The sequence below is a fragment of the Callospermophilus lateralis genome, chromosome 1 (genome assembly GCF_048772815.1).
Source record: "Callospermophilus lateralis isolate mCalLat2 chromosome 1, mCalLat2.hap1, whole genome shotgun sequence".
NCBI lineage: Eukaryota > Metazoa > Chordata > Mammalia > Rodentia > Sciuridae > Callospermophilus > Callospermophilus lateralis.
Genome location: NC_135305.1, coordinates 128,756,889 through 129,041,878, shown reverse-complemented (window position 1 = coordinate 129,041,878; position 284,990 = coordinate 128,756,889). Strand labels below are relative to the sequence as shown.

Below are 284,990 nucleotides of genomic sequence, written 5' to 3'. Positions count from 1 at the left end.
GCCAAAGGGTATCGTTAGTTTTAAACAAAAGTGTCCGTGACGGCTGGAACACAGACCTTACCAGGGAGACTGTGTCAGAGTGTCTGGTGGCTTCCGCAGTCTCGGGCTCTGCCTGGCCTGTCCCCCCGAGGGGCTCATGGGGGCTGCAGGAGCAGCTGACTGGGGGGGCATCATGTTGGCCCTCATCCCATTCTCCCAGGCAGCCCTCCTGGGGGGCCCTGCGTGGCCATTCAGATATCGGAGACAGAGGGGTGTTTGGAGGAAAAAGAGACTCAAGTCTTAATTGTGTTCATACTGTCCTCATCTCAGCAGTTACTGCCCAGCCAGGGCATAGCCTAAAGCCCACGGTCGCTCCAAGCCCGGGGCACAATACAGTCTCTAAACACGAAGCTCCCGCCCAGGTCTAGAGGGTTCTGTGGCTTCATATTGTGGTTTTTGTGGTGTTTTTTTTTTTCCCATCAGAAATTAAATTATCTGGAATGACGAAGCCACAGCTGTTAAACAGTGGGCATCAGATGACATTTAAATAGCATTATCTTATGCTCTAATGGAAGAATTGGCTGGTGATTACAAACGAGACCTCCCAGGGCAGTGAGGACATTTGCAAATGGCCTATTTTAAGCAGACCTCTGAATCCATCACTGCAGATCTTCAGAGAAGATGCAGCCCCAGCCTCACCAGTGCCTGGTCCTTTAAAGACCGTGCAGAGATTTCCAGTGTGATGCTGAGGGCTTGGTCCCTGTGCACGTGGTCCCTGTGCACTGTGATTAGCATGTGACTAGCATGTGACACTCATTGTAGGAATTCACCCAAGGAGGTAGTAGTGGATCAGGAGTTGCTGGGGACCTCATTCGGTCCTTCCAAATCTCTTGGTGTGATTCAGGGAGTCTGTCCGAGTCTGCATTCCGCACAGCAGCGCTGTGGCGGGCACCCTGGGCAGCAGGATCCATTTCCAGCTGCATGCAGGTTTTCCTCTCTGAAAACCCACGTCCCACCGACTTCACCCCGCAGCACTTACAAGCGTTTTATCTTGGAATGCACATCTTGACCCACAGGAATCCCAGGGCGCCCCTGGGGACTGATGCTTGTCTCTCTGGTGATGTTATTTTTAGAAATGCCAAAGGGAGAGGCTGGTGATTGTTTGAGTTGTAGCGCTTGGTGCGGCAGCGGGATTTCTCTGGCAGGTTTTTTCATGCAGTGGTTTTTGGAGATCTGGTTTCTGACGTCGTCAAGGAGGGCATTTAAAAGAAAATCCATCCATCTCCACCAGAGCTCTGTTTCCCACCTATCAGTCGGATTACTGCTCAGTTTGGGAGTAAAGGAAGGATGAAAGAACTCACGACAGTCCTTCAGACATCACTGTGGAAACGTGAGCTGGGTTCTGTGATATAGTTGGCACACGGGGAAGCCCAGACCTGCCCCGGCATGGCCAACCCTGGCTCAGCCGGCTCTTCAGCCCTGGTGAGGGAGCCCCTAGACTGGCCCCCACCATTGAGAAGATGTTGCAACCCCAAATTGCATTAAAAGACTCAAAGGGAAACTACACGGCTCCTTCCACCATCCCTGGAATGAAGAACCTTCTTCTTTGGGGCAGTTTTTGGATTCAGAGCCCCTGGCAAGATTCCAGTTGACCAGGGTGGTCACCACATGGCACTGTGAGAGGACCTTATTCACTGTCCAGAGACTTCTTCTTCCACTGAGACTGGAATAATGGGGTGGGGTGATCTTCCCCTAATCCCGAGCATCATCAGGGAGGGAGGAAGGGTGCAGAGCTGCCTAAAGGTACAGATATTCCAAGTGTGTTTTAGAAACTCAGGAGCATTGAGGCAAGATGTCCACGACTGTCTGCATGGGATGCTGTAAGCGCCAGCTCTCTGGGTTGGACAGAAGAAAAAAGCAGTGAAGCTATCAAGGGCGCGTATTTCCACGTCCGTTACTCCATTTCACTATTGTTTTCCTGGATAGATTTCTATCAGGTGACATGAAAATGAGGACAGATATTTTCATAATCTCATGTGACCCAAATGTATTATGAATTCCTTCATCCAGTTTTAATATCACTCTAAATTATTCCTCAAAGTCTATTAATAATTAAGGCAAGCCAAAACTGTATTATCTCCTAATGGCACTTTGACTTTCTGGTTTCTTTTTGGAATGAATGTCCCCCGTGCGTTTCCTAAGAAACTCTGCACTGCTCATTTTCTGGCTTCTGGGTCCTCCAGCCCGTCCCCTCCCTTGGGAGTCACAGCCATGCTCGGAGGGGACCCTCCCCTTGCTTCTCTCTGGGGAGCTGCCCTTTCCTGGCTTCTGGACCCTTAGGTCCAGACACAGTCACATGATGTGGGTCTGTCCAGTGAGAGATCTCCTGCCGGGTGGGATGGATCAGGTCGGAGGTGAGCAGGTGTTCAGAGCTGGCGGACTTTGGCTACAACCATCATGACGCAGATGGTTGTGGATCTTGGACCTGCTGTGGTCATACTGCAGGAACATGAAGCCACTCGGGGGCACCCTGCATGGTGCTACAGGGGGCTGCAGTCCCTTAGATGCTGCTGTTCCCCTGGGCTTGTCAACCACAGGAGCCTGTGGCACTCCACTTGTGCATGAGACTCGGGAAGCTGGCTGCTCGTTGCTCGCTGAGTCTTATCCCCACGCTGCCCTCCACCTCGCTCACTTGCTCTTTCCAGTGACTCAGATTCTGGGGATTCTTTGCTTCTTCACCTTCTACAAGTGCATGGCTTAGATGGCCGACAGTCCTCGGGAAGTGACCATTCACTCCACAGCTCCAGCACACAGAGGAGGACCTGGGACTGCGTTCAGCAGGTCCTGGGCACTGGACACACCTCTGCTGAGTGGGGAAAGAGGCTGTGCTCCCCTCTCTCTAGGGGGCATCTCCAGCTAGTGATGGCCATAACCGGAAGGAGCAGCAGACTCATAGGGAGGGACTAGGCAGGGAGACTTGCTATCTGCCTGGCCCCTGGGGACCTGCTGGCCTTCACCCAGCACCTGTGGAGCACTGCCCAGGAGAAGGAACACTGTCCACCAGCCTCCTTGGCTGCTCCCAGGACATCTCTGCTGGGGACCACTCTCTCCGCAGCTCAGCACCCTGGCCGAGCCCCTCCCTCCGTGGGAGCTATGAGCTCTTAAGGCCAGCTGCCTTTCTCTCTGTGTCCCGTACAGGGAAGTGGTGCTTTTAAGTGAGACAGAAAGCATTTCCTCTATCTGTGGCTGGGGACATTGTCCTGGCTGGGCCCGGAGGAGGGGAGTCCAGAGTGTGCAGTTCTCTGTGCTGATGAGGGCCGTGTCCCCACCCAAGCAGAGAGGCCCTTTCAGGAATCCCAGGGCATTGCCCTCCTCGGGTGGGAACCTGGTGCACCAGGATGGGGCCCAGGAATGAGGAGCCCCAAGAAGAGGAAACGTCAAGCGTGGCTTTCATCTCTTGAACTCTGACCTATGGCAAGTGACCTGCATTCCCGGATTCTCTGGACCTTCTTTGTAAACCTGAGGCATCTGGGGCGAAGCAAACCCAACACACACTTTCCCTTTTTTCTTTTTAAAACTTGAAATGAAACGCTCATTCACTAAACCAACAGTTTTCAAGTCACCGCCCTGTGGACTCAGCCCGTTCTTGGTGTTGTGCCCCGTCCCCTCTCTGGTTCAATGCTTTCCCATCACTCCCAACCCCACAGGCCTTGAGTAGCTCCCTCCCTCCCCCCACAACCACTAATCCACTTCCTGTGTCTGTGGAGTCGCCTTTCTGGACACTTTATAAAAGGGACTCACAGGGCAGGTGAGCTGTGCCGCAGCTTCCTCCGTGAGGCATTGGGTTTCCGAGCTTCCCCCACGCTGTAGCATCGTTCCTTTTCAAGGCTGGGTAATATTTCACTGTGTGGGTGGATAACCCACGGTTTCCTTATCCACACGCCAGCTGGTAGACATCTGGGTCGTCCCTACTTTTGGGGAGTAGTGCTGCTGTGGACGTGTGTACACAGGTATTCACACTTTGAGGACAAGGAGCATGATGAAAACAATTGCTAATTGTTCGTACTAATTTGTACTTGAATTATGTCCCGAAGGCCATCCTCCTTGCTTGATGGCCCCACTGTCACTCATGGTGATGCTGTTTCTAATGGCAAACATGTGGCCTGCTGCAGAGGTGCTGAGGCCTCCACTGCAGGTCTAGCCTCCCACTCCCCGTGGCCCAGGAGTCCTGAGTGATGGACTCCACGGAGCGAGGGCCCAGTGCTTTCTGGTTGGCACTGAACACTCAGCGGAGCCGGGCCCGAGGTAGCCAGGGCACCACGTCTGGGCTGTCACCACCTGCCTGTGCCTGTGTGATCCTGGGTCCCAGAGCTTTGCCTTCTCCCTGGACAGGGGGCCAGGCTCTTCTCCCTGCTTGGTGGGCTCCGCAGGATCTGGGGCTGCTGCCCAGCTGGAGTCCAGCTAGCTGGAGGGAGCAGCCCCTCTGGTCTCCTCTGCAGCTGTTTTCTGCAGGATAAAGTCTGAAACTGTTGCCATCATGACGTGGCTGGCACCCAGTGCTCATTGGGCCACTTAGGTGTGTGCCCAAAGCCCCTGCGCTCACAGGGGCCATCAGAGCCACGCCGAGCCCCCCTCTCCTTTGTGGAGGAGATGTGGCCGCGCAGTCTGAGCCAGGGCTGATCGGTTCCCCAGCTTCTGCCCCGCAGCCACCTGTGTGTCCCCTCCCTGTCGGCTCGCACCTGGCTGTCCACCCTGGTCCACATGGGCCACCTGCCAATCCGTCCTCCGTCAGCTCACCACCTCCACAAAGTGCTTTTTCGCGCCGCAGCTGGCCATGTTCTGCAGGGTGACTCAAAGTCGTCGGAAGCTGAATCATATCCTCTGGCCTCGTTCTCTGCTTACATCAGCTTGGGTTCATCAGGGTTCTGAGTGGCAAGTGACAGAAAGCCAGCTCCTCTCTGCGTCAAAAGGGACTCTTGAAAGCTGAGGACTCGTCGTCCACAAAGTTGATCAGTAGAGACTCTTGCAGGCACAGCTGGCTCTGGGTGCCCCCAGGAGGCTTGTGGCATCTCCTCTGGGTTCTGCTTTCCTCTGGCTCCTTCTGCAGGTAGAATAATGTCCCCTCTAAAGCTCATGTTTACCTGGAACCTCGGAATGTGGCCTGATTTGGAAACAGGGTCTATGTGAACGTAACTAGTTAAGATGAAGTCAAGGTGGATGAGGAGCGGGCCCCAGATCCAACAGCTGAGTCCTTAGAAGAGGAAGGAGAGGGAGACATGGGTGCCCAGACACACAGGGGAAGCCCTGGGGCTAGGGACCAGGCTAGTGATGTCCCTGGAAGCCATGGGGCTCTGTGGACTCCCAGCAGCCACCTGGAGTGGGGAGAGGCAGGACACGAATTCCAGAGCTCCCAGGTGATGCTGACCCTTTGGACAGCGTGGCCGTGGACTTCCAGCCCCCAGAACTGTGAGGAAAGAGAGTTCTTTACTGATGTCCTGGCAGCCCTGGGGCCCAGTGGCCACCATTCCTGGGCTGCTTCTCCAGAAGAACCAGAGATCTCTGGCTGCACCCGCTCACCAGCAGGGCAAAGGGAGGACGGCCTGGCTGCTTCATGTTCCCCAGGGAGGACGGCCTCCTGCACTGGCAGGAGGAAGACAGATGTAAGAGACCAGAGCGAGAGGGGTGCAGAGAGAGCCACCCAGCCTGTGCCTGCTGCCCAGGCCCCTGCCTGCAGGGGGGTGCACCTCACCTGTTCTGGACCAAGCAGGTGGGCTAGCACCTGGGGGTGACAGAGAGGACAGCTCCTGACCCAGGGATGTCTTTTCCCTGGGCCAGTGTAGAGCGAGTCCTGTGCCCCTCACCCCAAACCCCCTTCCCAGAGACAGCAGGTGCCTTTCACCTGCACCGTCTCCTGGACAGGACATCACACCTTGGACAGAGGAGAGCAGGGAGAAGCTAAGTGACAAAGTTGCTCAATGACAGAAGGACTCTTGGCACCTGGGGTCGGTCTGTGCGGGACATCCACCCACCCTCCCATTCTGCACCCAGCCTCCAAAGGCCAACAGAGACCCGAATCCAGGGCAGCTCTCTCCCAAAGGCCAAGATCGCCCAGTTATCCTGACACTCTTGCCTCTTTCTGTATTGCCAACGAGCCTAAGGCATTCCTGGAGGGGGACTTCGGCCTGGCGGGGGGCACTGCAGGAGCGAGTGTGACCTTACACCTCAATTAACCGATGCACTTAGGACCCAGCCCCGAGGTCCTGGATGGGGCTGGCAGAGGTGGGTGAGTTCCTGGCCCAGCTGGGACTCTGTCAGGGAGCAGGTGGGATGTGTGGTGGTCCCTGGCCTCTCCAGCTGTCCAAGGTGATCCCAGAGCCTCAACACTGCGGCTGGCACCAGGCAGAAACCTTGTGGGCAACGAGTGAGTGATGACTCGCAGGGAGAAGAAACGGCCCGGCGAGCGGGATCCGTTTATTTTATGATATTTCCCCCTAAGAGAGCCTTGGAGTTCCCACCAAGAAGAAAGGCTGCCCGGCGGGAGGCAGCGCTGCCCTCCTCGCTCCAGGTTGTCTGGGAACTTGATTAAATCCATCACTCACCGCCCGGGAGAAAGGGTGGGAAACCTAGGAATGGCAAGGGTCCCCGGGAGACACTTGAACTTGGAATCTGCTTAATAGCTCTTGGCACGGAAGGCAAACAAGAGTCTCTCTGAGATCAAAGGACTTTATCTCCCTCAGTGGAGAAATCTGCTCCTTCAATCACTTATTGTTTGAGCCAAATATATCCCTGGAGTGAGAGGGAAAGAAAAAAGAGAAATGTCCTGTTTCTGCCTTTCCTATGACTCCAAGTGAGTCTTGAGCTTTATGGGGAGTGTTCTGTTTTTAATTGGCGAGAGCTTGGGTGGAGCCAACTGCCACTCAGCCTTCCATCTGAGGCCACTTGGAGTTGTAGAAGGAGTCATCGGCAAGATACTCTTTATGTTTCTCCACTGCTGATGGACTCAGTGGGCCTGGAATTCTGGCCTCCAAAGCTGTGTGCGAAGATACAGCTGGGTATTTTAGTGGTGAAGCTGGGTGGTGAACTTTGTTATAGCAGCTGCAGGGAGCTAACACTGACCTTGCAGGTAGTCAAGCTGTTGTGGCACAAAGGAGAGTGAGACAAACTGGGAGACAAATACACGTTTGTTTTCATGCTCCGAGGAGTCAGGTGCGGGCAAGAAGGATGCTTTCAGACACGTGGACCATCTGGGAAGGCTCTTCAGAAAGGTGTGCTTGAGGCCAGCACCTGGCAGTCAGAAGGGCGAAATGTCCAATGACCTTTAGCAGAGCCTGTTGCAGCCCGAGGGGCAGAAAGTACGAAGGTCTGAGACAGGAAGGGTTGGCGCTTTCAGGGTGCGCAGACCAGCCAGTCTGGCCATGCTGCAGGCTGATGAGGGAGATGAGGTGGCAGGTCAGAGGGACACGTCCAGATGTGGCTGAACATACTGGGCATTCTCAGGAAGGCAGGGAACCGAGGGTCAGACTGCAGTAGTGGATGGAGGGTGAAGTCAGGGGTGCTCTTCAAAAATGTGGAAGAGGTGGCTCTCGTCAGATGAGACCTGCTGCAGGTCCCCTGGGGTGGCGGTGCCCTGTTCAGCTCGGCACATCCACCTGACTTCCTGGGAAATTAGCTTCCATGTTCAGTTGGCTCTTTCCCTTCAGGCAAGAACCGGAGCTGTTATGAGCTGGGAGATGAAGGAGGGAGAGCGCCACACAGGACGGCACCGGATTGGCTCCTTTCTGCCTTATACCAGAGTGCAACTTCACATGGGGTCTCTGCGGATGGGATTGGCTGAGAGGAGGTCATCCTGGAGGGGGACAGATCTAAATCCAGGGAGGGGACCTTGGAAGAAAGCCATGTGGCCACCCAGAGAGGGACGCAGGAGAAGGTTCTGAGACATCAGAGGCAGAGCCTGTGGGGAGGCTCACGGGCAGGTTCTCCCCAGAACCGTCAGCGAACCCTGACCTCAGGCCCCCAGCCTCCAGAGCTGCAGAAGCATGATTCCTGTTGTCCCAAGCCCCCGGGGGTGGCTCATAGTAGCCAGTTGGCAGGGAGCTGTCCATCCTGGGCCCGGAGCCCAACCTCTCTTGTGAGAAGAAGACACAACAGGAGAAAGTGCTTTTTTGGTTCTTTGGTCTCAGGTTTTACTGAGGGCCCCACCCAACGGCTCCAGCCCAGCCCTCTCCTTTGTCACCTTTATCACTGACTCACTCAGTGGTTCTGTTCCAAGGAGCCCCTGCTCAGGCCACGGGGTGTGAGGGGCCCCACGCCTCCCGTCACACCACTGTCCCGTCCTCCTTCTCCACGTCCTTCCCTCCCTCTCTCTGCTACGAAGGCCCACTGGGCTCCGAGGACTTGGGGCTGGTTTTGGAGGCAGGACTTTCCTCCCAGGCCCTGCCCACAGTGAGGAGGCAGCCAGGTGAAGCGTGGGCCTCTGAGGGAGGCCGGGCTTCACCTCTGGGGTGACAGCGGGGACAGCTCTGTGGCCCCACATGTTGTGGAAACACAGAAAGGTTGATGTGGAGCTCAGTTAGGGGCCTCTCATGACCCTGGGGCCTAGGCCTGTCCCCGTGGTAACTGTTAAGCCTCTGTTCTTGCTCGGTTTCTTAGGACGACTTCCCTGTGACATCCTCTTGTTTAACTTTTTGGCACAGGTGCGGAGCTGGCTCCGTTGAACCCCACCCCCCGCCTGGGCCACCTGTGCCCACTTGTTCTTATTTAATTCGTTATTCTTAATACTGTAATTGGCACCTGGGAATCCACCGCTCCAAACAAAAGCCGGGCCATCCATCCGTTTAACCTGACTGGGTTGAATAGCTTCCGCCCGTGTGCACATTTTAAGAAGCAGTTATATAACATCGCCGACGGCTTTATTTCCTAGGTTTCCTCAGTAACCAGGCCTGATTCAGACACATCTAGGCCCCCGGTGGGGACTTGGCGGGGCTCAGAATCCATTCGGCATCATCTTCCCGGGGGCACCCTCCCTTCCTATTGCCTACACTAAATGTAGTCCTGTTGCTGCAAAAAGGAGAGAATCGTCTTCTTTCTCGACTGATTTCTTTCATCATCAAAGCCAGGAGGCACCTGGGCCGCTGTGTGGTTGTGTAATAAAAAGGCGTGAGAACAGGTGTGCTGCAGACCCCACGGTCACAGCCTTCTCTGCTCAAGCCAGGACTGTTTATGGGTGGTTAGGGTTCCTGACCATGGTGCTGGGGGTGCAAAGCCCAGAGATTAAACATGAAGGGGGAGAAATAGGCCAACCAGCGTTACGGAGGAACCGCACCACCAGAGAGCAGAGTCAACAAGCCGCCAAGAAAATGTGCTCCTGTTTTTTCTCTTCTATTTGTTTTACATAATTCTCAGTAAGACTTTAGGAGAGTCGTTCCCTGAGAAAGAGGGTGATCCATCAGTGGGCGCTAAAGCAGTTTGGGGGGCAAGTGTGTCTGGCCCCGCCGCTTACTTATTACATGCACTGGATAGGTCACCCCAAAAGTCTCACAGACATTTTGGAAGAGGAACATGAGTTTGTGAGTTCCCCTGCCTGCATGGAAAGCACTTCCTGGGAAGCAGCAGATGCCAGGGTGAGGCTGGGCTTTGAGGAGTAGGGGAGGTGTGGACACAGCCCTAACTCCTTAGGAGGAGAAGCAGGAATTCAGAGTGGACATTGAACTTGACTTAGGCTTGAAGATGATCTCCCGGGGCATAGTTTTGAGTTTTCTGTTTCGATGGCTCACAAGTGATTCTGCACCCGTTCTGGGAGTCAGCTCCAAATTCCTGTGTCCCCTGGTCCCGAAAGCAGGTGCGGGGAAGCCTCTGCCGCCTGTGTTCCCCTGGCTCTCTGCACCTACCCTTCCTACGGCCAGATGCCCACCAGAGAGCATGGCGTGCACTTCGATAAGTAGACACACCCTCTCCCTGGAGGAGAAACTCGACTCACCAGGGCCTGGTGCACAAGAACAGCAAGCAAGGGTCATTACGTGCTTGTGGTGGGTGACATCAGCACGACTTGGAGAGCTAATTACGTTCTTAATTATAGCTTTGTATTGAGTTAGAGAACCATCATCCATATGTAATTGAAACCCTGCTGGGATGGCGTCTGTTGCCAGCTAATTGCATGTCATTTTTTACTCCACTTTAAATAAGAACCGCATTTCATTTGTCTCTGCTTTAATTAATTGACAGGGGAAACTTAATTGGGGTTTTATCAATAGATCGAATATTTTCAAGTGATAGCAGAGAAATGAGTCACGTGCGGGTATAGCAGCCTTCGCACACAGAACTCTGCGTGTGCTTGTGTGACACTTGGGGAAGAACTCGGCTCCGCGTCAAGACATGAGGTGGCTGGACTCCCGTGGGTTTCCTTCTCACTGTGACCCACCAAGTGCTTCTCTCCTTGGGCTTAAGGTTTTCATCTCAAAAATGAGAGTTGGGTGGGTCTTAAGAGTCATATCTAACTCAGGAATTCCACCCTTGCGACTTAAGATGCCCAAATGAGGTAGAGACCACGTGACGTTGGGCAGGAGACCCAACTGTTTGGGGTCTGGAGTTCATCATTATTCTCTACAGAGTGGGTCTCCTTGGCCGTCAGCAATGGTGGCTGTGGTCAGCCCAGAAAAGAAATTAGGTGGGGTAGGAGCAGCCAAAGCAGGCAAGAGCTCAACCCAGGGCATGCATCTCATGGAGGGCTGCCAGGGGCGGGCGGGGGCCCATGTCCTTCCTGACATCACTCAGACCCAGGAGCCCTGGGCAGTGTGCTGGGCCAAGCCGGGCAGCCACCTTCTGCCTCGGCTGACAGTGCTGTTAGGTCTCATAGGTGGCGGGGGAGGTCATCACGGGGAGGAGAGAGCAGGGTGCCGGCACCTTGCCCACTCTGGACCTCCGGGACAGATCCTCAGCCTGTCTGGCTTTTCATTCCCCAGGGAAGCCCTGCTTCAAGAGATCACGGCCTTTCCAAGTGGGGAAGATGTCTGCACAGAGAGGGCGTCTACAGGGACACAAGCTGGGTCCCCAAGAGCTGCTAGCTGGACATCCTCCCAGCTTCTGCTTTGTTCTTGTGGCTTATTTTTAAAAGTGTTTTTTTGGGATGAACCTCCCTGTTGTAAAATAGATTTTTTTTTTTTTTTTAGTTCTCAGGCTGTAATGCGAGGTGAGATCAGCTGAGACTCTGCCTGGAAAGGCTGCTTTTCCTCTTCTTTCTCCTCACGAGTGTGTGTCCGAGTCTCCCTTTCCCGGCGCTGTACAGGTGGTCCTGTTACCGTTGACTGGTTGATTCAGTGTGTGGTCTCTTGAATTACTGGTTGTGCTCATGTGGGTAGGATTTGTCCCTCCTTCCTTCCTCTTCTTTTGCTGATTCTCATTTGCCATTGACTGTCTGGTGGATGGTAACACATCCAGGAGAGGAAGATGCCGTCGTTGAGGAACAAGAGATTTTAAAATAAGTTTCCAAGAAGCCAGAGACCATCTCCAACATCGAGCTGAGGATGTGCCCGCCTTGCTCCAGGCATGCGTCCGCAAGGGCTCTTTGGTTTCCTTTGGTAGAAATGGATTTGGGCTCTCTAAGCCAAAGCACACCTCTTGACAAAGAGCCCATGTCAAGTTATGGAGATCTGAAAACAAAATTGTACCAAAGTTGGTGTCCTGATTGTTACTTCCCACTTTGCAAGATGTCCCTACTGGGGGACCTGGGTGGAGTCCACAGGTTTCTCTGCACCATTTCTTCTGTGTATATATTTGCACAAATATCTCAATAAAATTTTCAAACACCAAGAACATTCCAGAAGAGTATCCATGAGGCCTATTGCCCAGAATCCCCAGGAGAGGATGTGACCGGAAACCCCTGGAGGGTCCTCCAGCCTGTGCAGAGGAGGCCAGATCTCTGCTCACCTGGCCTGGCAGAATGCATCTCCCAGGATGGCCACGTGGCATTTCTAACCCTACGCGCTCTCCCAGAGCTGCTTCCCAGACCAGAAAGAAATGACGATACTTCCCCCACCCTCCCCTGGGGCTGGCTTGAGGGACACAACATGCTGGTGATACTGTGTGACGTGACACCATCCGTGAAGGTGACATGGCTTCTGCCCACCTCTGTCTCTTCTGGGTGACTCCCTGGGAACCCAGCCTCTACGTCACCAGGAAGCCCAAGCTACACAGAGAGGCACATGTCAGTGTCGTGGCCGTGGGTGTCTGACAGACAGCTGTCCCCCAAGACATGTAAGTGTGCAAGGCCCCCGGGATGGAACCCTGGCCGGTGAGCCCCTCGGCTAGCATCGTGCGGGGCTCAGACTAGACTCTGCCTGGCCCATCCCACGTGCAGATTCATGAACCAAGTGAATTCTGTGAGCCAAGAGTTTGTGGAATGGTTGTGCACACAGGGGCAGTAATGGGGCAGCCTGCAGCGGGCAGGAGGGAGCCCCAGAGGGCATGAGACCCATTCGCCTTTCCACTCATCACCAGTCCTAAGGCCTCACTTCAGGGACTCTGGGGAATTTAGAGGATGTCAGTGACCAAGATAAATCAGAATCAAAAAACTGTCCCCATAAGGGGTGGGGTTGGGCTCAGTGACAGAGTGCTTGCCTTGCATGTGTGAGGCCCTGGGTTCGATCCTCAACACCACATAAAAATAAACAAACAACATAAAGATATTGTGTCCGTGTGTAACTAAAACACTATTAAAAAAATAACCTGTCCCCATAAGATCCTTTAGAAGCATATTGAGGGTGATATTTAATATTTTGGGCACCAGTTATGTGTAGGCATTGGGGATAATCTCGGCCCAACGCCCTTGTCTCCTTTAAGGTTTCTGACTTTTATGTCAACCATCTCACCGTGGGGCTCCATGCGTATTCAAGGAGAGACGGCCTTGAAATGACAAGCAGGAGGAGGAGACCGGGAAGGTCACCCGGGCAGCATCACCGTGTCAGAGAAAGCAGAGCCACCCATGGTCCAGCATCTACATTCAGGTGCCTGTCCTGCTCTAGGGTGGCAGGCAAGCTAACAGGGTGGACAAGAGGTCTCTCTTCCGCAGGCCTCCGATTCCCGCGGAGGGAATCGCACTGAACACATTAGCCGGCCCACGTCCATCTTTCCAGGGCGAGCATCGGGAGAAAACTTCAAGAAAAATGCAGAATTTATTCGCCAACTCCCGGAACGCATTGCAGTGAGCTTCTGGCCCCGTGCAAGGAAAATGGAACAGGAGTCAGGAGGAGCATCGGCCACAAGCAACTTCGTTTCCTGAGCTTGGACCGATTGGAAACGAGGAGGAGGAGGAGTGCCCAGTCCATCAGCGGGAGATTGGCCTGCAGCCACCGCGCGGAAGGAGCACCCCGGCCTTGGAGGGCCGTTGTCAGGCGTGACGGAGCAGGAATTTAAGTTAAAGAATATTCACAGACTGCAGGCCACGGAGGAAGCAGGGGTGTTCATCTTCTCTTTACAGCCACGCTCGCTGGGAGCCTGCCTGTCTTTTATTGTTAATATAAAAATCAATATAGCAAGAGGCGAGTCTGTGCTGCGATAATACCGGCTCCTTGCACCAGGCGTGTGGAATTAGATTGCTGATAGATGTGCCTCGGTCTCCTCCCCAGGCTCCAGATAGAATCTGTGGGCTCTGCCAATCAGCAACCTGGATGGATGGCGGACCAGCGTGAGGCCCATGGTGACAGGAGGATGCAGGTCCCTTGCAAGAAGCCTTCCCAAGGGAGCTGAGCTCACCCAGGCCCAGCCGTGCCCTCGGGCAGAGAGTCCCAGGGCAAGTCTGCACCTGCCCAAGGAAGGCTGTATGGGCTAAGAGAGAGGCAGGGAGGAAAGAAAAACAAAGGAGAAAAAGAAACGGAGAGATTACCTTTGAGGAGACTTCCCCTCCAGGACTTTGGTTAAAATGTGATGGTTTCAATAAAAGAACAGATGATGTCGCCTCTTCCCAGATGTGCCCCGTTCCATGTAGACACCCATCTTTACTCCCGTGACCCTGGGAGCATCACTGCGGCATGTGGCAGAGCCAGTGTCAGCTGTCTCCCGCCTCCCCTCCCTCGGAGCCCTGGGGAGGACCACCCAGTGGCTCAGTGACGCTTGCTAAGCAGGACATGGAGGGGTTGGGAGGAGCTGGGCAGAACATCCACCCAGTAGGTGCAAGGCTCTGGGTTGCGTCCCCAGCACCTCAAAAATAAATAAATAACCACTTGGAAACAGGAGGTGAAATCCAGCAGTCACCTCCACGCCGCCGTATTGATGCTCAGTGACTGTCACGTGACGTCTGCCAGCTTTTCTTGGCTTTGCTGTGTCCCTCCTGCCCCGGGTGTGGGTCCGTGTGGCTCTCCCCACACGCACACAGCACGTGCGTGAGAATAGAGATGGACGTCAGCCTCTGTTTGAAACTTGAACCCCGGGGGGTTCCCGGTGTGGGGTGTTGCTGTGTCCTTTAGAACACGTCCTAGTGCTCAGGCCCATTCAGGGTGTCTGTTGCCCCCCGTGTTTGCAGTCATACTGCTGCGTGTCGTAACTGACTCAGGAATGAGTCTCTGAAGCCGCTTTAGGTAAGTATGTCTGAATTCCTAACAGAGAATTCCTTACACTGAGTTCCCAGAAGCTGGGGCACGGAGCTGGGGGAGGAGCCGGGGGCCCTGCCGTCTCCGCAGGAGGCAGGACCTCGGTGCCCTGGCCCGGGAGCTGCGTGCGCCATCAACCCGGCTCTTTCCCCATTTGTCCTCTTGGTCTTAATTATTCCTGGTGTGGCTCTTCCTGATTTGGTAAAGGGAAATGGGAAGAAAACTCAGTGCCCAGGTCAGCCTCTGGGAAGTGTCCAACAGAGCCTCGGGTCTGAGTCTGTTGGCAACTGGACCTCACATAGGCCGCCATGCAAGTGGGGTCTGTCGGGGCCACCACAGCGATTCTCTTAGGGTCCCCATTAAGTCTGTTGTGACCCCTCTAGAAAACAAACATGTGCATGTGCAGACACATCGCGGACAGGCATGGACGCTGGCACACGGGTGGCTTCTGAATGTCATCCGCAGCGTGGCTCATCCTGCTCACCCTCACCAGGACGCCTTGCTCACCCCAGGGATTTTCGTGTCAGCTTGTGTTTCCTCCTGGTTTGCCGTCACTTGGCCGTTGTCTCTCCCAGGGCCACTGTGTCATCTCTAGTTTGGGGCTGTGCACAGCGGGCATCTCACGTCTCCTGGCCCATCCTGTTGGTCCCACCTGGCACCTGGAGCGACTGCTGTACCCCAGCAGCCCTCCTGTGCAGGTGAGTAGGTGAAGCTTCCCTGGGGCCTGAGCCTGCCGTGGGTGAGCAAGGGTCCTGTCCTTGGCAGGCTTTTGCTCCTGGCTTTGTGCAGAGGCTGTGCTGTGCTCCAAAGCAGGACCAGGACATTGCCTGAGTCCACCTGGCATGCAGGGAAGGAATGAGTGTGTACAGGACCCCAAGATTCTTCAGAGATAATATTATCACGACAATCAGGTGGGACGATACCTTCTGTTGCTTTCTGCTTCTGTGAGTGTAAGGGAACTGTATGATCATTTATCAAATTCTGAAGAACCTCACGTATCCAGCTTTAGTTTCTCCATGTGGCCGTCCTTTGGCCAACCTGTAGCCTCCTCCACTGGGCTCTGCCCTCCACTGATTCTCTGGGTGTGAGGTGGCTGGGCTGCCCCAGGTGCCAGGGCTTCACTGTTCAAGTTGCCAGAGCTTCTGGGGAAAAGGATGAAGACGGCTGTGTCCAGCCACCCCTGTGCCTGCCCCTGTCTGCACTGAGTCTATTTGCAAATGCGCCTCGGGGGATGCACCCCCTGCTGGAGCCCAGCCTGAGATTGGCACCCTGGGTGCCACCGAACTGGACTCAAGCAGCAGAAAAGGAAGGTGAGGGGAGGGAACATCACCTCCGAGACCCCCAGGCCGGGCCTGAGGCCGGCCCTGCAGAGCAAGGGCAGGTGGATGGGGCCCATTGGCCATGCTGAGCCGGCTGGAGGGCTAGACAGGAAGAGCCACCACATTCCGTGCTCCAAAACCTCATTGCTCTACAGCACTCTCCTTCCTCCTCTGCCGACAACATAGTGGAACAGCACTTGGGAATTAATTGCAGAACGGCTATTTCTGGGCAGCTGGAGGTGATATGTTGTACGGGGAAAAAGTTAGAAAAGGTACCTAAGGGCAATTCACTTAGTGCTCTTCTTTTCCCTCTCTCTCTTCTCTCCACTAGGAAACTCCTTGCCTCCATGACAAAGAACATCCTGGCACGGGTGGCCTCGGAGTCCCCTGGCATTGACCATTGGGTTAGCCATTGTGTGGCCTGTGCGGGGGGCATTCTCAGGGGCAGGCAGCCTTAATGTGGGGTCACCCAGAGCGGGAGACAGGTCGGGACAGAGGGACTTGAACAAGAAGATATCAGCTGTGGTGGGATGGAGGGGTAGAGGAGGGTGACTGGACGCCTCTGTTTTCAGAAAGATTCTGAAGCTAACAGAATCACTGACTACACATCCTAAGTTCTATTCCCAGGGACAAGGCTCAGCCCAGCCCTCCAGCCCTGTCGAACAGGAGCACCTGCTGCTGCCTGCCAGGATCCTTCTAAACTCCAGCTAGTCAGACCAGGTGTGCGAGTACCTTGTCCCCAGCTGCCCTGTGCACATTGGGGAGCACAGACTTGCAGACCTGTGTGGTTCCTCCAGCCTCCCCCCTTCTCCCGTCCCCTGGTTTCCATGGGAACCTCTGATGTTATTTTTCTGGAGTCACAGATTACTGCCACAGACTGGGACCGTGGGGGAAGGAGCATGCTTCCCGTGAGGGACAGGTCAGCTCGGATTCCACGGGCCAAGGAAGGTCTTGGTAACCCAGGGATTTGAAAGGCATTTCTGTGTGTCTCCTCTAAGGGATTCCGTATTTCACTCTTAAGACCTCGATATGGTTGAACTTGGGAATCATTTCAGATGAAAACTCCAGTATTAGTATCACTGGGTTTTCTGCTTAAAAAAAAATACAAAACTTTTTTAGTACTCTGATCTCGGTAAACTCTGCCAGGGAGTTGGGAAGAAAGGCACGCAGTGGGGAAGGCTAGAGACTAATCCTTCCCTGGCCCGCGACTGCCCAGCCTCGGGCCGTGTGTATAAGATTGACGGCATGTAGAAAAGGCACCAGGGAGGCCGGAGGATTAACTTTTATTGGTTTGTGAAAATATCCGTTCTTAGGGAAGAAGTTGAACAAAGTTGAGTTTTCCCAGGCTCCACTACAGCGGAGCAGAGTCGTGTAATGCTTCCTTTCATGCTCCGTGTGCAGGGCAGGGAGATGTTGTACATCAGCTTCCATCAGGTGGATGCCCTTTGAAGGGATGGTGTGAAGAGGGCTGGCCTCCTGCAGCCTTTGCAGCCTGTTGCTCTCTCTGAGGTGGAGGCAGCAGGGTGGGAGCAGGGGGACCCAGATGGAGTAGACATGTGGAGCCACTAAGCGGGTCCCCAGATGTCTGGGCAGCTAAACATTATATGTTCCTCCATATAGGAAGCCAAATACGAGCCAGGAGTGTCCTTGCTTTGTCACCTGTGGGGGACCTTGTGAGATGCAGAGGAAGCTGTGACAGCCTCATTCCTGGGGGCCTGGCTCCATGTGCCTGTGCTCCTCTCCACGTTGCAGGGGAATGTGGGCCTGGTGAGTCTGTGAGAAGTCAGAAGTCTCCCAACCCAACGTCCTGGGAAGGGACGTCACTGCGGCCTGAGATCGGCCACTGTGGGTCCTTGGGAGCTTGTGGGCAGAGGCACTTAATTCAAGTCCTCATGCCACAGGCGTCTCAGCAGCTGGACAGTCCCCACGCACACGGCACGCCCACGTGGGCACACGTGCAGACCCCGCCGAGGAGGCCCCTGTGACAGACACCCCTGTGCTCCTCCCGTGGCAGCGACAGGACAGGATCCAACATGGCCTGAGAGCCTGGCGCCTGCTCCCTCTTCCACACGGTCCGTAGCACGGTGTGCGCACCAGGCTGATAAGGCCCGTGGTGCAGACTGCGGTGACACTGTCTCACGGCGGGTCGCGGTGCGCCAGCCTCGTTAAAATCACCCTCTCGGGTGGCTCTCGTCACCTGCCTCAGGTCCCCCCTTGAATCAGTGACAGCAAATGTCTTGTTTTAGCAGAAGGTGGATCCGTGGGCCCTCAGCTGGGAAGACAGAGCTCAAGGGGCCACAGGAAGACGCATCAGCCACCGTACGTGGCTGACCACGGTCCCCAGTTATGAAAGCAAAGAGTGCAGCAGTTCTAAAATGGAGGACATTAGAGAATGATGTCACCAGCACCCATCTCAGGATCACAGAGGCAGCCCTTCGTCATGTTCCCCAAAGAGTCTTGTTTTTGTTGTTTTTAAAGAAGAGCAAACGTTCCTGATGAAGTTGAGATGCACTTTGCAGGCTCCCCAGGAGGCTGTCCCTCTGTCCCCTGCACCTCCTGAAGCCTCATCCCTCTCCCCACCCCATCTTCACTAACATGGACGTGCTTCGCTACGTGGATGTGAGCTTGGGTAACCTGGGTGTTCCTGTGTGCTGCCCCTTGCCGGAGGTGGTGTGTCCAGACGAAGCCGTTCTCTGCTCACACGCCTCAAGGCCACTGGTGACCGTGCCACACCCTTGCAGACATTTGTGTGTGACAGGCAAGAAAAACAGCCCCAGCGTTTTGTTATGACACCCGGTGACGCTCTGTGTGGTGTGTGCACATGTGAAAGCACTTCCGAGTGACTATTTAAAATGGGCTTTTTGGTTTGTGGTTTGGTGTCTTGAGACGTCGAAGCCCCTTGTGGTGCCCTGGCCCTGGGAAGGCAGGTCAGGCTCTGTCCTCTGCTGTCCCCGTCCTGGTGTTAGCAAAGCTGCTCTTTGACCCGGCCCTGGGGCTCTGATGGGCTCTCTGTTTCCTGTTTCAAAGTCATCAACAGCTCCCCTCTGACTCACGGTCCCTCTCCACCCCCCTCTGCTGCGAGTGCGTGGTGTTCTCAGAAGTGACAGACCGCGTAATTCTCACATGTCAGGGGTGAAGCCAAAGCCCCGGGCGCTGCCTCAGGTTTTCTGGAGCGATTAAAATAAAAGGCTGCCACCCCTCGGCAACAAGCTCCCCTGCATCTTCTGGGCATCTGTCACCCTGACACTGGAGGGCGGCTCTGTGTCTGCCAGGGAGGATGGCCCTGGGTCCCTCCCCCATGGCTCCGACTCCCCTGTCCTCCTGCAGGGACCACCATGTTCCCTGTTGTCGCCAAGGTTGTTCATCAAGATTGTGCCTTGCCAAGTGGCAGGGGACCTTGGCAACCTGCCCCGTGGCTCTGTCGAGGCCACCACCCTCTAGACAGCACAAAATCTACCCAGAAAACGTTTGTTTGGAGTCCAGGAAACAGAATAGAGTCGTGTTTTGAAGTGAGGTTGAGACTTTTTGCTGATTTTGAGTGTGTGCGTGTGTGTGCACACACTATAGTATGTAAGAGAACAGGGGTGCACATATGTATATGCAGGTGAAAGCAGGTTGTGTGCTTTGTGTGTGCTGCGTGTATTGTATGTGTGTGTTGGTGTGCACCGTGCAATGGATGTATACGTGTGCCTGTGAGAATGTGACACGTGTATGCATGTGTGGGTCTTGTGTGCACGTGTCTGTGTATACCTGTGTGTCATACACTTGCACGTACATATAAGGGTGTGCTGCGTGAGGGCCCATATGAGCTTTGTGGCCCTGCGTCTGTGTGTGCATGGGTATCTGTCCCTGCATGCTGTGCGTATGTGTGTTGTGTGAGTGTGCGTGTGTTGTGTGGGGGGTGAAGGATGAAGGGGTCCAGAGGATACTGCCACCCCTCCCTCTTTTCCCTGATTTCCAGGGCTGCCGCTACCCCACCCCACCTCCACCCCAGTTGGAATACCCTTCCTTGATCAAGTGCAGGGAACTGCAGAGGTCGCCTGGCTTCCATGTCAGCCCTCAGCTCTGTTGGCCTGGAAAGGTGGCTGCAGCTGTAGAATGTCACAGCGGCCCCCACCCTGAATTCACTCTGCCAGCCCAGCTGCTGGTCACCTCCACCCCCTGCCTAGCCCTCAACGTCCTCAAGGTGCAAGGCCTCAGCCAGGCAGGGCCTGCCCCAGGTCTGAGGCCAGCATGTGTCCCAGTGCCCAGGCCTGGGAGGTGTTACCCAGTTACTGAGATCCCCAGTGGCCCTGATGTCCCCAAGGGTGTCCCTTGGAAGTGTAGGCTCTTGCTAGCCCTCAACAGAAGGTATGTGGATATGGACTTCTAATGTCATTCACAAAAATCTCTTTTTTAAGAATTTTTGAATCCTTAGCTTCTACTTATTTGAGCTTTCCTCTAGTTTCTTGAAATTAGACGTCATTACTTCTTTCATAGTTTTCTCATCCATACACCTGAGGCTATCAATTTGCCTTTCAGTGCGACTTTGGCTGAACCCCACAGTGCTCTTACCCTTCAGTTCTAAATAGCTAAAGGTTTCCAGTTTGATTTTTTCCCCTTTAAGTCAAGAGTCATTTAGATGTATGAAAAATTTTGCAAAATTGTAGAACTACACAGTTTTACTTTTAAAAGTTTAAACTTGCCTATAAAATTCACATAAAACTCAGTGTAAATCTCCTCTTTTCCAAGTTGTTGTGAATTATTTAAGCCTCAGAGGCTACCACTTGGTGAGACATTAATATGCCATGTGAGAATACTGTGACAGTGGGATAATGTTATGACGTTTAGGGTGCTGCCTGAATTTTCAACTTTTGCAAAGGAATTTTAACTCTAAAAGTATTTAGTGCATGTACGCGGAAACATCATCCATCTTTCTTATTGACTACCTCTATAATAAATTAGTTTATAAATTTGAATTTATATAATAAGCAAATGATGCCCTTTTGAATGTTTTAGGTACCGACATTTTGGGGTTTTTGTTTGTGTTTTTGAAGAGATCAGCTCTTCAAGCAAGGCCACTCGTCACAGATGTATTCTAACCTCCCGTTGGCATATGGAGTGAGGATGATCTGTGACAGGCAGCATGTGCCAAAGCGCTTCCTGGATACAGTAGCACTCCTGCTGGCATGATCTCCTTCAGTTGTCGCCATAACCCATGAGGAAGGGCCAGTGGTCTCCTCATTACAAAGGAAAATAGAAGCCAAGCAGATGCAGTAACGTCTGGTTCATGCAGTGACAGAGTGCTAAAGCCAGGTTTCGCTTGGCAGGCCTCACAGGAGCCCCCATCTTGGGAATCTGCTTCATCTCCATTCCACAGGTGGAGATGATGAGACCCAGAGAGAGTCAGTGACTTGCCTAGGAGTACCCAGCGGTAAAGGGTCAGGTGTGGGGTAAGACAAAAGCCATGGGATCCCAAGGGAAGTGACCTGACTGTGCAGTTGAAGGCTCTTGACTGCTCTCCTGGGTGAAGAAGGTGTAAACCTGGGTGGACGCACTCCCCCTTGTCTGCCCTCTTTAGGAATTATTTTATTGGAAATATAGAGTGTAGCTGTTTGCCAAGATCTAATCCATGATTACCCACAATGTCTCATCCAAGCTCATTAAATTAGTGTGCATGTGTGCGTGGGGTGGGGGGTGTTGTGCCTCTGTGGTACTGGGCTTTAAGAGACCGGGGTAATTTTCCATTATGACTTTGCATTTAAATAAACAGAAGCAGCTTCATTGTGAAAACACTTGTCTGCTATTGAGCAATAAATGTCTAAGTGACGTTGGCTTAATTACTAGTCAGACCCCTGCACTGGCTAAATAGAATTGTTTTGGAGTGTGTTTGTTAGACGGGAGGAGGCGGAGTTTGTGGAAATATCTGCATGCCTTTAATTCTGCATTTGAATATGTGCATTTGTAAATAGACGCTCACTTATTTATAGACACGGTCATTACAGAGCTTTGTGAGAGCATTTTCTCCGCAGGCTCCGAGGTTGGTGTTGGGGGGGGGACCCTGGTGTGGTGCACCCACCTCCTAAACAAATGTCCCCAGTTAGGTAATTATATGATGAGGACGTCCCAGCTGCGTCTCTATTTAAAACCCAGTTTGTATTTCCAGCAAGACCATTCTTCTAAAGGTTGAGACGTCACCCTTTTATTTTGCTCTTCTACACATTAAATATCAAAAATGTATCATTTTTCTCAAATAGGCATTCATGTATCCCAGCAGTCCATGGTTGTCCACCAAGGGATAAGAGAAGCCAAGCGTGAGGAGAAACCATCTTGGCTCGCCATCTGTCTGGCCCTGAGCTGTGGCGGTGTTTCCGCCACCCAGCGGGGGGACACGCGCTGGGTGGAGGGCAGATCATTAGGCCAAAGTCCTGGTGGTGACCCAGCTCTGGGCATCCTTAGGAACCTGCACCCTACCATCTCCTTCTGACCCTCCCGGAGTCAGGGGGCTCCCATCCCGGCCAGGTGGAGGGAGGCTTCCAGGGGGACAGGAGAGGATCCGGAGCACGGTGTCCCCCAGCTCCCGGGCGACGCTGGCCTGAACCGTGTTCATGCAGGGTGTCTCTATTTGATCCTGGGTTCGGCCGCTTTCCAAGTTGGCATGGCACACGTACGCCTGAGGCCGTGCAAATCAGACCCAGTCTTGAAGAGTACTCATGCCAAGAGCAAGTCAGATTTGGAGGGAGGGACGTCGGGAAGAGATGAGCGCCAGTTCCTTGTTTCCTTGTTTCCTTTTTCATGGTCTCTGATCTCGTGAGCATGTCCTTTCCCTACTCCAGCTGTGTCTGCGTCACTGTGCCTGAAGATCACAGCATCTGATTCACTCCATCCACCGGGGAGTGATCACCTTGTGCTGGGACAGAGCCCAGCCTCCTCGGGAGCCCGACTGCGCTGCCGGGCGATGCTGAGCAGTGGGAGACTCGGGAGCGTGTGCCCGGGAGGATGCTACACCCCCGGGAAGCTTCTGGAAGGGGACAGAATGTTCCAAAGAGGGCTTTGGGACGTTTCTACGTCTCCTCGACTCTCAGGTCTGCATGAGGGACGTGAAGCACCCGTGTCGGCCGGCTGTCACATCCCGGCTGGGCAGAGCAGAAACCCAAGGATCCTGTCCCTGGGGCTGTGCAATCCAAACTGGCCTCCACACACACACTAACATCCAAATAAGCGAAGGAGCAAGGCAAGTGGGGGCTCCCTGGTCCTCCTCCTGCCCCCTGCCCTGGGCAGTCTCTGTCCCTGCAGCCCTCTGCGATTAGATCTGTCTCTGAGCTGCTTCCAGTTTCCAGGGGAGCCCACAGGATTTACTGGGAGCCAATTTCCAGTTCATCATTACAAAAGTTAGAGGTAATGTGGAGTCTTATGCGAACCTGTCCAGGAGGAGAGTTTGTGTGCCCTGAAGAGATGACCCACAGCTGGGGTTCCAGCCATCCAGGGAGGGCCTGCTCCTCTGACTCTGGGCCTGTGGTGTTCTGTTCCTCCCCACCGGTTCTTAGATGGCCTCAGGGGTTTTCTTGCCTTGGCCAACCGCAGCTGGCCCACTATGGTGAACTTTATCCCGGAAGATTCACAGTGATCTAGCTCATTACCACTGTATAAAATCAACCTGGAAAAGATTGTCCTCTCCCCTGGGTGTTTAAGAAATCACGTCCAGTGATCTTGAAAGAAAATCGGGGATGCTCAGAGATGTGGTGTGTGCTGGGCCGAGATCTGGTGCTGCTTGGGGAAGCTGCTTTCAGGGTCAGCCTCCCCAGAGCAAGGGAAGGCCCCCGTGTCCAACTCACAGACACAGAAGTTGTGGTCGAGCTGCAGAATTAGGCATTTGGGTCCCCGCATGCCTTCCCCTCCCTGTTCATCATTGCCACCTAAGCAGAAGGGCACCATGACTCCAATGGAGCCGATGTCTGTCCGAATGGCTGGAATGGAGACCGCTGACCCGACACATGCTGGTGAGGACATGGAAGGACAGCGGCCTCCTTCATCGCAGTGGGAATGCAAAATGAGCAACCCCTTGGGAAGGTGGTTGGGGAGTTTCTTAGAAAACAAAGGCAGGCATGCGGCATACCACAGCAGGGTATATACTGGAGATGCACTAGGTGGATGCAGGGACAACCCTGGTGCACCGTCCTAGAGAGTGACTCACAGACAAAGGGGTAAGCTGTTAAGCCCGGGAAGATGGGAGGTGCCTTGCAGGCCTGTTGCTAGGGAGGAGAGCCAGGGAAGGGCGCCCCCACCAGAGCCATCCGGCATGGTCCGGAGTCGCAGGGGCAGGAAAGGTTGGAGTGGTGACGGACAGAGGGCTCACCGCAGGTTTCAATGCAGTGTGGCGTTGATGAGGACTGCACAGGGAAACTCAGAATGCAGAGCCCGCAGGCTGGACCCCGTGAACTGTGGATGCTCCTCGCCGGTGCCCTTCATGACGCATCTGTTGGCTCAGCAACTGCCACATGTGCTCCTGCTAATACCAGGTGACAGCCAGAGGGCAAGTGGCATGGGGGACAGAGCACCTGGGACAGGCGGGGAGGAGCTGCTGGGGGTTCTGTCAACCTCAGTTTTCTACGGTCCTGCAGCTGATCTAAGGCAGTCAGCCCACTAATGGACAGTAAGATGCAGCCCGCACCCCACTTCTGCGGTCCCACCTGGCTCTTCCTTAGTTTCCCGTCGCCCTCTCTAGGGGTGGGGCGTGGCTAGAGACAGGGGGCTGGCTTGCATGGCCCAAGCCCCAGGTTTCACCCCAGCGCCCCAAGCACACAGAACTTGGAAACCACTTCCCCTTCTTAAAGGGGCTTCTTCAACATGTGCGTTTCTTGTCTGTCTCCCCTGCCCCCCTGGGCCACCTGCCCAGCATGGGCTCCGTCCATCTTGACCCCTGGAGCCTCTTGGGTGCCCTGGTCAGAGTTCACGTGTGGTGGGTGTTCAGCGGGCCCTGCAGCAGGGACGTCCCCCAGCGCTCACAGTGGCTGTGACTGCAGCTCTGAGCAGCCAGCTGGTTACCTGGGATCCCTGCTCCTTTCTTGTCCCCTGTCTGCAGGCGTGTGTGTGTGTGTGTGTGTGTGTGTGTGTGTTTGTGTGCGTGTGTATGTGTGTGTATGTGTTCGTGTTCTTTTCTGCAGAGATGAAGTCCACCCCAGGGCCTTGAGATCTATAAGCCTTTGCCTGACCCGTGCCTGCAGATGTCGGGGCGCAGGGTAGCTGGGCCCCTAGACGCACCGTGGGAAGAGCTCCGGGTAATTCATGGATTTTGTGAGGATGTTGCCAGCTTAAGTGATGAGCGCAGGGTCCTTAAGGAGGACTTAACATGAGCACTTAGGTTCTTCCCAGTGGCTCCAGCTGTCCCTCCGGGCGGCCTGACCTTCTCATCTGGAAGGAGGATTACAGTAGGTTTCGCACCCTCGCCTCTCCTCTGCTTTCTGAGCCCTCTGGGGGCCCCCAGGCTGAGAGGCTCCCTGCGTAGCCCTGGGTCCAGCCTCCTCCCATCCATGCCAGCATGGGGTCCCATCCAGGGGCACTGCCAGGCCCCTGCAGGGCATCCAGCTCTCTGTGTCATTTGGAGGGGACCAGGTTTCAGAGGCTCTTCCTTTTGGTCCCCTGGAAGGGCAGCAGGTTAGCCCTGGGCTGGAGTCCACTTGCCCCTGGCCTAACCTGGCCTTGCTGGCTGATCCAGAGGCCAGGGGCCCAGAGCCACACAGGAGCCCACGAGTCAGCTCACTGGGCCGCTGTGTGCAGGGCCAGGGCTCAGGGCCAGCAGATGTGATGGCATGCGTCTCTCCTGAAGTCCCCTCTGAGCCCCTTCTCCCTACCCATTTAGTGATGGGAGGGGAGGGGTGAGGCCACTTTGGGGAGGGACTCGGGGCTACTCTGGGCTGCCATTTGCCCTCTCCCCATGAAAGCAGTTGCCCTTGGTGACACACAGGACGCCTGAGCTGAAGCGCTCTCTATCCCAGCACTTTGGGGGACACTCGGGCCTGGAGTTCTCCGTGCATCCCCAGGTGCAGCTCTGAAGGCACTGACCTGAAGCCAGGAAATAGCGGAGACAGGAAGTCCCCCTTGCTGGGCACCTTCTGGGTGCCCACGGCAGACGTCCATCGGGAGCTCACAGGCCAGGAGCCACAGCAGGGCTGCCGACACACATGGGCTCTGCAGGGAGGACTCCTGGCCACCGCCCACGTCACTGTAGGAACTTCAGGGTCATCAGCGCCAAGTTCCATGGACTCTTGGGAAACAGAAAGAGGCATAGAGGCCTCCAGGGAGCTCTTCTGTTGGCAGGGAACCTCCACAGCCTCCCACGCCTGCCAGGTCCTGGGGCGTCCTCAGGCCCCCATGGTCTGCCCTCCTGTCCACGGACACGCAGTCTGTTGGGAGCATGGAGAGGCACCAACAGCCTCCAGGGTGGGGACCCGGTGGTCTCAGCAGTCCCGACCCTCAAGGGTCAACGGTTTCACACGGAGTGCCCGTGTTCGTGCGTCTAAAGACTCCGTCTCAGTTCCCCAGATTCCACAGGTGGCCGAGTGGCCCTGACGAGCTCTGTCTGTGCCCTCCACGGAGGCTGTCTTTAGAGGCCTGTCATCTTACAAACCCAAGCTCCTCCCCGAAGCAAGGGACCACAAAGGCACTTTATGTTGGACACAGAGCGCCGCGGCAAGTCCATCAGGAAACACGGTGGGCTCCCAGGACAGGAAACGGCAGGGGCAGGGACAAAGGGTCCAGCCAAGAGCCGGCACATTCTACGTGAGCCTCCTCCGGTGACATGACCACAGGCTGACACGGGCCAGCGGAGAGCAGGAAGCACGGGTGTTGGGAGCTGGCCCCCTCCTGGACCCTTGCCCTTCCTTCTGGGCTCTGCTGGGGCAGGCTCTGCCTACGTCTGTGTCACCTTTAAGTTACCCCCTGTCACCTAGGGTGGCAGGCCATCCGACCACATTTGCTCTTCTTTCGGATGTTGAAAGGCTCAGTAAATATTTTAATTTGGGACAGCAAAGGAGGATGAAGCCATCTGTTGATGCAGGAGAGCCACCGCCGCCCTTCTCACCCCATCCCCAGGTGTTTGGCTTGCTCCAAAGGACTTAAAATAGCTCAATATCATCAATAGGGGAAATCAGGATTCTAGCAACATTATGAAATTTACCAGAAAAAAGACTCAGGGGAACTAACATACACAACAGATGCAAATGAACATGGGGTGTACACCTTTAAGGAAGTATCCTTGTAGAGCCAAGGCAGGCTTCTTCCCCTTTCTTTTCACTGCTGGTTAGAATGTAGATGTGATGGCTTCAACTGCTGCAGCCACATTGGACCATGAGTTGGACAACACAGGCAGAAAATGATGAGTGGATTTGGGGGGAGGAGGCCTCTCAAACCATGGACTTGTCAAACCAGCCCTTCATTTACTTGGACTCCAAACGAGAAAGAAAGAAATTTTCATGAACCACTTGTGCTTCTAGTCACAGTAGCTAAAACGTATGTGCTGTTATCGGCCCCACCTCACCACGGCCAGCTCAGCCCACCTGACCGCACTTCTTCAGACTTGCTTAGTGGGAAGGTGTGAAGCTCTCCCTGCTGAGCTCTTTCCAGAGCCCATAGTCTCTGCAGTGCGGCCCCCAGGGTGCCTGGCTGAGGTGACACCCAGCGCTCTCTCGGAGGGTTTGGTCAGCATGGCCACTCGCCCCTCCTTTCCTCCTGTTCTGTGGGGGCTCCTGTTCCTGGGGTGCTATAGCCTCCGAGCTCCACAGACCCGATGGGTTTGGTTTCCAACTTGGACCTCCCCGCAGGACAGAGGTGGCCTCCTGCGTCTGCCTCAGCCCTCCCTTCCTGCTCCCTCAGCAGGGCCACCAGGTGCCCCTGGGACGGTGCAGAGCCCATGGTGCTGACCAGCTGGATCCTCCTGGAGTCAGAACGTACCCTTCATGTCCAGGTGCCACCTGAGCAGGTCCCCAGAGGTCCCTGGAGGCTTGAGTGGCCGGGCCACTCAAGGGAAGGTGACCACAGGGTATTCAGGGTGACAGTGACGCCAGGTGGTGGGAGCATGTGGGCAGTTGGGGACGCGTGGGCAGTGCCAGGGCCTGGACAAGGAGCAGCTTTCTGACAAGTGTCCCGGCAGTGGCTGAGCCACCCCAGGAGCTGCTCCTTGAGGTCAGAGCGCGGTGGACCTGGCTGAGTGGCCTATCCTGTGGCCCACGAGACTCAGGTTTCCAATAACAATGTTCCCGAGACATGATCTGTGCACATAAAATTGGCCCTTTAAAATGTGCTGGCCCATGGTGTCCAGTAGCTCGGAGTTCAACGACCATCCCGGCTGCCTGGCTCCAGAATACGTCCTTCACACCAAGAGGCCGGGGCCACTCTGCCGTCCCTCTCCATAGCCACCAGGCTCCTACCTCTGTGGCTGTGCCCATTGGGAAGGCCTACATCAGCGGAGTTGGGCAGCACCTTGTCACACATAGGCATCAAGTGACACAGTGATGCTCACGGCCCCGCGAGGTGCCCCGACTCTGGCCAGCGGAGCTTTTCTGAGGGTTGTGCGCAGTGTGAATCGGCCATTCCATTCTTTTACATCTGAGGAACAATCGCGTCTCGCCCGAGTTTCCTTCTGTCCCTTGCACACATAGGGCTGTGACCCATCTCTAGTTGCTGCACACTTGGGGCAAGGCCGATGTCCGGGGCCACCTGCCTGCTGGTGACGTCCACCGTCCTGCACAACTGTGAGGACTGAGACCTCCCTGTGACCATCCTAGCTCCCTCATCAGAACCACCCGGCCTCAGCTGTAGGCCAGGGCTTCTGGACCTGTAGCTCCGTGGCCCTGCTCTGTGTGTCCCTGGCCAGCACCATGCGGTGTGCCCGAGTCCCATGGCGTGAGCTTCCTGGGCAGCACCTGGCCCCACCTGATTTCATACCACTCCTAGGAGACACAGGATCTGCTATCACTTCCTACTGTAGAGGCATCTGGGGTCAGGCCAGGCCGCTGTGAGGTGCTTCTTGGCAGGGCTCACCCTGCAGTGTGGGTGGTGAATTCTGGGAGCTCCTGGGGACCAAGCACTGGTCCCTCCAGACAGAGCCAGCATCCGGGACCCTGGTCCCGTGTGCAAAAGTGCAGGTGTGCACAGGAGCAGTGCTGAGCACCACTGTCCTCCAGGCTTGCAGAGCGTGGCAGGAGGCCTGCACCTCAGGACAAGGCTTTGAAGAGGAGGAGGAGGTGGGAAGAACCCACTTCCCAAGTTCTTGAAGATTCAAAGCCCACCCCCCCCTGCCCATCCGCCCCTGGCCACTGCCACTCAGATTCTGCAACTTCTGCAGAATCTGTTCCTCGGTCAGAGCACGCCTAGTACCCGGCTTCAGCTGCCCAGGCCACCAGGGGTCCTGCCTTCCCCAGCCAGAGCACCTGGGTTCAGCTGTGTTGGGGACGGGAGGTCCTCCTGTACCTGAGCCCCCGCCCTCCTCGCTGTCCCTATCTCCACCCCCTCAGTCACTCTGACCCTGCGGGAGCCAGTGCTGGGAAACACACTGCTCTGCACACACAGGGCCTCGGGTCTCACCGCCCTCCAGGAGCACATCCCAAATGACACACGCACCTCCGTGGAAGCCACCTGTGTGCACTCTCATCTTCAATGGTGGTTTTATCTCGTTTAGGAGAACCCTCATTCCAACAAAATTGGTTTTTTATGAATTCTCAAAATGAAGAGTCCTTTTTGATGCAAATCACCCACGGAATCCTCGTGCCCTCTCCATGAGTCCCCCGCCTTGATGGAGCATCTTGTTCCTGGAGTATTTGGTGGGGGGCGGGGGGGGGAGGCGGGAGTAGGGACCAGAGCTCCTGCTGTCCTGTGCACATCCCCAAGGGGGCAGGCTGAGGACCAGGACCGTGGCCCGAACAGCTGATCCGTGCTACGGAGCACAGCAAGGCCAGGAGGAGCCCAAGCACGGGGTCTCTGCGGCTGGCGATAGGAGGGCTCCCCAGGAACCCGACTTCAGAGGAGGTGGCGGAAGGCAAAGGGGGCCCTGTGGACGTCCGAGGGGCTGTCCTGGAGGAGACTGGCCAGTGCAGAGGCCCCGAGACTGGACAAGCATACTGTGGAGGGGGAACAGCAAAACCAAGGGCCGGGCAGAGTACAGGGGAGGAGATGGGAAAGGTTGCATGGAGAGGCTCAGGGGACCAAACCTGTGGCCCTGGAGAGGCATGTGTGACAGACACTGTAGCTGGTCCAGGTATCTACCCTCCCGTCTCTGTCCAAGGAGCAGAACTCCTGATGCATGAGACAACCCAGGAGAACAATTTCTTTTTTTTCCTGCCATTTCTTTCTTTTTTTTTTTTTTTAAAGATAGAGAGGAGAAAGAGAGAGAGAGAGAGAGAGAGAGAGAGAGAGAGAGAGAGAGAGAATTTTAATATTTTATTTTTTAGTTATCGGCGGACACAGCATCTTTGTTTGTATGTGGTGCTGAGGATCGAACCCGGGCCGCACACATGCCAGGCGAGCGCGCTACCACTTGAGCCACATCCCCAGCCCCTTTTCCTGCCATTTCTGCAACTACTGTGGCTCTTAGACAATGTTCTAAGCTTTTGGTATGTAAAAGTGACTGTGCATGTTTCAGGAGGCACCTGTGCTTTCCAAGAACTCACTTTAAAGGGAGGGGGCATGCCTGATTCCTACGGACAGGGGTGTGAATATAATGTCAGGACTCCAGCAGCCATGTTGGGTTGTGAGGTGTTGATGCTGGGATAGGAACTAAAGAGGGAAGGAGCCCAGGTCTCAGATGCCATCAGGTGTCACACCTGTTCATTTTCTCGCTTAAGCCTCTGCTGTTTGGGATCTGTCACTCACACTGAACTGAAGCCTTTGTCCTTCCCTGTTATCAGGACTTGGCATGTTATTCTAACTCACAGGAAGCTGTAGAGAGGCTGAGGAGGTGGACAGACATGGCTAAGTCTGAGCATGTGAGGAGGCCCAACTGTAGGAAGGACGCACATGCCCCCACATGCACGCACATGTATGCACACACACGCATGTAGCGTGCCTTCGTACGTATGTGAAATGTACCAAGTAGCAACCTGACATGATCAATGTAGCACGTGACATTTCCTAATGTGAAGAAATTTGTGACACGGAGTTGGCTTGTGCTATGGTGGAGTCTACAAGTGCCAGCTCGGCCAGGCCAGAGGGCGAGCTGTGGACCCAAGAGAGCCCACCAGTCAGTCCCACACCCCAGGCCCCCGGGTTTCCTGTTTTTTTTCCAAGGTCTTCAGCTGTTGGGACGAGGCTCACTCACCTCTGGAGAGCAAGCTGTTATTTGCTGGATGGAGTCCAGGGTTGATGGCATCCCTAACAGGAGTCGCACTGACCACTGGGCTCCCTGTCCCAGCTAGGTTGAGGCACCACATTGGCCCTCAGAGGGGAGCGGGACTGGGAGGTTTCAGACGCTGGTGCAGGTGAGGAACTGTGCTCAAGTTGTAGGTTTGACTTGTGTCTCCTCCAACGCTGGCCGTCCAGCGTCTCCAGAGGAAGACCTCTGTGTCCAGCAGTTTAGCTCCGGTTCCTCACTGCATCCTGCGGGAGCCAGAGTCGGGCCCAGTTCCATCCTGTGGTCTGACAGAGGGAGGGAACTCGACCTTCCCACCTTCCCAAGCGAGAAGGTGGGAGGCAGAGCATCTAGGAGGCAGAGCAGGGAGATGGGGAGGACAGGAGCAGGAGAGGCAGCCGCGTCGCGGGGCAGGGGGTCAGAAGGCGTCCCTGTGTTTCTGCTCTGCTCAACTTGGGACTTCTACCCTTCCTTCCTCAAAGAAGGGAACTGGGAGAGAAATGAAAGGGATGGGGTGAACCAAGGCCAAAGGAGACAGAGGAGGCTACCGGGGCCAGAGGGCGCTCCCCAGTCCCTGGCAGCCAACAAGCAGGACTCCTGGGGTTTCCTGGCAGCACAAGAGAAAAGGGAAACAGGACTAGACCCAGCACTCCCCCTGAGAGCTGCAGGAGACCAGAGGAGCCTCCTCCTGGCCGGAGCTTCACGTGGTGTGGTTTCCTGCAAGAGGAGGCCAAACCCGGGGTCTCGCTGCTCCTGGAAATACTGCCAGGGTTTAGGAGGGCTTCCCCACAGGGCATCGACTCAGTGAAGAGAGGCAGATCACCAAGATGACCCTGAGGAGCTGCTCTCTGTGAGCCCCTCTCAGCCTCCCACGGGGCTGTTTCCTGCAGTGGCTCAGTGGGGCTGGCCCCTGCCCTTCTGCTCAGCCAGGAGACTGACCCCTGGCTGCAGGTTCAGGCCGGTGCTCACCTCCGGCCTGCCGCTCCTGATGGGGCTGGTGAGACCGCGCAGGCACAGAGGCGGCCTTCATGTCCCCAAGCTGTTTGTCCTGATAAAACATGCTGCATTCTGAGCCCCTGGCCTGGGGAGGTCACTTGACATCAAGTCATTAAGGATCCAGAGGCGTTAATGATGATTTTGTGCAGCCCTAGGGCCCTGGAGAAGAGAGGACGGCCCTGGGTAGGGCCTGGGTGCCTCGGCTGCAGGTCTCAGGTTGGGAAGGCCTCCCCTGGGTCAGCCAGCTCAGAGGCCACAAGGCGGCCCATGCTCAAGAGGGAGGGGAGGAGAGGCCGAGAGGAGCACTACTACAGGTCTCCTCGCCGCACCTAGACCTGATCCTCCACCTACCCTGCACTTAAAGCCACCTGCAGTTCTAGGTGGCTCTCTCCTTCACACACACAGACACACATTCAGCATCTCAAATATGACACTAAGGAACCCAGGTTAGATACACAACTATAGCAGGTCTGTCTGTCTGTCTGTCTCTCGCTTTCGAGGGGTGGGTTTGACCCCATGTGTCCTTGAGTGGGTTAAAATGAAGAAGCTGTATTGGTTGCTTCAGTGACAAGAGTCCAGATGAGGAGCCCTCTGAAGCAGGGCCTCTGCCCTCTGGCTACCCTGGCCACGTGCCCTGGCTCCTCACTGCAGCCCTGGTGCCTCGGCTTCCTGGCTCACAGCTTGAGCTGAAGCCCTGGGGGCTGCATCCAGCTGCCCCCCAGCCCCAGTGTCCACACTAGCATGGGCACGTTTTGTTCTAATGAGGTCAGATTGCTGAGCTAGAGGATCTAAGAGATGCAGAGGGCCTCACCCCATCTCCAGGGGCCGGGCCAGTGGGTCCTGTGTTTCTCTGCTCCTGGCCACTGTTCCTCCAGGTGAGAGAAGAAACACACCCACCCAGCCCGGGGCCCCTGCACCTCCCATCAGCACCCAGTGCACCCAGCCCGGGGCCCCTGCACCTCCCATCAGCACCCAGTGCACCCAGCCCGGGGCCCCTGCACCTCCCATCAGCACCCAGTGCACCCAGCCCGGGGCCCCTGCACCTCCCATCAGCACCCAGTGCACCCAGCCCAGGGCGGGTCTCCAGCTCAGGCTGTGAATGGTGAGCACCAGGAGTGGGACATGAAGGGAGGGGAGGGCATTGGCCTTGGGTCACTGCTCCTGGAGGAAGTGGGTTCACAAAGCCTGTTGTACAGTACGCAGCACCCTGAGCTCTAGGTGCCCTCAGTGGGTGCCTGTCACGAGGACCAGAACCCAGGGAGGGGGTTGCATCCTACAGAGGGGAACTGTGGGCAGATGATGACAGTTATCATAGGAATGACAACAGCCGCTGTCCTGTCCTCTAGTGTCAGAACTGGGGTCCAACTAAATCATGGGTAGTGAAGGGTGGGAAGTAGCATCAGCATCCTGACCACTTCTACACTATGGTGTGTGGTGTGGGGGGGGGCTGTGTATGTGGGGGGGTATGTGTGTGTGTGGTGTGTGTGGGGGGATGTGGGGTGTGTGTGGGGGTGTGTGTGGTGTGTGTCTATGCGTATGTGTGTGGTGTGTGTGGGTGTGTGTGTGTGTGGTGTGTTTGTGTGTGTGGTATGTGTGTGGTATGTGTGTGTGGTGTGTGGTATGTGTGTGTGGTGTGTGGTATGTGTGTGGTGTGGTGTTTGTGGTGTGTGTGTGTGGTGTGTTTGTGTGTGTGGTATGTGTGTGGTGTGTGGTATGTGTGTGGTGTGGTGTGTGTGTGGTGTGTGGTATGTGTGTGGTGTGGTGTGTGTGTGTGGTGTGTGTGTGTGGTATGTGTGTGTGGTGTGTGGTATGTGTGTGGTGTGGTGTTTGTGGTGTGTGTGTGTGGTGTGTGTGGGATGTATGTGTGTGGGGGGGGGTGTGTGGTGTGTGTATGTGTGTGGTGTGTGTCTATGTGTATGTGCGTGTGGTATGTGTGGTTGTGTGGGTGTGTGTGTGTGTGGTGTGTGTATGTGTGTGGTGTGTGGGTGTGTGTGTGGTGTGGTGTTTGTGGTGTGTGTGTGTGGTGTGTGTGTGTGTGATTTCTGTGTGCGTGTGTGTGTGTCTCTGGTGTGTGTGCATGGTGTACACCTGAGCTTCCCAGAGAACCAGGCCACCAGTCCCCATGTGGGATTGTCTGGAGTTGTATGTGGTGACCATTCAGATCACAGGACTGGACCCGGGGAGTGGTCACACGTCCGTGCAGGAGATGCATGTGCCTGGGGCTGAGGCCTTGGGAGCCCCCGTGGCCCAAAGCCAGGCACCTCCATGGCACTGCTGTAGACCCACGTGATGGGTGGCCTGTGGCGTGGCAGAGAGGGTGCACCTCCGAGGCGTGGCGCAGGTGCCCAGGGAGAGCCCTGGATCTGCCTCCCGCTGTCTTCTGACCAATGCGGAAGGCACGTTGCTGGCGCATGGTAGCAGCGGGCGGTGAAGGGCCTCCCTGCCGGAGGCCAGGCCCAGCCTGCTCACATCAGGCCCCAGAGCAGGCGGTGAACATGTCCCACCTGGTTGGGAAACAGATTCAGGAACAAGGGCCACCAGGTGGCCAGGCCTGGGGCCCACTGCCTGCTCACCTTGCCCTTCCACCTGCTGCGTCTCTTCAAAGAGCTTCTAGGATGTTCCGTGAGTACATAAGAAAGTAAGCCCTCAGCCCACCTAGAGAGCTCTCCCCTTGACCTTGTCCACACTCACACCAAGGTGAAGAGCCCTGGCCCTGGGCCTGCTCTCTGCGGTGACCTCCTGCAGTGACTGCACCTGCAGCTCCACAGACCTCCGGTGCCTGGGGAACACCGCCGTTCCTCTTGATGGCCATGTTCACGTCCCTCAATCGCGTGCTACCTGTCGGGGACGCGTGGGTGCCGACTCAAGTCTCATTAGTCTTTATTCCAGGATAAAGCTGATGTGAAGCAGCTAATGAGAGCTGAAGTTTTGTATCAGAAAAGGCGAAATATTAACCTGGAACCCAACAGGAGTGGTGTTGAAGGGTGTTTTGACTTGTTAATAAATTCTGTTAAATGGCAAGTAGGGTGGTGATCCTGTGGCAGGGGATGACAGGCGTGGGCTGTTGCCTGGCCACTCACTGAGGCACTGACCTGTGCTGACACCCTGCTCAGTACTGTGGTGGCCTGGCAGATCCTCGTCCAGCAGATCTTAGGCCACGAGAAGAATCCAGCGTGGAAGTGAAGGTGGCTCGGGTGGAGGTAGGCCACGCATGCACACAAGCCGGGGCCACGTGAGACCAACTGTCACAAGGAGGCCTGCTGGACCAGAGCAGAGCATCCAGTGGGATGGTGGCAATATCCCCTTCTGTGCCGTCCAACGTGGACGCCACAAGTCACACGTGACCAACGGACACTTAAAATGAGCATAGTGAGACTTGAGAACTGGGTTTTAACTTTATTTAATTTTAATTAATTTCAACTTAAACGTCAGCATGAGTGTGCCAGCTGGGAAAGGCCCTGTGTTCCCGAGGGAGCCCTCGCCCCCTTTCTCCACTGGCTGGGGAGGGCTTGAACTTCCCCGTGTGAACTCCACGGCTCGATCCACGGAATACACAGGACAACCTGGATGAGTGGGGAACAGCAGCCCGTTGGGTGCCCTTGGCTTGGATTTGGGGCCTGAGCAAGGCTCTTGGAGCTGAATGATTCAGGGGCAGTGTCCCCCAAAGACTCTCCCTGGTGCCAGCCTTGGGTGTGCACAGCATCCCCTGAGCATCCTCCGTCTGCTCCCTCAACTCCCCGTCAGCTCTCCGACCACCTCGGCTCTGCCAGGGCACACTGTGCATTGCTTGTCTGCACCCACAGCCTTGGCTTACAAGCCAGGACGGTCTCATCGTCAGCCTCCATGTGACCTGTGGGTCACTCAGGTGACAACATTGGTGGACCCTTACTGAGAGCCTGGCCCTGCTCGCAGTGTTGAAGGACCAGGAGTCCAGGAGCCTTTGCATGTATGACATTCACAGAGCAGGAGCAGCATGGGGGAAGTGGACACACCAGCTCATGGCCTGTGAACCTCGAGTTGACACTGATTGCTCCCCCGACCTCACCGGCCCCCCTGGGCCTGAGTCCCATCATCTGGAACTCCCAGGGCTGGCCAAGGTGGACCGGGAAATGCCCAGTGACTTCAACCCGTGCTGCTGTGAAGCAGAGAGGTGGCAGGTGTAACAGACTGTGATGTCCGTCAGGAGGGAGAGACGTGGGGTCCCTTGCAGACTCCAGGGGCTCTGGGTGCAGTTGTCATGCCGTAGCCAGAGGTTCCAAGGACGCCTTTGCATCTGTGCAGGGAATCTCACTGTTCTGGGGACCAGGAGCTGCCTGCCCAGCCCTGGCCACCTCCTCAGCATCAGCAAGCACAGGCCTTTGAAGTCCAGGCTTCTCCACCCATGGGCGCCCTCCTGGTGGTCCGCAAGCCTGTCGTGTTTGGAAAAAGAAAAACACACTGCGATTGCTGGGCTTGATGGCCACATCTTGAACCGTTTTCCAGCGTCTGAGGCTGTGCAAACTGGAACCACATCTCTCCAATCTCCTCTTCCTTTTCATTCTTTTTTTATACCCAGCGCCTCAGAGGAGGCCATGTGCTTCCAATTCCTGAGCACTGGATGCTCCGCAGTGGGCGCGGGTAAAAGGCGTTTGATGTGTGGCCATCTGCGCCTGGGCAGGGTGGCTGACCAGCTCTTTCCTCTTCACATCCCTCCTTAGCAAGGAAGGACGCCTTTCTCGTCAATAGGAAAACAATGTGGGCCTCAGAAAGGTCCAGAATCCCGAGGCTGTGCCATTCCAGCAGGGCTGGACCTTGTGAAGCTCACACCTGGAAGTGAAGACCAGGGAGCTGGAGGACAACCCTGGAACGAGCAGGTGAGGGCCGGAGCTCTGGCTGCCCTGTTCCTCCACAAGAGGAGACAGGACCGCTGCCACCTCTATGCTGTCCCCAGTGACTCCACACTCTTGTTATTAAATATATATGCTTTTTATTCTTGAGTGTGTCACATAGTAATTGCACCTGTTTATGGGGTACCATGTGACATTTCAGGATATGTGTAGGACTTATAGTGATCAGATCAGGGTTGTGGGCATCACTGTCCTCTCTGACATTTATCATTTCTTTGTCTTAGAAGCATTCAAAATCCACTCTACGTACTATTTAACAATTTGTCACTGCCAACCAGCCACCTCCTGTGCTATAGAACACTAGTAGTCCTTCCTCCTACCCAGTCGCACCCCTGTTTCCATCTTCCACAGGGAAGACTGAGGCTGGGCTGGAGCATCCACCACATAACCCTGCTTTGCTGGGCTATGGAGAGATGGGGATGAGCAGCCAGATGGGGTCCCTCACTTGAGAACCTGCTGGACACCTGCCACCCAGGCAGCACCTCCTAGCTTCCAAAAGGCCCCGGTTAGGAAAGGGTGGTCACAGGCTCAGCTCAGGTGCCCTCCGGTGCCATTCCTGAAGATAAAATAGACACACGTAACTCTGTCACCAAGTCAATGGTGCCTGAAATTCCACCAAGTGCCGCAGTCTGGCTGGGCACAAATCACGAGCCACTGAAGCAGGAACAAACTTTATTTCCAAACTCCCGCGAGCGCCATGCACGCGGCCTTCTCTCGGACACACCACACCAACCGGAAATCCCTCCTCCGGAAATCCCTCCTCCCGCACTTCCCCAACCAATGGGAACTCTCCAGGAATCCGCGTGAGAACTCCAAAGTAGTAGGCCGAGGCAGATAGCAGGGGTCTAATATACAATTGGATACACAGCTTAACATAACCATTATCATCTCAGTGGCTTGCTGGCGTCACCTCTCAACCACTCCGTTCTGGCAAAAATGCCATGTGTCATTCTGACTTGGCTGTGGCTCTCAGCAACCAAGATGGTCACATGACCTGGAGAAGGGGCTCGAAGCAGAGGGTGCCTCACCACCCACCCCACTCCTGTGAGTCCTCTCACTTTTCAGGAGGGTCCCTCAGTAGCCAGACATTGGCCATCTGAATACCTGGGAAGATTCATTCGTTGCTTTGACTGGTTAATAAGCCAGTTAGCTGCTGTGGTCATGTGATAAGGGCTTTTTCTTGTTCTTTCTCTAATTTGGGGGCACTGGAAATATCCACCAATATGATGCCAAATGGCGCCATGTTTAACCAAATGGGTTTGCAAGTCTTGCAAGAGATGCAGGACTTGCTGAAGTCCAGGCTTCAAATCCTCAGAGGCTTTTGCTCACCTCTGAGGATTCGACAACGTGTGTGTCCTGTGGCGCTCCGCCAGTGCCAAGGAAATAGAAAATAAAGAGGACGATTTGGATATCGAAGGACTGAGAGGAGGCCGTGGGCAATGGATGAAGTGTTTTAAGCCCTTTGCCAAAAAAGAAATTCCATGTTTATGTTTGAGCTGCAGAAGTAAAATATAAATAAAGACCTATTTATAAGACATGTATCAATCTCAGCTTTGAAGGAAAAAGTCAAGTTGCCATTTCATCAACCAAAGTCACATCTATTTCATTTTCTGCCTGTTCCAAAAGTGACCACATGGTTTTAATTAAAACCTACATCTTGTTAAAAGACAGATCATATGTAATTATATTCATAACTTTTCACTTAAAAAAGAAAAGTCCCCATGAAAGCCTCCCATGTCAACTGGTTTCAGCGATGTTTTGCTTTCTGTTTGAGGAGGATTCTTCTTTATTTTTGTTTCTTGGGAATGAGGGCTCTGGAAAAGTCAGGGCGTCCATACCATCTGCAGCAGGCTCAGCCAGCCGCCATCCTTGGTTAGGGTCAGCCTTGACCCAGCCACAGAGAAGACTGAGGCTGGGCTGCTTTGCTAGGCTTTGAGGAGATGGGGATGAGCAGCCAGATGGGGTCCCTCACTTGAGAACCTCATCCTTGGTGTGGGGGGCTGCTGGACACCTGCCTGTGTCCCCATCCTGCAACCCAGGACAGTACTTTCTGGAGAGGAGGCAGCTGAAGGGGGTGGCAGAACCCCAGGAGGAAGTGGCAGCTTGGCTCTTTCTGAGGAGAGGGGAAGGCATGAGCAAAGCTGGAGTTCTCCTGGGTGGAGGAAGGAGGAAGCCACCACGTCCTGAGACAGTGATGGCCAGGCAGGGGTCCGATCCAGTATCTGACCTGGGACTGTGCTTCAAACACTGGAATTTGGAATTAGTTTGCAGTGTCTAGAAATTAGAGCCCCTCTTTGCCCTGCCACACACACAACTACACACAAACACACATGCATACACACACACACATACACATGCACACACCTACACAAATGCACACATACATACACATACATGCATACATACAAACACACACATACACATGCATACACACATGTACACATATGCACACATACACACAAACACATGCACACATGCATACATGCATGCACACATGTGCACGCACATACATACCCAAACACACACATACACACATATATGCATACACACATGCAAACACATACATATCATACACACATGTATACACATACACATGCATACATCCACATACATACATGCATACACACAAAAACATAATACAAATGCACATGCACACATACACACATGTACACATATGCACATGCACACATGCATGCATATACATAAGAACATACATGCACACACATGTATATACATGCATACACATACACACAAACACATACATGCACACATACACACATACACACACACACTGCCTGCACTGTGCACACGGTTTCTCGTGGAGTCTTAGAGGGGGGTGCTTCCCTCGAATGACCCCCTCCCCTCCTCTCCTCACCCCTGCCCTGTCCCTCAGCACTCAGGTGGGAGCTGGTTGAACAGAGTCCACAAAGGGAGGCCAGGGACCACTGCAAGGATAGCCTCCTCTGCCTCCAAGAGTGTTGTGAGGCCTGGGGTCTCTCAGGCCAGCTGCCCTGCCTGGCTCCCAGGTTTGCTCTTGGAAGGAGTGCTGGAAGAGGGCCTGTCCGCCATGCCAACCACTAGCCTACCCACAGCTGAGTGTGGCTGGGCTTGCCAATGTGGGAGCTCTGGGTGGACCCAGGTGCCCCCTAACCCTGAGTAGTGGAGGGTGGAGACCTGGCAGGTCTGAGTCCACTCGAGCCCTGGGAGGGTGCAAGGGGGAGGACGTGAGGCAGACCCCCGGGGCTGCTTCAGGGAGGATGGGAGGCCCCCTGCTGGAGCACTGGCCTGCTCCTCTCACCGTCCTGCCTGTCAGTGATCTCTGGTCTGCAGCGAGCTTGGAAGCATCTGTGGATCACGTTGCCCCCGCTCCCCAGGGCTGTCGAGCTGCAGTGCAGGGCACCTGGGGTGGGCAGGGCAGTGCTATCCCTGTCTGACCATCTGGCAGCGCTGTGGGGACACTGGGACACATTGTCACCTGTTGCTGCTGTTGTCATATTGTCATACTGAGATGCCTGGTGCACTGTTACAGTTATGAATTTGGCAACAGAATACATTGGTGATTAATTAACAAGTGATGTAGTCATTGAAAAATCATACCCCATCATACTTCTTTCCAACCAAATGCATATTTCTGAATTCCTTGTCTTCAAATCCAAAAGCATATGTCCCTGAACCCAGGGCTTCGCGCCACTCTCTGGTTCTGGAGCCTGGTTCTCTCAGGAAACCCACGGATTCCCTTGAGCTCTGCAACCAAATCAAATGCAAATCTCCCGATGCCCTGCCCCCTCCCCCAGTGGCTGCCCTGCCCCCTCCCTCCCAGTGGCACTCCGGATGGATGGTGTCTGGGTTTCATTTTTACAAGGGTCCTTTAAAAGCTCCTGGCCCCTTGAAAATTCCCAGCCCCTTTGTTCAAATGGGGACGGAGGTGGCCAGGCTGCCCCGTTGATTGTGAGCCGAGAAGCCCTCCCCAGGAAGCTGTGATTTATACGCGCGGGTTTGTCACGGGGTGAAAGGAAGGGCCACTTTTTCATTTGGATCCAATGTGAGGTCTGAAAGCCTCCACGGCTGGAGACCCAGCTGGGTCCGCGGCCCAGATGAAACACATTGCCTGCTTTGTTGCCGGGAGGGCGTTTGGGAGGTGGCGTGAATGTGCCTTCCCTTGGCCGCTCACACAGGCCCTAGGAGGGCCGCAGGGGACTGTGCCTGGCCCCACTGAGCACGCAGATGGCACTGCTCCTATGGGTGCGGCTTTCCTCCTGGGGGTCTCCCGGCCTCTGCTGCTCCTCCTGGGGCTGACCGCAGCCTCGGACGCCTGCCTTTGAAGGATGCCAATTGTCCCCACCGTGTTCCCAGCCAGGTGACCGACACTGCAGATCTGCCTGGTGCTCACCTCGTCCCGTGGGATTTGGTTTTTGTTTTAAGGCCCAGCATGTGCCTGTGGCCACCCTGGCTGACATTCCAGCTTCTCAGTGGACAGCAGGGAAGCCTTGTCTGTGAGACCTGGGGACGCACCAGAAGCCTTCTAAGGTCCCATCTGGCCACTTTCATTCATGGAACGTGCATTAACTAAGCCTTTCTTGCGTGACAATTGCCCAGCGGGAAAAACAGCCATAAGTTCCAGGGAAAAACAAGTGTCTCCCGAGACATTTCTATGGACAGAGCCTGAAAATAAACGAGTGTGTAATAGCAGAGGTGAATTCTGAAAACTCTGTGCACTAGAGAGGAAAGCACATTGGTGAGACAGTGGTGTCTGAGGACAGGCCTGGGTTTAATGCCCCTTAGTGAGATCAGAGAAGGACTTTCTACTGAGGTCACCATTGAGCTGAGACCAAAATGAAAAGACGGGGCCCTCCATGGGAGGAACATTCTAGAATACAAAGAGAATGTGCAAAGGCCCAAGGTAGGAGCAAGAGAACCTCTGGGCCACGGGAAAGACCGCCATTGTGCTGGGGCTTAGAGATTGGGCATTGCAGGAGAAACTGGAGATCTGAGCTCAGAAGGACAGATGAGGCCTGGACCCTCAGTCTCTTAGTAAGGTTAGTGATTGCTTCCAAGAATCCAGCCAAATGTGCCCATTCCTGGCACAGTCCTGGAGCGCTGGTCCCTCTAGATACAACACAGGTGAGCTCTGTGCACCGCGCTCATCAGTAAAACGGCCATCTGCCGGAGAACACGCTGGCTACTCTGCTGTGTAATTTTGGGGGCAATTTAGTTTAAGTGACTACTGCACTCCCACTCTAAAGAGGTGGGAAACAGGACGGGGATGTGCACCAGTGGCAGTGCCATTTGACATGCTCCAAGTTGGGTTCCGGGTCCCCCAGCCCGTCTGAGTTCCCTGGCCCTGTCCCCAGCTGCTAACATGACAGCACTGATTTCTGAGTCTGGCAGGGCCATTGCCACAGGTAGCGCGGGGCCGGAGCAGGCTGGGCCAGAGCAGGCTGGGCCAGTGCACACGTGCCACAGCATACAATGTCCCCCTGGGTTTGAAGACACGGGATGAGAAAAGGAACGGAGAGGGTCACTTGAGTCACTGATATGCGATTGCATGTCAAAACGACAACATGTTGGATGTATTGGGTTACATAAAACACATTGTTAATATTAACTTCAGAGCTTCTTTTATGACTTTGTGGCGTGGCCACGAGGAAATTGAACATACTTGGCTCAGTGTCTGAGGCTGGTGGTCTGGGCTGCAGTGGTGGGTCTGGGCCAAGCCAACTGCTTTTCCATGAGTCTCTGGAGTTGAAGGAGGTCCCATCACATAGGTCAGCCCCAGAGTTCTGGCTCCACACATAGAAGCCGTGCGTGAATCAGGCAAAGCTGGTGAGTGGACAGGAACCACCCTGGAGTGCCGAGGTGCAGCCTTTGGAGGTGGTGACAGCTATTCTGGATGCCAACCCACCAAGCCCTGCACAGAATCATGGTGATTGGAAGTTCAAACGCTCAGGGCTTCTCTCCTGAGCCACTCTGTGGTGCAGCTCATCAATAGCATTTTATGGGGACCACTAGGGCCCTCCAGGAGGTGGATTTCAACTCGAGGACACGCATTCTGTGCACGTCCTGTGCACTCAGACCCGAGGGCCGCAGGTCAGTCGGGGTGCTTCAGGTTGCAAGTAACAGGGAGTCAGGAAAAAGAGCTTTATAACAAGAACCCGGGGTGCAGAGGGGAAGGGTTCTACAGAGAGGCTCAACAGTGACCCCAAAACCCAGGATCTCTGTCTCCCCTCCACACTTTTCTCTCTCATTGGTTTCTTCCTACAAGGTCAGAACATAACTTTGACCTGTTCATCCACTCGTGCTTGGTCAGGAAAGGGAATAGCGTGGAGGCTGGACCAACCGCTGGCCTTCTTGTTAGGAAAGGAAGGGCTCCCCCTGCTCCGAGACGTGCCCTTCAGTGTAACTGGTCAGAACTGGGTCTCCTTTGCCTTCAGGGAGCAGTGAGGGGTGCAGAACCTGTGTCAAGGAAAGGGGCTCGTGATCGCAGCCCGACGGGCTTTGCTTTGCTCTCTGGGCAGGAAGGCAGGGGGAGTGGATATAGGGTAGGGAGCTGGCTGTGTGTGCGGAAGGGAAGCAGGGAGCAGGCCAGTCCCCAGGCAGCTGGCTCCCCCTGGGATAGGCTGCAGGGCGCAGTCCAAGCCCTAGGTCATGACAGCTGGGCACCTGCTCCCTTGGGGGACAGGCAGGTTCACGTGTGTTCACTGCAGGGCTCCATCTTAAGAGCAAGCAAGGACCCACTGGGGTGTGGAGGGCACAGGAAGGCTCAGCAGGAAGAGACCTGAGCAGGACCGCGAGGGCTCACCTGCTCAGTGTTCTGCAGGAAGCTCAGGAAGTGCCGTGACGCTGTGTTAGGACAGCAGAGTCAGAAGACAAGACAGGGGCATGGGGACACGGTCTCCAAGGGGCTGTCAGCAGGGCTTCCGACTTGGATTACAAAACTAAGAGTGTGCAAGAGCGTGGGCTCTGGAGCCTGAGTTCCTGGCTGAGGTTACTTGTGCAAAGACCCTGTTTCCTAATAGGTGGGCCCATGGGGTGGAGACCCGCACAGGGTACTCTGGAGGTTGTGGTGCACCCACTCTCAGGACAGAGCCTCCACTGGAGTTGAAGGGAGACACATGAAGACATGGGGTGAGTGGGAGACATTCCAGGGAGGTGACCAAAAAGGTGACAGACCTGAGGCCCGGATGAGCATGGCGTGTCTAGGGGAATCCAGGAATGAGCGTGCAGACCTGGGCGCAGCACATTGCACTGAGGCTCAGGGCGGTGAGAAGCTTTGGGGTCTACGCGGGTATGGAGGTGCTTGCGAGGCCCTGTGAGGTCTGAGGTTTGCTCTGGGCCCCTTCCCTGTGGGGAGTGAGGCTGGTGCAGGTGGGGAGACCTTCCTCTCCATGGGGAACATGTTGAGGTCACCCATTCGGGACTTTTAGAGGGAAATGAACCGAGGAAACATCACAGCAGCCCGCTCCGGGATTCCCTGGGCTCACAGCAACCAGACGCCTCCAGGAGATGATTTTCCTTCTGATTTATGAAAGTCTCAGGGTCCAAATTTTGAACCTGCTTGTAGAATACTTTCTGGATGTCGTCATGGGAATCGGAGACTTTTCCACCTGTCTCACAATGAGGTTTCTGTGATTATTCAAATTTTGGTAAGCTTTAAAAACATCTTTTGTTGCCAACTATCAACTTTGAATATCTGGAGAATTAGGCAATTTTATTACTTCCAAAGAGAAAACAGGGAGCACAGATGTTGGAGATGAAGGCCTAAGACACTCACCCAGTGGGAGCATGAGATAGACCCGAGGAGTCCCAAGGCTCGGTGTCAGTGTGTATTTCAACTTATAAAACGGGGATCAAAGGGTGAGTTGACTGGGAGAGGCTTGGAGTTTTGAAATCCGGAACAATGCTTTGACCAGAGTAAGCATCGGAAAAAGTTGAGGGGATGAATAAATTGTTATATTACTGTTGAAAAAAAATGATCTACAAAGGGCGAGAAGAGCTGGCTCTGTCTCTAAGGTGGCATAAAACGTAGGGAACAGAGGGGCCCGTCTGTCACACTGGGGCGTATGCTGGTGGCCAGCGTGAGGAGTCCTGAGTCCTGGCCTGGCTCCCCCCCACCTCTCGTCTCTCCTGGTCTGCCGCACAGTGACACTCGGTGCTGTCCCAGCACTCCAGGGCCTTCCCTCTGCCACTGGGAGTCAGCTTACAAACCCCTTCATCCCTGATGCTGGAGGGAGAGGCCCCCTGGACCCGCTGAGAACTTCCTGCCATTACCAGAGAGCCCTGGGAATGGAGCCCCCAGGATGGGTCCCTTGGGGTAGAACCGACCTACCGCAGAACGCATGACTGTTCCTGACCCAGGTGAGCAGGCGCTTCTCAAATCACAAGTGAGGACCCTCAAGGGAGGTCGGGGGCAGTTAGGGGGCATTTTCTAAAACAGAAGTGGAGGACAGGGCCACAGTGGAGCTGGATGGAGCAGGATGTCATGGGCCAGCGCAGAGCACACAGTGAGGGCTCAGCTCTGCTTAGGCGGGTCTGTCTGGGAGCCTGTGTCCTGCTGGTGACGGCTCCTCTTGAACCACGGGACTCATGCCAAATGCCTGACGGCCACCATCCTTAGTCTGCGCCTCATGTCCTTGCCCGTGTTGAGGTGGGCAGTGCTCACCTTGATTCTTTATGCTTCTGAGCAGGAGTCTGCTGATGCCTCTGTTGGGTGGGTGGCAAGAGTCCAGAAGGCAACTCTAAACTCTGGCGTCTACTGGAACCCCAGGCACGCTCTCTGCCTTCATCATGGCCATGGTGAGATATTTGTGCTGATGTGAGATCCATCCAGGATTGGGCTGGATACACCAGGAGGCCCCTGGCACGCAGTCAGGAGTGGGAGGTGTCTAGCCAGCATCCTGGGATTGCTACTGTACCCATTTTGGGAGATCGCTTGGAGATGTGAACAGACACAGGACAGAAGCATAGAATGGCAGTGTTCATTCACGCCTTCCTACCCAGCGAGGAGACCAGGACTCCCCACAATAAACACCTTTGGTGCCACTCGCAGAGTCTGACCAGAGAGCACAGTTTCAGGCTACCCTCCTCAGAGTGCTAACTGTCACAGCTAAGGTGTCTCTGGAGCAAGGCTGGCTGGGAAGGGGTTGTCATAGTAATGAGACTCTCTGGCTCAGGCAGGGCAAGGACGGGTTCACAAGGCCCCAGCACAAAGGCGCTGTCCTGGGAGGGTGACGGCTGGGCTCTCTGGAGCTGTGCACCCTGCCTGGGGCGCCCTGCCTCGCGGGACCCCCATGGTGCTGGGCTGGAGGGAAAGGCATAGGCAAGGGGAAGGTGTGGGGCTAGAGAGAGGAGTCCCTGAGGGACGTTTATACCAACAGGCTGAGCAGCCACTGCTGGGTGGCACCCTCCTGTACCTTACTTTTTTTTTTTGTAGTGAGGATTGCACTCGGGGCACTTGACTCCTGAGCCACATTCCCCGCCCTATTTTGTATTTATTTAGAGACAGGGTCTCACTGAGCGGCTTAGGGCCTCGCTTTTTGCTGAGGCTGGCTTTGAACTCGGGATCCTCCTGCCTCAGCCTCCCGAGCTGCTGGGATCACAGGCGTGCGTGGCCTATACCTTGCTTTGGTGAACCGGCCCCTGTGGTGCACAGAGTTCTGACTGTCTTCCTAGCCAAGCTTTCTGCCTTCTTGATCAGCTTCCCGGGGCCCTACAACAGTGGCCACCAACAGCCCGGCTTCAAATAACAGGAGTTTAATTTCCTTGGGTTCTAGAGGTCAGAGGTCAAGCTGCACCACCTCCAGAGCCTCTGGGGGAGACCCCCTTTGCCTTCCCAGCTTCAGGCCGCCCAGCTGCTCTTGGCTTGTGACTGTGTCATCCACTTCCCTCTGCTGTCTCCTCTTTCTCTGCCCCTTGAAAGGTCACTTGTCCTTGGATTAGGATCTACCCCAAATCCAGTGTGATCTCCACTCGGGATCCTCAGTTACACCTGCAGAGACTCACAGTCCAGGGAAATAAGGTTACCATCACAGGTTCTGGGGCTTAGAAGTGGGTGTATCACTTTGCGGTCCACCTTTCAACCCACTGGGCAACTGGAGAGGGGAAATGGTCCTAATGGGGTCAGAGTGCAGCTCCATTCAATGTGACTTCCCAGCCTCTACCCTGGGCTCCGAGCTGGGGATGTTTCCCCTGCCAGTCCAGGGGCCACCACAGGGCTGTCCCTGATGAGCCAGGAGCTGACCTCTCTGTGCCCCCTACTCTCCTGTCCGTCGCATCTTTTCTCAGGCGTTTTGTGTAAATGCCGGGTTCTCTGTGAGCTCTGCTCAATGGCCATCTTCACCCACAGCCCCTGTCCCTCCGTGGTTCCTGATCTTGCTGCACAGCATTCTCAAAGCTGGCACACCACCTGCGATACCCCTTTCTCTGCCCGTCGCCATCTTCCAACACCAGTAGTTACAGAATCTATGTGAAGTCTCCTCGCAGACTTGGGTAACTGCAGATCTTCCTCTCTCTATTCCCGAATCGCTTCTGCTACACCAGATCTGCAAGGCCTCAGGTGCCATTCGTGCACAGCAAGAAGCATGTTGGGGATTATTATCAGGGAACGATGCAGCAAAACACACCATTTGAACAGGCCCAGCAGAGACACTGGAGAGAAATACAGTTGATTCTGGTTATTTCAGTAGTTATGTCATCAGGACCCTGTGCATGATGGATCAGTGATACTGAATCGTTGCTCAAAGGGGAGAAGAGAGGCCCCCGAAAGCCTTCAGCAGCCCTATCATCCGCGATCGAGACAGGTTCGCCTCCTGCGCTGTCGTGGTTAACAACACCTGACTTGATGTCACTTGTCCACTTATTGACATTGAACCCACAGGTGAGAGCTCTGTAGCTCATGCCTGCATGGCACTGATCTGACGTGTGAGGTCTTCATAAGGCACACCTCAGCCCCCTTGCACTCGAGAACACAGGACCGTGTGTCACCACTATGCTTGGGGACAGTAAACAGCAGAACAACCAACAGAGGCACATAGAAGGCAAAACTCAGCACTGAACAGACCGTGCCAAGGACATTGGCTGGCACTGGGAGTGAGAACCAGGTGAAGGCGGCGAACATGGCCTTATTCACTGAGCTGGGGATGGGCTCCTGGGGCGCCAGAATTTCCTCCTGTCTGCTGTGACCTAGAAGCACAGGGTTAATGAACCTTTCCCAGTCGGCACACTAGCCAATGTGGAGTCCTGGTCAGATGAAGAGGGACAGTCTGCAGGAGAGCAGAACCCATGCTGTTTGCTCAGCACCCTCTCCAGAGACACAGGAAGCTACACAGGGGGGCAGGGTGTGGCTCCATCTTTGTAGAAAAAGAACATTCTAGAATCTAATCTCAGGACTGCACACAGGACTCACCTGTCACTTATGGATGCTCTTTTGAAAGGGTTGAAAAATGACAAACCAACCAACAAAAACCCTGAGTCGGAGAAAGTGAGTCGGAGAAAGGAAGTCTCTGCTTCCTCTGCCCTCCCTGGGGAGGGACTTCTGGAGTCCCCCGCCATAGTCTCCAGTAAGCGCCCTGGGGCAGAGGGTGGAGAGAGCCGTCCAGCTGGGAGGCTGCAGACTCCATACCAGGACAGCCACAAAGAGCAGCTTTGAGGGAGGCCACATCTGCCGGCTTGAAACAGCGCCAGCGGCCAACAGCAACTTCAGCGCTCAAAGGGAAACACTTCTCCAGGCCTCCCAGGCTTTCTGTCAGCATGAGAAGTGGAGGAGGGTCCCGCGGCCTCTTGAGAGGAAGGGGCTTTGCTGTTGAGAGGAGGGCACTCCGGGGAACGTCTCTGACCCCCTCGTCTTTGTCCTGGTGTAGACCCTGCTCAGCACCCCTCCCCCAGCGCCAATTTGTTTTCCTTCCTCACTTTTGAGTGTTTTCAGGCACACAAATAACACATTAAGACCGTCTTGCTAACGCGTACTCCCCGTTGCCTGGCAACGCACACCACTCGGCCAGGCTTCAGCCTCCCCCGCCCAGGGGAGCCAGGGCCCTGAGCTTGTCGCAACCCCAGGCCCTGATCACACCTTTTCCACACACAGGCACGTGCCTGGGGAAAGATGCAGGGTCTCTCAGCCGAGCGTGCTGCATGGGCGACGGCTCTCCCACACTGGCTACCTCCTACCACCAATGTGCCACCGCTACCCCCACCATCTGCAAGCTCAGGGCTTTGTCATCCTGCTCTGTGCTGCCCAGTACTGCCCAGTGAGGGCTGACCAGAGAATTGCGGGACGACAGGGACGTCCACAGAGCTCCTGAGCAGTGCCAGTGTGCACAGGGAGCGCAAGCTTTGGTTTGGGGTGATTTTAGTTCATTTCAATTTCAATCCTACTGGGGCCGAGGGCCACGGACCCGCACCGCGGCACGCATCTTATTCTTTGTAAGTTAGCCTTTGATTACGGGAGTCTTCACACATCCACAGGGGAGGTGATGGCAGCCCCATGTGTCCACCCTCCAGCACCGGCCACGATGGGCACTTCCGGCTCTTCGTGGACCTCCTCCTAAAGGGGCCAGGGTGGCATCTGTGTAAACACTCGGGTGGCAGCTGGTCAGACACTTGGGTGTGGCTGATTTTCTGCTAAGACACATAAGAGTGAGCTTACAGTTGTGTTGCTGTCTATGTGTGTGTACATCTGCCTGTGTGTCTGCACAGGTACGTGTGTACCTGTGTGTTTGTGGGGGGATCTGTGCTGTGTATGTGTGCCTTATGTGTACACATGCATGTGCACGTGTGTGCATGTGTGCATGCATGTGCGTGAACACGTGTGCATGTGTGTGTGTGTACATGTGTTCCTCTGAGGCAGAAACACATGAGAGAGCCAGGGGTCAGTTCTCCTCTGCTCCTCACAACATCTCTGCCCTGGGGCCCCTCATTTCCTTCAGCATCAACCTGTCAGTGAGACTCCAGCCAGACCTGAGGTGCTCCCCGACAGTGCCCGGTCCACCCTCCTTGTCTTCGTCCTTGTCCTCAGGGATGCTCCAACTGGTTCCCATGATGCTCGGACTCTGGCATCTGACTGGGAACCCCTGGGAGCCCCTGCATTCAGGGCCGGATAAAGGCAGGTCAGGTTCCCACACAGCGCTCCTGTTCTCATAGTCATCTCCACGTTCCTGGGTTCCAGCAGGATTTCTCCCTCCAGCCCAGGGTTTCCGTTCCCTCCCAGCCCTGGCTGTGCGGGGCAGAGGCCCACCGGTGCTCCAGAGCCGGGTGGATGAGGATTTGCCAGCCAGTACTTTCCCATAGAGGCATGATTAATGCATCCCGGAGTCAGAAGCCGCGGGACTGAGAAGGCTAAGCCATTTGGGTTTTTTTTTACAGCTCAAGAATTTCTGCTTTGCTTTAAGGAATCCCGGTATCGTAAGCACCCTTTCCCTGAGAAATCTCTGGTATCACAAGCACCCTTTTCACTGTGGACCCCTGGGTTGGGGACATTTGTGGTCTCTCTGGGGACTGTGCCGTCCACACTACGGAGACAGCTGTACTGTGAGGCTGGCGAGCTCAGGCCCAGTCTCCAACAGACCTAAGCTGCTCAGTTTAAAACAACAAAACCCAGAAAACAAGAAACTAAAACAAACCAAAGGAGGAAACCCTGCAGGACCAAAGGCTGCAGGAGGAAGAGCCGCCCAGAGGCCGGCCTCTTCCTCCTGGAAGACAGAGGGAACCATTCAGAGACAGCAGGCTCTCACCCAGCCCCCTGGCCCTGGATGGGAGGAGAGTGGGCACCCACCCTCCTGGACCTCAGAAGGGCAGGAGCTGCCAGGAAGGGGACAGCAGGGCCACACCTCAGGAGCGGCTCCTCACCTGGGTGATGGATGGAGGTCAGCAGGACCCTGGGTTTGGTGTCCAGCAAATGCAGAGGGGTCACGAGCTTTCAAAGACCCCACTCAGGCTGGGGGAGGTATCGTCATCTCTCCTGTCGAAGATGAGACGCGGAGGCCCCCACGATTCCAAGCAAGGGAACCCTGGGGACCACGGATTTGATGGCCTTCCCCCTGGCCACTGTGCCAGGGCCCCAGTCCCGGTCCTCCTCTCAGGCGTCCCTCTGTGGACACCCTTCCTCTCACCAGCCTGCCCCCTTCAGCTGGAGGAACACTTGGCTTCACCCACTCAGGCCACCATCCCCTGCAGCTACCCCCAGTGGTGGTATTCAAGCCTGGGATAGGGGAACCATGTCTCCTCCCACTCTAGGCAATGTCTCCAAGCTCAGTCAGTGACACACAGCTGACACCAGTCAGCCTGAGCTGAATGCCGTGCACGCAGAGTCACCAGGCCAGGGGTGGTCTCCAGGCTGCCCAAGCCTTCAGAGTCACCTGTGCGGCTCACACCCAGCCTCAAGACTTGGTGTCCCCTCACAAGGGCACAGCGGGACCTCAGGACCCTGAGGTGGCAGAGGTGGGATTGGACCTGGTGAGCTGTCTTTGCACGCCCTCCCCGGGCACCAGGACTCCCTGGCTCACGTGGGGCTCCCTGATGGCTGCCCACCTCTGTCACCTGCTTTCCTGCCCCTCTGCACAGCCACAGGTAACCTTGTATGTGTCCGTCCTTAGGCAGAGGTGACACTCAGGCTCACGTGTGTCGAAGGAAGAATGCGTGGGCCAGGTGTGGCTGGGAGGCTGAAGGGATGGCGCCTGCCCTGTCCTCAGCCAAACCCCAGCCAGGGACCTGCAGGTCAGGGACGGTGCCTGCCCCTCTGGCCTGGACCACTGGCTCCACTGCAGGACTGGGGCTTCTGTCCTGGAAGTGCGACCCCTGGTGCAGCGAGGCCTGGGGGAGGCCACCTTGGCCCGGCACCCGCACACCTGGCCTTGCCTGTTATCACTTGGGGTTTCCTAGGTTTGGTGCATGTGTGAGCAGCTCTGAGGAGCAGGCACAGTTTCACGGTCACACAGGTAAATGAGGTCTGTGGCCCGTGGTGCAGTAGGGTGACTGCAGCTAACGATGTTGTAATGTCTATTTTTTAAAAAGCCAGAAAAGAAATACTTGAATGTTCTTACCACAAAGAAATGATGTCTGTTTCAGGTGGTGACATTTGAAAAAAAAAAAAAATCAGAAATAAATGTGGCTGAGGGGCGGCGGGCCCTGTGTGGGGAGGTGGGGGTTGGCCCTGCAGGGTGGCTCACCCACAGCCCTCTGTGCGCCCTCTGGTGGCTGAGCTGAGCAGTGTCTCCTGGCCCCTTGGCTGGGAGGTCTCCCAGGTGGGGTGTCCTGGTTAGTATGGCAGGAGAGCCCTGTTCCCTGTCCACTCGGGGCCCTTGAGCCCAGCAAGGTGTGGGGTACAGGGTGCTCAACTAGGAGAGTAGGACGGGATGCGCTGTCTTCCTCTGAGAGCCAACACAAGATGGCCCTGCTATGGCTGGGACTGACCCCGGGCAGCAGGGGCCCGGCAGGCTGCAGGGCAAGTCCAGGGTGGGACTAGGGCAAGGCCAGAGACTAAACAGGCAGCTCCTTTTGGTTTCCGCAGGCCACCGCGAGCCTGGTATTGCTCCAAACTCCAGTTTTTTCCAGAGAGTCTCAATTTTTCTTTGCTCTCTGGTTGGTGACCTGGGCCCCTCCCCATCTCCTCCACTCTCCTGCCCTGCATTGAACGGCTGCGCAGCGTGACTGTCATGTCCTGAGCAGGTTCGGCTGGTGTGTCCCCACTGTGCAGAGGATGGCCCCCTGAGGGGGACCAGTGCTGTGTGGTCACCCTGGCCCTGAGCAGGGGTCACTGCAGAGGGGCACAGCTACATCGGGCGGGGACTTGCTGCAAGACAGACTCCCTCCTCTTCCTGCTCTTGGGACATGCTGCTGTTTCTGTCACCCTGGGTGTGACACAGTGACGGGGTGTCCTGCTGCCACTTGGTAACAGTGTTGGCTTGAGGGACACAGTGGTGCCCACAGACTCCGACTCCCCAGGGGGCAGTGCCAGGAAGCCCTCCAGGTGGCCAGCCCCGGGGCTCGCCACTCTCGGCCAGCCTTGCCACTCCCTTGCAGGATGCGGGGTCCTGGGAACAGGAGTCCAGAGGCCCTGGCAGGTGGTGGACATCAGTCAGGGACGCCCAGGGAGAGGGCAGCCAAGGCCCTCCTGGGTGGCGTGTCCACCTGGCCCGTTGGACCACCTGTCCCTTCATGGTGTCCTGTGTGGGGGCATCAGGCATCCAGATGCTGACCTGTCACTGAGGAGGGGAGCGGTGAATTCTCTGTTTCATGGGCCTCCAGGGAGGGCAGAGGCCAGTTGACAAAGAGCATCTGGAGAGAGCAGGAGGAGCCACGGGACCCAAGGCCAGAGCCGGGGGCTGGTTGGCGTGACAGGGAGGTGCCTGCCGTGACCTCGGTTTCTCCACACACTGGACAGTGCTGGACACTGTGCCGTCTCCCTGGCTGGATGGAGAGCACTGCAATGGCAGGAGCTCGGGTTTGCCCACAGTGGCACTCCCATGCCCCGACTGGTGCCAGCCCATGGCAGGTGCTCAGGGGGCTGTGCCAACCTGGGAGGGGCCTGGCCTCTTGGATGGAGCTGCCCTGCTGATTTGGTCCAAATGGCACCAAACCCACCCACAATAGGTGGGCAGGATGGGAGGCAGAGTGTTCCTCAGGGTACAGAAGATGGGCAGCTAAGTCTCAGTTCACAGTGTCAGCAACCTAGATGCCCTTCAGTCGATGAACGGACAAGGAAACTGTGGTACATAAACAACAGTGGAATAGCACGCAGCATTCAAAAAGAATACAGTCATGGCAGGTCAATGTATGGAGCTGGAGAATGTCATGCCGAGTAAAGTCAGCCAATCCCCAAAAACCAAAGGCTGAATGTTCTCTTTGATAAGTGGATGCTGATCCACAATGGGGTGTGTGGGGGGAGAGAATGGAGGAACTGTGATTGGCAAAGGGAAGGAGACGGCATGGGGTCAGGAAAGATGGTGGAACGAGACAGACATCATTCCCCTAGGTGCATGTACGACTGCACGTGTGGAGCCACGCTACACCGCGTACAACCAGACAAATGGAGAGGTGTGCTCCATCTGTGTACAGGGGATCAAGATGCCCTTTGCTGTCAGGGGTAACAAGTGAGAAAAAAATTTAAAAAGATCCTCTGCTAAGAAAGAAAGAAATGTGGGGTGGGGACTCTCTGGCAGATGCCCTCAATGTCTTGTGGCCCCCAAGGTCCCTCGTGGGCAGGGCCATCCTCCAACGGGACCTCATCCCCCTGAGGGCCCTTAGGGAGCACAGAATGTGACAGAGTACAGTGAAGGAACAGGGGACATAGGGAGCTGTCTGCCCTGAGCATGCACCCGAGGAAGCCCCAGCCCGGGCCAGTGAGCCTCGGCTGGGTCTCCGACACACAGACCAGGCACAGCAGCCTGCACCCATACAAACACACACAGGTGCAAGCGGCATTGTTTTGAGTTCTCGTGACTTTAACTTAATTATTATGTTAGATGTAATGAGATCACACTGACGTAACCACTCTGACGTGATCATTTTATTCTTTGTGTGATAACGGTGTGAGAGTGCTAATGGGCTACACGGTACCCACTCCCTCCTCCCTCGCTTACCCAGTACTGGATTTGTTGGAGGTGGCCATGTACCTGTCACCTTCCCAGGCTCCCCTTACAGCTGTCTGGTTATGAGCCAGTGCTGGAAGACCATGTATGCTGAGGTTCCACAGGACGGTTTTCTGGGATGGTGAAATAGCCAATGTTATATGATAAACTTACCTCGTACAGGCATTCCACCTTTAAAGCTTCCTCTCTGGAATTCAGATGTGGTGGCTGGATGTGCAGCAGCTTTATTGAAGTCCTGAGCGTGAGGCCATCATTAGAGGTGGTGGGGCAGGAAGGCGTACAGAGCCTGGTCCTGGATGGTGGCATGGAATGAGCGCTGGATCGTGCTCCTCTCAAGCTCTGTGGGAAACTTTCTGCAAGGAACCCTAATTCTAATAAATACCCGAGTTGTCTCTGTTTTTACACAGTGACATTGTTCTGCACCTTAACTTTATCAGGCTAATGCAGGCCATTGCCCTTTTCAACCGCTGCCTCGTGCTGGTTAAAAGAAACAGGCAAGGATTTGAGGGCCTACTGTGTGCTGGGCTCCACGCTGAGCACTCAGCCTCAGCAAGATGTCTAACCTTCCAGGTGGCTCCGTGGGGATGTGCCGTCACTAGCATTGCCACGCTAGGACTGGAACCTGGTGACAGGCCCAGAGCAGCCCCTACGTGGCCTCTGTCAGCTGCCCTTGTGCCTCCTGTGGCTGGCTGCATTCAGACGCCCGTCCGCGGATCAGCACCGGCACCGTTTCCAGTTTGGGGCAAGTGCACCCAGACAGTGGGCCACCTAGATGCCTCCTGTCCTGCCCATGAGCGAGAGTGGCCTCAGGGCGGCTACTGCCCAGGGAGAGTCACAGGTCAGGGTCTGCATGCTGACAACATCAACAATCTCAACAAAATCTGCCCCTGCCCCCGGGTACTGCCACTGCTCCTGGGGCTTGCCCCAGGCCCTCTCCACCTTCAAGTTTGGTCCAGCGGGGAGGGGCTGGGCGGGCTTCACCCCCAGTCCCTAGCTTGTTCCCACCTCACCCTGGGCTTGGGAGATTCCAAAGGAAGCCAACCAGAGCCCCGGGTGGCCAGCTCAGCGGTTCTGGGGCAGGGTGGGGTGGCAGGGAGAGGAGTAGGGGGTCCTTGGCTGGAGGTGGGGACAGCACTGAAGCCAGAGGGGCAGCTGCTGGTGCCCACTGTGACCAGCAGTCTGAAGCAGGACCGCTGCCCTCGGGTGGGTGGCCCTGCCTCCTTCCCGGCAGAGCCCTCCCCCCAGACAGGGGTGCCCACGCACCTGCCCCAGTCCCTGTGCGACCTGAGCCTGGTCTCTCCCCCTCTGGGTCACACACCCAGGCTCCGTGTCTAAGCAGCTGTTGGGGTGCAGACCTCAGCTCACCTCTTAGGCTGCATGCACGTGGGTGTTTCTTCCCGTCTGAAGTCTTCCCGGGGCTGGTCTCCTTTGCTCAGAATCCTCTGAGCCTCATAAACATTCTCTAATTATTTGTGTGGCCCCTGCAGAAGCCGGGAAGCCTGGGCAGGAGAGCCCCTGGGTGGATGGATACTGAAGGGAGCCCATTCCTTATTCCATCCCCAGGCAATTTCCCCCCTGAGATTCACGTTCAGAGTGCAACTGATGCTTTGTCTCTGCATTGTTAAATAATTACATTTGTAAGCTCAGGAGGCTCATTTATCAAAAACAGGATGTTGATTATCTGTTAGTTTGAAAAGACAGGAGGGCATCTAAGACTAACTTAAGCCACAGAGGGAAACTGTCCACAGACCATGTGGCTTCAGGCATGGTTGGATCCAGGGGTCCCATTTCCTGCCCACCTGGCTGACAAGAGCATTAGGTGGTCCTGGTGTGTTCACTGTCATGCTCACCAAGCACCGACCTTCTGTCTCCATGGAAAACCACAGCCAGGAGTGAGCTGTGAACTTACAGACAGCAGCACAGGAGTGGTGAATTCGAATCCCCATCCCAGCACCCCAGTATTCCAACTGGGTGACCTTGGGTGGGTAACTTCATTGCCCTGGGCCTCAGGCTCCTAGTGGGTTAAATGGAGATACTGAGGCTCCTCAAACCAATTTTCTGTGCAAAGCACCTGGCTACTGTCTGCAGGGTCATGGCTCACCTACAACCCCTGTGGGTTCCTGTTGCCTCTTGGCCAGTTCTGTCCAACATGCTTTCCCCAGTGAGAAGGTCAGGGTCTCGCGATGGAAGAGAAAGCCACCTTCCTCTCCATCCATTCCGCTTGTGTCCCCAGCCATCAGGAAAGCATTTTCTGCCTTGTATTCGCAGACTTCTCATTCATACCGTCGTCCCCAATACTGCTCCAACCCCATAGAGCCGCAGGTGCCAAGAGCGGGCACCCAGGACTCAGGTGTGACTGGACGGGGTGCGGACTCCTTTTAATCATCTGTGATTACTGGGAAGGAAAATACAGGCGCTGTGTTAAAAAGAAGCTCTTTGTGCGTTGAGGAAAAAGACGCTCATGCAGATCAGGAATGCTGTTCCTTTTCTCTGACATGAATGGAGATAATTCCTACTCACAATCCCTGTAAGGTTCCACCGTAAATGACGCCACCATCTGCGGCACACGGACCGTCTCTGAATAGACGCAGCTGGGCGCTCTCCAGCCCCCGTGCGGAGGCCGTTGCTTCATTCTGTTATTGGGGCCTTAAAGGCCTGCCTTACGAGCCTCTGTCCCTCCTGACGGGTTTTTTTTGGCCTCCATTTCCAAGTGGGGGCCGAGGTCTAGTAAGACATGTTGACAATCTGGATCAACAAGTAAGCCCGCACATCCTTCAGACTGAGCCCCATACCCAGGGAGCTCAGACGACCCCCACCCCATCAGGGCTCAGATAACTGGGGTCCACTCCTGACCACCACCTGCTTTTGTGTGGCCTGAAACTAAGAAGGCCACATAGGCTAAATTCAACAATTGGAGACATTTTTAATAGAAGCAAGCTTATGATGTGGAGATCACGTGCCGTTCAAATGCCTTATTACAATCAAAGTTTCACCCGAAGGCAGACGCGAGCCTGCATTTCTGTCTGTCTCTGGGGACTTTGCTGATACCCCGGGACTGTTGAGGAGCCTAGATGGTCTCTAAGCTGGCCTTTACTATGGTCTGCTAACCTCTCCTCCCAGTCCCTGGGGAGCCGGTGACCTCCGTGTGGCCACAGCCTTAGAAGTGCCTTAGAAACTTTTGGCTGAATGTGAGAGAAATCCTGGCCTGCTGGGCATGTCCACTGGCTTACACACCTGGAGGCAGAGGCAAGGTGGGCACAGGGCACGCATCCTGTGATCCCTCATCAGGGGCAGGACCTGGAGCCAACTGCGCTACCATCAGGTGGAGCGGGAAGCTCTGGTGGGCAGCTCTGCAGGTGACCATAGGTAGCCATAGGGACCCCGCATTTCAGAAAGCTACAAGAAAGGATCTTGAAAAACTTCCACCATAAAGAGATGATCAATGTCTGAGGAAATAGAAATGGTTGACCTCATTCAAACATGGCACAAAGCATATGTGTTTCGAAATGTCCCCGGGTGCTCCATCAATACGTACAATCTCATGTTTTGATGAACAGGTTAAGAGATCAATTTAATTTAAATTGGAAAAAAAAAGACCCAGTGTATCATTTCCCCACCAAGTCCGCCCCACGGCTGTCTGCAGGACTTCACCCGTGGTTGTGAGGTAGACGGCAGCAGCCTTGGGCAGCCTGGCCCCTCGGGCCTCTGGCCAGAAGAGATCTGCCCCACACCTCCTACTCCCCGGAGTGTGGGCACTTCTGCCCAGCAAGCCCAGCAGACCCCTCCTCGTGGGCCCTTGACCCAGGTGGGTGACAAGGACTTCACAGGCTGCCTGGGTGTTGCAGATGTGATTTCCAAGAGGGCCAGCGACCTCCAGTTGACCTTCATCAGAGCACAGCCCCCCTCCCCGGCAGTCACAATACTAGAAAATGCAGAGTGTTAAACCAGTGCCCTGGCCCTATGCATGGGGCGGCGGTGGGGGGGGGGGGTTTCTCCACCTTTATTTGCTTGTGGGTCAATTTTCTTGGATCATTAAAAATAGGTTTCTCACCCCGTGAGTCCCGGGTGGGATGGCCTCCCGCGGAATCCGAGTTACGCATTATTATGCAAGATACTCCCACACTCGCACAACCTTAGCGGGTTAGCTCTGGGTGCTGAGGTGGCCTTTGTGCTAGGGCTTGGGCCTTCAGTGCCCCCTGGTGGGACCCCGTGGGAGAAAGCGGAGGCTTTAAGGGATGCCACCTGGAAGGAAGAGGTCACCGAGGGCCCTTGCAGGGGATAAGGGGACCTTGGCCACTTTGTCCCTCTTGGCTTCCCAGCTGCTGGGAGGGGACAGCTGCTCCACCACATGCTCCGTGTCCCTCTGTTCTGCCTGGCCCCACGCCCCAGAATGGCAGCCTCTGTGAACTGCACCCCCCAAGGCTGTGAGCCCAAAGGGGCCTTTCCTCCTTTAACTGGATCTGTCTCGGGTATCTTGTCACAGCAAGGGATGGGGAACGCGGTAACAACCAGCCACGCCCCCTCCCAGTGACCTCTCTGTCCCAACCACCAGAGCCTACAGATGTGCGTCCTGCTGTGGCTCAGGGCTTTGCAGAGGGTCTCGGTTGAGGAGTCTGAGATGGGGCATCCCTGAGTCACCCAGCTGGGCCACTGTCACCAGGAGGCTCCTTGGAGAGGCAGAGAGGGGATCAGAGGGGAAGGAGCCGCCGAGCCACTGGCTGTGATTAGTGAGAAGAGACCACAGACCAGTGAAGGTGTCGTCTGGAAAGTGCAGAGGAGAAGGGCAGGTTCCGTGAGGCCCCCACAAGGAGCCCAGCTCACTGGCCTCAACTCCAGACTTCCCACCTCCAGTGGACGGGAAAATCTCTTGTTTCCTGCTATCCCAGGAGCAAGAGGGACCACGGGGCTCAGCAGGGCATCACTCAGCAGGCCTGTCCTGGGAGGACACTGGCCTGAGCCAGTGGAGCCTGTGGGCCTGGGCATGAGGTCCCCGGGCCTCCAGAGGATCCTTGGTCAAGCTGGACTCCGGGAGGCCTAGCGCCCAGCAGCGAACAGCCATTCCAGGTTCCTACCCCTCCTGGTAAATGCCCCCCTGTGCCCACCCAAGGCACCACTCGGTGCTGCCAAGTCTGAGGCTCTGATGTCCCGGCCTCCCTCTTGGAGAGGTGAGGCTCCTGGCCCTGGACGGAGGTCTGACCATGGGGCTCCTGAGAGCCACAGGGCTTCTCCTGTAGGGAGGGCATCCCCTTCCCAGGCTCAGCCCGGGGTCTAGGGTACAGGTTCTCTGTAGGGGAGTTTTGCTCTCACAGAACTGCAAACAGTACTGTGCAGTGTCAGCAAAGGACATTTGGGGTTGGTTCAGAGGAGGCGTCAAAGTCAAATAATCCACTTGTCAAGGTGCCTCTTGTTTCAAGGCAAAGGCATCAATGAGCCGTATTTAGCAGAGAGAGAGAGAAGCTGGATCCAAGATAGTTAATAAAGCACGTGTGGGGGAAGGGAGAGGTTCAGGCTAGCCATGTTTCTAGGAAGCTGCTGCAGCTCTTGGAAGGTAATCCCAGCCTGGGTTCTGCATGTGGCACTTGGGGACAAGTAAGCTGTACTCTGCAGGTGAATGATATGACCTGTGTGCATGGAGGGGTGTCTGCTGCAGAGCATTCAGGGACTTTGGGGGAATCTCCTCCCCTCCCTTGAAGATTTCCATCCTCACGGGGCTGGGGGCACCTCCCAACATTCTTACTTCCCAGGTGGATGTCCCCCATATCGAGGCTGTGAGAGCCTTTTGCTATACTTGTCAACGTTATTGAAATGATGACGGTAACATCAGTAGGAAGGACCAGGTCTCCCCTTGCCAAGCTTGCTCAGAACTTTGTGGCTCTTACTGAGGAGCTTGTGTAATTCCCATTACAGACATGCAGACTCTGAGGCTCAGAAGTTTAAAGAATTTGCAAAACAAATGAAAAAAAAAAAGTTCTGTTGGGGACAGGACTTCAGGACTTCATTAATTCCTGAGGACATGGTCTGACTTCAGGAATGGTTACTGCAATGCTTTCCTAGTTCCTGTGCTGGAGAAAATTTTGGCTAAAATCATGTTCCTTCCTAATTAAGCCACTCTGACAAACCTCTTCCTTTCTGAGTGGGTCACTGGGGCAGATTTCTCCACCTGGGCCCCACGCACCCTTTGCCTGGGCAATTCTGTGTGGCGGGGCTGCTCTGTGTGTTGGAGGCTCTCGGGGACATCTGGCCTCGGCCTCTCAACACCAGCAGCACCTCTTCCCTTTTACAGGGTGTCTCCAGACATTGCCGACTGTCGGCTGGTGGACCAGATCACCTTCCTCTGAGAGTCAGTGATGGGATGGCCTTTGGGGAAGCCCTCTGCTCTCCCGAAGGCAATTCTATGGTGCTGGGCTCCCACTCCAAGAGGTTTCCACCTTGTCCTGCTGCAGAGGAAGGGCCACCTGGTGGGCACCCTTGCCCAACGACATGGCACCTCCTGAGAATCTCATGGTTAGCCGGCGCCATCCCTGTTGGAACACCACGGAATGTGCTTACACGGGTCCTGGTGACATGGGTCAGTCACTGGGCATGGCCCTTGCTGCGGTGCTCAGGGCTGCTGCCCGTGTACCACTGCTACTGTTTTACAGTTAACTGTTTTAAAAGTCGAAGGAGGACACTCCTCCAATAAAAACACAGTGTCATAGGCACACGGTCCAGGGACACTGTCACCTGTTGTCATTATCAAGCATCATGTGCTGTGCACACTTGCTGTACCACCTGTTTATACACCTGGCCGTGCATTAGCTTGGCACCCAGCAGCCTCCCAACAGAAGTACAAGTCTTGCTTTGCACTGGGACATAATGACAGCCACAGTGTCACGAGGCGAGAGGAACTTTCCAGGTCTGTTCCAGTCTTGCAAGGACCGTCATCCTACATGGGCCACCATTGACTGTCCAAAGCCATTACGCCACTGTGACTATTCCCATGGGGCTGTGGGAAGCCCCTGCTCACACCGTCCAGAGCAAGGTCTGGTCCCACACTCCTGGCTGGCCGGACCTCCTGTCCGAACACCAGGTCCTCAGCATTCCCTCTGTGCTTCCTGCCTGCGCTGCTCCCCTCCTAGGGTCCTTGCCCGCTTCCCTTCCCTTCCACTGTCCAGGCACTGCCCAGCCTTCCACCTCAGCCCAGAGAGGACGGCGTCTGAGGGACCCACCTGTCTGCTTGCAGGAGAGCCTGGTGGTGGAGGCAGTGCACTTGCTGGCTCACAAGGCATTTCCCACGGGCTGCTCCTCGGTGCTGAGTGGCACAGCCATCTCCCATGTCCACTATCTCGGAATCTCAAAAACTCAATTTCCGCAGTGGCTTGGCAGTGGAGTTCTCGGATGAACAGCCGATGGGGACACAGTATCCCTGACGGTGACAGCAAGCAGATGAAGGACGTGGATAAGCAGGAAGGCAGACAGGGAGGGACCCTGCCATCCACCTGGAGGCCAGATGGGAAGGCACGGCTGTCAGTCACCCCCAGCACTAGGCCTTGGCCTCTGGAAGCCAGCTCTGGGCTTTACCAGGGCCACTCAGACCCACAAAACCACTCAGCTGTCCTGTCTTTTGGGGGACGTTGGTGGGAGCAGCTGCGGGGTGGTTTCCTTGCAGCTGGGACAGGAGGCTTCAGGAGAACCCAGCCCAGGGCTGGCCATCACCTGTGCTCCCTTGGTCTGCTGGGCCTGTGCTTCCCATCACCAGGATATGTGGGGATGGCACCCAGGGGGTACCGATGGGGCTGTGCCCACCCCGGGGATGGGGGAGCCGCTCACATGAACTTGTGTCTGCTGGTTTCCAGACGTGATTTGAAATCACTCTCACCACTGAGAAGCGATCCCCTTCCCGATTCTGTCTGAATCATCCTATGAAGAGAAGGTGCCTCTTGATCTTCCCACCTGACACTGGATAAGCTTCCCATTTAACAAGCCAAGGTCAGATGAGAGGGCCTGACCTCTCGGCAGGCAGCAAACTGGAGCTCGTGACCTTGTGTTTGTATTTTAAGCACGCTCTTATCTTTTTTAATTTGAAGAGCTTATTTTTTCATGGACATTAATGCATTATTAACCTTAATGCTAGTCAATAAAGTTGTCGATTTTTAGTAAGGTTCCTGGCTAATTAACAGTGCCTAAAAGTCTGCCTGAAGTCATGAAGGGGAGGGGCCATCCCAAGCTTGGAAGGCCACCTCAGGTGGAGCCATGTGCACAAGGCTGTCCCAGGTGGCCAGGGCAGGCGCTTGCTTAGTGAAGTGTGTGTGGAAGTCAGAAGCCCCAGGGACGGGCACCTCTGGTGCCTGCCTTCATGGGTGAACAGAAGAGTCTTCCTGTCTGCTGCAGGAGTATTAGTTGAGCTCGGCTTACTTCTGGGAAAGGCTGAAAGGCCAGGGGGACCCTAGTGAAGACCAGCTTTCCTCCGAACTTCCCAGGCCCTGACACTGAATGACTGCAGGGACTTGCCATCCCTGCAGAGGGTGCCGGGACAGCGACTCCAGGCCTTGGAGTGTGTGAGGGAGGTCCTGCCTTCAGATCTGGGGCCGGGACTGCTCTGCCTCACACCCGTGCCCTCTCCCTCGCTTAAATCTGCACCGCTGGCCAAACACCACACCTCAAGCATCCTGTGGGACACTACTGTGCACACAGTAGGCCAGGCAGGAGGGGACTGTGACGAATAAAAGCACCCCCCTGCCTGCGCGGGACTGCCATTCCACTGGGGGAGAGAGCTGCTAACCCGACACTCAGGAACGTGAAGACGACTCAGTGGGAGAGAAGATGGAGAGAAGCCGGGTGGGGGCCGGGCCACCAGGGACCAAGAGGGACGCTGCACTGGTGTGGAGTTCGGGACCGCCGCCGAGAAGAGCGTAGAAGAGCTAGAAACCAAATGCACAGCGGGGCAGAAAGGGCAGCCCTGGCTGGCCCTGAGGTGGGAGGACTGGAGATAGGTGGAACCTCTCCGGTAGGAAGTGGCCCTGGTGGTACCTCCCTTGCAGGACTGTGAAGAGCTGCCTGGAATTCTGGGCTCACCATCTTCAATTCCAAGGCATTTAAAATCACATCCCCAACACGGTCTACTCTTTAAAAAAAAAAAAAACATACTTCTTTAGTTGTAGATGGACAATACCTTTATGTCATTTATTTATTTTGATGGGGTACTGAGGGTTGAACCCAGGACCTCACACGTGCTAGGCAAGAGCTCCGCCACCAAGCCCCAGCCCAGCCCAAGGTCTACTCTTGATGGTCAGGGGTTGCTTCTTGAAAAATACCCAAAGAGCTGGAGGCTGCGATCAAGTGGCACGTCTCCTGGGACCAGGGGTCCTGTTCTGGGCAGGAGTGGGCTGGGCTGGTCCAGGCTCCCTCTCTCCTCTGGGGCTGGCTGTGGGCTGCCTGGTGCAGGAAGGCCCACTCTCCTCGGGACACCTCAGGATGCTAGGATGGCTGCGGTCCTCTGATGACCTCTCAGCCCCACAGGACTGCCTGGCTTGGTTCCTTTTGGGGATGTCATGAAGCTCCAGGAGGCAGGGAGTGGAAATGTCCCACCTCTCCCTTGCTTGACATCTGGAGACCTAGGCTCAGTGCTGGAACATCCACCATATTCTGTTGGCCAAAGAAATTCCAGAGGTGGAACAATAGGCCTCACCTCTTGAAGGTCACACACAGAGTGTAGCCACAGGAAGAGACAGGGCCATTGTCTGTACCCAGATCTGTCCACCTACGTGTCTGTCCTTCCATGGAAATGTGTTTGCAGAAACTGAGAACGTGGCCGGGACCCCATGGCAGGGGAGTAGATCAAGCCTGGATCTGACTGTGGCCGAGACCCCACTCCTTCGCTGACCACATCTGGGCTCAGGTAAATCTCATGGCCCAGGAGAATTCAGAACTAGATTCAGTGGAAAGATAGAAGCTGTATGCTTTCTGTTCCACCCCAAGGGGAAAAAATGGACTCTTCAAATAATGGATGAAGCCTACAAGAGGAGGCAGACACTCTAGTCTGCAGAGACTAAACAGCATCTGCTCAAGAACAGAAGGTTCACCGTTTAGAATTTGTTTTTAGTTAAAAGGGGAAAAAAAAAAAAGTAGAGGAAAGTCCCCATCCGGCTCTTAGGTGCAGGGAGAGTGAGGTAGTGAGGTAGGGGAGCTTGCTGACAAGTGCTCCTGAGGATGCCCCCCGACACCAGGTGCCTTCCGTCCTGCATTCTGCAGCTTTGGGAGTCCTTGGCCCACTCCCCTCCCCAGAAAAATGAGTCTCTAAATCTCTGCACTTCAAGTTTTAAGAGCTTTTTTGGACAGAGATGAATACTTCAAAATAAAAGCATTAGATGTGGCAATTAGCCTGCTGGATGTTACAAAATTCCCCGAGTTGCTTAGATCGTCATGGATTCTCAGAGATAGATCCTGAGCTCTTTCTGGAATGCGGCACCTTGGCAGGGGCTTTTGAGTGTGTTCCAAGCTGTTGCTGAAGTGAGTGTGGAGGTGGAAGGGCTGGGCCATCTGAAGGACAGAGAGGGGGGCTAAGGTGCCCTTGCTGTGGGCCACCTCAGAACAGGGCCTCCTGGCAGAGAACCAGAAGAGCAGTGTGACTTTGAAGAGCCACCTCGACAACCCAAGTTCATTTGGCTGCAGCACCAAAGCCAGCTTTGATGTACCACCAGTGTCCCTGCAGGAGAGGATTAGGGACACATTCAGAGGACAGTGAGCAAGGCGGTCCCAGATGCTAGGGGCATGTGCTGGCGTGAGCTGGAAGAGGAACAGGAGGTTCGGTTGGAAAGAGTGCCTTGCTTCTCTGTTAGTCATGTACCAAGCCTGTCTTGAGTTTCCTGGGGCTTTGGAAGACCAGGGTAAGGAGGTGGGCTTACAGAGCTTGGAGTGCTGTGAGTTCTTGGGTCCTGGGTGCAGGGAGTCCCTAGTAGTCCCCTAACAATGTAATGCTCCACAGGGAGTTTAGCTGGCTTATTGCTGTTGGTAGCTGGGATGAATGCAGACACAACAGGTGGGAGAGGTGACAGGTGACATTAAGGGTGGCTCTTGCTCTTCCCTGCCTCAGTGAGGGAACCTCCCAGCCCCCAGTAGATTTTGATTTAACCTGCAGATGACATTTTATTTATTTATTTATTTATTGCTTACATATTATTTATCCCACTGAGCATTTTTTTTTATGTTGTCAGTCTGAGACTTAAGGAAAAGTTGCAAGAATAGTAAAAAAGAATTCCATATATCTTTTTCCCAGATTCCTTAAATAAGAAAATTTTTATCATATTAGCTTTCACATGAGTTGCTTCCTCTACCTCCCAAGTTATTTGACAATGCATTGTAGACACATCACTTTATTACTAAATATTTCTGAATGTATTTCTGAAAAATAAAGATAGTCTTATCCAGGGGTGGTGGCATACACTTGTGATAGTAGAGATTCAGGAGGTTGAGGTAGGAGGACTGCGAGTTTGAGGCCAGCCTGGGCAACTTAGCAAGACCCTGTCAAAAATACAATAAAAAGGTCTGGGGAAGTCGCTCAGTGGTAAAGCACCCCTGGGTTCAATCCCGAGTACCATTAAAAAATTTTTAATGATATTTTTAATAATAATTTTTAATAATATTTTTAAATAATAAAAAAATACAGATAGCCTTTTATACAACTATTGCAGTTATCAAAATGAGGAAAATGACGTTGATCCAATGTTACTAGCTATTTTGGAAACAACAAATTTTGCCACTTGTTCTAAAATTTCTCTTGATGGGAAAAGAAAATTGCTCCATGTTCCCTTGGGTTCCACGTCTCTGAGACATTTGCCCACTCACTCCTTGTTGCTCTTGGCCTGGGCATTTTGATGAGAGGCCCGTTAATGTCCCTTAGAACTTTCCTCATCATTAGATGTAAATTATGCAACTTTTAGTGTGAATATTTGCAGGAACACAGGGGAATTGATTCTGCCTTCTCTTGGGTGCATGTGAGGGGAGCAAGATGTCTATTTCTTCCATGACTGCTGGTGTGAAATCTGGCCCCTTGGTTCAAGTGCTTCCTGCCCCGTTTCTCCTGAAACCTATGATTATTCCTTAGTGACCCACTTGGGGCTCTCCTGCTGGAAGGAACTGAATATCCTTTCACTCATGAAACTCTCACCGAGTTTTAGTATCTATTCATGATTCTTGCCTCAATCTGTCAGTGCTGTGAATGCTGTCACCAGTTTGGATCAGGCCACAAGGGAAAACGTTCCCTCCCGTCTAACTTTATTTTATTGATAACAACTCAGGGGTTCTTACTTCATTGAGTGGTTAATAATCCTGTACCATCATCATTTATCTGGATGCTCAAATCACCAAGAGCCTGCTCTGCCCCCAGCCTCCTTCTAACATACTGCAGGCACCCTCCCGGGCCCAGTCTCTATTTTTTTTGTTACCTCTTCCCTGACGGTTGAGACCAACTCCTATATTGTCTACATATTTCTCATTCACTCAGTCCTACACTGCACAGAAAGCAGCTTCAGAATTGCTAATCCATTCTTCTGCCCCAAACAAGTTTTCTAACGATACCGTAAAACAGTTCTTTGTCTTTAGCCTTGGGATACAGAGCGAAAAATGTGTGTCCAGCTTGGGTTTGAGCTTCCCCACCCTTCTTCAGTCTGGTTTCTGGATTCCTTTGAGACAGAATTAAGTTTTTCTGTTCTTGTCCGCAGTTAATTTGGGGCTTTTGTTCATCCTTGTTGTGATTATTAATATCATGTGCAAAATGTTAACATGACTGGAGCATCAGAACCACACAAGGAACTATGCTCACCAGTCCTGCCCCTTTTCCTGTCCTTGGCCCCCTTCCCTTCAGCCCTGTTCCCATCCTGCCCCTCTTGACAACCAATCCCATGGAGGCTGAGTTTTCCCTTCTTTCTGTGTGGTTTTACACATATAAGCAGACATATGTGTGTTTTATTACCTCCCCCGCCCCCCCCCCCTTTTTTTTTTGTTACACAAAAGGCAGTACATGTCTCTTGCACTTGGCTTTTTCACTGTGTGTGATGTTCTGGAATTTTCTCCCCAGTGATTCATACAAACCTGTTCTGCAGCTCTCTCCACAGTGGTCCGTACAGACCTTGCTCCTCTTTTTGCAGCTGAAGTGCTGCCATGCGTGGATGTACCCAAGTTTATTCTGCCGTTTTCCTACATGGGAATGTTTTCCTACATGGGAATGTGTCCGCGGAAAATGTAACATAGTTGCAAAACCTGTCTCATTTGGAAACAAGGTTGCATTGAAGGACCCTGTGCGCCCCTTGTGTATGCCCTCCTTGTGTCTTCAGGGTGGATTTTGAGGAGTCGGGGTCACTGAGTCAAAGGAAAATGTGTCATGACACTGCCAATTGCCTTCCGAAAGAGTTGACTCCCTTTTCTTGGCCAGAAGCAAGCCACTTGAGTCTCTGCTGCCTCTGGTGTCCTTATCTGCCAATCTGATAGGGGGAATGGTCCTGGTTTGTAGTTTTAATTTGTATTTGCTGATTAAGTTAGGATAGGTAATTTTCATATATGTAAGGGAAATTTTAGTGTATTTTTTGGTGAATTGTCTATTTGCCGTTTCTCAGTTTTTTGTGTTTTTTTTTTTTCAATTAGGGATATTAGCCCTTTATCTGTAATATATACACTGAAAATAATTTTCTCCTGATTTATCAGCTTTCTTTTGCCTTTGTCTATGGTATTTAAATACAAATACTTTAAATCATATAGGCAAATTTGTAATTTACTAAAAGCATGTGGATTTTGAGTTATAATTAGAAAACCTTTCCTACACTTAGATTATTGAGGAGATCATTCATGTTTTATTTACCACTTAAAATACTTCATTTGCTTTCATTCAAATCACTGGTACATTTGAAGCTTATTCCTATGTGTGCTAAGAGGTATAGATCTACCTTTATTTTTTCCCAGATGGCTACCCAGTGGCCCCATATACTTGTATTCATATTTGAGATGACGTCTTTATCACACACAAAGCTTCAGATGTTCTTGGACTTATTTATGAACCTCATTCTATTCCATCGGGCTATTTTCCTATTCATGTCCCAGTGCCCTTAAATACAACTTAATCTCACGTAGAGTAGATCTCACAGGTGGTTTGCAGCTTTCGGCTGGGCTGAACCATGGGAGATGACCACCAATCATTGACCATTACTGCCCAAGTCTCTGCATTTTACTATATCCATCCAATAGGAGTGCATAATTTGTGGGCCCTCTAGAGTCATTTACTGGCTATTTCTAGAAAGAATATAAATATTCTGGCCAAGTGGACTTCTGAATTCCGGCCTTCATTTCTGAGTTGCTCAGAGACCTGGGAACCTCTCAGCAGCCTGTTAATCTTGTCTTTTTCTTTCCTTTCTTTTCCCTCTTTTAGTGATAGAAGTTCGCGGTGTCACAGACAGCATTCAGAGATTCTCCTCGCTGCCGCCCTACCTGCCTGTGAGCTACCACGTCCTCAGAGCGGAGAGCTCCTTCTTCCTGAAGGAGGCCAGCCAGGACCCTCTGGGCAATGCCAGCCTGCAGTCCCGGGTGGAGTCCTTCTTCGTGTACAGAGCCAGGCAGCCCCCAGTGCTGAACGCCAGCTATGGGCCTTATTCTGCAGAGAAGGTTGTGCCTCTGGACTTCATGTCGACCTCAAATTTTTTAGGCCCAACCAACAAGTTTACTTTCAACTGGAAACTGAAGGCCTACATCCTGCAAGACAAGATCTACCTAAGCCGGCCCAAGGTGCAGATCCTCTTCTACATCGTGGGCAGAGACTGGGATGACCATCGGGCAGCGGAGAGGCTGCCCTGCCTGCGGGTCTTCGCTTTCCGGGAGACCCGGGAGGTGAGGGGCAGCTGCCGGCTGGGCGGGGATCTGGGGCTGTGCGTGGCCGAGCTGGAGCTCCCGGCCAGCTGGTTCAGCCCCCTGATGGTGGTGGGGAAGCGGAAGCCTGCTGAACAGCCTGAGGGGAATCCCGTGGAGCTCTACTACACCGTGCAGCCGGGGAGTGAGCGAGGGGACTGCACCGGGGGTGACGTCAGAAAGGGCAATGCCATTCGCCCAGGTAAGGGGGGTCTGCAGGAAGCAACCTCGCACCTGCAGAGGATTGGCACCGTGGGCCTGTACCGCACCCAGGACAGTGCCCAGCTCCGCGAGCTGCGTCTGGACGCCAACGTGGTCATCTGGCTGCCCTCCCGGCCGGTGAAGCAGGGAGACGTGGTCACTGCCTACGTCACCATCTCCAGCAACTCTACTGTGGATCTCTTCATCCTGAGGTAGGTGCCACACTGGCCCCTGGCCATCCTTGGTATGTCTAAGGTGGGGTCCCACTCCATGCCTGGGCACAGATATTCAGGAAGAGTGCTTTTTGCTTCCTATCAGGACCCTTTCACCCAGCAGTGGAAGCTGAGTCCTACATCTGCCCATGGGGTCACTCAACAGCTCCTCCTGCGCCGTGTGTCCTGCGGGACCCAACAGAGGGGAGAGGGTAGAAACGTAGCCTGCAGAAGCAGGGTGGAAGTCACCAGCCTCTGTGTGCCCTGCGTTTACATCGGAGTTGGGCAGGGGGATTCGATTGTTTCTGTGGCTTTGGCTTTACTTTTAAGTGTGCTGATCTGCAGTTTGGGTTGCATATCAGAGCAGGAACTGGGGGCTGTCATGTCTGGCTTGCGTGTGCAGGAGAAGAGCTGGGGGTGATGCTCACAGTCTTGAATATGGTGGGCTCACGTGTTACTGGCTAGGGGCTGGGAAAGCCTCAGTTCCCAGGGTCAGCTTGGCGCCACTTCAGGAGCACATCCAATAGAAAACTAGGCAGCAAGGCGCTCTACACACAGACAGGCCAAGGAATTCCTAAATTAAAAAGAACCCAGGACACCTGGCAGGCTGTCCCCTTGGCTGGCTCAATCTACCAATCCAAGCTGTGCTAGCTGCTGTCACTCTGGAAAGTCTCAAAGTGTTGGTTTGAGAGCACTTGCTTCCTGGGGTAACGACCTGGAGGAAAAGCTGCCCAGAAGATCCTCAAACGTGGAGGGGTATTCATGATCAGGAAAAATATGTTCGTTTGAGACTCGTTTTAAAAACAAAAATTAACAAAAAAGGTTTTTCTTTTCCTCTGATATTTAAGAAAGACTTGGGTTATACTGCAGCTGTGCTTTGGTTCTTTTTAGAATAAAATAATCACATGTCAAGTGAGTTGTTTGGGAAAAGATTTGTGAAACAGAGTGATAGCAAGTGATGGGCACTTCAGTTTCTTTTCCTTTGGTAATGTGGCCACGAAGATGATTAGTGTCAGTTTCGCTTTTTTATAAGAAATGTTCAGATTTCTGTAAGTCTCATAAGGTATTTATTAGTCCTTCAGATTCAAATAGTTTTTTCCAGAAGTTTCTTCCTTGTCAACACCCTTGTGACTTTTCTTTCATTTTTTTCTACTTGCTTTAACCAACTATCTATCCATTCATCTTTCCATCCATCCATCCATCCATCCGTCCATCCATTTATCCATCTATCCATCCATCCATCTATCCATCCATCCATCCATCCATCCATCCATCTATCCATCCATTTATCTATCCATCCATCCATCTGTCCATCCATCCATCTATGGTGTGAGGGAGGGAACCCAGACCTGCGCTCCTGGCTATTTCTTGCTGTGTTGAGTTCTGTGGATCCTCACTTGCCAGTGTTTCTGGATGTGATTGAGGGACTCTTGCAACATCTTCTCAGAGGCATTATAAAATCAAATGCTTTTTCTGGGATTTAAGGACTCACCACCGGATTCCTGTCATTTGCATGTAATCCTCCCGTGTTCAGCAAGGGGCGGGCCATAGTGTGGAAGGGACCTGACCTCAGTGCACTGGAGACTTCCTGAAGATGTCATGACCTTGTGACTGTAGCCAGGATGCTCAGCATGAGGTTTGGCTCCTCTGGCCTTGGGTAGGGATAAATGCCCACCTGGGAGCCTGAGGTTAGTCCTCAGTAAGTCCTTCACCCTGCTGACTTCAGATGGCACCCAGCCCTGGCTCTTGAACTTGGAGACAGGGAGATGGGGACCGAAGGCACCGTTAAGGAGTGGTAATACCACAGGGTCATTTGTATCCCCACACTTCTGTCTTGGGGAAGTGCAGGCTGTCATCCCCCAGGGTGACTGTGAGTGGGGGCCACCTGCATCCTTGGGTCTGTGGTCCAGGGCCTTCGGCTGCCCTCAGAAGGGAGGAGCTGTGGCAGTCCTGTCCATCACAAAGCCAGGTGTGGTGGAGGAGAACGTCAGTCCTGCAGCCAGCGTCCTCTGTCCTGTCCTGTCTCTCCCACTGACAACTGTGTGACTTGGCAAGTTACCAACTCCCTCATGCCTCTATTTCTTTATCTTAAAAACAGATTGAGCTCAAGGGCCTCCTCGCATAGCATTGGGACAATTTCATGGGCTAATATTTGCTTGTGAGGTACTTATAACAGTGTCTGGCACATAAAAATGTTGGCTGTGACGATCCACTGAAATTTAGATGAGCATTGAATTCTATTTTAGCTGCAAAGGACATGCACTCTGCACAAAATCACCACCATCACCCTCAAAGTCGTGTTGCCTCCCATGGCACCAGGCCTGAACTTAATGACAGGAGCTTTTAGAGCACAGAGGGTAGCAAAGGGTGTGTGACTCCGGACTTGGTCATATTGTGGGAGTTGCTCCCCTGGATCTTTCTATCCACACACCAGGGTCCTTGGGAGAGGAGGTCAGCCTCACCTCCTGTCCAAGATGTGGCACCTCAGCTGGAAGCAGAGTTCTTAAACGCTCCAGAGCAATTCAGTCACTAGAAACTCCAAGCACAAAAGGGCCCCAGACACGTGTGCAGATGAAAGGATTTGAGTCTCAGGCAGGTGGGGAGTCAGTGGAGGTGGAATTGTTGGAAGACGAGTCTCAATCTGTTCTCCTTCCGAAGATGTAATATCACTACTTAAAAAACAGAAGTTATGGACAGTAAAGACATTGTAGGGCCTGGCTTAATTTAACTGCACTAATGGTCCATTGGGGACTTTGTCAAATGGAATCTCTCTCTGTGTGGAATCCCGTCACCCTCTCCTTCCCTTCATCTCTCCCCCATCCCTCTTCTTCTCTCCACCAAGCTCCTTCGCTCCTCCGACATGTGAGCAGGTTCTTTTAGATTTAATCTTTTTCACTTTAAGAAATTATAGACTTATAAGAAATTGCAAAAATGATACAGCGCTTTCCCATATACCTTCTCCTGTTTCCTCTCAGAAGCAAACCACAGAACCATTAGCTTTGTCAAGCCTAGAAAGTTGGCACTGACAGAACATTATTATCCAACCCGCAGGTGGCACTTGTGTCAGAGTTTAGGTGTTTATTGTTTGTTTCGTGTTTGTTTTTAGTCCCTGGAGTACTTTACCAGTGAGCTTCATCCCCGGCTCTTTTAATCTTTCATTTTGAGACAGGGCCTCACTAAGTTGCCCAGGCTGGCCTAGAACTTGCCATCCTCCTGCCTGAGCCTCCAGAGTCACTGGGATTATGGGAGAATTTAGGTGCATTATCCCTTTCTGGGAAAGGGAATGTTTTCAAAGGGGAGGAGGTTCGATTGGGAAGGCCAGTCCCTAGGAAAAACTGCCCAGTTTGAGCAAGTGCCCGGCCATGTAAGCCTAAGGACAGAGAAGTCACCACAGCAGATCATTACCACCACCTGGAAGGCTGCCCTCCTTCCCAGTCTCGCATGTATCCAGATATCAACAGGTCTTCAGGGACACTAGCTTCCATAGCCACACGGTGTCTCAGAAGCCCTCCAAGAGCTTGGCATCTGGTCAGGGGGAGGGAACCCAGGCCTCAATGAAGCTGGCCTTGTGAATGGCAGACCCTCCAGCTGGAAAGGCTCCCAGCCTCTGCGGGCCGACAGCTGCGCACTCCAGGGGTGCACGATGCAGGATGCCAGTCACCATGATGCAGATCAGTGTCCCCACGGTCTGGGTGTAGCTCTCATTCAGCTGATTCTACAGGGAGCAGCCTTGGTCCTCACACCCTAAACACTTGGAGAACAGCTACCCACACCTTGCTTTTATGGTAGAAGAAGCAAACCAGAAGAAAGACAGGTCCATCTCCCAGCCCTGGCCTTGTCTGTTGGAGTTTTTAAATGTGGCTCATTTCCCTCCGCTGTTCGTGTTCAAAGTCGCTTTCTTTTGATGAAGAGGTTTCTGTCTTCACTGTGGATATCATGTCTCTCTCCTGTGGATGGATCTGTATTCAGTGAATGTTTACTGCTCCCATCTGCCAGGCATGCGTGTGCGCCAGCAAAGGAAACAGCACAGCTCTCTCCCCGTGTGGGGCTTGTGCTCTTGGGGAGGAAGATGAACATAATCAAAATAAGGAAGTAATGCTGCATACAGTAATAAGTGATGAGAAGCATGAGCCAGGGGAGAGGAATGGAGCCTGCCGAGCCTGTGACTTAGAGAAGGCTGCAGCCAGGGCAGGCCTTGCTGTAAAGGTGGCATGGGGGTCAAACATGGTCTTGGGAGCAACAGGTGCAAAGGCCCGGAGGCAGCTTGCTTTCTGGTTGCAGGAATGTAAGGGACCATTGTGGGTGAAATAGAATGGAAGGAGGTGCAGGTAGGTTCAGGGAAGAGCTGGGATCCAGGTCACTCAGAGCCTCACAGACCCTCGTAAGGACTTGCCTTGTTCTGAGATATGGACAACTGGAAGGTTTTGTTAGTTGGTCACAATCGAACTTTTTTTTTTTTTTTTTTTGAGGCAGGGTCTTGCTCTCTTGCCCAGGCTGGCCCAGCTCACCATCCTCCAGATTCACCCACCCCCCAGCAGCTGGGAATGCAGGCCTGCACCCCCACATTCAGCTCTAACATGGGTGCAGGAGACACTGGGGTCAGACGTTAGGGTGAAGGATGAGCGGCTGCCCCTGTGCTTGGAGGCCTGAGGGAGCAACTCTACCCTTACTGGAGAACATACTTAATCTTAATTAAAAGGTGTTTCATGCTTAAAATCATTGTTTTAGGGGAAAATATCCAGCAAGCAAACAATCTAAGGGGATTTCCACGATACGGCCTCACAGTGAAGTTGGTACGAGGCCCTGGGCTCTGGGAAACACTGTGGCTCCTCTCAGCAAGCACAGAGGTGGCTGAAACCTGTGTATCTACCTACAGCCACTGGGGACGTGGAGGGATCCACTCAGGCTCAGAGCACTGGGTCCTCTCTATGGGGGAGCTCACAGCGGGCGGGCACGGGAGACCCTGGGTCTCTTTCCTTACTGAGAGACTCAGGCTCTCTCTGGTGTCCCTGTGCACGATGAAGTCACCAACAAGGCTACAAGTTCAGGGCACCTGGAATTCTCCAAAATTCTGTGGGACCCATAACATCTGTGAATCTTGGCGGAAATCACTGCTACAGAATTGTCACACAAATGCCACTCTTCACGGGCCAGAGGAATAGCCTGGATTATGTTTGCAACTCCATAGATTGAATTAAAAGGCAACCCGGGCTTTATGATCCAGCGAGTCCTGAGACTCAGAGTCAAGGGGTGGAGGAGGGGACCTCTCTGCTTCCTAGCTATGATTTATCTTGGAAGCCTATTTTAGAAAATGAAGTATCGTAATTGCTGGCGGGTGTGAAAAGGCACATGCAGAGGTGTTTCACCAACGCCGTGAGCATGTTGGTTGGGTGGGGTGAGCGCCTGGTCCATCTTCAGTCCTTGACACGTGGCTTGGGCAAGATACATTCTCGTTTAATTGAATACATCCAAAACCAAAAACCCAATGTCAAATCTGCATCATAAACCTTCCTTTTCTGGGATGTCTGATCTTGTAACTGACTGAGTCCCCTTAAAATAAAGACCAAGATTCCTGAGCAGCAGGCATTACGCACGATTCCACGGTTGTTCAGAATATATCGGCAGTCAGGGCCATCCGTTCTGAAACCTCCTTTTGACTTCTCAGAGTGCCGGGTGCTCCTGAAGACCCTGGAGTGCAGAGGCGGGGACTTCTTCCGTAGGACTGTGCCCCACAGATCAGCTTCAGACCGAGTGTACAGACTCACCCCTCTGATGGAGGCAGTGCCCATTTGACTCCAGGTGCAGTTCCTGGGCTGCACAGTGGGCCTTGACCCTGCAGGTGTGCAGAGGGGACTGGAGGCCACTGGACCTCTGCCTTCTACTTAGGCAAAGGACATCTACGGAAGGAAGCAGCGGTGTGCTGCCTCCCGCTCTCTCGGCTAAAGTAAGCTTGCTTACTTGAAATGTGTAGCTCATAGAGATGGAGGGGACTTGTCCTCCATTTGTAACCATCCACAGCTTCTTGTGAGGGAAGCTAGGGGAGTCATGGAGAATCCTCTGCGAGTGGGAGATCATGCCCCTGCTGCTAACGTGAACTTGTGCCTGGTAAATAGACAGAGCTCTGTGTCTCAGCATAAATTCAAGGCAAACCACGCCTGTTCTTCCCTACCTCACCAGCACCTGGGCAGCGCTGGGTTTGTAATAGATGCACAAACATTTTTAAGGGACTAGGCCTGACTCTAAGTCTGGAAGAGCACTCCCCCCACCAGGGCTTTGCCTGAAGCACCTCCTGCCAGGTGCTTCCTTCGCACCTGCTTCCAGGTGACCCACTCAGGGTGGCTCTCCCTGCCCCCTTCCCAGCCTCTCCACAGCTCCCTTCCCCTTAGGTTCTCTTTTCATGGTCTCCCACTCTCGCCATCCACATGGGTTGTCTCCCTCCCCATTTAGAGGCTCCAAGGTGGGGTCCACAGGACCATGCCACATCCCAGCACTTGGGGCATGCTAGGGACACGGTGGCACCCAGCAGTGATGCTCTGGTAAATAAGTGGTTTGCGTGTTCCTACATGACCCCGTCCATGTCCAAGAGGCAAAGGAGATACACAACCTCCCATCTTGGAGCCCCCGAGTTTCTGGATTCCTCTGGACCTCAGCTCCTTTCTCCAGTCATGTGCCCCTGAGGTTGGTGCCAGTGCGGCACAGTTGACGCCCCAGCAGAGGAAAGGCACAGTCTCACCTTCCATCTGCTCATGTTTCTGGCTTTGAAAGAACAGCAGAACAGAACGGCAGTGTGCCCAGCTTCCCGATGCCCTGCTGGGCAGACCTCATGCACCAGGACTGGTAATGGCACCTTCAGGCCATCAGTCCTAAGATCTGAGTTTCGGAAACACAGTGAAGGGAAGAGGAGCCTTCCCTGAGGATTGGAGGGGCAGAGGCTGTGCCAGGAAGAGCACCCTGTCCTTGGCAGCCCTGCCCGCTGAGGCAGGACCCCAAGAGTAGAGAGCAGCAGGCACGCCCTGTGCACCCGTCTTTCCCAATTCCTGGAAGAAGGACCTCCCCATCCTTCAGTTCCGTACTGGCCAGCTAGTGGGTGAAGCAGTGACCAGTGTGATTACCATCTAAGGTCCCCACCATGTCACCATGTGGGCTTAGCAGACGAGATCTGTTCCTAGTGTGTTTCAATCAATCAATAGAGACACTGGGCAGGGAAGAAAGCTTTCAGAGATGTGTCTTAGTCGGGGGAGGGCTTGTCAGACTTTTCATATGGGAACACTGGGATGAGCATGATGTTTCCCAGCCAGACGAGGTTTATACGTGGATTTGTTCCTAAAACTTAACTGTGTGACCAGGGAATCCAGGTGGGGTTCACAGGGTGCCTTCCACCTCTTCCCAGAAGACTTTGTAAGGTGGACCCATTGCAGACACACTGCGTTCCCAGCCAGCCCAGGGCAAGGGCTTGTGGGAGGGGGCGTCTGCACAACCACACCACACACACAAGGTGCATTGCAGCACTGAGCCTTAGAGCCACCAGGACCACCACCCCAGGGCCATCACCCACGAGCCAGCAACTAAAGAGGCTGCTGCCATCAAGCAGAAGGTGATTCAGGTTTAAGAGGAATGAAACCCACTACAGCATGCAGGACCTGGGAGAGGTGACGCGCGGTGACAGAAGCCAGTCCAAGAAGCCCACATGTAGCACGATCCTACTCGTAAGGTACCTAGAATGGGTAGATCCATGGACACTGGAGGTAGACCATTGCCAGAACAGGGGTCGGGGGCAGTGGGGAGTGACTGCTGATGGCCTCGGAGGTTCTTTCTGAGGTGCTGAGGATGTCCTGAATCAGATGGTGGTGACAGTGGCACTGATTCTCCAGTACGCTACGCAGCTCTAAGCCCAATGCCCCTCCTTCTCCTGGTGGCCAGGCTTTAGTGCACGTGGCTCCATGGACACTAGGAGCTGAAATGGCCAGGGACCACAGCAAGCAGGAGTTCGCATGCCATTTCTGGAGAGGCAAATACTCACCTACACCCAGCGACTGTTGGTGTGCAGGCTGTTAAGACCACAGCAACCAGATTCAGTGGTTTTTGAAGAGAAGCAAGAAGTGTGGGCTTGTAACTACAGTCTTTTCGCTTGTATGTGTGAACATCAGAATCATATTTCAGCTGCCCAGGCAGACCTGCCTTCTCTGTAGGCTGCCAGACGTCTCCTGCACCAGTCATGGCTGAGAGCAGAAGTATGTATCAGTTCCCTGCTGCTGCTGTAACAAATAACTCCAAACTTGGTGGCTTGAAGCTACAGAACTTCCTTTCCTCGAAGTTCTGGAGGTCAGAAGTTGAAAATCAAGGTGCTGGCCAGGCCACACTCCCTCCAAGGATAAGAGTCCTTCTTTCTGCTTCTAGTTTCTGAGCCATGGTGAGCCTCCATGTCTCTTGGCTTGTGGCTACACCTTCAGTATCCACCTCTGTGTTCATACATGTATGTGCCCCAGACCCCCCATCTTTTCTCATGTAAGGACAGCCATCACTGGATTTAGGGCTCACTCTGATCCAGAAGGGTGCCATTTTGAGATCCTTAACTAATTATAAAGATCCTGTTTGCAAATAGGTCACATTCTTAGGCCCCCACCTGGGTGAGAGGCAGGAGGAGTGCTCAGCACCTCTGGAGGAGATGCGTCCCCTGAGGTGGCTCTTCTGAAAGCTGCGTGCCCTTGGCAGGACTGCAGCAGGGCCCAGCTACAAAGGGGAGCTCGAGCCTTCCCCTCCAGCCTGAGTCTAGACAGGTGCTCTCAGGACTGCTGCTCTCCTTACGAAGCAGGGCCTGTGTCCATGCTACTATAATTCAGCTTCAGCAAGTCAGTTTTTCCCTGGCTGCTTTAATGTCTGAGGATGTGAAGACTCTGCAAAAGCTGGCCCTTCATTTCCACTGGACATCAGTCTGCGGGATCAAGGACGGTCTGGCCTCTTCCCAGACTCATCGTCAGGAGGAGGAGACCCTAAAACACAGTCAAGTTCGCATTGAATACAAATTTGGAGCAAACTCAGGAAAATTCTAGGAACTCGTTTTCCCACACTCAGTCTCAAAGTCTTTCCCCGGCTGCAGGCCGCTTAAGGAAGCCCTCACGTCCGTCTCCCATGGCTTGTCATTGTAAATGTGTTCTGGAAAAGAGGAAAGGAATAATTTTCTTTCTGCTTGGGAAGAAGTGGAGAAATAGCGCAGCCCCAGCCCCTCCTCAGCTCCCCGTAAGCACATCTGGGTTGCCAGGCAGCGGCCTCTCCGCGGCACCAGAGAGCGGCCCGACTGTTGTGGGAAACATCAGAACATGAAATCAACTCCAGCTCTGTGAAAGGAGAGGGGAACCAGAGCCCCCGCCCCCAGCCCTTTGTTTCACATTCCTTAACCCACTTAAAAGTTGTTTCATTCTTGAGTTCCCCAAACCACAGGCTCCTCCAGGGCACATGGTTTAACGCTTGTGTAAGTGGACCTGTGACCCAGTCTCTCCACTGGGAGGTTTTTGGAGAGGGGAGCAGTCTCAGGAGAGTAAGGACTGCAGAAAGAGCATGCCACATGCCAGTACCCTGATGTAGCTCAGCATTGAGGACACGTCCTGTATGTGACATGGTATTACCGCTCAGGGGTTCCTGGACATGGGACATCTGAATTCTCAATGTCTTGGAACCTCCTTATTAGCTGAAATGGGCTCTTGGCTAAAGATGAGAAGCACTGCTGGTTCGAGAGCCATCAGATTGCACCCCCTTTGTTGAAGATCGGCCCTTGTAGCCCCTTGCTGGTCCAGCCTGTTCCCAGGCTCTTGGTGACGTGGACCATGTTGCTTCTGTATATTAGTTCTTAGTTTTCCCCAGGACCCGCTGGCTCCAGTCTACTCTAGAGGCACCATAAACTTGTTTTGGAAAGGCCTGAATGTGGAGACCTCATGGGGCAGGAGTAGGATGTGGTGTCAGGGAGGATGGGGACAGCTGTGGATCTCAGCCACATGGGCTGTTTCCTGTCTGGCCACCTCGCTGCCCACAGGGCTGGATTCCTTTTGCCAGTCCCTTTGTGCGCCGGGCAGTCCCAGAGTGGAGCCCCTGGTCTCAGCCTGGCTCTGCCCTTTTAGCACCCCTAGCCAGGACCTTCCTCTTCTGCCGTCTCACCTGGAGAACCCCAGCTAGAAAGGCCCAGGGTTCTGGCACCTGAAGCAGCTGCCACTCCATGGGCAATGCCCCTGAGGACAATGTGCAGGGAGAAGGGGACCGTGTCTCACCTTTCTCTGTGACACCCACCCCTGGTACCGCGAGTCACCATGCACTTGCTTTTCTGAGGTGATTTACAGAGAGACCTTTAAAAATAGAACTCACTCCAGGCTAAAGCAGCATGTGGGCCTCCCCTCTGCTCCAGCGCATGACAGCCAGGACGGAATCTGTGGGTCCTGAGAGGCACAGTCGGCTCCTTTGGAGACTGGGGCTGGACAAGTCTTCCGAGCTCCCAGGCAATGTTAGTGCGATGCGGCCAGGTCGTCCTCTCATGAAAAGCCGGCGATCCTCCCGGCAGCTGCTCTACAGATGCACAGACCACCTCTGAGCATTGAGGAATGTGCCAGTTGCAACTTGAGCTAACCTACAACAGAAAGGTGGGGCTGGGAGGACAGCCCAGCGGTCAAGCCCTCACCTAGCATATGTGAGGCCCGGGGTTCCATCCTCAACACTGCCAAAAAAAACCCACACACACAAACAGAGTCTGCTTGAACTAAAATGGAGGTTTCCCCCAAGACTGAAAGGCCAGGGGATTCAGGCATCAGTGTCCCTGGGCTGGACTGGCACCCCTGGGCTATGAGGTCTCCATCCTTCACCTCCCTCTTGTACATATTTCACCAGCTCTGCATGATGACTCCGGTGGCTGTGCTGAGATAAGTAGACCTTCTCTTCTATAATAAGTCCAGTAAATGTCCTGTAATTGAGTTGCCTTGGCCTGGTTGGGGCCACACCCCCACATCTTGTCCATTTACCCATTTACCGTGACCGGCTGATGTAAGCTTGCTAATTCACCAGGCTACTCTTGGAGCTGGAAGTGGTGAATCGATCTCACCAAAACATGTTGACCACAAGTGTATATGGGGTCATTGGGAAAGAGAAAATTGAAGTACAGCTGCTAGCAGGAGGAGGATTTGTGCACCGGGCAGCAAATAGAAGTGACATCCATCCACCCAGCTGCAGCACAGCACATGCAGATGGCCAGGTTCAAAGCCAGCACCACTGGTTCCTGAGCCCCTCTCTATGCTCACTTTCTGTATGCAGAGAATAGCCCCGATGTACAGAGATACTGTGAAACTTAACTGAAATAGAATTTTAACTTATGCTTGGCACACATTAAGCATGAATAAATATTAACTTTTTTATTCCCACATTTTATTAACATGCATATTTTTTCTCAAAGTCGCAGAGGCTGCACTGTACTTGCTCCTGACTGAGAGCTGTGAGAGGGACTGGGAGTCTGCTAGCTGATGACCTCTAGTCGGTATAGCAACCTCAACAGTTTCTGGGAGGAGGGAAGCCACTGTGTTTGTTGAGGTCAACTGAGGTTCTCAACCAGGGAGCAGTTTTACCTGCACTTGGGCAGAGATCTGTGACAATGTCTGGAATGATTTTGGTTGTCTAAATTGGGAGGAAGTTGCTACCAGTTTCCAGTGGGTGGAGGCCATGTGTGGGAGGAGGTGCCCTACAATCCACAAGACAGCCTCTTTGCCTCCCCCAACAAAGAGTATCCCAGCCCTAAATGCCAATTAACAGTTCCGACATGGAAAAACTCTGAGGGGAACAAATGGCTGCTCACCAGGTAGGTTCCTACAACCAGGGGTCATAACCAATTTCTTCTCAGTCTCACCATGAGAGTCTCAGTGAGTCCCAGATGTACCCTGTGCATGTGATAAGAGCCGCTGGGGATGTGCAAGACAGCTCTGCTCAGCAGTGCAAGGGGCTCTGTTTCTTTGAAATGCTCTTTCCCAGATGTTGGCTGCAGATAATGGCCATGCGTCATCGAAATCAAGGCCAATTTCATGTTTACCAAAGAACAACTACCACATCTGGTTCATCTAAACGTTATAAGAAGCGTGTCTTAATGTCCCTACTTTAAAGAGAAAAGAACAATAAGAAAAAGGCTGCGATAAATCAGAGAGGAATGTGCAAAGATGGAACCCATCCTTGACAAGGCTTTGGCAGAAAAGGGGGCCACACGTCAGTTGACTTCATTTCATTAGCTGTTAATGAATCTTTCCTGGACCAGGTGCTCAGCCAAATGCCTGGCTCTCACAATTGATGGACCAGTGTCGGTGTTTCTCAGACGGAAGAGCTCAAGACTGAATCCAGCCAACAAAGCCCATTAGACTGTGTAATGCAAAGTGGGTGGGAGAATCCAACATGGCAGCTGCCTGCAGACAGACAGTGGCCAACAGAGATATGAAAAGATGTCCAGCATCTCTAGCAATCAGGGCAAGGCCAATCAAAGCGACGCTAAGATTTCATCTACTCCAGTCAAAATGGCAGTTATCAAGAACACAAACAACAACAGATGGTGAGGATGTCGGGGGAAAGGGTGCACTCATCCATTGCTGGGACTGCAAATTAGCACAACAACTCTGGAACGTAGTTTGGAGATTCCTCAAAAAACTAGGGATGCAATCACCATATGACCCAGCTATCCAACTCTTTGGTATTTTCCCAAAAGAATTAAAATCAATGTACTGTAGTGATATAGCCACATCAATGTTTATAGCCCCACAATTCACAAGAGCCAAGTTATGGAACCAGTCTAGGTGTGCATCAGCTGATAAATAAATAAGGACAATGCGGCATACGCACACGACGGAGCTTCACTCGGCCATGAAGAAGAATGGAATTATGGAATTTGCCCGCAAATGGATGAAACTGTGGAACATCCTGTTGAGTGAAATAAGCCAGACTCAGAGAGCCAAGGGCCGAATGTTTTCCCTCCTACGTGGAAGCTGGGGGGAAAGAAGGTGGAAGTGGAAAGGGGATCAGATATCAGGAAATTCTAGGGAAGATGGGAGGGAAGGGGGCATGGGAAAGGGGAGGAAACATGGAATGAATCTAACAAAATCACATGTTGTGCACATATAAACATACCAAGGGGAATCGCACCTTTATGTACATGTAGAAACTACCCTGCAAAAAATGAGTGGAGGAGCCAAAGGGAGATGAGTAGGGGAAGGAGAATAGAGGGAGGGAAGAGAGGAGGAAAGGGAGGGGAGAGAATAGGGAGGAAATCAGACTCCGTGCATGTGTGACTTTGTCGAATGAGCCTGACTACTATGCATAGCTGTAATGCTCTTAATTAACAACCACAACATAAAAGGGCGACAGGGGAACATCCCATTCATGCTCAGCTGGGCTGCGGGGTGCGGAGACAGCCAGGCCTTTCCTCAGCAGACACGTGGGCTGCTGATCTCCAAAGAGTTCAAAAGACTGTTTCCTCCCCCTGCACCCCATTCCCACTAAGCCTACTATGGACGTGTAGCTGTAGCTGTCCATCAGCCCACCTTACACAGGGGGTGTTTCGATGGGATAAATGATATCTCACCACCCTGTGCTTCTTAGTACACCGTCATTTCCCCCAGTATTCAAGCCGTACAGCCAGCGTGTTACACTGATGTGGGTACAGGCACAAATGGTGAAGAAGAGCCTGAAACCCTTCTTAAGGTCAAATACAATGGAGACTGGCCTGAAGGGCCCGTGGGCAGTGGAGCCAGTGAGATCTCATGAAGAACCTTCATCTTACTTGATTTGCAATCCCAAACAAAACTTTCCTGGAGCCACTTTTTGTAAAAGCTTATATTATATCAGAATAAGTAAGCCCAACCAACCAGTCCCAAAGTAACCAACAAACCTATGATTCTGTAACTGGGGACTTTCCGATGGAACAGACCAAATCAGGCAGCAGAGTATTTTCTGGAAGCCCACAGAGTTTTTTCTTTGTTTTATTTCCCTGTCTGCCCTAAGAAAGCCCCTCCCTGGTGTCCCAAACTGAGAACGAAGTAAGAAATAGATCAAGATCAGACTCGGAAGGAGTGAGATGTTGGAGGGACCCTGAAAAGGCTGCGTGAGTGCTGACATGGACCCTGAGAAGCTCGGGACATCAGAGAGGAAGGAGACGGTGGTCTTCTCTCTGTCTCTGATAAAACACCAGGGGCAGGCAGCATTTCAAGGTGTCCTGGGCCCGGCTCAGCAGGAGCGGGGGTGGAGCCGAGTGACCAGGAGACCCCAGGGCGAGAAGGCCGGTCCTCACCTAGTCCCCACGTGTCCCTGCAGGATAAGGGCACAGAAGCCAGTGAAAGAGAAAGCTAGCTTTGGCATGAGGATAAAGCAGGCACGCAGTGGGCTGCTGCCGGGCTCTGTGGGCTGCGGAGGGCGCCTTTACCATCTGTGGTCTGGGCCAGCAACTCAGAGGCACACAGATGCCATCTGACTCAGTGCCACGGTTCCATGTCCCACTCACCCTGACCCCCAAGGGATATGGCTGCTCCTCTGGGGCCAGGGTGTGACAGCTGGAAGGCTTTCTGCTACAGTCACCTGCCGCAGTCTGGCTGGGCACAATTCAGGAGCCACTTGTCAAAAGAAACGAACTTTACTTTTAGAACACACACAGCACACCACACAGCTCCTCAGGAAAAACCTTCAGAGCCCAACTGCCCAACTTCAGAGCCCACCGGCTCCTCAACCTCCCCCACTACTCCTGCTCTTGAGGCCGATTGGCTGGGTCGCGTGGGCAGAGCCAAAAAAAGTCCCCCAATGAGCAGCTCCGTGGTCTGAAAGGGCGGGGAAACAGTCCAATGAGCATCACCACAGAGGAGCCAATCAGTTGGCAGCTAGAAGTTTGCTGGGGCCGCTGTGAGCCAATCATCAGCTGGCAGCTGGAAGTTTGCTGGCAGCTGGAAGTTTGCTGGCAGCTGGAAGTTTGCTGGGGCCCCTTCGGCTGTGGCTCTCAACAGTCACCGGCACCCAAGCAACAGTAGCTTAAAGCAGCGGTTCTCTACCTCTCGTGGGCACCAGAAAACCTATAGGTCTTATAACAGTGAAAATTGCCACACTCACTGTTAGGGTTGCTGACATTTAGGGCTGAGTCAGAGGATTCGTCTTTCTAATAAGATCTCTGGTATTATGGGTTTAGCGGCGCCCAGGCCCAGAATTCTGTTAATATCCCAGTATCCTAGAATGTGACCCACCCGACCTGTGACTTTGTCGTGACACCCTAGTGCTGCTCCTGCCACTTTGAGAACCTATGACTTACAAGCACACTAACTGTGAGCAGGAGTGGGACAGCCACTCAGGCCACCATGAACTGGAGACCTTCCCATCATGCTCCACCACCACCCTTACCCAGGATGCCCCAGGGCTCACAGATGGCAGCACCACCGTGAAGGTCAACTCCCCAGTTGCAAGTGGTCCACACCGGAAGCAGGGGGGCTGAGGTGGAAAAGAAAGTGCATCTCCTAACACAGCTCGGCCTTGCAGGAAGGAAGGCCTTGCCCGCAAGCCTGGCAGGGGCTTCCTTGGCATCCCCCTGGCTGCACTGGGCCTTCCGGGCGTCCTCAGGACCAAGGGACACTGTGTGGCCAGGTGCCATTCCTTTCATTTTCTCAATGTGATCTTGAGCTCAGAGGCAACCTTGGGTTTGACTGGACTCGGAGCTCAGTGAGGACGGCCTCCATCCCTTAGCCCTCTATTCCTAGCGTTTTTCTTTGGCCTTCTTTATTGTCTTGGCTAAACGCTCAGTGTATTATGCAGTGTCTTTGAATTTCTCTTCTTTTGAATTTTGAATAGTGTATTTTCCTTTTCTTTAGAGCCAAACACTGATATTTGTGCCCTATGAAGAAAATCAAGTAACACAACACTGATTTGGGGGTTTGATGTCTGTTTATTTTTAATAAAATTACATTAAAAAACTGATGAGTGGCTTTCTCAAAACATGCTGGTAAAAATCATCTTTGGAGAGAATGGAAAGTTTGCAAATCCTGGGAGCTCCTAGACCCGGGACCAGGGATATCCTTCTCGATGCCTCTCCTTTATTTATTTATTTTAATTCAGGTGAAATTGCCATAAAAATAAATCAGCCACTTTAAAGTGAAAAATTCCATGACACTTAGTATGCTCACAGTAACCTCCACATCCATCTAGTCCCCAAATATCTTTACTGTCCCAAAGAAAGCCCCACTCCCATCACATCGCTCCTCCCCCTGCCCCTCCCCCAGGTCACTGGAACCTGCCAATCTGCTTTCCATCTCTCTGAAACACTTGACATTTCCCCCACCATTTTTATTTCCTTTTTTTTTTTTTTTTTTGTCTTTTTTAATAAGCAAGCTGGGGACACCCAGATTGGGGTCCACAGTGCAACCTCAGCAGGTTTGCCCTTGCTCTCTCCAGGCTCCTTGGTCTGAAGCAAGAGAGACCCTGGTTCAGTAGCGAGTGGATACCATCAAGAGGCTGTGCCTCATAAAGAAAACCTGCTGGTTATTCTCCACTGACTGGGCCCCAACAGCCTTCCCCACGCCACCCAAAGAGCTGACACTGGGACCTTAGCTTTTCACAGATGGTCCAAGGTCTCCACGTGAAGCCGCTTCAATGCGTCACTGTGGTGAGGTGACTGGGAAGGAGCTGTCTGCCTCCGTGTCTCCGTGGCCCCCGCAGGTGACTTGTTGTGCATCCTTTTAGCCTAGGCACATGCTTCCCAGGCGACCCTGGGGGCCCTTGGGCCAGAGGAAGCGGGGCTGGCTGTGGGGAATGAGTGGTGCTGGCCACGGAGGTACCATTAGCTCAGCAAGACTGTTTCACCATCTCATGAAATAATGGTCTGCAAGAGAAATGAGCTCTGTGAAGGGGCCTGGGAGACTCTGCGCTTGTAGAATGAGATCTGTGCCCGTTCGACTCATTAGCCGAGGAAAGAATCTCAGCTGGAGCTTGGGGGAGCTTGTTCCACTGAGACCTCACACCCTAGGAGCTTCCAGAAAATCCATGGAGAAGGGCCTCTCTTTTCTCGGCAGGAGGAGGCGATGATTCAGAGGCGGTTCCCAGCACGCCTTGGTCAAGGCCATCTGGGGACTGGGCATCTGTCCGAGCTGTGCTCCCATCCGTGCCCGCTGAAACTGATTGGAAGGGTGGGGGACCAGCGGAGGGTGAGACTGAATTTGACAGCTGCCTGAGGGGAGGGAGAGGCAGGCCAAGGGACAGTGCCCCTGAGGTCTGTAGCAGCCTTGGGAACAGTCACATGGGTTGTGCCCCTTCAGGGATCACTTCCTGTCCGCCCCTGGAGGGAAAGTCTGGTGGCTTCGCAGCACTGTGATGTGACGTGTTAAACACAGCAGCAGTGCTTTCGGGTTTCTCTTTCTGCGGGAGGTGTTGTTTGAGGGGCAAGTGGTCTACCAAGACTCCTGTGGTCCTTTCCAATACCCACCATGTGCAATGACCCAGCCTGGCCAGGAGTTCTCCCTCCGTCCTCCCACTGGGGCTTTAGTTAGAGTTGGAGTCTTGCTGTAACGCAGAAGTCACAACTAGCTGCCTTCTGGCCCAGTCCCCTGATTGCTTTGTGTTTGGTCCCTAAATGCCTTCAGACATCGAACGAGTACGTGGTCTCTTTAGCTGTGGTTCTTAGTTGTTAACATCTGCATCAGTGCTAGCTGGATTAGACAGAAACGCATGTAGGACAGGGTGCTGGGGACTCAGGCTTCAAGAGGAGTAGATTTGGAGTTAGAACCTCAGACCCTGGAGTAATGACCAGACCCTTCCATGGGGCCTCCCCAGAGAGGACCACATGTCACAGCCCCTGCATGAGGCCTTGCTCTGGGTGCCAGGGCCGTGCATCTCCTACCCCAAATCTACCCCTTTTGCCAGAGAGCACGTCCATTTGTCCTATTTCAAATCAGTAGCTGGAGCCAATTGGCTGAGACTAATCACATGACCTCATGCTGGCAGCAAAGGAGGCTGGGCAAGTGAGTTTCTGGTTTGTGCCTTATAAGATGGTGCACATAGTAGGTCTATTCCCCAAATTTGGTGCTAGGTAAGACGGATGCCCAGCTGCTTGCTCATGCTTCTTTTTAAAGACCAGATGATCTTTACATAGAGAGGCATCCGATCTCTCTCAAACTTCAAAAGATCTGACCAAGGCCCGTTGGGGATTTCGCGTGACGGCTACCGTGAGAGCCGGCTGCTGCAGAATGCTGTCCCACTCAGTGGGCACCTGCACTAATGCCCCTCAGGCCAGGCCCAGTTCCCTGCACTCACACATCCACAAACTGCTTGCTCCTCTGTCCCATCAAACCAGACCCCACTGCTGCCTGACTCCTGAGGCCTCTTCTCGTGCCTCTGTGTCCTGGGCTGGGCCAGGGGATGGCCTAGAAAACTGCTCCCTCTGTGGCTAAAAACAAGCTGCCTGCAGGTCTGTGGGCTTCTACCAATGCAACACCCAAGGAGCACCAGAAGGGTCCTGGTTCCACACATGGGGGACTCGGGCCCTGCAGGACTCTCCCTGGTGTGGGACAGGACGGGGGCTGTGGCAGGTCAGGCTTTCTACATGTAACACACCAGGTGAGGCCGACTGTTCAGAACCTGCTGTGAGGCGTCCCCGATGAGGGAGCTGGTAACTGAGTCCCTGGGACAGTGGGAAGTTCAGGGCCCAGGGTCCCAGGCGAGGGTTGGACGGTGCGGATGAAGGCTGTGCAGAAGATAATGATGACGTTGATGACCAGCTAACTTGGATGGGCTGTCAGAGTGGACCAGGCCACGCTCCTGGCTGTGACTTCAGGAAATTTAAGAGATTGTTCCTGCATCCTCGTTATCACACACTGATATTTAGGGAAGATTTATGCTCCAATTTGGGAAAGCATTTATTTTGTTCTCCTGGGACAAGTTTGTCAGGGAGAAAACCTGCTTCTGTTTCTAGCAAAGAGAGATAAAATAAATGTTTAGGAGCAGAGTCTGTTTACTTGAGTGAGAAATTTCAGGCTGTAGAAGTGAAATAGAATACTTCAGAATGTAGAAAATCCTTCAGCTTGGCAGCTGAACATTCATCATTGTTTTCTGTTTTGTTTTTTTTTTTTAAGAAATATTCCTGCTTATGTGTATCAAAACTCAAGCTGAACAATGAGTTCTGGGTTGCAAAATAGGACTTATTTGTTGTACCTGTCTGTAAGCCTTTATCCACTCCTTGTAAAGGGTTTTGAAATTATCACTGAATTAAATCCAGTGATGTCCACAACTTCAAGATCTACTAATATAGAGAACAAGCCATGATCATAAGCAATCGTATTTCAAAGAACTGGTATCAGCAAGTATCAAAAACCGGCTATTAAATGTTGGAAAGTCAATTCTTTGTAAATAGAGGGGAAATAAGGGAGTAGGAATTCTACAGAGAACGGAGAGGCCTTGAGAGACAGAGATGCTAAGTTCTCACCCACGCTCATCGTTCTTTTAAATCTTTCTAGTGATATCATTTTGTTTATCTTTATGTGGTGCTGAGGATCGAACCCAGTGCCTCACCCATGCTAGGTAAGCACTCCACTATGGAGCCATACCCCAGCCCCCCATCTACACTCTTTCTGTGGACATCCAGAGGTGACCCTGCTCCGCGTGGCCTGATCTTCTGGCTTACCTGGCAGCTTGAGAGCAAGCTGGACCATGGCATAGGCACAATGTGAGGCCCAAGTAAACCAGACGTCCACTGCGACATAGATATTTCCTCTTCAACAGTAGCCATACGTTAGTTATATTTAACCAAGAACTGCTGAAACTTTATATATATATTCCTAAAATTAAAAAGTGAATGATTGTTAGTGTCACCTGTAGCCACCTGCAGACCCATCAGCTCCCTGCCAAGCAGGAGTGGCTGTGGAACTGCAGACACGTGGGGATGGTGGAGGGCATGTTTCCAAGGACAGAGGCCTGAGGCCCCGCATGCGCCCCTCTGTTCCTGCCTTCACCCCCCACCCCGTGTCACCCAGATGCAGCTGTGCCAAGTCCACCTGCCTCAGCATCTCACTCTCAGGTGGCTCCTGGGCCTTGGTCTGCCCACTTGGAAGGGGGACCTGCTTTAGGTGCTGAAACCCAGCCCCACCTCTCTCTTTCCCCTGCAGTCAGTCCCCTGCTCTCCTCCCAGGTAAGGGTTCCATAGGCTGCTGTCGCCATTGCCCTTCCTGCGGCCTCTGTCCTCACCCCAAACTGTCAACCTGAATCCAATCAGGAAAATCCCAAAGGGTCTTTTCTCCCAGGAAAACTTAGCCCAGACCCTTCAAAGGTACCAGTGCCTTAAAAAACAAGAGACGAGGGGACACTCTAAGTTAGCAGAAGCTGACAAAGTTGTTGCAAAGGTGATGAGTGACTCTGGATTTAAATAGGCTACAAAGGGGATGTTTGAAGCAATCGGGGTGCTTCTAGGGGGGAAAGTCAGCTGTCACAGAATTGACCATCTTCAGCTGCATGCAGTCCCCTCACAATGCTCTACAGCCACCAGATATCTGTGAGCCCAGATCATTTCACCACCCCCAAGGGACACCCGGAGACCATGTGACACTGTTCCCACCGCCCCAGCCCCGCCCTGGAGGTTGAAGACGTCTTACTATAGACTCAGTATTAACTGATATTGTTGACATATCTTGGGTGCAATTGGGTTGTTCTCTTTATGGAAGAAGCGACTTGATTTTAGGAATGCACGTGGATCATTAGGAGTGAAATAACTTGTCTCTGTAACTTTCAAATGGCCCAGAAGCTCAAAAAAAGAGAGCCCCCCCCAAGTTCCCCACCCCCTGCACACTTTGTGTATATTTAGAGAGAAGGTGAAAGTGTAGGTGGTGAAATTTTAAAGGTGAAACTGCTTAGAGATCAGATAGGCTTTCATGCTACTATTCTATAGTTTTTATACTAACTTTTCTAGTTTTAAAAACTTGTTGGGAAAAAAACTTGTTGAAAAATGTCAATGTCTGAACAATACCCCAATCCAATTAGATCCGCCTCTTGGAGCTCCTGAATGTACTGGTATCTGGGGAAATATCTCCAGGACGGCCTGTGGCCGTGGAGATCTGCAGTCCCACACCAGCCGTCACCTCCCAAGCCTGTTTCTGCTTTTTCCTGTTCTCTTTGTGTTGAAGCCTTGCCTGTTTCCTGTGGCCACGTATGACGCTCATCCTGCCCCAGGGCCTTGGCACTTGCTGTTGGCTGGGCCTGAATTGTCTCTGTCTTCAGAGTAGAGGCTGCTTCTTGCCACTCAGGACTTGGCTCCCTACCCTCTTTCATCCTGTCTTCTCTTGAGGTCAGGTACCATCCCAGCCTCCCTTCTCCAGCTCTCTGTGACATTGTCTTAGAACTGATCCTGTGTGGCTTTTCATCTTTGAACTCCCGTGTATGGATTTCCAAACTTGACTATTTGCTCCGCGCTCCCTCCTAGTCATCACTGTGCCTTTGTACTCCCCACGGCTCCCTGAGGAGCTGCTTCCAGGTGGAAGGTCCACAACACACTTAATTAACGTAGAGCAGATGCCGGGGCTGGGGCGAGGCGAGCTGTGACTATGGGGGAGAAGCTTTCATGTTCTACAAAGACGCCCCGGTGTCTCAGGGTAGGGAGAGCACAGACCGCCATGGGGTGAGAGCCCTTTCAGACTCTGCTGTCATGGCCCTGGGGGGTACAGCCTCACGGGAATGCTAAGGGAAGGCTCCCAGGGCTGTGTGGCCCTGGCTTGGCTCTGGTTTTCAGCGGGGGGCACGTTCAGGCAGCTGCCTCATTTAGACAGAAGTGTTCTCCACTCCTTTTTGGCTGGTGATAGTGACAGTAGAAGTCTTTCTGGTTTGGAAAAAACACCCAGCAAGCCAGGCACGGTGGCACTTGACTGTAATCCCAGTAGCTTGGGAGGCTGAGGCAGGAGGATCGCAAGTTCGAAGCCAGCCTTAGCAACTTAGCAAGGCCTTAACCAACTCAGCAAGACCCTGTCTCTAAATAAAATATTTTTTTAAAGGGCTGGGGATGTGGCTCAGTGGTTCAGTGCCCCTGAATTCAATCCCCAGTACCAAAAAAATAAAAAAGACCCAGCTAGCCTTGGTGGTCCCTCCTGGCACAGCCCAGGACCCCCAACCTCCACTCCTATTGCTCTCCAGATGCAGTTCCTGTGATTACTACTGGGAGAACAACATTAAGTCAGGACCAAGGAGTTCATTAGGACATTCTGTTTTTCAATCTGCAGAGATAAGGAGGGGATTAAAAAGACAATGTTGGAAAAGTATACAGAATCTTAAAGACCTTATCTGGGTCTCCCTCCATAGGGTTAATAGAAGCCACTTAGAGTCTACTCAAAAATCAGTTTAAAGCTACCTGCACCTGGAAAAGCCCCAGACAAAATTCTGAGATCCAGTCCCCTGGCAGGCATTGCTGCATAGTCCTTAATTCCTGAACCATCTCTAGAAAAGCAGGTGAAGGGTCCGTTGCTATGGAAATTGCTGACTTTTTTTTTTTTTTTTTTGCATAAGAAAAGTTAAAGAGAATGTTACATAAAAACATACCCACAACTTTTTTTCTCCCCTCCAGATTGCTATCATTTTGGCATCTAATTTAAACAGAGCGGTAGTGTGCACATTCAAACAGAATTGAACAAACAGATTAAAAGAGAAGAGTGCAATTTCTAAGACTCGGGTGGCCTCTTTCCCTGTCTCATCCCCCGGGTCAGGTGCTCCCGGCTCCTCACTGTTCCTCGGGCATTGCGGCAGACACTAGGCAGAGCCCTCCCTAGTGTCATGAGCCATGTGGCACTCCTCTGCACTTTTCAGGTGCTGTTCTTGGTGCTGGGGTGACCTGTGTCCTAGAAAGGGTCCAGGAGCCCAGGGAAGCAGGGGTCCCCACTCCTACTGTGGCTCCCGGTTGTGCCCCTGCTGCACCAACATTCGACTCCTTCCTGGTCTTCTCAATGGAGGGCTCTCCCCGTGCCGTGCCCTCAGCCTGTTTTCCGAACTTCCAGCGACAGCCTCTCTCCACGTTCCAGCACTCACCAAAGTCTGTGTGGAATAGGAATGAACACTGCATGATGGGGTCAGTGGTGATTAATGAGCCCCTCCTGGAATGTTCCCCTGGCTTCCAGAACATTCTGTCTTCAAACACACAGCCCAGCCCCTGTTTAGAGAACATGGAAGCAGAGACCATGACAGAGCCACCCAAGAACCACAGTGACTGAATTCTGATGAGTTGGAGGTGATTAATCTCCGTCACCTCCCAAGCTGCTTCCAAGGTCCTCTTTCCTCCCACATGGAAAGTGAGACGCGGGGGAGAATTGTAGGAGCTTGGCCCTGCTCCATGTGTAGATGGAGATTCCCTGCTTTCCCTGATAGGGCAAGGTGGTCCTGTTTCCAGCAGGTTGATTGGAGGCTTCTGCCTCTGGCCAGGGCAAAACCGTGGGCGCTTCTGAGTCCAGAGCCCTCAGACCCTAACCCAGCGGCACAAGAGTCCGCCTGTTTGCCGAGCTTATGTCTCAAAACTAAGAAGCTGTGGGCCTCAAGCCACAAGGGAAGCAGAGAGATCTGGCGGTCCTTGGGGTGAGCATGCTGCAGACAAAGGGGTCCCCCCAAGAGGCAAGAGTTCCTGAGCCAGCCAAGAGTACACATCCCAAGGTCAATGAGGACAGCACTCAATGCTGGGGTCGCACTAGGAGGATCACCCTTTGCAAATCCTCAGACCCCGCCCTGTGTTCCCCAAAGGCATCCACACCTCCCCATCACATTCATTTCATCAGGCATTTAGTGGGCGTGTACCAGCCGGATTCAGTGGTCACCATAAGATAAATCAGCACTTGAAGCACACTCACTCTGCAGACCTCTGAGCTCTCAGGCCATCTTGGTCCCCGAGGGCTTTGATCTCCTCCTAGCAGGTGTGGTGCCTGTGCTCCAGAAGAGCCGGGTGGTTCAGGCACTCTCAGCCCCATCCATCCTCACTCAAGAGGTGGCATCAGAAGAAGCAGCCCTTTTAAAACTAAAAGGCCTGATGACACTTCCATACTTTGCCTCTGGGGACAGACGGTCCCACTGTTCCCTGCCAAGTAATTCCAGAGCCAGGAGACTCAGACTCCTACAACCAGGCAGGAATCAGCGAACCTGCTCTGTTGAGCTCTCTGGGGGTGGGTGGACACAGGCACAATGCAGGTGACCTTAGCAAAAGATGAGTCATGGACGGGCAAGAGTGGGGCTTGGTGTCCCTGGGGTAGATCTGGAACAATTGGGCTCAGGGAAGAGCAGCAGGGGGAGGAATGGCCTCCTAGTCCCTCTGTCCACTTGCTGGACAGACATCCCTCTCTTTCTGGGGATGAAGTATATGGGTCGCATCCTCCAGGGCCATACGGCAGCAGGTAAGGGAATCCGTAGCTCTTTCCACCTCAGGTTCTTGAAGACCATCTCACCAAGACTCCAGGCAATAGGCAGAATCTTCCCTCCAAGGACCTTGGTGCCTCTCAGAAGGAAATGGGCACAGGAGAGGAGGTGTATAAATAGTTAACAACCAGCCAGGGAGGGAAGGCAGCCCCTGTCTGCAGGTTTGCCAGGCTCCCAGGTGCAGAGGCTCCCACCAAGGCCAATGTCAAGTTACCAACCAACTCACCAAATTCCTAAAAATGCAGCATGTGTCTCTCAGAAGCAAGACTCAACCCAGCACATCCCCGCTACATGGTGTTACTTCAATTGCTTGTTAAAATCATCCTAATGTAACCCCTACAGCACATCCGCCCAGCTTCTGAAGTGACGTGCCTGGAGTGATTTAGTTGGAAGAATCAAGAGCATTTGTTTGGAAATCAAATGAAGACCTTTTTAAAAAAGACTGGCCTGAAGTCAACAAAGTCGTTAGGTACAACAATTTATCCATGCCAGGTCCTTTCTCTGTGCTTCCTGGGGGTCTTACTGTCTCAGTAAGTCCTCACGAAAGGCCTCGGCAGTGGAGGTCACCATTATAACTGACTTTAGGTTACAAAGGTGGACACTGAGGGTGTTAGCTTTTGCATCCCTATGATCAAAATGCCCGACAAGATCAACGTAGAGGAGGGAAAGTTTATTTGGGGCTCATGGTATCAGACGTCTCAGTTCACCATTGGCTGACTCCATTGCTATGGGCCTGAGAGAGGCAGGACATCATGGTGCCAGTACATGGAGAGGGCAAGCTGTCAGCTCATGGCAGCCTATAAGCAGAGAGAGAAAGAGGGGAGCCAGGGGCAAGACATAATTAATCCCAAGGACATGCCTCAGTGATCTACTTCCTTCCACCATACCAACCTGCCTACAGTTACTATCCAGCGGTCCACTTCAAGTCATTATCCATCAAGTGGATTAATCCACTTGACGAGGTTACACTCTCATCTTTGCCTAACAGCTTTCCCTCTGAACCTTCCTGGATTGTGGATCATGCTTTCAAAACACAAGCTTTGGGAAAGCATTGAAGATTCCAACTGCAAGACTGAAGCAAATTCACTGTTTCCAAGTCACCAGGGAATGGTTCTGGGAGCACGGATTTTGGTCCCAGTCACGTATCTCCTGGGCTTTTTGCAGAACTACCCTGAATATTAGTACCTTAGAAACACCACTGCTCAACCTTGCAATCCTGTGCTATGTGACTTGGGCTGTGCTCAACTGGATTGTTCTTCTGACCAGGCTGACTCCAGAGGGTCTGGACTGTCGACTGGCAGGACGGGGCCTCCAGGTGTGTGTCACGCGTGACCAGCAGACCAGCCCAGGGTGTCTAGGTGGCCATGCAGAGCTCCAAGGAGAACAGCAGTGACCAGGCCCTGCACAGTGGCTAGCACTGCCTTGCTTCTGCCACCTTCTCTGGCCTGGGCAGTCCCAAGGCCAAGCCCTGCTCAGGGATGGGGAAAGAGATGCCCCTTCTCAGAAGAAGGAGCCTGCAAGTCACGTTGTTAAGGGTGGAAAGGTGCCCACTCTGTCCCTTCCACCAGGCGTAACCTGAGCATGCAGCGAGTCTGTGCTCCCCTGGGTCCGGGGTTTATCACATGTGGTCAAGCACATGGGCTGCAGTCTGGGCTGGAGGGCTTTGTTGTGCTTGCAAAGCATTTGAACAATTAAGACATTTTATGTGCAAATCTGGCTTTCTGTTTTCTCTTAAAAATCAGGAGATCTGAACATTGGTCCATTTCATTCTCTTTTTGCTCCAGTAGTTTAGAGACCGCGAGTGGCTGCCCAGGGGGGCACTCTGCTGTCCACTCTACATGCCCACCCCCACAGGTGTCCGAAGACAACCTCCTGCCCACGGGAGTTACCCAGCTGCTCCCCAGAGGCGTTTTCCTTCCTATCACCCCCCCCCCACCCCACCCCCCGTGTCAGCTCCGAGGCTTTGGCTTCCTTAGGTTAATTGTGTTACGCGCTCTGCGGCCAGACGCCAGCGGACCTGATAACTTCTTATTAGTCTGCACTTTGGGTCTGTTTACGGTTTATCAGGATGACGTCTCCATTTGGCCGGAAGCCAAGGCAAAACCTCATTCTAGTTTGATGTTATCTCGATTCCGTCACAGAACAGGCGATGGCAGCTTTCCGATGTGCAACATGTGGAAGAGAAGTCGCGATGGGCCTTGCTACATATGTCCTGTGGCGCCGCCCAGCTGCGTGCCAAATAATGACGCCGCAGGACATCCCCTAGTCTCAGATGACTCTGGAACAGGTGCCTCTCAGCTACAGAGGGATTAGAATCAATGGATCTGCTGCTGCTTCCCCGGGAGGTGACTGGAAGTTTCCCTGTGGAAATGCTTGGTCGGGAGGGATTATGTGTACTTGATGCACAGAAGCAGAAGTGGGCCAATCTACTGCAAAAGGGAATCAAGTTTGATTACTCAGGAGATTCCAGAATTTTTCTAGTGTAATGTCCACCATGCCTGGGAAGATCTGAGGCCAACAGAGGAATGTGAACTCCGAGCTTCTCAAGGAACTACCGCAAGTCTCTCCATGGTGCGGAAGGAACACTGTGTTTTCTGGAACAGAGCCTCATGCGATGGGCAGGGGCTGAACCTGCGCCACCCCACAGAGTAGAACTTGCCACACACCTGATGTGTGTTGGGTGCAATGAGACACTGAATGTTTAATGATTAATTAATGATTAATTTGATTTTGGCAGCTAATGGCTACCACACTTGGGGGGTACAGACCATTCTGAGGCCTGACTTTGAACTCTGACCCCCTGGCCTAGGAGGAAGAACCCATCGAGAGGGTTTGCCCCTGAAGGGGACCGTGCAATGCTGGCGTCTTCCTCCCTGCTTCTGCTTCCTGGCCATGACATGACAGCTTGCTTCTCCATGCACCCTCTGTCCCTGCCACCGGGCATGCCCTCCAGAGGCCCAAAGCAGAAGGTCCACCTGGTCAGCAGCTGTGGGCCAGAATAACCTTTCCCACTTTATAAGTTAGTCATCGTCGGCATTGTTAGAGTGACTGAAAGCAGCCTGGGGCAGAGACCAGCTCCTTGTACAGCTGCAGCCACTCTGAAGAGTGAGGCCTTAGAGTCAAGGACCCTGTGCCCCTACCCGTCCTCCCCAGCCCTTTGCCCTGTGCTGCGGGTGCGAGTCAGCTTTTCATCACCGGGCAGGACACCTGAGATGATCACCTCATAAGGGGGAGACGATTCGTGGCTCACAGTCCCAGAGGCTTCAGCTGGCCCTGCTACCCTAGGCTCGAGGTGAGAAGTGGGCAGTGGAGCCCAGTGCCTACCTCCTGGCACCTGAGAAACAGAGAAAGAACAAGCAGGAGCTGGGACCCAACTCCCCCAAGACCTGGCTTTCACTGGGCCCACCCCTGAAGGTGGCCCTCCCAGGACCACCACCCCGGGGATCCACAGGCCTTTGGGGGCTATTCCGATGCAAACTCAAGCTGAGATGGAGACCATTTGGCCAGTACAGGGTAAGCACACTACTGGCAAGGCGCCAAGTTCTAATCACTGCTCGGACCCGCCTCTTCCATGTGCTAATCATGACGTGTGTGTAAACGCACAGGGGAATAATACAAGCAGCTTATAAAATTGGATCCATGGTTAGCAACTAAGACTACTTTTCCTAAGTGAGTCAGATCCACAGAAAAAATGGCCCGCAAGTAATGAGAGATTGGGTCCCAGATAAAACAAACATTCCAAAAGCAAGAGGAGAGAACTGAAGTCGCGATCAGCAGTGAAGACGCGGGTGCCCCCCACCCCCCCGTACTGTGATTAACCGGAGGTTTCTTCTTCTTCTTTTCCTTTTCTGTTTTAACAGACACTCGTGCCCGAAAACATAAAATCCTGTCCTTTCAACCTTTGTGTGAGGGAGTGAACCGCTTTTCCTCTTTGGCCCGTTTCTCTTGTCTTCTCTTGTTTCCGTCTGGAAGGAAGCCGACAGCATGAATATTCATGACGCTGTTAAACAAGATTTTTATTGAAAACAGAAATGGGTTCAGGGTGTTTCCTTCGTGGACCCTGGTGGATGGACAGGCCAGCGACAGGGATCCCGGCTACCTGCCGTTTGCTTCTGCTGAAAACGTAGCCCTTTGCCTAAGGTGTTAACCCCCGCCCTTTGCCGTTTTCTATCCTTGAGCATTAGAGGAGACACAATAAGGTGACCAGAGAGCTGAAGCAGCAATATTGAAAATACTGGGGTTTCCCCCTAAGCCTATGCACCTGAGACTAAACCAGGGCTGCTTTGCTGGTTCCTAGCAAAAGGACCACTGTCATTTGGAATTCATGCGTCTCCCCTGCCACCCTCTGCAGGAGAGAGGGTCACGCTTTTCCAGAGGTTGATTAATCAGCACATTGTTCCTCTACACACCTTCCAGCAGTTCAGGGCTCCCCAAGACCTATTGTCACTTGGCAGAAAATAAATACACCATCAAAAATGTATTGCGATGCTGCTGACTGACACCTGGAGGAGCGAATGCTTCACTGTGTGCACAAACAATATCGACTTATGAAAATGAGGTTCCCAGGAGAGTCTCGAGTCCCCCTGATGGCTGGGGCTCGTTAGGGGCTTTGAATGAGTCCTTAGTATACTCATTCATTCCTGTGGTCAATAAAAATGTATGAAGCTCCCACTAAGCACCATCTGCAGGCGCTGGGAGTCAGGAGTGGGCAGAACTGATCAAAATGAGGCATCTGGTGGAACTTACCTGTGATGGTGGGGGACTCCTCAGACAAGAAATAAGGTCATTTAAAAATACAGTGATAAGCCAGTGCGGGGTGGTAATCCCAGCAGCTCCAGGGAGCCTGAGGCAGGAGGATTGCAAGTTCAAGGCCAGCCTGCATAACTTAGCCAGGCTCTAAGCAACTTAGCAAAACCCTATCTCAAAATAAAAAAGGGCTGGGGATGTGGCTCAGGGTTGAGCACCCTTGGTTTAATTCCTGGTACCCCACCCCCCCCAAAAAAAATCCAGATAGATAAGTGCAAAGAATAAACATGAAGTTTCAAGAATTATTTAACAGGTCTTGGAACCAGAAATGGCTTGACAAAGGGCCAAGAGGGAGCATTGTCAGCAAGTGCTTTAGGCAATACTTCCCGAGAGTGCGTTGTGCCCGGTTGGATATCTCTGGGTCACTATCTTTGGTAATAATCACTTCTTGACAGATATGGTAACCTTCCATTTTTATCAAGTGACACAAACTTTCCATTCAGTCGTGAGACACTGTAACAGTTCACTTTCTAGTAAAGGGGTAGGTGAAAGAGGGGAAGTGGAGCAAAGAAAAGCACCAACTCCCTTGGAGAAGCGGCAGGTATTGCCGGAGTCTGGATAGAGTGGCCCTCTGCTCAGCAGTGGTGGCTGGAGGAGGGGACCGGAGATGGGGCTGGTGATTGGCTGGTGTGACACCTACCACTCTACCCTAGACCTCACGGCCTCGCTGAACCTCTGCTTGGTGGTCAGGATTCCTGGCTGGCCAGACAGGGCTCGCCCAGTCTGCCCTGCACCTGGCATAGCCTGGGCTTCCTCACTAGCTGAGTCAGGTGTGGGGATCTGGGACGGCTGCAGCCCGCTGCCTGGCCCTCAGTGGGGAGGCTGGGTTGCTGAGGCTCTCCACCCTGGGAGCTTTGACTGCTACGGTCTTTCCCCTTTGTGTGGTCTCACCAGCATTGTACCTGGGCCTCTAATGATGGCCATTCAGGGCTCCAAGGGAACAAATGTGTAATCTGCCAGGTGCCAAGGCAGCCTAGGCTCAAGCAGAGGGGAATCACAGAGCCATGCTGGGGTGACCGTTGCAGCCATCTTTGGTAAAGAGCTGCCCTTTGGTGCTTGGGTCTGGCCAGAACCAAGTGAGTTAGGAACCACGTGGAGGCATTTGGTGTGTGTCTGATCGCCTGTGCGTTGGGTGGGGGTCTCTCAGGATCTGGGGCAACTTCAGCACAAGAAGAAGAACTGGAAGCAAAATTGACTTTTCGACCATCTACAGGAAGCCAAGGGAAAGAGGGAAGGTGTTGGTATAGCAAGGTTTGGTACCCCAGGACATAATTTTGATAAAAATCCTGATGTTGGGGAGACTGTTGTGGTGTACCTGGGGAGACCGACGTGTGCAGGGTGCAGGTCAGGACGGGGAAGGAGGAAGAGAGAGCTTGGTGGAAAAGGTCTCAATGGGGAGCTTTTGCTCTGAAGGAGACGTATTCATCTCCTTCTCTGCAGGTTCCCCCATCTACACCAGCAAGGAAGTAGACAAGATGTCCAGATTTTACTCGTGAACTGCTTGGCAAGGTGTGTAAGAGACTCAGGTGCATTCGCACATAGACCAATAGTAGAAATCACTGCCGGCTGTCAAGCCTTAGGATGCGCCGGCCACTGCGTCCATGGTCTGCTCATTTCAATTCCCAGGAGGTTGTTAGACTGGATTTTGAAGTGTCCTAAGAAGCACTGTGGGTGGCCTGCCTGGCATGCAATTCCCCATCTTAGATTTCTGAGTTTGGGTTCATAAATTTACTCTTCCGTACCTTTCCATGTGCTCCAGAGAACCTTGATCCCAAACCCAGCTCAGAAGTTGATGGAACTGGTTTTCTAATTACTATTGCCTCTCACAAAGCACCCCGAAGCTCAGGAGGCTGAAGTGCCCTCCCACCCGCCTACCTACTCTCCCTTCCTCTCTTTGGTGAGACTGTGGTGGGATGAGGCATCATTGGGCAAGTCTCCCTTGGGATCTTGCATGAGGATGCAGAGGCATGGTTTGGGGCTGCGACCTCCAAGATGGTGCACTCTCATAGCTGGCAGGTGTCAATGGCCATTGGCTGGGAGCTTGGCCACATATCAGTTGCAGCCCTGCGCATGACCTCTCCCATGTGGTGGCCTCTTGCATGGCCGCTGGCTTCTGTCAGAACACGTATTCCAAGAGGGCTTCTGGAGACCAGCCTCAGAAGGCACAGGCATCCTTTGTACCGCTCTCTGTGGCTGGAGCTTTACAAGACTCCCTGATTGTCAGAAAATGAGCGTAGACCACCACTCAAAGGAACACCAGAGAATCTGGGTCCCATCATGACCTGGTCACCTTTGGTCAAACAAGAATCCCATTCCCTTCAGCACCAATTGGTTCAGTGGGTTTACTTAAGTCATGGGTCCCCTTCTTCCGCTGGGTGTCGCTGTGTCTGATGCCTTCAATGTCGGGGATGGCAGGGAGGGGAAGGGAGGAAGCAGCGTCCCTGCTAATGGGCAAGACCTCTGGAGCCACCAGGCTGCCTGTCTTTGATGTAACCAGCCTCTTGATTTGCTAAGCCAGTTGGGTTGCATCTCTCTCTCTCTTACCTCGACTGAGAAACTTTAACAGTTAGCTCCTTGGGTGCTTGGAAAGGAGAGGAAACAGTCAATGAGTCTTAGAAGTTGTGTGACAGGCCACAGGGTCGGTCTTTGCTCAGGGCTTGGTGACTCAGTTCTCCCCTTTGGATTGTAAGACTGAGTTCAACAAAACCAGTGGGGTAGGGCTGCTTTTTAAAACATTGGACCCCAGACCCACTTTGACCCTTCCACTGGAGGACTCTGTATCCTCCCTTCGTCCTCCTCTTTCCTGCCCAACTCTGTTTGGGTCTGGAGAGTCTTGGCTTCTCAGGTTTGTTCGATGTCTTCTGATGTCTGCAGGTCCTTTGAGTCCTGACCACGTCCTTTATAGGAAGCCTGAAGCTCTTAGGATATAGAATATCATGAATTCGTGGAATGATAGTTTTTCAAACATTTCTTCCCGGGGCTCAGTGATATTTCTGGGAAATGTATATTTCTTGCTGGGCAGAAAATTAAATCAAGGTGATTAAAAGAACTGTAATTCCCTTTCTATTTTAAAGGTGATAGCAAATGATCTAAAATGTGAGGCGACAGAATCATTTCACCTTCTGACCTTGGTGGCATTCACTTAGAGAAGTAGATGATTCACCTGCTCTCTATTAAATATGAACCCAATAAATAATAAATAAATAAGTAAGAGTTTGCAAACTCTGCACATTTCTCAGCCGGGCGGTGGGGGTAACTGTGCCAACAGACCTGATGGCCTGCTCCTCACAGGTCTTGGTGTTTAATGACTCATCGTGCTTGAAAGACAGGTATCTACTTACAAAATGTAGATCCTTTTCATAACCCATAGGATGCCCACGTGAGCCTCACCCCCTCCAGCAAAGCCTGTCAGCTGTCAGTGGGAGGTGACTAGGGGAGTGGGCAGTTGACCCAGTAGTGACTGGCAGGGACGTCAGGGAACCACTGTAGGAAGGGGGCATTTCCCCCCCGCTCCACAGGTCCCCCTCCTCCATGGTCCCCAGATGCCCCACTCAGCCTCTGAACACCGATAATGGACCTGGACCCTGTCTGTACACCTGCGTCTTATTCTCTGTTGACCACGGTCACTGGTTTCAGGCCTTGAAACAGCAGCTCCAGGCTCTGAGGACTTTTCCTGGGACCGTCACCTGCAGAGGTTGTGTGTTTGGGGGTGTGCTCACTTGTCCTGGAGAAGTGCTGTCCAGACTCCCAGAAGGTGATGTTGAGGAGCAGGTCTCTGTCCCAGGAGCTCATGAGGTGTCCCGGGCAGCTGCCAATGCCCTGGCTACGCTGGACCTCATCCACCCACGTATTCCTCCTGGCCTCAGATAGGGGCCAGGAAAACGTAGCTGTCACCTCCCGGTGTGGAGCCTGTGTGGAACACCACTTCAGATTCCACCCCAACTCCTGAAGTACTGCAGCCTGAGCGGCCGCTGGACTGTCAAGGGGAGGAGCCACGGCACTTTCTGCAGTGCCATTGAGAGCCAGAGGTCCAGTGGCTTTGCCGCGATTATGTCTCACATCACTCCTGTCCTCCCACCCGGCCAGGATAATAGAACCAGTGGTCAGCAGGTGTCTTCAGGAGGCTTTGTTCACACATGTTTAAAGGTGTCCTGGCTTTTGGCATGTGCCCATGTCATGTCCTGCTGCGTCCTCTGCCCTTGCTGGGTCCTTAGGACAGGTTGACACAGGGAAGCAGGGCCCCAGGCCCCCGAGGACTTCAGCTCATCCTGCCTGTGTCCGCCAGCTTTCCCTTGCAGTGATAAACACCACAGGTGACCGACCAGCTTAGAAAGAACACAGGCCCCTGCAGCTCACGGTCCAGAGGTTTCAGAACATGGTCGACTGGCCCAGGTAGCCCCTTGTGGCAGGGAACGTGGGTGGAGCAAGCAGCCCGTCTCCTGGTGGTCAGGGAGCAGAGAGGGGAAGAGGAAGGGCAGCAGCCCACAGTCCCCTGGAGGGCACCCCAGAGCCCTGAGGCCTCCCCCATGTTCCACCCCCTCCAACAGCAGCCAGCTGAAGACCACGCCCTGGACACCTGGGCCCTGGGCACCCTCCACACTCAAACGATGCCACCGTCCCTTTCTACAGTCAGCTGCAGGGCAGGGGACAGGTGGGGTGACTTGGCCACATCCAGCACTAGAATCAGGATACAAAGAGCTGATTTCCTCCTCCCCATGTCCTCAAAACTGGCCAGATTAAGTGTGAAAGGTAAAATCTGAGGCCACGTAATTGGAAGGAATTTTTCTTAAGGAGTCTTTGGTGAGGGCTGCCTTTCCCTCCCCTCCTTTGCAGTAACTACCGAGCGTCAGGAAAATCTGAATTTGGGGTAATCCAAGCAAGCTGGAGATGAGATGGGCCTTAGATGTGATTACAGCTGGGAGCAAAGAGCTGCTCCGTAAATAAATCACAGTTGTCAGATCCAGTTAGGGGGTCCGCGGTGACAAGCCCGCCACCTGAATTCAGCTGCACCAGGCCCGGGCTGCCCCGCCCAGCGGAAGTGGACAGGTTGTGGGGGGCTTGCCTGGGGCTTGGTCACCCCTGCTCAGGTTCAGCGTGGTCACAGGTGCGCCTCACCCAGTGGGGCTGCACTTAGGTTCCTCAAAGTGATGGGGACCAGAGGGTAGAAAGACAGTGGCAAGCACATTCATCATGAGAGGAGGGCTCCCACCAAGGCTTATGGTATGGCTGTGAGCAGGTTTGGGAGACAGTGTCCCTGCCAGTGGCTTCCTGGTCTGTGCATTTGTGGAGTTCACCACGTGGCAGGAATCAGGATTTGGTCCTACCGCAGGCTCAGTCCTGTTGCAGTTACTGGGTTCGCTGGTCCACCCCAGGGTGGCCTCCGGCTGGAGCTGAAAGGCACACAGTGGCTTTGAGCATTGGTGGACGCGTCCCCGTGTGAATGAGTATCTCCACGGATCTTGGAGTAAGTTGCTGGTCCCGGGGTGAATGTGTGCCTCACTCTCTAAGAGACCACCAGGTCACTTTCCAAAGTGGTCACGTGGATTTTTCTCTACCACCAACCATGCTCGGGAGACTGGCTTGCTTCATGTTGTATCAAACTTTGAGGTTTTTCAGTCTTTTTTAAAAATTTATTCTTTTTTAGCAATGTGTGCACCACGGGTACTAGTTACCCAGAGCTTACTAGGAAGAGGCTCAGCACAGACGGGTGGAGATCCTGTTTCCAGTGGCAGGTGAGCTGGCACCTCATCAGGAGTAGAGGAGGAATAGACCACAGGCAGGAAGAAGCAGAGTCTGGGGACAGGTGACATCTCTGCCAGGCTGTCACATCCACAGTCCCTGCTGCGGGAATCAAGCCTTGGAGAGTGAGGGTCGCAGAGCTCCTGAGCACCCACCTTTACAGACCCGACCCCTCGCTCCACGCCATCTGCCACACAGGAACAGGTGTGGACACGCCTTCCATATTTTAATCCAGATTTTTACGGGCAGTGTGTGTATATTTCGATTTAACGTTGTATTTTTAAAACAGTAGATGAGTCAAACCAAGCGTGGCAGTGGTTGCCAGCTGACATGTGCATTGAATGTGACGGGGAGGAGGAGGGGTAGGATGGGCTTAGTGAGGCTTGTCCATTAGTATGTGCAATCAGCACCTGTTATGTTCCACGTTGGCATTAGAGTTGGCATAAGTCACAATCAAGGGTGTAACAGAGACCAAAGTCCTGAGGCCTTGGTACCGATTCATGCCTTTAATTGTGTTTCCTTATCTCAGGTAACGGGCAGGCATGGCCAGGTTAGAGGTGAGGCTTTCCTGGAGTTGGGGGCTCAGGCTCCTCCTACTTCTCCTCCTGTGGTCCTCTGGGGCCTGACGTCCACCCCTCACACCCGGCAGGGAGGAGGGGACGTGGGGAGAGGCAGGCTGGCCTTGGTGCTGGTGGGGTAACTTGCTGAGGAGTCCACTCTCCGTGGCGCAGATTCCCCCATGTCCAGCTGCAAGCTGGGGACCTGACAAGAGGTGCCTGTGGCCAGCTGGGTCTGCAGGTGCACAGCCCGGACTCGAGCTCCAGCTGAATACTGGGCATGCCCCTGCTCTGCCCTGCACAGGGCTCCCACGGCCCGACAAGGGAGGCTGGGGGAGGTGGCCGGTCCACACGTGGTGCAGGGGCCCTGTGCCCAGCAAAACTTCCCAGGGTTTTCTCGGAGAGGAAAAGAAGGAAGGCTGCTCTGAGCCCCCCAGAAGCGTGTCCACGAGGTGTTAATCAGGGGAACAAGGTGGCCAAGGCTGGACTTCAGGAGAACCTCTGGAGCAGTGGGAGGGACAGGAGCAGGGACGGAGTGAGGTCCCTGTGGTCGAGGCCCAGAGGGGCCTGGACTTCAGGGGGTTAGGAGGAAGGCTCTGGGATTTGACTGGGGGTAGTGAGAAGCTGACCAGAGGACGCCAGGGCTGAAATGGGTGGGATGGAGGACGCCGCCTGGGTTCCCAGCCCAGAGATGAATGCAGTTGAGGTCCCAGTTGTGGGAGAGGGTGAAGAATTCTCCTTCAGACTCATTCAGATCTGAGTCGCCGTCAGCCCCTCTGAATATTCTCCAGCGAGGGTTAAAAATAAGGCCTGAAATTCAGACAGAGAAGAGTCTGAAACTCAGGCTGGGAAGTGATCAGGAGAGTACAAGTAGCTGAGAAATTTGGAGGTGACGGAGTCAAGAGTAGGTAAATTCAGCAGAAAAGACTCGCTCCGGGATGTAACCAATAGGACACTTACGGTATTAAGTGGCAGAAACCCAAATCAGAATGGTTTTAGGAAAAAGAAAGAAAGAAAGAAAGAGAGGCTCTGATAACTGAGAAGTCCAAGGGCAGGATGAACTTCAGGTGTGGCTGGATCAAGGCCAACGACCCTGTGAGTGGGACCTGACTGTGCTCACACCCACCCTCACCTCTGCTCTCTCTTGCAGTGCTTCTCTCCTCACAAGGAATCCAGGAAGGGCAAAGCAGATCAACACCCTACAGCTAATGCCCTGGGGCCAGCTCTCAAGGCACATCTCTCTGCCTGGCTTAGCACTCTACCCGCTCCAGGGCACCTCCTGAGGGGATGAACAGCCAGGAGGGTCCCTGAAACCAGAAGAGAGCAGGAAGGCAGGCGGCTGAAGCAGGAAGGTGCACTTCCAGGGGTCTACAGTGGTCTCACCCACGGCCTCAGGGACAGCCCTGCACCCAGGTCTCCCCCTGCCTGAGCTCCGTTCTTCTCTGGTCAAAAGATGACTTTGGGCCTTGGTTGATAGAGCTTTCTGGGGCTCAGCGACCCACAGGTGTGCTCTGACAGGGCCTCCAGAGGAGTGGGAAGCAGGCGAGAGTGGGCCGCTTCCGGTAGCTGGGGCCTGGGGAGAGACTTAATTGGAAAATGAGGATCCGAGGAGAGGAAGGAGCCCGGGTTTCTCTGTCCTGTTTCTTAAGAGAAGTTAATGAAGGCATGTTGGAAAAAAAAAAAAATAACAATAACTTAATTCTGATGCTGACCTTGTCAGTGACCCAAATTAAAAAGCCATTTATCTTCTCTGTGTGTTCACCTCGGAAAGTTTGCTTCTGGCAGCTGTTAATTGGAAGGAGGGGAAAGAGGCAGTTGATGTTCTAACATCCTTCCCGCGTGCTCCAGCTTCCCTCCGCCAGGTCCCTGGAGACGGGCCCGGGACCGAGAGATGGAGAGCTGGGGAGTGCGATTAGCACAGGGCACTGGAGGGGCCTATAGACCATTGACCAGCCAACACGTGCCCTCGAAAGACGTGCTGGAATGCTGAGATCCGTGAAAACTATCTAGGTCGCCCTCCCTCTCCCACTGCATCAAAGAAAAAGGTCTGCAAAATGCACCTGAACTGAAGCCTGTCTGTGGAGAACCCTCCAGTGTGCAGCCCCATGAGTTCTGTCAGCCCCGGGAACTGCTGTGCATAGTCACACAGGTTGTTCACTGCTCCCGTAGGCTCTTTTGAGAGGAAAATGGGGGCTGAAGCTCAGTCCAGCCGTAGCTCACCGAGCGAGGACTCTGGGGTCCCTGGCCACCTGAGGAAACCCGTATGCAGTCGGTTCCCCAGTGATGCGCAGGCCGCTTGCCTGCTCCTCCCCAATAAGCCCCTGGAAGAGCCATCCATCTTTGTCTGGCTTCCCTTTCCAGAGTGGTTCTGAGCTCCATCTGTGCAAGGGCACAGACCCAGCCTGAGCGTCAGGCACATCCTCTGGAGCCCTGCAGAGGGAGGCAGCCTCTGCCCTCTGCCCCGCCTCCTGGAGCATCTGCTTGTACAAACGCAGAGCTAGGTACGGAGACACCAAGGATGCACGGGCAATGATGACACAGGCCTGTCATGGCTCAGCGCAGGCCTCTTGAGCACCTACTGAGTGCCAGATGCCCTCATTGTGTCTGTGAGTGAGAGTCCAGTGACCCCTTATCCTTGGAGCTCACCTTGCGGTAACCAGAAGTGCACGATAAGTAAACTGAAGCAGTCACAAGCTGGTTTCAGGTGCCAACAAATGGAGGAGGACCTGCTCCACAGCAGGGGTTTTTTGACAAGCTCTTGCATGCAGGCGGGCCACGTGAGCCTACTGTGGGCGGAACTGGCACCTCCAGGCCAGTCTGTGTCCCCACCTGCTTGTGGCTGGAGGCAGAGGCTCTGGGTCTGGGGAGTGTACAGGCCCCCAGATGTGGGATCCCTGGGACAACTGAGCCTGGACACCCACCCTGGGCCTGCACCTGCATTGCCAGCCTGAGGGGCAGCTATGCCTCTTTGTGCTCAGACACCAAGGTGGGGCCTTTGCCCTGCCTCACCCCACCCACACCTGTACACAGGTGCACTGGTGCCCAGCAAGGGTCCCGAAGGTCAACCTAGTGCCCCACGTGGCCCCTAGCATGCCCGGGAGTTAGGGCGCACTGGTCAGTAAGACACTCGTGCCACCTCATCAGAGCACAGGGCTGTGACGTTGGGTCCAATGTGTGTCCACCAGAGCAAAGGTATGACTAGGCAGATGAGCAAGCCTAGGAGGGGCAAGGTGCAGGGCACGGGGCACAGAGTGAGTGCCCTAAGCCACACCACGGAGATGGCATTTCAGTGAGAAATTTTAAAAAATCAGAATGAATCCAAAGGTCTCTAATGAACAACAGACCCAAAGGCAGATCCAGACAGCGGAACAGAAGAGCAGGGCTCCAACCTGGAGGAGGCGCAGAGAAGAGCAGGAGCGTGGCTGAGCAGAGAATCCCAGCCCCAGGGAGCCAGTGTCAGAACCAGGCAAGGTGCAAGTTCCAGGTGGGAGTCGCAGGGTGTGGGGCCTGGAGAGAGCAAGGGACAGTCCAGCAAGCACCCAGACCACATGGAAGGAGGAAAAGCATCCCTGAGTTTGCCCTGCAGGCATGTTTAGCTTGGCTTACACGAAGCTTAGGTTTTACAAGCTTGGTTGCCAAAAAGGGACTTTTCATTTGGAAATCCAGCTTTCTCAGCTGTGTATGGAAAGGCTGAATATCCATCAGAATGGACCACCTGGAGCCAGTGGGACCTCACAGTTCCAGGCGCCTGGAGGGCGCATTTATTGGTATCACCTGTTAGCCCGCCCCCATGTCATTCAGGCCTCTCTCTGAAGGAATGAGGTTGGCGGGGTGGGGTCATCCTGTTGAGGCTTAGAAGATCTCCAGTCTGGGGCTCCCAGAAAGGGTGAGTGGGCTGTCCACGCAAGAGGAGGTCTACAGGGGAGGATACGGAGGGGCACAGGACCAGGACAGGAAGGGCAGGGTGCAGGAGCAGGAGCAGGAGATAGGATTGTCCTTCCTTCCCTTCCCACTGCCCAGGAAGCCCCACCTGGGAACTGCAGGTCCACACTGTGCCCTCCCCGCCAATTCCGTAAGAAAATCCTCTTGAACTATCCATACCAGCCATCGTCCACACTGGCCATCACCCACACCCCTCTGTCTGGTGGTTTCCTGCCTAGTGGCTTCGTTTGGGAAACTCGACGATGCAACCCTGGCACATGGAAGTGGGAGGTCTAGCAGCTGCCAGAGATTTTCCTCTCTGCACCAGCAAGAAATTCATATTCCTAAGACAAACACCAAATTGTCAGGTCTTATAGAGGAGAGGGAGCATCCTGGAGTGGCTAATGAGGCCGGCTGGCCGGCTGGGGCTGCTGCCTGGATGATTGGATTAATTTAGTTTGTATTTTAATGAGGTGGCTAATCAGAGCTGATTGTTGGGGTGGTTGTGAGGCTGTGGGGCTAGTTGTTTTGTGTTTTCCTTTGCTTTCTGCTTGCCGTTGTCATTCTGTGAACTGGAATGACTCTCTCCCAGGAGCAAGAGTCTGGCTCAGTTTCGGGGGCCCGTGTAAGCTCCAGTGAAGAAAGCAGAGCACTGGGCCCTGGCATGGGGCTGGGGCGATGTGTTCCGGGATCATCTGCCTAATGATCGTAGGTGTCTGCAGAGCCCGCTCCTGGGAACAGGTCGGAGAAGTCACAACTGGTGTTCTGAGCTGGCTGCAGAGCAACCTGGGGCAGCCCCACTTCCCACCTCGCCCTTGACTACAGCGCTTGCTGGTGTACCTGCCCAGCTGCCCTTCTGCCCGACTGCCCCAGCTGTCCATCTGTGCTTTTGCTCATTTATTCCGTAGACTTCTGATGTGGCCATTATGCCTCAGACCAGGGGTCATTCCCATCCTCCAGGGGAGGAGGTAACTCAGGTCTATTGGTCTCAAGGCACACGGATACGCGGATACGGTGTGTGATAAATGTGAAGGGGACACATGCCAGGGTCACTCAGGCGGCCGTGAGTAATCTGGCTATGCAGGAGTGAGAGGTAGATGGGGGGCTGGGGTGACAGCCGGCTGTCTGGCCCATGAAGGAGGCTGGGCACCCTGGTGCTCAGGGAGCCTGTGTGGCCTGTGGACTAAGCGTCCCCTGCAGAGGAAGAGTCCTCTGGGCAGAAGGGTGTTAGGAGGGTGGTCAGAGGCCTGCTGAAGCCCCCTGAGGGGCCAGGGCCAGAGACAGGCTGAGCCTGGGGGGCAGGGGGTGGACCTTCCCCCAAGGGCATGCAGAAGCCACGGGGAGCCGGGCCACATTCCCACTTGTAGAAGATCACCCTGCCTGCCCCAGGGGAAACCGGAAGGCTTTCAAAACAGTGGCAAGCACCCACTAACCTAGGAGTTCATGAGCTTTTAAAATGTACCTGGCTCTGTATTCAGCCAAATATGTATTAGGAAACTGAAAACGTCTCCCCTGAACGGGACGGAGCACTGAGGAAGAGCTGAATCAAAATGTGTGTGATGGGGTTTAAGTCATGGGGTCCGGCGAGCAGGAGAAAGGCCTCAAGCCAGTGGCCCAGGAGAGGCTGCGTGGGCTTGGCTCAGCTCCAGCATTCCTGGGCTGTGTGACTTGGGCAGGTTTTTGACCTCTCTGTGCCTAGGTCCTCTTGTCTCCTTCCTGGCCTGTGTCATGCTAATTCCCAGCTGGCAGAATAGCCTTATGGAGGTGGCCGAGTGCTGAGATGGCCTCTGGCCTGAACTAAGCACTACCTAAGTGTTTGCCAAATGACACAATAAAGTGGAAATCGGGTAGCATGGTCTCCAGGCCAAACCCCACTGCCTAACCACATCTGGGGAAGTGCTGGTGGGACAGTCCCTCTCCATGGCTGGGGCGTGTCCTGAGAGAAGAAGGCTGGTGTGACCTCGGCCTCCCCAAGGTAGGCTGTCCAGGACGAGGGACTCAGTGCCTTTAGGCTTCTGGGCTGATGGATGACCCCGGTGTCCAGATTGACATTTGGGGCCAGGAGATAATATAGGATTGAAACCTGTCCGCTGCCTCGTCATTCCCTCTCCCTGCCCAGCCCATTGCTGATAAGCAGAAGTATCTCCCCACCTCTCCAGCTGTGTCGAGGGAACTGTCGCGCTGTGAGATGCCAGCAGTTCTGGGTCAGAAAGCTCGGCTGGCCCTGCAGGCTGGGCACTATTAGGTTAATCAACAGGAAGCCTGGCTGTTTTCACAGGGCTCTCCTGGGGAGCACTCCAGGTGGGAGTCTTCCCTTCCTTCCACAGAGTGCAGATTCACGGTGTGGCTTGGGAAAGGTCACCTCCTGTGTCTTGGCTGAAGGCCATGGTGTGGCTGGGCAGCTGACCACAGCTTTGGAGGTGTCAATACAGCCTCAGGTTGGTGATGAATGTCGCTGTTCTGCTGGGAATTTCAAGCAGATGTAATACCCACATGCGGACGAGGAAAGTCTGTGAAGAGGACACCTGAACAGGGAAGAAGGAGCAAAAGATCAGTGCTTACACCCAGGTCCCATGGTTTTGCACATGGAGACCCTGAGAACAGTGTGTATAACCAACACTCTTTAGCTACTTCACAGGGGCCTTGTTCCTGGGGCTCCTATGGCAGGCTTGGCCCCTCCCTGGCTGGAGGGAGAGGCATTTACTGCTTCCAGCCATCACGGTTTGGGCGTCCTTGGCTTGCAAAGCAGCACCCAGTCTCTGCTTCTGTCTTTGCCAGCCCTCTTCTCCCATTAGAAGGACACTGCTGTTGGATTAAGGGCCCACCCAGATAATCCACGATGATCTTATCCCGAGATCCGTGATTCAATCACATCTGCCAAGGCCCTTTTCCCAAACAGTCACATCATAGTTTCCAGGATGTGGACCACTGCTTGGGGGTCAGCCCCTGACCCACTCCAGGCCCTGCTATCTTGGAACATGCTGAGGCTGCCAACATCAACGCTCTAGATGGGCATCACGGGCCCTTGTCCCCCTCGGGCTGCACTTGGTGGCTCCTTCCTGCAGGACTCTGCGTCAGTCCTTAAACTGGTGTGGTATCTGGACTCCTGAAGGGCATCATCCACCTGGGGCTGCAGCCCCGTTTGTGGGGTCCCTTTGAGCAAGTAGAAGGTGCAATCTGGGAATCTGCATTTTAAAGAAATTCCTAGGTGCTGCTGATGCTGCTGGTCCACATGCACGTCTCAAGGTTTTCTTTAGGAGGTTGGTTCTCAAGCATTCGGGGACAAAGGCCTGTGTCCTAGGTACCCTCAGTCCCCTACACAGCTGCACATGGCCCTCCCTGCCTTCAGCAGGCACAGTGACACTCCAGAAGAGCAATGGCAGCTGAGGGTGGTGACGATCCACGGCCTTGGAGCATCTTCAATGGAGACACGATATGTTTTGCAGTAAAGCAGCAGAACAGCAGTTCTCAAATTCAAACACATTTTCTTAAGTAAGATTACAGCAACAGCCGAGGTGATATTTTGAAACTTGTCATAGTAATTAGAATGCCCGATGCTGATGCTCACTGAAGTGGGGAGAATTCTGACACCCTCGGAGGGGAGATTACAATGTAACCCATCTGGGCCACTCCATGTAATCCTGCATTTGTGTTATGAATTCTGGAATTAGGACTCTGTCTCTGCTTTGAGCAGCGGTCTGTTGAAAACTTCCCAGTGGCAAGAAGCACAAATTGGTGTGAGGTCGCATCTGAAAAGCCCTCGCCTTTGTTAGAAGCAGCGGCTTTGTGCAAAGCGATCGGAATGAGCCGTGTCCCGGTTTTTCTGTGTGAGCCGTGGTCAGGCCATCTCCACAAGGCCCTCTGTGGAGTACCTCTCCACGCAGGACAAAGAGCTACCCAGTAACCTGTCCCCTCAGGGCACGGGGGTCTGGCAGTGAGACCGCGTGGGAGGGAGCTGAGGACGCAGGGTCGGACAGGGCTGTGACTCTGCAGAGCAGCCGTGAGCCGTTCCCAGAGCTCAGAGCAGAGCTGACAGCAGAGTAGGAAGCAGCCTGCAGACCAGGGTGGCCTGTGGCATCCCAGCCTGCCTGGGCACAGACATCCAGTGTGTCATTTACCAGGCATCCAGGAAGTTGCTGTGATTTTTTTTTTCTGATAAAAAAGTCATATGCTAGATTCATTTCTATTCCATTTACACAAGCTGTCCAGAATAGTCAAATCCACAGAGTCCAAGAGCTCTGTGATGACAGGTGCTGGGGAGAGAGCAAATAAGGGTGACTACTCTGTGACACAGGACTTCTTTGGGGGTACTAAATATATTCTGGACTTAGTGCTAATGGTTTGCTCACCCTTGTGAACATGCAATGCATACAGAACACTCTAAAATGGTGACATTGTGATATATGCATTACATATAAATTAAAAAAAATAACCTCCAGGTTTAAGGGTATGCTGGATACCACTTTACCCAGGGTGGGGAGGACAAAAAGCCTGGGGGGGACAGGCAGATAATGCAGTCAAATCCCAACTCTTTAGTTGTTTATTTTTCTAGTTCTTAGATCTGCACATCTTACTGTTTGTTGAGCACCTAATGTGTGCAGAGTGACCATATTGGGAACACAGGTGTCGGACCGCACAGGTGATTGCACAGGTGCAGGGCCGAGCCACCCATTGTGCAGGTGGGGAAGCTGGTGACCCACCTGCCCAGGCCTCCGGAGCTGGTGAGAGGCCACGCTGGGACTGTGCCAGGCAAGCGGGTGGCTCAGGAGCCTGCAGGACTCTCTGCTCTGCCAGAGCTGGGGCTATGACTGGACCCAGGAAGGCCCAGGGGAGCAGGGTGGCCACACAGAGCCGCTCGCCTCCTGGTGGGCAGCAGGGCAACATCAGAGTCGGTCTCTGACCCATTCTGAATTCTTCCCTGAGGTGCCGGTGGCTGGCAGAGGCCCACCCAAGTGGGCGCTCCCTGGATTAATTTGCTGGATACTAAACCAGCAAAGTCCAGCAATGCCTATGACCTCTAGACAGGGACCCAGCATTCCTCAGACTTGGTATCATTCCTTATGATTGTGGCAAGGATTTCAATGTGGCAGTGCAGAGAGCAGCGGGGGAGATACCGCTCCTCCACACTGGTGAGTTGGAAGGGAAGCAGGGCTGGGCAAGGAATTGATGGACGCGAGTTCCAGGGGAGGGGGAGGACACACTTCTCACGTGGCTGGCAGCTGTCTTCAGCCCGAGCAGAGCCCTTCCCATCCACATCAGAAAATCACCTAGAAAAGGTCTCCTGTCGGCTCTGATATTGATGGAGACTGAGAAATGCATTTAGTGCTGGGAAAAAGAAAACTGGCATTTTCTCAAGATCTCGATCACATTTTAACTCTTTAGGTCTTTGTCATCAGGAAGCTCAGGTGGTCTCAGCCTCAGCTGAGTGGATCTCTAGAGAGTTTTGTAATCACTGGCTGAGACCCTCTGCTGTCCCCTGAGTTCCTACTCTGAGGCCAGTGGCCCAGGTGATGGATGCTCATAGAACGGTCTTGTCCCACCTGAGTGGGAAAACATTTGATATTCATGGTGGCCATCTGCATTCCATTAATAAGGGATTTTTGTTGTTCTTTCCACATTCTGGGGGACAGAGTCTCAATTATCCCCATGAATACTGGCAATCCAGCCTACATCTGAAATTAAGCCTCACTTCCACTATGATTTAAACGATGTCACACTTATTTCCTTGAGCAGAATTGACTTCCTGATTATGGTTCACTCACATTTAAAGTCAGTTGGTGTATCAGTGATCTACTGCTGTGTAACAAAAAGCTCCCAAAACTCAGTGGCCTAAAAATAATGTTTATGGTTATTTCTCCCCCTTGTGAAGTCTGGCAGGGATAGGGACTGTGCTGACCATTCCTAAGGATCTCTGGACATCATGCTGGACTCACACAGTGGTTGAGTAGATGCATCCTGTAAGTCAAGGTCTCAGTGTCCTGCTGGGCCAGCAAGCTAGCTTGGGGAAGGTTTTCAGAGTGCAACATCAAGCATGAAGCAAGCAGAAGCACTCGTGATATCTTGAGGCCAAAGCTGGAAAGTGGCACCTGGTTATTTCTATCTTGGTTTATCCATTGTGCTGTCTCTGGTTGAGACCAGAATTGAGGGCTGGGACCCCCCCTCTCCTGGAAGGACTCTGCAAACCACCTTTCAGAGAGAGGAAGGGATGAAGAACAGGGACAATGAGTGAAATATGTCCCAGGAGATGTGCACCATCTTGCTGAGAAGCCTTGCAGCACGGAGCCGGTCCCGCTGCCTCCATGATGGGACCTGAGATGTGGTCTTCCCATCGGCTGAGTTTGACTCGGAGAGGAAAACTGACACCATAACCCATGTTTCACGAGGACTCCAGCTTTTCCTCAGTCCCATATGCACGAGTCCCTGTGTTAACAAGTCGTTATTATCAAAGATGCTACCGTCTGCTCACTTGACCAGAGCCCAAGCAGGTAGCCTCTTCCTGGGAGAAAAGCAGGCCACTGCCTCGCTTCCTGTGAAGCCGGCGCAGTACATGCAGACAGCCGCTTAATGAGCACTCCTTCCACGAGCCTGCAGCGCATTCCCACTCCATCTAGCCATGAGCTGTTTAATGAAAAACACTGATTGTTGTTTTTGGAAAATTTTAGCCCCAATCTCCAAGTACTTATGATTCTTAAAGAAAATCACTTGTTGAGACAAATGAGCACAAGTCTCGCTTCTGCCTCTCAACTCCAGGAGCTGAGAGAAGGGGAAAGCCAGGAAGAGCCCCTTCTGGGAGATTGTCCCCGTGCGGGCCCAGGATAGGTTCGCAGAAATCACCAGTCTTTTATTTAATCCCTCCGGTGTGGCTGGGAGTGTCTGCTTCTGACCCGAGTTACCATTCAGACCTTCCCGGATGGCTCCTGCACCACCCTGTAGCTCACGGTGAGGCAGAAACAGCTCCCCAGCACGTGGGCACTTCCAAGGCGCCCTGTCCCTGATGCAAGGTCCAGGGCAGCTGAGCCTGCCACAGATGCTCTGTGCACACCTGCTGGACTCAGACGGCTCAGCCACACCTCTTCCTTCCCTCACGCCCACCCCACACTCCCAGCTTGAGTTGCGACCTCACACAGGTGGCCGTGGAAGGCCTGTGGTGGTGTACTGGGGATGCATGGAACATTCTGTCCACTTCTGTGGGTGCTTGTGAGCTTTCATAGTAAAGAGTCAAGAGAAGAGGGAGGCTATGTGAGGGCCAGCCTATGATGACACTGAACAGGCAGACAGTCACCCAGCACCCAGTACCGGCACAGCTCCCTGGCCAAGGGATGGGTTGACCAGCTGCAGCCCATGAGCCTACCAGACCATCTGTTTTTATACAGCCTGCGAGATAAGAATGGGTTTAAATGCTTAGAAGAAAATATTTTGTGACAAGTACAACTTAAACAAAATTTGCAATTTAGTGTCCACAGATAATGTCCAGCTGGGGCATGGCTGTGCTCACTCCGTTACATTTTGGGCTTCCTCAGCAGAGCTGGGTAGTTCCAAGAGATGGTGTGGCCAATAAACTGAGATTATTGGCTCGATGGCCCTCTACGGGGACCACTCCCTGATCCCTGGCTTAGTGCTTAAACACAGGCACAGGACTTGCTGGGTCCAGGAGCACACCCACTAGCTGTGCTTTCCCTTGAGCAAGTGCCTGCACTCAGCCACTCCTCAGCCCCCCACGCCCACCCCGTAGCAGCCGTGGTGATGGATCTCACATCTACTCCATACATTTTTTTCTTTTCCTGCCATCCTGGGGATTGAGCACATGCTGGGCAAGCATCCTACCGAGGAGCTCCATCCCCAGGCCCATGTGGCTTTTGTGGGCAAATCCGCAAACCTCAGCCTCTCCATGGCTCTGACCTGGTTGTCAGCAAGCTGGGAGGGACTGCATCAAGATACCCAGGTTGTGGGGTGAGGGGCGAGAACCGCTCTCCTGCTCAGAGCTGAAATTCGGAACCCTGAGGCTTCCCCTTAGTAGCAGGTAAGGTGCACATTTGTCTTCCCAGCAAGAGCAGAATGGTGGGCCCTGAGCCGGCCCGGGGTGCCCCTCCTCTTGGAGCCAGGCAGGCGTGAGGAGGACACAGAGCATCCACGGGGGAAGCGGGAGGAGCCCTGGGCACACTCTGCTCTGACTGCCCAGCTCAGCTCTTCATCCTCTTCCAAATGACATTCATCCAATAGGATCCAACTAACTGAGGAGGTGTGTGAACAGGTTCCAGGTTCCCGGCCAGTTCAGAGAGGGAAGGGCTGTCTGCTGATGGTCACTGTTCCCGGCTCTTGGCACCATACCCAGCAAACAGTAGGTGTTTAATAAATGAGAGCTGAATGTGAACTGCTCGTGGAATACAGGCTTGTGTGTGGTCAGTGCTGCCTGAATATGTTCATATTGGGGTAACAGGCCTGCGTCCTCGTCACTGTCATTGCCATCACAGCAGCAAGGACCACAGGGGGGCACACTCAGGGAGGGCTCCCAGGCACCAGCTATAGCTCAGACGCTGGGCAGGGATGAGGGCGTTGAATGCTGTCCACACCTGGTGGTTTCCACCCGAGGCAGAGGACAAGGCAGGGCGGTTTCTGCAGCCCGGGTTGCTCATGCAGCCCGCCGGCACCTGGCCCTCCGGATCCCTGCTGTACCCATGCTGTCAAAAGGCCAGGGGCCATTGCCACCTCCAGGGACACTCGGAGCCTTCTGCTTGTGTTCTAGGTTTGGTGTCAGATGCAAAGTGACGGCAACTGCACTGGCATCCTCAAGAGAGCAGGGAGGGCTACAGTCCCCGGTAACCATCTCCTACACAGGATGCTCTTCCTGACCCCAGCCCTGCTTCTTATGAGTACATGGCACACCAGGATGGGTAGGGCTGTTAGGGAGCCTCACAGGTGCTCCAGTGCCTGGGGAAGTCATCACTGGTCCCAAAGAGTCCTTTAGAATGCAGACAGGGGGGCACCTAAGCTGCTTTCCCCACCAGGGTCTTGGTGTGAGGGTCCTATTATGTCACACACTGGCCAAGCTGCTGGACCTGCAAGGGGCAGAATGACACCCTGAGTAGGTCCTTCCACTTCAGCTCTCAGGAGCTATCCCAGGGGTGATGGTGAGCATAGTGGGTCTCCAGGAGCACGTTGCCCCCAGGCTCTGCAGTCTTCAGACCAAGGCTTGGGCCCATCCCTCTCAGATCCCTGCCCCCCTGGGGGCATCTCACATTTCAAAGTGAGAGCTCCTTCTCAATCTTCCGGGTGATCACTCAGGAAGAGAAACAGCCTGGGGGAAGATCCTGGGAAGGAGACACTCCAAGCTGGAGGTGAGCTGCCTGGGAAACCTGGTTCCTCTACAATGAGAAATTTCTGCAAAAGGCCCTTGGGCGTCTTCAAGGACACTGGAATGGCAGGGAGCTGGAGAGAGAAGCCCCTTTCTAACCCTAAGGGGCTTAACCCTGGTGATCCCCTCCCCTCCTGAGCTCCTGAGGACCTTTCCAGTCCCCTCTGCTGGGGAGAGGGGGCTTCCGTTTCCAGGGGACTGCTGGTAAAGGCACAGACTTGGTGGCACATTCCGCCCCTAACGTGGCAATGCCAAGCCCTGCTCTCGGTTGCAGCAACCCCTCTCACTCTGGGCCTTGGTGAGAAGATACATGGGAATTTTGAGTCCCAAACTGTCCATTCTGTCCCTTCCCCAGTCTTGGCGCTGAATCGTAATCTGAAGCAGGTAATGGGGGCGGCGGTTCCTGAAGGGCCGAGACCCATTTTCCCTCCCACCTCCTCGCTTGGGTTTTTATCCACTTTTCCCCTCTCAGTGGCTGTAGATCATATTTACAGCACGTGTCGCTTCAAGGTTAGACACAGATGTCAGATCCAAAAAGAATGGCCTCTCTCTGGATGCCCAGAGCTGCGAATTCATGTTCAGGAGACTGGGATTGACACGTTCTGCTCCGATTTCATTTTAGAGATGGAATAACACAGTCACTCCTGGAGACAGAGTGCAAAGCCGACGTCCACCCAGCTCCACCTTCCCACCTGGATGGGTCCAGTGGGCCATGTGGGGCATTGGCTGGCACGTGGGCTGCTGCATTTCCCACTGTCTGACGATCTGTGTCACCTTTATCTGGAGCCTTGGGTGACTTAGTCTGTCTTTGAGAAATGGCAAGATTATTCAGACATTCCTATTTCCAAATTCCCAAGCCTGACGCGGTGGTGAGTTTGGCAAGTGCAGGGAAATCCCAACATATCTTCAATAGGAGAAAGGGGACGAAGGGAACAGAATTGGACACCAGGAAGGAACCTGAATTGGTGGAAATTGACCCAACATGCGTCTAGAAGCTACAGCCCTCTCAGCAAGCCCTCCCCTCCCAGATGGCAGCCACGTGCCTGTCTTCACAGCCCCGCCTCATGGCTACCGAGGCCAGGAAGGCTTGGGAAAGGCTGGCTCCTTCTGGAAGAGTTTTGTTTCCTTGGCAACTTGCCTTCCCTCTCTGTTTTCCACATGCTTGTCCACCATCAGCCCCACCGGTGTGCACTCGAGGCTGTCCTGCTGGGGTGGGGCAACCTGTGGTCCAGGAGGCTTGCACCATGCTACTGAGAGTAGCCATATGGTGGCATCTCGTTTTACTCATCTGTGAATGGGGCTCACACGAAGGAGATGGAGAGGAGGGGAAAGGAAGAGCAGAAAGAAAGGGAATAAAACCTGGAGAAGATGTGGTCCTTACCTTCGAGAGCACGCTGGTGGCCAAGGTTTGCTCTCATGCCACCGAGATGTCAGGAGAGGAGGGAGCCAGGGGACTGGGAGAAGGGCAAGATGTGAGGACATGCAGTGATCCTTCCCAATGCTATGTGTTAGAACTCCTAGGATGTCTCTATTTCTTGACTACCCCTCTGCTAACGGCTGCCCAGTGCAGAACCCTGCACCTGGGACTTTCACACATCTTTGAGATACGCTTTCCAACCAACCCAAGAACTTAGAACCGCTCTTTCTCCCCTAATGTGCTCCAAGACTGCAGAGTTTGCAAGTGTGTCCCGAATCCCAAAAGACAGATCTGGGCCAGCGTCTGGGTTCTAACTATTCCTTCCAAATGCAGCTAAAAACCAATCCTAATTAAGAGGACTCAGTTTGTAGCAGCAAGAATCAATGGAGGTTAACAGGGGAGGTAATTTGGGAATGGAAATCCTTTTTCACCCTTTCTTGGTAAACACTCAGTTCCCTGAATTGAATGTCTATGAACAAGCCTGGATTTTGAGTCAAGCACTTGGTATTGATTACGGTGGGACTCCAGGTCATACTAGTGCAAAGCCTCTGTGTAGGTAGCTGGCCTGGCTCTTCCACAATGAGGAACACCAGCAGGCTGCCCTCCGCTCCCCTTGCCCAGGGGCCTTCCTGCCCAGGGAACACCTGAGTCACCACAGTGGCTTTGTAGACAGTGCAGATCTCCCCCACACACACACCTTGCAGCCAGTGGCAGCACATTTGAAAGGGTGATTTTGTGGATGGAGCCTGGTACCTCTGTGACTCAGGTACAGGTCAGAGAAGCTCCAAGAGGGTCAGTGATGGGGCATGACCTGTTGTCAGGTTGCAGTCACAATTTCTCCTCACGGAGCATCTCTGTGGCTGCTTTACTACTTACTAATCATCTCTGATTGATCAGCCACTCATGAAGTGAAAAGCCCTGGTAGTGGAGTAGGGAGAACACCCACCGATCATCAATCAGGAGAACAGGGTTTGGGAACTCCCTCTGGTCCTGGATGGAGGTGTTGGTATGGAAAACTCCCTGCATCCTAATTGCCAGAGCTGATTCTGTAGCATGAAGATAACAGCGTCTGTCCTCACTACCCCACAGGGTAATTTGTCAGCAGTAACAGCCGGGTCTTGGCGCTGTCCTCCATCAGGTCCTCTGTAAGGCTTGGAAGGCACAGCCAATGTCATGCTTTTAGCTATAATATCATTGGGGACGGGGATGGCATGATAAAACCAAGGCTGAGTTCTAAGTGACTCCTCCGCGGAGCTCAACCAGTGAGGACTGGAGCTGACTTCCAGCCCAGCATTGGCAGATGCCCAAAACCAGACTCTTCACCTCCACATGGTTCTGTTGGATGGAAAAATGGCAGGTGAGAGTGAAGGAGCTCTGTGGGCAACCAGAACTAGCCGGACAGGTGAAGGGCATTGATAAGGCACAGGAACACTGTTTAAAAAGGGGTCAGATGAAAGGAAACAGCTTGCTGTCTGGACCCTCCATTATTCCTGGAATATCAGAACTTCGAGGGGGATGGATTGGCTGCCTGGAACAGCTTGAGCCACTGGTCAGTTGGGATCACCAGGTGATTCTGCCATGGGCTTTGCCACAGGCTCCTGGTCTCAGTTGGTGCAGAGCAGCCTGTGAATTCCTGACAATGTCAGCTAGAGGACTGTGTCAATGCAGCAGGAACAAGTGTCTATCAGTCCCTACTCTATTTCTGTGACATGCTTTTGGCTCCAACATAAACTTGAAGTGTGCCGATATCCTCCCTATGGCCAGCTGGCACTCAAGAAACGTTCCTTAAACCACTCAGGGCCTGCTGACCTTATTCCCCACTTGCTCCGTAGGTGTCTGGTGCCTGATGTGACATTGGCCTCCAAGTCTTATCCACCTGCTCAGACAGGCTTTCCACATACTCAGGGTGTCACCTGACTTCTATCCCTAGCTCTTTCTCCAGAACTCTGGGTGGACTAGCTTTCAGCCTCACCAGCTATCACCTGGGCTGTCCTCCAGCTATCTGCTCTGCCCTCTCCACCCTCTCATTGGGTACCAACTACTTTTTTGCTGCATTAATTCTCTCTGAGGGATGTTTCAGATGGATTCTTCTGGACCAGTATAGCATAATTCTTTGCATCTCTAGGACCTAAAGTCCTATACAGACCAACTTTTTAATGTTTTCATTCTGGTGATATGATCCCCTTCCTTGGGGATTCCTTCTGTAGAAGCCTTTGTGTTGTTCACTACTCTCTATATGGCAGAATCTGAATGATCAAGAACAATAAAACTACGTCCATTCCCACAATTTCTATTCAACGTTGTACTGGAGGTTACAGCCAATGCAATTAGGCAAGAAAAGGAAATAGAAGGCATGTAGAACAGAAAGGAAGGAGTAAAATGATCTGTGTGCAGATAACATAATATTCCCTATAGAGAATGCTGAGAAACTGACTGAAAAACTACTAGAACCAATAAGAGAGTTTTTCAAGGTTGCAGGGTCAATATGCAAAACCTAACAGGCATGCATTTTCTGTACAGAGTAATAAATATCTGAAAATGAATTTTTTTTAAAAAAAATTCCATTTGCAATAGCATCAAAAGGGACAAAATACCTTGGAATAATTTTGTCAAAATATGTGCAAGATTTATATCCTGAAAACTGGAAAATATTATTGAAATAAACAAAAGACCTGCCAAACAAATGGAAAGATATCTGTGTTCTGGGATTGGAAGACATAATATTGTTAAAATAACAACACTCCCCAAATTCACCTACAGATTTAATGCAATTCCTATCAAAATCCCAACTGCTACTTTGGCAGAAATCGTGAAATGGATTCAAAATTCACATGGAGGGACTGAGGGTGTGACTCAGTGGTAGAGAGCTTGCCTACCATGCACAAGGTCTTGGTTCAATCCCCAGCACCCACACAAAAAATAAATAACTGAAACAATGTAGAAGAAGAACAAATTTGGAAGGCTCACTTAACTTTTATATTTCAAAGCATACTACAAAGCTATAGTAACCAGCATTGCATGGTACTGACATAGATATAGATGATGTAGATATAGCTATAGACACATGCAGATCACTGGAATACCAAGTCCAGAAATAAACCCATCAATTTATGGTTGGTTGGTTGATTTTCAACAGGAATGAATCTCAAAAGAATTCCATGAGAAACAGTTTTCTTATGGTTATCGCTGTTGTTCACAGTACTAAGTATTGATCCCAGGGGCTCTCTAGCACCGGGCTACATTCTAAGCCCTTTTATTTTTTATTTTAAGGCAGGGTTTTGATACGTTGCTGAGATTGTCCTCAACCTCCTGCGTCAGCCCCCTGAGTTGCTAGGATTGCAGGCATGGCCACTACACCCAGCACAATAGTCTTTTCAATAAATGGTGCTGGGACAACTGATGTGGAGCCTACGTCACACCATCTACAAAAACAAATCAAAATGGATCAAGACCCTGATGGGAAGAGCTAACCCTTAGGAGCAAACAAGTGCACATGACCTCGGATTGGGCAATAATTTCTTAGTTACAACTCTAAAATCACAGGCAACAAAAGAAAAAAATAGAGGAATCAGATTCTATTAAAATTAAAAACTTGTGGACTCAAAAGAGCACTGGAAAGATGGCAAAGCCACAGCCTACAGAATAAAACAAGTCATCTGTGTCATTATCCGATGAGCATCTAGTGTCAACCACTTGTAAAGCACTCGCTTCTCAACAATAAAGACACAATTAACTCAATTTAAAAAATAAAAGATATCAGTAGACATTTCTCCAAGGGCGTATAAATGGCCCAATAAGTACATGGAAAAGGTTCCCAACATAATTAGTCACCAAGGAAATGCAAATCAAAATCACACTGAGATACAGCTTTCTACTCACTAGGATGACAGTGACAAAAGACACAAAGGCTGGAAAGGCCGTGGGGAGGTGGAACTCCTGGGCACCACCCATGAAGGCACAGGATGGTACTCGGTGCTGTGGCAGCTCCTCAATGGACCCAGGGAACATCACACTAAGAATTTCACTTAGCCAGACCCAGAAAGTCCAGGGCCCAATGTTTTATCATCTATGCAGGAGCTAGAGAGAACTAAGGGGCAAAAGAAGGGTGAATGCCATAAAAATAAGGAGCAAAGTGAAGTATACAAAGGGGCCGTGCTCATGTGAGAATCCTCACAGTTCACTATGGTGTGTATCTCAGGAGCACCAATCCCAAAGCAATAAATAAATAGACAGAAAAAAAAGTTAAGCAGAGTTGTCAAATGGTCCAGCTACTCCCCTCTTAGATACACACTTAAGAGAACCGAGAATAAATGCCCAGACCCACACTGCTGCATGAAAACCACAGTCATAGCCATAATGACCAGGGGAGGAAATGACCCAGATGTCCATCAACAGCTGAGCGGGTGAGCAGGGACGTGGGGAAAACCCCAGGATGCTCTCCAACCCTGAGAATGAGCACCCCCACCAACCACGCTGCCCTCCTGGAAGAACAGCTGTCGCTCCCATTCACCCCTGAGAGCAGATTCCAGGTGTCAGTGCTACAGTGTGGTCAGCCCCTGGCTGGCTGCCCATGCCATGCCTCCGAGAGGGGAAGGAGCTGCTCGGAGGAAAGACATCGGTGACTGGCAGCCTCTCGGCAGGCTTGACAGGGCCAAGGCGACAGGCGATCTGTGAATAATCTTGCCCTCTCCAGACACAGCCTCATCAGGGATGATAATGGCCCTAATGGATGACACCTACCAAAGAGCCCACTGTGGCGGCGCGGGCTTGGAGCGCTGAGCCGGGCTGGGGCTGCTCCCTCTGAATAGAATCACGTCCACGGAGCTTTCCATTGCCCTCTCCTCCCAAGTGTTTCTCTTTCCTCCCACTTAACCAGTCACGGAGCTTTTCAGGGGGCCGTGTCAGTCGGGGGCTGGGATAAAAGCTCTGCCATTACCTGGAGCATTGTTAAAACATGAAGGGCAACGTGCGTCTCATTATCCAGGTCTTCAGAAGAGATGGCATCCAGCCAAAACGATACCATTAACTCTCGGGCCTCGCTTCCGAGAATCCCCACTTTAAATAATAATTTCTTTGAGAGGGAGTGAAGGAAACTTGAAGGCTATCATCGGCCTTGGGACCGCAGGGCCCCCAACACCCAGAGATGTGTTATCTGCACGTGAGGCTTTCTGAGCCGGTCTTCTGAGACAGTGGTGTGCATCTCTCAGAGGCAGGAAAATCCTCCCACCCTGGGTTCAAAGGCAGCCGGGCACAAGTGGCTGGTCTTTGGGGGAGGATACAGTCCCCTTTCTAAGCTCCGCAGTGGTCTTTTCTTCCAAGGACAGCTTATTTATGCCCTGGGGTCTATGAAGTGGGGAACTGGGCTGGGTTCTGACTGACCTCCAGTGTTCCTAGAAGTTTCATGTTGGTCATTGTAGTTTTGTATCTAAAACAACAAAAATAAGAGCCATAGCATCATGCAGGGTGAACCATGTCTGCCTGTCCCCTTTATCCCTCACAGTGTCACAAGACGACACCTGTCACCTGATGCATTAGAGAACGGTGGCCCATAGCCACGAGGATAGGCACCTGCTGGCCCTCCTAGTTGACGTGGCCCAGGAACTTGAACAGCCCTTGGTCGGGTGATTCTAGCTCAAGGCTCCTCACTGAGGTGCAAAGGGACACAGGGCATCTGGAGCCTGCACTGGGCAAGCGGGCAGTGGGGTGGGCTTCCCTGTTCCCTCTCTCTGCCTCTCCCTTCCTCCGTCCCTCCCAAGTCCTCTCCAGGATTTCCTATGGGGTCTTTCCATGGGGTACCAGAACCACAGAGTAGTCAGACCATTTCTATGGCAGTCCAGGGGGCCCAGGAGCAAGGGAATCTTCTAGAAGCCACATACCAGCACCACAAGCTCTGTTGGTCAAAAGAGTCCCAAAGTCCTGCCTGGTTTCAGAGGGAGGAAGGTCCATTCCACCTCGAGGTGGGAAGAATGTCAAGGTCATATGTTAAGGAGACAATGTGCAAGGAAGTCACCACTGGATGACCTGTGGAAAACACAGTCTGCCCAGTTCCTGAATTCAGGCTGGTTCTGAAGGCTGCAACTCCAAGGTCAAGTATTGGCAGGGTTTGCATCTGGTAAGGGCTCTCCCCTGCCTCGCAGACGGCTGCCTTCTTGTTGTGTCCTCCTGTGGATGTGTCCCTCTGTGCATGCAGCAAGAGATCCCTGGTGTCTCTCTTTTCTTATATGGACACCAATCCCACTGAATCAGGCTCTTCCCTGTGACCTCATTGAACCTATATTCCCTTCTTGAAGACCCTGTCTCCAAGTGCACTCACACTGGGTTTAGGGGTCCAATGCATGAGATTCTGGAGAAACAACTTCAGCCATACAGTTCCTAATTGCTAAGGCTTAAATATTCCACAGCATTGACGTCAGCATTGACAGCCACGCTGTCACAGATCCTGAAGCTAATCTGTGGAAGGTGCCTAGCCTAGTTCCTGGTGCCCAGGATGCCCTTCATGATCATGACCAGCTATTCAAGGTCATGGTAAATATGCTTGTTTGCTGCTACGTCCAGTGTGCCTCTGAGCCTCTCTAGAGAAAGCACAGGAGACCCACCTGTGGACTTAACATTCCCCCTCTGGACAGTTGGAGGGGAAGTGACCAGAAAGGGACTAGACCCTGTGAGATTCCAAGCAGCCGTGATATTTCCATCCAGATCCTCTGTCACTTGTCCCAAAGTCTCCTACCTCAGGCGGGACTGCGTCCTGCCACATGCGGTGGGAAGCTGGGCAAGCCAGGCAGGTGCTGGCTTGGTTGTTTTCTTGCTCTGGGAGGAAGCCACTCACAGTGTCCTTTTTGCCCCAACATCCTTGATGTGCAGCTTTCCTCCTCATGACCAGCAGGGGGCGATGCACCAGCACAGGAGAGCACTCCAGGCACAGAAGTGGGAGCTCGGGGGCCAGGCAGCCTCAGCATCTGCCCAGACACTTGGGTCTCTTTGAAATCAGATTTTCACTCTCCACAACAAGCACAACCCTCAACCAGAGGATCACTTGTCTCCTTCCCAGAAGAGACTGTGCCAAGCCCTGCATCCAGTCATGCTGGGGGTTTCCTGCAGAGTTCTAGACAGGGGACATGAAGGAGTGGACTTGCCATGGCTGTGAGGACCACTCCAGGCCTCCAGGCTGTGGGCAAGTCAGTGCTACAGCACGGTCAGCCCCAGGCTTGGAGATAGGAGAGCAGCTCCGCGGGATTGTTTGGGGAAGATGTGTGTGTTGGTCAGCGGTGCGTTGCTATAATGGAATACCTGAGACAATGAACCTTAAAGAGAAAGGTTCTGGGGCTCCTCCAGTTTGAGACTGAATGGCCCTACACTTTGGGCCTCTAGAGGTCATGGCAGGATCATGTGGTGGACAAGGAATACTCACCCCATGACCAGAAAGCAGAAAAAGAGGGTGGATTGGGGTCCCACAGTTCTCTTTGGGCACAGTGACCTAAGGACGTGCTTTAATATGGCACCACCTCTGAAACTGTCTTCAGCATCTGCCAGTAGCCCCCTTTGGGGCCACACCTGGGATGTCTGGATCTAGGGAGAGGTCCACACCACCCTGTAGAGCCATGGGGCAGCATGCTAGTCATCCAGCAAAACCAAGGTGACATTACCTGTGGCTAGTGTCCTCCTCAGCCTGCTTGAAGCCCATCCCTGGCCTCAACCTGCCTGAGTCCCGCCCTCCCTCTGCAAATGCCGCCCTCATATCCACAAGCATTCCCCCCCCCTTCACTCTTCATCCTGCAGTTTGGGGGCTCCTGTCCTCACCACCAGACCCCAAGTTGGGCAGGAGAAGAATGTGTGGCCAATCAAACGATTCCTTCCTCCAGGCCACAGGCATTGCCCCAGAGCAGCCAGGCCTGCTGAGCTTTTTGTGGTGGGCCATCACCAAAGATCTCAGTAGACTTCAGCCACAGCTGATGGGAACAGACCCCATCTCCCAGCCTGGAAGCATGGTGTCCCCATTTGACTACCCCCCCCCCCCAGGGAGCCTGGAAATGAAGCCTGGTGGGGAAATCAGAGCTGAGACAGGAGAGAATCCTGCCAGGCCCAGAGGTGCCCCATGCCCTGGGCAACCCCTCTCTGACTTGTTTCCATTCCATTGCTACCCACCTCACCTGGAGATCTACCTGTACTTGAGAAACGTCAGACCAGGTGGAGAGGAGTGTGATACCGAGGTTTCAGGGTTGAGGGAGAGAAGAATCTGAAACCCTGGCAGTTGGGTACAGTGTTTCCACAGGCTGTTTCTTTTTATAAGACCAAACCATCCCAGCGGCTGAGACATTGAGATGAGAATCCAAAGGACAGGATTTCTCCCGAGGCACTATCTGTGTGCTTCTTCCTCGGACTGCCTTGTTGAAAAGGCTCCAGAAATGTCGGTGAGAAATGTTTGAAGAACCTCCATGTCCAGCGGCTGCGACGGGGAGCTCCCCGGTTGCAGGAGAGCTGGGGCTGCTTCCCAGGGCTGCCACTCGGGCAGCAGTCCTAAGGCATCAAAGGAGGGGAGTGTTTTATGTGTTTGGAAAGGGGCAGAGGGCCCGCCTGCCGACAGGCGAGTGGAGCCCTGAGAAACGCTCCAGGATACACATCTTGAAGGGACTCAGGGCAGCCTCTGAGCTCCTCTGCGGATGGTCACACAGCTGTGTGGTCCTGCACAGGTCCTGGCCGAGTGGGAATAAGACACCGATGGACGGTGGGAACTGGAGGATCATTTTGTGCCTGTGGTGGAGAGAGCCCACTCGTGCGGCTCTGGGGTTGAGTAGTAGTGACTATCACCTGCTATGCATGTATTTGCGGACTAGCCCGTGGTGTGGTCAGTAATCCTGATAGCCCAGGCTGACCTTAATGGTGCTGCTGGGTCTGTGGGTGAGTCATCTGAGAGATGTCACCTGACCTGGTGATGCTCCTCATGGAGAGCTACTAACTATTTCTCCTGCTAATAACCGAGACAGGGAAGAGGAAGGGACATCTGGATTCCTGGGGCCCCTCGTCATGAGGTTCATTTACAGCCTGTCCCTACTCTGCATCTTGAGCTCTCCGTGCCTCTGGATTCTCTCCTTAGGAGCAGCTGCCCTTCATCTTCCGGCTGGGGCATCACCATAGAGTCTCCCATACCTCCCCATCTCCTGGACAGTCTGGGCTGAAGGGTGGGAGGCAGGTCCTGCTATGGAAGACTGCGAGAGCCATGGCAGCTCTGCGTCTTCAGATGGTCTTGCATAGGCTGATTTGGGGGGTGGATGAGTAGCTCCAGCCTGGTGGTAGACTCGGGAACATTTCTTTGCCTTGTTTGTTTTGCACACTGATGTTTATGCCAACACATTTCTGTGCAAATATATTCTCAGTTAAACACCACCCTCTCCATTCCTGACGGCAGGTGGGGGGGCTTGCTCGCCTTCTAAAATAATTTTCGGATGCTATGAAGCTTTTAAGAGCCACTTGCCAAAGTCTAACTCACATGCAGAGGAGTACGCACATCTGAAGAGCCAATTATATCCGTAAAGGGGACACCCGTGTCACTAGAGCCCAGGGTCAGGAAGAGCTAAACTCAAGTGACATGGTCATCAGTGCCGTGGAAACCCTGCACGTTAGCCCTCTGTGGAGGGAACCGGGGGCGGGGGGGTCTGCTGGTAGTGGACATGGGACAGGGAGCCACCGTGCTTCCTTAACATACAGCAGCCAGAATGGCTGCCTCCAGCTACAGACAAAAACCTTGGTGTTGGGCTGGGGATGTGGCTCAAGAGGTGGCACGCTCGCCTGGCATGCATGTGGCCTGGGTTCGATCTTCAGCACCACATACAAACAAAGATGTTGTGTCCACCAAAAACTAAAAAATAAATATTAAAAAATTCTCTCTCTCTCTCAAAAAAAAAAAAAAAAAAAAAGAAACCTGTGGTTTGCTTAAGAGGAAAACAGCCATCCTCTTTGGTTTCCAGAGTGCACTGGATTTAATACCAAGCAACTGTCTTCTGTCTCCTCTGGGCCCCATCATGCCCAGGCCTCTGTCTTCACGGATTAGGGCACCTCAGAGGGAAAAGGTAGAGGGCCAAGTCTGTGCTACGGGGAATTGGGAATAGTCAATGTGCTTTTGAACAGTGGCCCTGAGACTGGCCACCTGCCAGAATCCAAGACCTAGACAATGAGCCAGGGTTGTGTCCCCTCCTCCTCCTGGCACGTTTCCACCGTACCTTCTTCTCTGTTGTTATTTACTGTGCCTTTGAGATCTGAGATTCTTTCTCCTTGATGAAATCCTAAGAGCAACTACCCTAAAACTTTTGCTGTCTGACCAAACGGTGAGCAGGACAGGCGGCTTGCACCCTGGTCACCACCTGTGTCTCTGGGCCCTGCCAAGTAAATGCCCCGCTTGGCCAAGAGACAGGACTTTCTGCTGGCTTTTTAAAAATAGAAGCAAACACCATGGCTTGCTGCCTTCTGGCCCTGCGTCTTCCTCCCGGGCCAGTGTGGTCCCCACTCTTTCCTGGCAGGGCTCCTCACTTCCCCCCCGCCCCCTGTGTCTTGTGAATTCGGGTTGCCTGCTGTCCAGAAGGCGCTTTGCACATTTTCTGCATGGCCTGAGTCAGTTGGAAGTTCATACCAAGTTCTGGCTTCTGTCCAGCTCCCATCAGATAGATGGGAGCCTGGTGAACCACAGTTCCCACCGATGGCCGGGTGGGAACAAGACACAGTCATCTCACTTTCCCCAGAGGTCTTCCCCGGGCAGGACCAGAGCAGCCTGGCAAGCACTCAGATGCTGAGAGGAAGCACCTTGCCCGGGCACCCCACGTTCACAGGCATCCCTCGCCTGGCACCTGGCCCCGGCGCGTGCTGTCAGGGATCTGAGCTCACCGCTAGTTCCTTTCCAAACTGTAGAAGGCCTGCGACTTGACGCTCTGCCCCCATTGACCCATCTGTGTCCACTCTGCATTCCAATAGTTCCGTGGTGCGCTTCGCCTGGCCAATTGTGGCTCCTTTTGGGGCCCTGCTAGAGACCCTCTTCCTCCACATGCCGTCAGCCCAAGAGCGGCTGCATGCCTCATGAGCATGGCGTGGTTTGCAGACTGGCGTTTGGCACAGGGGCTTCTGCCCACAACCGGACGAGGACGGAAGTGCCAGGAGTCAGCCTCACTGCGCACCAGGTCCCAACCCTGCCGGGGGGTTCCAGCAGCCTCTGCACATGAACTCAACGCCTGTATGGTCCCTTCTAGAAGCCAGACGCTTATTAAACCCAGCAGCTGGCATTCTGGTGGGGGAGCAAGAAGTCAGCCGAAATGGCCTTAGGGAACAGTCCGCAGACCACACGCTCCCCACACCCACTGTGGTTAGGAGGGTTCCACAGGCCTCTGAAGCTGTCGTGGCCACAGCGTGTCACAGGAAGGATGAGGATAACATCGTCCAGGGAAAAAGCTCAAAAGGCAGAGTTCAAGAAACCCACGGGCCCCCTCCTCCTGCCAAGTCTGGGGTGATGCTTCTTCCCGGGCCAGGTGTGGGCCACCCGAGTTGCCTGGATCACTACCGCCCAGGGAGGGATGGAGCCTTGGTGTCCAGAGACATCCCCGGGCTCTATCACCCAGGCACAGCCGACTACTGGAGGCTGCCCTCGGCTGCCAGTGCCTCAGGAGGGCAGCTGACACCTGGGACCCAAGGCCCACCCTGAATCAGTGGCCCTGCCTGGTCTGACTTTTCCGCTTGCCAGAATGAAGTTGCACAGCCTGGGGATCATCTCCTAGGAGCAGGGAGGCTGGTCCTCTGACCTTTGGGTCACCACCCAGGTACTTTGCTTTCTGCCAGGTCTACACATACCAGGATGCTGGGTGGAGCCCAGCCTAGCACAAGGCCCCTCGGGCCTCCGTGTTGGCCACGGGACCCTCTGGACCCCCATCCACTACACCCTTGTTAATCAGTGTCATTGTTCCTTAAAGGAGAAATTTGGCTGAAAACTGGCAACAATGTGGAAAATAGACAGAGGAAGTCCTCCGGGTGCCCTGCCCACCCGCATCTCCCATCGCTAGGAGAGACTCTCATGGTGGCTTCTGGGCTGCCTTGTTCTTCCTCCATACCAACCTGAGCAGAGGGGACGGCCTGCCCCGGCTTCCCTCCTACCCATGTCCTGCGTGTCCCTCTTGCTCCTTTTTCTGCCAACAGCTCCCCGTGCCTTTTCTGTCTGGGTCCCTCCAGTTCCCTCAGCCTCTTCACTGTCACTTAATATTCCACCCCGTGGAGCTGCCAGAGTTCACTTAACGGGTCAATGAGGCGTGGGTGTTTTCCAAACAATGACCACGTAAAATAGCCACCAACACATTTCACCTCTCACTCTAAGAGCCCTGGACGTGCCCTGGAGCCAGCATCATGGGAGTTGCAGAGTGAAGGCTGTGCAGTAAGGGAGCAAGCAGAGCAGGGATCTCCTGGAGTTTCCTCTGCAGGTTGGCACCGGAGGCACCCATCACCCTGAGAGTCCGTCCTAGGCCACCAGGGGGCGCTGTCCCACGCCACCAGGTTGCACTGTCCCATTCCATGGGGGTGGGGAGTGGTAAAACTTTTGGATTTTTCTTTGCCTCCTTTTTTTAAAAAAAATTTAGAAAAATTATTGATTTCTGCTCCTTTCATACATCTTACTGTTGAGCAAACAGTCTTGCACACATATGTGAAATGACCTGCTATCACACACGCCACTTAAAGTCAGAGCATCATCAATGAAGCAGATCAGCAGTCCTGAGTTCTCAGTTTATGGGATCTTGCTCCCTGATTCTACATTAACTTCTGAAAATTAGACATATCTCCAAAAAAAAATGTTAAAGGGGGTTATAAAAAATGGTCACTTTGTTCAATATCACAATTTTAGAAGAACAGTGTATTTACGAAGTGAAAAACTAAGAAAAAGACACTTAACATCGTTGGTACAACATGTCAGCAGGAAAAAATAATACTGTGATAAACTTGTCTCTGATACCAAGAAATTCTAGTCCAAGCTTTAATGTAAGTCCTGTGTTTACACTTAATTCTTCTTCGATTGCTGCTTTTTATTTTTTTTTTTCCATATTTCATAGAAGAGGACTTGGTACAGCCTTTAAAACTTCACTAACAGGAGCAAATCCAAAATCCCCTGATTTCTCTCAAAAGGCACTCTAACCCATCAGGTAGCCCGGCAGTTTCATTCTCAGGAATACTCTGGCCGTGATAAAACTTAGTAGGTTATAGACGAACCCTACAAATAGAAGAAGAAATCTACTGAGTTTTGGAAGATTTGGTGCACTGGACCGGTCCAGGATTATGAAACCTAACCACCCCCCAACCCATTGTAAACAGGAAGACGGGTGCAAGTCCTTCCATGATACATTGTCCTACTCTGTAGGCCAGGACAGCTACTGGCCTCCGATGCCCATGTTCATCAGTCATAGAACCAACATTGGAGCCAACAGTAACGTCATGAATTATTCCTCCAGTGATGAGGAAACAAGACACCACCACCTGAGCACACACGTCACGACCAATGGCGTCTGCACCTGGGCCTTGGCTTCAGCTTCAGGCTGGGACACTGCAGCACTAAGAATGGGACCCAGTACAAAGCCTCCATATTGGTGGCCTGCCTCCACTTTTTGAAATGTCAGAAGCCAAGAATTTGTGTTTGTCTTTGCTCTGGGTCTGAGATCATGTGACAAACACATACATTGAGACCCAGCAGTAGTGCAGGGGACACGGCCAAGTCCTTGTCCCCGTGGAGCTGACCCTGCTGGCAGATGCAAAGTGGACGATGTGTGGTGTGCAGGGAGAGGGAGGTGCCGAGGATGCCTACTGCAGAGGAGGGGACACAGAGGGCAGAGGGGAGCAGGCTGATGCAGGTCCCAGGGAGGGCCCTCCTGGAAGGTGGCATTTACACAGAGACCCACGTCAAGAGGGAAGGGAGTCATGTGATCAAGGGAGAGACAGCTCTGGGCAGAGGGAGCATCAAGTGGAAAGTACTAAAGAGGCCAGGGGCCAGGGGCCAGGGGAGAGGCTCAGTGACCTCTGCTCCCTGCTCCCAAGCACAGAGAAGGAAGGTCAGCGCCCATAGTAAATCACACTGACTGACATGAAGATCCCATCTCCTCCTGCCGAAGGAGGAAACCGTGCCTCTCAGTCCCTTTACTGTGTCAGAAAGAGAATGAGACCCAGGAGAAGCTCTGGAGGGGAATCTTGGCTGCAGGGCTCAGCACCTTGGAGGGTTCTACTTAGTTAATATGCAGCCAGTTCCGCCAGACGCAAGCTCTTGCAGGAGCCACCATGACATCTCCAATTATCATGGAAATTTTGTTCCTGAAGAGGAAGGGAGAAGTGATCAGAAGAGGTGACAGGTATGAAAATGAGATGTGGGCCCTGGAGAGATTTCTTTTCACCAAAGAGTCTTGGAGGGACCATGCAGACATTTCCTTCACGGAACAAATACCTTCAAAATGTCCGGCCTCCCTTGGGTGTAGTGCACACCTCTGTGATGACCAGTGGCAGGTGGTCTGGGGCGCACACCAGAGGCAAGGGAGGAGAGGCCTCTTCCATGGGGAAAGAGCCCCCGACCAAGCCCACCCTGGAACATGGTTTTGCTCCTGGGGGGTCTGTTAGCTTCCCGATTTTCCAGGCTGAGCCACCTACCAAGTCCCACAGCCAGAGGTGCCATGGGTCTCCCAGCACCTAGAGTAATCTTGCCCCTTCCTGTGAGGACATCAGCCCGGGATCCACTGATGCAGGACCGTCCACACTTAGGGCGCTCCCGAAACCAGGCCCTGGAGAAGTTGACCAGAGTGTTGTGACTGGGTAGCGTTCGGGGAAGGGGAGCAGCTCTCAGATGGGCCTGCACGGCATTCCAACACCTCATCCAGGCCCCCCACTCCACCCAGCACTGACGGGCAGCCTCCAGTCCTCCTGCCACTGTCAGAGAAGGACACTGAGTCCAGGGAGTCCATGACCCAGGCCAGCGTCCACACTTCCCTACGCTCATTCCATTGATTCTTTTATTTGGATGTTACATCTGGATAGAGGTGGGGGTGGGAGGAGCCATGCCATCTGTTCAATGTGCAGGACTTCCCCAGGTCTGACTTGACCCCCAGGACAAAGTGACCACCCAAGGAGCAAATGGGCACGTTGGCATCATTTATAAGGAAGAGCCTTGTGGTCCATGAGAAGTGGCAATATTGGAACCCCAGTGCTGAGTTCTATCTGTGCCCTTACTGTAAGGACCAGGCAGTTACAACCACCGGTCCCTTGTGCCTCTGTCCCTCATTCGACAGATACTTGGCAAGTTCTAGTAGGCTGTGGAGACTGAAGTGAACACAGCAGAAAAGATTCCCTGTTCCCTGGTAGTGTAGGAACCCAGACCATAAAACATGGAAATAGACGGCAGGCTGTTGGCCGTGGACTCTGAGTACAACATGCGATAACAACTGGCTAAGGCAGAAGAGCTCAGCAGAACGAGGCACCCACGTGGCAAAGTGGTGGAAGTCTTACCTCGGAGACACCTCGATCCCTCACAGGTGAGATGATCCAAGGGGTGGATGGAAGGATGGACAGGTGGCAAGGCCAGGGGGCAGCAAGTGTGGGCTGACCACAGGTTCTGGGTGGTGGTCCGTGGTGCTGACTGACAATTCTTCTGACTTCTCTGTATGTTGGGACATTTTGCCACGAGGTTTGGGGACGGCCATTCGGAGGCCCTGCAGATCGTCATGCTCCACCCCACAGCCTGTGTTTCCTCTGATGAAGCCAGTTATGGAAATGAGGGGCTTAGACGGGCAGGATGGAGCTGTGCTTCTGGGGGCTGAGTTATGTATGTAAAGCTTGCTGCCGGCCAGGAACACCTCGGACAGGTGCAGGAGGAGCGCGTCAGCCACCCACCAGCTTAGCCTCAAAGACCCGGACAACCTGTCAGCCAGAGACCTCCGGATTATGGTACGTGGAAAGTCCCTGCAAAGAACGTTGACCTTCGGATGCCAGAGTCCTCACCCTCAGGGAAAGCCTGGTTAAACTCCAGCCTTGTCCCTTTTATTAGAAAGGACATCTTATGCGGCACACACAGAGTCGCACAGAAGTCTGCGGCCCGGCCCTGCCCTCCCTGGCCTTCTGTGGATAAAGCTTGTATTTGCTGGGCCAGTGACTTATTTGTGCAGAAAATGAAATAATGTGCTCACCGTGAATGAGACGGACAGGGAAGGCACCTGGCGTGTGCTCCAGGAGTCTTTCAGGTTTGTCCAGAGCTGTTTTGAAGTCAATTCTGGGTCTCAGGATGGCAGCTTGGACAAAAGCCAGGGCGCTCCGGTGCAGCTGCCCTGTCCCTCGGATGCTGGGCCTGTGGCTTAGGGAGAGAGGGCTGCAATCACGGGAAGTGGTCCTGCATGGACAGGGCGGGGCTGCTGGCCACCCATGCCGAAAGCCCACCTCCTGTCTTCGCCGGATTTTAAAAGGAACGATGGTTACACTTTATTCGTGCAAAAAATCACCTGAAGAGACCTTTCGTAATTTTTTGGAAATGTTACTTATAAAAGTGACATTTCCTTTTATCTTCAGTTTGGATATCAATTGCTTCCCTCACCCCTTTGAAGGAACCACACGTGTGGAAGACGCCTGGGGCACGTTCCAGCTTAGCTGCCTATGAGCCGCACAAGCCCACGGGAGGTGGTCTGTCTTCCTGCCCTGTGTCCCCAAGCATCCTGTCTATGAATGGCACCTCCCTCCCTCGTCCTGTGTGAGGGCCAGATGTATGTCTGGGGACCCTCGGGAAGTGCTTGGCAGTAGAGAGCAGAGCATTGTGTTGTTGTATGTGATGTGCGTGTTACACGGGAAGCGCCACATTGGTCAGTGTTTCTGTGCTGGGGGTTAAACAGGCGCAGTGTGTCCCACCACCTGTAGTACTGGACCTAGTGTCCTGGAGACTTCCACACAGGGACCTCTTCCGCCTCCTTTCCTCTATTATCTGTTTCCCGTTGACACTGGGACTGGATCGTCTTGTCTAAACCAGGTCTCCCTTGGGGCAAAGCATGGCCTCGGGGCAGGGACTCCAGGGCAGCAGGACTGACGGGGCTGTCCTGAGCCCATGACATCTAGTCTCCCGAGGTTTATCCTCACCTCTGCACCCTGAGAGCACTCTGGTGCTCCGTGCTTTGCATCTCTCTGCACTGACTGGTGGGGGCAGCTGGCCGAGTTGAGGGGCAGGGCACCTTCACATTTCACACGCACAAGGTGTGTCTGGGGCCCACCCAGGCACCTGCTCCTCTTCTGTGCTGTCAGCAATACAGATGCCATCCCAGAAGCCACTGCCCAAGAGCTCAGAGCCCTCATTCAACACGGCACATGACCCTTCTGGGTGCTGTTGTCCCTACACCAGAGACTAGACGTCCAACGATATTCTCCTCTTTCTTCCTTCGACCATACATAAGATTTTGCATTTAAACTAGGCACAAGATCACCTAAACTGAAGATTTCATCTCTCTTTTAATAATACGAATACAGAGTATATGTGCCTGTTTTCAGGTCACATCCTTAAAAAGTATGCATTTGTGAATGCCTTGCTCTTCCACTGGCTGGGATGCAGACATGAGGACAGGTGCTGAAGCAGCCACCTTAGACCCAGAGAGGAAAGATGTGTGTTTCATGGTGCTCTCAACCTCAGCACTGTGGAGATTGTGAAGTGAGATGATTCTTTGCAGGATGGGGGAAATTTGTGTATCATAAGATGTTGAGCAGAACCTCTCGCCTTTCCCAGTAGATGCTAGAGCATACCACCCCAGGTGTGATCATCAAAACTAACTCCAGACTTTGCCTGGTATTCCCAAAGGACCAAACTCTTGTGTACCCAGATTAGAGAGCTCCCTGCAGGGTGACTCTCTCTACTTCAAATGTCTGAATCTCTGGGTCGCAGCAGCATGGACTCCTGAACCCTAACTCACCTGCGTATGCATTTCCTCAGGTTACAGGGGTCCATCCAGATGCTGAGTATTACAGACAGTGTACACTTGACCTGGATAGACAGCCAGGTCGCAGAGGGGAACCTGAATTTTTATTGAAAATCCACAGCCTGAATCTCTGAAAAAGGCAGAAGTTATAACAATGCCCAGGGGTGGAACCTAGTACTCAGATTTTTCTTCTTCTGTGATATTTTAAAAACATTTAAAACCCTTGTAAAATTTAAAAATAATGACATTTTGTTTTAAAAATCGTCTGGGTGGCTTCGTGTGCTTAGTAGGGGGGATGCGCGGCTAGTGCGTGAGGAGCCCTCGGTGATGAGCTCCGGGGACTTGGTCTCCTGTCCTCACAGGCAGCTGGCTGCCTGCAGCCTCAGGCAGCGATCCCTGGGCAGAGCTGAGCGGGCCCTGTGTGGACCGTGGACACTGTTTTAGACCCAAACTCAGGACGGGGTGACCTGGCTTGTGGCCAGAGAGGAGGACAGGAGCTGTGAACTCCACACTCTCTCTAGGGCAGGGGACACTCCCTGGAGCCATTGTTTCTGTCCTCTGTAACTTCCCACCACAAGGAGCCCACACAGCCATCAGGAGACTGCTCTGCGCCCAGGATTCCCCTACAGCAGTTAAGGAGCCCAAGGTTCTGCTTCCCGAGAGCCCTCCTCAGCTAGATCCGCTCCAATGCAGCCTCCTCCTGGACGGGAAGGCTCTCCAGATCGCTAGTCCCACGTGTTAGTCACTTTGCATTACTGTGACCAGAACACGTGGCAGAAACAACTTAAAAGAAGAGACAGTTTATTCAGAGTCGCGGTTCCAGAGGTCCAGTGAATGGTAGGCCACGCCCATTGCTCTGAGCCTAAGGTGAGGCAGAGCAGCAAGGTGGGAGGATGTGGGGGAGAAGGACTGCTCAGGACAGCCAAGAAGCAGAGGGGGAGGAAGGGGCCACAGGGAAGATGACCCGTCCAGGGCGGCCCCAGTAGCCCCCACCTCCAGCCACCCCTATCTGTCCACAGTCACCATCCAGGATGGACAGGTTAGGTCCTAGCTCTCACCGTCATCTCCTCCCTGTAGGTTCCTGCCTTCACCCAGGAGCTTTGGGGGACACCTCATAGCCAGACCCTTACACTCTCACTGGGCACAGTGGCCTCTCTGTCCCCCGCAAACCTCATTTTCTGCTGTCTCTGCCTGACATTTCTTGATGGTGTTGCTTTATTTTCGCTTCCTGTTGGATCTCAGACTCAGACTTCCTGTTGGATCATAGACTTGAGGTGTCTGTGCTCCGTCCCTAGCCAGCTTCCTCTGGGAGGAACGACTGGGGTTTGCCACATTTGCATGGTGAGGCTCATTTCTAAAGTGCCTGGCAGACAGGTTAGCGCCTGCCGTGACAGAAGTGCACCTCTCTCCTCTGCTAAACTTGTCGAGTGGGTTTGATGCATCTTGAGGCTGTCGGAAATGACGACTGAAATGGGGTTGAAGGCGAGCTGAGCCAGACCTGGATGTGGGAAGGTTCTGTTGTTATTGCTGCCATTGACCATTGACGTTGAAGTGTCACTGGCATTAGAAAAGACACTCGGGTTTCCAGCCATAGAGTCCCCGCCCAGATTGTTGAAGATGATCCAGCAGGTCCACCTCCAGGTACCAGCACAGGAGAATGGAAAGGAGGGACCAAGAGGGGGACAGGTTCTCAGCAGCACCGCGCACAGCAGCCAGAAGGTGGGATGGCCGAGCGTCCACCAGTGGATGAGCAGTGAGCACAGCATGGAGCACAGTTCTGACACATGGAACAACATGGGGGGCCCTTGAGAACATCACACTAAGTGAAATAAGCCTGTCCCCAAAGGACAAATACTGTGTTTCCACTTAGGGGTCCCCAGAGCCATCAGATCCATGGAGGCAAAGGACAGAGTGTCAGTACGGAGGGTCTGGAGGGAGGGCAGGGGCTTACTGTTTAAGGGGCATAGAGCTCCGGTTTTGCAAGTTGAAAAGCTGAGCCATGGGTGCCTGCCTAGCACACATCATGCCTGGGTCTATGCCCAGCACCCCAGGAAAAAAAAAAAAAAAGAAAAACAGTTCAGATGCTAAATTTAAATGTTACCTTGCTTTGCCTCAATTTACCACTTCATTTTAAAAAGGATGCTGGTCCACTCTCCAAACTGCAAAGTCTGGGAGCAGAGCTGGTTCCAAGCAGAGCTGGATCTGGGGTTCACGAAGTGCCATCAGGAATCTGCCTCTCTCTTCATCCTGCAGGAACTAACCACAAGATAGACCAGGCCCCCCCCGCCCTTGAGCAGCTCTTGCCCAACAACCCTTGAAAGGGACATTCTTTTCATTTTCCATGTCAGAAAAAAAAAATCTCTAAAGAACTCTGATAGGCCAAGACCGGGTCACGGTGCCTAAATGCATCAATTGCCCCCGTGGTGGGTACAAGCCCCAGCATGGAACAAGCTGAAATTGGTCCCTGGAGGACAGGGCCTCTGAAGGAAAGGGACTGTTTCCCAGTCCAAGGCTACCAAAGCCTTGATCCAGGAGGGACTTTGTGAAAGGCAGGTGCTGAGCACTGTCCCAGTCCCAGTGTGACCGTAGAGTACAGGCAGGGGTTGTCTCAATACCCACAGTGACACAGCAAGGACACAGGTGCTGCTGAGCCCTGAGTGTCAGCCACCAGAATTGTCCCACATGCTCTCCTGCCAGCTCCAGCCCTATGTAGCTCACCTATGACTGGCATTTACAGCTCTGGATATTAGTTCTCTCTTTTGTTGTTCACCTTTTCTTCAGCCAAGAATATAATCGCCATCCTAAGAGCGAGCTGTCCCTGAATTCTGAAGTTGGCAGCTCATGGTGAGAGGGCAGGGGAACCTCCTCCCCAGGCAGGGTTCAGGGTGGTTTTCCTTCTTTCTTACCAAAGGCACAGGTAGGAGCAACAGGTCTCCCCAGAGGTAGAGCATCAGCCCCATAGTTGTGTGGGCTGATGTGGTCGGTGCCAGCTGTTTCCTCAACCAGCTTCCCTATCCTGACTGTCCCCAGAGTTCTGGGGATGTGGGAATGCACTTCCCTGAGGTGTGGAAGCCCCCTACCCCCGTGACTATCCATTGTTGCTAGCCTGACCCAGAGGAGCTACCCAGGGAATTGGGACAGTTACCTTCCAGGGCACCGCTTCAATGAAGGCAGCCATGTCCCCCTCCACTGCTGACAGGAGCTGTGCTGGCACACAGGTGGAGCGCCTGGCCTCGGAAGGTGGCCCTTCCTGAAGTTGTGACAGGCCTAAGGCTGACGGCCCTCTCCATCGCCGTGATAGTGAGGGGGTCCTCTGGGCCATGAGAGCAGCGGGAAGTCTTCTAAGTGTGTTTCAGGGGCCACCTTCCCTGGAGAGCATTCTTTGCCATTGTGCACACCCCGCCCTCTTTCCCTTTCTTTTGCTGTGGGTAGTGGAGAGTGTGGTACCTGCTGAGGGTTCTGGTGGTAGCCTGGAGCAGTGGAGGAGATCCCAGGGCACAGCTGGCACCAGCCCAGCTCCAGCCAGCCTGCAGACACCCATCCTTTTCCTTAGGCATCTCTTGAGCTGGCTCTTGGAACCTGGAGCATTACTATCAATAACAGTAAGTGCTCCAAGTCCTTCAAGTCCTCAGAGTGCTCTCTGTCAGTGACACCCCACGTGTGATCTCAGTCTTGCCCAAATCCTCTCAAGAGGTCTAATTGCTCAAGGTGTGAGAATTAGGATGCAGATTCTGGACCCACATGCTTGCTCCCTTCCAGCTGTGGGCAAAGCCTCTCAGTGCCCCAAGCTCCCGAGAGGGCAGGACCTGCCCAGCTGGCAGCCTGGACCCTGCAGAAGCCACCTGCCACCCACCTAGAGTCCGGGGTGCCCAGTTGCATGAGACCACAGCCACCCATTGGAAGGGCCTGCATGCGTCCATACAGCAGGGGAACCAGGTAAACACGAGCTGCCTTGGAGGAGCTCACGCTCCGGAACCCCAGTCTCCCCCAGGCCGGACCACCTGCTCAGCAGCAGAGAGCAGACGCCGTGGAACTGCCCAGTCCACAGCGGAGCCCTCCGTGCAGCCACCCAGATCTGTCTCTGTACATCAGAAAAGAGGGCCTGGGCCAGCTGGAGGGCGATGGCTCAGCACGGGAGTTTCTGGGGGTCAGCCCAGGGCCGGACACTGCTCCCAGTCCTCAGAGTCCTGCAGTGTGCAGAGAGGGGCACGGTCCCCCATCCTCATCCCTCAGAGCTCCCCTAACAGCACTGTGGGCTGGGTGGCTCGTAGGCCACAGCAATGACTGGCTGGTGGGTCTGGAGGCTGGAGTCCAGGTGTCAGCAGGTCCCGTGTCTGAGAAGGGCTGCTTCCTGGTCACTGAGGTGCCTTTCTACCCTGTCCTCATGTCGAGAGAGGGAGGAGAGCTCCCTGGAGTCTCTTACAAGGGAACTGATGCCCAGGACCTCACGGCCTCCCAGGGGCCCTGCCTCCTTCAGCATCGCCGTGCTGGCCAGGTTTCCACCTGGGGTGTTGGGGGAGCACGGACCTTACACTGCAACACCCTTGCTCAAGGGGGAGACAGGTTAGCAAACGCTGATCAACTGTGTGCTGACTGTTTGATAAAGACTGTGGAGAAAGATAAAGTGGGATTGGAGGATGAGCGGATGAAGCAGATCCTGCTCTATGTGCCCTTCCCCAAGGCAGACTGGATCAGAGGGGAGGTGGGACCTGACTAGGCAGGATATGTGAGGGAAGGACACTGAGGAGGAGGGAACGGAAAGAACAGAGCTCAGAGGCTGGACCTTTGTCCAGCCACAGTGTCATAAATGGGGACTGCAAAATGAGGTCCAAGGGGCAGGAGTAAGGGAGAGCGTGGGAAGCAGGGACAACACATAAACATGGCACAGGTGGGACCTAAGCTTGGGCAGGGGGACCCTGACACGCATGGCTTGACCCATTCTGCCCTGCTGGCTTCCTGGAAAGACAGAGAAAGGCACCTTGGCCACGGACCTCTGGTTACCCTCCAGCAGCCGAGAAGGGGGACCCAGGAAGTTAGAGCAGGGAGCGGAAAACAGCAGTGAGTGGCGGTGTCCTCGAGTGCACGCCCACAGGATGAGAACCAGAGAGCCAAGCTCCTGGGGCACGGGGGCCGGGAACCTGGCAGAGATGGGTGCTGGCCCATGGGGACCTGGAAGCCGTCCTCCGTCCGTAGGAGTTATCACGCACAACTTTCCCTCCCTTGCCGGGAAAGCAGGGCTGCGGAGACTCGGGCTCCTTCAGGGGTGAATTAGTAGGTCAGCCTTGTCAAATATTAATGCACCAGCTGCACCAGAGCTGCCCGTCTCCTGCGGGAGCCCCTCCATGCCTGGCCCTCACGCTCGCACAGAAGGCAGGCACCTGCTCAGAGGTACTTAAAGAGCCACTAGGCCATTGATGCACGCCTTCGAAGCCCTTTTTGGAGTTCATTATTAATGCGTTTGTTTTGCACCAGTGACTCAGGGCCAAAGAGCAATCCAGTGGCCTCTCAAGTCAGCAGTGGGGGAGGGGTAGCTGTGTGTGTGTGCGTGTGCGTGCTTGTGGGGGAAGGCGTGTGACCCTCAGATGACTTTTCTGCCCACGTGGCCAAAGCATGGCTTCTGGAAGCACTCTGGCCAGCCAACACCTGCTCATGGGCCAGCTGACCCTTTGCTTCAGAACAGAGGACGGGTAGTTAGCGCTCTGGAGTCTGATGGGGTGGGTCACCACGCACTGCTGCCTGGTCCTTGTGTGATCTTAGAGGTTTCTTGGCCATTCTGGCTCTTATTTATTTATTTTTAATCATCTATATAAAAGGGTGATGTAGCAATGGTATCTACTCAGGGAAGTTGTTAGAAGATTTAAAATAGAATAAAATAAAACCGCTTAGCAGAGACCTGACGGCTCGAGACGTAGTAAAGTGGGCAGCGGCTGGGGTGTTTGCTGGGCGTGACATTGCAGCAGAGATGGGGCTCTTGCTGTTCCCCTGCTGCCACAAGAACCCAGGATTGGAGCAACAGTGGAGGATGGGCTTTGCTTTCCACTGCTTGGGATTCTGACTCTGACCCTCAAGGGAGTGTCACCTCTGGGATTTGGTGTTCTGGCTCGTCACTGTCTGTGATGAAGCCCCCAGACCGCAGCATGAGCCACTCTGCCGCTCTACTGATGGCTTATTCTATAATTTAACGGCTTATTCGTTTCCAGGATGCACTGAAGCAGGGTGGGGAGGCCACAGCAACTCTCTATCCACACACGTGGGAGCCGGCATGACCTCAGAGCAGCGGCTGCTCCGAGGTGCTAGGGGAGCGTGTGAATCTGTCCTGGTAATTAGATGACGCTTCCTTGGCTTGTTAAGCTCGCTGGACCAGGCTTTGCCTTTGAGCAAGATTTCTCAATCTCACTACTGCTGACATTTGGGGCCAGATAATTATTCGTGTCTGGAAGGGGGGCTGTCCTGTCCATTACAGGGTGCTTAGCAACATCCTGGCTGCTGCCTGCCAAATGCCAGTGTCACTGCAGCTCCTCCTAAGGACATCACAAGCATCCCTTGAAGGGCAGCACTACCTCGGAGCACAGCTCTGAGTGGTGTTTGGGCAGGGGGTAAAAGCAGGGTGGGGTGAGGATCCCTCCATGACACACCCCACGAAGAGCTTTGTATTCAGGGACACATGTCTCATGGTTGAGGCCAAGTTGCATTAAACTGCTGGGACTCCTCAGGGATTTTAGTTTCAAGGCTGTGATTCACTTTGCATTTTGACCCTTCTGGAGCAGAACATCGTCTGGCAGTCACTCCAAATGGGACCCAGGCTGCTCTTCTGACAGGCACTGTTATCTCCTGTGCCCTGGGCGGTGCCTGCCTCCTCAGCAACATTGGACATGGAAACAGGGTGACGCAGGCTGGACCCCTGCCCTCGGCACCCCTCCCTAAGCTCCTCACCCATGCTTGAACCTGCATCTAACCACATTCCTGGAGCTGACACCAGCTTAAGGGAGACACGGAGGATGGAAGAAACCCAGTGAGGGCAGCAGAACCCAGCAGACAAATCCATACTGAGGACATCCTACAAGTCAAGGACTCAGTGTCCCTCCAAGAATCAATTCCATGAAAAGGGGCTAGAGCATTAATAGAAAACAGATGTAAGAATATAACAACCAAATGGCCTACGTAACCATGTTTGGATTCTGAAGAGTCCAAAGCTTTGAAATAATTAGGGAGATTCTCACACTAAGAGATCAGACCTATCAGATCGTTAGGTCTGATAATGACAAAGTGATTGTGTTTAGAAAAAAAATTCTCCTCCTGCCCCTCGGTCTGGTGTTGGGCCACACTCCACTGGACATGGAAGGGAAGGGATCCCAGAGTGGTTCTAGGTAGAGGTCAGTCACCAAGGCCACGATCCAGGTAAGGAAGAAGGGCAGGAGCTGGACAGGGAAGCCAGATTACAGAGTGGGCACGTGAGAGTCCCCAGATGCACAATCAGACTCTGCTGGACTCTGGAGCTGATGGCACAGGGCGGTAATCGCCATGCACGGTGTAGGAGCGTTCTCTGTGAATCAGCCCAGCACTGATCCAGTGCCCCGGGCAGCGGTGTGCAGGAGAGGGGTTTTCTGGGGAGCAGGCGTTGATTTACACCTGCCAATTACGGGGGTATAAATACTCCAGCAAAGCCAAAGTCAGGGTCAGAGTCAGGTGTTGCTGAGCACAGGGCTGGGAGGACTTGTCCCTTAACCCTCCACTGTATGCCACCTCCTCTGCACAGACACAGATGTCAGTACCTCAAGGGCCTGCACAGCAGTAGTAAATTGTGATAAAATGTCCAGGAAGTGGTGAGTCTTGGGCATATCTTATACTCATTCATCAATGGTGAGTGTAATTTATGTTTGTGTTTGGCAACTAGTTTGCAAATATCCTAAAATCCTTACATCCAGCAGAGCACTGGCCTGAGCCATTGCCTACACCTTCAAGAAGAGGACGGTAGGGTGGGGAGGTGGGCGTCGGGGTTGAGGAGTCAGGCTATGGAAGCGTTTGTCTTACGAACGAGCAACCCACGGGCTGAGTTTTAGTAGAGGGGTGGCCCATGGCTGGGGCCTGGGGGAGAAATACTGGAGCCAGAGTAAAGCTGTACTCGGGACACCCTGCCTTTCTCAGAGGTCTGATGAGTCACTAGTGTTCACCAAGCTGTGCAGAAGACAGAAAGGTGCTGGGTAGGAAACCTTTGCCTGCAGCTGTTTTCACAGCGCCCTGCAAGAGGTGGGAGGGGGAAGTTCTGTGTGCTGGGAAGAGCCGGGCCTCAGGGGATCCACACATATGCACCAATGCGCAGGTGCATGCAGGCCGGTACACACATGTGCACAGGCATGAGTGTGTATCCAACTTCTCTTAAGAAACTGGAGGGAAGCTCATTATGGCCTTGGAATCGATCCCTGCCTCCTCACTTCCTGGGTTCTCCATTTCCATTGAGAGGAGCCAGGTAATTTAGGAGACATCAGAGGGGTAGCATAGGTGGACAGGAGACCGGGTCACGGTGTAGAAAAGGACATTGCCCAGCTGGTTCCAACTCCAGAAGTCGTGGTGGAATAAGGTGACTGTGTTCCTGGGGCTCCTGGTGGAGAAAGGAAGATGGAAAGAAGCTCACATAACTAAAAACAGCCACGAGTCTTCTCAATATTACTATCCAGGGTAGTAAAAGTACCACTGCTGAGGATTCCGTCCTCCTGTGTTTTGAAAGATTGTCTATACCAAGCGGACATTAGGCAGGAAACTCTGCCTTTTTAAATTATATGCCCACTGTGCCTGCCAGAGTGTGGTATTGTGCTAGTAGCAAGAGATGCTGCTTTATAAGATTCATGAACAGTTTTTTTTTTTTTATTTGCACTATTACCTTGTTGTACATATAGGGGAAAAGTTTGTTTTTCGTGATTGCATATATAGTTCTTTTTTTAATATTTTTATTTTATTAATTTATTAATTTATTTTCATGTGGTGCTGGGGATGGAACCCAGGGCCGCACATATTCCAGGCAAGCCCTCTACCACTGAGCCACAACCCCAGCCCCTATAATTCTTTTTTAAAATAACTTTTCTGCAGTAAACAAAGAGGGAGATAGCTAATAATTTAAAAATATTAAGTAGATGACATTATAGGTAGAGTATGAACATGCCAGCAATTTGGGGGTGGGCCTCCAGTGGCTCACCTTGAGGGACCCCAGTGAATTGTGTATGTCAGAACTCCACAATTCAGCATGAGTCCATGATGCCCCCGGGGGACAAGTTCATGGAAGCAGCCATAGCAGTCATGCTATTTAGTTAATATGTGCACCTCCCCGACTTCTGTGCTTTGAAATGCTGAAAACACAGCCCCTCCTGGGGACTGAAGCAGTCAGGTTAGTGGGTGGATGTAGATTTGAACTTCCGGGTCTTGTTGCTGCGGGGACCAAGCACCAGGGAATTACACGTCACCCCAAGGCAGGCACCACTGCAAAGGACCTTCCCCTCGTTTCTTAACTGCAGAAGCCGTGGTGAATTCGGAGCAGGAGGTTTTCCTGTCGTGGGGCCCAGGGCCAAGTCACTGGAGAGCCCTGGATTGACAGGCTGAGCAGGCGGGGACAGTAACCTGCTTTTCCATCTGGTCATGGCTAGGCTTTCTGGTGGCCGCTCCCAGGGGCCAAGCTGGCCTGGGCTCCACTTTTCCCTCCTCTCTCCCTCCAGGTTAACAGTGTTGGTTTGCCAAGGCTGCTGTAACAAGGTAACACAGACTGGGCCCCGTGAACCAGAGAAATGTCCTCTCTTCCCATTCTGGGCCAGGGTGGGGTGTGAGGCCAGGGAGTTGGCAAGGTGCTGCCCTTGGACCGAGAGGGAGGCTCCGGGCCTTCCCTCTGGCTGTAGGAGGTCTGGCCTTCAGGTGCCAGTGTCATTCCCCCAGGCGGAGTCTGTCTCCAATCTCACCTTTGTAAGCACAGCAGTCATTTTGTCAGGTCCCCCATGATGGTCTCCACAAAGCCCCTGTCTCCCCTGAGGCCACACTGCAAGGTGCTGGGGGTCTGGGACTCAGCCCCACCCCCATACCGATGGTGTTGCTTCCTCTGTAACACGCTCTGAGGCTCAACTCAGGTCCTGAGCAGGGGCCAGAGACCCAGCGGGACCTGAAGAAGCCCGCGTCCCACACAGGTGCTCACCCCAGCACGCCCACGTCCCCAGAGGGTGCTTCACCACGAGGGCATGGCCGGCCAGAGAGGCCCCCTCACCGTGGAAAACAGGCTGCCCGTGATCAACATCCGCTGTGGACCTGGTCCCCTAAGTGACTCTTAGTCACCCTCGTATTATGTCTCAGCCACGTTCGTTTTGAAAAAAAAGGGGATTATTTTGCTATGACTTTTAACCACTGGGGACTGAATGCAGGCTATGAAGCTGCTGTGCAGAGGGCATGAGCCCACCCAGGTCCCCACAGGCAGGCCACAGGAGCCGCCAGGCGAGGCCCACCCCTGAGCCCTGTGCCGGGGCATCCAGCATCCAGCACCATGCCAGGAACGGTCAGGGCCAATGTGACATGGCGAATGAAAGATGGCCGCCTCTGTGTCCTTCAGCTGAGTCCCTGAGCTGGAATCATCTCCCTGGTGACCCGCAGTGGAAGTCCCACAAATCAGTGTTGTTTCAGTCAGCTTTTTTGCTACTGTGACTAAAAGACCCCACCAAAACAATTTTAAAGGAGGAAAAGTTTATTTGAGGGCTTGTGGTTTCAGAGGTCTGAGTCCATGGACAGCTGGCTCCATCCCTCAGGGTCCAAGGTGAGGCAGGACATCGTGGTGGAAGAGTGTGGCAGAGGAAGTGGCTCCCAAGATGATCAGGAAGCAGAGACTCCACTCGCCAGATACACCCAAGCCACGCCCCCACTGCCCACTCCTCCAGCCACACCCCACGTGCCTCTAGTTGCCACTCAGTTAATCCCATCAGGGGTTAGTTCACTGACTAGGTTAAGGCTATACCCCAATGACTCCTCCTCCAAATCTCCTTGCATTGTCTCACATGTGAGCTTTTAGGGGACACCACGTCTAAATCATAACAGGGTTCCAAGAAACCAAGCCACACTTTGTATAGAGAATGATGAAGAAAGTCCTGGGCAACTCCCAAGGCAGGGCCAAGTCTGCCCCTGCACCATGGCCCACTGTCCTTTCCCTCCCTGTGTCCATGCTGAGAAAGGTCAGCCTCTCACGAAGCCACTGGCCCACCATCCGTGCCTCTTACCTAGAAGCCAGGCGTCCTCCAAGTCCTCTGACTTTGTGTGTGTGTGTGTCTGTGTGCTGAGGATGGGACCCAGGGCTCTTCCACTGAGCCACACCCTCAGCCCTACTTCCACTGAATTTTTAATGCTGACTCTGGCTGCAAAACTTCTAATCCCAAAACCCAAACTCCAGGCACTCCTCACCCCTGAAGTAGACAGTAGCCCTGGTTGTCATCGGAGGACACACCTGACCACCAGTGGCCTCCCATACCCGCCCCCACCTCCATGGCCACTTCCCCCATCCCAAGACCAGCATCGCCCATGGTGGAGTCCCCCACCTGTGTGAACTCCTGAGGGGGGACAATAAATGTAGCTTCAGTGAAATCTGGAATTTGAGCAAAACCCAAATGCGAGCAAGGCGATGTTGCCCGCCTCCTTCATGTGCAGGGTGGGAGATGGAGTCCTGTGGGAGACAGTGGGCGGCACATTCCCTGTGCTAGGAGCAAAGGGCTTTCCCACGGGGGTGCGTCTCTAGGTATTGGCCCTCACATGCAGGGTGGCAGGAGTATTTAGCAAATCACTTTAACATGAGACTCAGATTGTTCTAGAGAAGATGGGCTGTGGCTGAGAGGCTCGGGCTGCCCTGCGGCTCATTTGGACACCCCTGAGTCAGGCAGGGGAAGGTTGATTCATGACTACCTCCCCCACCTCCTGGTGACCACCCAACAATGGCCTTCTCAGCTCTGAATAGCCATTAGCTGCTCCCTTGAGCTGCTTGACTCTGGGAGACAAGCAAGGCAGGAGCGTGTGTGTGTGTGTGTGTGTGTGTGTGTGTGTGCACGCAACTGTTTTAGCAGTTCCTCTCATAAGATGCAAGCGTGCACATAATGTTAAGTCAAGCAGTCGTACGTGAATCTTGAATTGATACAAGAGAGCAGAGCTGTTTTCAGGATTAGGGTGAGGATGGGCCACCATGGAGGGGTCAGGAGGGTCCCCTCGTGGCCGGGGAACAACTCCGTGTCTTGCTTGTGCTGCGGATCCCTGACTCCACGCACCTGGAGTTCACAAAGGAAGAAGGTCTGTGAGTGCCGGAGCCTGGGGTCCTTCCCCCATAGGTGGTACTGTACCAACACATCTCCTGACCTTGACCGTGAACCATGACTGTTTGTGGTGTCCACATGGGGGCAAACTGGGTCAAGTGCACAAGGAACTCTGTAGTTTTATTTATTGCAACTCTTGTTAATCTCAAGTGATTTAACTATTTCAGAACCGAAAATGTCACAGCTGCTCCATTTCTCTGCCCTGAAAAATGCCCTCTTTGTCTGGAATTTACATCTGTGTCACTAAGTGTCATGTGGGTGTGGATATTTCTCAATTCCTCCTGTTTGAGCTTTGGGCAAGATCTACAGATTTCCCACTGTGGAGGGTCAAGCCAGATTTCACCCTTCTTCCCTACACCAGTGCCCTCCCTTCTAGCTCTTTCCCTCCAGGGTAATCATCCCGTTTTGTTCCGATTAGTACTGAGTGTTGAAAATACTGTAAGTGTGTGTGTGAATCGTGGCAAAATGGAGTATTAAATCATGATGGCTTTTCCTTTTTTGCATAATATTTTACAGTCACAATCCAAAGCTGATTTGTTCTATTCTTTTCCTTGATTCTCAGTGTATTTACCTTTTCTTCATTGCCAGGATCTCCAATAGTTGTCTAAATCCTTTGTAAAGCAGCCATTCACGGTGCATTTATTAGGAAACTGCAGCTTCCAGGAAAGGTCTCTGCTGGCGTATTCTGAGTTACCCAGGGGCCTTGCTGCCATCGCCGGAGCCTCCGCCTCTGCTGTTACTCTGGGTCATCCTGTGACCTCTGGGATGACCCTCTGGGTGGGTGGAGCACTTCCCAGACCTTTCCCAGCCTGGGTGAAGGAAATAAAGTTTCTGAGAACTCATGTGTGTAGAAGCATTGAACACATGAATTGGCTGCAGGCAGGAATCCAGGTTGGAAAACCCCTCCCATTTCTAGGTCCCCTGAGGCTGTTCTCTCTGGAGACTGTGGCCTTTGCCCCTGTGTGCCCAGAGCTCTGATGTGTTCTGAGTGCCCAGCCTGCTGTGCTGCGGTCCTCACTTCATGTGACGATGCCCGGTGGGCTCTTCCTCTCTGAAAACAGCTGGCCTCCAAGTTGGGGGAATGTTCTTGAAATGCTCCCCCAGAACGCTCTCTCTCCTCTCTGTGATTCACATGTGGAACTGGGAAGCTGCTCTCTTGGTTTCCTGTGTCCCTGTCTCCCACCTCCTGTCCTCACCTCCTTGGAGGCTCCCTCTGGGCTGTCCCTCCAACCCTCTGTGCCTCTTCCCTTCCCTGTGGTCTTTTATTAACAGAAACTCGGGCCTATGGTTGGGACACGTGGGTGGCAGTCTCATGAGAGGGAACCTGTTTCAAGTGGCCCCAGCCACAGTGCTGTAGGACTTTGCTTTAGGACAGTGGAATTCTCTAGAATCCTATATTTTTCCTGGAAGGTGAAGATCCAGCTTGGAAAGAACTGGGAACAGTGTTTAGTGTGCACAGGTCACGCCTTTGCAGTGAGGGGCCCCAGTTCTCTACTCGTCCTGGTACGTGGGCCCAGTGTGGAGTTCAGGCAGAGGCCCCCTGCAGGGACAGGGAGGCGTGCTAGTAGGGCTGCCTCCTAAGCAGACCCCGGCTCTAACCCTCTTTATTTATGAACTGCTCTCAGAGCCAGCTGGTGCCCTGGGCCTGGAGTCCTGTGGTTTGCACCGCTCTTGTCCCCAGCTCTTCTCCCTTGCGGCTGCTGAAGTGCTGCTCATGTATCTATCTTCTCCTGCAGAACTTGGTTTTCCCAGGTTCCAGACCTGTTGCCAGGTGGCATCTCCTCTCCCTACAGGGGGCTCGTGCCTTTGAGACAGTCCTTTGCCCTCCTCTAAGTGGGATCAGGGGCGAGAGTCCCCCGATGTTCGCGCTCAATCCCGCGCTTTTCTCAGCAGAGGTCCTGAGAGCTGGCTGGGGGTGAGGAAATGACAGCAGTGGGAGGAGCTGTCTGCCCGCTCTCAGGGTCCTGGTTGGCTTTAGCAGAGTAGGACTCAGCTGCCAGACTGAGCAGGAGACACCTGAAGAGGCAGGGACACGCAGGCTGTCCTCAGGAGTGTTCTGTGTGGCTGATGCTACCCCCTGTGCGCCTGTGTGTTGACACATTCAAACACCAGTGTTACATTGGGGGTGTTATGCCCACCCCCTCTCTTTACAGAGGAGGAGAGGGAGGCACAGAGACATCGTAAATGTGACACAACCCAGCACCGCTGACCTTTGGCTTCTTCTGTGTTGTGTGGCTCTAGGAGGCCTTGCAGGCTGCTTGGCCTCTATCCACTAGATGACATCACACCCACCCCAGCTGCGATGACCCAGAATGTCTCCAGACATGTACAAACATGCCCAGCAGGACTTGCACTTGGATTGAGGACAGCTAACCCTGGCAGTGTGCCCAAACTAGCTGCCATTCTAGTGCTGGTCTAAGGAACATCTGGGTTCCCCTCCCCCTGGCCCAGAAGGTACCTGGCTCCCTGGTCTGCAGCAGGTCTCCCCCTCCCCTCCCCCTCTCCCACCTGGCCCAGGACAGGAGATACCTGGCTCCCTGGTCTGCAGCAGGTCTCCCCCTCCCCTCCCCCTCCTCCACCTGGCCCAGGACAGGAGGTACCTGGCTCCCTGGTCTGCAGCAGGTCTCCCCCTCCCCTCCCCCTCCTCCACCTGGCCCAGGACAGGAGGTACCTGGCTCCCTGGTCTGCAGCAGGACTCCCCCTCCCCTCCCCCTCCTCCACCTGGCCCAGGACAGGAGGTACCTGGCTCCCTGGACTGCAGCAGGTCTCCCCCTCTCCTCCCCCTCTCCCACCTGGCCCAGGACAGGAGATACCTGGCTTCCTGGTATGCAGTGACAGGACTCCTCACTTCCCCCTCCATCCCCCCGCCTGCCCCCACAGCCACCATCTTGCACACCGACTGTGAAAATATGGGCAAGCAGAAAAGGAGCCACGCAGCAGCTTCGGGGAGCCGGGCACCTTTGGGAAGGCCAGTCTAACGCTGCGGTTCTCACCATCTCCATCCGCAGGGCCAAGGTGAAGAAGGGTGTGAACATCCTGAGCGCGTGGACCAGCGAGCCCCGGCAGTGGGACGTGAAGCAGGAGGTGGGGAACGGCGGGAAGCATGCCACCGCCACCGTGGCCTGCCAGCGCCTGGGCCCCCGCAACAGGTAAGCGCCCTGAACTGTCCCAGCCCAGCCTCGGGGAGGCTCAGGCCTGGCCTCCACCCATGGGCGGAGCTATGACCCTGGGCAGCGGTGGGCAGCCCTGGCCGTCCTGCATTGGGGTGCCTGAGCCATCCCACCTCCCCAGGCTCTCGTGGCCTGGGCTGGGTGGCCCCAGAGACCAGAGGGCCTGTCCCAACGCTGTGGTTCCTGAACAAAGGGTCAGGTCGTTTTCTAATTATAAAAGTTTAACATTTTAACATGCTCTTCTCATGATATGGGGAGGTACCAATGCCCTACTGCCTGGGGTTTAATCAATATAATCTCCACAAGAGAACAAACATGGTGGATTTATTTATTTTACAAATTTAGAATATGTGTGTTTGTGTATATATATATATGTGTGTGTGTGTATATATATATATATATATATATACATACATACACACACACACACACACACATATATATATATACATACATGCACACACACACACACACACACACACACACATATATATATATATATACACACACACAGATTTTTTAAAAATATTTTAGTTGTAGATGGATATAATACTTTATTTTGTTTATTTAGTTTTATGTGGTGCTGGGATCCAGTCCAGGGCCTCACACATGCTAGGTGAGCGCTCTACCACTGAGCCACAGCTCCAGCCCTATATACAGATTTTATTTTTATATAAGATGCTTTTACTTGCACTTCTTTTAGAAAATGTTTCTCTTGACTTTATTTCTTAAAAGCAATGTTAATGGCTCCCTAATATCCCCTCACATATATTTAACATACTGTGAATAGGGAAGATGTGCTGCTTAGCATTTAGGTTGTGTTCCAGGTTATGCTCATAGATCATGCGGAGCAGTGAAGCATAAGTTGTCCATTTCTGTTGGAGAAATCTGGGACGACGGAGGCCTTTCTTCTTTTCATCATGAGTATTGTGTTTCATTCTATGGCAGTAATAGGGGGATTTTTTTTTTTCCTGATTGCCTCGGATCTACCTAAAGAGGTTGCCTTTTACTAATATCAAATCTCTGTAGGGTTAGTGATTACCTCCCGTTTAAAGAGGCTGCTGGCATTCAGTCTGGATTCACATATCACATTTAAATAAAATGTCAAATTTATATTTTGTGTTTTCTAAATGGATTAAAACTGATGCATTCTGTATGTTACTTTCGTTGAGATGGCTTAGTGGTGAGAGAATAATAATTTGCAAACTTGGATAACATAGCATTCCTTTATTATTTAAAAAAAATCTTAAAAAAAAAGTTTAGCATCCCTGATGTTTCCACTGAAAACTTTCAAATTGTAATATAGCTCCATAAAATGTGCACAAAAGCTGACTCAGTTTCCCTTCAGTAATTGAAATTCACGAGCTCACATCATCTGTGTTCAGAATGTTAGTGTCTTCCAGGGTCTGTGTTTCTTCTGTTACTTTTGAGTAAGTGCCAGCCTAGAAGGCAACCTTGCCTTCACAGGAGTGTCATCGAGGAAGAACTGGTGTCCTCAGTTCAAACTGATGTGACCCCTTTTTCTTTAACTGACATTATTGACTGAGGTCAGGCTGCTTCCTGATGTCGGTGGCCATCCTTAGAGGCACCAAAACCATTGCTCCCTTCTTAATGAAGACAAGAGGAATGTATGCAAGGGAGATTTCCTGAGGCCACAGGACCAGCTTGGAGGACGGGCACCACCAGGGGAGCCTCAGCAGCAGCGGGTAACTGGCCTGAAATCTCACCACATCACGTCTGCTCCGACCACCTCTCCCGTAAAGAGGTTCTTCAAAATCAACTTTAAATGACTTTGGTTTTAAAAATTCGCCTTCATTTATAGGAATCATGTCCTGAAAATGGTGCTGTTGTTTTTTTCTAACTTACAAGTACACAGCCAGGAGCCCTATGTCACAGGACTGGGACACCCCCTCTGTCCCCAGGTCTGTGGAAGATATCACTCCCCAAGCAGGTCAGCAGGAGGAAGAAGCTTCAGCACACGACATGTGGCTTCGCTTGCTGGTCCCTGCCTTTGAAATGGCCTGTGTCTCTGTCCTCATGTCCTGGTGCTGAAACCAATCCCCACAAACGCAGTGTCTTAAATAGACCCTCCCGCGGTGCTGGAGGTCTGAAGTCAAATCGGGTGTCTCTGGGAGACCATCAAGGTGTCAGAGGGGCTGCATTTCCTGGGGGACCAGTGGGACGATGTGTCTCTTGTCTTCTAAGCTACTTAATTTTGATGGTGGCTGCTTTCTCACCCTCGGCCAACCTCAACCGCTCACGGTGCCTCTCAGGCCGCGTCTCTGGCCCTCTGCTCCACCCCAGGTTCTCCTGCCTCCTACTTTCACTTGCTGGTGTCCTGTGATGACATCAGGCTGGATGGTCCAGGACCTTCCCCCACTTCTGAAACCCTCAGTCTAAGGTCCCTCTTCCTGGGAAGGTTGCATGGTCACAGGTTCCAGGATCAGATGTGAACTAACATGCCTGGGAGGTCTTCTTAGAATGTGGCACCTGCAGCATCTGCTGGGTCCTGAGTCTCTGTAGTGCTGGGTGGGGCCACCCTGGGCTCCAGGCTCAGGTCACCTGCTGCCCCTTCTGGTTCCCAGGCAGTGGATGGCACTCCGATCCAGGGCACTTCTGCGTAGCAGAGGAGGATGGCAGATCCTGCACATGTGCCAAGCTGCCTCGGGCACTGGGCTCCTGCCTGGCTGGCCCAGCAGGAGCAGAGCTGCAGTCAGGGAATGTGGGATGAACTCTGGCTTCAAGGATGAGGTTGGCTCTGTCAGCTACCTGAGATCCTGTTGGCACGAAGTTCTCATTTTGAGATCCTGTTGGTGGGACAGCCAGGACTTGGGTGGTGGAGAGCTTTCTTCCTGCCTCTGGCCCTTGGGATGCCCCTCATGAGTTTTGCAGTTAGGTGGGTTGCCCACTGAAGCCACAAAGCCACGGGGGCATTTTCAGATCACAGTCACATCCCCATGTGCATACAACAGGGTCCCGGGGTCATGGGAACAACCTTGGAGAGCAGTGCTGGTAAGCCCAGGGAGTGTAGCCAGGCTGGGCGGTTTGGGATCATCAGCCCCCAGGCAGGGTGGCCAGAAAGGTGGCTCTGTAGACTTGCCGAGGCCCTGACACCCATTTCCAAACCTACACTATACACCTAACCAAAAATAGCATGGGGATACATGAGCACAGCTTCAAATCATGCCCTGGCCTCGACCCACAGCCATGTCCCCTCAGGGCCCTTGGCCCAGATCCTTCACACATCAGATGCTAGGAGAAGATTTGGAAGCTGGGCTCTGAACCAGAGGACAGCCAGTGGCTAAAGGCATTTGCTCTTGGTGCTTCAGGGCTCAGGGAGTGGCTCTAGTCCACAAGTTTCCAACAAGAGCAGTGAATGGGTACAGGGCTGCACTGGAGGTATGTGGGAATTCTTCCTATAGCAGTTCCCTCCTACAGCTTCCTTCCGATGCCTGAGCATTTGTCAACTGGATGTCCCTGCACCGAGCTTCATGGGTCTGTGGGTTCATGACCACAGCAAAACCAGAATCTGAGTGACATCATTTTAGACACAATGTTTCCAGTTAGTCTCTGTGCTGGTACCCCCCTATTGTCTGTGCGTTTTCTTTGGTTTGTGAAAATGTTTTAGTAGGAGATGGCAGATCTGTCAGCTAGGGCCACCATAATGCTACATTAAAAAAAAAAAATACTACCTGGCATCTTAGAATCTAAACCTTTTACAGCTGCAAGCACCCCTCCTGCTCCAGGAGCCGTGGATGGAGCCCAGTTGCTGCTGAGGGTCACACAGGCTGGCAGGGCTGCACCTACTCTGGTGACACTATTCCCAGGGCAGCTGGCTACCTCCTAACCACAGCACATCCAGTAACTGCCACAGGCCAAAGTCAGCAGGGTGGGGATGTGCCCTCCACAGGCAGTGGGAGTGGGGACTTGCTGCTCCGTGAAAGACGTTTGTCATACCTCAGCAACTGTACAGGCTGCTGGGCTCAGAAGAGTCCCCTTGCTCCGAGGAAACCTGTGGTTCCCCTTTTTCTTGTTTGCTCACTGTCTGTCAAGTGCCCAGAGCCTGTGGTCACCATGCTAACAAGCTCAGGCCAAGGGAATTCAAGGAGAAACTTGAAGCCTGTCCCAGTGTGACTGGGCACCACGTGGTGACCAGTGTAGCCCTGGGAGAGCCTGTGAGGATGGAATGAACTCAGCTAACCCAAGGAGTGCTGTTTCCTGATGCCACCTTCCAATGTTGTGTGTGCTTTGGGGCCATTGGGGCCCTTTGGCCCACTCTTGCAGGTTGCAGAAGGAGTCAAGTGTTCTTGGTCTTCCTGGGGCTGCTCTGCCAGTGGGGACTGGGTGTGGAGTTCAAAAGCCCAGCTGGGTCCCCCGCTGTAGGCAGCTCCCAATCATCATGGGCACGCAGAACCCCCTCAGGACCTGGCTACAGTGGAGGACTTCAGAATCTGAGCTGTTCAGTGCGAGTTATTTCCCTCTCTCCTTCCTTACCAGCTTCTCCTGAGGGTGGGGAGGCCTTCCACAATCAAACACCCTCATCTTGGAGTCGGCTTCTGTTGGACCCAACCTGAGAGGCTCAGAGACACATAGGGCCTCTGCTTCCTCCCTGTTCAAGTGGCCTCAGGTGGGTGACGAAGAGAGCCAGCTTATTAGGAAACTAACAATCTCGATTGCCTGGACCCTCCCAAAGGCCTGTGGGCTTCTGGTCCCCAAGCCACCTGACCCTGAGCCTCAAATCCAGGAGGCCAGCTGACACTTGGTCCTAACATACCCTGAATTGTGTCGCCTGTACTTTCCAGTCCCCTGCCTCGGACGCTTCAGTAGTGGAGCACCTCGGCCCTCAGGCAAAATCAATCGGCAGCCTCTGAGCATTCTCAGGATTTGCAGGGGCGCGGCCAGCGGAGCCAGGGACTGTCCAGACTTCCCCTCGGCTGGAGTGACCGGTTCATGTGTAACGCCTCCTGCCACAGGGAGAGCGAGTGGTGGCCAGCAGGCGGCCTGTGTGAACGTGGGAACACATTTTTCGTCCTTTCTGTGCCTGTTCCTGAGGGAGCATCTTCCCTGTGCCCTTTCATCTCCCTCGCCCTTTCTAAGTCTTTGTTCAAACCTAAGTGTCAGGGCCAGACTGGGCAGCTGGGGATTGATTAGGGGAGACTTTCCTGAGGCCCGTGAGGCTGTGGCAGAGGAAGTCTGACTGCTCCTCTTGATTCAGTGCTCTAGTAAGCGTCTGCCCCCAGCATTCCCCAGGCCTTCCTGCAGGTTCATTCCTTCAGGGCAAACACCCCAAACGAGGTGTTTCTTTAAACTGCCAGCATCTTCTGAAGTTAACAGGCAACCTCTTGTTGCCTGAGGCTAGGGCTGAGTGGGGGGCTGGTGTGGGTCCCTGGGAGCCTGCTGCGCTGGGCTCTCAGTACCGAACACCTTGACTTAAAGCAGCCGGCTTCTTGCATTTTAAAAGCTTTCCTTTAGGCTTTATTATTAAAAGGTCACTGTTAAAATCTCTTCCTGAAGCGAGCTTGCCCTCTTAAAAGTAGAAACTTAAAGAACCGTGATATGCTACCTATTTCGTGGAACTCGACCGCCTGCAGAATAGGACTCCGTGTATTTGCTAGAGTCTGGGGTTCTGCAAAACGCTTTGTGGCGGTCACTTCAGTTCATCTTCCTGACAGCCGGGTGAACTCGGCATCACTCAGCGTCCAGAAAAGGAAAGGATGAAGGCTCCCAGGGGAAGTGCCCAACTGGTATATATGCAAATGATTAAAAATGCTTTATTTTTTAAAATAGCTTTCCTGTCAACAGCAGGTCCCCTGCACCCCCATACAGCCTTGGGCCCACAGGCCCAGGACTGGCTTTAGAACAGCTAGGAGACTTCCTTCTTAATTCACCTTAAAGCTTATGGGAGAGTCTGAAAGGGACCAACTTTTGACTGTGTGACTCAATCTTTCACAGGCCACTCATCCCCCTTTGGAAAACAGTTCCCAGGGTGTTCAAAGGGTGACCAACAGCTTCCAGAACCTTCTCTTGTGGGAGCACAGGCCCTGTGTTGCCAGTTCTCTGGATTTTTCTAGAGCAGCTGAAAAACCTCCCGATTTGTAAACACGTGTTCAGATTTTTAAAATCACTGTGCAGATCAAACTAAAAGATAATTGCTCTGGAAATGTCTCATCAGCAAGTAAATCCTGGGCAAAGTGGGCAGTTTCAGCCAAAATAAAGCCCGTTTTCTTGAGGAGGTTGATTGTGTCTTCCTCGCATGGTATCTGCAGCAAGAGCCGCCCTGAAGCTGGACTCTGCAGCTTTGGGAGGGATTTATAAATAGGACCAGCCACCAAAGACCAGCGCCCTCATTTCACCAGAGATTCCTCCTCAACAGAACAAATCACAAGCACCTTTGTTTCCAGCAGATGTTGTGGGCACGCTTCTGAGCTCTGGCCCCTGCCCTGTCTTCCCGCAGCTTTAATGGAGAGCCAGCCCTACCCAGGATCCCGCCTGTCCCCCTTGGGGTGGCTGTGAACCAGCTGGCACTCTCTAGGGGTCCTGGTGGGAGGCCTGCTGGGGTCCATGGGCTCCCATAGGGTGCCAGACAATGCCCACCCCATTCTCCCTCCTGGAATAAAGGCGGCGGCAGCAACCCTCAGTCCTCTTAATTCAAGAGCATCAAGCTTCGGGGATTCTGCTGCCCAGGAGAAGTCTAAATCAGGCAGGTAATAAAATGAGAAGGGCTTTGCAGAAAGTGAAAATCATTGAAAATGGTAAATAAAATGCCCATTAGTATTCATTTAAGCAGTCCCAGCTGCACACCGCACAACTCGACTCCACTGTCTGTTTTGAAGAATTCTGGAACATGAGCAGGCTCATAGCTGCTTGGTATAAGCTGTTCCAGCAGAGCTTAGGGGAATGACAAGCTAAAATAATCTGCTTTCCCCTGAAAGAAATCATCCAGACCTAGTCCTCTCCATAAGACATATTTGAAGGTAGCAAATAACCACAAATTAAAATCTCCCCATCAGTAGCATATGATCACATTTTGCATTCTTAAACCCCCAAATTCATAGCAGGCTCATCTAAGCATCTAAAGCAGGTCAGTTGTGGATACCTGAACCATGTGGTTCTCTGTGAGATTTTTCTCTCCCTCCCACTTTGAGCACGTGCCAGGCTTTGGGTTCCTGGGCTCTGTTGCAAAGGTCAAAGCCAAGATGGTGAGGCTGTTGGTGTTCCCTGTCACTTCTAGAAGCTGACCTCTCCAGCGGAACTTGCTGGAGGCACCTGAGGGCACAGGAGGGACAGTAGAGGGCTCCCGTGAAAGAGCCTGAGAAAAGCTTCTCCTGAGACCCACAGCCAGGCAGGCATCTCAGCCCTGTGTCTGATGTCGGAAAAGGTCCCAGGGTGGTCTCCATTGCTTGGTGCTGGGCGAGCCACTTGGTCCACATCCCGTCAAGACAGCCTACGGTGAAGGGAAGTGACTTCCCCAAGGAAATCAGGATGCTCTACAGAGAAGGAAGAGATGCCAGGGAGGTAAGAGATGCCCACTCAGGTGGGCTTACAGCCGGATGCTTTGCACATAAGCATCAGGCTTCCTCGGTGCTGTGAGGTGAATATCTGCAAAATCCCTTTTCATGGGGCCACTGCCTGCCCTGGTTGCATTTTTCTAAAAATAGTTCCAATGGACATACTCTCAATGGCTCTGCCCACATGCCCCTCTGGAATCTCTAAGGTATAGCATCTCTGCCTCCTCCCATTGAACCCCAATAGGCCTTGGTGACTGGCTGAAAATAGTGTCTGGCAGAAATGACACCGTGCAATGCCCAAAGCTGTGTCATAAAAGAACTCTGAGCCAACATCTAGGCAGACCTGTTCCCCTGAGGCTGCCATGATGTGAGGAAGCCCAACTATGGAAAGTCCCCAAGGAGGACCTCTCGCCTTACAAAGAGAGGACGATGTCCAGCCATCCCCTCTGCTCCAGCCTCTGTTCCATCCAGAGTCACGATCAGACAGTGACTGCAAGGGACACCCAAGACAAAGCAACCCAGCCAAGCCTTTTCAGAACTCTTGACTCACAGAAACCAAGAGAGTCAATAAAGTGATTGTTTCTGTTTTACACTGCTAAGTTTGGAGGGGATCTGTGGAACACTGGTAACACAGAGGTTAAACAACTTGCCAAACTCACAGGGCCACAGAGGGCCAGAATTGATCTTGTAGCCCTGTTCTCCTGATCCTCAGTGCTCCCACAACAAGGAAGAGATGTGGAGGGTCTTGTGTCCTCCGCTTCGCACCCTTCCCAGTTCCCAGCATCATCTCTGGAAGTTTTCTCCTGTGCTCTGTAGACCCAAGCCTCATTTAAGGTTTTACACAGGCAGAATGAGAGTTTCTGTTTTCTTCATGCCCTTGACAGTCTGGCATGCAGTCCCCGGTCAAGACTGAATATGTACAAAGTGAACATCTCTCAGCATCTGCCCTGCAATCACTTTGCTTCGCCCAGGGAAGCAGCCTCTCTGGCTCTTCCCAGACCCATAATTAACTTTAAGAGAAGGCTATGGCACCCATGTTCTGGTCTCTCACAGGAACAAATGCATTTTGGGACCAGTGACCTTGCCTTGAAGACCCTGGCTTGCTAACTGGCTTCCAGCTGAGACCCTCCCGGAAATGGTGCCTCCATTGTTGGTGCCCAGAAAGCAAGCTGGGTACCAGTTAAAGGCTTTGGGGAGAACTTTCTAATACCCTCAAAGACCCTCTGTGCTTCAGGGGACCTGTTCTGAATTCTCCCGGCCACCACTCAGCCACCACAAGATCCTGACTTTGCTCACTTTGTGTAAATCCTTTCAACTCCAGGGGCTTATTGAGACGGTGGGCCCTTATCATACTAATCTTCGTGATGAACTGGGAAACAGCAGGAGAAAGAAGCCACTTCCTCTCTTAAAACTTAAGAAGCGTTTTTGCTCTGTTCTCAGGCATTCCATAAAGCAATATGGTGCCCAAATAGCAGTGTGGCCATTTGAGCCAGTTGGCACCTGGGTTCAAGTCTCAGCTCTGTGACTCGGGCACTGTGAGGTCTGGTTTGTTTTTTTGCTGTTGTTCTTTTGTCTGTTTCAAATCATCCTGTCTCTTTGAGACTTACATGAACTAAATAATGTAATGCTACATGATAATAGAGTCCTTGTTGGGGAACGCCTATCGGGATTGAGTCAGTGTTTGTAAAGTGACCACAGTGGCTCAGCAGTGTTTTTCATGGAGCACCAACTTCTTAGGGCCTTCTTGACGTTTCTTACAGGGTTCCAGAATTCCTTGCATTATCATGTGACCATGGTACCTTTTGTCACCGGTGGCATCTGTCAACCAGTGAGACCCCTGCCCTGCTGACTGTGACCCATCCCCGCACCCCACAGGAGGCTCTGTTATGCCCACTAGCCGCTTCCTATCCTGCTGTTCCTGGGCTCGGAGCTCTTGCTCCTGCTGCAGTTCCAGTCTCTGGGTGGCTCTGGCCTTGGCTCCCATCCTCAGAACAGCCTGAAGGTCCAGAGAGAGGAGTGCTCAGCCAGAGAAAAGTCAGGAACTGGTGCGCCCTTCTGGGTGGATACCTGTTGCTTTGACTGTTCATAAGCCCACACTGGAGGTCCCACAGAGACCTGCTGCAATTTGTCACTTAACTAAGGAAGGTTTTCAACCTTCCCTTTTATTATTTTCTAATCTTGATTTATGCAGGGGATAGATAATCCCTTCATAAGGCTCCAACTTCAACATGGACACAGATCTATGTGCAAATGTTTATCTCTGACCCACAGCCACCCTGCTCCTCCCCAGAGACCCAGTGTTTGCAGTCTATTACGGACCTTTCCAAACATGCTCGGTGTCTGTGCAAACACACACACACTCTCTCCCCACCTGCCTGTAAACAGCATTGCTTCCTTTCTGCTTCACCCAATAATATATCTCACAGTTCTTCAATATCAGGATGTAAGGTGCTTTTCTTAATTTTTGGATTATCTATCTATCTATCTATGCACACATATCATACAACCCCCGTTGACTGGCATTTAGGTTTTTGCCTAGAAGGGCTACTTTCACTAATGTTGTCCAAATGCCTCCTCTTCGGACCATCGTGACCAGCTGGGGCAGAGGGCACATCACAGACACTGTGTGCTCCTCTGAAAGGTCTATGGCATGCACAAAGCCATGCTTGCTGCATGTTACTACCAACCACTTGATCCTGCGGGGCTCATTTTTATTTGCCCTCTAATGGCTTGGTCACCAAGTAGCCTGATATTCTAACTCACCATGAGAGTTAAAGCCATGGTTTTCTAGGATTTTTAGGAAGTCCTGGGGAGTGCTGGCAGGGTGCCTGGGACCCTGGGACCCGCTGAGTTCCTGGAGAACCTGTCTGGAATCTGCAGCTCTTTGTGAGTGTGCCCCCATGTGCAGACTCTGAGTCGGTTCTTCTGTAGACCCTCACCGCACCTCTGTCTGCTCCCGTCCATCCCCCACCTCCATCGTTTCTCCTCAAGATGGCCACAGTGTTTTCCCTCCACCACAAATCAGATTGTGGAGTGTCCTGTTGGCCCTGTCCTGGTGTGGCTCCCCATCCCACCCAGCTCTTGGCCATGGCCCTGCCCACTTCCCTGACTTGCCCTCACACTTCACCAGTCCCTCCTCTGCACACGGGCTTTCTGTGGGGCCTGTCCCTCCAGAGTCAGGTGTGCCCCTGCCCCAGGGCCTTTGCTTCTGCTGTTTCCTCAGGCCAGGCTCTGCCTGACTGGATCATTCTAAGTTTAAGCCTTGGCCCACTTGTCATATCTCAGAAAGAACCCATGTCACCACCCACACAGTCACCTGCTTCGTTTTCCTTCAAGAACTCAGCAAAGTGATGAAATTACCTTGTTTATTTGTTTACCATCTTTATCACCCCAAATGTGGGCCTCATGTGGGGATGTGCCCTACATGGGGGATGTGCCCATCTTCTCTGCCTCTGGGTTTCTAGTGCTCTGATCAGTTTCTGGCTTGGGGAAGGGGCTGGAAACTCTTGCTAGCTGAATGAACACGGGATTCATCTTGGCAACAACAGTTGCCGCGAGGTGTCTTGTCTCCAGTCTGCAGATGAAGATGCAGGACAGGAAGGTCCTTGTGTTGCCAGAGTGAGGAACATTTGCTGTCCTGACACATGGAGTTAGAGTACGCTGTCCTCTTGCACAGATGAGGGAGAGCCCCAGAGAGCCTAAGTGTGGGGATGGGCGTCCTGGAGCCTATGATGGGGGGTTGTGGAAGGGGTAGGGAATGGAAACCTCTCCACTCTTGTGCCCCCTGCTGTGTACCCAGCTCCCACAGTGCCACCCCCTCAGTAGCTGTAATGAAGGAAGGAGGGAGATATGCACCACTCTGTAAGGAGAAGTACCAAGCCATCTTCCTGCCTGTCGGACGAGGCTTTAAAGGCAAAAGGGACATTTTTCTAAGATGTCCTTCCATTTGGCAAGAAACTCACTGCCCCTCCACGCTGGAGAGCTGCAGGACACAGGGAAATAGACACTCACTGCATCTTCACCTCTCGTGTGGGGCGCCACCCAGGACACAGAGGTCCTAAGGGGGGGCAGACTCTCCCCCCACAGGCTCAGGAATTCCAGTCCCTGCACTGCCCTCTGAGCACTGTTCTACCCTTGTGGTGAGACACCTCCCATGACATAAGCCAGGCTGGAAGGTCTCAGAGGGAGGCCTGAATCTGTGTGTGTGTGTTCATTAACCAAATGCACATGGAGTGCCTGCCAAGCACTGGGAATAGCAAAGCTTATAACGGCAAGCATGTACCCCAACCTCATGGAATTCACTGACCTTTAGAAAAGACGGAAAATGATCAAATTAGGGTAGCAAGAAATACTCAGCTCCTGCTCTGCTAAGAACATGAGGAAGAGCACTTAGGGTGGATTTAAAAATCCCGCCATAAAGGAGTCTGTTATTTAGGATGTGGGTCAACCACTGGCAAAAGAAGCCTTGTCTAAAGTGGTGTAACCAAGGAGAATCTCTTCTGCCATGGAGGACCCAAGGTGGCTCGGTACTGAGTTTCAATGCCATCAGAAGCCCAGGCTTCTTCTCTCCTAGGCTCAGGGATGGCAGAGGAGGCTGCCCCACAACTTGACCCACATGGTGCCAACTCACAGCCCAGTGATGGGAAGTTGGGGTTTTGGGGAGAGCAGGGGAGCCAGACGGTGGGGAAAAGCTTCTGTCTTCATCCAAAGAATGACAAGAAGCCTTTGCAAGGTGTCAAGCATGATGGTGGCACTGTCCCATTTATATTTAAGACATTTATGGCAAATGTATAAAGAACAGATTGGGGGAGGGGTTCCCAGGAGATGCAGGCAAGCAGATGCTAGTGACAGGTCAAAATAAGGACCCCGTGTGCATCCACCCTTGGTACCACTGTCCTTCTCCAACTCTGGTCTCCAACACCGAGGACCTCAGCCACACTCCTGTCACCTCCCACACTGCCATGTCACCTCGTGCCAAGCACGCTGAGAGCACACCTGGACTCCCTGCGTTGGCAAAATGCCGTGGCTGTGCTCAGCAGAGGGCCCGGCAGCTCCTTTCAACAGTCCCTGCCATGGGAGGGGTGGTCTCCCAGCCGAGGTTATTTTAATAACTTCAAATCGATCCTCCAGACCTCATGCTCTGTCTCTTCTCAAAGGCAGAGCGACAGGCCGCTCTGCAAAGCCGTCTCCACACCGTTCCCGGGTAACTTAATAACGTCTTCCTTTCTGTTTTCACCGTCACGTTAATTCTTCCTAAGCGGTCCTCACTGTTCCCTCTCGGTCCGTCTGGAGTGCAGCACTTTCTCGCCAGCCCTGGGTAGACGAGGCCAGCTAAATGACAGAGACACCTCATCCATCACGACTTTAGTTTTCCACCTTGGGAAAGCACCAGGCTTAAGTCATGGATAAAAGCAAGTCATCTCAATTCTTCACTGGCTGCTTTGGCGGGGGGTCCCTGGTTCTCGCACAGGCAGGCCGCCATCTGGAAATCCATGATGGTCCCCATGCATGTAAAGCCGTCAGGGCAGAAGGGTCAGCTCTGTGGTGGAGGCCCCACAGCACTGAATCGCCGGTAGAAGTTGCATTCTCTTGTTTGATTGTCAGTGTGTCTGTGGCAGAGTGGGGGGTCTGCACAGAGTGGGGGGGTCTCAGGCTGTCCATCTTGCGGCTCCATCACCAGACATTGCTGCACTTCCACAATCCAAGATGGCGCTCCAGTACCATCAGTCAGCCCAGGGAGGGGCACCAGGGAGCAGGGAGACTACTGTTCCTTTTAAAGGCAGGGCCCAAAAATTGTCCCTGTCACTTCTCGTGTGCAGAACATGCACTCAGGGCCATGCCTAGTTGCAAAGGAGGCTGGGAAGTGTCACCTTTTGCCCTAGATTGTCATGTGCCAAACCAGAAGGGAAAGTAGAAGGGGACAACTAAGAGTCTCTGCCACAAGTAGGGATTTGAAAATATTCCTTCCACCTTCAGAAGGTGAGTCCTTTGAAGTAGGTATCCGAGAATTTAGAGTCTTAGTGGTCCATTAAGGCTAGACTAGCAGGAGGACTTCCAGTCAGGAAAGGGAAGGCTCAGCTCTCAAGAGGTTTCAAACTCATGAGCAAGAACCAGAGGATACAGGAGACCAGGCCAACAGGGGAGGGATGTGAGTGCCTAGGACAGCCCCTGCCCTGGGCCAGGAGCTTCCATGTGACCCTGTTGTAAAGACAAGAGCACCGCTCAGCCTTGGAGTCCACTTCTTGCAGAATGGCTCTTTCCCAGCGATATGCCCTGTGCTTTCTGAGACCGTTTGCATTTGAAGTGACCCAGTCCCAGTCCCTGCAGTCTTAGAAAAGTTACTCTTCAGACCTCAGGCTTCTCTACAAAGCATGGATGCCATAGGAACGCTGCGGGGTTGGAAAGTCATGTAACACTGTGCGACCCTTGGAGCTGTGCTTGATACCCAGCAAAAGCTCAGTACATTCTACCTCAGTCTTAGTCGGCCTGGGCTGCTAAATGGCCATGCCATAAGCCGAGGGGTTGAAACCACAGATGCTCGTTTCCCACGGTCCCGGAGGCTGGAGGCCCAAGGTCAAGGCTCCTGAGGTCTCTGCAGACCTGTTGTCGGCTGAAGGCTGCTGCTTGCTTTGCAGAGGGCCATTTTCTCCTTGGGTCCTCCCAGGGCAGGAGGAGCTCTAGTGTCTCTCTCTCTCTCTCTCTCTCTCTCTCTCTCTCTCTCTCTCTCCCTCTCTCTCCCTCTCTCCTTGTAAGGACATGAATCCCATCATGGGGCTCATGACCCCATCTGAACCTGATCACCTCTCAAAGCCCCACTCCTGATTAATGGCCCTGGGGGATTGAGTTCCAACCCCAAAATTGGGGGGATAAACAGATAAACTGTCCACAACATATCTGTAAACAGTGGTGTTTCTCAGAGTCTTGCTGGGCAGGAAGTCAGGAGGGGGCCCTGGCTCCCCAGAGGAGCCAGGTGGCCCCACCACCCCTGAGGCTAGCATAAAAATTCAGGCAAAACCGCTGTTCTGTCAAAGTGGCTTCAAAGCCAGTCCTCTGCCCCGCAGTGCCCTGGGCCACCCCAGCAGCCGCCCTGGGCCACCCCAGACCCTGGCTGCCCTATCTGCTGCTCCTCTGCAGAAGCTGATTCAGCCACTCACTGACGAGCTCTGTGTCTGTCAACCACCCTGAGATACGGGTCCTTGGAGTCCCTCCCTCTGGACAGCCACGTAAGGACAGCAGGTGACTGAGAAGTGGGACCTGTGCTGGAAATCAGCTGTCACTTGTTTGTCCTGTAGCTCAGGGAAGCTGCTGGACTTCTCTAAGCCTCTGTGTCTTCATCTCTGTGAAGATGGCAGAGTCCCCGCTGATCCGTTTGCTCTCAAGGGCAAATGGTGTCAGATGCTCGGCCTGTGAGCATCAGGAAAGCCAGGGCTTTGTGTTTGTGGCAGCAGCTTGTCACAGGCCAGGAGATGCCCCATGTGTGACCTTGCTCTTGTCAGCGTGGGCTACACGGCTGATGTGCTCTCAAGTGACCCTGGAGGAGGTCTGCTTCCCCGGGAGTGTCCATGGCTTATGAGATGAAGTCACCGAGGCCCAGCCCACGTGTGGCTCAAGGCTGTCCACGGCCTTCCTGGCTTGAATGTTTGCAGAGCCCACTGGAAAAGGGGAAGGGTCTGTAGCCAACAGCCTTGAGAAGCCCAGGCTGCGAGTCTTACAGGCCACGAGGTGCGGAGTCCCCTCTGCAGCACGGAGCCTGAAGACAGATCCTTCCCGTCTTGAGCCTTCAAGGAAGACCCCAGCCCTTCCTGACACCTTTGGTCTCAGCTTGGGACAGACCCAGAAGCCCAGGACACTGCCCAGCCTCCCCAAGCTTCCTGACCCACGGAGCCTCGAGACGAGGGTGCAGTGTCGAGACACAATTTCCGGGGGTAATTTGTCACACAGCAATAGAGGACACGTGGTATTCTTGACGCTCTAGGGCTGCGTGTATAAACTCTTGGTTATGGGAAACTACAAACAGGAGCAGGTAAATGGAGGACATAAAAACTCCTCATGTTTTTATAAAGCTTTACAGTTTTCTAAAGGATTTCAATGGCAGTCACTTCATCTGCTCTTCCAACCTCGGAGATCCTGGAGGGACAATGGGGCTCCATTACAGGTGGGGAAACGGACTGAAGGGCAATAGAGGGGACTCACTCGAATCCAACTAGCAAGTTAGAGGCCACAGTGGTTTTGTTCTTCAAATCCTGGGCTCTCTCTAAGAAACCTACCGTCCATCGGTGCCTTCCCCTTTGTAAACTGGACTGTATCTTCTGCCATAATTCGAACCCAAGATCTTTATGTTGAGTAGTTAAACTCTTTTAACACAGTCAACACCTGCTGGTGATTTTTCAGTCTCTAACATTCTAGGACATCACATTAAAGAAGGTCACTGGAGAAGACGCCGTGAATGTGAACCTGCCTCCACCATACAGAAAAATAATTCACATTTCCTTGTGTGCTTCTGATAATCTGTATTGTTTGGAGGACGTTTTCCTAAGGACCGATTCACTTTTTAATCCTGAAAGCACCCTTTCTGTACGCACTTTCTTTAAATGCATTCATTGGGTTGGTTCCACCATTGCCAGGAGCAGGAAACCTTCTTTTCAGCCCTGTGTGGGTTGCAGCCACACCTTGGCAGGGAGAGCCGGGCTTTTGTGACTGATTTGCTTTTCCCGACCTGGAATGTGCCAAACTGACGTAAAAGCCTCTGGAATCGCTTCTGAGGATGAGCTGAAGGGGAGGCCATTCTCAGGTGAGGCAGACCTCTGCAATCACACCTCCTGTCACAGGGACCCTGGGGGAGTCTGCAGCCCTGATCCCAGCCCACTGCGCATCCTGCGGTTAGAACCGCGTGGGCTTCAGTGCTGCCGCGGGGGAAGCAGCCTGGCAGCCTGCAGACTCCAGCACCGTGAGCTGCTAACTGAACTTCGGCGAGTTTCTAACAGCGAGCACTTTGGACTGAGCCGAGGTAGCTAAAGGGTGCTTTAAGCATCAACCCTGATGGGGACTGGGGACAGAATACCAGCTGGATGCCGACCTTTCAAGGGCAAATACAGGTCATTGATCTTTCAGAAACGTCCACACCCATCCAACCCCACGTCCTCCAGGGCCCTCAGTCGGCTACTCCTCAAGTTCCCGTCCACCACCCAGCACTGTCCATTGCCTCCTCTGGGAGGGCCCTGTGTAGACTTGTCTTCATCCAAAGGTGTTTTCAGTGCAGGAGGAAGAGCCCCCCATGTGGACCGCGGGGAGCCACAGGGCTGGAGTGCCAGGGGTGAGCCTTCCACCTGGGGTTCTGTGGCGTCAACTCTAGCACAAGGTCCCACCCCCGACAGGCATCTTGGTTCTCATGGACCACAGGGTGCTGGGTGAGGCCCCAGGGCCCACTGGCATGAGTTGGATGCTGGGGACACTGAAGGGTCCAGTCAGAGAGGACAGCGGGGCATCATGAGTATATCAGAGGATGAACATCTCCCAGGGCAAGAGCCTTCGTTCTTCAGTCTCTTTTCTGCAGCAAAGTCAGGTCCGAGTCTGTTCCTTACTCTGTCTCCTAAAGACACAGACAAGAAGGACAGGGGGGTGACGCACACCTGTCATCCCCCCGTGCCTCCGGAGGCTGAGAAGGAAAAATCACAAGTTTGAGGTCCTAAGTAACTTAGCAAGACCCTGTCTCAAAATAAAAAATAAAAAATACAGGGTTGGGGATGTGACGCAGTTTGGGTCCACTCCCCAGCACCAAATAAATAATAAATAAAAGGATGAATAAGCACTAACAAGCTCTTTTTGTTTTATTTGGGGAACTTAAATTGAAGCCAGGGGTGCTCAACTACTGAGCCACATCCCCAGCACTTCTTTAAGAATGTTTTTGAGACAGGTCTTCACTAATTTGCTTAGGGCCTCACTAAGTTGCTGAGGCTGGCCTTGAACTTGCAATCCTCCTGCCTCAACCTCCTGAGTCACTGGGATTAGAGTGTGCCACTGTGCTGGGCCACCAATGAGCCCGTAAATGGAGAAAGAGTGAGCGTTTCCACCTACTGCTGCAAAAGGATCTGTCTATAGTACACATAAAAAAGTGTAGGACAGAGATTTCGTACCAAGGAGTGAAGAGTAGAGGGCGGGCGGCTGGAGGGGAAATAAAAAGAAAGCACAATTTACATCCTCCATTTATGCCATCAGCTTTTTATTAAGCAGGTGACATGAAGACAGAGCTGGCGCTAGGTGCTGCTTGAGGAGGGAGCAGTAAAGCCGACAGGCAATTTGGTAAATCAAGACAGTCAGCAAACATCTGCAGAGGACGATAATGTTCAAGGGGCTTCATTGTTTCTGTGAAAACTTAGTTACACTGGGCTGAGATTAATTTTTCATTGTCTCCAGTTAAACGGGGATTGCTTACACAGCTGCTGCAAATAGAACCTTGATTGCATTCCATCTTTTGCCAAAATCATAAAAGACAGGATAAAAAAAAAGAAGTTAAATAAAATCAAAAACCAACTTCAGATGCACTGGAGCCTGAGTGCCCCCCGAGCCCTGGGACGTCTGCTTTCTGCACTGCATTTTCTTTGATCAGTTTCAAGGTCCTTTTATTACGGTGCTGTTAACAAGAGACGGGAAGCGAGAGATGAAAACTAAACTCTGACCATATTAGGAAAAAAATAGGAAGAAGCATATAATGCTCCAAGTGGGGACAGCTGGGGTTGTTTCTTAGCCTAAAGCTCCGTAGCACCACAAAGGGGTGGAAAGGTAAAAAAGCAAGCAGGAGAGACTGAGAATGCACCCCACACACTGTGGTCACACTGAAGAGAGACGCTCGGCACCTTCTGACATGCACGGGCACGCGGCCAGGTGGGGTGTGCTTTCTGCTGTCAATTTCCTTCCCAAATAATTAACAACACTTGGGCACGTTCGCAGCCTTCACAAATCTCGTTTTGATGTGCGGGTCAGAGAAAACTGCTCAGATGAATGGTGCTTGGGTAGACTGAACTCCGGAATTTGGTTTTCTCTTCTTTTTAATAGGCATTCCCTGCCCTAATGGGTAGTCTTGCTGATGCTGTGTGTGGAAACCAGATTCCTGTGGCCCAGCTAAATGGGCTCTCCTTTGCTCTGACATGAAGTTCAGACACCAGTGTTGGGACTGGAGTTGGTTTGGTGGTTCCACAAAGCCATCGGGGACACAGGTTCCTTTTCTCTTCCTGCTGCACCATGTTTGGTGTGCGGTGGCCTCTCTCATGCTCACGGGACGGTGGCTGAACATGCAGTCACTGTGTTTGTGGGAGGAGCAGGGCTTACGGCAATAGGCAAAGGCTGGGTCTGTCTGTCTCCTTGGGACAGAGGACAACACCGTTCCTGGAAGCACAGCCAGTGGATGTCTGCTTATATCTCATTACTGCATGGGACCCCATCATCACTCCAGCCAGCAAGGAGACTCGGGGAGGTGAACATTGTCACCCGTGCACAGCACCGCTCTGAACAATTCAGAGTTCAATAAGCAAGAAAGGAGGCCAGTGTTGGATAAGCAGCCGGCTGTCCCAGGGCTCGGGAGGGCACCCTCTCCTCAGTCTTTGGATTCAGCTGCATGGGGGTGGGATGGCTGCAGCTGGAGCTTGGAGATGAGACCATGAAAGTCTGAGGACAAAGGCCAATGCCCTGTAAGGCCGAGCAGAAACTTGGGACTGTCTGATGGCATTGTGGAGTCTCTGAATCAACCAACTCTGGGCTTCCCTATCTTCTAGCCTTCTTATTTGGTTAAAAAAATACATACATATAAAATTACTTATATATGTATGTATTTCCCTGCCAATTCAGTCTGAGGTTGGGATCTGGAATGTTCAGTAAAAAATACTGTAACTGAGTTACTATGTACTGTAACAGGTTTCTACATCTCTCTGTCAAGTCTTTACACAAGAAAGTGTTTTTTAAATAAATTTTTTATTGTGGTAAAATATATATAATACAAAATTGACCATTTGAACCGCATTTAAGTGTGCACTTCAGCTGCATGGAGCACTAGCATATTATAAAATCACCACCGTCCATCTCCACAACTCTTTGATTGTCCCTAACTGAATCTCTGTCCCTGTTAAATACGAGTGTCACAGCCCTTCTACTTTTGTCTATGGGTGTGACTCCTCTAGGGACCTTCTGTATGAGGAATCATAGGAATTTGTCTTTTAAAACAGAGTGTGTTGATGAAGACTTGTGTGGTTATGAAGACAGAAAAGCCTAACTGAAATCTGTTTAAGAAATCAGAGCTGGTTTTAGGTATGGCTGGCTGCAGGGCCTCAAAGCTATGGAGAAGGCCTGGATTTTATTCTCTGTTCAGAGGCAGATTGTCCTGCCCATTGCCAAGTCTTCATCCTCTTTGGGAAAAATCACACGGAAAAAGACAAAAGCCACTTCTGCTTCTCAAGAGTTCCCACAAATATCCCAGAGTAGAGGCTTATTGGCTACAACAGATCATGTGCTTATCCCAGAACCAATCATGTGCTTCTTCCTCTCCTGGATTCTGATTGGCCAGGAGAGGATCACATGCCCACTTGTAGTTTCTGCTAGCCTCTGATTGGCCAGGCCTGAGTCACATGCCCACTTCTTGAACTGGGTGTTGAACTGGTCCTACTTAGGTCTGAGTCCCTGATAAAGTCTTGGGCACCAAAAAGGAGTGGAGACCTTTCTGGAAGGATGGAGACTCTGTACCAGATGGCAGATGGGCCAGATGTCCACTCTAGAGGCAGTTTTGATGTAGCCCAGGGGCAGTGCCTGTGCCACCTGGGATCCATAGCCTCCACACCTGGCTCTGATTACCCAGACCCCCGTATCCTTGGGCCCAGGGTGCCTGAACTGCACACGTGAGTTCTCCTGGCTCCTTTGTTCTCCTGGCTCCTTTGTTCATTCTTCCTCCTCCACCCTGCAGGACTCGAGCATCCTGTGCACATATGGTGCTATCCAGTCTCCCTTAATCGTGACTTTCATTCTAACCCTTGGAGCACTGCTGTTTATAGCTGATATCTCTGAGCACCCTCGCTGGGTTGGAGTCTGGGTGAAGCACTTTGCCTCCTCCTTCCACCTGACAGCACTCCCACCATCTTCCTCCGTTTCCTCTTGCTCTAACTGGATTCCACAGACCAGGTGATGGATAAAGAGTGGAGATTTGTGGAGCTCACAGTGCTGGAGGCTCGGGGTCCAGGAGCATGGTGCCTGCATCTCTTCAGCATCTGGTAAGGGCTTCAGGAGCATCACAGCACAGCAGGGCATGTCACCTGGCAAGACAGCAGGTGTCCAAGCTCCGTCCCTCTTCTTCCTACAAAGCCACCAATGCCAGTCTGGGGCCCTGCCTCACCATTTCACCTAACCCTTATGGTCCCTCATCGTGGCTTTCCTGAACATGGACAGCCCTGGCTCCTCTCACTAACTCCTCTCACGTTACTACAGGATGATTCTCAAAAACACAGTAAAATCATGAGTCATACAAATACAAAATGAACGTGTGTCAAAAATTTTAATGATGACGAATGGAGAAACCTATAAGATGTAACCCTTCTCAGGGGAATTTAAGAGGCAGAGACATACACAGGCCATGAAATAAATTGTGTAAGTAGTTAAGAAACTGACTTTCCCACACAGATGGGGAGAGAAATCCATTGTCTCTCCTCTGGGCATAATTTGTAAGCGTGTCTCCTGACAGGAGGCATTTGCATGGCTATCAGTTATCTACAATTTACAGAATCGCAAACCAGGTCAGGAAGACAGGCAGAAATTCTGTAGAGTGGAAGGACAGAGGGGTGTGTGCTGAACAGAACACAGCGTCGTTGGCCCAGCTCAGAGTCCACAGGGATGCTTCTGACGCTGTGTGGCTGCTATGCTGCCTAAAGCCAGATGGGCCAGCTGTCCTGACATGGCCAACACCCCAGTGCTCCTCTGTGTTCAGAACCCACAAAGCACAGGGTGGGTACGACGTCTGTCCAGTGCCCTCCTCTCTGCAGCCCATCTGCCCGGACCTGAGACTTCCCTTGGATGAGTATGTTGGCGGGAGTGACAGGTGCCTCTCCAGTTTCCTTGTAGTCACGGTCCTCAGCAGTTACTCCTGTGTCCCATGAGAACTGTCACCCTCAATGGCATGGCTCCTGGCAGGCAGAGATTGGAAGGCAGGGGTCTGACTCCTGAGCTCAAGCCTGAGTTCCCCTAGTTGGTATCGGTCTTGGTGCTGGTGTCACACATTTCCTTCCTGCTGAGAGAGCTGCTCAGGGCACGGTGACTGGGCTTCAGGTACGCACCGTGCACCGGGCTCTGTTTACATCGCCTTTCATATATCTTTGACCCACCCTTAAAGTGCTCCATTGGTGGGTTTCCACACATCTATTAACAGGTGCCAGCATCACCATCAACTCTAGAACATTCTCATCACCCCAGAAGGAAGTCCATCCCTTACTCGGCCTCCCTCCCCCAGCCTCTGGCAAGCTCGAGTCTGTTTTCTGTGTCTTGGACCTGCCTCCTCTGGAAGTTCCATGCAGACAGATCCCAAGCTGCGTGCTTCTTCCTGTCCTGCGTGGGACTCAGCACGAGGATATTCTCGAGGCCCAAGCAAGCCTCCCGTCAGGGCCTCATCCCTTCCGTGGCCGGTGACAGTTCACCATGTGGACCCACCATGTGGAACTGCCACGTAGGCTGCACTTGTCTTCTGGTCCAGTGTGTTTTGTCTCCATTGAGAGAAAAACGGGTACAAGACAAGGGAGGTGCATCACCATTTGTGCCCGATATGCGTGTTGGGCTCCACCAGGATGGCAACTGGGGGACATCCCCAGGCCTGAGCCTCTCCTACCGGGCTTCCTTGGAGCCAAAGCCATGCTGGACTATGATGTCTCTGAGACCGTGGGCCATCATTCTGTCCTAAGCTGTGGGAACAGGTCTCTGGGAGACCCTCTGGCCTTTCCCCCAGTGCCTTCTACAGGGGCTAACCCAGCTCTCCATCCAGCCTCGCCCCCTGAAGACCTATTGATCTTTTAAAAGTTTTATGGTCCCGTCTCAAGGTCACAAAGTGGGCACAGGCCTTTAGCCCCCACAGAGCCCAAGTCTGTCCTCACTTCTCAAGGCCTCTGCCTGGGCTACAAGAGGCCCCTCCACCCCACCCTCCTCCAGCTGCCTTGTTCTGGGAAGACCCTGCGGTTTCCAAACCAGATGCCACAGGTCAGCTGTACCATTGTGACTTACTCCTGTATGTGAAAGTCAACTGCCTTCCTCTCTCTCCTCCCTCTAATAAATACATTTCAGGAGGGAACTTCACATCCCGCCTGAACGTGAAACCAGCATCCTTTGCCATAAATAGAAGGCAGCCATAAAAGAAATGCAATTAAACCCCTGGCCTGGGGCCGCGCCTCTCTGTGCCGGTGGAGCTGAGTGGCCCTAAAAGGCTCCCCTCCTGTTTCCCAATGCCCCAGGAGAACCCCCTTCTTATCTCTTGCATGAGCAGAAGATGCATTTAAATTAGAATGTAGGTCATGCCTCCAAGCCAGGCAGCTGTCGGCCCCACGCCTCCCAAACTAATCCACTTAAAATCGTGTGAGAGCGCCTGCTGTATGCACACCTGGTAAGCAAAATTCACTGCCGGACTGTGGCTCCTGCCTGGTGTTTGGGGGCTGCATCCAAGTGGCATGGCCAGCTGCCAACAGTTCTTTGCATCTTCCTCCATGACCAGACCACCTCTCCCAGGTCCGATCTGGTGCCTCCTGCCCCCCACCAGTTATACCCCTTAACTTGCTTATCTACCCAAACTCACTGTGCCTCCAAGGCTGCTTCTCACGGCATTACCAATTACCAGATGCAAATGATTTTCTCATCGCTCCTTCCCCACGCTAAGCTTACCTGAGGATGGGAGTTTTAACTGTTTTAAAAAAGGTAATAGATAAACCCAGTTATAATTACAGGAAAAATCATAAAAATATGACTCCAGAAAGAAATGACCCGGGGGACTTGTGGGATTACCCACCACACCTGCCGGTGATAACTAACAGGTCCTCCAGGGGAAGGCTGCTGCCTCAAACCTGTTCAAGAAAACCAAGCTCCACTTCTGGAAGTGGCCCCATCTTGCAGCATCAGCGGGGAGCATGAGGAGCCCCCAGCCATGGCTGTGACCCCTGCACTGCAGCTCTGTGGAGGGTGGGGGCCCAGGGAGGGGCCCTTTCTCTGCCTCCCCTCCCAATCTCACTGCCCTGAAGCACAGGTTTGGTCACATGTGGCCCTTACTAGGAATTGTGTTCACCATAGTGTCATCCACTGAGGGTGTCTCAATGGCTGTGTCAACATAATACTTGGAAATTGCTGAAATTGGCCACTTTGTGGCCACATGCTGGATCCAGGAGAGCACAAACACCCCTCTTGCATTACCCACCCTCTTCTGGGTTAGTTAGCTTTCATTGCTATGACAAAATGCCTGAGACAAACCAACTTTAAAGGAGGAAGGTTTATTTTGGTTCAGGGCTTCAGAAGTTTCAGTCCACAGTCTCCTGGCCCCACTGCCGTGGGCCTGTGGCCAGGCAGAACATCATGGCAGAGCATCGGGTGAAGCAAAGCTGCTTGCCTCATAGCAGCCAAGAAAGCAGAGGCAGAAAGGAAGGGCCAGAGTCTCGATGTCCTTTCAAGGGCATGCACCCCGAGACTCCCTTCTGTTCACTAGGCTCCAGCTCCTAAAGGCTTCACCTCCTCCAGAGAGTGCTGTCCACTAAGGATCAGGTTTCCAACATGCAAGCCTTTGGAGGCCATGTGAGATCAGAGCCATAACGTCCTTCAAACATATCGCCCTGGGTCTCTGGCTGAATAGATTTGGAGGACAATGCGATTTCTCTTGCCCATCAAACATCATGTACATACACAAAAAAGGCCCTGATAAGTCCTGCTGAAGGAAATGGCTGGTGGAAGCTCTGCTCCCTCCCCCACCCTGGCTGACTGGGAGCCAACCACAGAGTTCACTCAGATGTGCTTGCCACCTGCTTATACCCACCTGCATGCTGGGCAGGTGACAGGGAGAGGAGGAGAATGACAAGCAGGGCCCTGCCATCGGGGTGGAGATGTGTGAGCCAGAAGGAGCCAGGACAACTGTCTTGACCCCTGGGCTGTGGAACCAGAGAGAAGCAAGTCGGCCCCAGGGTGGTCAGAAGGCCTCAGAGGGATGTGAACTGCTCTAGACCTGGACAGGACGCCGAACCAAGGAGCAAGGAGAAGGTGGGAGAAACGGGGAAGCTGAGGCGGAGTCGGCCAGGTGGTGGGAGAGACCTGGCCAGCCTGGTTCAGATCCACTCGGCCCACTGACTGCGGGACCTGGGTCGGTAGCTGATCTCTCCAAGCCCCAGTTCGCCATCTGTGAAATGGGAACACCACGGTGAATTGTCGTCACGAGGTGGAAAATGAACCCACAGAGCAGCCCGAGTAAACAGCCTGGCAGATGTCAGCCTGCATGGCCACCACCTGGCTGGGGCAGTCCAGGTTCTCAGCCCCCGAGGGGAGGTTGGGCCACCCGACTGCATGCGCTTTACTCCATGCCGCATTTTAAAATCAACACGATGAATCTCTGATTGTTCTACAAAGCACAGAGGCGCCTCTATGGTGCCAGTCAGCCAGCCTTGAGGAGGAGTTGGGCGTTTTTTTGACAGCGAGGTCCCCACCGCTCCTGATAAGCAAACTGGCACCAGTGACTCCTGTCCTCAGATTGCTGCCTATAGTTATGGGACCCCTCTACCTCGGAGGGGTTTTCCCAGCTTCCTCTCTACATCCACCCTGGGCCAGCGAGTCCTTGTGACACGCGTGCCCTGTGCCTCGGAGGGTGTAGAGCAGCACCATGGCCTCTAGCCACAGATGCCCAGGGCTGGCCCTCCCCTGCCCTGGCACGATGGCACAAATGTCCCCAGGGGCAAAGCTGCCCTGGGCGAGAACCACAGGTAACACCCACCAGCAAACAGCCCTATAGATGCCCCGGGAACATGGTGAAGAAAATGGGCTGGAGTCAGAGGAAGGTTGCCAGGCTCTGGGGAGCAGGAGCAGAGAGAAAGCAACCCCTGGTGTTTCCTGTGGACGCCCCAATTCCCAGCCGCTCTGACTCCAGTGCGGTTCTGTTTGCCTCCGACACTGGGAACTTCTTTTTTTTTTTTTTTTTTAATTTTTCTTTCTTTTGAAAATACAAACTAACAAAATAAATGTTTAATTTGCAAATTGCAGTGAGCTCCCAAACACAGCAGTCCTTGAACAGGGAAGCACACAGATGGGAGCGAGATCCGCGGAGTCTTCCACCTCCGTCTAGAGGGGAGGCGACCAAGCCTCTCTGTCACAGCCGAGGGGGGGACAGCTGCTTCAGGGGGCTTGGCAGCGTTTCCCAGCTCACTTTGACTTTCCTTTGATCGATTCTCATCACAGCGGTTACAAAATCCCAGGCTCCTTAGATCTGAACCTCTTTCCCAGTCTTTAAAATGCAAAGTTGGCCAATTTAATGACCGGCCAGGATATTAGCCACGTTTGGGCCCAGCTGGAGCGCATTCCAGAGTCAGGCAGTGGCATCCGGATGCCCGACCTCCCCTCTCATCTCTTTTGACTGCATTAGCTCGCCGGGGCCAGCTCAGGGCCATCCAAGTGGCGAAGACATGGAGAAAACAGATGTTTTATTCACAGTCCCTGGAGAGGAGAATGGGGTGATGGAGAGCTGCCGCTTCCACACCATGCACAGAAGGTGGAGAAAAGCCGAGTGCCACATGGGGGTGGGGAGCGCTGCAGGGGTGCCGCAGGAAGACCCACCCTCATGGCCTCAAGTTTCCTCTGCCAACGCTGCTCCCCGACCTCATGGCAGGCAGGGAACTGAGTATGAGCGGAACAGAAACTAGAGCCTTATGACCCAGCCTCGGCCCGGCCTTGCTGGGGAGACGACCCACAAGAGGACATTGGAGGGGGCTGAACCTGTTCTAGAACACGCCAGGAGCAGCCTCGAGAGTAAGAAAAAGTGAGCAGGCAACTGGCTGCCAAGGGGACAGGAGAAAGGCACGCGGAGCCATGGAGATCCCATTCCTCACCAGGGTCAGCATGGCTTCCAGGCACACCCTGAAGTGACTTCACAAGTGCACACTCATATTATCACCATGACATTGTGTTCCGGAGAAGGAAAGGACTGTCCCTGAATTCTGCACTTCCACCAGCTGGAATGGTCCACGGCTATTGAAAATGGGTTGTGCCTGCTCCGCCCATCTGCAAAGTAAGAAAAGCGAGGCGCAGAGCCGCACGGGTGGCCGCTGTCCCAGGTGGGGAATGAAGGTGGACCATGGAGTCCAAGACCTCAGCTGGCCACAGGAGGCGCACACCAGCCTCCTCTTGGAGGAGCCCCCCCCACCACCCAGCAGCTGAGTTCAGAGAGACGGAGAGCAGCAGGTGCCAGCGGCTGCAGAAATGGGAAATGGGGCTACTTGGATGGGCACAGAGCTCAGTTTTGCAAGATGAAAAGCATTTTGGAGTCGGCAGCTGTGCCCTGCATGACACCACGGACTTGCTCAACACTACTCACGTGGGGTCACGGTGGAGAAGTGTGGAGAACTTTGGTGAATGCAGAAGATCTCAGCAAGGCTATCCAGTGGGAGGGAAGTTGGGAAATTAAATGCTGGGAGTGGAGGGAAACTTACCTTCCCTGCACCCTGTATTTTTATGTACTATTTAAATCTTTTGTTACTATGTATGTGTGTTACATTTAAAATTTTTTTAAAATGTAAAAAAAAAAAAAAAACTAAACAATTGCATTAGCCAAATGTGCTTACTTTAGCAATACATATAATAAGTACCTTCTATATGCTTACGAGTAATTTATAGTATGTATTTATATTAATATGTTGTGCTTTTATAAATATGTAGTATGTATTATAAAGATAAATTTAGTGGTATTTATTTAGCAACCTGTGACCTACTTTGCAAGACCAGAATTCTGTTCTGTTACAGTTAAAAAGATTATTAGCTACAGGGTGAAATGGGGTTGCAGCTTGTATTTTTCCACTATTACATAAGCAAATAAAACCACCAAACTGCTGTCTTTTTAAAAATATTCCTTCAAGACGTAGGACTCGTCCTCTGCATTCGCCACACTTCCCTCTTTCACAGCAATCATGCCTGTTGTGAAAAGAAGTCCTGGCAACTATTAAACAGACAGCCCAGTGGACGTGGGAGGAGTCCAGGTGAAACCAGGAGACATGGCGGATTCTGAAGTGGAAAGGAGCCCCCGCCACCCACGCCTGTGTCCTGGCTCCAGTGCCGTCCCCACTCTCCCACCCGGAATCGTCCTGCAGGCACACCTGTTGCAGGTCCAGGTCACCCTTCTGCAGCCTTCGTTCCAACTCGGCGAGTTAAGGGGACCCTGCCCCGAGATGCCCCTGAGTGCCCCTTCTGGGCCTCTGGGTCTCACCTGGGGATGCAGAGGCTGTAGGAAGGGGACAGAGTGGAGCCAAGGGCCCCAAAGCTCAGAGTTTCAGTCCCCGCTCTGGGTTCCTCCCCTCAGCTCCGTGCACTTGCACTGGAGGGAGAATTAGTCGGGGCCAGGGCAGGTCATCTATGGCTTCCTTCAGAGTCTGTGTCCTAGTAGTGATCTTGCTTGCAGTGAGTGTTGGTGACAGTGGACATCAGAGGCCAAATAAGCCACAGAAGCCCTGATTCCTGAGGCATTGTGGAAAATGATGCCTTTGTCCCTTCCAGCTGCTATAATGAAACACCATAGACCAGGAGGCCTTAAACAGCAGAAATGTAGAGAGCACAGTCTGCAGGTCCAAGGTCAAGGCACCAGCCCATGTGGTGTCAGGTGAGGGCTGCTCCTTCACAGTGTCTTCCCACCTGACCTCTCACAGCAGGAGGAGCAAAGGCTCTCTTTTCTAAGGCACTAATCCCTTTCTCAAGGACCTCACCCTTATGACCTGATTTCACCCTAAGACCTCACCTTCAAACTCGCCACCCTGGGAACTGAGGTTTGTGTGGAGCTGGGGGACACAAGCATTCAGACTGTAGAAGATGGCTTTAGTGGGGTCATGTGCCCCATGGCACTAAGTCAATCAAATTGCAAGATGAGAAAGTGACCTCATCTCCATCTCTCTCTGGACGGGGCTCCCTCTGGCAGTGAGACCCGGGGCCCCCGTCCTCTAGCTCCTCAAATTTTGGCTGTGCGTCTCATTTTCAGCTTTATGGATTGACAGAAAATCTTCTGCTAAACAAGTGTATGTAGGCCTCAGAAAAAAAGCAAGATGATTTACAGAGGAAATACAAAGTAACTAACAGAACAAATGGCCCTTAGATCTGGCCAAACACCATGTGCGTGCTGTGCATTCCAAATTTGAAGTTTGGAGTCCCAAAGACAATCAGCAGCAGCTCCTTAGTGCTAGGAGTGGCTCAGGTCTGGCTCTGGGCACCTGCTGTTAGCAACTCATGCTACTGTGACTAACGGCCTGGGGGGGGTGGGGGGTAGATGCTTCCATGCACCCTGTCTTAAAGGTGAAGAAATGATCCCTATGTCTGGAGACTCCGAGGTCAAGCTCAGGTGAGGGACAATGGGTGGCTTAGGCCTGTGTATGTGCTTTTTGGTCATTTACTTCACTGGTGGGTGGTGGATTGTTGGGGCTGCAAGAACCCAGCCTGGACCCAGTGTGGGGGCTGTGTCCCCTGAGATCCTAGGCTGGATCCCACCAGGACACGCTGGCTGGGTTCAGAGGAGGGGGCTCGGAAGGTGCTTACGTGATGAGGCTGGTACTCTATGAATGGCAGTAGGGCTCTCAGGAAAGGGATTGGAGGGCAGCCTATGAGGACACAGCAAGAAGGCACCGTCTGGGACCAGGAGGCTGGCCCCATCAGGCCACCCTGTCCCTCTTCATGTCCCCTCTCCTCTCCTCCCCACTTCAAATGAAAGCTTCAACAAAGACTTCTGCCCCCAACTGAGCTGGAAGCTGCTCTCTGGATCCTGGGGCCATCCTCTGAGGGCTGCCTCGCTTAGCCCAGAGACACCTTCCTATCATCAGTCACACAGCTAGTAAGAGTGGGAATCTTCTCCTGCACGTGGCTGACATCTGCATGGGATCTGGGTTCCGGTTCTGCCATCACCTGTCCTTGAGACAGGCACTCCTTCTGAGGCTAGCACCTCCCATGCAGGGCCAGAAACTGGTGCACACTGGACACACACACTCCTACACACCGTGAGCACTGATGCAGGTGGTTTCCCTCCTAACCCAGCAGCTCAACCCCCTGAGCAATCCTGAAGACAGAGCCAGGTGACAGCAGTTACTGAAACTCTTCTTGCCCCTCATGCTTCCTCTACTGCATCTGGATTTCCAGGTCTCTCAGTCCCCTCTCCTGAGCTCACCTGCAGAATCGTAGAGAGCGCTGGCTGTTGCCTTAGGAGCTTACCTCATGTGCTCTGGCTTTCCTGCGCTAGGGAGGGCTTTCTCTGAGTCCCAGCTTATAAAACAAGAAAGGACAGAAAATCAGGCCGAGTGAGTAGCAAAGCGCCTGCTCAAGGCTCTGGTGGTGTCTGAGAATCACCATCTGCCCCGGTCAGCACAGTTGTGCAAACTGCCAGCAAAGCCCTGTGACCAGGAAGCTAGGCGGAAAGGAAGGGTCTGGGGAATTCATTATTAGGTGCCTCCCCCATCAGCAGCACCTCCTGCCACCTTCCCAGCCCCCACACAGACACTGGCACCAAACTCCATGAAAATCGGGATGCATTTTGTTGCTGCTGTGTCCCCAGCTCCTTAAAACCTGCCTTGCATGCTGTAGGTGCACAGTAAACATTTCTTGAAAGACTGCGTGTCACATGCTGTAAATGAAGGTAGCTAGAAACCTCCCAGCCAGTGCCCAGCGGGCCCAGCACCGCTGTCCCTCCCAAACAAGGCTGGGAATAGAGAGAGCAAAGGGAGGAACAGCTGTCACGGCTGCTTTGTAACACTTGAGTGCAAGGAGGGCTCTGGGATTGAAACCATTTGTCAACAGGACGATGTTTTCCATTTCCAGTGTGAACACAGTATTATTCAATTCCCAACAGCCCTGGGTCCGGGGAGTCCCTCTAAATGGAGTTTACTTGAAAATGAAATTGCAGCCTCGGAACTGATTTCTCAAAGGATGCGGTTCATTTTGGCATCTTTACTCTCCATTCCGGCGGTTTCCAAGTCACCTAAGAATGGCTTTTTCTAAATGGAAGGTCCCCTTGGATGGGCTCGGCTAGATAGTTACAGCTTCAGGGCTGTGGATTTGAAAAGCGCCCCTGGCTCTCCATCACGGCTGCTCCAGAGAGCCAGGCTCTGCAGAGGGAGGGCTGCTGGCCAGCAAGCATTCTTTCTCAAGACGGGTCAGAAGGGTCAGCGCAGCTGGGAGAGAACCCGGCTCCCCAGGGGACAGAGTGGGGAACATCAGGTTTGGTCCCCCATTGATTTTTCCACTGGCTGCATTTTCCCCTGGTATCTGACCCTCTTCCTGCAGCAAGTGATGGCCCACAGGGGAGACATTTGTTCACGGCATCTGTTGCCTTTGAAGCCAAGCTGCTCCTTGTCGGAATATAAGGAACCGTTTAAAGATGAGTGAGTCCAATGTGGTTTCCAGGGCCTGAGCAGGGCGGGGATTTCTCCTGGAGCCTGCTGTCCCGAGCTCTGGCTTCCCAGAGTTGGCGACAGGTGTGAGGTGAACAGCTCTGTTGCCAATGTTAACTCCAAGAGCTCAACACCCTGCTCTTACAGAGGGAAGACTGAGCCCAGCAGGCTCAGTCAGTCTGTTTGTGGATGCCTAGCAGCAGAAGCCAAATCTGGCTAAGGTAACCCTGGTTGGGGGTGGGGGGAGGGCAAGAAGCAAACAGCAGATGGTCACAGGGAGGGCAGGACAGCAGCCTCAACAAGGGCTTGGGGTGGGTGACCTGGCACCGCCACACTGCACCCTGCGCTCTCCTTTCTTGGCAAGGCTGGACGGCAAGGACCTGGGAGGGCACAGCACCCAGCTCAGACTCACTGGCCACACAGAACCTGAGGGTCAAAACTCAGACGCTGTGATTTTAAAGTGGGGTGGGGGAGCCACCAGGAATTGATCACCCATCGCAGCTCCATGCGACAGCAGAAGGGTCATTCCTCAGAAGGAAACCATCATCCTGTGTGCTGTTTAGACAGACAGATGCTGGGAAGTTCTGAAGTATGCACCCTGAGTGTCCCATGGGGTCCAGAGGAGGATGGGAACAGGACAACGACGGCTGGTCCTGGACTGCACGGAGGCCCTGGTGCCCAACCCCACGCAAGAGCCCTTTTAGTGAAGTCCATGTGTGAGCGAACACGTGGTCAAATGCTTCGACATAGCCACAGTGGAGCCTGGGGTGGAGAAGGCCGTCCCCTTCAGCAGAGCTGGTTCTTTGTAGCTTGTCTATTTTCTGTTAGGGATGCTGTCCAGGCACCTCGTGATGGTTTTTCCTGAACTACAGACCCAACACACTGGGTGAGTGGAGAGCAGGTGGTTGACACTTGGCCCTGGCCTGTCCCTGACACTGAGGGGCCACTAGAAATTGAAGGCAGGCTTGTCAGGGCAAGTGGGGTGCCCTGGTGCCTCAGTTTCCCATTGAGCCACAGAACTGCAGCTGGTTGGAGAGATGGCAGCTATGTATGTCCATCATCCTGTCTGGAAGCTGGCTGCCTCCTCCCACCTGGCCTCCAGCTCACTTCTGCTTCTCAGAAGACATCAGCCCAGTGGGCGTGTCCTCCAGAGAGGACAGTGAGTGCTGCTGGGAGGAACCAGAGGTGATCCTCAGGAGGCCGTGAGGCACGCACCAGGCCTTGGGGGATCAGGGCCATGATGCCAGAGGTGGAGCAGGGACCCAGAGTAATCCTCTGAACAAATGCAGGTATGGTCACCCCTCCTGTTCTTCCAGGCACTGTGCTAAGCCTCAGGGACCCCACAGGGACCTGACAAAGTTTCATCTCAAGGAGCTTAACCCTCGGCAGGGGGGAAAGTGCAGCGTGGGCACTGGGGGTGAAACCTTGAGTCTGGCGTTCAACTTTCAGAATGTCACGACTTCTACGCTGGGTGACAGGATGGAGCCGGCCATGTGCTGAGAGCCAAAGGGAGCAGCCATGCAAAGGTGGGGTGAGCTCAGTGGGTCTGTGCAGCAGCCAAGAGCCCAGAGCAGCGGCACAGGGAGGAGGGAGACGGAGGATGAGAGGGAAAGACGTAGTGACCCAGGGAAGGACACAGGTCCTCTAACTAAGGTAGGAAGTCAGGGAGACAGTTAAAGATAGAAGTGGCCTCAGGAGCTGTATATTACAGAAGGACCTCCCTGCTCACAGGAATGTCACCTCCCTGCTCACCTCCCTGCCCTCTCTGGCTTGTGGGGTGAGCAGGGGCAGGGGTGCCACTCCTCACAGTGGGAAGACAGCCATGGACAATGATGGACAGGTCAAGCCACAGAGCCTGCTGGAGAACTGGCTGCTTCCAGGCCAGGCAGAGCATGCCCTGAATAACCCCCGCAGGACTGAGTGACACTTAGTGACACTCAGAGCAAAACCTCCAGGAGCTTCGAGTCCCCGGCCTCCCATACCAGCACTGGAGACCCGGGGAGCTCCCGCTCCCTCCCTGCTGGGCAGCTGCTCCCACTGCCTCCCTGTCCTGCCCTCTTCTCCTACGGTTTCCCAGTCCACTCCCTCCTGGCCCATCCTTTCCAACCCTCTCTGCTCTTCTCCCAGGACCCTGCCCACCACCAGAGGCCTCTGCCTGGCAGTCCACTCTGCATGGCCCTTGCTACTCTTCCTTGTAATCCAGTTGCACCCAGATCCTTCCATGGGAGCCCCACATCCTGCTGTGTCAGCTGCTCGCTGTCTTGGGATCCAGGAGGGTCTGAGCCAGGGAGGAGAGTGGCCCCCAGTATGCTTCTTCCCCATGTGATGCATTTTATTTATTTTAATACAAAAAAAAAAAACCTTTTAAAGATAAAAGGCAGACAGTATTGAGAACATGTAAAAAAGCACATGTTGGGCTGGGGATGTGACTCAAGTAGTAGCGAGCTCGTCTGGTATGCATGAGGCACTGGGTTCAATCCTCAGCACCACATAAAAGTAAAATAAAAAGATATTTTTTTTTTAAAAGTGCATGTGGAAGGACGGAGTTTGGAGGACCCCATCCCACTGCCACCACCAGCAGAGGCAGGGGTGTCGGACACTGGGTCCCTCAGGTTGCTCCCCTAGGTGTTGGGACACATCTTAGGTCCTCAGGGGTCTTCCCTCACAGGGCCCCTTCCTAAACCCTGGGGGTGCCTTCCCCTGGTCAACTCCACCCTGGGCAGGTCTCAGCTCCTGTCTGTTTCAGGGAAGCTACTGTCACCTCCTGGCCAGTCGCCCCTAGCTGGGGCATTGCGCTGGACCTCCCTCAGTGGAGTGGGCGGAGGTGCTCGTGTGGGAGTCAAGGTGGGCAGCGCTGGCCAAGGGCCCACTTGGTCTCAGTCCATCACTCCACAACCTGCAGAATGGACTTTCCAAGCTCCCTTGCTAACTGGGTCATGGAGGGTGGGGGGCTGCCAGCACTGGGTCCTTTCACCTGGATTACAGCAAGGGACCAAACTTGCCCACTGGGCTGTTGGCTCTGTGCAGCCAGAGGGAGGCCCTGAGGAAGGGCGAGAGTCGGAGGGTGGAAGGAGGAAGCTGAGGGCGCTCTCTCGGCTGCAGGGTTTCTCTGGAAGAGGCCCTTGTCCTTCATGGCTCCAGCCCCACAGCTCCGCTCTGGGACCCAACTCCTGCGCTCTCCCCACACCCATGCGCGACCTTGTCCCTCACCTCTGGAGGCAGAAGTGTCTTCCCCCTTTTCACCTACCACCCCACTAGTCCTTGGAGTGAGTCCCTCCGCAGAGCCTCCTCGCAGGGACAGCTCTTCTGTCTCAGGCACAGTGTATGTCTCAGGCAGAGGCCCTCTGTGCTCTGACTATGGGGCTGTCTGTGGCACCAGGAGGCCCAGGGCAGGGCCAGGGGGCCAGGGCACTCAGGCCTGCCTCTACAGCTTGGCTGGGATGAGACCCTGTCCCATCTTGCTGCTGCTGACTTGGGTACAAGAAAAAGACCTTCGTACTTGATACTACTCCCTTAAAAACCAAACCAACAAAAATCAGTGCTTCTTTACCCTACCTGCCCCTGGGGTGTCCTCAGAGGCTTTGCCAAACAAGAAGAGGGACGTCCAGGCCCACCCCCTGCTGGCCCAATCTGAAAGAGAGAGGGGAAGGCCACTTTTAAAAAGCACTGGTATCTCCTTAAAGCCCAGCAGGCCCTCCTGCCATCAATCAGGGCTGAGCATCTTAAATAAGACAGCAGAGGTTCTGAGTTCAAGTTCCTTCAGAGTACTTGTGGTCTGCACCCCCAAGTTCAAAGAGAAGCACTTTCTCAACTCCAAGGGGACCCGAAATTGGAAACATCATTGTAGTCAGGTGCCAAAGAAGGGAACCCAGGGGACCAGGGCAGAGCAGCACCTAGGCTTGATGATCTACCACCACTGGGCAGTCTCCTCACCGTGTCTGTAGCCAAGTAAGCAGTGAGTGGAGAGCAGGGTCTGGGGACTCCTGGGTTGCCCACAGGTGCTGTGGGCCACAGTGGCTCACTTCCCCGTCTCTCACACAGTGCCTGGCACAAATCCGTGTTGGTCAGTGTCCAGTGGCTGGACGATGGATGAGTGGGCACAAAACTGGTTGAGGAAGCCTTCTGTTTTCAAAGAGGAAACTTTCCTTTATCCCTTCAGGGCCTTCTCATCTCAGCAGTTAGCGCTGCCACAGAGACCCGCAGCTCATCAATTACAAACATTAACTGTAAATTACAATTCTGCATAGTTAATTCGGCCTCCTCATTATGTATTTAGTAGAGCTTAGCAGGCATAAAATTCAATAGCAAGCTTTGGAACAGATCCAGCGTCTGTCTTCTGTGATATTCGGAAAATGCAAAGTTTCAGGAGTGGACCTCGAGCGTGTCTGTGCTGGAGAGCCTCCAGGGGGCTCTGCCTTTCGCTTTGCTCCTGGAACAGGTTCAAGGCTTCTGGAAGAGCTGATAGCTCCCAAGGATGCGCCTGCACTCCCTTCCAAGGAAGCCGACTCCCGTCTTGAGCAAAAATTAATATTAACCTGACTAGTGGAAGGAAAGAAAATCACGAGTCTCAGGGAGCTTGGCTTGGGGAGCAATCGCTCACATGTCACGCATTCAACAAATATTTGCTGGGTGCCTCCCATGGATTATGGCAGTGATGAGACCTGAGGAGGCAATGGAAGGGGCCATGTCGTGCTGTCAGGGAGCTGGCCTTGGAGAAGGAGGGGGCATGAGGTCCACCAGGTGCAAAGGGGTGCACAGTGTAATGTGTGGACATGTAAATGAAGGGGCAGGGTGAGCCCGCAGCGGAGGCGAGGGTCCAGGGTCATGTGAAGAGTGTGTCATGAACAGCAGGGTGCATGCAGTGAGGGGCCAGCCGAGGTGGAGAGCAAGGGCAGACGCACTTGCTGTGTTTGAGTAGCACCAGGGCCAGATGGGAGCGGCCGGGGGATGATGAGGAGATGAGGAAGCCGCGTGGAGGTGGACTCCTGTGACCAGGATTTGAGAGACACTGGATCTTGGGGCCAGGCTCAGGCTGGCCGCTGCCTGGGCACTGTTAACCATGCTCAGCTTCACTGGGGAATACAGTGGGCTTTCCCATGGACACACCCCAGTGTGCAGAATGGCATGTGCCGCTCCAGGCCTCCCCTGCCGCTCACTCCCGTCTCCCCCAGCCCCCACCCCTCCTGTAGGTGGAAAGCCTGATGGGGTTCATGCCAGGCTTGCTAAGGCATTTCAGGTGGAAACTTGGTCATTTGGGCCCGTTAGGCTCTGCAGGGTTCTCTGCAAACTTGACCCAGCTGACAAGGCTCATCGTGACATAGGGCTGCAGAGGACACCAGGCCCTCGGGTCGTCTCTCTCTGATGGCCTCACATGAAGGAACTGCCAGTTGCTTCCTGTGTGCCAGTGTGGTGGGTGCTGAGGCCCCCCCTCACGGAGCAGCCACGTTCAGTGGTCTCTGTTCACAGTCCAGGCCATCTTACTGTCCACCCATCCTCCTGCTGGACACTGAGATGGAGTTCTGCCTCTATCCCCTCTCAGCCACCTCAGAAGACTTCCCTGGAGCTGGGCATACATTTCACTGCATTCTGGACCAGTGGGGCCTTGGTGGGCTGCAGGGTGGGTGGGCTTCTGGGCTCCTTTCTGCTCTTGGCATCCAATTTCTTCTCCACCTATGCCCTATCTGTGCCATACTCTGCTCAAAAGCAGAGTCAGGAGTCTCTGCTCCAACACTGGTGTGAACTGGGAGTCTTGGCAACCACACACCCTGCGGAGTTTCAGTGGGGTTTGGAATGACGCATGCATGGAGCCTGGGCCTGTGCCTGGAACATAGTGAATCTCATTAACAGTAGGGTCTTCTTTCCATTCTGTATGCACTTTAGCAAAATCTCTTGAAAGGCCAGGCACAGTGGTATACACCTGTAATTCTAGCAGCTCAGGAGGCTGAGGCAGGAGGATCATGAGTCCAAAGCCAGCCTCAGCATCTTAGCAAGGCCCTAAGCAACTCAGTGAGACCCTGTCTCTAAATAAAATATTTAAAAGGGCTGTGGATATGGGCCAGTGGTAAAGTACCCCTGGGTTCAATCCTTGGTTCAAAAACAAAAACCCCCCTTAGGCAGGTAACCTCACTCTTGAAAATCATACCACCAGTCCTTCAACGCCAGGGAAAACACTGCTTCCTTCTCGATCCGAGTCAAGCCATCGTTCCCAGCCTTGGCCGAGCTACAGGAGCTATGGCTGCAGCAGGGGGAGTCCTACCCCCTGTAGGCTGCTCCCCTCCCTGTGGTGGGAACACCCGTGATCCAGTGGGGGTGATGCCGCTGAGCCTCAGAGATTTGAGAGCCTTAGAGATGGTCACAAAAGAATATGCTGCAGGAGATGCAGCCAGGTGTAGGCGGGAGCCGTGGAGACTCTGCAGCCTGGCATCAGGACAGGCCTCCCGGGGGCCTCCGCAGACCCAGCCTGTGGGCAGTGGAGTTTGGTCATGTGCAGTCCCAAGGAGCCATGGTTGGCAGGAGACAACCAAGTAGCCAGGCAGCGGTGGCACCTCCAGCAGGCCCAGCCAGCCAGGACCCTCCTCCATGGCAGGTGGGGAGGTCCCCGGTGCCCTCACTAGGAGAACAAAATTAAGTCCTGGAAACTCAGGAGTGCCTGTGGCCAGGGAGGAGGATGCCCTGGAGGTCATGGGGCATCTAAGCCAGGGCCTCTGGTTCCTGGGGCAAGAGCTCATCTCCCAATTTGGAAACACTCCAGACCCCAGACCCCTCATTGTCCAAGACCAAAGTTTCACTCCTGAGATGCAGCCCGACTGGACTGTCCAGACCTTGGGTTTATTTTCCCTTCCAGAGGGATCCTGGCGTTTCATTAATCACGATTCTCCGGGCCCCAAGTCAGGCTCAGAGAGCTCATGGAGGATCCAACTGTCCCAGAGCTTGGGCTGGTGCATCCATTATCTCCAGCTCAGCCACGGACTGTGCCAAGTGCATTCAGCCCTCAGCCTGGAGCAAGCCCCGAAGACCCTGCAGGTTCTTTTGTGGCTGATTCTCGCCCTGGCAAAGGGAAAGGTGGCTCTCCTCCACCCAGCACCAGCGCACGCTCAGGGGGCCACTGCTCAGTGCATCTGGTGTGTCTTCCGTGATGTGCGATGGAAAACCCTCTTGAATTTGCCTGCAAACAGGTGGCCTACCCTCAAGACTCCAGCCTGAGACGGTGCCGATGGGTGACTCACTGCTTAGGCAATCCTGGTCTGAACCCCAAGGCTCCCCAGGACCCTGGACAAGTGGACACCCCTCCTTCCTGGTTCTTCTCAGTTCTGGTGATGGAACAGCTGCGGACAGTGCCACCACCTTCCTTCTCCAGCTGACGGCGAGGACTGGCAGGCTCCCCTCGAAGGTCCAGATAGTGTGTGCTTCAGGATATGCAGGCGATGCCGTGACTCACACCTGCCTCTGTGTCACCAACACAGCCACAGACAGAACGCAAGCTGTCCCACAGGGCTTTGCATCAATAAAGCGTGACTTGCCAAAGTAGCCAGCTGCTGTTTGGTCCAAGGACACAGTTGGCTGTTCCCTGTCTTGAGAAGGTCCTTTGGTGCCTGGGAGGCCGTGTCTGGCCACAGAGGCGGGTGCCAAAGAGCACTGCACTAGGGAGCAGGAGACACAGCGCTCTGTGTGGATGCTGCCACTCAGGTCGGAGGAAGCCATGTTCCCTTTCCAGGCCTAAATTTCGGCATCTGAGAAATAAAGTCTGGACTGTCGCTGGCTCTGAAGTATGCTAGGTGAGCTTCCTGAACATCTATCTGGGCTCCCTGCCCCAGGATGCACAGAATAGTTGGAATTCTTAGGTTCAGACACAGGGGCCCTTCAGCTAAGGAGGCCTTCTGAGCACAAGAGGCTTCACTGAAGTACACTCGGCGATTCAGACAACCTTGGGAGACTGGGAGAGCCGCCGAATTGAAGGTATTAACCTCCTAGCCAGAGCCAGGGCAGCAGGGATAATAGAGACCATGAAAAAGTGACCAGGCTCTGCAGAGACCCCATCACCAGCGACTGAGAATATGAGGACCAGGGTGCCTGCCGGGAGCACCCACAGCCGCCCTGAAGAACCCGGAACTCAGCCCTCCAGGGAATCCCAGCCTCCTCCACTGCTGATGTTTCATGACCCCTTTTAACTCTGAGCCCCAAATGAGTGGGGTCTGCCTTGTGGACCCTGCTATGAGCCTGCATCTGGCTGCAGGGGAGCCTGGGAGTGGGAAGAGCTTGTTATCCCCAAGGAGAGAGGGAGGGACCAGCTGGGAAGGAGGGCAGGGGTTGGAGACGATATTGCATCTGCTGCAGGTATGACACTAAATATAAGGAGTCTGCTTAGTTCAAGGCCACACGGATGCACACAGCCAGCCCAGGCCCACTGGCTTATCTCTTCATCAGGAGCCTCCTTGAGGCCCAGGCTGATGCCAGCTCCATGTTCAACACCCCAATCCTGGACCCATAATGTGTGGCTGCTGCTCTATCCTGGCCGCCCACTCCCAAGCTGGAGGTGGTGGCCCATGCTAGGTGCCCCACCAAACCCTGGCCTCTTCTTTATCTGTAGAGTCTAAGATTGCCTTGGAGGGGGAAGGGAGAGGGTCTTTGAAGGAGGTCAGCCTGACGCCACTCCCCTCTGCTCCCTTCCAGAAGCAGCAGTCTGTTCAGCGAGGTTGTGCAGATGAACTTTGAGATCGCCAGCTTCAGCAGCCTCTCGGGGACTCAGCCCATCACGTGGCAGGTGGAATATCCGCGGAAGGGGACCACCGACATCGCTGTATCCGAGATCTTCATCAGCCAGAAGGACCTGGTGGGCATCGTGCCGCTGGCCATGGTAAGATGTGCTGCCCTGGCCGCCCCCGCCTCGACACGTGCATTGTTGCAAACCCAGGGGTGCTGACCCCCAGCCTCCCACCTCCCTCCAGCCGGGAGGAGCCATTATTGACTCAGTGAGCTGTGGGCCCTTGTGGTGCCTGCCACGCCCAGGCCACATTCATCCTTACCTACTTACCTCTTCTTTAAGTCCATTTCCTTTCTTCTGTTTCTTTTCTATTAAGAAGCTTTGTGGGCCGTGCTGCGTACCCATTGGGGTGGGCTAGGTTATGCTGTGGCCACAAGTGACTTTGAAGTCCCGGGGACCTGAGTCAGCAAATGTCATTCTTGGTTAGACTGCATGCCTGGAAGCTCAGGGAGCTCTGGACCGTGCAGTCCTTGAGGGGCCCTCTAGCTCTTCCTGATCCCTACTCCATGTGTGAGAGATATGGTGGCTGCACTCTTTCAGTGCCCCAGACTGAAGGAGCCTGATCGGCAGGGGCTCCAAGAGGCTCTGGGTGGGCTGCAATTCAATCTGAGGTGCACCATGCAGACGATGCTCACTACTGTGCCTCGCCCTGCCGTCATGCTTAGCAGCCTGTGCTGGCGAGAGGCGGCTAGCACACAGCCTGCTTGCTTGACTGCATTCAGGATGACCAGGAATGGGTGGATTGAGGTTCTTTGGGTATCAAGGGCTACAAACCCAGCCCAACTTAGACTTGGCTCACAGAACTTCCAGGTCTAGAAAGTATTTCTCGGACTTGAATGTGCTTGTACACGTGACTTAGGAGGTCTGGGTAGGGATTAAGAACCTCATAGGTCGTGCCAGTAGTGCCGCTGCAGGCCACACAGGTGCCCTAACAATATCGTCCAGGAGGGCTGTGTCTTCTCTTCCCCCTCAGCTCTGTGACTCTCTGATAGACCCCAAGGTGGCCCTGACAGTGCCATGCTAGCACTTTCATAGAATTACATCCAGTAAGAAAAAATAAATCCTCCTTGCCAATCACGCATGCACAGCCCTGGGCTGGCTCTGAAGAGCATCATAATCGATTGCTGTGTGCCAACCTGAAGCCAAACATTAAAGTCAGAGAAACTCAGTGCTCTGCTTGGCCAGGCCTGGGGAACCTGATCACCCTGAGAGCTGGTGGATGTGGGGTATCAAGGGAAAATCTGGCTTTCACTGAGAGGTGGGGAATGGACACTGGTCAGACAATGATGCCAGATGTCCACCAGAAGGCACATCTGTCAGGAGGATCTGTGAACACTGAGGTTGGAGAATGATCCCTCTTGGCTTATCGTGTCCACTGTAACCGTGGGCCACACGCGCTCTACTGCCTACACCCCTCACGAGATAGCAGCGGTTTCAATGCTTCTAATGTCTGCATTTCAAAAGGCTATGTGCAGTTCCTTCCTCTGCCCAGCGTTGCTTCTTGGCCTACCACTCTACAATATCTACTCTGGACCCTCCAAAGAGAGGGTTTGCAGACTAACACCTGCACCGGCCGCAGTTAGGGTGTCAGTGCTCCATTCCTGCCTATTTGCAAAAGATAAGACACTCAAGTACGTTGAAAAAGCAAAATCATTATAAAGATATAGGATGTTATTATGGCTGCCTTCAAAACAAGAATGCTCGTTGAGGTGAGGTATTAGTATAATGGTTATCGTGTCTTGTACTGCCTCTAAGGCACGACAAAATAACTACTAACGTGGTGCCTGGAACCCTTTCGACTGCAAGCTACTGAAGGTGAATTCAGACCGGCTTCATCTCCGAGGGCCCTGGTGGGCAGGCAGCTCTGCGGGACCAACGTAGACCTCAAGTCTAAATACTGGACAGAGAGTCCAGGTGACATCCCCATCTTGCTTCCCTGGGATCTGTAATTGTGCAACGCAGCTTGGGACGCCAGGGCTGTGCCAATCGGGGACAGCCAATGGGGCAGCCTAGGGACCTCTCTTGTTTTTCTGTAATTTCTGAGCATTCAGGGCTGACCAAAGCATTCTGGGGCTTCCATTCTTTGATATATGAAAAGAGTGATTACATCTCAAAGGAATTTTTTTTCAAGATTGTGCATTAATATATTTATAACCAGCCAAAAACTAAATGTTCATTGGAAGTAACTAGCAATGATGGTGAAAAGTTTCTCACCAGAAGATGAGAAATTAAAAAAAAAAAAAAAAAAAAAAAAACCTGCCAGAGAAACTAACTCTTGACTTGCGCATATGCAGCCAGAGAGAGAGCCAGCCAGGTCCTGGAAAAACTCAAGTGAATCTCCCAGTTTGTTGCTCATTTTAAAGAAAACAGGCTAGAGCTAGCTACAATGAAGGCATTCTCCCTGGAAAACCAGGCTGCTCAGGCCTCCTCCTCTGTCCAGGCAGAGAGCAGCCGGGGAGGGACCACCCAAGCCTCCCTTCCTGTGGGGCTGCAGCTCTCATGCCCACTGAGTCAGAGCTGGAAAAAGGGTGTCCCCGTCCCGCAGAGCCCTGTCTGCGCAGGCAGGAGACCTGCATGGCACCGCCAGCCCCTTGGGGCTTCTTTAGTGAAGAACATGACATCCTCAGTCACTGGGGCCGTCCTTGGCCCCTTGTGAACACAGGGTCTGGATGGGAGGCCGGGACGTCCGGGGTCTGCCTGGGCAGCGCCCTCTTCAGGAAGGAGTGCGTGGGCCTTTGGATCTTCCATGTAAGACCATTTGCATCGTGAGTGGAGCCTGAGGGGCTCAGAACACATCCTGTGTGGTCACTTCTGTGTGTTCTGAGGAGGGGCCTTGAGAAGACAACCATCGGCCCTCACTGGGCCTCACCCAGCTCTTCCCTGGGCCAGGCACAGGTTGTCCTGAAGGGTGAGCAGGAGGGACCCTGCTGTGCCCAGGGCAGCAAGCACTCTGGTGGCCTGACAGGGACAAATCAGGAGACATTTCACAAGGCACCATCAGAAAGTGACTGGCCGCTGCTGGCCGGGGAAGAGACAGGACAGGGGTGGTTATTGCGGGTTTCCAGCTGCGTGGTCCTGAAGAGTTTCTCCTCACAGTTTATTCAAGTTTCTTAAAACTTAAACCTAAGTTTTGGGCCTAGCCTGGGGGTGCTGCACTCCTCATTTAGACGGTGTGGGAAGAGGTCCTCTCGCCCAGGACTGATGTAACTGGACTGAATTTCCCAGGACGTGGGGGGTTTGCTGGGCATTTTGAAGAGTCTCACTTTTCATCATAATGAGTAGAAGAAGAAGTCACCTTCTTTACCCAGAAGCCCGTGGAAACCAGGGACTTTCCTTACAAGAGCTTTTGAAATTCCCAGGACATATCCTTCACTCTCAGCATAAAATGAAATAAAAATAAAATAAAATAAAAATGTCCATCGCTAGCACCGTGGAAAGGAGACGGCTCCTTGTTCTTGAGTCTGCAGAATGGTGATGTGAACGCTCGCCTCTCAGGTAGCCTGGAGACTCTCGGGGATGAGCGAGATCCTCAGAGCCCTGTGTGCAGCAAGAACAGAGCCCGTAGGGTGGCCTGCCCTGGGATTCCCTCTATGGCCTGCTGTGTCCAGGGGCGTGCCCTTTGTAGGCAGCTCCACCTCCTGCCCTCACCTGCAGCTGGAGGGGCAGCCATGTGGTCCTCTGTGGATTTCCTGTCCCTGGCTCCAGGGCCCTTACCCTCCCCTTGCACTAGACCTGGGACAATGGCTGGTGATGCACCATGCCTGGCTGTCGTTGGACCTTGCTGTGAGTGTCCATGGTCCTCATCACCTGCCCTCCGGTCACACCCTGTGAGGAAGCTCGTTCCCAGCCAGGACCTGAGTGGCACCTAGCGGGTAGGTGCCTCCTGGGTCACTACTTCCCTCCTCAGGCCATGTGCGGTGATCACCCTGGTGCAGCCACGATCAGGCCCCACTCCTGGGTCACCTTTCTTCCCTCTGCCTACACTTATGATCCAAGGGAGAGGTTAAGGAACCCTACTGGGACATATTGATCCTGGGAATGTATTTTCCACCAAGGGACATCCATGGTTACTTTCCTGCCTCAGAGACCCAGGAGAACAGGAGCCAAGCTTGGCTCTGCAGGCCTGGGGCTCTGCAAGGATGCATTAGATCTGCCCATCAATCTGCAGGTGACGGAAGGCTGAGCTGCTTGGGTGTGTCGGGGACTGTGTTGCAACATCCTGAGTTCTCGAAGGCATAGGGAGATGCTCCCCAGAACTCCAGGCAGATGTCCTCTGACAGGAAGGAGAACACTGTTTTCATAGGGACAATGGGGAACTGATGTTTCAAGAATTTTCAAGAAGATCCAACCCTCATCTCCACTTTACTCTTGCAATTTGGAAATGTTGCCTATGAACCCCTCAGAGCCAGCTGAAGGAGGGCTTGGAAGCTCTAAAGCAATTGGAAGATGTTTGCTAAGATAAAAAATAAATCTACAGGAAAATAAGTGTTTCTGTATCACAGCTGGAGGTTTACTTTGGAATTAAATTGAAAAATGTTCTTTCCCTTCAACTAACTGGCCCAGAATTTTGCCTAAAAAGCAAACTGTGATGCATGTGAGGCCGTTTTACTGGGTAGGGATGTTTGCAGGGTTACCAATGGATCGTGCAAGAAATGAGGGCTTACCCTGCCCCCCACCACACAGCCACGCTCCCCAGTGATCATTGCGGATATTCGGGTGGTGACCACCCCCATCTGAACCCTGGTCCCCTCCAGGAAAGGGAGTTTGGAGTGACAAGCTGGTCTTCCCAAGCTCCCAGTCCCGCGGTACTGCACAGCTCACCCAGAAAGTAGACTGTGCTCTGGTTTGGAAGATTATAGGACTTTATTGGAGATGATTGAGAAATGGAGATGGAGAGCACATAGACAAACAAAAACTAAAGAAACTTGTGGCCTTCCAACATGGGGAGAGCCACGGGAGAGCAGGCAAGTGTACAGGAAGGACTAAAGGTCAGCCAGCTCCTCCCCACCCTCCACTCAGCCACAGAGCATAGGGTGCCAGGGGAGCCACATGGGCTGCCACTGGCCATGCTCACCCTTCTAGAAACTGACAAAAACTTCTGATTCTCTCACTCAGTTTTTCTTTTTTAAATGAGTTTTTTTTTTAATTAGAGCATTATAGTTACATATAAATATCAGAGTTCCTTTTGATGTAATTATATAAGCATGAAATATAATCTGCTCACATTCAGCCCCAGTACTTCCCCTCTCTCCTCCTCCTCTCCTCTCTCATTTCCTTTCCTCTACTCTACCGATCTTTCTCCTATTTAGTTATAGTTTCTTCAAAAAAAATAGTGCTTTATGAAGATACATAAAGGTGAAACTCACAGGAGTATATTCATATATGTACATACTTCACAACTGGTACTAGGGAAACTGGAAGTCCATACGAGGAAGAACAAAGGTAGATTCCAATCTCTCACCCTGCACAAAGGTGAAATCCAAGTGGATCAGAGACCTAGGATTCAGCCCAGACACTCTGCAACCGCTAGAAGATGTTTGCCAAACGCTCAGAGTTGCAGAGTATCTGGGCTGATTCCTAGGTCTCTGATCCACTTGGATCTCACTTTTGTGCAGGGTGAAGGATCAGAATCTACCTTCATTCTTCCCCATATGGACTTCCAGTTTCCCCAGCACCAATTGTCAAAAAGGCCATCTTTTCTCTAACAAGCATCGTTGGCACCTTAGTGAACCATCAGATGAGTGTGCATGGGCGGCTCGGTCTCTGCACCTTCTCTCGTCTTCCCCTGGTCTTCATGTCTGTTCGGTGAGAATACCACACTGATTCTGTTCCTACAGCTACGGAGTATAATTTGAGATCTGGTATTGTGATGTCTTCAGTTCTTCTTACTTAGGATTGGTTTGGCTATTCTGGGTCTCCTATTCTTTCAAATGAAATTTAGGACTTTTTTTTTTTTTTCTGGTTCTGTGAAGAATGTCATTGGCATTGTGATGGGTATTGCATTAAGTTTGTCTGACACTTTGGGTAGTGTGACCATCTTGACAATATTAATTCTGCCTATTCAAAAACATGGGAGGTCTTTCCATCTTCTAAGGTCTTCTTTTATGTCTTTCTTCAGTGTTCAGTAATTTTCATTATAGAGGACTTTCACCTCCTTGGGTATATTTAAGTATTTTTTTGAGTTATTGTGAGGATAGATTTCCTATTTTTTTCCCAGTGGATTCATTATTTTTGGTGGGAGTGGGAGTACAGGAAGGGCATTGATGTATACATGTTGATCTTTTTCTCCTGCTACTTTGATAAATATTTTTATCTGCTCTAGAGATCTTTTATGGAGTTTTTTTGGAGGGGGGGTCTTCTAAACATAGAATCTGTCATCAGCAAACAAATAATTTGACTTCTTTTCCTCTTTCCTTCTCTTGCCTGATTTCTCCAACTAGAGCTTCAATAATTATATTAAATGCAAGTGGTAAATGTGGACATCATTGTCTTCTTCCTGTTTTTAGAGAAAATGCTTTTAGTTTTCCTCAATTCAGAATAATGATGACGTTGGAATTGTTATATGTAGCCTTTATCATTTTAAGGTAAGCTCCTTCTATCTCTATTTTATCCAGAATTTCTAATATGAATGGATGTGGGATGTTGCCAAATGTTTTCTCTGCATCTATTGAGATGATCGTGTGATTCTGGTCCTTAACTCAAATTATGTGATGAAAGATATTTACGGACCCGCATATGTTGAACCAACCTTGCATTCCTGGAATGAACCCACTTGATCACAGTGAACCATGTCTTAAGTGGGTTTTTGAATGTGGTTTGCCAATATCTTGAGAGTATTTGTATTTGTATTCATCAAGGATAGTGATCTGAATTTTACTCTCCTTCGGGTGTCCTTGTTTGGTTTTGGTATTTGCTTCATAGGATGAATTTGGCAGTGTTCCCTCCTAGTTTGTGGAATAATTCGAGGAGGATTGATACTCGCTCCTCATTGAAGGTCTGACAGAACTCAGCTGAACAATCCATCTTGTCCTGGGCTTTGCTTTGTTGGAAGACTTTTGATGGCTGCTTCAATCCCATTACTTGATATGGGTCTATTTAAGTTGTGTACAGCCTCATGGTTCAACTGGGGTAAGTTGTTTGTGCCTAGAAATTTGTCAAGATCTTTTTTATTTTCCTGTTTACTAGAGTATGTGTTTTCAAATTGGTTTATAATGATCCTCTATTTTAGAAGTGTCTGTGGTAATATCTCCTTTTTCGTCTCTAATTTTATAAATTTAGGTCTTCTCTCTCTGGATAATTTTGGTTAGGAGTTTATTGATCTTGTTTCTCTTTTCAAAGAACCAACTGGCTGTTGCATTTAATCCATGTATTGCTCTTTTATTCTCAATTTCATGTTTGATTTTAATTATTTCCTGACTTCTACTAATGTTGTAATTAGTTTGTTCTTCTTCTTCTAGCATCTTGAGGTATAATATTAGATTATTTATTTGGTATATATCTATTTTTTAATGTACAAGCTCAGTGCTATAAACTTTCCTCTTAGAACTACTTTCATACTGTTCCAGAGATTCTGATATGTTTTATATTCTCATTTGTTTCTAAGAGATTCTTTTTTAATTTCTCCTCTGATTTCTTCTGGGACAATTCCTCATTCAAAAGAGTATTATTTAACTTCCAGGTGTTAAAAATGGTTTCTGGGTTTCATTTTGTCATTGGTTTCTAATTTCATTTCATTATGATCTAATAGGATGCAAGGAATTATCTGGATTTTGGGTATTTGCTAAGATTATTTGTATCCTAAAATATGATCTATTTTAGAGAATGTTCCATTTGTTACTGGGAAGGAAGTGAATTCAGTAGTTGACAGGTGAGTAGTATATAGATGTCTTCTAGGTCCTTGTGGTCAACAGTGCTTTTTAGATCTGGAGAATCTTGGTTTAGGCCGTGATCTACTGGTAATGGAGGTGTGTTGAAGTCACCCAGTATCGTTCTATTTGATCTCTTTGATTCTTGATATTGGAAAGGGTTTGTTTGGGGTACATAGGTGCTCCATTGTTGAAGCATAAATATTTATGATCATTATTTCTAGTTATTGGATGATTCTCTTAACCAATATGAAGTAACCTTTGTCTTTTCTTAGTAGTTTTGGTGTGAAGTCCACTTTGCCTGATAGGAGAGTAGCTACCCCTGCTTGCTTGTGGCTTCCATTAGCAAGGCGTATCTTTTCCCACCCTTTCCCTTCAGCCTGTGGATGTCTTTGCCTGTAAGGTGAGGTTCCTGTAAACAGCATATTATTGTCTGGTTTGTAATCTAATCTGAGCACTTATGTCTTTTGATTGAAGCCTTTAGACCATTGCACCCAATGTTATTATAGAGAGATGATTTTTATTTCTTGCCAAGTTGATATATTTCTAATGCTTAATTCAGACTTGATTCTCTTATAATTGACTATTTATCTAGTGCAATTCATCCTTATGCTGGGCTTTTTTTCATTTTTTGTACCAGAGATTGAACCTAGGGGTGCTTAACCACTGAGCCACATCTCTGGCCCTTTTTGTATTATATTTAGAGGCAGTTCTGTGTGTGTGTGTGTGTGTGTGTGTGTGTGTGTGATGCTGGGGATTGAACCCAGGGCTTTGTGCATGCAAGGTGAGCACTCTACCAAATGAGCTATATCCCCTACCCTAGAGACAATTTTAATCTTTATTTTTTATTTCTTCCACATGAAATAAATCACTGAGCATGTTTTGTAGGACAGACTTAGTGACTATGAATTCTTTTAGTTTTGGCTGATCATGGGAGTTTTTTTTTATTTCAGCTTCAATTTTGAAGGATAATTTTGCTGGATATGATAACCACAGCTGGTAAATGTTATCTTTGGTATATATTCTTCCAAGTCCTCTGGGCTTTTAGGGTCTAGACTGATAAATCAGTTGTAATCCAAACTGGGGGCTTGGGATGGAGCTCAGTGGTAGAGTTCTTCCTTCCTATGCACAAGACCCTGGGTTCAATCCCCAACACTGCAAAAAAAAATTGTGAAATCCAAATTGGTTTACCTCTAAATGTTACCTGCTTTTTCCCCTCTTTTTTCAGCTTTTAAAATTCTATCCTTATTCTGTACTTGAGGCATTTTTATTAAAATGTGTCTTGGAGCGGATCTTTTTTGATCTTTCTTATCTGGGGTTCTACGTCTCCTGTATTTGCATTTCCATTTTGCTCCTAAGCTTTGGAATCTTTCCTAATATTGTCTCATTGAAAATATTGTGCATTCCTTTACTTTGTATTTTGCAGTCTTCTTCTACACCATTGATTTTTATATTTGATCTCTTAATATTATCCCAGATTTCTTGAATATTCTGTCAATTTTCCCTTAACATCTTTCTTTTATGGTCCACTTTATTTTCAAGATTCTATGCTTTGTCCTCCAGGCCTGAGACTCTGTCTTCAAAGTGGTCTAATCCATTGGTGGTGATTTCCCTTGAATTTTATTTTGATGCATTGAGTCTTTCATTTCCAAGATTTCCATCATATTCTTTTTCAGAATCTCTATCACTTATTTCCTGCATTTTCTAATTTCATTCCTTATGTCTTCTTTTAGCTCCTTGGCCATTTTAGCTGAACTTTCTAAACTCTTTCTCTGACATTCCCTCCACTGGAGCGTCCATGGGTCCCATCGCTAGAGTGTTGTGGGCTGTGTGGTGTTGTCTGTCCCCTAGATCTTTTGCATTGTTTGTATGTGTACCCGTCTACAGGAATGGTAATTTCTTCTTCTTTTATGCAAGAAACTATTATGTGAACTTCTTTCTCCTAAGAACCCCACATTGGGCCATTGGGTCATTTCCTCAATGTGTGTAGACCCCTGTTCCTGGTATCAGCATCACTTTGAGAGAAGACACCAAACCCTACTGATGATAATTGCTTCAGAGCACAGCCTCATAGTAATCAGCCTTAGGAAAAAACAAAATTCTGTTGATATGGTTCTCCAGAGTTCCTCTGATCCAGGTATAAAGTTGTAGTAATGTTCTGGAATAGGCCGAAACATTAGTTATTAAAGATAGAAAAAAGAAAGATAGAAAGAATAATACACACCATGGCCAAAAGAAGAACAAGATGGTGAACAGAGATTTGAGGCCATGGCAGGTCATGTAAGAGGAAAAAGAGGGGCTCAGAGGCACAATTGTGAACCTGAAGGAGGAAAACAAAGATAGAATGATTCCAATTAAACATGAGCAGAAATACAACCAGAGGGGTTGAAGCATCGTGGTGGATACGAGGTGGTGGTGGGGGGGTAACTGTGAAATCTAATCAAAGAGGATCTAGATGATCAAAGATGATGTTAGAGCTACTTACAGCAAACCTGGCCAGGGTGAAGGAAGTTCATGTCGAGTCTTGGTTTGGATTTCATCGAGACTTAGGACATTCAACCCTCGCCCTTCAGTCTTGGATTCTCCAGGGCTGCTGGGACATTTGCAATGACCTCCGTCCAGCTGGTGCTCATTTGTGAGCCCAGGGGTCTGGGGCTGGCGGCCAGGAGGGTGTGATGTGGTGTCTGTGGTGGTTCCTATTGTGCAGGAGCCCAGGATGCAATGTCCTAGGTGGTCACTATGACTAGTTTGGGTCACTGTGCACCCACTCCCCTCCCCTGGGCCCTCTTCACAGTAGCTCAGAGGCTGGTGGCTGTCTGCAGTCTCAGGACCTGTGGTTGTGAATGCTCTGGGGGACTCTGTGGTGCGGAGAGGCCCCCACCACCAACACAGATTGCTGGGCACCATCCCTGCTACCAGGAGAGACACTCAGCTGGTTGTGGGAAGAGGAGGCTGAGCTCCAGGGCCAGGACCCCGAGCCCTCCTCCTCAGGCCACTGCTCCTCAGTGGTGAGACCCCCAAGAGTGGCTTTGTTCGTGCAGAGCCTCCCCTGTGGGACTCACAGTGGCTTCTTCTGTGTTGGTGTATTGTCACTGCACACACCAGTGCTGCAGGGTCACACCTGTACCAGGTGTGACTTGGCCAGTGCATTCCCTGATGCCCTTCCCTGCCCCACTGGGCCTCTCCTCCACCCATCTCCTTGGATCTCCTGACATCCCCTCCCATGCCCCTTTCATTTCCTTCTTCCTCTCTAGCCTCCACATGTGAGAGTAAACAGCCCCCCCTTGACCCCTGAGAACGGCTTAGCAGGAGGGTCCCCAGCTCACCTACCCTCCTGAAAAGGTATGCTTTCCTTCTCTTTATGGCTCAGTGAATCCCCGTCGGGTTTGTGTTCTCTCTCTCTCTCTCTCTCTCTCTCTCTCTCTCTCTCTCTCTCTCTCTCCTGCCTCTCCCTACACACACACACACACACACACACACACACACACACACACACGCCACCTTTTCTTTGGTGGACATGTAGGCTGTCCCCACGGTCTGGCAACTGTGACTTGTGCTGCTCTAAACACGGGGACGCATGTGTCCCTGTAGTATGCTGACTTTAATTCTCCAGGTAAATACCACGGAGAGGGTTAGAGAAGTCCACTGTCTCTTTTATGTCCCATGCTCTCGCCAGGCAGCGGGCGGAGGTCACACTGATGGCGGCCACAGCCTCAGGGAGGAAATGGGCTCAGGGCCCCAGGCAGACACTCTAGACTGGGTGTGGGGAGCAGCAGCACAATCAGGTCCTGCTCACCTGCTGCATGAATCAGTCGGCACATCTTCATTAAAGAAGCTGGAAAGTAAGACGCCTGGTCCTCAGAAACCAGCACTTTTCCCTCTTAGAAGAGGCGACTGAAATTATTTGTATAATTCTTTGTCATTTGCTAGGTCCTGAGAAAAGGGCCACAACACTGGCTGGAGCAGTGCAAACTAGAAAGACACTCCAAGCCCCTCTCCACATGGTGCCTGAGTTCTCTTAGAAAATACAGTCTGCTTTGCAGATACCAACTCCTTTCATGTACAGCCTTGTGCAGTGCAGAGGCCGCCCAACTGTATTACTTGCCTTGCCTGAACTTAACCTGCAAACCAAGTAAAACCTACCATCCTTAGTTACAGAGAAACTGGTACCATCTATCTATTGTTAATCAGTCTTGCTAACATTTTAAGTTTTAGCACCAAACCAAGGCCTTTGATTTCCACTTTGCCTGTGCTAGAGCCTGCAGTGGCTGTCATTAGTCGTTTCAGATTCTTGATGTCCCTTTTATTTCTTTCTTTCTGAAGGACCCTTGGAAAGAGGATTTAATAGCCAGTGAGTTCAAAGACATAGGCAATTCCTTTCCCACATATCACTGCCAGAGAGGTGCCCTGCGGAAGCATCCTAGAGGATGCTGGGATTGCCTGGAGCACGTGTCACCCACGAAAATGAAGATGGAATTCCTCAGAGCCACTATTTCAGAGTGCTCACCGTGCTCTGCTCAGAGCTGCAGCTCACTGCCACACAGGTCCCTGGCACCACCTCAGACTCGTGCTTGTGCGATGCTAGGAGACATAAACAGCAAACCCTGGGATTCTTCATCCCCTGCAGGGGAGAGACAGGAGTTGACAGAGTGTTCTCAGAAGCCCTGCTGTGCTCGGGCACAAGCCCCACCAGAGCCCAAGTGCCCGCATTCCAAAGATTCTTGAAAGTAAAAATGAAAGGGAATTGGTAATGGAATTTCATTTTCAGGAACCTTAGGTGGGTGCGGATTTGAATGAGAATTAATCTCAGTATTTTGCTTTATAAATTAATATTAGAACAGCCAGAGGAAATGAGATTTTGTTTGCCTCCATATGGATTTCGTCGTGGGGTTTTGAAAGGTCAAAATCAGCACATCCATTTATTTTCTGGAAAAGGGTTCTTTTTGCCTTCTAAACCCACACGGGGGCAAACTCCCTTTCCCTTGGAGGGTCCAGGCCACCAGGTCACACATGAGCCCGACACCAGTCTCCATTAACGGAGGCAGCCTGCAGCACGCCCTGCCCTTGGGGCTGCAGATGCCTGGAGCAGCGGGTGATGCTGGCTCTCAATCTCACCAGGGCTGCCAAAAGCCAGGGCTCACAGGGCCCTGGAGTCCCACTGCTAGCCAACCCCTTCTGAGCCACAGCTTCCTCTTGCCCAGAACCATGGCAAGGTCACCAGCTGAGAACCAAATCCCACGTGCCACATCATTCACTCCAGTGCCCCTGAGGTTGGGCTGGCCACCCCCTGGTGTGACCCTGGGCAGATCCGCCCTGAGCTCATCCCAGACATCTGCGTGGAAGCCTCAGTGTACAAAATGCCTTCAGCACTTGGTCCCATGTTTGTCCTGCCTGTGGGGGAAATCCTCCTTAGAGGCAGATGGCAGCAGTAATTCAAGAATGCAGCCCTGTGATGCGGGGGAACCTGACCAGAGGGGGCCAGAGCAAAAACAAGCAGGAGTTTCTGGACATTAGAGCCAGTTTGTGACCCCTGAGAGCCAAGGGTGCTGACGATGTGAGTGCCTTTCCACAGTGGCGATACTGACCTCACTGACCTCCGGTGCTGGCCCTTTCCACAGTGGTGATACTGACCTCCAGTGCTGGCCCTGAACACAGTGCTCCACGCTCTCTACTTCACTTAGTCTCGCAGCAGCTATTTCCGTGGCTTCAGGGCCTGTCTGTCCTCACTTGATGGAGAGGCTTCTTCACACCTATGGACAGAGCAGTGTGTCCCAGTTAGGCGGCCTGGAGAGGGCGGATGTGGGGCACAACCCTCATTTCTCTGTCCTCAGCCTACTGTGCTCACTGCCACACCTTAAACTGGAAACTATTCATTGTGAAGGGTGGAGAAAGGGTGGATGAATATGCTGGCATTGACGCTGCTGTTGGTGGTTATGAAGATAGTGGTGTTGGTGGTAGTGGAGGTGATAATGGTGATTGATGATGATGGTGATGATGAGGGTTATGATGAGGGTTATGATGATGGTGGTGATGGTGGTGATGATGGTGATGATGGTAGTAATGGTGGTGATGGTGGTGATGATGGTGATGATGGTGGTTATGATGATGGGTGATGGTGATGATGGTGATGTTGGTGATGGTGATGGTGGTGGTGGTGATTGTGATGATGGTGATGGTGATGGTGATGATGGTGATGGTGATGGCAATGGTGGTGGTGGTGGTGATGACAGTGGTGTTGATGGTGATGTTGGTGGTGGTGATTATGATGATGGTGATGGTGGTGACTATGATGGTGATGGTGGTGATGATGGTGATGGTGATGATGGTGGTGATGATGATGATGGTAATGGTGGTAATGGTAGTGATGATAATGATGGTGATGTTAGTGATGATAGTCATGATGGTGATGGTGGTGGTGATGATGATGGTGGTGATGGTGGTGATGATGGTGATGATGGTAGTAATGGTGGTGATGATGGTGATGGTGGTGATGATGGTAGTAATGGTGGTGATGGTGGTGATGATGGTGATGATGGTGGTTATGATGATGGGTGATGGTGATGATGGTGATGTTGGTGATGGTGATGGTGGTGATGATGATGATGGTGATGGTGGTGATGGTAGTGATGGTGATGATGGTGATGTTAGTGATGATAGTCAGGATGGTGATGGTGGTGATGGTAGTGATGGTGATGATGGTGATGTTAGTGATGATAGGATGGTGATGGTGGTGATGGTGGTGGTGATGATGGTGGTGGTGATTATGATGGTGGTAATGGTGATGATGATAATGATGGTGATGTTAGTGATGATAGTCAGGATGGTGATGGCGGTGATGGTGGTGGTGATGATGGTGGTGGTGATTATGATGGTGGTAATGGTGGTGATGGTGGTAATGCTGATGCTGATAATGATGGTGATGTTAGTGATTGTGGTGACAGTGGTGACAGTGAGGTGATGGTGACGTTGTTCATAAATTCCCTCTGAGGATATACAGAGTGAGCAGCCACCGTGTCTCCAACATGGCCCCCTCCTACAAATCCACTGTGGCCTCCCAGTCATCCCAGTTTCCCTGGGACTGAGGAGATTCCTGGGATATGGGGCTTCCAGTTTTGACAATGGGACAATCTAGGCAAACCAAGATGAGGTGGCCATGTTTCTCCCAAAGGGACTCGGAGGGCAGGATGTGGCCACCTTCAGATGGCCTTGTCACCTGCGAGTGGTGCTTCTGGCTTGGCATCAGTTTTACTGTTCACATCCCCCAGTTGGAAGGCGTCCCACAGGTAGACCTGGATCCTGGCTTCTCTGGAAACAAGCAGAAGGTCCAGCAACGTGTAGCCCCAGAGGCGGCAATCAGCAGGATGATGGACACTGCACCCATGGGCTTCGGCAGGAGAGCCAGCGACCATCTCTCCCAAGTCCTTTGTGCCTATTCGTCTTGGCGGTCCAGCCTCTGCAGGCATCTCCCTTGGAAAAATGCACACAATTAGCCAGAGCTTGGAACATGGGAGGTACGCAGTGACACAGCCCTTGTAGTTTATAATTTCTACTTGGTAATTGTACCTCTCAGCTCAAGAGGACTGAAACCATTTGGCAATAAAAATGAAGCACCAGACACGTGACGGCGAAGATGAACTGTGGAGACATTATCCTGTGTGAGAGAGGAAGTCAAAAAGAGCATGTGCCCTACGACTCCATTTATGTGAAATTATAGAATAAGTGAATCCTTAGGCAGAATGACTCTGGAGACCGCCCAGGGCGGAGAGGGGCTGGCGGGAACAGCTACAGGGTGCAGAATTCTTTGTGGGCTGATGGAAATGTGCTGAAATCGATTGTAGAGATGGCTGCACGAGTCTGTGAATCTACTAAAAGCCATTGAATTTCCCATTTTAAATGGGTGAATCATAGGGCATTAGAATTGAATCTTAATAAAGTTATTTTTTTAAAAGTTCTGCAGCCCAGCTTGCTTATCAGCACAAATGCCACTCTCCTCTGAGATCAGGGCTGGGGAAATGAAGAGATGCACGGAAATCTCTCAGGGGGATGTACAAGTCGCCGGGTTGGATGCAGACCCGGAGGTGACATCCTGATTGTGAGCCCTGACTCCTCTCCCTGTACACACTCGGCCAACTCCAGCCTCCAGTTCTTGGCCTATGCTGTGGTCCCCACGAGCAGCAGCTGACCCCAATCCAGCATCCCCACGAGCAGCAGCTGACCCCCTATCCAAAAATGCTATTGCCCATTCAAATAGAACCACGGTGTAGGCTCATTCTCCTGGTACCTGTTGGACCAGCGATGGTGTTCATCGGAGAGACACACCCAAGTCCTAAACCCTGGTACTGCGAATGACACCTTATTTGCAAATAGAGTCTTTGCAGAGATTCGTAAGGGTCAGGATGATGTCATCCAGGACTAGGGTTGGTCCTACACCCCATGACAAGCACCCTTAGAAGAAATGGAAAGGGAGAAGATGCCATGATAGGCCTGGAGGAGGGAGACAGGCCGAGCATGGCTGGTGGCCAGCTGGCACAGGCCAGGGAGGGTCCTCCCCCAGCCCTCAAGCCCCCTGTGAGAGCACAGGCCTGTGCACACCTTCCTGTTGGACTTGCCCACACAGCTGTGAGAGGGTACCTTTCTATTCCGTAAGCCACCAGGTTTATGGTCATTTGTCCCAACGGCCAAAGCCGACTAACAGAAGAGGGACACTATTCTTCCCCCCATTTTAAAGCCAAATGGAGGTGGAGCACGGACACTCAGCCAGGAAGCGCAGCGGAGGTGGTCAGTGGGCTGCCTTCCAGGTGCAAGCCGGCCCCTCTTCACCCCCACCTGGACCAGCCCGGCAGAGACCAAAGGTTTTCGGGTGAGCGAGGTAAGCAGCGTCTGCCTGCCCTGCCTGCTTTCCCTCCCACCAGCCCTCAGAGACGTCTTCTTTCCTAAATTTGCCTGAAAGATCATGGAGTCGCCCAGCTGGTTCCTTTTCCTTTAATCATTTGAAAGAAAGAAGCAAGATCCACTTTTCTCCCCGGGGCTTTTATTTGTCTAATATGTCTGCAACTCCATGTAGGACAAGGGATTTCGCAATGGGATTATTGCTTGTGCTCAAAATTAAATCTGCCAAGCGGGGCGGGGCACAGGGAGCTGGAGTCTCTGCTAATTCACAGATGCTTGGAGTCCATTCGCAGCTCATCCCGGACAGGGAGGTCGCCTCGGGGGCTAGTGTCTCGGAGGCCCCTTTGGTGTGGGGGCTCCATCAGACTCCCAGGAGGCAATGCTCCGGAACAGACAGGCCAGGGATCAGAAGTCCTGGCCAAGGAAAGCGCTCAGAGAGGACAGAGAAAGCCCCGGAGAAGAGCACCAACTCGGGGTCCCGTTGTCAGCACCACCTCACAATCCAGACTCCGCCTGGGCTGGTAGAAGCCATGGACGAAAGTTATTTTAAAAACTAGGGAAAGGGCTGGGGATGCGGCTCAAGCGGTAGCGCGCTCGCCGGGCATGCGTGCGGCCCGGGTTCGATCCTCAGCACCACATACAAAGAAAAAAGATCCTAATTTTACAAGGAAAAAATGAGAAGGGTGAAGTGCTAAATGATTCTGGTGATGTGTATTTTGATAACTACTTTAGATCGCAACCCAAAAATGCTATTGCTGTTGGCTACAGCAAACTCTCCCTGGTTCGCTTCTTTTTTCCTCCTTCTTTTTTTTCAAGTTGGAGGTGAGCCAACATACCTCCTCGTCATTCTATCATCTGGTTCTTCTCAACTTCTCTTACCATATAGATTAAATTTGGTGTTAGAGTTATGGTTTGAGGAAATCCGAGCCTCAACATAAACATACAGATAGAATATCAAAACATGAATTTGCACCAGGACTTACAACGGTAATTAATTTTAACCCAAATGTTAGGAGAATGGAAATGCTTAGCATCATTAGTGACTGGGAAATGCACAGAAAGCCACAGGGAAAAGCCGCCTTCCCCCAGCCCCCGCGGGATTGCCCCAAAGTGAAGAGACAGACTGCAGAGTGCTGGCCAGGTGTGGAGGGAAGCCCTGCTCTGTGTTGGGGAGGAGGAGATGAATAGATGTTAGAAACGGCGGTTTCTCCGTGTGTTACCTGGGCACGCTATATGCCCTGGGATCTGCAGGTTTACAGAACAAGAACACCCAGCACGGGATGCCCATGGGCGGGCACTGCTACCCGACCGTCAACCCGGGTGCCCACAGTGGGTGATAAAGAAGAAACAAACCATGGGACCGGCAGACGGTAGGACAGTCCTGACAATAAGCAGGAAGACCACGGCTGTGCCAAGCAAGGGTGACAGGGTAGGCTTCTCTTCACGTGAACTTTCTAGAAACAGCGAGACTTCAGAGTCAGAAAGCAGATCAAGGACAGCTTGGGGTTGGCTGTCAGAGCAGAGATGAACTGCAGGGGGCCCAGGGAGCATTCTGAGCAAGGGGACATTCCAAGCTGCTCTGTGGCAGAGTTGCTGGCCGTGCTGAGCAGGACTGAGCTTCACGGCAAGCACATCTCACCTCAGCAGGACCTGGAGCAGCCTGCCAAGGTCAACCCCCTTCTGCTCTGATCCAGTGTGTTGGGACAAGTGCTGTGTTTCCCGTCTCTGCCACAAGGGGGTAGTGTCACCCATTGTCATGCGGCAGCTGCTGGTCTTCCAGGCTCTGGGAATGGTCCAGTGGGATTCCTGGGGTTGGGATGGATGGGGGCCAGCAGAGTTGAAAGGGAAAATGAGTCCTCTATGTTTCCCACCCAGTGGGTTTCACTGGGCACCGAGACCTGTGGACTTTCTTTACACCTGAGCTGCTCAGGGAGTCTGAGGGCTTGCTGGGAGGACAGTGCCTCCAGCCACACCAAATCAAGCTTGGGACCCAGGTGAGGTTGTCTCCAAGCCACAACCCACAGAGAGCAGAGATCCACAGAGCTGTGGATCCCCAAACCCAGTGCAGGCTGCTCCTCCCAGTCCCTGGCACTGACTGGCTCCCATTAGTGCTGGTTACCAACTCAGCGGGGCCAACTGCATGCTTGAGAGTCTGGGCCAGTGTGATGCGAGAACACTAAACAACTCCCGAGGTGCCCTGGCTATCCTTTCCCTGACCAAATGAAGACCCTGCACCCAATCTCCACCTCCCATCCTGCAGGACACCTACATCCCTTCCAGCAGATTTCCTTTTGCTCATTTCTGTGCTTATGACCCAAAGTCCTCATTGGATGAAAGTGGATAATAGGATTCTAAGGGCACCAAGAAGGCGCACCTCAAAATTCCCTCACCGGTAGCTCCAGGGGTTGACTTGGAGCCCATCGCTGCCCATCCATCCCATTGGCAAACATCTCCAGCCCACTGGGGTTCTCTTAGAAATGCCAGTGCCCCTGGCAGGGTCACCCTTTCACTCGAGTGTGCCTGTGGAGAGCTGGCCTGTGTCCAAGCAGATGCTGGCCTGGCTTCCCTGGGTATTCTGCTGGCATGTGTCCGGAAGGCTCCAAGGCAGACACTCCAGAATGTCAGACTTAACTCAGCCAGGTCCTCACGGCCCTCAGCAAAGCATGGTACCAGCCATTCTGGGCTCCCCAGATGATGGAGGGGACTCAGCAAATCCTCTGACACTGCACTGAGACACTGGGCCCTGATTGTCACACCAGAAGAGAGCAGAGGGCTGGCACTCTGGCGTTTCCCTGCCTCAGCCTAGAAGGGACCACACCGTTTGCCCTCTCGTGTCAATGGCTGCAGGCATCTGGGACATGGCCTCTTCCCTTGGCTCAGGAACAAGAAGAGGACCAGTTAGGCATGGGCAGCAGGAATGTCTCTCCCACTCAGCGCCTTTGGCAAGACAGAGGGTTACAAGGAGCAGAGAGAGCACATATACCAATGGCCCCTTTTCTTCCTCCATGGCAGTCAGAGCAGCCCTCCCTTGGGGCTGCCTTGGGCACCTTGATGAGTGGCAATCACGTGTGCAAACTTAAAAGTGATACAACCTTGGAGAAATAAAGTACAAATTTCCCAACAACAGCCTCCTTCTTGGCTAAGTTGCAAACAACGTCATTTCTCAGGGACATTGGTGCCACTTATTCCACACGTTGCCCCAGAGGATGATCCATCTAACAAGCCAGTTATAGCACTGGACCTTCTGAAAACGGTGCTTGCTGAAATTGAATTGCTTTCTTGTTTTAAATGCATGTTTGGGGATAGAGACTCCATCTTGTATTAGAAGCAAATTGACAGATAAGTAAAGTTTGTCTCCTGCACCCCTGCTTTGGGCCGTGAATGAATTGCAAGTAAATGAGGTGGGCGTTGGGTTTCCCCGCGGTGACAGGACCCAGAATGATTGCTTTGTTAGCGCGAGCCCACAGAGCTGTTAGCACGCGTCCTGGGGGAGGGAGGCAGATTTGCTCAGCCACCTTTCCAGAGCTGCAGCTCCCCAGGATGGATCGGTTAAGTGATTTGCTATGGAGCTTCTGCGTTCCTCCCGTGGTAACTGCTGGCAGAAACGCCGAGATTCAGGAGGGCAGAGGGCTGAGACTTGCTTTTAACTCCGTGTGACTAATGCAGTCAGCACAGTACTCGCAGCGGAGACGCTGCAGGCAGAGACCCTTGTAGGTCGTTCAAAACGGACGACTGTCTTTTGTATTCTGACCTTCCAGATGCCAAAGGAGACCCAGGAAGACCCTTCAAGAGACTCATTAAAAGATCGTGACTGGACCGCTTCCCACCGATTAGGGGGTTATGGTGGTCACTCAGCACGCAGGAGAAATTGCAGAGAGAATCTCACTTGTTACCTGAAATCTCCATTAAAATGGTTCCAAATGGCGAATAATCAAACTCCGCCAGCTAAAGTGGCGCAGGCTCCAACCAATCAGAGCAAACCAGAAGGTAACATTGGCCAATCAAAAAGGAGCTGGCAGGAGGGTGTGGACGACGTGGCCTGGCGCTGGGTGTGTTCTCACGTGTCCGCCAGTATTGGAGCAGGTGCGCAGAAGCAAGCTATCCCTCGTAGTCCTGCACTTCGCTCTGACTTCTGCCTCCACCTAGGGTTCCATCCCGGCTCCTGGATCTCCTACTGCCCAAACGAGGCCGAAGCTAGCTCTAGGGCACCTTGTTTCCTGGTCCTGGCACCATCACGGGCCCTGAGCCCACTATGGTTCCTGGGCCCCCACCTCCTTCCCAGGGCTGGCGCTTTCGGACCCCTCTGCCCAGTGTCTTGGTTGTGGGGAACAGGCCAGGGTCCCTTTTCCTAATTCGAGGCCCTTTTCTAAATGCACTGTGCCCCAATACCCTTCTCCTAAATACTTCCAGAATCTAAAATGATCTGCAGACCATTTCTCCTTTGTGTCCATTGCCCTTGTTCCTGATGCTGGAGGTGGAACTGTCAACAAGAGACACACAAGACCTCTCTGTGCTGCCTCCAGCCAGAAGGGAGGCTGGCCCAGCCCCAAAGCTGAAAGGAAATCCTGAGGCATATGCAGTGGGAGCTGTGGAGGAAGTAGCAGGGGAGAGCTGGGGTGGGAGGTGAGGGTGGAGCCCTGTGGCATCTGGGAAGGGCTGTCCAGGCAGGAGGAGCAGGATTTGCAGAACAGTGAGTGCACAGTGGCTGGAAAGTACAGTGTAAGGGGCAGAAGTAGGAGCCAGAGGCCCAGGGTCCAAATCCTGTAGGACTTTGGCTTCCCAGGGAGCAGAGCAGAGCCTTGTCCCTTGCTCAGGTCTAAAGGGCTGGCCCTGTCTGCTGTGTGGAAGGTAAACTCAAAATATGATCCACATACATGGGCTAGACAGTGGGAGGACCCGGGCGCCACCCAGTACTACATGTCGAAGGAGTTCCTTGTTGGCCGAGGTGGGGCCAGTGCCAGGATCAGAGCTGCCCAGATCATGCCCAAGGACAATTTCTGCACCCCCAGAGGGGAAATGAGCAGAGCAGCCTCATGGCATCCCTTGGACCCCTGCTTGAAACTCCAAAGAGACACAGGATCCAACAAAGAGCTCCTGTGCCCTTAGAGGGTCACCTAAGAGGGTCACTCACTGAGAAGCAGCTCAGAAGGGGTCAAGATTCCTGCAGATGAGGTGCCATCTGGGAACACTCACAGGCAGAGCACAGAGTCCTCAGTCACAAGGAGCTGCATTCAGCAAGACAGAGGGAGGTGGCTCCCACATGCCTGTGAACAGAGTGCCCCCTGGCCTGGGACAGGACACCAGGCTGTGGTCAGCATCAGCTTCTCACCTCTGCCCTGAGCATGGGACCTCCATGTCTTCATGAAATGATCCCCCAAAAGAAGGCAGAGGAGCGCATTGCCTAGTATTAAGAAAAGTGCACGGGCCACCCTGGAGAGGGGCAGTCATAACGCCACAGGACGGTCCTAACTTTGCCAGTAGAGAGAAGCTGAGGAAAAATAATTTGCTTCAAAGAAGTCTGTGTCCTTAGCTAGTTTTTAAAAGGACCTTCTTCAGCCCCATCCCACACCCAGGAGAAACCAAAGCCTCCAGCCACAGAAACAGTGGCCCTTTACTGTCACCAGCAGCGTTATGCAGAATAGCCCAAAGCAGAACAAGCCACCAGCAAATGGGTGCACAGAATCAGGTCTCTTCCTATAATAGAATGTCATCAGGCAATACAAAGGGACGGAGCACTGCTTCCTGTCACTGCAGGGATGCGCTGTGACAACGTGACTGAAAGAAGCCAGACACAGAGGCCACGTGTGACATGACTCCATTTACAAGAATTGTCCATAATAGGGGAGGCCCTGGAAACAGAGCAGGCCAGTGGCCAGGACCTGGGCAGGGGGGATGGAGAACATGGCTGTTCCCTCTGGAGGATGAGACTGTTTTGAAGCTGGATAAAGTGACCTTGGGCCTGGCGAGTAGCACCCTTTAAATGGTGCATCCTATGGTGGTATCTCAATGAAGCTGGGTTTTTTTTTTGTTTTGTTTTGTTTTTTAAGCTTTCCTGAGATATTTAATGTACTCATCTGCTTTTTCAAGGCCAAGATGCACTATTTTAAAGGTATTTATGCCACATACGGCTGTGGCTCAGAGATGGGCTTTAGGGTCAGACAGACCAGTGCCTCTGTCCACCCCGCACTGCCCAGGGGTGGTTCCTGCTGTGAGTGTGGCCACTTCCTGCAGTTTGGTTTCTGGACCTGTGAGGTGGGGAGAATCACGTCACCTGCCCATCAGGAGGAGATGCTCTTGGGAGATGCAGGGGCACCGGAGAGGGTAGTTTTCCCAAGCCTGGCATTGCCCCGTGGGCATCTTCCCAAGCACTTTTAAAATCAATTCTACCAAAAAGAAAAAAAAGAAAAAAACGCAGAACTGTGGGGGCCTTTTCATCAGGAAAAGGGAGCAGAGAGGCTGTTGGCCAGCTGACGGGGCCATCCAGACTGTTCTATGGGCCTGCCATTCAAGCCAGCCAGTAAAAAGTTCCCCTGCCCTGGAGAGGGAACTGTCACATTGCGCCACCCAGCAGAGGGAAGGCTGTCCTGGGGCGGCTATGAGACCCCTGCGATGCCTGAGTGAGCACCGAATGTGCTCCAAATCCCTGGGTTATGTAGAGGGTGGGCTGTGCATGACCACGTCCACTCGGTGGTGATCAGATGGCACTTCTCTGGCTCCCAGCCCTGGATCCGGAACCACGGTCCCTGCCACCTCACTAATCAGCTGGCAGGCAGCTGCCAGGAACCATGCATCATCTTAACCAGGAAGCCGTGAGCTGGGAAAACGAGGAGCTCTAGGAGTAATTTGTCTGTGGTAAATTAGGCTGAGCTGTCAATCTCCGCTCCCTCTCTCCTCCCACACCAGCCAGCAGCATAGGACGGCAGGGCCACCGCCCCACCTGCTCGGTCCCCCAGGGGACGGCAGAGCCACCACCCCACCTGCTCGCTTCCCCAGGGGACGGCAGGGCCACCACCCCACCTGCTCACTTCCCCAGGGGACAGCAGGGCCACCACCCCACCTGCCCGCTTCCCCAGGGGACGGCAGGGCCACCACCCCACCTGCTCGCTTCCCCAGGGGACGGCAGGGCCACCACCCCACCTGCTCGCTTCCCCAGGGGACGGCAGGGCCACCACCCCACCTGCTCGCTTCCCCAGGGGACGGCAGGGCCACCACCCCACCTGCCCGCTTCCCCAGGGGACGGCAGGGCCACCACCCCACCTGCCCGCTCCTGCAGGCATGCTGCCCCCAGCGTCCTCACCCTCGGTCGCCTTTTCAGGGTTCCATGACCAGAGAGGTGTTGTCACACAGTGTAGTGTGGCGGTCTTCATCCTCCACTCCCTCAAGTGTAGGAAGAAACACCGAATGGGTTAGCCTCCGATTCACCTGAGAATGTCAGAACCTCTAAGCCGACAGCTGAACATAAAGGAAGTTGGTTTCACACTCACAGACAAGGCTGTGGCCACTCTTTAGTCCTCAGGGATTCCGGTTTCCCACATCTCTGTATTCCACTGTTCGTAGTGAATGACTTTCATTTCCCAAGGGGCCTCATGGTCCGAGATGGATGGTGTTGGTCCAGTCATTGTAGCTGGTATTCCAGGTATCAGGAAGGGAAAGGGGACAACAGGAGTGTCTGCACTTCCTGAGTCCAGCTGCACCAGCAGATTAACTGAAGTGATGCTCACTGTCTCTGTTTCCATTCGCACTGCAACACTAGTCCTCAAACTTTGGGCAGTATCAGAATCAGCCATTCGGAAGGTCTGGGATAGCAAGCCACCGTCTGCTTTCCCAAGAGGTTCCCAGACATCACACTCTGAGAACACTGTGCTGGACGCCAGGCACAGGCCACACTGTGGCCAGAGGGAGGCTGGGGAGTGACTCCTCTGGTGGGGCACTCCACCACACCCGAGCCCCTAGATCATGGCTCACTTACAGGACAAGAGAGTGATAGTGAGTGGCAAAAGCCTCTTCTGACTCCATGTCTTGGCTCTCTCTCCTCCAAATCCAGTTGGCTTTCTTTCCTAGCCCCTGCCATGTTAGTGGCCCCACTAGGTCTCTGGGTCTCTGAGTGGCTGCAGATGCACCAGGCAGCACCTCCTCTTGCCTTTTCACAGCACACCTTCCACCCAGAGGCCCCTCCTCCCCTTGCTCATTTTCTTCTAAAAGAGATCTTTTCCTTTTGCTCAGGAGGCAGGTGGGGGGCCTTCACCTTTCACTCCAATATTTTTTGGGGGATACCAGGGATTGAACTCAAGGGCACTCGACCACTGAGCCACATCCCCAGCCCTATTTTGTATTTTCTGTCAATACAACATCTCACTGAGTTGCTTAGTGCCTCACTTTTGCAGAGGCTGGCTCTGAACTCATGGTCCTCCTGTCTCAGCCTCCCAAGCCACTGGGATTACAGGTGTGCACCACCGCACCCGTCTCCACTCCAATTGTGACTAAGATGTTGTCCGTGTCTGTGAGCCTTTACCCCATGAGCATTGCTGGCCTATTCTCCCTCCTCCACAGACCTGAAGAGAACTGGTTTTCCTGTTGAATGGGAGGGAAGGAGGGATCACAGAAGGGGAAATGAAACCTAGGTTAATATTTCAAAATATCCCCACAGACAGACAGCGGGTAGTTGCCTCTGGGGAGAGAAATTGAGGGCGAAGATTGGAAAATGCAACATCAGCTGTTGTGGCCTGGATGGGAGGCGTCCACCAAAGCTCCTGTGCTGATGCAAGATGCTCAGAGGGGAAGTGATTGGATGGCGAGACCATCACCTGACCAGTCCATCCTGGTTGGAGTGGACTGACTGGATGGTAACTGTGCAGGTGGGGTGAGGCCGGAGGAGGTGGGTCACCAGCAGCATGTCCTGGAAAGGGGCAGTTTCCCCGTGGACCCCTCTGTCCATCCCTCTCTGCTTATGGTCACCACGAGGTGGACATCTCTGCTCTGCACACCCTTCAGGCGTGGTGTTCTGCCTCACCTAGGGCCCGAGCAGCGCAGGAGGCCTACCATGGACTGAAACCTCTGGACCATGAGACAAACAATCTGTCCCTCCTCTCACTTGCTCTTGTCCAGTATTTTGGTGACTAACTGAGACGTTGGTGTGGAGAGGTGAGGCTGTGCTGTGACTAAACTGACCATGTGATTCCGAAGCCTTTGGAGCAGTTTGTGGGAGGCATCTGGAGAAGTTTGGAGAGGCAGGACAGAGAAGGCATAGCAGGCTGTGGGTGGAGCTGAACAGGCATCTCTAGTGGGAGCTCAGAAGTCCGACAGCTGAAAGCAATGTGGTCTGTACTGCGAGGCTTCAAGGGGAAATGAAGACCTACTAGGAGTGGTGCCACAGCCCATTTGCATTATGTCCTGGCAAACAACTTGTGTGTCTTATGCCCGTGTCCTGAGGCTTTGCATGAGGCTGAATTTAAAGGTGATGGACTAATTAACCTGGTGGTGGAAATTCAAAGGCAGCACAGTATTTAGGAGGTGGCGTGGATCCTGATGGCAGGTTTGCTGTGAGGGTTGGGAGCGGACAGCAGAGATGAAGGATTTATAAAATGTTCAGTTTGGCCAGAAAAGTGTCTGTAAAACTAGGGCCAAGGAAGTCATGATTGTTAAAGGTACTACAGCCACTAACGAGATACTGAGTACTCTGCACAAAGACACTCTGGAAAGACGGCTTAAGGGCTTCTCAGGGCTGGGCAAGACCAGACCCATTGCAGGCTCAAAGATATGCAAGAAAAAAAATCCTTTGAGAAAAGAGGAAGGGGCCACCCAGTTTGCACAGGGGGCCTAAGATGGCATTTGAACAGCCAAGCCACGGAGGCCCTCAGAGGCTGCTACAGTCAGGATTCCAGGAACCCCAGGTACTGCACAAGTGGGTGGCACACCTTGGCATCATCCATGTGGTGCTGGCTCTGCAGGAATACAGGAGGCCGAGGCTAAGGGGTCATGGAGGTTTCCATGAGGCTTCCATGAGATTTCAGAGGGAGGCCAGGGAGGGAGGGCTAATTGTGGTTGGTTCAGAATCCCTGAGAGGGCTGTGGGTGAAGCTGGGGAGGTAAAGCTAATGCTGGAATGGAGACCTCGGGGATGAAGAGGTGCCAGTGCCGAGGACTGTCTGCTGAGGAAACCTGCTGGCTACAGAGAAAGGCAGGTTAGAAAGGAGGCCAAGCAGGCTGTAGGACGGTGGGACTCCCCAACTCTTTGGTGAGCCCGTCTCACCACCATGTGTCCCATATGCCAGGGGAGGAGCGACAGGATATGTTTGTCCAGCTAGATTAGGTCTTGCTTTCTACTCCCCTTTCCCTGCTTTACGGAATGGGGGTTCACGCTGTGCCACTCCACATGGGTGTATGTAACTCGCTGTCACTCACGGCCAAGAGTCTGCCTCGAGTCTCCGGGAGGACTTGGACTTTGGGGCACTGTGGGAACTGTCAAGACCGTGGGACTCTTGGAGATGAGCTAAATGCATTTTGCATTATGAGGTGGACATGAATTTTGGGAGGCCAGGGATGGAATGTTATCGTTTGGATGAGGTGTCCCCCAAAAGCTCTTGTGTTGATACAGGAATGTTCAGCGGGAAGTGATAGGATTTGAGAGCTGTGACCTAAGTAGCCCATCCTCATTTGAGCAGACTAACTGGGGGTGACTGTAGGCAGATGGGGTGTGGCAGGAGTAGGTGGGTCACTGGGGGCCTGGGAACCTGCCCGATGACCCCTCTCCTCCCTCCCTCTCTCTGCTTCCTGACCACAACGTCCTGAGCAACTTTCTTCCACCACGACCTCTGGCCATGAGGTTCTGCCTCACCTTGGGCCCAGAGGAAGGGATGCAGCCAACCATGGACTGAAACCTCTGGATCCATGAGCCAATAGAACTTTCCCTCTGCTAACTTGCTCTTGTTGGGTATTTTGGTCACAGAGACGAAAAGCTAACACATTGCCACATTTTCTCTTTAACAAAAATTTTGAAACAAACATCTCAACATCTGTGTGTTGCACATCACACAAACGACGGATTGGCCTTTATTTTATTTTCTGTCCTTTCCACGACACAGCCCCAATGTTGGATATGAGGTGTCCCCCAAAAGCTCCAAAGAGCAAAGAGCTTCCTGTGGGAAGCCTGGTCCCTCCCCACCCACACCTCGCACCAGACACAGAGCACTCAGGCTCACCAGCTGCCCTGAGGCCACCGGGACTTGTCCCACACCCCAGTGAGTGACCCCAAACCTCACCAGATCTAACTCCCCAACCACCCAGTTATTCCCCTGGTTCAGTCGAGGAAGCCGATGCTTGGAGAACTAAGCGCAGCTAGAGAATGGCAGAGCCAGGACTCAGGGTGAACCTCTGTCCTCGCTCTTAACCTGCTAGTCAGCCAGAAATATGGTCAAGCCATGTGTGCCGTCCTGGGTGGATGCTCCAGGCCTGCTGGACCATGGCTGCTCACCCAGCCCTGGGCCTGGGTTTCCCCATCTGTAGGCTGTGGACCACACGGCCACCGGCTTCATGGACCCTAGGCCAGTGTCTCACCCCTGTGCGTGAGCTACCTTCTCTTAGTCCTTTTTCCAAGGGGAACAGCTGGTTGGCTCAGCCAAGGCCTCCTTGCAAGCCCAGAGTCAGCAGGTCCAGCCTGGCCCAGGCCTCTTGGTGGGTCCACCTCCTGCCCACCCTCAAGTCTTCCCTCCTGTCCTCCCTCTCACCCACTCCTTCCCTCCTTCCCTCCCTCATCCCTTTCTTCCTCTTTCTCAGACAGGATCCCTGCACCCTAAGACCTACCTCTTGAAAGCTCACCTCAGGGGCTCCCACCTTTGGTAGGTTTGGTGGCCATCACTCCATCCAGTTCCAAAGTGCTTTCCCGAGCACAGCACTGTCCATGTGCAGTGCCCTCTGCCACCTTCCTGTCCCTGTGGACCAGCTCGCCCTGCATGAGTCCTATGAAGGAGCCACGGAGGACGCCCTTCAGTGTCTGGCCCTCCCACTTCACACATGTCCTGATGCCCCTCCACAGCTGAGTCACCCTTGAGGGTGTCACTCATGTTTATCCTCTGCTCTGCCCCAGGGGTCAAGACCTGGTGACCACAGCTGGCCCCTTCCCAGGCATAATTGGAGGTGGTTCACACCCTGGGTCTCATGCTCCAGAAGCAATTCTATGCTCTTTATTGATTTAAAAATTAAAACAGCTCAAGCAATTAGCATTTATGAGGACGAGTCAACAACAAAGCGTGTTTAATCCAAAGCCTCGGGCTCTTTGCAAATTTGAAATGGCAGTGATTTAAAGTGCCCTGGGCCACTGACTCTCCACAGCAGAGCAGAGCAGCTCTCTGATGCTGGTGGAAGAGACAGAGGGAGAGAGTTTAGGAAGAGGAGAGAGGAATCTTTAATGACACCAATATCTCCCAGGCAATAGTGACTGCTTCAGCACTCTGCGACTGGGTTGATAAGTGTATGCTAAACTCTGCTGGGGCCGACAGGAGTTGTACGACCCCGTGGTCTCAGGCAGAGTTCTGCTTTCTATGAGGATGAGCTCCTCCCGGGCCAGAAGGGGCCGGGGATAGGCAGCCAACAGTATAAGCTTACTTGGGCAGCTGTGAGGGACAGGGCAAAGGGAGGTGAGCAGTCCCTGCACAGGATGGCTTCAGTGAGTTTCAGAAAATAATGCAGCTTTATGCACTTAAATAATGTCCTGGTCAGCAATGAATTGCATCAACTGAAAAGTATTTGGGAGTTCCAACTAGCCGCACAGAACCCTGTGTCTACACCAGTGTGTGTGTGTGTGTCTGTCTGTCTGTCTGTCTCTCTCCCTCCCTCCCTCCCTCCCTCCCTCTTTAACTCCATCTTCACCAGACCCTGAATCTTGATCTTGGTCTTGAGGTCTCCAGAGCTGTGAGGAACAAGCGTGTGTTGTTTGCAACCCTCCCTGTCTGTGGAATTTTGCTGTGATCAAATGGGCTGAGTAAGACAGATGTCTAGATCTGACAGCCAGATACCCAGGAATGACGGAGCCCAAGCCCTCATCTGCAAAAGGAGAAAATGGAGAGAGAGAGAGAGGAGGTGGTCGAGGCCATGCAAGTCTGTGTTTTTTGTCACAGAGAAGAATCCAGATTCCCAACTCCCTGTGCTCACCAGGCAATGAACACTCCCTGCTCAGGAGAGTGACTCCCTGGCCAGGGGACCTCCCTACAGGCTACTGACCTGCCTTGGAGGCATTTCCTTCTGTCCCCTGTTCTTTCCATGGCTGTTAACGCCCTGAAATTCATGTGGTCAGGAAGGCTGAGGTCCAGCCCTCCCAGCCTCCGTGCAATGCCAGTTTCAGACAGGGATTGTAAAGGTAGGACAGGGTGAGTGTGGACATGTGTGCAAATGAGTGTATGCATGCGGGTGTGAAACCCCGACAGCACTAGGAAACTAATCACAATTAGTCGGCCAGGGAGCCTGCAGCTTTAATGAAGCCATAGCTCTGTGGAGGGAATGTGCAGGTCCGTCTCTGAGCACATTACCTGTAATGACCCTGGAAATGGACTCGAGGGCTCCTGCGATATTCTTAGCATCTGTAAAGCCATTCTGAAAGTAGCCCAGATTACAGCCCCAGCCTCAGGAATCCTGGGCACCAGGGACAGACCTGGCAGAGGGTTATTAACTGCTAGCTCATGAGAAAGGCTGGGCTCCACTCATAACCCAAGCCTCTGCCCACGGTGCTCCTGCTTACTGCAAAAGGTCACCCGTGTCAATTGCTTCCCTGAAGAAAGAACGGAAAAGCTTTCCGCTGGCGTCTCCTGCTTCAAACTGGAGCAGCACTTCTGGAGAGGGACTTCAGGGGAAACTGACCCGAGGGTAAAAGGTCTCAGCAGATGTCCCAAGGCCAAAGGCCCTTTCATACCCTCATTTGGCCATCAAGAAAAGGCTTACAAAAGGAGGTTTCAGGAGACGGTGCCATCTCAGGCACTCAAATAGCATGCTAGACACATCACCGTCTGCGAGCAGCCTGCACCCTACAGACACAAAAAGGTGTTTCTCCACTGCTTTGCAAGTCGCAATGCCTGCAGGAGGAGGTAGACTGAGAATTTCGAATGACGTCAACATGAACAGAATCAGCCAAGCCCCCCTGGCTGTGTCGGAGGGGGCTCCCCAGGGCAGCAGAGGAAGAGGGTCTGGTTTGCTGAAAAGTTTTCACTGAACAAGGAAACCCCTGCTCTGGAGATGGAGACAGGAGAATCACAAGTTCAAGGACAGCCTGGGCAAGTTAGTGAGACACTGACGTTGAAACAAAAAAACATAAATAAAAAGGGCAAGGGGTGTAGCTCAGAGGTAGAGCGCCCCTGGTGTCAATTCCCGGTACTGCCCCAAATAAAACCAAGTGTTTAACTGGGTGGGAGGGTGGCAGCTGCGGTCCCAGCTACCCAGGAGGCTGAAGCAGGGTTGCTGGAGCCCAGGAGTTCAGGGCCAGCCTGGACAACAGAACTAGACCCCCTCAAGCAAAAATCAACAAACAAACAAGACATGAAGCCCAGTTCTGGGGCCACTGCTACAGTGCCACCAGCCCAGGCTCCGGGGCCAACTCGGTGGCCCCGCGGGGGAATTCACCACTCTCTCTTTCTGGTAACATGAGTCTGATTTTTTTCGCTCCCCCCCCCTTTTCCTGTGGAAATCTGTCTGGTAGTCTTGTTGGTGAACATGCCGGGTCCTCCTCTGGGTGAGGGGTCGGCCCTGAGCCCAGCAGGGCCAGCCAGAGACACCCTCCCAGAACGAGCCTCAGGCGGGGCCATGCACAGGTGGGTGGATGAAGGCGTCCTGGCCATCTCGCTGGAATGACTGCCTGGGGGTGACCTGATCCCACCTGCCACCTGTCCTGTCCTGTGGCTGCACTACTATGAGGAGGTGACGACACATGGGACCTGACAGCTCTAAGGAGTATCTGGGATGAGCCCAGGGGCCAGGTGGAGGTGTGATCAGCGCATGCTCCTGCCCTGCCACCCATCACCCACAGGCCACCCACCTCTAGGCCACAAGCAGGTCCCTGGAACCTCTGTCCTCATACCTGCATCTCATTTCCTTCCCCGGACCTTCGTGCCCCACCCCCCAGGAAGATGTTAGAATTGATCCATGTAGGTCCCCCAGGATGGTGTCCCATCTCAAGATCCTGAGCCTTATCACACCTGCAAAGTCCCTCTTACCAGGTCCAGGCTCTGGAGGTCAGATGGCGGACATCTGCTGCAGGGTGACGAGAGCGCACCAGGCACCCTCCACAGTGTCTGCTGGCCTGAGGTACCCAGGGACACGCCTGTGGCTCAGGACCACAGCCTGGCTGGTGGAGAATCACCACCTGCTCTGCGGCGGAGAGGAAATGAACCAGTGGTCGTGGGGAGCCAAGAGGAGCAGCCTATGCAGACCACGCATTGGGCGTTCTTGAGAATCCGTCCCAAACTATGGCCTTTACATTTGAAGGAAGTGCCACAGGATGTCTTTAACAGGGGCAGCCTGGTGCTTACCCTGGAAATCCCAGGGACGGAGCACCCCCCTGACCCCCGCGTGTCTGGTTCTTTCGGCAGGACACTGAAATCCTGAACACAGCCATCCTCACAGGAAAGACCGTGGCGGTGCCCCTCAGGGTGGTCTCCGTGGAGGAGAACAGCGCGGTGACCGACATCTCGGAGTCGGTGGAGTGCAAGTCTGCAGACGAGGGTGTCATCAAAGTAAGTGACTCCGCGTGCAGCCACGGAGCGGTGGGGCTCAGGGGCCTCCGTTCTCTAGGAACCTCTGAGCTTAGGAGTCCACTGGTCTGTTGGCACTCAGAACCTGTCCAGCGGGGTCCCTCTTGGTCCTGCTCCATTTTACCATCTTGGTAATCTGTCTTTCCCTTTCTTCTTCCCTTCCTCTCTCTCTCTCTCTCTCTTTCTTTCCTTGCTTCTTTCTCTATTTATTTAAGTGAACAATAAAAATCCTATCTACCTCCCGGGTACAATATGTTGTGTTGGGAAATGCTCAAGTGTTGTGGAGGAGCTCCTTCCGGCTAATTATCATAGGCATTGACTCACGGATCTTTTTATGCTGAGAACACTTGAAACAACCTCAGAAAACCTTAGAACTCGAGGGCATTGTTATGAACTGCGATCACCATGTTGTAGAAAGAGCCCTTGACCTCGTCCTGAGTTAGATTCATAGAAGCAGAGAATAGAGTGTTGGTTGAGGGAGGCAGGAGGGGACAGCAGGACCGGGGACCAGGGTCCGAGGACAGGATCTCGGTTGGGTGAGTGACAGCTTAGACGGAGACGCCAGCCCGGTCTCCAAAGAGACGGAATCTATTTTTAGCTTCAAAACCCAGGAGAGAAACAAGACCCCAGAAGCAGATCTCATCACGATTACACCCAGGGTCATCCCTGGCTGCTCGGAAATGATTTTGACAAGGAGCCTGTGGCCAGTGTTTCCAGGAATGTGATCTGTACCTTTAGGGAAATGAGCAGACTCGAGCTGAGAACGTCCCCCTGAGATGAGTGGGGAGGTGACATCCCTGGCCATGGACAAAGCACAGCATGGGGGAGCATTATGAAGGGGGCTGGCCACTCAGGAGTGTCACCCCTGGGGCTTGAAGACTGTGTCCAGCCGCCATGGGGAGGGCGTTCACATCTAATCAGTGCTTCTCTGCTGCAGGCCCAGGAGGCTTTGGATTTAGGGAGCTCAGTTTGGTTGAGTCTGAAGACTCTGAGGTTTTGCCCAGTGCACGCAAATAAACCTTCCCATCTTCTGGGTCTGAGACGGACGCCAGCGGCCTGAGCTCGGTGCCCATAGGGCGATGCAGAGGACCGGTGACCCGGGCACAGGTAGCTGGCTGTGCTACAAGAGAGGAGCCCTGGCCTGGGGACCTGAAGCTCATGTGATAGGCAGCCAGTGGACCACTGTGGCCTGCACACCCCCCAGTCCCTATGCCCAGGCCCTGTCCCCAGTCAGGTGGTATTAAGCAGTGGGAGCTCTGGGTAGTAACTGGGCTTAGAGAGGTCACTAGAGGACTTTTGCCCCTCATGAAGAGGAAGAGAAGCCGGGTGTGGCAACACACGCCTGTAGTCACAGCCACTCAGGATGCCGTAGCAGGAGAATCACAGGTTCAAGGCCAGGCTGGGTACCTTAGCAAGAGCCTGTCTCAAAGTACCTCTGGGTTCAAGCCCATTACCAAAGAAAAGCAGGGGGTGAGTAAAGAGGAAAACAGAAAAGGAGCTGCGGGGACAGAGCAAGAAGGCAGCCGTCTGCCAGCCAGGAGGAGCCCAGCCAGAGCCGGCCCTGCGGCTCCCTGGTCTGCGGCTCCAGAGCTGTGAGAGACGGGCTCTCCCTGGGCCTTGGTATTTCCGAGGCAGGCAGCCTTGGGCAGTCCTCGTGGTCCTCCCGGCCCTTGGGACAGTCAGAGTCCCAGCATCCAAAGTCATCTGGAGGGCATATGAGTTCCATCAACCAGGTGAGGAGCCTGGCCCAGCGGCCACGCAGCCAAGGACTTAGGAACTCTGAGTCAGAAGGTCCTCTGGCTACATGAGGTGGACCCCGGGAGGGAGGCCTGGCGTGCTGTTGTAGCCACGCATTTCAAAGATGTTGGCAAGTCCTCTGAGTCAGACAGCCATCTCCATGGCCCAGTCATGGGACATTCATGTCAACCGTTTTGCGGTCAGTTGCTCCTCCCGCCCACAGCCCCTGGCAACCACTTCTGTCCCCGTGGATCTGTGTTCTGCTCTTCCTGCCTTCGACTTAGCGCCGTGGGTTTGTTTGAAGCTGCGCCACAGTCTAACCTGGATCGGCAGTTTGTTCCTCCATTGCTGAAGGACATTCGGTTGTCTGGGTGGACCCCACACTGTCCATCAATGGCTGCTTTTGGAGTCTCTAAACAAATGTGAGCATGCGTGTGTGTCTTTACGCAGAGGTGTTTTGGTGTCTCCTGAGTGGATTCTGAGGACTGGAACTGCTTGGTCACGTGGTACCTTTCCAGAGTGGCTTCACGGCTTCCCTTTCCTGCCACTCGTGACTGAGGGTCTCCCACTTCTCGGGAAAATCCAGCAGATCTGGAGACCCAGAAGCCACGTTCCCAGGGGAGACCACGCTGTGGGTGTCCCCTCTGCTCAGGCACCTGCCCACTCACTGGTCACCACCTTATGGCCTGTCTAGTTCTCCTGGCCCAGGGGAGCTGAGCCTGAACCCAAGGTGGATGGGACTGTGCCCACATTACGATGTGGAGCCTGGACCTGCTTATCACACCTCTATTGACACGTGTTTGTATTCTCCACGTGGAGACACTACTTTACAGCAGGGAGAACACACCGAGAGCACTTCCGGTGGGCAGGTCTGTGCACACTCTCAGCACACTTTTCAGGGCCTCAGGTGGTCAGTACTGACCACTTTCTCGGTGTCCCTGTAGGCCTTCCTCATGCTTATGTGATCACACACACACACACACACCTACACCTGGGTGTGCGTACACTCAGGACACACCTACAGGCTCTTTGTTTTGCAGGGACAGGAGACTTCCTACACATATTCCTCCTATTCTTCCTTCACCGCATCAGGACTACCCCTGACTGGTGCCTTGGGAAAGCTCAGCCAGACCAGCAGGCAGTGCACAGTGTCCAGGGTGGGGGCAGGAGGAGCCGCAGCACCCTCAGGAAGTGGGCCACGTCTGTGCTGGTGCTCATGGGAAGGCGAAGGGCATAGACCCTGGAAGGGCAGCCACTAGCAGAAGCCCCAGGACAGTGACAGAAGAAGCTTGGGGTGGGTGGCAGAGCTGCCCTTGCCATGTGCGGGCACCACCAGAGCACGTAACTGCACCCACCTCCTGCCCGAGTGTGAGCATCTTTGAAATACAGCTGTGTCGTGCAGTCTGTGACACGGCATAGATTATTGGGTGGTGCTTGTCCTGCTTGATGCTCGAATCCCACTCGATTTGACAGTATGACAGTCAAGTTGTCATAAATCATATGCTAATTCATTCAACGAAGATTGATTGGCCAGAGGTGCCATCCTGGTTTGGGGCGCACAGCAGTAAATAAGCAGGCAAAGAACTGTCCCTGGGAACCGGCATGCTGTGAGGAGGAGGAGCAGGCAGGTGGCCAGAGGCAAGAACACCTCGAAAGTGGCAGGAACCACCAGGGGTGACCATGATAGAGAGTGGCATGGGACGGGCTGCTTGGACAGGGTAGTCTCCCAGGTAAGGACATCAGAGCCACTGAGCCTGCCGTGGACTGTGTCGCCTGCCTGCCAGGGCTCTCGGCACCTCCCCTGTCTCCAGTGAGGCTCCCCTGGGGTACCCTGGTTCACAGCCTGGCTTGTGCTTTCCCCAGGGGCTCCTGTGGTCACTGGGTCACATGTCACTATGCCCCAGGGACGATTGACTGGGGAGAGAGAGATCACTAACTGAATTTCCAGTGCAGCTCGATGGACCTCCAGGGTCCATTCCAGCTAAGGGATCCCGGCCCAGAGCGGGAGAGAGTGCTCACAGGTGATGAGCTGACCGGCCTGTCCCAGGTCGTGGGGAGCAACCCCCTCGGGCATAGCCTTAGCTTTCCCCTGAACTCTGACCCCTAAACTTTGCTCTATGGAACTTACTCTCAATTTTGCAAGCTTGAGAGTGAGTTCTTGGGAATGGCCCCCCATCTCTGGAGAGTCTGTAGGATTCACATTGCTTTGAGTGGCACCCAGGGCCGAGGGCGGATTTTAGGCAGAGGAGGGACTAGCAGTCCCCATTCCTGCTTCTCGTGGCCCAGGGGCTGAGGAAGAAGCACAGTAGGGCCTCTCTCTGCAACAGCCGCCTGTTCTCAGGTGAGAATAGGGAGAGGAGGGCCTGGGCTGAGGCCAGCGAGCAAGGTACCCGGCAGAGCCCGTCTCTGGACCTGGATCTGCAGTGAAGCAAGGGAGCTCCCCCCATGCAGGGTTCTCCCAGCGCGAGTCTCTGGGCCTGGGCCTCAGCGGGCAGCTCCAGTGCCTGCTCCCAAGCTGCTCTGCACTAGCCAGCTCTTCGCTGAACCCAGTTAGTTCTTCCACCTGAGAAGTGGGGGTGCTCAAGCCCACCTCCTGGAGTGCTGCGGCCTAGGACACAGTGTCGCTGGTGAAGCTGACATTGCCACAGAGGCAGACCTAGACGGTGGCTCTCCACAGAGTGTTCCTGGGCCACTCGAAATGCCTGGAGGTGGTTGTGGTCACCCTGGGGCGGAGGCTGCTAGCATCCAGTGGTGGCTACTCCTTGGCCCACAGTGCCCGCACAACAGAGAGGCACGTGACCCTGCAGAGGCTGAGAGGGCCACCCTCACCCAGCAGACAGCAGGTGCTGTTGGGAATGAGCACCTGTGTGCGGCTTTGGCTGGCGGCCCCCATTTGGAGGCCGGGTCTGCTCTGTCACTCACCATCTGAGTGAGTGACAAGGCTTGTGAAGTGCCCGGTACACAGCAAGGACTTAATAAATGCCATGCACTGTGGGTGTGGCACCCTGTACCGACTCAGCTCTTCTCAGAGAGCAGAGAGCCCTTCACAGCTCCACGTCCTGGTCTCGGGTCGTCACTGGGTGGCCGTGGGTGTTGGTCATCCCTGGAAGGCTAGATTTGTGTCAGCCAGCTCCAGCTGTGATCATGCTGTGTGACAAAGGAACCCAGAAACTCAATGACTTACAACAGCAAGCCGTGGCTTCTCCCCCAGGGCCCGTGGTGGACCACGGCAGCCCCTCAGGGGGCAGGTTGCCTGGGCTGGGATCCAAGGAGCCTGGGCTTCAGGTCAGCCCCACGTCTCATGCCGGTGCCCAGAGCAGCTGCCCCTCAAGGACATTCTGCTCAAGGTGGCTCAAGAGAACACGGTAGCCAAGCCAAGCAGGCCAGTCCACTGGGGCTCTGCTCACAGGTGCCCACTAACATCCCTCTTTAGAGGCATGGCCTCTTGGGCACTTAAAGAAATGCAGGATCTGCTCCTTCTCCTTGGTGGTCTCTACCGAGCACCTCCCACACCCTGGGATGTGGCTCCCAGTCACTCCCTTCACACAGCTTATCTTCAACAGTCGGGAGCATTTGTCAGTCAACAAACATAAGAAGCAGGGTCATTTCCAGTATTGTAAATGTCATGGAGAAACCACTAGGTTGATGGGGCGAAGAGATGGGCAGGGCTGTTTGCAGTGGATAGTCAGGAGCCTCTCTGCATCTGCACTGATGCCCACGGGCCAACAGCTTGGAACAGTCTTCTAAGCAGCAGGAACAGCATGAGAAAAGACCTAGGGGGTGAGCAAGCTGGGTGTCCCCCGGAAAGTCAGCCAAGATGGAGGAGTATGTGTGAGGACCGTGGGGGACACTGAGGTGGCACAAAGTCAGGGGCGTCAAGCTGGGGCCAGACTTTCATTTTATTCTAAGAACAACAGGACATTAGAAGATATTCTGGTTTAAATTGCAAGTTGATCACTCTGGCAAGTGCAAAGTGGGGACTGTTGTAAGTTTCATTTTGAGGAAACTGAAACCCAGAGAGATTGAAGAAATTTCCAAAGTCACACAGCTGATAAGTAACAGAGTCCAGAATTAAACCCAGGTGCATGTAACCCCGAAGCCATTATAGTCTCAGGCTCCCTGTGGGCTCAGGCGAGGAGGAGTACACCACAGACAGATCTTTAGGTTACTGAGCTGGCCAGTGTGATAACCACTGACCACGTGTGCATCAGTAAATTATTAACACTGAATGAAATGGCTGACTCAGTCTCTTGGTTGTTCTAGCCACGGTCCCCGACTGTGGCCACACATGGCAGTGGCTGCCATATTGAATCACACATACCTAAGACGCTTTAAGGGAGGCACAGACCCAGAACCTTGCCTTGGAGGAGTGGCGGCCGGCATTTTTTTCCTGGGAGAGGCTGATGGAAAGAACATACACATGGAGCTGTCCAGGAAGGAGCGGGTTATTCTGACCCTCCATCAAGCCACAGAGAATGTTCTCTTCTAATATAAAACTTTTGCAAAAGATCAGACCTTTTGTTTGTGGGCCAGATTTTACTGGAGCTTAGAGAGGCTCCATCTGGATTTGCTTAACTGGGAAAAGAGGTTTCTACATCCAGGGACCCTGGAGCTGAGGTTTTCATGGGTGAAAAGCTTCGGGCCAGGTCCATGATGCCCAGGGTCGAGTCCAGACTGGAACCTGGGTGGCTGGTTTGCCTCAGGGAAGACTGAGTTCCGGCAAACAGTGCACCGGTGGTAGCTCTCCCCCGACTCCTCTGCTGAGATCAATTTGAGAGCCAGGGTCTGGTCTCAGCAGCATCTCATGCCAACCCTCCATATCTTCATTGAGTGAGCGGGTGCTGAGCCGCCAAGACCCTCACATTGGATTAGTAAGGAGAAACGGTCTCATCAGAGAAGGTCTAGGGCAGGTGGCTGCGGAAGACCCTCAAATCCGTCCCTCTGACCCTCTCAGCACTGTTTGGACTGTCAATGTCATCCTCAATGCCATGTAGAGATGCCCCAGGCTCAAGTCCTGGGCCTTGAAGTCCTGGAGGCCCAGGTGGAAGTCCTGGGATCCCTGTCCTTGGCCAGGCCAAGCCACGCGCCTGTTCTGAACCAGTCACCGTGGCCAGGGAGGGAAGAGCACTTGTCATGATGTGTCCAGCCACGTACCTGACACCAAGACCTAGGGGATAGGGATGTGAGCAGTTCCCCAGAAATAATTAAACAATTTTCCCAGGAAATAGAAAACAGAGGTGCTGAACAGGAAAACCAGCAAATGCACACCCTCTCTGAGCTGAACTTAGGGGCTTCTCCCCCTTCTATGTTCACTTCTTTTCCTACATCCTCAATCTCTGAGTGGCTGGAGGATTCCTCTTGAGCATGCAATGCTTGTTGGAAGATAGGTATTCCTTTCATGCCTCGTCTCCTGGTCTGTGCTGAGATGTTGATAGGCAGGGTAGCACATGGAGGGCCTGGGCTGGGCACTGGGCTGGGCATGTTGTCTGAGGGGATGATTTTGGTCAACAGACTGCATGACTCAAACTGAATTAAGCCAAATAGGTACAGAAACGTTTTTTGGCTTCTATGTGTGAGGTGTAAGGGATCCCTGGCTTCTGGGATGGCTGGATCAAGGGGCTAAAAGGAAGTAGTATTTTATTTCTGGCTCTCCATCTCCTGGCTCAGTGCCCCTTGTGCTGAATGAATTCTCAGACAAGTTGTTGTAAGATGGCTGCAAGCTGCTGTCAGACCACTGCTTTTTAAGCAGAGATCTCACAAAAGACAGCAGGCATCTTTGCCTAGCCTTGCCTGAGAAGTCCCCTCTGATGGCCCCAGTGTAAGTCACCTGTTCACCCGGAGCCAATCACTGTGCTGGGGGAATATAAGCTCTGATTGGTTTAGGCCACAGTCACGTGGACCTGCTCACGGCTGGAAGCAGAGCTTCATCCTTCCCCTGAGAAACCAGGGCTGCAGGGCGGGGGTGCCCCACATGACTACAGGGGGGGCTCCCCTCTTCTGCCCCCTTCTTACTCCTTGACACCAGCCTCTGCTGTCCCAGGACCACACTTCAGGGAACCACCTTTCCTGTTGACACCTGTTCCCTCCACGCTCCTCATGAGGGCCCATCCTGTGGGCTGAGGCCCCTCTATTCCCTACTGACTGCACCTGCAAGGGCCCTGTTTCCACTAGAGGTCACCTTGCGGTTGAGTGGGTGCATGGTTTGGGGGACACTGCTGATCCCAGTGGACGTACATACCGCAGTGGCTCAGAAGGATAGAAGCTCCTGGATCGTCCCACCGGAAGCTTCCTGGGGCTTGGGTCAAATTCTTCCCTAGGACTTTCGGCCTTGGCAATGGTGATGGTGGTTGGGGCCAGCAGTATAAGCTGCTGTCCTAGCTGGAAACTGGCCAAGCATTTCTGCACAGCACTGAGCTCCCAAGACTGTCCCTGGGCCAGGTCCTCATGTGACACAGCAGAGTCCCCGGGTGCCCATCCCCAGGGGACCACAAATATGCCTGTGGCCTTGCTGCTTCCTGCCTGTAGAAGAACTGGCTTGCTTTCTGGCACCGTAGTCCCCACAGCCAGCCACGTAGGAGGTGACGAGGTACCCGGAGACCTCCCCGTTGGTTGGGACGCCCTGGGCATGAGCCGAGATGGGGCCCTGCCGTGCCTGGCCGCCTTGGGCCACCGTTGTTCCTCTCAATTGCTTAGATATTCTGCAGAGGCCAGGTCCCCTCCCACCCACGCCAGAAAGGTAACCAACAAGAAGCCAGCAGTCTGTAAATTACAACATTGATTAGAGAGGAGATTACTGGAGTGACTCCTGCCCAGCCGTTATGCTAATGCTGTCCAGATCTGGGGCAGTGCTGATGTCCTAACTGCCAGCCTGGGACAGCGGCGAAAATTGGTTTCCATCCTTCATCAGCGTGGAAATACACACTGCTCTTGACCATGGGTGAGAGGACCCGTCCGCGTGTCCCTCTCAGCTGCTCCCTGCCACTGTCCCCAGCAGATGGAGTGAAGTCTCTCTGCCCAGCCCTCACCAGCTGCCTCTGCAAACTTAACAGTGCATAGAAGATGGAAATTGGGCCCAGAGTGGCCACCCACCACCCCAGAAGGTGGGGAAGGAGAGGGTGAGCGATCACAGGAGATCACTAATCAGCACTAGAGGTTGTCTGGTGGGGTCCAGACCTCCAGGGGGATCTGCTCCTCCCAGAGCATGCAGAGTAGGAGAAAGATAAGCAAATCGACAATTACAGATTTGCATGGTAAGTGCTGCCCGATGACTTCATTAACTCCAAAGTGTTAAGCTCAACTGTGCAAACGTCCACTTCTCCAGCTCAGATTAGGCTTATGTGTGTTCTGGAAGGAGTCACTGACCCTGGAAAGGTTGGGAAACACTGCCTGAGGGCTTCCTAGGAGCTTTCAAATTAACTTCCTGTGTTTCCACTGCTTTTTCTCCATCTCATCTCAGTGGCTCCCTGCCTCTCCACTCAACCCCAAATCCTCTATAGTTGTCCTGAGGCATCCCCATGAAGGGAGGGCTCTGTTCATCCATCCATCCATCCATCCATCCATCCATCCATCCATCCTTCCTTCCTTTCATCCATCTGGCTGGCTGTCCATCCATCTATCCCTCCCTCCATCCATCATCCTTCTATTCCTCCATCCATCTGTCCATCCATTCTTCCATCTATTCATTCATCCATCTTTTCATTTATTCATCCCCTTGATCATCCAGCCAGCCAGCCAACCATTTGCCCACCTGTTCATCAATCTGTTTGTCCTTCCATCCATCTGTCCATCCATCTGTTGATTTATCCATTCACCAACCCATCCTTCCATCTGTTCATCTACTCACCCATCTATCTATCCATCCATCTATCCCTCCATCTCCCATCTCTCCATCCCGCCATCTGCCCACCATCCACTCTGCTGAGCTCCTGCTTCATGAGCAGCTGGTATAAGGAACCAAGGGCTGAAGACGAAGAGGATGCACTCTTTGCCTTGAAGGATGTCACAGTTTAGGAGGTGATGCAGGAGCTACATGAGATAAGTCATGTTGTGTCCCTGTGATGCAGCTGTGTTTCTATTTCAGTTTTCCGTTCATTCGTATGGCACAAACAGAGCCTCCGTCTCATTTCCAGGGGTTGTAACTATCACCTTCACCCCTGCTCCCTGGGGTCACTTCCTAATGTAACCATCTGCACCAGGTCCTTGTCTGAGGGACTCGAAGCCTATGTACTTTCCAAGAAATGGGGTGAACTGAACTGAAGACAGGTGGTCTGCAGAGTCCTGTGGACGTCTCCATCTCTACTCCCTCTGTCTCTGCAGGTATCCGACCACTGTGACTATGTCTTTGTCAATGGCAAAGAGATCAAGGGCAGGATGGATGCAGTAGTGAATTTCACCTACCAGTACCTGAGCGCCCCCCTGCACATCAGCGTGTGGGTGCCCCGGCTGCCCCTGCAGATTGAGATCTCTGACACCGAGCTCAGCCAGATTAAGGGCTGGAGGGTCCCCATCGTGGCCAGCAAGAGGTGAGCCTGGTGTGAAGGAGGTATCTGAGAACCTCGATAACCGTGGCTTAATGGACAGTTTTAACTCTACGGGGGCCGGTTCAGGACCTGGCGCATAGTGGGCACTGATGTTCTCACGACTCTTATATCTCCTAACCCTAACGAGAGCTCCCTGCAGGGGCCAGGGCTCAGGATGGCCCAGCCAGAGCTGGACCCACAGCTGCTCAACAGAGGGTCTGCACCAAGCCCGAGATGTCCTTCTGCTGTCCGTGGGCTGGGGCGAGTCTGTCTTGCAAGTGGTTCTCCAAATGGCAGCACAAGTCTCTCCATTTTTCTAGGCCTTCAAGCCCCAGGGAATTTGAGGTTTGATTTAATGTTCTAAGGAAAGCATCCGCCCTCTCCTGTGCTTTGTGAATATCTCTAAGCTTGAAGTGCTCTGTGCAGGTCAAATTATTGGATACAATTTAATTGCGTTTCTACTGAAACACAGGGCTACTGTTTCAAACAGCCTCCGATTTGTTTATTCTGTGTGATTCTGGGTCCTTGGCAGGAGCTTGGGGTCTAGTGGGCTCAGAGCTATGACACCCCCTCCACTGTGTTGCCTAAGGGGGTGTGGTGGCTGAGGTCCTGGCTTCTGGCCTGGAATCCCCATCCCGGGCCATCAGGACTGTCCCTGGGGGCTCCCAGGCACAGGAGTCTTCATTAGATTACAGCAAGAGGGTGTCTCAACAAGAGCGCACAAAGTGGGGAGTCAAACCCCCAGAAGAGCTTGAGGGAAATTGGCCTAATCGGGGAGGACAGTGGTCCTTCAGGTCACACCGTAGTCACGAGTGGCCAAGAGAATGGGGGTGTCCCGCGTGGAACCAGGACATGCTGCGTTCCCATCCACAGAAGGTCTGCTGTGGACCAGGTGTGGAGCCAGACCGCTGGCCTCTCCGTGCCTCCGTAACCTCATCTAGACATAACGCTAGTTAGAGGGTGCTGATTGGAGAGTTTATACACCGGGGGTCAGTGGGGCCTGGTCCACCTCAAGAGCATGAACGGCTCTGTCCAGCAGAACTTTCTGCAGCAGGGGGCTGTCCTAGAAGGACGCTGTCCAATATGGTAGCCACCTGTACGGCAGCCACGGGGCATTTGGACTGCCATGCAGCTGAGAAGTTGACTCTTTTAATGCATTCATTTGTGTTAACTTACATTTAAATAGCCACAGATGGCGGATGGATAGTGAACATACAGTGCGTGCTTAGTTAGCCCTTAAGTCTTTAATCTGCTGATAGACACATTCCAGAAAGGGTGTCCAGCCCTTTGTGCTGCCCGGGGTTGAACTGGCGTGCCTGTGACTCAGGGCAGGCACAGAATGTCGGCTCTGGGAGGCCTCTGGATCCCAGAGCGGCTATTCCTTTCCCTCAGACCCACCCGGGACAGCGAGGACGAGGAGGAGGAGGAGCGGCGGGGCCGGGGCTGTACCCTGCAGTTCCAGCACGCCACTGTGCGGGTCCTCACCCAGTTTGTGTCCGAGGGGGCCGGCCCCTGGGGCCAGCCGAGCCACCTACTGGGCCCTGGCTGGCAGTTCGACATCACCCCCCTGGTGGTGGACTTCATGAAGCTGGAGTCGCCTCACGTGGCCACGCTGCAGGACGGCAGGATCCTGGTCGGGCGGGAGGTCGGGATGACCACCATCCAGGTAGGAAGCGGGGGCTCGGGACGTCAGCCTGCTTCCTGGTAGTGGTGCCGGGGGCTTCCGATGCACAGGTCATTGTGGACAATCCCTGGCCCCCGATGGCTCCAGAGGACCACATGGGGGCACAGAAAGGGCAGGCCACCCAGTGACTAGGGCTCCAGACCTGCTAGGGCACCCCAAGGCACCCACACTGCCTCCCACCCAGGCTCCCCCAGGGAGCTCCCCTCCAGGTCCCCTTTCCTGCCCCCTCGGGTGGCCTTCATGTCCTCTGTGCATCTGTGAGTGGCCATCTGGAGCCTGCAGGTTCCTGTATCTGTGGCCACCAGCCCTTCATTTGCTCTCCGACTCTTCAGCATCCACACCCCATCTTTTGCTTCAGGAGACATGTGGGGTGTTTCGGGACAGACAATGGGGTGTGGATAATCTTTGCTTCAACCCCTCAAGTCCCCGTTACCCAACCCCTTTCAGGAATGTCGTTCTTGATCTTTAAACCATGTGTGGAAGTGACTGGTACAGTCCGCCATCTCCCCTGGACATCTCCACCCCGTGGAGCTTATGGGAGGGGGAGAAACCAGTGTCCCAGCAGGTGTGGACTATTTTATTCCAGTTCTTCCCAGTTGACTCTGTACTTCACTCAAAATTTGAATCAGGCTGCACAAAGTCAGTTAATGCGCAACGCATCACGAGTCAGTCAACGGGATCACCCGATACAGTCAACCAGGTGGTGCATTGTACAGGGCACCTCATCTAACTGGGAGGGGTCGTTCTCTTTTAAAGACACACTGGATTTTAATATTTATTTCAATTTTCCAACAAATAGAACTAAGATTGCTTGGGGAAGGGATGGCTACATGATTCCCCCCTAAGCCACAGTGTGGGCCAGCGTTGATAGTGGGATGGGCATGGGACTCCCTTGACCTGTGTTCTGGACTCAGGCCCAGTTGGGGGGTTTCTGACATCTGAAAACAGGTGTGATGGGTTTGCCTCGTGTCCCACCAACCCCACAGGTGCTGTCCCCACTGTCTGACTCCATCCTGGCAGAGAAAACGGTCACCGTGCTGGAGGACAAAGTGTCGGTGCTGGACTTGGCCATCCAGCTCGTGGCCGGGCTGTCTGTGTCCCTCCACCCCAACACCGAGCATAGCAAGGCCATCACGGCCGTGGCCACCGCCGAGGACCTGCTTCACACCCCCAAACAGGTAGGACCTGGCGGAGGGGGGCCACGCACCTGAGGGGGGAGTGTTCAGCTGCAGCAGGTCAGCGCAGAGGTCAAGTCCTGCCGGCCTGTGGAACCTGACCAGGAGCGAGTCCATCTGCAGCCCTCCCAGAGGGGACTGGCCATGTTCTACGTCCACCCTCCCTTCTGCTGGGGGCACAGTGAGCCTCTGAAACTGTGGGTCCGATCGCGTCCTTCTAGGGCTAAAACTGAGGCAGGGGACTTCCCACTGACCTAAAGAGGCCATGTTCCCTCGCAGCCCACAGGCCCCCACACTGGGCCTCTGATGGCACCTGCCCTCCCGGCCTCCCTGCTGTGTGTCACACGCCCTCCTCTTGAGCTTCCCAGAGCCCTCCCAGCTGTTCCTCTGACCAGGGACATGCGTCCCTGGCCTTCCCCCAGCATCTCTCTGCCTGATGCTTAGGCCCAGCTGCAATCCCGCAACTCGTGGTGCCTCTGCCACCAGCCCTGCTCTGCCCCCGCCACCCCGCTGTTATCTCTCTTTCCCAATTTGTCACCGAGTAGGGAGCATAACTGTGAAAGAGAAGGAATGACCATAAGGGCACCTGGCCCCTCAGGGCAGAGCTGGACATCAGCTTTCCCCACCCACCTCTTCACACCCTGCCCCAAGGGCACCCAGGCTCCACCCTAGCTGATGGAGGCCTGGTCCCCATGTGTCTGCCCCAGGGAGTCCCCACCTGGGAGGCACAGTCTCTGCAGCCAAGTGCATCCAGCCTTGCCTGGGCTGTTAGCTGTGTCCACTTGTCCAGGGAGGAGGTGGGTGGGATGCTTCTGCTTACTGAGCCTCTGCCAGGTGCGTTTGGACTAGAGGTGGGGGCGTGACCCGCGGGCTGGTAATTCTCAAACTTTCTTGACTGTTCTCCCTTCTGGGAACTCTGTGTAGCTGCTCGGGCACTGATGGGAAGACAGCCAGTCTTTCCAGTCCACTCAGCCCTCACTCTGGCCCGAGCTGCCTGTTTTCCTCGGTGATAATTCCACAAAAGCAACCTGCAGAGCGAAGCTGGCACAGCCAAGCGGCCACCAGAGAGCACTCGGCTGGCTCTCAGCACGTCACCGCTGTAGACTGACCGTCTCCTGGGGGGGGCTCAAGGGCAGAGCAGAAGGTGCCCCCGGCTCACAGGGCAGGTGCAGCGAGGAGGGGGCTCCTGTTCATTGCCCGGGGCTCTGACGGTTCTCCCACCCACCCCTCCTCGGCAGCCTTGTTGTCACGAGCGCCTGGTCACTAATAAAAGGGTCTGCCACAGGTAACAGGGCCCGTCTGGTGGCCAGTGGTGAAGACGGGAAACTCACATCTGTCGGCTTCTTCTCCTGGGAAAGGCCAGGCTGAGGGTCCTTGTTGAAGTTAAGGTGCTTTTTCTGTCCTTGGTGTAAAACCTGTTTTCTTCCCCAGATTTGTCAACCACCGGGTCTGGATTTGGGGTCCCTGTCTGGGGCATCGTGCTTGTGGGTGGTTGGAGGAGAAGAGCCTCCCCAGGTGGTTCTCACTGCCTCTCTCCCCGCAGGAAGCCATGGTCAGCACATGGCTACAGTTCAGTGACGGCTCGGTGACACCCCTGGACATCTATGACACCCAGGACTTCTCGCTGGCTGCCACCTCCCTGGATGAGGCTGTGGTGTCTGTTGCCCCCGCCCGCTCTCCCAGGTGGCCCATGGTGGTGGCCGAAGGGGAAGGTCAGGGCCCGCTGGTCCGAGTGGACATGACCATCGCTGAGGCCTGTCAGAAATCCAAACGCAAGAGTGTCCTGGCCGTGGGCTTCGGCAACATCAGGGTCAAATTTGGACAGAGTGACGCCGACACCAGCCCCACCGGGGACAAGGACGAGGATGACATCAAGAACCACACCAGTGACCGTCGGCAGAAGGGCCAGGACGAGCGTTTCCAGGAGCGGGAGGAAGGGGCCCTGCGGAGGGCCACCACGACGGCCAAGTCACTGCAGGACAACAGGGTGGGGAAGAGCAGCCGGCTGGACGGGGGCGCGCGGCCCGGGGAGGGGCAGCTGCAGAACATCCCCATCGACTTCACCAACTTCCCAGCCCACGTGGACCTGCCCAGGGCGGGGGCCGGGCTGGAGGAGAGCGACCTGGTGCCCACGCCCAGGGGCCTGAGTGACCTGGAGATCGGCATGTACGCCCTGCTGGGGGTCTTCTGCCTGGCCATCCTGGTCTTCCTCATCAACTGTGCCACCTTTGCCCTCAAGTACAGGCACAAGCAGGTGCCCCTGGAGGGCCAGGCCTCCATGACCCACTCCCACGACTGGGTGTGGCTGGGCAATGAGGCCGAGCTCCTGGAGAGCGTTGGGGACCCGGCCCCGCCCCAGGACGAGCACACCACCGTCATCGACCGCGGGCTGGGGGGCCACGAGGAGGGCGACCACCTGCTCCTCAATGGGGGCTCCCAGAAGCAGGGGCAGAGCCAGGTGCGCAGGCCCATGGACCCAGGGAGGCCAGGCAAAGCACAGAAGCAGGAGCCCCCGCACTCGCCCACCTCCAAGCGGAAGAAGGTGAAGTTCGCCACCTTCACTACCATCCCCACCGACGTCGGCTGCCCCACAGTGAACTCCATCCTGGGTGGCCAGGAGGAGATCCAGTGGGTGTGCCAGGATGTGGAGGTGGGTGCCCCCAAGGAGCTCAGAAACTATCTGGAGAAATTCCAGGAGAAGGCCTAAGTCCTGTGGCCAAGGGCCTTCAGACCCCGGGGTCAGCGGACACGGGCCCCAGTGGGCAGAGGGCATCCTGAGAGGTTGAGTGGGGCTGGGCTGGGCTCCCCCCAGGCCCAGTGGGAAGTTCTGAAGCTGGGAAGGACATTTTTGTATCAAGGATTTTTTTAGCAGTTGATGATGGTGGATTTTGGAAAGTCGGTTCCCCTGTTCTGGGAGGCAAGGGACAGATGGGAGTGCTGAGGCCTGCCACGCCCCACGGGGATGTTGTCTTACGGACACCCACGAGCTACCAAAAATGATTTGTTAAAAAATGCAAAAACGACAGGTAAAAAGAGACAAATCGTACTCTGTTTATATTTCTAATAAAGAAGCAGAATACAAAAGTAGGGTCTTCCAAGAGGAGGCCCTGCATCCGAGGTCCATGTCGCCTGGCCAGGGAAGAGACCTTCTCTGCGCCGACGTGGCCTCCCGGCAGAACTGAGGACCTGGACATTCCAACAGTGGCCTCCTCTTTCCTCTTGCACATTTCCTTTTTACGGCCTAGACTCACACTTGATTTATATTTAACGGTGATCTCTGAGGATCACGTGGTATATTTTTCCTAAATGAAATATAAATTATATTCTCTTCGTCAGACAGCTTTTCGGCAACGATGTCCATCCCTCCATTCCTCGCCCTGTGACTGTTGTGCTTTCCCGTATCCCTCCGGCTTTGCGGGGACTTTACAATTAGGAAAAGCTCTCTACGCCTTCAGGGACCCCACCACCGCCATCACAGGGTCAAGGCCCGGGAGTGGGTCCCGTTCAGCAGGACGGAGGGGAGCCCAGCCTGGACCACCCACCACACAGAGTGCCTGCCCGGAGGGGAGGTTGGGTCAAACCCCAGAGAGGCTATACCCAGGCGGAATCGGTGTCAACTTTCGGGGTGGGTCTGTCGCAAGGCACAGCCAATGTTAAAAAATGACCCAAGATGAGAAGTGTTTGGGGGGATTGAAGCTGCTTTTCTGACTTTGCCGGGCAGGGTACACCAGCATAAACTCAGAAGACACGCCCTGTGTTTGATGTCCCTCAGCTGTGCTCTTGAGTAGCGTCACCGTTAGCCGCACACCACAAAACACATTCATCCAAAGTGACAGGCACATGGCTGAGAAGACCTGCATGGGGTGAAATGACCACCTTTGTGACTCTCTGTTTAGTAGCTGTGGAGGGGACAGAGCTTAATGCTCCCAGCAGGGAGACGCTCACAGAGATGCCAGGGATGGTTTCTGGTGTTTTTTTTATCATTATTATTATTATTATTATTATTACTAAAGTCAGTAGCTGGGAAAGGGTCCTGGAAGCCTCTGAGGCTTAGTTGGACCTTTGAAAAATATATTTGTAGCACATATTATAGACGGAAAGAAGCTATTTATTTATACCTGTGATGCCAGTTGTCATTAAAATGCTTCCGGTGGCTTGACTGCTCAGCGTCTCCTGGGGTATTTCTTCTGTCACTCGGTTCTCGCTGGGGAATCCAGCTGCTGGGCCAGAGGGGACGGGTGCATTTACCTTTTCCTCTCTGCTTCCTGAAAGATCCAGGGTGGTCGCTAATCAAGGACCTGTGGTCCCCACACTTACCACCACCTCCATCCCACCCCATCCCCAGGGCTCTGTGAAGGGCTCTGTGAAGTAGGGCAGCAGGCTTGGCGCCACTTTCTGATTGGGTAGCACCGGGGAGAGTTGTTAACGCCTTCCAAGGTGCAGCTGGTGCTGCTGGTCCTGAGGCCTGCACTTTGCCCCCCACCCCCACCCCAGACCTGGAAGTGGGAGGGAAGCCCCACCAGGCAGCCTGCAGGAGGCAGGGTTGGTCTCTCACTTTCCTTCCAAGCTGTGGTCGCTTGTTCAGGGTCTGGGCAGGATCATTGTTGCTGCCCACTGGTTTGGGAGAACGAGACTTGTTTTTCCGTAACGGTTATATGGAGACGTAATTCCCATGCCATGAAACCCACCAGGGTGGTATCCAACTCGGTGTTTCTAGCCCGTTCACAAAGCAGGGCATCTAGCACAGCCTCGGGTTTAGAACATGTCCATCACCCCAAGGAGAAGCCCTGTGCCCATCAGCTGTCACTTCCCGGGCCCCCGTTCTCACCAGCCCTGAGCAGCAGCTGCAGTGTCTTCTGTGTGCACAGGATGTGCCTGGAGGAGCAGATGCTGCAGTCATTATGGGACTCTCCCGACAGCTGGTGTGAGGGGCTACCGTCCCCAGCAGCAGCGACTCTGTTTCCTTCTTGGAGAAGCAATCTTAAAACAAAAACAAGCTTGCTCAGGCAGGGCACTCAGCCCCAATATCGTCAGACCCTAAAGCAAACTGGATCAGCCTCAAAGATTCGGTCTCCCTCCACACTCACACCCGCTCGGCCCACCCACCAAGCCCTCTCTCCTGCCTTTGTGAACGCAGATCCTCACTGGGTGACTGTGGACCACATAGTCCACAATCGGCGTATTCCCGAAGATGTGTGTCAGTGCCTTCTGCAAATAAGGCCACAGGTGTCAGGGGTACGCGCACCCCAGGAATGGCTCCGGCTTTCCCCCAAGGACACCAGACTGCAGCAGAAGACCCCACACACAGAGCCCACTCATTTGGACAATCTTGCTCTCCGTGCAAGTCGTGAAATACAAGGGCCCTGTCTCTTCATTGTCACCTGACACACCACGTGCCTGGCCCTGCACCACATGCCAAGGTTGGAACAAGAAGCGAGACCACAAGGTACTGGGGTCACTGTGCTGCTGGGCAGTGGCTGCACTCCCCTGCCCACTCTTCCCACCTGTCTGTCCAGAGTCGTTACCCAGGTACACATAGGCCCTCTCTTGGCTTTTCAGAAATGCAAAAGTCTGAAAAAAAAAAAAAAACAGCAATGGCTATAATCACTAAAAAATAAATAAGCCCAGTTAATGAGCCACCACTCTGTGCCAAGACCAGTGTTCAACACCCTCTAGTTATGGGCGTGTTACCCCCAAGGAGATATGAACCCTGGTACAGGTCCTTCCCCAGGCCACGGCCCGGGTGGCAGAGTCAGGCCCAAGCCTCCGTGTGTCTCCCCATCTACATTCTTAACTATCATGTGACACAAGCTTTACGTGGTGTCTTATCCCGCGACAGAAATGGAATTTGACTGACAATTCTGGTTTGTGACATTGCAGGTCAGTTCATGAGTTCCTATTCATGTTTTGAAAACTCACCATGATAAGTGTGAATCGTGGACCACTGTCCAGTCTTTACAGTAGTCCATTCTAAGAAATTTTTGAAAGGGATCAAACTCCCTCTGCCAGGCCCCTCAGGCATGTCCTTCTGCTTCTCGTGGAGGTCAAGGGCGCGTACTGATTGTTAAGCATCGTGAACTCGGGGAGCTCTGCAGCCAGAGGTAGAAGACAACAGGCCCCCTCCTGAGGAGAGGCTGCTGCATGAGGGGCTCCACAATGAAGGCGGGGGTGGGCATGGAGCCGCCCCCACGCAGCCCATATCTGCTGTCACCAGGCACCTGCTGGGGGGAGGCTCAAGGCACAGGGGTGAATGGGAGCACCAGCCCTGCATTGCCCAGCCCTGCACGGCCAAGGAAGGCCATGCCTGCAGCTTGCTCCCCAAGACACAGAATGCTGAGGGTGCCGTGAGCAGGTCACGTCAACAGGTGGCAGTACCAACCGTTGGTGGGACCTTCCTCAGCCAAATGTAGGGAGACTCCTGTGACGAGGAAGCCGAGTTCCCGCGCATCCCGAGTGGGGTGGAGCGTAGAGGAGAGCCGTCACAAGCCCTCAGAAGGCAGCCGTGGCCGCCACAATGGTCCCAGAGACCCTGGACTCGCACCAGGGGAATCCCACTTCTGCCATCAACTCTCTGGACACTGGCGATTTACGCTGAAGGGCTCCGAGACTGGCCCAGGAGCAGAAGCCCAGAGCTTGCAGCAGGGTCCCCAGGCTGGGTGGACAAAAGTGGGTCAGAACACGGTTCTCTCTGGAGCCTGTGGTGGCGTCTGACAGTACATGGGCAGGGCAGTAACAAAGCACATGGGGGAGAAAGGGAGCTGAAACGTGGCTGATCTCAGGGCACTGAGCAGAGGGAAAATGGAGATGAATTCCTCAAAGAGGGGACCCCAGTTGGCACCCAGGGTCAAAGCTGGAGGGCCAGGGGTCGAGGCAGCTCATGACTGAGTCCAGGTCTCCACAGGGACCTCAGCCCTCAGGAGCGAGAGCTCACGTCTTGCCCCCACCTCAAATGTGGGAACCTCTTCCAGAGGATAAGGGCGTCTCCTTCCCTCCTGCCTTCCACAGGGGGTTCTATTTGGGAAATTCTGTCCTGGGATCACATACGAAGGGAGATTGTGGGGCTGGGTTTGGCTCAGTGGCAGAGCCCTCGCCTAGGACCCGGTGAGGCCCTGGGTTCCATCCCCAGCAAAACAAAGGGAGATGCCGGGAGATGCAGCTTCTAATCTATGCTGCAGAGGATTCCTGAGAAAGAAGTGGTCATCAGGCTGTGGTGACCAAAGGCAACCAGGGCCAATTCAATTAAAAGACAAAGACAGGGAAACTGGATTCAAAAAACAAAAAAAGTACAGATTACACAAGCTCCCACTCCAAAACAAGGTCAAAAAGAAGTTTGTAGGAAAAAAATGATGGCAAAATGTGTGACGTTGGTGTGGACCGAGGACAACGCAGCTCCACGTTGGTGTGGACCGAGGACAACACAGCTCCACGTGCATCAGAAAAACATCAGAAGGAAGAAGCATTGCTGGAGAGGAAGAGAGGCTCTCATCATAACAAAAGAGTATCCTGAAGACACAACGGCCCTAATTATGTATGAAACTTAGAACAGAGATGCAAAACACACACCAAGAAGACTGAGCCCAGAAGACTGAAAGCTGCAGGACACTGTGGAAAGGGAGGAAGGACCAGCTAAGGGAGGACACGTTCACGTTTCCATGTTCACCGAGGGCTGCAAGGTCATGACCATGTGCTGCTTCGAGCTGTGGGTTGGGGATTAGCTAATAATGGTAGCAGCAGGAGTCCAACAAGTGTCCTCAGGGCCCAGCCGCTCCAGGGCCTGGGATACTGACCACTGGGGCACTCAGCAGGCCACAGGGCTGGAGCAATCCATTCTGCAAGCCTTGGGGATGGCCCACGCCTGCATGCTCATCCCGAGCTTCCTGGAGCAGCTGGGGAAGGGCCGGCCAGCCTCTGAGGGCCTCCGAGGGCCTCCCTCAGTGGGCTCTCTCCCCTGGCAGGTGCAGGGTTCTCTGGACCTGCTGGGGCTGCACCCCGGATATCCCATGGAAGCCTCACGGTGGGTCACTGTCACGAGCCACCTGACAGCCCACCAGTTGGGTGGGTGACTCTGGTAGCCCAGGTGACCCTACCTTTGTTTCCAGTGCACGGCTGTTAACTACCATGAACTTGGTGGCTTCCAACGACAGGATTTCCTCTATCCCACAGCTCTGAAGGACAGAGGTCACAGTCCCCCAGAGACTGCAGAGAAAATCCTTCCTCTTCCGGCTTCAGGGGCCGCTGGTGTCCCCTGGCTTGTGGCTGCTTGGCTCCCATCTCTGTGGCTGCTTTCACATCCCTTCCCTGTGCCTCTGACTCTCTCCTTGTCTGTCTCAGATAAGGAGTCCATCCTTGACCCACCCTCCTCCAGGACTGTCATCTCAAGATACCTTTGTTACGTGTATGTGACAATTCTCACTCCAAATAAGGTCACACTCTGTGGTGCCGGCACAGAGTCTTTGTGACTCACTAACAAAGTGATATCAGAAGTCACTTTGGGCCACCAAAGCTCACTCTCACCAGGGCCGGGCACCTGCTAACAGCAGCTTCCTGTGGGGTGTCCACTTCATTGGCAATGAGGTCACCGCATGCTCCGGAGTCCTTGGATCAGCACTGGGATTCTAATTTTGGAGCTCAGCACAGACCACACAGGGCACTTCATCGGGCAGAGACACCTCCACCATCATGGATGGGCCCTGCAGTTTATGATAACCATGGGACAAGGCTGTCACTCTGCACTCTGCACCTGAGGAGGAACTGTGTCCTGCACTGAGCCCTGACCAGTACATCTAGGAGCTGTCTCCAAGACAGAGGAGACTCCAAGGTTCCTGCAGGGGTGGGCAGTAGGGTGGGGGGGCTACACAGTGACTCTCCCTGCCCCCGAACACCCCACAGCCTGCGGCACTTACCAAATGCCAGGCCACACAGCTCTGCTCATCTCCTACCCCCTGGAGTCTGGTCCTGGGGCCATCTGAGTATCCCCCACTCTTGCTCAGCGACTAGTTGACAAGATGCTGTGCTCACACCTGGGCAGCCGGAGCCCTGGCAGAACCACCTGCAGTCTGGCTTCTGTGGTTGGAGAGCAGAAGAACTAACAGAACCCAGGGCAGGACTGCAAACGTACATCCTCCCCCTTCTCCTGGGCCCAGGGGAGAGCCCCCAGAGCTCTAAACACCACTGAAGGCTGGCCCCTTTCATGGGATGCCACAGGCAGAAACCTGGGCGCTCTGTGGCCTTGGCGGAGGTCAGGAATCTCCCCTGCTCTGAGAAAAGGTTCAGTAAGCAGGTGGGGGAGGAGCTCACAGAAGGAATGGTAAAGGGACAGTGTGACATCTGGGTCTCGGCTGCTCTGTACTCCCCATTAGAAATGTGGACCAAACCTCTGCACGGGCCATGTGAAAGTTCCAGCCATGATGAACACTAAGGAGACGTGGAAGGCGCCAGAAAATCTGTCAGGGCCTCGGGGAGACAGGGAGGCCAGAGAAGGCATCTCAGAAGCATGTGGCTTGGCAGGAATTCTGGGTGTGTCTAAGGTGTCCATGTAGAGCTTCAGGCCAACGGAGGCTCGGCGTGCCAAGAGCTGAGCAGCCGGGTGTGTGGGCGTGTGGCCCGGGCCGTGTGCTGGAACAGGGGAGAAGCAGCACAGCACAGGTGGCTGGGAGTGGGGTCCAGGCACAGATGCAAGGCCCCCTGTGCCCTCTGCATGGCTGTGGGGACGCAGCTCTGTGACAGGCCCACTGCCTGTAGGACACATGGCTCTCCGGAGCATCTTTCCACGCTGGTTTGTCTTGGCCAACGTATTCCACCCTTTGACCTAGGGTGCTGGGTGGCCTCTGCCTCTCAGAACTCCTGAGCAAGTGAACATGAGTGGGTTCCCATGGCTTGCTTCCCGAGCAGTAAGCACGAGGTGACTGAGCCCCCTGCTCGGGTCAGGGCTGGGTCCTGCCTGGAGGTAGAGTCGCACCCTGGAGAGTGTGGGTCAGGAGGAGATGCTGAAGAGGACCCAGGGGACAGGACAGGCTGCTCGTCCTGCTGCTTCTCTTTCTGGAGAGCAAGGTAGATTGTCACCCTGTTTCAATTTATCCCCAACCGACCAAGACACTCTGTCCAAACCCCCACCCCCAATCAGAGAAGTTGCTTCGGTGGAAATCCCATTGATCTGAGAAGTCCAGGTTAAGGCAGGGGTCAAGGTTTCCACTTCCTCTGACTTGGCTGCCCTCTGAATGAGGCTGGAGGGGAAGACCTGCCACCTGGATTTGTGGGGACACTCTGGAGGGGGCTGCAGCGGGCAGTTTCCTGCATCAAGGGTGATGTGTGAAGAAGACAGACCAGGGACGGGGCAGAGAGGGGACCGAGGCAGTCATCCCTCACCCAGCGTCACACAGAGCCGTGCTACTGACGGACAGCGGTCTGAGAGGCTGGTGACAATCCGAAAGAGAGTTGACGTCTGTCCCTCCCCACGTGGAACTCATATTCCTGGGGAGGGAAATAGGTAAGAACAAACATGAACCAAGCCAACGAAGACACGAGATGGTGAAAAGCTAGTGTGGTGTCGGAAACGGAGCATCATGCTGAGACCCTGCAGAGAGCTGTGACGGCCAGTCTTTCCCGGGTCCAGCTGTTTCCCATGCCAAATACTCACTCTCTCACTGTATCTGTGGGTCACGGATTTGGGAGCAGGGCAGCTGGTGGCCTGGCTCAGGTTCTTGCCTTGCCTTGCAGTCAGGGTGGTACTCTCTGCGGGATCCCAGCATGAGACGGGGCTGGGGATATGGGTCAGTGGTCAGGTGCCCCTGAGTTCAGTCCCCAGTACCAAAAAAAAAAAAAAAAAAAGGAGAAAGAGAGAGAAGGGAAGGAATCCTGATTTGGTTTTGTTTTTTTTCCTCCTATGATTAACTGACATTTAAATCACCCATTTGCCCAGAAGGAGACTGAATGGTGACAAAGTAGCCTCCACCAAGGGCTCTCTGCCGGCCTTCCCCTGAGGAATTCTCTCAGCTAAAGCCTCTAGGAAGGCAGGCTCTCCCTGGGACCTGGTAGCCTGCCCGTCCTGCTCCCGGTGGCAGGCTTGGGGTCTGCGGGGCTTCCCTGGTTTCACATAATGGGTCCCTCTCCCCGGCGCCCTTTCACCTTCTGACTGGCGTAGCCACATGGTCTTCTGGAGGATGTGGTTTTTCTATAATTACCCTGTAATCACATGAAGACAGTGTGAGGCCTGGGATTTACGGGCGCAAGGCAACGCTGAAGCAGTATCGGGCACCTTCCAGTGAAGGCCGGCCAGTCACGCGGAAAGGAAAGACGTGGCTCTCCAGTCACGCTTCAGAAGTGCCAAACAAGACGTCCCTCCTCCTTCCTACGTGGCCACTCACCATCTACATCCGAGACACTCATGACTGCAGGCAGACAGGGAGGTTTCTAGAGTCTTCTGCTTCTTCCCAAACAGTTCTCACAAAAGATAGTGGGATCCCAAGATGAAGCCTTAAAATAGGGAAATTTGTTTCTGGTGGAGTGGTTTCCAGACCCTAGACTCTGGTAGGTAAAAAATATAGTTGTCATTTTCTTCTGTAGCTGAAATGTTTTTTTTTTTTTACTGAGTCGTTTACCTTAGGGAACAAGAAAGAATTCCATATCAAGCAATTCAGATTTTCATCCTTTCTCCTGCGGGATGCTTCTGAGTCCCAGCTGTGAAGTTGCGCCATGGAACTGTACCTGGAGTCGGTGGGCGCGGCACAGAGTGGTGTGTTCCAGTGTGATTTGCTGTACGCCCAATATGCAGAAACACGCTTGAGTGTGGAACAGGGCTCTCCGGGGCGAGAAGGGTGACAGGCTCCTGGACTGTCCCTGCAAATTGGCATTTATAGCTCAGCGCAGCCCAGCAGATCGGACCCTCAGGAGACCTGTCTGTCACCTCCCCCTGCGCTGTTTTCAAGGAGGGCGATGAGGTGGAACCGAGAGAGGGGATGTCAGCTCTCACACAGATGCCAAGGGCTGTCCAACAAGAGCTTCCTACCACCAGGGCAATGGCGAGAGCATGCTGTCCAGACTACCCCAGGCAGGCATTGTGGATGTCACCCTGAACCTAGGGGACTTCGCAGATGTGACTCAGGATCGTGAAGTGGGAGGCAACCTGGGATTATCAGAGTGGATCCAACGTAATCACAGGATCTTTGTAAGGAACTCTGAAGACAGAGCCAACACAGTGACAGAAACCAAGTGCCCCAGCCAGGACCGTGGGCACCACTAAAGACCAAAAGGCCAGAAAACAGGTTCTCGAGGCTCTGGGGGGAAGGCAGAGCTGCCTGCATCTCCACGGTGGCCCCAGGAACAGGAGCTCATAAATGCTGGCTGCTTGAAGCCACCACGTAAGCAGTTTGTCCCAGCAGCCTCTGGGAAGGCCAGCCTGCCCCACGGGGTTGCTCTCATAAGCACAAGATGGACAGCACCTAGGCACTGACTCTATTCCAGGTGTCTCAGAAGCACTGACTCATTTATTTCCTGCAACAAACCTATAAAGTGACTAGAATCACTGTCACCGACACTCTTACATATGAGAAAGCAAGTCCGCCAGAGGCCGCACTGTTAGTGCTGGTCATCCAGCTCTCAAAGAGTGACAGCGAGAAGAGTTGGCAGCCTGTCAGGGGAGCAGGATGGAGCAGCCTAGAGCCTGTCCCTGGCCTTAGCCACCACACCACAATGTCCCTTGTAAAACCCCCCCAAAATTTTATGCAAGCAAAATACCCTGCCCTGTGCATCTGATGAGTGTTCAATAAACAGACTTTTAATGAGTTTTCTCTGACCTCCTTGAGTCAGAAAGAGGCAAGGAAACAGGCAGGCAGGGACTTTTCTTCTACTTAGAGCAAAAAGCAGCTTTCAAGAGCCAAGACAAAGTCCCCGAGCTGCAGGCCTCCCTTTCATGGGCTCTCAAGGCTGTGGACCCTGGGCTGGCTGCTTTGGGGCCGTGGGGTGGGGCTGGGGCGGGGACTCACTGCAGACAGTGGCCACTCCCTGCTTCTGGGAAGCTGCCCAGTGAGGGCATCAGGCATGAATGCGCACCCCTTGTTTAGAAAAAAGCCTAAACCCCATTTCAATTCTAGAACAAAACCTCGGAACCAGTCAGCCACAGAGAGGGCAGGCCCTGATGGCGAGGCAAAGCGCCATAAGATTGCAGGGGCATTGCCGGCTGCCAACCTCTCTCAGCGCCCCTTCCTGCCCTCATCCCACACCCAGCCGTAATCAGGCTGTAGGAAAAGCACTGAGTTTCTTCTTGGGTAGCTAATGGGGTCATCAACCCTGCCAGCTATCCTGTCCCCAAGACAGCCGGAGCTTACACGTGTGCCCAGCCAGGTCTGCTGACACTGAGTGGGCAGATGGCCAGGGAGTGAGAGAAGCCTGGGAGTGCTGCTCAGGCTCCTGGCCTGTGCCCCTGTAGGGATCTCTCAGAACATTCCATGTCCAGATGCGGGGCAGAGCGCACACACCTGCCAGTTCTGCCCCCACTGGCCCCGGTGGGCACACAGTCTGGGCCCGTGAGTTCCTGTTATATGGGACCCTGGCAAAGGCACAGCTACCCATAAACCATAAGTGCTGTAAGGAGAGATGCTTGTGCCTGTCCGCTCTAAGGTCTCCTGGGCTCTAAGTGTAGTAGCTTCTGAATGAATGTGCTGGACCCGTGCGTGGAGGTGGCGATGCAGGGTGTCTGAGGTCAGCACTGCACAAGAGAAATATAACGCGGTCATGTGGGTGATTTTAAATTTTCCAGAAGCCACATTAGAATATAAACTAAGATCTATTTTAATAGTAGACCTATTTTAATTCAATCCAGTTGACCTGAACTATCATCCTCTCAACGTGTTATTCTGGGCCAGGATATATGGGCAATGACCAAACAGACTCCATCTTACCCTCCACGTCAGGTAAGAAATGCTTCTCCCATGGAAAGCCCCGCCTCTGTGCCCATCCACAGTGGCTTAGCTCAGCAGGTTTGGCAACACAAAGTGGCAATTCTTATCCAGTATTAAAAGTGTTCTCTCTTTGGTTCCCAATTTTCCTGGACGATGTACCCTGTCAGAGATTGATCATCCAGATGTTAGTAACCATTCTGTAACTTGTACTCAACTAGGATGTTTTGACCCACTCCCTTTTCTGCTTATGATTTTAGATCTCATGTTGTTTGTTTATGGTTTTGAATCATAGAAACAGCCACTTACGATTAATGTGGGTTTGGACTATAATAAGTGTACTGAAACCCCAGGAAGGGGTCGAAGGGTGCAGACTTGCAGCCTGCCCCTTGGCCCACCAGCTGGTAGATCCGGACCACCAGCTTGTGGATAAAGTTTCCATCTCCTGCTTTAAGAGCAGCTCCATGATTTATTGCTATCTCACCTTAGCAGTGTCATCAGTGTCGGAGTTTGTTGATGGAAATTGTGCATTCTTGCAGTAAGGCTTTGAAATCCCACACGCCAAAGTGCTTAAAGTGCATCTCTATTCAGACTCGTGGCCGTTTGAGTGTTCGGTGTTATCTGAAAGGTGTGGACGTTCAGAGCACTCCACCCAAGAGGGCACGACTCTCACCAGAGGGTCATTCTGACCTGAAAGAAATTGGGAAGCAGCAGACAGGAAGCATCTCTCTGCCATCTGCAGACAACAGGAAGGGACACCACATTCCAGAGCAGAGATTCCGGAGAGCAGATATGCCCCTGTCTCCTAAGAGCCAGGCCACTGTGTGTGCAGACACTGCCCTTTGTTAAGAGCCAACCGAGAGCATCAGACACCTCAGGAGGGTTCCTCCGGTAAAGCTGGCCTGTGAGGATGGAGCATAGCCATCTCCAGGGCTTGAGCGTGTAAGAGGAGGAGGGACTGAACCTGCTTCCAGAGAAGACTGGATGGCTTCCTTGGGCCTGCCTACCAGTCATTTGTGGTGTCCCAGGTGACCTGCACGCTGACCAGGCTCCAGTCCTGAGGAATTCTGGAAAACTACCACTTCATCCCAGGCCCAGCCCCGTCTGCCTACCCTGGGAGCAGGCTGTCAGAGACCTAGCCCTGGAGCCCTCTCTCCATGCTGTACCATGTGAGGAGAAAGAAGCCCCCCTTCTGCCCTGGCCCACCTTGTCTCTACCTTCTGCAGTATCGGGGGGGGGAGGGGGGCTTCTGTGGAGAGGACGGGAGAACCACCAGAGCTGGGGAGATCCACCAGAGGAGGAGGTGGGGGTCAGACCAACTCACCAGGTGACGGGCTCTGGCCTGAGGAGTGGCCTCCACTTTCCTGAGTGGATGGTGACCTGTTAATCCCTTCACTTCACAACAAACCATCCCCACACTTCCTCTTTCAAATAACCGTCATGGGTTGTCTGTGGCTTGGCTGGGCTGATAATTGGGGAGCAGCTCCGCCCATTGGTTCTGGCTGAGACTCCCTCCTGAGGGTCCAGTCAGATGGGGTCAGTGCTGGGGTCATCTTGAAGCTCCTCCGTCATGCAGCTGGGAAGATTTGGACACCTGGGGGCCTCTGGTACGTGATCTCTCCACGTGGCTGATGACGTCAGGATGGCTGGAATGGCCTTCTCACCTGGCAGCTCCCAACGCCAGAGCAAAGGGTGTGTGCAGGGCGCCTGGACGCCGAATGTCACTGCCCAGCCCAGAAGCCACTCGGGAGCAGTACCACTGTGTTCTAGGAACCAAACGACAACCCAGGCCCAAGTGGAGGAAACAGCCCACAGCCCCAGCTTGTCACAGGGTGGAGCGCAGGAGAGGAGATACCATCTTCACCAATAAGACCACGGGACACGGGGACTCTGACCCGGAAGACAGCAGAAAGGAAAGACGGTTTCTGCTGGTGAGAAAAGCAGCTGCAGGAATTGACAGCCGGACTGAGGTGAATAGTGTCCCCCCAAAACCTTGTTCACCCAGAACCTCAGAAGGTAACCTTATTTAGAAATAGGGTCTTCAAAGATGTAACTGGGGGGGAGGAATGGTCATCCTGGAGTAGGGTGGACCCCAAATCCACATGGAGACAGAGAGCGGAGGGAAAGAGCCCTGTGGAGATGGACAGGTCATTGTGGTGGTGTGGCTTCAGGTCCGGGAAAGCCCAGGCAGCCCGCATGCCAGGGCCTTGTGAGGCAGCTCATCCTGCAGGCACCTTGGTCCCAGACTCAGGGAGTCCTGAGATGCCAGACAGTTGGCCACCATGTAGTGCACTGCCACAGCGACAGGAGACACTCCTGCTCTCATGTCTGAACCAAACGGGCTGAGCTTTCTCTGCCACCATGTCCCATTGACCCCTGACCCCGATCAGTGCACACAGGTGACTGTTTTTTTTAAGCATGTGCAAATAATGAGGCTTTTTGTCTGATTCAGCCTGGTCTGCACCCATAAAGAGTCTGCGTTAGAACTTGTGGCCGGTTGGTCTCTTCGTTTGGAGCAATTGGATGACAAGTAGAAATTCCTAATGCCAGGGTGAGAGCAGACCAGAGGAGAGAAAGAGCAGCTGAGGAACCCCACACCCCCACACCCCCCCACACTGAGCATCTTCTGGGGATTTGCAGAATTTGCTCTGTGCTGTCGGGTCCTAATTTATGTCTGTTCTCTGTTGAATAGAGGAACTCATCCCATGGGTTTGTCACTCTCAGGAGCGTCAGCTGATTCAGGATTTGTCACAGGAGCACAAGGCAACCTGGACTTGAGGAGACGGGAGGGAAGAACCACTTAATGAGGACACCAGCAAGCCTGGGGATTTCTCTCTGGTGGCCAGCTCCTCCCCACTCCATCTTTTTTTCTTTCTTTTTCCTGGTTCCGGGGATTGAACTCAGACACCTTCGACCACTGAGCCACCTCCCCAGCCCTATTTTAATTTTATTTAGAGACAGGGTCTCACTGAGTTGCTTAGCACCTTGCTTTTGTGGAGGCTGGCTTTGAACTCTCGATCCTCCTGTCTCAGCCTCCTGAGCCACTGGATTACATGCATGCACCAGTACACCCGATGGCCCACTCCATCTTTATTGCCAGTGATTGACCCATTCGCTGCTAGCTGGCAAGAGAAAAAACGGAAAAGGTCCATAAGCAGCTGACGGGGGCCCAAGCCATTGCAGATGAAAACAGCCTTTCACCTCCCAAATCAATGATAATTTTTGTTGCAATTGTTTCCTAAAGTGACTGTGTGTTGTGGGTGTGGAGAGGGGGATGTCCCCAGAGGGCGGAGGGCTGTTTAAATGTCCTAAATCATCTGAAAAGCAAGTGGCACAATTGGAAATGTGCAAAATCTGTTCCAGAACGTGCAAGGACTTCCAGGGGAGGGGATGTGTGGAGAAAGGCAGGGAGACCAACTCGCAGGCAGGGATCGGAGACAGCTCAGAGCACAGAAGGGGACCCAGAGAACCCTTCAGAGCAACCACACCCAGAAAACAAGAATAGCATCAAGGAACAAGCCCAGAAGTGTTCTTTTTAAAAAAATAAGATTGCTGAAATTAAAGGTTGAGTTGAGTGACTGGAAGAATTCCCCCAGAAAATAGAGCAAGACAGCAACTATGAGGAGCTCAGGAGAGACTAGAGCTAGAGAGGGAAATATTAAAGACATAATAAAAGACAAGTTTCCAGAACTGCGGAGAGATGTGGTTCCCGAGGACAAGAGCGCAGCATACTTGAACCCAGCGCACTTCTGACACCCTCCCTAGCACAACCTCGTGAGACTGAAGAAGGTTGAAGAACATCCCGAACCCCCGAAACAAAGCATCCCTGCCAAGGAATCACCCAGCACCCTTGCTTGGAACTTCTTATCTGTAACTCTCAGCGCTAGAGAAAATGTAGGAAAATTCTCTCAACTTCAAGTGAAAGTCACTTTGGGAGCAGACATTTAAACCCAGGTGCCTCATCCTGCAAGGGTGGATGCAAAGTGTGGCTGTTTTTAGATGTGAAAAGATGACCCTCAACTCCTGCCCTTGGAGCCGGGTCCTCATGGATGATCACAAGGATGAAGCCCAACAGAAGGAGACGCACACTCAGGAAACCGGGGCCCATCGCAGCCCATGGCAAGACAAGCTGAGGGGCAGCTGTGGGCAGGGAGCAAAAGGCCAGGCCTCCCTGAAGAGGGTGTGTGAGACCACAGAGGGCTGCATTTCGGGACACAGAATGAGGAAAACTCTGGAGCATCTTCACCATATGATGCAAATAGACATTCTGTCTAAGAAAAAGGGAAAGGGCATGCAAACCTGGGGAAGACAGCCATTGCCCCTGGGAAAGCAGCAAGGACCTGGTGTCCTGGGGAGACGTCACGCCCCTGCACTGAGACTGGCTCAGTCTTATTTACTGGATGGCATTGGGTGGTGTAGAGAGAACAGGAGAAAGGAAAACTGGAGGACTCAGAGATGGTAGAAGAGTTTTAACTCGCCCAGTAATTCACTCATTTTATATTTGTTCTCAACGGTTAAAATCCACTTACAGACAAAAGGAGAGTTTGGGGTCAGGTTTGCCAAACAATAAATCTGCTCGAATTTCGTGTTCCCAAGTGAGAAGTCGGCTGCCAGAAGCAGCAGCCGGAGGGGGGATACACTGAAGCTTTCTTATCTCTGACTGTCACGGGAATGTCACAAGATAAAAATGTAACCTGGGTAGATTAAGAAACAGTGATTGCTCGTGTTATTTAAATTCATATCCATGAAGCAACTGAAGAATTAAAAATATGACCTTCTACGACTTAAAGGAAAACCAGGAAAGGAGGTCGGGAGTAACACGAAGTGTCACCCCTTATAGCCAGGAGTCCCACAAAACTATCTAGAGCCGATAAAGCAGAGAGCACAGCATAGGAAAGTGAAGCATTATGGAGATGGTCGCCAAGAGCTCAGATTAGAAATGGCTCAAGAACGTCACCTCAGGGAGGAGCGTTCAGATGCGGACAGGGAGCTCCAGGTGAGTGGACAAAGGAATCGTCCTCATTAAGAGCTCTTTTGCATTTTTAAAACTACAACCACAATTAGTTTCCTATGGTTCCTATAACAAGCGAAGGTCACCTTGGCGGCTAAAACAATGCAAACTGACCATCTCTCAGTTCTGGAGGGTAAACACGTGTCATGGATCTCACTGGACTGAAATCAGGTATCCTCCAGGCTATATTCCTGCTGGGGGCTCTAGGTAGATTCTGTGTCCTGGCCTGGTCCAGCTTCTGTTGGCTGCCCAGGTCTTTGGCTGGGGACCCTTTCCCCCTCTTCGAGACCTCTGCCTCTGAGCTCCGTCTTCTTCCAAGCCAGCCAGGAGTCTCTCCCACGGTGCTCCTGCGGGCACATCTCTGAACCTGTCTTGCTCACAATGCACACAGGACACTGCCAGGTGGCTTCCCACCTCAACGTCAGCTGATCAGCTCCTGACATAATCACAGCTGCAGGCCCTCTGCCTCAAATGTGACATAGCCACAGGGTCTTAGAATTAGGTCCTGGGCTTCTTTGGGGGCTGTTATTCTGCCTGCCAGAAACCAGGATTGCCTTGGTAATTTGAATGCAAAAAAAAAAAAAAAAAAGATTACTCTGCAAATGTGGTGAAAAAATTAATCCAAGGGAAATTTCAGAAAATATTCCTTGTGTGTGTGCATACATTTGCAGAGAAAAACTAGCTATTTGGGGTGCCGTCCCTTCTGTGTGGGGTAAGAGTTACTGTTACTTTCTTTTTCATTCTTTAGTTTTCCAGATTTACTATAATGAGTTTGAATTGCTCCAAAAATCAGGGAAAAAAATATCTATTTCCAAAATTCCCACAGAGCAGCCTGTTGCTTGCGTATGGCGCCCAGGATATTCCCATCAGATGGAGCCACTTGCTCCCTCTGAGGAGCAGGTCCCAGGTCTGCCTCATTAGCTGGGAACTGTGAGGCTGCTGAACACACTCATCCAGCCGGATATCAACTGCAATCTGGGCAGGTCTGAAGACTTCCTGTCTAGGAAGCTGGAGCCGGGAGCCCTGCCTCTCCATGCCTGCCCTGGGCGTCCAGAGAGCAGGGGCCCAGCGGTCTACTGCTTGAACAAGCACCTCTCCTTCCTTCACACACAGGTGCCGCCCGTAGCTCCTGCTAAGTGCAGCTGGTGTGGAAGAGATTCCACATTTCTAGTCATCTCCCTGTGCAGCAGATGTGACCGGTGCCCGGGATAGACCCCTGGCCCCTGGGTGAGAGTAGAGAAAATCAGTAGGAAGGGGACAGCAGAAAAAACAGTTCCATCTAAAGGCATCACAAAGCATAGCCACTGCAACCCCATTAGACAGGGTCCAGGGGAAGCAGAACTCCACTGGGGACCAGCTTCTGGCCACAGGGGGTCGCAGGTCACATCTGCTTAGAAGTTGTGGGGAAAAGAATGAAGAACAGTTGTACATCTGGATAATCAGGACCACATTGACACGTGGGAGCCAACCTGCTGCCACCTCAGCAATCGTACAACAGGAGAGTTGTTTCCCCAAAGTGACTGGTCACCTAGATGGCAGGCCGACAGACCTGGTTCAAAGCCAGGCTCAGAGTCTACCCCAGGCAGACACACACTAGAATTGAAGGCAGGTGCTCCTACAGAAAACACATGCGATGTTCACAGGGACGCGCTTCATAATAGCCCAAAGGTGGGCTCAACCTGAACTTCTGTCATGGATCTCAGAAGGTAGCTGATGCACCTACGGAGTATTACTCAGCCACAAAGACCACCCAATTCTGATCCATCCTTCAACTTTAAAAACACTGTGATAAGTGACAAGAAAGCAGTCACAACAGAGCCACGGGTATGACCCCAGGTCCAGGCACTGTCCGGAAGCAAAGCCACAGAGACAGGAAGCTGATCATTTCTCAGGGCAGGTGAGAAGGGAGAGTACGGAAGTGACAGTCAAAAGCACAGGTTTTCTTCCTGGGTGATGGGGACATTCGACAGAGGACCCTAGTGAGGCCTGCATGACCCTAAACACACTGGAACACAGTGAATGGGGGAAACTCAGCTGGCTGAGGCTCTTCGGGGCAGAGTGGCCTTTGGCAACTAGCCAGTGGCCTTGAGTCTCAGTTGGGAAGGAGGCCTGCTCCAGCCCCGTGGGAGGGCTTCTCCTCGCCTGCAAACCCAGTGCTCAGCAGCGGCTCACACTCTGAAGTACTCGGGTGAAGGTGGTGTCGGGTCCGGTAACGCAGGGACCACCCATTCTTGCTCATCAGGAGCTCGTCTGCAGCTTGGGAGTCCTCAGGCACCTGCGTCCGGCAAGCTCTGCCATTTTGTCTTTGATGCTGGAAAGAGTGAAGGACACCAAGCCCTGGAGGGACTGGAGAGGGCTCAGGACCTGCCGGGCTATCAACGAGCTAAGAACAGATCTGCTGAGCGGGCCCCCTTTGCCAGGAGCCTGCAGGGAAACCAACGGCTTGCCGATGATGTCTCCACATGAGCAAATGATCAGACTCGGCTCCCTCCAGAGAGGAGAGAGAAGCCAAGCTCGGCTCCGCACGCCCAGGCCCACCCGTGCACGCTGAGTCTCGGGATCAATCAGGACGGGTTTCTCCATCAGAAATGACAGTTGCCTGCGTTTCCCTGTGAAGGAAATGCACTCTCTTTTAGAAACTGCTGCAAGTCCGCTTTCACATCAACAGCAGCAGCTGGATTTTTTTCTTTCTTTGGTTTGGGAAGCAATTTTTCTAGCAACTGTTTCTGCGGATATCTATGAGCGGGGAGCGGAGGGGGCAACTGTGCGGATAGCCATTGATATTGGCAGAGTGCCGGTGACCGTGTCCCCTACCTAAGGGTCCTCCAAAGAAAGCTTTGTGGCTATACAGAGCAAAGCTTGTCCTGGGTTAGTGGGACAGGCCTAAGTGCAATCTGAGAATACTCTGTCAGGTTCGATGGAGAACAGATTAAAAGGCATGTGCCTGCCCGACCCCCTCTCAGGGGGCCTGACTCTGCCCTCCTCCACCCATGTGCTGGGGGCTGACCTCTGTTCCCTCAAGTGTTGAGGCCCAGGCTTTCAGACCCGAGGGCATTTGGAGATAGGATCTAAATGAAAATGAGGACAGTAAGGTGGGCCCACATCCAACTGGTCCTTGTAAGAAGTATCTTGGCAGAAAACACAGAGGTCAACAGGACATATCCACTAAGGCTTTGCTGCTCCTTAGAGACCATCCTCCAGGGACCTGGACCCAGAATTGAGTGGACCCAGGCTCATTTCTGGGCCTGCAGGGGCCTCTACCCCAAGGCCAGCTTCCCAAGGGCTCTGGGAAGCAGCTGCTGGCTGGACCCCAAGCAGAGCCTCTCCTGCAGCCCAGGTGGCCACATGCGTGCTGGTGAGGCCTGTCATGTGCAGGAGAAGGACTTGGGAGGGGCAGGAAGGGCTGCAGACCAAGGCCAAGCACCATGCCCAGAGGGAAAGGACTTCTGCTCAGAGCCAGCTGAGTTGGGCTGGGCGAGGGGTGGCCAGGTAAGCGACATCCATTGGTCCCTTTGGGGCACTCACATGCATTGAATATGATCTCCACCAATGTTCTTGCTGTGGGCCCCACAGACCCCCGGGGCAAAGCCAGTGGCCCAGCCAACATGGGAGTCTGGGCCCCGCTGGCCTGGCCAGCTCATCTTGAGGTGTGTGAAGGTCTGTTTGGAGAGGTTCTCAGGGTGGCCTGTCCAGGAGCAAGGCACAGAAGCAGGTTCCAGCCAGCGGGTGAGTGCGACCCCGGGAGCAGGCTGATCCGACCACAGTGAAGCAGCATTGCCACGGGGACCTCTGTGGACTCTGGGCCAGCCTCAGGATTCTCGCACCCATTCTCACACACTTGCGTCCTGTCGACGTGGGAACTTGCCCTGCTGTTCCGAAGCTGCTACCCCATAACTGATCCTCACCTGAAGAGGCACAGGCCCTGGGTGTAATTTTGCTCAAGTGCGATTGTGCCTTTCTTGGGGATGAGTTCATGGGCAGGCTCGGGGACCAGCGTCCCAGAGGGCAGGAAAGGCCCAGCAGGAGCCTGGAGTGGGCAGGGGCTCCCCCGGGGCTCAGCAAGGGCTTTCTGCTGCAGGAGGGGAGGGGGTGGAAAACTGAGGGGTCTTCACGTCCATCCAGCAGGACGTTCATTAACTGCGCGGTGGCCAGGAACATTCAGGAATCCACCAGACCGGAAGGTTCCAGAATCACCAACTTATACTTCAGTTTCAAGGAACCAAAAAATTCAGTGAGAAGGAAGACCCCCCGACACCCCCTACCCCCACCCCCCATACACCCATGGAAGCACAGACTTAGGGTAAGTCGTCAACCTCAGTGAGCTAGCAAAGATGAAACCAGTCCCAGGCCACGGGCCCTTAAGCCCATGCCCATCCATCTGAGGACACTGGTTTTCAGAAGGACCTTTTGGCGCCTACACAGGTGGCCTCACTGAGCAACAGCTTTGCCCAGATCAGTTTCCTGTGACTTCCTGTTTGATGACACCGGTGCTCGAGCATCCGTGTGGCTCTGTGACTTGATCATCCCGAGGCGACTAGGAGCTGAGGGCAAGGGAACACAGGTGAGAAGAGCAAAATGAGAGGGTGAATGAAACTAGGAAAGGAGAAAAGCAGAGACCAGGAGAGAAGACAGTATTACATGATTTCTGCACAAAGTAGGACTCCTTTGGTTCTAAAAGATAAAATAATAATAATAATAATTCTCCAAATGGCTTTAGGGGAAAAAAAAGTTGGGAGTACCAGGAGAGGCTAGCTGAAATTAAAAGTTCAGGGATCTTCAGGTACAGCTGGTTCCAGGTGATTATACCAGGTTCCCAACTGTGTCTCCCTGTCTGTCTCTTGGCTCTAGTTTTTCCTCTGCATTAACTCTGTTCCCAGGCAGGCAGAAAAGTGACTAATCAGGAGGCAGTTTCCAAACCTCTCAGTACCTCCAGGGACAGAATCATTCTTCCCCCTAACCACTCAAACAAAAGACTTGAGTCTCTTTGGGTCAATCCATGCAGATTGCTTGGTCGGATGTCTACCTCCAGAGTCAAGAGAAAACCTCCAGGACTGAAAGTGAGACAAATCTACTGCCCAAAACCTGATACGGCTTTGTCATCTAAGAAGACAAGATGGATACAGGACCGGGAAGAGAAGAGACCAAGAGGGCACAACTTTTCCAGATGACTTCACACGTGGGGAGCGGGGGCTTTCAGAGCCCACGACGTGGCTCCCTCGTGCACACCCACCTGGCACACGTGCTCCCCTGGTTCGCTGGCCCCAGGGTGGGGGAGGTGAGCGTGGCACCGGTCTACCCTGGCACTGCACACACACACTCCGAGGATGCCGCACGCTTGCCGAGAGGTTCAGAGCAGGGAGCAGAACCCAGCGCGGCCCTGACTCTGCTCCCGGCCCTGGTCAGGTCTCCATGATTGACATCTAATCCTGAAGAACCTGGCAGGTCCCTCCCCCGCCTCCCTCATCCCCTCTTCTGTGCACACCCAAGGTGCTTGGAAGAGATAAGGAGTCTCTAAGAGCGTAGAAGGCCCCGGCTGTGCAGGTGGGCAGCTCTGGGGTGCTGTGGGATCGGGGAGGTGAAGGACGTGCAGCTTTTGAAGCAGCGCTGGGCCCTCGTCAGAGCAGATAACTGCCTGTCCAGACAGAAAGCAAATCAATAACTGATGAGGCCCAGGCTTCCCGTCAGACAGGCGCTGCCCACACCAAGGTCCTCGCGGGCTCCCTGTTGCACTTCTGCTGAGGGAGGGGTGAGGTGGAGAAGAGCCAGAGACACGAGCATGGAAGGGGGTCTGCAGAGGGCTTTGGGACCCATTTTATGTCACGTCGTCAGGAATGAGCACAGGGTAAGACCCAGCAGCCTCCTGGGGGGGGGGGATCCTTCGCTGCCCGGGTCCCAGAGAGCTCAGGCTGCAGCCACAGATAAACCAACTGCTCGAGAGTAAACAAAAGAGGCCACAGCAGCTTTAGAGCTGCACACCTGGTCTCATGTGTCAGAGTTGACCAGCTGCTGAGCTCAAGGACAGTTTCAAGGACACAGGGACCCTTGGTCCAGCTGGGACCCAACACCAAAGCCATTTCCAAAATCACACAGTAGCCCTGGCCAATGGGGAGTCCCACAACTCTCCTGACCCATCCAGCAGAGACGGCCCCAGGGAGAAGGTGGCCTCCTCCCTCCCGTGGTGCCACCTGGGCATGTGAGCGGGACCACGCATTCACTGAGGAAGATCTGCGACGGGTGCCAGGCTGGGCTCCTTCTCTGATTCTTACCTGGAAACCAAGACACACCCAGGCGTCCAGCGAGCAGGGTCCAGGCCTCACTGTAGGAAGAGGGGTCACAGGGGCCCAAGCATCCTGCCGCAGGACCTGGCCCAACATGCAGTCCTTCCTGCAGATGACCTTGTAGGTGGCTGGGAAGGTCATGGTGCTCTTGGAGCACCAGCTGGGTGTGTGTGCACCCCAGGGCAGGGACCCCCACTGCTCTGCTGCACTGAGGCACTGGCCCTCGCCCTGGGATCCCGCTGTGGTGCAGCTCACTGTGTGTCTGGCTGCCAGCAGGGCCCCTGTGCCGTGCAAGTGGCTGCACAGGAGGCCTCTGGGAGGCGTAGTTACCAGGACACTCACGGTGTGGAAGAGTACCCCACAGTAATTTGCATGGGTTACAGTTCAACCGCATGTTAGTCATTCGTCATTCTCGACTTTCTGTATCTGTGTTATATTCAATATAAAAAAAATTTAAAACACATAAGCATTTAGGGCTTCGGTGCCACGTTCTCCCTGTTCCTGTGCCCTGCGTGAGTGGCCAGTGCCTTGCTCTGGTCTGTTCAGCCTTAGGGTCAACCTGAGGCAGCCGTGGAGTTGGGGGTCCTCTGCTGGGTGCCGCACGGCTGGCGTGGGAGTCTTGGTGCGCCTCTTCTCCTGCAGGAGGCAGGGTCCTCCAGGACAGCCAGCCCCCTCTCAGCAAGGCAGGGCTGGGTCCTGACTCCTAGGATGGGAAAGAGAGACTTTCCTGGGGGAGAAGGAGTGAGGACATACAGGTCCCAAGTCTGGAATCTGTGACTGCGTTACCTCCATGGGCAAAGGAACTTTGTCCTCGTGATAGAGCTAGGAGCATCCTGGATTAGCCAGGTGGGCCCAGCATGATCACAGGGTCCCCAGGGTAGGGGCAGTGGGAGGGGAGGACATAACTACCGTGGAGAGGCCCCAAGAGATGCAGCATTACTGGCCAGGAGGATGGATGAGGGGCCAGGAGCCACAGGGTGCTGGAGTCTCTTGAAGCCAAGAATAGGGATCCTACCCAAAGCTTCTAGAAGGAATGACACCTTCATTACAAGCCCACTCATTTCAGACTCTGACGCACAGTCTGGTAAAATAATAAATCTGTGTTGCCTGAAGCCATTTTTGTGGTAATTTGTTACAGCAGCAATAGGAAACTAATACATGCTCTCAATGTAAAAGGCTATTTCCAAGTTAACATGTGAACCCAAAAAGGGCCAGACAGAACAGGCACAGGGCCTGCTGCACAGGGAAGGGTGGTGCCTCGGCTTTGCAAGGCGTCCTTACCTGGCTGCGGAGGAGACCAGGTGAGGAGACTCTGTCCTGGGTCCCAGCCTGAGCTTTCTCCTACAGCTCTGAACTCTTTCAACATGACCTGGACATGGTAGGCAATGGCCTCCAGCCCAGCCCTGCGCTCGCACTCTGCACGGCCCCTATCTGCCTTCCAGGCTCTCACAGAAGCCCTCTGGGGACTTGGCTGGACAAACCAGAATCCTCCTTACACAAAGATTCTAGGGGTGTGGGGAGCAACACCAGACCACTTCACCTGGGGAAGCGGCGAGAGCAGTCACTTGGTAGTTTTAAGGCGTATTTTGCATTAAGTTGGTTGCATTGAGAAAAAAAAATTAAAGAAAACCTCAAAACATTATTACTACATGCTTAGGAGACAAAATTAAGTGAGGCTCAGGAAGGAGAGGGATTCCACTGAAAATGTGTTGGGCTGTCAAGGTGAGCTGTCCTGACAGATGTCGGCATGCTGTTCCCACCACCAGCTGAGAACAGGCCTCCCTGGGCCCGGCCCCCTCACCCACAGGCCTACAGTTGGGCCTCTGGATACAGTTTCAGAACTCAGGTGGGAATAGAGGGTGGCCTGGGACAGAATGGCAGAGGGTTCTGGAGCCCAGCACCTTGTTCCATGGGGTTCCCAAGTCTCCTGCTGTATCAAGTACTGATGTGCGTTGTCATTACATGAATCTAAAAAAAAAAAAAAAATAGACTGGAGAACTCAATTATTAACAAAATTTAAAATAATGTGAAACCCTTGTGTGGAGAATTCATCAGCAGTCACATAGACTTAGAGGTGTGGAACAAAGTCCCTTGTGACCAGGATGCAGCCGAGGGACACATTATGGTGCCATATTTTACCTGGTGGACAGAATTAGCCCCAACACTGTCGTCAGGAACGTCTCCAATTAAGTGTCGAATCAGAGCCAGGACTTTGGAACTGCATGTCTCCCCAGGGAATGACATTCTGGATCCTAACGCCTATAAATCCTCATCGCGGAACGGCGAGTGGCAGAGAAACACTTGAAGAGATTCTCAGTGGCACTAAGGATGGGGGACAGAAAGGAAAGTTAAGCAGAACATTTGGGGCTTCTCCGGTTGGTGGGTGAAAGCGTGATCTTGTCACAGGGCCTCAGTGAGGTTGCTGGCCTGAATCCCCCTCCAACCCTGCCAGAGTGTCGAGAGGTGGGACAGGTGTGGGGGCCTGGGTGAGGGTGAGCCCGCTGGGGATGAGCACAGTGACCACAGGGTCTGTTCCAGAAAGGGAGTGTGTGCTCACCTCCTGCCATGTTATGATACAGCCAGAAGGCTCCCCAGACCTGCACTGGGCTTCTAGACTTCCTGGCCTCCAGAACCATGGGCCAAATGAACTCCTATTGTTTATAAATCCCCATGCCTCGAGTATTCTGTGATAGTAGTGCAAAATCAACTAAGAAGACAGGGGATGCTGGGAAACATGCTGTCAAGTGAAAGACGCCACACGTATATCATTCCACCCACAGAGAGGCCAATCCACGGATGCAGGAAGGTGACCGGCACCACCAGGGCTGGGCAGGGAGGGGTCTCCTCCTAGGGTGATCCACGCTCACTGATTGGGGTGGGGGCAGCTCTGAGAGCCTAAGAATGGCACCCGCTGGCGTGTGAAGAGGAACTGCGTGCCGTGTGACTCTGACCTCACTGAAGCTGCTGGGGAAAAACCACAGACCTGCAAGGAGTCCGCAGAGTAACAGAGGACACTGAGGGCTGGCTTCCCAGAGACGGAGGGCGGAGGGCAAGAGCAGGGTGGGGCTGCAGGGGGCAGGGTAGCAGTGGGGTCAGTCTCCAGGGCGCAGGGTAGTAGCAGCAGGGCCTGGCTCGCTCTACAGGGAGACCGTTGAAATGGGTGGGGGCAGACACAGGGACATGGAACACACTCCTCCCTACTTTTGTGCATAAATGTTTCCAAATTTCTTAAAAGTGAGGTGCGGCAGATAAAACGATCAGGGCAAAGCTTTGCTGACTGTGAACGTGGAGGACACACGGTGAATGACCTGGTACCCGTCCCTCCACTTCTGTGTAGTTGAAGAGCGTTTGGTTTTACAGAGGCTTTGAGGTACGGCAGAGAGCAAGGGGCAATTATCTCCTGTTTCACCTGAGATGACGGGAGGCACACTGTGCCCAGGGCAGTAAACACAGACCTGAACTGGGCTAAGTGCAGCAGGGACAGACAGTGATCTGGGCTTCCTCCCGATGCACGGGGTGGAGTGAATTCCATTTTCCACGTGGCGTATTTTTTAATTACTTGAATTTTTACAGCAAGAAGGTGTTGTTTGCAAACACAAAATAAAAATGAAAAAAAAAAAAAACGTAATCCCACAAATAAAGCAAAGCATTGAGGGAGACGTAGGAGGGCGTGGGCAGCCAGGGCAGGAGGGCGAAGGTGTAGGGCGGGCAGGGCCAGAACAAAGGAGCCCAGGGAGGGTCTTCTGGTGAGGTCAGCACTGGTCTTGTGGACACAGGTGGGGACCCAATCACACAGACACTTCTGTGCAACTAAGCAATAGAAAAACTAAGACAGACGCGTGGACCAGAAGACCAACATATAATAGTGAGGAGCGCGGGACAGGGGGAGATGATTAGAGGAGGAAATTCCAGAGACCACAAAAAGAACAGGCCAGGACTCCTCAGGATTCAGGCTCCAGTCCCCTGCTCCTCAGAGAGGTCTGTCTCTGTGTCTGTCACTTTGCCCTGAGCCTGACGCTTGCCTGCTGTCTCTGCGTCCTGTTCTTCACTCCCTTGCTGAACGGAGACTTCGAACCCAGCACCCCTGGACAGTATCAGAGGGATGTGGGTGTGGGCACTCCTGGGCCCCAGTATCCATAGCTGGACCCCACATGTCCTGGAGGCCAGTGGCACTGTTGGGAGGCTGGAGGAATCAGCAAACCCGATCCCCCCAACTTGGCCAAGAGGCTGCCCATACACCCCACTCACTGCTGCCCGCGGCTGATTCCAGCTTCGATTTTGGTGACTCGTTGGCTACTGGCCTTGCCGTCATCCTCCTTCACGCGTGTCCTCGAGCACTGACCCTAAGATGCCCTGGAGAAGGCATGAGTCAGGTGTGTGGGGTCCAAACTCCTCAGTGGCCTCAGTGGGCGAGGTGCGTCAGCGCTGTGTGGCTCTCCAGGGGTCTGAAACCATGGATCGCCCAGCACGTCTGTCCTTGTCAAGGGGGCACTCCTGAGCCAGTAGCCTCTGCTGGCCAAAAGTGTGCTGGGCTCTGGGAGCAGCCCGGATGTCCTGCCCACTGACTCCCGCACAGGCCCTGACACTGGCCCAGCTGTGACAACACCCACTACAGCCGCTCATCCAGGAGGTTTGCACCAGGCCTCTCTCTTCTCCAGCCCGACAAGACAGAATAACGCCACCACAGACTTTTCCAGTCCCACGGGAGAGACCGCTGGCTCTAAACAGCAGTAGTGCCCACCACGGCCAAGAGACTGTGAGAGAAAATGACATTTTTTTTTCTTTAAATGAAAGCCTTTGTCAGGGTTTGTGGAGACACTGATTTAAATAACCTTGTAATTCATTCCCACCGGGAGGAAGCCTGGGATTGGAGTGAATCAGAGACAGGCAGCAAGGAGCGGGCCTCCCCTTGTCCTGTCCGTGTGCTTGGATGGACACTGAGGTGTGAGCCAGGGAGGCATCTCACATCTGAGGCGAGGCTTGTCACCTTGCCAGGAAAGTCCCTGTCCACGTGGGTTTTGCCAGGGTCAAAAGAGGACATATTTCTGTCATTATGCAACAGCGAGCAGAGCTTCGCGATTCCAGGACCTGGAACCCACCGTGCCCGGCTGGAGAATGCAGCATTGGGTGGGGCTGAGGCTTGGTGAAGGCGCAGCAGGGGCCTGCGGGGGTGGGGCTGGTCTAGCAGCCAGTTGGTCATCCACGTCTGTGGACACCCTGTGAGGTGCCTAGCTCCTCACCTAAAGTGATTGAGCTGGTCACACACACCCTCATTCCCCCAAGAAGAGCTCTGTGTGCAAAGCTCACTCTGGTGTTGGGGAGGCTGCCGGCCATGGGCCTCAAATCTTGCCTTTAACTAGGGAGAAAACTAAGAACCGAATAGATAACCAGCATTACTAGGAGACACAGATTGCTCTGCAGTGGTGTGCAAGAACTGTGAAGACGGGAAGTGAAAAGAAGCCTGCCACCCCCCTACCCCGGAAAAAAAAATAGATACAACATGTATAAAAGCATATTGGGAGATTCCATTCATATGAAATGTCCAGCAGGCAAATCCGCCCAGACGGAGCCTGGCGTCGGGGAGAAACAGGGAGTGGTCGATAGTGAGAAACGGGTTTCTCTCTTAAGTGGTGTGAATGCTCTGAAGTTGATTGACAGATGGAGCCCAACTCTAAATGCACCAAGAACACTCATCAGAGTGACCCGTGGTGCCCGTGGGCTGTGTCTCAGGGAGGCTGCTGAGTCAGGGTGTGTTGGGATCCATACAGTCACATACTGTCCCAGGCACAACGGCCAGCAACCCACGCTGATGACTGACCCTGAGTGGGTGGGTAGGTCGGGGGGCTCTGCTGACCTTGGCTGGTTGCTCAGGTCATCTGGAGGGCAGCTGAGGGTGAGCAATCCAGACAAGCTTGTTCACATGTCCTGCAGCTGTCTCATTGCCTGCTGGGGCCATGGCAACCTCTCTGTGCCCTCTTCCACCAGATTAGGCTGTGCTTGCACCACGTGTGTCAGTAGGACCCTGAGGAGTGGCCGCATGGGTGAGGTTCTGGACATCTCAGAACTGGTAGAGGGCCACTTCTGCCTCTCCTTCAGGCACAGTGAGCCACAAAGCCAGCTGTGAATCCAAAGGTGTCCATCACTGTTGAACAGCTTTATTAAGGTAGAATTCACACACCGTCCAACCCACCCGCTCCAAGTCTGCATGTGAACAGCTGTCAGTATATTCACGGTGCTGTGTTCCCATCACTGAGCTCCACCGTAGAATTTTCTCATTACCCACCCCCCAAAAAAGCCCGTCATCCCTGGCAGCCAATCTCCCTTCTGTCTCTGAGGATTTACCCTCTTTGCACCTCACACAAATGGACCCATCCAAGCCCAAATCCTTGTCGGCTGGCTTCCTTCAGGGAGCATGATGCTCTCAAGACCGTGCCTGCATCCCACCATGGCACCTATGGTGCTCTGTTCTTTTCCTTGCTATACAATATTCCATGCACAGACAACTCCCGCAGAAGGGGAGTATTCTCTTGAGAGGAAGCCCATCTCTTTCTGGAGGAGCTGTGAAGCCATCTTGCTAGGAACACAGAAGCAGGAAGCGGAGATGGAAGCCACTTTTGCCAACAGCCTGCTTGGGATTTATTTGTTTATCGCTTTTCCTTGGCATCAACCTGCAGAGCTGGCAATGTGCCCAGTCCCAGGGCGAGTCGTGCATGTGCAAGCCACATGGGCCAATCGTCTTCCTTTGGCCAGTAGCTGGCCAGTGGGGCCATGGGACTCAGTGCTGGTCAATGAGAAGAAAGGGGCTTCGGCTGGAGTCTCTGAGAATTTCCTCCCTCATGAAGAAAAAGGTACCCAAGAAGACCTTTTATTCTCTCTCCAGAAGGTTGCTTTTCCTCCCTTTTCTTATTTATTCATTCATTTATTTATTTGTGGCACTGGAGACTCAGGGGTGCTCATCACCGAGCCACACCTCCAGCCTTTTCAGTTTTTATTTTGAGACAGGATCTCTCTAAGTTGCCCAGGCTGGCCTCAAACTTGCCATCCTCCTAACTCAGCCTCCAGAGTAGCTGAGATTATAGGTGTGGCCACCCTGTCCTGTGCTCCAAAGGGGCTTTAAGGTCATTCAGGCTGCGCATAACTTGGACTTCATACAACCTCTAAGAACCATCACTACGAGTACCCCTGCTGGACCGCGCACACTCTTCTCCTATCCACTCAGAACCCAGGAAGTGAACTTAGGAGAATCGGACCTTTACAGATAAGATCACGTTCCAGTGAAGCCGTCCTCCCCTGGGGTGATCCTGACCGAGTGGTTGATGTCCTTGTAAGAAGAGAGAGGGTCACATGCCGTGTAAAGGCCGAGGCAGAGCCTGGCATGATGTGTCCACAAGCCAAGGGACACGGAGGACGCTAGCAGCTGCCTGTTGGAACCCTGAGCTCCAGCTTCCCCTCCAGGATGGTGAGAAAGCACATTCCAGCTGTTTAAGACCCATCATTTCAGTATTTGAGAAATAGTCCGATTCTTTCCAACAAGCCACCTGTCTGGTCTCCACGGAGGAAGGCAGCTCCTCGGCCTGTTTGGACACTGTGGCGGGAAGAGACCGAGGCCGTGGGAAGAGCAGGAGGGGGACGGACGGGACAGACAAAGGGTGACTAAAGGAGGAGCCCGGAGGTGGCCAGAGGACAGGCTCACCTGCGAGGTCATGCTGCAGGGTGTCCATGGACGTGATGATCACCTGGCTCGGTGTCCTTGGCCTCAGCATCTGGCAGCTGAGCTGATGACCGGCCAGTCAGAACAGGCTGCAGTTAGGACGTCTCCCAGCCTTGGACACAACGCTGACCCACCCCCCTCTGAGAAGCCTCCCAGCCCTTGCCCCATGGGACACTAGGGGCTGCCCTGGTTCCGTGGACCCGAATCGCAGGTCTTAGTTTTCGGAATCAAGGTGACTTCCACAGGCCTTGCCCTCGGTCCCTCTTGCTTTTAACCAACCCAGGTGAGCGGGGGAGGAGCACAACCAGGGCTTTGGAGACCATCCCCTGAAGCCCTCCAGGCCTCGCAGTCCGACCAGCTCTGCCCTGCAGGACATCATTCTTCTTCCCCAGCAAACAAGTGACCTTCACGTGGAGACCCCAGGGAAGGCAGTGGCTCACCGCTCTCTCCTCGCAGAGCCAGACTTTTATCGCTGGAAAGAAAATATATGATTTCTCATTTTAAAGGATTATGGGCCGTTGAGGCTGCTTCCATATGTTAAGAGCAAATCAAATGTCTGAGGGAAGGAAGGGAATGGCTCCAGGTCTGCTCACCACGATACAGTGATTTTCTTCTTATGATGAAGCAGTTTGGTTGGAGGTGACAAAAAGATATCAAGATGAGTGGGTCAGTCTTTGGTCAAGGACGGTGACCTTGCTGGGCCTCTCGCTGAGGCCGTCAGATGCTGTTCAGGTAAGGAGCCAGGAGCCACATGCCACATGCCAGGCAATGGCAGTACCCTGAGTCTGGTCCCCAAGGCCGCTACTTAGTGATTCAAGCATAGGTGCCTGCACTCTCACATGCACACGCAAACATACAAGCACACACACAAGTGTCCAGAGACATCTGGGTGCACACACACAGAGACACACAGGCACCTGCACACACATGCATAACACATGAACACATGTGCACACTTAGCACGCACAGAGACACACAGGGTCACGTGCATAATGCACAAGAACCCTATCACATCCACGTTCATGTGGTACACACACACACAAGAACACCAGGGCACACTGGGCACACAGAAGTGCACGCAGACACACACAGGTGTCCCTCCTTTCCACACCTCCTGGGTCTCACTCAATAGGCACGGGGACTGTGATTGTGGGCTGTGGAGGGCAAGGGGGTACCTGGGGGTCTGGGAGGCTGCCCCCTGGAGAAGGTGTCTGCTTGCCTCCCGGCAGGGACCACCCTAGGAGGTAGACCCACTCAGCCCTGTGGCAATGACTTCCACGACTGTCTCCTCATGGTCAGTATCTCTTCCTGCCATGATAGGGCCCTCAAAATGCCCACCTGACCTGCGGCTACCACCTCCATCTGACTCTGAGAAGTTTTTGCCACTTTTAGAAGAAAAGCTGTACCCACTAAGCCAGAGGATGGCAGCCCCAGGCTCTGAGTCTTCCACTTGAGACTCCAGACATCCGTGAACCAGCGGCAAGCTGTCCCTGTGCTGTCCCTCCTGAAGACCCACAAGTCTGAGAACACAGCAGGGGTTGTTCCCAACGGCTTTCAGGGTGATGTGGGTAAGGTGCTGTGCGGCTAGTGAGCTGGCCGTCAGACCTGGGCACCGCTGGGTGTGGAGAGCATGCTGGAGAAGGTGGGGGACTCCAGGACCCCAGCTCCAAGGGGCTTTCAGCTGAGAAAAACAAGGACGCACACCCTCCATCAGGCCAACCTGGTCGCCACAGCTGGGGTTCAGAGGACAGCGTCCCTCCAGAAAGCCAGCACACTACACTTCCTCCATGATCACCCAACTCAACATGGCTGAGCCCCAGGAGGATGGATTCCCTTCTATAACCACGCTCTGGGCATGGAAGTTTCCAGGGTGTTGACCCAATCAGCAGCATGTGCCTCTGAGGAGCTCCTCTGCTGCCCCAGGGTGCAGGCTTCTGCCCTGGGAGCCCCCCTCCTGGCCCCAGATGGCAGCCAGGGCTCCAGACCTCACCCAGGGATCCCCCACCAGGAAGATGCTCCTCCCCTGCATCCCCCAGGAGCAGGGGCACTTCCCAGGTGCCTCCCCTGCCTTCCTGTGGCTGGTGCTGTTTCACAGGCTGTTCCTAAACCAGTGGGACCCGTGGCCATGCCTTTGTAGAGGGCAGGAGATTGCCCTGTAAGCACCGGGCTCCTTTGGAGGAGGGCCGCAGAGGGCTTTTGAAGATGGCTCTGAGCAGGTTCCCCACTGCTGTGAGGAGAGGGGAAGGCTGCAGTGTGGCGGAGCCCGTCCCTGGAGGGTGCGGTGCACCTCACTGTGCAGGAAACCTGGAGAAGGAACCAGTCCCAGCTTGGTCCTCCTGAGACTCCTCAGGCTGAACCTCCTGAACCTTCTGCCTCCACCTGTGGGCCTGAGTCACTTCTCCTGGCTGATGGACGTCTCCAGACGTTGGGCTGTGGTCAGCCTTTTACCTCTTTGATCAGATGTCCACAGGCATCTTGGCTGTTTAGCTTAAGATCCCAAACAGTGTCAGGTTGCCGTCCCCCGAGCCCTCAGCGGGGCTGGATGTGTGACTCAGATTGGATTTTCCATCGGCCTAGAGCTTGACCTTAGCAGCAACCAGCTCTCGGGGACAGGAATCAATGGAGAGGTAATTAAGGGTCAGGTCGTATCGGGGAAATAATTGCAGGGGGAGGAAGGACCCAGCCATTCTCAGAAGCCACGGCCAAGGACTGCACCAGCCAGCCACGCCGCGGGCTCCGAGGGAGGATCACAGAGGTGCGGCTGCGGCGACGGTGGTCAGACGTCAAAATAGCGAGCACAACCACGGTGCTCAGGAGGCCTGGGCTTCCCTTGCAAGTGCAGGGCAGGGGCGCTGGTCTGGAGGAGCGGGTGGGTGGACTTTAAAATATCCCAGGTCTGTAGGAAAAAATCCCCCCATGCCCAGGGCCTGTCCCCCGCCTCTAGAGGGAAGCTGAATGTGACCCCCACTCCTGCTGGATGTTTTATCCCAGCCCTGGCCTGTCCCCAGCTCTGCCCTCCCCAAGCCCTCTGCTTAGGGAAATCCACACAGGTGGCCTCTTGGATACTAAAGATGGTGGCATCGCCAGGAGGGGTCAGAGAGCACAGGACAGGACAAATCTCGGGGGCCTCCCACCAGGTGGATGGGCTTCCCACTCACGTTTCCATTCAGGGCAGGACAGGAAGTCTTCCTTGCAGTGATGACTCAAGTATGTGACCTCTTTGTGACTCTGAGACCATCCCAGCAGAACCGCTGGGGATAATGGCCCTTTAAGTGTGTCATCATTCGAACCTGGGACCTGTAAACATGTCACTGCATGTGGCGAAAGGGACTTTGCAGGCGTAATCGGGGCAAAGACCCCCACTGGGGAGAGGACCCTGCACTGTCCCTGGAGGGGCTGGGGTGCCGGTCACAGGGGTCCTCATCAGAGGAGAGTCTGCTTTCTTTTGACACCCTCTGTCTTGCTCTGGACAGTCACCTTTCTTCAGGGAACAGCTTGGTGGCATTTTGGTCACAGCCCTCCTCCTACTCAAGGGAGGGCCCCTGACCTGGGCCACTCAACGCTGCACACCTTCTCTGCAGTCTCTGTCCCGAGTCCTCCCCTGGGTCCCTGAGAGGCCTGATTCCCTCTCCCAAGCCTGGTCTCTGCTTCTTAAGGTACATGAACTACCCCAAGTCACCCCAACAACAGTGAGAACTGTCCAAGCTGAAGTCAGCCAGAGCAGGTTTCTGTTGCTTGGACCTAAAGGATGTCATTGGACACGGGCTTTAAGAGTGGTGCCACGATCCCAGAGAGCACAGCTTTGTAAGAATACCTGGAAGGACCCGGGGGAGAGGGAAGGACCCGGAGTACTGTGGGTGGGCTGCGGCCCTGGAGGCAGGGAGGTTGGGTGAGAGAGGCCAGGAGGAGAGGAGATGGGGGGAGGCCCCAGTGGCACGGTGTGCCCCTCCACAGAGTGGCCCCTCCTGCAGGTGGCCAGGGCCACGCAGAGGGCCCTGGGGTGTGTGTGGGCAATTAGTTCAGGAGAAAGCATCACAGGAACGTGTGTCCCCTCCTCTCTTTGTTAGTTTTGCACAAGTTTCTTTTTTCATTTTTTCCCACTGCTGGAGGCCAGGAGTCCAAAAGGAGTCATGGCAAGTTTTAGGGGTGCACTGCGTCCCTTCAGGTTCATAGGTTGGCGTTCCGGCCCCCAGTCCCTCAGAGGGCGGCCTTACGAGGAAATGGGGTCACTGCAGCTGTCACTGTTCACGAGGTCATTAGGGCAGGGCCAGGTCCAGCACCACAGTGTCCTCAGAAGAAGAGCAGTTGTGGCCCAACAGCATGCACACCAGGAGGATGAGGAGGAGACCTGGGCAGAGGACAGAGCCACTGCCCGCCAGGAGCGAGGCCTGGGAAGGAGGAGTCCCAAGCCAACCCCGAGGGGGGACTTCTGGCTTCCGGACTGGGAGACAGTGAAGTGGTGTGGGTGCCGCTCAGCTGGAGGGACAGCAGCCCAGGGACACACATCTTAACATCCCTGGGTCAGCAGGCCGCTGCTTCTGAACCTCCAGGAGGGCTGTCCCTTCCTCGTCCCCTCTGCTGCTGCTGGCATTCCTTGGCCCAGGGCCACCTCTCCCACATCTGCTTCTGAGGTCCTTCTCCTCCCTCTCTCGGACACCCCCGTGTCATCAGGAAAGGGCAGGAGGAGGACGCAGCCTCTGCCCTTCCCGTGGGGGCCTTAGGTTTCTTCTTAGGAGTCCAGCGGCCGTCACAGGGACGTGACCAGACCCTCCAGGCAAGGCCGAGGCCTGCTTAATGCGTGAGTGATGGTTCCCGTCATTTCTCACCTTGGATGGACTCGCTTTGCCCGTCCCCCATGGGGGGTCTGGTGTGGGCAGAAACATCTCAGTTTCGGGGCCTTGGGACTCTGGGTGTGGCGAGGGCTGCGGGCTGGCTGTCAGGATGCAGCACTGTGGCTGGCACCTGGGCGGCAGGGGGCTGCAGGAGATGGGAGGGGCGGGGGGATGGTGCAGGCGACCCATCAAGCACACCTGGCACAGAGCCCACTGTCTCTGCCAGCTGTGTGCCCCGGCAAGTCAGGCCGACTCCCTGGCTCGTCCCCCACACAGTGGTGGTGAGGACTGCCATGCAGCCCGTCCTGCCAAGTGTCAGGGGCAGGAGGAGCAGGAATACTCCAGAGTAGACAGTGGCCGCTGCTCGAGGAGAGGGGTAGACGTCACATAGAGCAGGACCACGTGACTGAAGGCCCAACACTCTGGGGGACACGAGGGGCCTCCAGTGGTCAACCTTGAGCCCCTCCCCACTGTCCACAGAGAAGGCCTTCGAGCCAGGCGTCCTGTGGCACCAGGCAGTGATTGCCTGTCCCAGTCCACGGGGTTATGGGACAAGCCCATCCTGCCCTCCCCCAGGAGGGGAGGGAGCCAGGGCGCCACAGCCTCCTCCCCAGCCCCGGGCTCCCTCCCTGTGGCCCTGCTCCTCAGGGGCTGAGGCTGACTGACGGGGCCCGTGGTCTTATCTGTGCCAAGGGTCCTGTGGCCTTCCTGTGGGGCGCCCTCACAGTGCAGCAGTAGGAAGCCATCGGCAGTGGGAATGCGTTCTGATCTGGTCAACCCTGCCCAGTCCCCCAGCCTCTGTTCTCCAGCTGGAAGGAGGACGTGGTACTGCCCCACCTATGACGAAGAACACACCAGCTCCAAGCAGCACCGAGTGTGGGTCCCACGGTGCCCCCTGCCGTGGGACAGGCCAGTGTGAGTACATCTCAGGAACGCTGGCTTTGCAAAGCCCTGTGAAAGGTCAGCATGACTCATGGCCCAGCCAGCTGGAGCCCTGGCCTGGAAATTCAGGGTCTCCATAGTCCCTTTCTCCAGTGGCTCCAAGGTACCTGCTCTGGAGTGAGGGAGATACCCAGCCCCAGGCCAGACTGTCACACTCCAGCTTGGTCACCAGGGAAGTGCCCAAGCCACAGTCTCTTCCTCTGTAAAGTAGGGACAGTAACAGATCCTCCCCCCAGGGCTGCCACAGGACCAGCAGGACTATACATCGAGCTGGAGCCACGGACACTCCTGGGTCCCTCCTGGTGAACCTCAATGCTCCCACAGGAGCCCCCCAAAGAAAGACATTCAATCTTTTTACTGAACACAGGCTTGGGAGAATGTGAGGCTCAGGGTGTGGTTCACTTTCTGCACTGTGACAAAACACCTGATTAATATAACTTAAAGGGAAGAAAGGTTCATGTTGGCTCCTGGTGTCACCATCCATCATGGCAGAAGGAGGGGGGGCAGTTGCTCACCTCAAGGTGTCAAGGAAGCAAAAAGAGAGAGGAAGGGGCTGGAGTTCCCACCTTCCTTGAAGGGCAGCCCCTGCTGACCAGACTTCCTCCCATGGGCCCCACCTCCCAGTAGCCCTGGGCCTGTGACCATGTCTGGTGCGTGGCTCGGGTGGGTGCTAGAGTGCCCTCACAGCAGGGTGAGCATCTTGGGAGCCCACAGGACTCCAACAGAGAAGAGGGGAGGAGAGCAGAAGCTGGTCCGACAGAACGTGGTGTGGGTCCTGGGTTTGCTGGGCTAGAGCCCGCGTCCTTAACCCGAGGCACCCTGGAGGAGGGATCTGGAGATCAGGGAGAGGTGGATGTGTCCCTCAAGCACACGGGGTTTGGAGGGAGACATACTAGAGATGGGTCGGTGCGTGAAACCCTGGGAGTCAACTGGAAACGGGGCAGGGCCGGGCTTCTCATGGCCCCGCGGAGGAGCTGGTTTTAGTTGAATTTTCTCGGTGGGAAGGTGGGTGTTGTGGAGTTTCCCAAAGTGCTCATCCTGCAAGACCCATATGAAACATTCCCAGACCACACGAAGCCAAGCTTGGGATCTGCTACGGAGTTGGTGTGTGAAGGAGGAGGAGGGGGTGGGAGTGAATGGTACTATCCGTGAATCGGCCCTCGCGGAAGCCAGACCTGGAGTTCATTGGGATTTTATTTTAACAACGCACAAATTTGAACATGTTCCATAATACAAAATCTAAGTGATGCATCGCGATTCAAATGTTGACTCATCAAGGGAAGATCGACGCACGGAGATGCAGCAGGAGCGTCTGTATTTCATGGCAAGCGATGGCCTTGCTGCTAGATCAAAGGACTGCCCTCGAAGGCACTGCAATCCCCCTTGGTTTTCCCAGGTACGTGGAGACACTGAAGGGAGGCAGCGGCTCCACCAGCCCAGAAAGAGCTCCAGGGACCTGCGAGGCTGGCTTCGTATATGACACTTCACGTGAAACAGCAGCTACAGGGGATTCAAACAACGGGGCCTCATGGACCTCGGTTTCTGGAACTTTCAGCAGATTGCAATCACTCAAAGAAACAAAACAAAACAAATCTGGAATGGAGAAGGACATTGAGGTGGAGCCTACGGAAGCCAAGGAGGAAGGACCCGTTACACAATGGGGCCACGAGCTGGCAGGACTTGGTTCAAAACCACAGGACGCGGGGGGGCCTTCTGGAAGGCTGCCCCTGTGTAATGACACAGATCTGCCTCTGTGTCAGGCAGAGGGGAGCCGAGACAGCTCACATCTGGCTGCAAAGGACCCCAAAAGGCCTCCAGAGATGTCCTTTGACAGGTTTTGTGATGTAGGACTATTGCCAAGGAAAGGGGCTCTGGATGGAGACAAAAGGCCCCTGCCCGTGACAGTCCTCACACTGTGTGCGTGTGTGCCACATCTCGAACCGTCCTGAGCACGTGATGAAACTGATCAGCTCTTTGAAGAATCAAGGGTGGCTGGGTGGAGAACTGGCTCTAAGTTACGGTGGTGTCACCGAGCTCCAGGCGCCTCTCACGAGGGCCCAGGATGGGGAGGGAGGACAGCCAGCAGGGACTGGGGCTGTGGGAAACGCTGCAGAGCAGGCCAAGGGGATGTGATGGCGACCACCTGCACACACGTGGAGCTCAGGATGTGCTGGCCCTGGTCTAGACACTCGGCACATGACGACTCCCTCAGTCCCCAGTGACCCCGGGACAGTGATCACCTGGGGGACTTGCTCAGGCAGGGGAGGGGGACCTGAGCCTGCGTGCAGTCCCTCTGGAGGGACGTGGTAACCCTCCACTGTGCTTGGTAGGCTTCATCTGGAGGGTGAGGCATGCTGGGAGAGGCGGCCGAGTGCCCAGGACACCGCCAATGCCCCGGACGCGGCCTGCTCTTTGGGCACAGTCCCTGCTTTTGGCCCAGTGAGAGCTGAGAGATGCCTTCTGGGCGGAGCCTCGAGAGCTGCCAAGGGAAAGGCGGATGCCCTCGTTGCCTGGCTGGAGAGAATCCTGCAGGAGACCTGGCCGGCTCTTCCGCAGTCCTGCTGCGGCAGAAGCCTGGGATGACCTAGGAGCCCGCCCCCCGGGCACTAGAGAAACGGTGGTGCATTTACACAGCACAAGATCAGAGGCAGGGGGAGAGGCCTGGGCGCCCACCTGCACCTCCGCGGCCAAATTTGTCTAAAATGCTGTGTCCATAAAGAGCAGCAGGCTTGCGTGTGGACAGCTGCAGTGCACACCCATGTGCTCACACACGCATGGGGAGCCAGCCAGGATCAGCCTGCAGTCCCTGGGTGGGCAGGGGTGTGGCAGGCTGTGGGCTGCCTCAGGGTGCTGCTGCCTTTGTGGGGGCCTGTGCAGCTCACTGTATTCTTCCATACAGGACGTTGGTAACGCATATGGTTTTCAGTGTGGAATTTTGCACCATCTGTTACAAATGGGCCATCTGTGTTGGAAACGGACACAAGGGGTGACACCCAAGAGCATGAACCACTGGACAATGTGACCCACACAGGCAGCCACAGGGTCTCCACCTCCTGGACCCTCTTCCTGCTGGATCAGGGGCCATCCTGACCTCGCCCGCTCGGGCCTTGGGTGTGGCCTCCGCAGGACAGAGCTGAAACTCAGAGACAGGGTAAGGCTGGCCTTGGGGTCAGTGTGTGCTCCTGCACACGTGTTTGCAAGTGTGCCTGAGTGTTTGTGTGCATGTGTGTGAATGTGTACAGGCACGTGTGGGTGGGTGTGCACTGTAGGACCTGCCTACACACGTGTGTGTGGAGAGGACGTTGCTGCCTTGCCTTTGGTGGGCCCTACTCGTTGCAGTCTGGAGACAAAGGGTGGCTGGCTCGTGGGTGCTGACGACTGACACTGAGGGGCTGAGTGGAGGGCCATGGATCAGTCAGTGGTCCACCTGGGTGAGGGGGACCCCTCTTTCCGTGACAGTGGGGCAACTCCCTGGGAGAAGGCTGGGGAGGTCCTGACATGCAGGCCCTGGGCCCCTGGTTGGAAGGAGGCTGGCTGTCACTCTGAACCAGGGCTCACAGGCAGCAGCCCCCAGCACGGCCATCGCTGGGCACTGAAGGAAGGCCACTCGTGTTTCCACAGTGCAGGGAGGAGTGTCTCAGGGCACACACCAAGGCCACCAGGGGTAATCCTGCCTGTGTGGCTATGGCACCTCCAGGTACTGGCCGCCGCTCGGGATGTGGCTGAGCTTGGCTTGTTCAGGGCAGTGATGGCTTTCTGCTCAAATAGTAGGATAACAGGTGCTGTTCTCCTCCTTAGGCAGACGTGGTGCAGAGAGGAAGCAATTCCCCGAAAGTCCTCAGCTGCAAGCGAAGGAGCCACGGCTGGTCTCCAGGGACCTGCTCTGTGCTGCTTCGGATCCAGGTTAGGGGAAAAAACAAGCCAAAGAAAAATAGAGAAAGTAGTCCCGACAGCTATGCCCAAGTCCTAACCCTGCTGCCTGGGCCATGATCCTGCTGGAGGAGGGTCTCGGCACAGGTCCCTGGTTGAGGAGAAGGCACAGGATGGGTGTACTGAGAAAGGACAGAGGAAACGCAGAGACCTTGAGGAGAAGGGCACAGAGCCGGGATGAGTGACAGGATGAGGAACAGGAACAGGGGAGAGGCCCCTGCCCCCATCCACCCTCCAGAGGGAGGGGGCCCACTGGTGACCCGATTCAGACTCCTGACCCCAGCACTGTGCCTTCAGGTGGTAGGAACCACGGTGCGCCTGATCTGAGCGTGGCTCTGGCCCTCTTGGACCACCTCATGTGAGGACTCCCTCTGCCTGCCCCGCCCTGGCCAAGGCGCACATCCCACCATCTCAGGGCCTCAGGCTGGTGCCCCTTGACTTCGCTGTTCCCCTGTGACTTCACTGTTCCCTGGCGTGTGCTTCTCCATTTTTTTGACTCTCACCACTCCTACAGGACCCGGTCCCTGTGCAAAGGCCACCACCAAGCCAACGTCCAAGCCAAGGGTCAGTGCCCAAGACCGACTCTCCGAGTGTGAGGTTGATGGACTTCCATGGGGAGCCCGGGGCCCTGCCAAGCACTAGGCCTGCACCCGGCATGTTGATATGAAATCGGACTTCACCCTGCAGCGGCTGTGGGATGGAGGGGCCATGGTGCTCGGTGATCTTGCTCAGGAAGGTGGCCGACACACCGGCAAGACTGCTGTTAGGTTGGGACCCGCTCTGAGGGCTCTGGAGACCGATGCTGAGGCTAGACTCAGGCTGAGGGGAGACTCAGAGGGTCCCCAGGCAGGGTGGGCAGCCGCCCTGGCAGCAGACACCCGTCGGCTTATTTAAAGCTGCTCCTCCTCTTGTGAGGAGAGGCACCCCACGATCCCCCCGAGAGCCGTCCCCCGTCTACCCACGTGATCTGAGAGCTGGTCCTGGACACTCGAGAGGTGCTGTGTGACCCAGCCCTGCCAACTGGAGGAGTGCACCTTCCTGGCCACGGTGGCAGGCAGGTACCTGTGACCCTACTAGTTAGAACCGGAAAGATCAATTCTAAGACTATTATTGGAACTTTTGGGAAAGAGAAACCCAATTTTCAAAGGATTCAATGCAGACAGACTGGAAGAGTGGGGTTCCTGGGGGTCCGGGGCTCCTGTGGTTTTGTGGGTAAAGACAGACTGAGGCCAACACAGACATGACCACATCCAAAGACAGGAGAGATTGAGTACTGACAGCAGGAGGCAGGCTGCTGGAACCAGGCATAACTGACACCCATGGGTCAGCCTTGTTGAAGCTGATTCTGTTGTGCGTAAGCTCTAGGGTTGGATTTCTGTTGCTTATAGCCTATGACTATAGACAAAGCTTGCCCAGTGCTGACGAAATTTTGTAGACTTTCACACAGGCAAGAGAAGGCTATGGACAATAGAGTCTGGGGACCTCTCCCTGAGGTTGGAGCCACCTGGGCTGATGCCTTTGGGAGTAATGGCATCACTTAAGTGACATAGGCTTCTATAATGCAAGTCGCCTGCCAGGCAGAGCAGCCCAGGGAGGTTATGCTCCAAGCTGTGACCTCACAAAACATCAGCCTGTGAATCAGGACATGTGAATCAGCTCCATCCAGCGGCTCCAGAAGTCCTCCAAATTCCAACACATAACACCTCAACCAGAGGCGAGTGTAGTGATGTCCCCCTATTTCCTCTTCATTTTTGGTCCAGGACACACCATAAATCAATGTGCTGTATATATATATTTCTTTGTAAAATAAAAAAATAAGAACTGGAGAACAAACTCAAGGTTTGGTGCCTGTTACCAAAAAACAAGGTGCTTTAGGAGGCCAGCTCAGGTGCAGGTCCCTGGGCCCCATCTGTAGGCCACCCCACTCAGGGTACTGGCCAGGGGCTATAAGCATTTCCTCAATGCAGAATGGGACTCCCTGGGGGTGACAGATCCTCCCAGGTGGGACAGCGACAGTGCTGGGAACCAAGGAGAAGGCGGGCCACCACCGCGGTGGGCCCTGCAGAGGCCCCTCAGCGCAGACCTTTCTCCCTTAGCACCTTCCATTTTAAAGAGGCCCCAGAGCCTCTTCTCGGATTTGCAGTGGGAATGGGGACAGCAGCTACAGAGGAGCCATCTGGGGATGGCCCCTCATTGGAGCTGGGTGGGTAACTGCTACACAATCACCCTCATAAGCCATGTTATGTTTGACTTTCAACGGACACTGGCCTGTGCGTTTTCCCGGACTCCAGGAGCACACTACTTGTGTTCAGGAGGTAGAAAAATTAAAGTCCTGGACCAAAAATGAAGAGGAAATAGGGAGACATGACTACACTCGCCTCTGGTCGAGGTGCTATGCATAGGCATTTGGAGGACTTCACGGTGCCATGGGTCCTAATTTAGTTTCCTTAAATTGATATTCTTGCTCAAGCCCGTATCTGTGCTGAGAAAGTGAATTTATGCAGTGGTACAAAGCATAAGACTTCATGTCTGGATCTGTCAAGGAGATTTTAATTTTGTTGGCCATTAGCACTGCTGGTCCTGGAGCATCGGCTGCATTTCTACCGACTTTATGGGGAAGACAGGGATTTATTTAGGGACTGCTCCTTAGCCGCTGCAGCACAGAATGGTGCCCCCAGGACGTCCCCAACTCCCAGTCTGTGGGGAGGCTGGGACCCAGGGCCGTGGGGGGCTGGCTCTCCTGTGACCCAGGGTTGTGGGATACTGGTTCCCCTGTGCTCCAGGGCTGTTGGGGGGGGCTGGCTCCCCTGTACAGAGAACCAACCTGCACGTGAGCTGATACAGATCCAGCTGGGCCCACATAATCACAAGGTCCTTGTGGTGCAAAAGGGAGGCAGAGTGATGAGAGACGGCAAGAAAGTCACCGCCACAGTTCTGGGGTGGGGAGAGCGCAGAGGCTCGCAGCTGCCTGGGCCGGACCATGGATTCTCCCTGCCCCGTCCAGAGGCAGCCCTGCTGACGCTGTGATCCTGGCACAGAGAGGCTGTCCTGGATCCCCAACGCACAGCAGAGGGGATTTCTATGCTCCTAGGTCACCTCTCAGGACACATACCCCAGCCTCCGCTGCACCCGCACAGCGCCTTCTTCTGAGCCTCTGTCCAGGTTTCCCTCTTATGAGGACATGGCTCACGTTGGAACGACATCAGAGGCTGGAACCCAGCTCACCCTGGCCAGCCATGTCCAGTTCCCACTGACTGCAGACTGAGGACCACGCACACCTGCGAAGGTGCCTCCTAGTACCAACACCGCCTGAAGCCTCCCTACCTCCCTGTAGAGCAGGGGCTGCATCTGGATGGGCGCTAACTGAGGACAGGAGGGAC

At 53.5% G+C, this 284,990-nt stretch overlaps 1 protein-coding gene and 2 pseudogenes across 1 annotated transcript; 1 reads left to right on the top strand and 2 right to left on the bottom strand.

The window, feature by feature from the left end:
- Nucleotides 1-61,137: 61,137 nt before the first annotated feature.
- On the top strand, nucleotides 61,138-241,721 carry Tmem132c (transmembrane protein 132C). The gene is made up of 9 exons (XM_077110130.1): nucleotides 61,138-61,225; nucleotides 69,053-69,938; nucleotides 153,382-153,522; nucleotides 193,325-193,508; nucleotides 225,738-225,881; nucleotides 235,953-236,158; nucleotides 237,548-237,821; nucleotides 238,826-239,017; nucleotides 240,558-241,721. The coding sequence occupies exons 1-9, from the start codon at nucleotides 61,138-61,140 to the stop codon at nucleotides 241,719-241,721; spliced, it is 3,279 nt and encodes a 1,092-aa protein (XP_076966245.1).
- LOC143384257 (small nucleolar RNA SNORA40) lies at nucleotides 89,040-89,180 on the bottom strand (annotated as a pseudogene).
- LOC143407248 (oligosaccharyltransferase complex subunit OSTC pseudogene) lies at nucleotides 133,272-133,720 on the bottom strand (annotated as a pseudogene).
- Nucleotides 241,722-284,990: the final 43,269 nt, after the last annotated feature.

What these genes read in the sequence shown, in the direction of transcription:
- Tmem132c (XM_077110130.1), top strand. Translation starts at nt 61,138, where the DNA reads ATGGCACCTCCTGAGAATCTCATGGTTAGCCGGCGCCATCCCTGTTGG. An exon ending in CACGGGTCCTGGTGACATGG is followed by an intron (nt 61,226 to 69,052) that starts GTCAGTCACTGG and finishes TCCCTCTTTTAG; the next exon opens with TGATAGAAGTTCGCGGTGTC. An exon ending in CGCCTGGGCCCCCGCAACAG is followed by an intron (nt 153,523 to 193,324) that starts GTAAGCGCCCTG and finishes GCTCCCTTCCAG; the next exon opens with AAGCAGCAGTCTGTTCAGCG.